General features: G+C 37.4%; 6 protein-coding genes and 2 pseudogenes across 12 annotated transcripts; 3 read left to right on the forward strand and 5 right to left on the reverse strand.

The window, feature by feature from the left end:
- Positions 1–14,740: 14,740 nt before the first annotated feature.
- RWDD1 (RWD domain containing 1) lies at positions 14,741–34,549 on the reverse strand. Of its 6 annotated transcripts, XM_012753239.2 has the most exons (10): positions 34,090–34,549; positions 32,763–32,890; positions 31,575–31,688; positions 30,790–30,842; positions 26,448–26,513; positions 21,662–21,792; positions 17,356–17,499; positions 16,526–16,658; positions 15,980–16,042; positions 14,741–15,036 (listed from the first exon to the last, which is right to left on the reverse strand). In XM_012753239.2, the coding sequence occupies exons 7-10, from the start codon at positions 17,479–17,481 to the stop codon at positions 14,915–14,917; spliced, it is 444 nt and encodes a 147-aa protein (XP_012608693.1). In that variant the 5' UTR covers positions 17,482–17,499; positions 21,662–21,792; positions 26,448–26,513; positions 30,790–30,842; positions 31,575–31,688; positions 32,763–32,890; positions 34,090–34,549; the 3' UTR covers positions 14,741–14,914. The 6 variants fall into 6 exon arrangements, with proteins under 6 accessions (XP_012608693.1, XP_075859155.1, XP_012608694.1 ...); XM_076003040.1 differs by lacking the exon at positions 32,763–32,890; XM_012753240.2 differs by lacking the exon at positions 30,790–30,842.
- Positions 34,550–47,514: 12,965 nt separating this feature from the next.
- CALHM4 (calcium homeostasis modulator family member 4) lies at positions 47,515–51,594 on the reverse strand. Its single transcript, XM_012753269.2, has 2 exons — positions 51,037–51,594; positions 47,515–47,901 (listed from the first exon to the last, which is right to left on the reverse strand). Exons 1-2 carry the CDS (start codon positions 51,592–51,594, stop codon positions 47,515–47,517), a joined length of 945 nt encoding a protein of 314 aa, XP_012608723.1.
- Positions 51,595–59,749: 8,155 nt separating this feature from the next.
- Positions 59,750–98,863, forward strand: TRAPPC3L (trafficking protein particle complex subunit 3L). The gene is made up of 5 exons (XM_012753271.2): positions 59,750–59,791; positions 62,770–62,867; positions 66,018–66,117; positions 94,798–94,983; positions 98,713–98,863. The coding sequence occupies exons 1-5, from the start codon at positions 59,750–59,752 to the stop codon at positions 98,830–98,832; spliced, it is 546 nt and encodes a 181-aa protein (XP_012608725.1). The 3' UTR covers positions 98,833–98,863.
- Positions 86,337–91,922, reverse strand: CALHM5 (calcium homeostasis modulator family member 5). The gene is made up of 2 exons (XM_012753270.3): positions 91,296–91,922; positions 86,337–87,488 (listed from the first exon to the last, which is right to left on the reverse strand). The coding sequence occupies exons 1-2, from the start codon at positions 91,827–91,829 to the stop codon at positions 87,099–87,101; spliced, it is 924 nt and encodes a 307-aa protein (XP_012608724.1). The 5' UTR covers positions 91,830–91,922; the 3' UTR covers positions 86,337–87,098.
- A 24,084-nt stretch (positions 98,864–122,947) lies between the features above and the next one.
- Positions 122,948–125,237, reverse strand: CALHM6 (calcium homeostasis modulator family member 6). Its single transcript, XM_012753275.2, has 2 exons — positions 124,241–125,237; positions 122,948–123,442 (listed from the first exon to the last, which is right to left on the reverse strand). The coding sequence occupies exons 1-2, from the start codon at positions 124,787–124,789 to the stop codon at positions 123,020–123,022; spliced, it is 972 nt and encodes a 323-aa protein (XP_012608729.2). The 5' UTR covers positions 124,790–125,237; the 3' UTR covers positions 122,948–123,019.
- A 20,531-nt stretch (positions 125,238–145,768) lies between these two features.
- Positions 145,769–238,756, reverse strand: DSE (dermatan sulfate epimerase). Of its 2 annotated transcripts, XM_012753223.3 has the most exons (7): positions 238,746–238,756; positions 210,527–210,713; positions 183,312–183,780; positions 156,651–156,904; positions 152,898–153,137; positions 150,528–150,735; positions 145,770–148,481 (listed from the first exon to the last, which is right to left on the reverse strand). In XM_012753223.3, the coding sequence occupies exons 3-7, from the start codon at positions 183,725–183,727 to the stop codon at positions 146,726–146,728; spliced, it is 2,874 nt and encodes a 957-aa protein (XP_012608677.1). In that variant the 5' UTR covers positions 183,728–183,780; positions 210,527–210,713; positions 238,746–238,756; the 3' UTR covers positions 145,770–146,725. The 2 variants fall into 2 exon arrangements, with proteins under 2 accessions (XP_012608678.1, XP_012608677.1); XM_012753224.3 differs by lacking the exons at positions 210,527–210,713; positions 238,746–238,756 and having other exon boundaries at positions 145,769–148,481; positions 183,316–183,424.
- LOC105864883 (uncharacterized) lies at positions 200,291–210,731 on the forward strand (annotated as a pseudogene).
- LOC109730848 (metallothionein-1-like) lies at positions 225,035–226,105 on the forward strand (annotated as a pseudogene).
- Positions 238,757–243,793: the final 5,037 nt, after the last annotated feature.

Below are 243,793 nucleotides of genomic sequence, written 5' to 3' on the forward strand. Positions count from 1 at the left end.
GAAAGATTAGGCATTTTCCCAATTTCCGCAATATGCTTGACACCAGTGTACTCATTTAATTACCAAATCACCATTTCTGTGCCATCACAGCCACTCAGTTGGGTAAATGTTGTTATATTCTTCATATCACTGTAGCACACAGGAAGAGAAGGATCCTAAAGTTGGTTCTTCAGGTATTGTTTTTTGGCATGTTTGTTATGGGTTCCACACTAACCAGTTTGCCTGACAATTGGAATGACCTCAAGAGGTAAATATTCTAGGTGCTACTCAAACTCTCTGTTTATTTACATTATTCACTTTAACTGCTATTTCTTGTCTATTGTTAATGTTTCTTGAATAACAAGTATTTATTGCCATCTACTAAGATAAATTATGACTATTTTGTACCTGTTGACTTTACACTGGGCACATTACGTGATTTGAGACATAACTTAGGCCCAGACTAACACTCCCCATCCTTCTCCTCTATTCTGCAACCATCAAATCAAGCAAAGCCAGCTTGTGTCTCTGAATGCAGTAGCTTTGGATTCTGTCGTTTGCATCTTTCCTGTTGTCACCATTCACTAAATAAAAATATTCTGTGAAGAAAGATTTCAATCCCTTTTACTGGAGAACTCTTTAATGCTAAGAAAATTGGGTTCTACTGTGACATGAATTTGCCCTTGTAACTATTCAGACTGCCTTTTTCTCACAGTGATTTCTAAATTTAAAAAATACTCATTTCATGAAGATGAAGTAAGATGATAATTAGAAAGGAATAATTGTCAGCCACTAACTAAAATAAATAACTCGAGGAAAGCAAACTAAAATTTATTGCTGTTAAACTTCTTAATATTTTGTCAATCTTATAGTGTGAAAGGGAGAAAATTTACCAGCTTATGGTTTTCAAGCACAACCTCTAACCAATTACTCACTGACCACTAAGTTGTGCTGGCCCAGACTTAGGCGGGTACAAATGTTTTTGGTTACATGAATTGCCTTTGTACTGCTCAAGTCAAGATTAAAAGAGTTTCTGTCACCCAGATAGTGTTCATTGTACCCCTTAAGTAGGTTTTCACCCATCCCCTCCTCCCCTCTCCCCTCTGCTTGATTTTCATTGAGATATACTTCCCTCTATGCACATGCTCATCAGTCAGTTCCAATTTAGTAATGAGTAGAAGTGATGTTTATTTTTCCACTCTTCAGATACTTCACTTAGGATAATGGTCTCCAATCCCATCCAAATTATTGCAAAAGACATTAAGTCATCCTTCTTCATGGCTGAGTAATATTCCATGGTATACACATATCACATTTGGTTAATCCATTCGTGCATTGAGGGGCATTTGGGTTGATTCCACATCTTTGCAATTGTGAATTGTGCTACAATAAATATTTGAGTACAAGTGTTTTTTTGATAAAATGACTTCTTTTCCCTTGGGTAAATAAATATCCAGTAGTAGGATTGCTGGACTAAATGGTAGGTCTACTTGTAGTTCTTTTTGAGAATCTCCATACTGTTTTCCATAGAGGTTTTACTAATTTGTAGTCCCACCAACAGGGTATAAGAGTTCCTCTCTCTCTGCATGTGCACCAGCATCCATTGTTTTTCGACTTTTTAATAAAAGCCACTATGATTGGGGTAAGGCAATATCTCATTATGGTTTTGATTTGCATTTCCCTGATGATTAGTGACCTTGCCCCTTTTTTCTGGCCATTAGTCTATCTTCTTTTGAAAAATCTTCTGTTCATGTCTTTTGCCCACTCTTTATGGTTTTTGGGTTTTTTTGTTGTTGTTTTTTGGTTTTTGGTTTTTTTTCGCTGATTTGCTTGATTTCTTTGTAGATTCTGATTATTATTCCTTTATAGGATATTTCTTTGATTATCACATGAAAAGCATAGACAGCAAAAACAAAAATAGATGAATGAATTGCATCACACTAACAAGCTTCCACCCAGCAAAGGAAACAATCGACAAAGTTAAAAGGCAACATGCAGAATGGGAGAAAATATTTGCTAGATATATATCTGATAACGGTTAATTTCCAAAAATACAAGGAACTCAAAAATCTGTATAGCAAAAACAAACAAACAAATAACAAATTTAAAAATGCACTAAGGACCTGAATAAACATATCTCAAAAGAAGACAAAAATGAAAAGATGCTCAACATGCTTATTCACTGGGAAAATGAAAATTAAAGCTGTATTGAGGTAATATCACACCCACTAGAAGGATAATCAAAAAGGCAGACAGTAACAAGTATTGTCCAGGAATCCTCATACATTGCTAATGGGAATGCAAAATACTGTAGCCACTTTTAAAAACAGTTTAGCAATAAAATGAACACATTATAGTATATGCATGCAATGTAAATAACCCAATGAAAATGAATATACTATTACATGCAACAACATGGATAAATCATAAGAATGTGTTATTGAGTAAAAGAGGACCACCACAAAAGAGTGCATTTTATATGTATATGAAGATCAAAAAGAGGTAAAATTAATCTGTGGTTTTAGAAGTCAGGACAATGGTTATCCTGGAGAAGGCTGTGACTGGTAGAGGGCACAAGAATGTGAATACAATATCCACTATAACCATTGTATATCCACATGTTTATAGTCATACATTAGCCCTGAATTCTTAGAACAAGTTACATCACCTTTTGTCCTTCAGTTTTCATATCTATAAATCAAGATAATGAGTGTCTACTTTGCATAGTTGTGGGGAGGATTACATAAGTTAACACATGCAAAAGACATAGGCTGGAGCTAAACAGTTAACAATTTCCCCAGTGCATGCTAGATGTCATTGGTGGTGGGGTGTGTGTGTGTGGGGGGGTGATTCAGTAATAATATTCAAAATATTTAGCATCTAGCATGGCATAGTCACTGGCGATTCAGAACAGACACTGCCTTGAAGCACTTGGACAACTGGGTCAATGTGAACTGGCAGACATCAGCCCTGTTTTTATTACCTTTCTACCAATATTTATGCAGAGGGTGATAGTGTTCATCAAGTATTAATGACAGTATTTCTTAGATGGGCATTTGAGCCCTTGTAAAAATTAATTGTACAATTATATCATTTAAAATGTCTTAAGTATGTATCATTTTTTATGAAAAATGTAAGGCCTTGTTAAAAGTCTTTGAAATTCTGGCCAGGCATTGTGGCTCATGGCTGTAATCCAGCACTTTGGCATGCTGAGGCAGGAGGATCACTTGAGGCCAGGAATTTGAGACTAGCCTGGGCAATATAGCAAGACTCTGTCTCTACAAAAAATAATTTATGTAGTAGAGCTGTGGTGCATACCTGCAGTCCCAGCTACTCAAGAGGCTGAGTCAGCAGGATCCCTTAAGCCCAGGAGTTCCAGGCTACACTGAGCTATGGTTATGCCACTGCGTTCCACCCTGGGTGAGAGAGCCAGACTCTGTTTCCAAAAAGGAAAAAAAAAAGTATTCAAAATTCTTAAGGCAACTACTAATAGAATGTAGGTCAATTCTAAATCTCTTCAGAAAATAATAAATGAAGAAATCAATTCAAAAAAATAAAATCTCACCTCCAAAATAGAAAGGAAACACACACACTCACACACTTATACACACACACAAAAGTCTAAACTTGCTGATACCATTAAGTCCTAACATGAAGTTAATACTGTGACTAAACATGGGCTGAATTTCCCCACTGCAAAAAAAATACAAACAAACAAAACAACTCACCTTTCAGAAAGTTTTAAAGCACAACATCAACTTTATTACAAATGACAACCTAAAAAATATATCATAAAGATATTCCAGATAAATCAAAAGAATGGATTCAAGTCATATAGCACAATCATGCATATTAGTCACTAGATTATATGTTAGTAACAGACACAAAATCTGGGAACATAACAAAAATTTCTGTCTTGCTCACACAATATGCTGTGGATCCAGGCAATTCTTCAGAGCAACTGTCCTCTATGTGCAGACTCTCACTTCCAGAATGTTTTGATCTTATGACATCTCCATAACAATACACACCCCATGGCAGGAGAAGGGCAGGCTCAAGAGTTAATCAATCAGGTATTGATGAACAGAGTAATATCTACCCAACAGGGTGCTCACTCTCTTCGCTTCTGGGATTCTGGCCAACTGAATATATGTACAAACTACTAAGCCAAATGAAGAAAAGCATTTTTTGTGTAGCCCAGAGAATGTGTTGAGATTTTGTACCTCCATCCCCAAACAATGCCTTAGTATTCATGAAGCGCTGCCTTACTCTGCAAGCGGTAAGTAGAGAAGCCAGAGCCCGGAGACCCAAGGCCCAGCACAGACATGTGGTGTGCTTGCTGCATGGGATGGGAGTCACAAAGCTAACCCAGTGTGTCCAGACACAAAAGTACGCAGAGAGAAGAGAGAAATAGGGCAAAGCCCTTTGGGTCTTTAGACACCTACTAATAACAGGGGTCAGCTGGATTATTTCCTGCAGGGGGACTCACTAAGGGTGAAAGATGGAAAGGGTCCTGAAATGCTTATTTCAATTGCTTCACCTTTGCAAAAGTGAGAAGTCTCCTATCCTAGAGAAGCTTATGAAGGAAAGAAATACGTATCTTGCCACAAACTGGATTTGGTGATTTAGGGGTTATGGATATCATACCAAGAATTAATGAATATCATCCCTATATGTGGTTTAGGAAATTGTGTGGATCATGCTACTTAAGTCAAAAATCTCTACAGATCCTGAAATACACAGAACTCTTAGGAAGGGCTATAAGAAGAACATAAACTTTCATTTATACTTACTTTTATTTTATTGAAAAAATGTGCAAATTGGTTTACATTAATCTGGAAAGACTCAAACTCTTAGATCATCATGTCCAGAGTCCATTTCTCCACTTTCCCTGATGGTGATTGAGAGATTATAAATAAAGAATCTCTTTATTGCCAACTTGTTAGGGTGATTTAAAAAAATAATAAAGAATCACTTTTCCTGGGAATTTGCCTACATGGGGACTGAGATGAGGTTAAAATGCAGTACAGTAATAACCTGGAAAAAGCAGATATTCAGAAAAAGTCAGGCAGGGAAACCAGGAAAGGACAAATTCCAAGGAAAAACTTCAGGTACCTGTTCTTCTGTATAAAACTATTACCTAGACTAGAAGAGAGACAGAAACCGACCTGGTGGTCAGGATTTTGCATAAAATCAACCCAGTCTAGAGGAGCTTAAAGCCTGGTGTGGTCACCCCAAACTCCATAAAAGCCTAGAATCTAAACTCTACCCCTCAAGTTCCAGTCCCAGGATAGCAGTGTAAGCTCCTTTGAGCCCATCCCCCAAATATGTGGAAACTCTGGACAAATACCAAAATATACAACTAGTTGAGGATACTGACATGTAAACAAAGGCAGAAAGATTGTGAAGGGGAGACAAACTGGAAAAAGTCGCCAGGATGGGGGTAAGTTTTCCCTTTATCTGTTTGTTTTTGTTTTTTGCCCCTTTGCCACCTGGAGCCAGCCACAGTTGAACAATAAAGGATGTCCCTAAAGTCATCATGCATAGGGAAAATGGGAAATTGTAGCTAAATGTACCTTATTTACAAAATATTCATTACAAAATTTTTTCTTTGTATAGAGACTTTTGGGACACCCTGTAGTACTGGCAGCTAGAACACGATAAATACTTTAACCACTAGGTGGCACTCATGAACACAGCACTTTGCAGACAATTTACTCAATTTTACTGATAGATGATGACTGTCCTTTGCATGATTAAACAGGTATTTAAATTTAACATTATTTACATATTCACAGTACACACATTATGAGGAATGTACCTTATGCTTAGCAAAAGGGATTCTATTATGAACAAAAAATTTTCTTAATGTTAATAATGTATTTTACCTAATTTAGAATAAAATGCACCTCATTCTCATTTCTATCATTCACAACCATGACACGTAAACTCAAGCATGTGCTTCTTTTTGCTTATTTTTTCATTATAAAAAAATATAGAACAATAAAAACTAGAGATACTCCTCACACTTGCTCCAACACAAGCACTGCTGTCACTTTGATATATACTTGACACTTAACATTCTTGAAGTATAACTGCAGGACCTTTATGATTTTGACCTCTATGCTTATTCATTGGCTATATGATTTGCTCCTGAGGAGATACTTCCTAGCAGTGATACAATTCACATCTAGGGCTTTAATTATTTTATCTCATTTAATTCTGCTACAACTTGGTAAAAGAGTTATGCTCTATTACTCAACAGTAGTGGTGGGAGGCATAATTTCCTATACTCAATATCATCTTATTCTCAAGTTTTCATTTTCACCATAAAAAAGTTAAGCCTATAGATTAAATGTCACTTATCTGCTCTAGTGTTAAACAGTGACTTCAAGTAAATACCAAGACAATTTAAACTCCCTGTTTGGGCTGCTGCTCCTCTCTCAATAAATCTTCCTTCCTATTCCTCCTTCCCCAAGTGGACAACAAAGAAGGAAGCTTAGTGTCCACATATCAATGGAGGGACGCTCTGCTAGCCTGTCCATGTTGGGTCTTCTTGATCTTTGCTGACCTTTCCTTAGAGGAGTCTCACTCCACCGGGGCATCCAGCACTGCTGTCTGTTACATGAAACCAGCAACTACTGATGGTGACCATGGACCTTGCCTCATCTAAAGTCTCAAGTTTCTCACACTCAGTAGCCTCATTATCCCTACCCCAGGTCTCTTGTAGTCAGTACATGCTCTTAGCCCTTCATCATTCTTTACAGGAGCTTGGTGGAACTTCATAGCCTAGAAAAGCAGTTTTAACACAATCATATCCCTCCTCTTTTGGTTTTCCTTTATCCTCACAATACTCTTTGTATTAATTGAGGTATAATTTATATACTATAATATTCATGAATGTTAAGCTTATAGTTGATGGATTTTGTAAAATATATACATTTCTATCAACCCAGAAGGTCCCCATGTACTCTTCTCCAGCCAATGTCCTATACCTCAGAGGCAACCATTGTTTTGATTTTCTTAATCAATATAGGTTAATTTTTACTATTCTAAAACTCCATATAAATGGCATCAATCATCTCTTACTAAACATAAAATGGCTGAGATGTGTCCATGTTCTAATGTATACCAGTAGTTCATTTTTTTGTACTGTTGAGTAGTATTCTATTGTATAAAAATAACACAATATGTTTATTTACTTTTTAAAAGACATTTAGGTTGTTTCCACTTTGGGACTATTATGAATAAAACTGTTATGAATAGTCTTAAACAAGATTTAATTTGTACATACATTTTTATATATCTTGTGTAAATAGCTAGGAATAAAATTATTGAGTAGAGGTATGGTTTACTTTACAGGAAAATTCTAGTTTTTCAAAGTGGTCATATCACTTTACATTTCCACCAGCAGGGAAAATTCCAGATGCTCCACATTCTCACCAACATTGCAATTGTCAGTTTTTTAAATTTTAGATATTCTAGTAAATGTGAAGTATTTTATTATGATTTCCTTTATATTTAAAAAAGTATAATACCTTTACTCTCTTGAAATAAAATCCACAGAGAACATGATCTAACTATATATGCAATTTGAAAAAATTCATGATAATCCCCTAACTGTAGAGGAGAAATAAAAAGAAAATAACAAAATAAAAAAATATGTATTTATATATGAAATATTCAAGTGTTACCACACTACAAGGCATAATAAAGTATCCAAATTATTGCATTTATAAGTAGAATCACTTTAAATTAAACAACTATGAATATATAAAATAGATACATTGTCTTGGCAGTTCATTTATAATATGAGGCATGTAATTGACATTATTTTTTCAAATGTTGAAAAGTTTTTGATAAATTCCTGGACACAATAGTGGTTACGAAAACTTTGCAAAACAAACTGCATTTTTATACCAAATGGAATTTGTTTCCACGCTCAGCTAAATATCGGTTTTGCACAGCTGTGAATGTACAGAGGATCATTTCAAATTTAGACAGCTTTCATTTTGTGGGACTTATACCAGAAAATGTCCAGTGTCCTGGCTCCCACCTGCCCTGCTATATTGTGAGAACCAGAAGTGCTCACCCACATTCCCAACACCCACACAGAACCACAGTCCTGGAATGATTGAGTGGCTGTGGGCACTAGCCAACGTACTACTAGCTGATGACCCGTCCTACCAAACTCTGCCATCAGCCAGTTCTGATCTATCATTGAGTCACCTTGGTGTTTCATTTTAGGTTATTTGATAAGACTCTTGAGGTTGGTTTCCCCCAGGAAACATACTCGGATTTGCATGAAGACTGGAAATGCTCTCAGGAACAATCTTTGCAAGGGAATGAAGGAAGTATGACTGGGCGGAGGGAGCAGTTGAACTGCAATGCACTTGCAACAGAGGCCACAGCTGACCAAAGAGGGAGCTAAGGAGCAGGGATGCTCTTCAGAGTTGTTCTAAATTGGGGCTGTTTTGCTGCTACAGATGTCAATGCAGGGCAACATTTATGCAACTGTAGCTAAAGAGGCACAGCCTGTGCAGCTAAGTAAACTTTTGTGGGTTTTTTTTTTCCTGGATTCTATTTTTTTAATGAAATAATGACCAAAAAAGAAGGAGTACACTTCTTCATAGTAATTTAATTGTGCAGGGCAGGTCAAATAAAGTGAAATGGGAAAGAGGAACAAGTTTTAAGCAAAGCCCTATGAAAAACTTCCCTGGTAACTAATTTCTAACAGGTTGATCATTTTTTTCTTTTTGATAAATAAGTTGTGCAAGATATGTAACCCTAATAATATTTTTACCCACAGAATATGAGATAATAAAAAAAAATTTTTTTTAAAAAGAAAAATAAGTTGTTCATGTTAAGGAAATATTGTTATTACCATCTTACAGATGAGAAAACTGAGGATGATAGGTTCAGTGATTTGTGTTCAGGCTCGCAATTACAGAAAATCCCAATTCTCAACCATATGTTCACCAGTTTGACCAACTAACTGTATCATATATTTTAATACTAAGCGATGTGTCAAAGTTGGTGGTGAACTAAAATATTAAATATTACATCTTCACTATCTTTTTTTCCCTTGTGCTCAAACTCCCTGGGACTGGCTCAATGCGTGCAGGTTCATTATCAATTGAGCATCAAAGTCATGGAGAGAAACCCCAACCTTCCTACATAAAATACATGTGCACAGAGACACTACCTGTCTCACATAGAATCCCATAATATTAGTTGATAATAGCCAAGAAAGGAGCAGAACATTCAATGTATACCCTTTGAGGATTTGCCTCTCTAATTTGATGTTATTTTCATAGGCTTTAGGATCAATAACTACCTTTTACCTTTTAAAAGGTCAATATTACCTTTTAAATACTTTAGAGATTAATCCATCTGACATTTTTAAAACAAAATTTAAATATCAGAAAATATATTCAAATTAATATCAAGAGTGATCAAGATTTTCAAAAAAAACTTTATCCCCAAATTACATGTGGAACATGTTTAAGATCTATAATTTGAAAACAGTCTGAATTCCACAAGAATCAAACTATTAACAATGTCATCATATATGGAGTATAATTCACTGTAACTTATGATTCTATCACATTTAGATATGTTTGGACTGAGTATGCTCAAAGTCAGTAACCTATTTATTAATGTCTTGGCCACGTATCACTAGTTTACCTTCTAGTAATTTCCAGATCCTTATATGCTTTAATTTAATTATCTGCTTGGGGCAAGCAATAATATAGCTTCATTTTGATGTCCATAGAGCAACTCCATTTTGAAAAGGAATCCTCCCTTACCCGAAAGCCCCACGTGGTTCCATCTCCAGGCCTTTCTACCTAATGATCTTGGGGATGGAGGCCAGGAACCCTGAAAGCCTTCTTGATCTGCCGAAGCCTAGGGTGACGCGAGTGAGGCACTAGTCTCAGGTGCAAACTTTAAGGAGACACCAAACTCAGTAATCAAGAGAAATAATATTTAAGGCAATCGTTTTTCAAATAAAAATTAATACAAAATCTCTGATGAAAACATCAACATTTTAAATAAATCTAATTTTCCTTTTGCCCCAGGGTTCAATATGGCTCTGCACTACCCTGTTATTTAAAGTTTTCTATTAATAGCCCATCCCCCCTGTACAGGGTTCTTGAACCTTCTCCAGCATTTTCCCATCTTTTACTACAAGAGGGGATTAGGTGCATTCCTAACCAGACACACACTCCCTTTCTTGCCCACTGCAGAAGCAGTGCCTTGAATTGCACGATCTGACCACACACACACACACACACACACACACACACACATTTTTACCAAGACTTACAACCTTGGAGAAGCCCTAGGACTACTGCCAGCCACTTCTTTGCTTCAGTATAGGAGATCATTTTCTCCTGAGGAAAATTGTGTCTTAAGTTAAAAAGCCAGTTCTTTTAATGTTTAGGTGAATTAACCCAGGATCACTTCAATCCAATATATTTAAGAAATCTAAAAATTTTTATTCGTAAGGGCACATTTAGCACAAATATTCATAATGAGCCCAGTACCCTGGCCAGACCACCTGCACACACCCTTCTTCTTTCCAACACAAGTGTAGGAAATAATTTGTTTTCCTTTTGTATAGTTTTAGCAGCAAGTCTTCAAAATCTAAGTGTTGTGGCTTTTTTCTTTTCTACTTTTTTTTTTTTTAATATGCCACTTAGGAGGCATGTAATCATAGTAAACCATTTCTGAGTCTTTGACTTCAGAATTCCATCTTTTAAATCTGGCACAAATCACAGGAATTTAACTGGGTGCACTGGCACATGCCTGTAGTCCTAACCACTCAGGAGGCTGAGGGGGCAATATCCCTTCAGCCCTGGAGGTCAAGTCCAGCCAGGGCAACATAGTGAGACCTGGCTCCAAAAAAATAAAATAAAACAGGAAATTAAGATTCTGGCTGTCTTTTTACTTTTTGACTTAGATCAACTAATATATCTAAGAGCTAACATATCTTTGGCAACTTCAGTATACCAAATATAACCCCATCCTCAACATTCTAATCTCATGATTTATTAATTTCATTAGTGCTATTATTTTTACCTCACTTCAGCCATATCCAAACTTAAAGAACACTCTGGAAGTTGTCATTATCTGAAAGAGCCTCTCAGAATTATTAAATTCCTTTATTCTTCTCTCCAATCTAAATCTCCCATGATTCCAATTTTCTCTCTTTCTCTTGCCATCTTTTGAGCTATGCTTTTCCAACAGTCTCTACACCTATCCTCCTCTCTCCCCCCACTTCTCCTACCTCTTTTCCCTCTTTTGCTATCTTTCTCCTCACTTGGTTCAGTATTCCTGGAATATTTAACTGCATCATGGGATGAAGATTAACAATCAAATGCTGGTTAACATTGATGGTTCAGGACCATGGACAGCAGCATTGGCATTGGGAGTAGGGCTCGCCTATATTGGGAAATGACTTTGAAAGTTTGATCTATTACATAACAAACTTGTTGGCATGACTACAAATGGATAAAACTCTGGTCAGAATATTAAAACTTGGGGCTAACTGTACTTCCTTTTCTTCCCTTCACAGTGGGAAGGGGGAAAAGACACTACCACAAAGAAAGACTGGCACATAGCACAATACATTAATTGAATAAATTGTTCACCTTAATGATAAAGAATGGCTCCATAGTTGTTTATTTAATAGATCTTTTCAAGTGATCATTCCCACCCAAAACTGCAAGCAAATTTGTGTATCTTTTTTTTAGAATGTAGTCCATGGTGTCAATAAAAATAAAGTTCTTAAAGGTTGGACCAAAAAATAAGAACTAAGTTGAGATGTGGTCACTAACATAGGGTAAAGCAAATTAGTTTTAGATGTAAAAATAAAAACATCATTGGCCATTTTTGTTTGAAGACAAAAATTTAGAAGTTCTTTGATGAGTTTGCCCAACAAATAAAATGGCTCCATCATCCATCCTCTGACACAGGTAACTTGACCAAATTCCATGAAACTTCACCAACAGAAGCCTGAATACTTCAATGATATACCTTTATAGCACCATTCTTTCCTCTGTTACCCTTACATAGTTCATAAAGCAGCAAACTACTGCCATGCACATTTATATATTTATATAAACTCACACTTCACATGTCATCTCTTCTGATTTTCCCTACCACTTAATGGCCTTTCTAAAATTAGTCCCTACAGTTCTTGAATCATGTGACTCGTTTTGACACATAATCATATAACGTCTCCTACTTTTCCTGCCTGACACATGTTCTCTGGAAGAAAACCACTGCAAGCTATTTTAGTTCACCTACTTTGTTTGCAATTCATAACACCTAAAAGGGCTAGCACACAAATATCAAAAACCCACAATCATCTTTTTTGGGGGAATCCAAGAATGTATGTCTTTGCTTCTTGGTACATACATCTCTGGAGTTTATGACAGTACAGTAAATGAACTCAATCCTTGTTGATACGATGTTATTGATCAGTCCTCTTGGTTTTACCTCAACTGGGAAATGTTCATTTAACCATTTAGATGTGTTGCTTTAGATCAGCATTTATCCCTAAGGCATCCCTACCGGCAAAAGAGCATAAAGTAGTGCAGAATCTAGGAGCATTCATCAAAGCTGTAGATAGCAAATAAAAAATTTCTTTTATCTGTCATGTTTTATCTTTAAAATACATTAAAATTTTACGTTCTAGTCCATAATTCATTCATTCAACAAACATTAGGTGCCTAATGTGTATCTGGCAATTATTACAGGGATATAGTAATAAATACACATATTTGTGTTTGTTTTCAGCCTAACAGCATTTTGATAAAATTTGGCATGAGTAGAAAAACAAAAATAAAATTTTTCCCAAATCCAAGAGCAAAACGAATAATCTAAGATGGGCCAATTATTGCTCCAAATACCCCTAGTCATGCTGTTGTACATCCTAAGAGCATGTGTTCTCCCATTTGAGAAGCATAGTCTTGGATTAATTGCCAGAATACAAAGCCAACAGTAAAGTTAATATTTAATCTAGGTAAAAATACTTGGGAGTGTCATTCGAACTAACAAGGCTGTCTTCATTTACCATTAGGTTCTGCCTTTAGGTTCTGAAATGGCAAAGGTGGAAATCCACTTCAACACCTAGAGAAAATGTATATAACTTGTCCTTAAAAATTAGGTGAGGGTAGAGAGGGTATCATTCTTGACACTTCAAAGGTAAATTTTCATTGACTTCAGCACCGCATTGCTCACCATTGCTTATTTTAACCTGAATTAAATGGCTTCTTCCAGATTCTCATGCATCTGCTGATCAGCTTCAAAAAGAACATCTCCTTAGGGAAAGAAATATTTCACATAACACAAGCTTTTGGATTTCTCTCTTCATAGAAATACCATTCTATTGGTATGACATCAAGGTTTCTGGGATCCTAAGATTTCTTGAAAACCATTAAGTCCCCTAATAATAGTTTTATGTTAAATAATTTGCTTTTAATTATGAGCTCTCCAAAAATAAATGTGGGATTAATATTGCTGTTTGTGAATATGTGGCATATGTATTTTTGATTGGAGGCAGTTATTTATAATAGCTTTATAAATTTATAATAACATAATTTATTTCCCATTGGGTTTAAGAGACAGTCCTCCAAAACTACAGTGACTAGATAACTTTACCTGAACCACCAAGTCAACCATCCCAAATTATTACCAAGGTCTCATACATAACCTTTGTATGTTCTCTTGTAGAAATGTACAACCCCAAGAATTCAGAGCCTTTAAGACTGGTTGATTAGAAAAGAGGCAGAGAAAATAAATACCAAAATATTTAGACTTCACAACTGCAGGACAGTGGTGCTTAAACAGGAGTGTGCATCAGAATCACCTGTAGAACTAATATGAGATGTTGCTGTTTTAAAAATCAAATTGGGGATCAGTGTTTATGAATCTAACCTGAGAAGGGCCTAGTTTTTAAAACACACACCTTTAAAAAAAATTCCACACATAATTCTCATTCAAATACTACTAAAATACTGCTATGATTTGCATATCTGTCCCCTCCAAATTCCATGTTGAAATTTAATCCCCAGTGTTGTGGTGTTTGGGTTATTAGAGTGGGTCCCTCATAAACAGATTAATGTCCTCCTCCCTGGAAGGTGAGTGAGTTCTCATTCTATTAGTTCCCACCAGAGATGGATTTGGAAAAAAAAAAAAAAGCCTGCTACCTCTCCCCTCTCTTCTTTTCTCACCATGGGATCTCTGCACATGCAGCTCCCCTTTGCCCTGTCACCGTGAGGCCCTTACCAGATCCAGATGCCCAATCCTGAACTTTCCATCCATCCAGAATAGTAAGCCAAATAAACCTTTTAACCTTTTTCTTTATAAATTACTAGCCTTAAGTATTCCTTTATAACAATATAAAATGGACTAAGACAAAGATTAAGTCCATTTTATTCCTGATCAAAATATGAGCTTCTGGTTTTGTCAAAAGTTAAATTTATTGTGCCTGGAGGTGAGAATCCACAAGCTTTAATGTTCTATTCACCTCAGTCTTTTCATACTTTATAAGAATAATAGCACTTGGAATCCAAAAGCAGCCACTGTCTCCAGCATAGAAATTCAAAGTCATTCCAATACCTCATGTATAAACTCAACATGTGCACAGTAGCAGCCTACCTTAAAGTCCTGGTGTTATAGGCAGGATCTCTCTCCAAAACTAAATGATTTTAAAATATGCAACCTTCTGTTCACCAATAAGAGGAATTGAACATTTTATATTTGAAATTTTAAGGTCAGTTTATTAAGTTCAATGATGAAAGCCATCAGAAGAATATTCTCCTGAAAATCATTTTTTCTTAGAAAAAAAGAAAGGAAAATCAAAACCCTCTGAGCATAGCCACAGATGCTGTGGCAATCAAGCCTCTCTGCAGATAGGGACAGTCCATTAGTCAGTTGAGTCACTCCCTGGGTCAGCAGGATTGTAGTCTGGATCATCCTCATCATCCTCCAGCTCCAAGTCATCCATTTCCTGGAACAAAGACTCATCTACTTCCACATTGTTTCCAGCTGCAAAAGGCAAACAAATTTCACCTTCAGTCTTATACTCAGGAATAAAAGATAAAACTCACTAGCAGTACCCAACAGACACTTCTAAATCTGCATGAGAGATATGAGTAATAAAATCCCAACTACTATGGCAAATGTTAATGATCTGTTTTAGTCAGTAGAGACTGACAACTTCTTGTTTTCAGTTGATAGTCTAAAAATCCAGTTATTAAAAAGAAATGCTTTACTAGAATTAATTACTTTTAATGTGGCATGTTGTAAGTTGAAAACAATGATGATATGTTGCCCTGGTTATACAACTGATTGTCACTGACCATGGGACCTGTACCAGGAGTTATCTCTTCCAATAGTGGCATATAAGCACATCATTAAAAGCTCAACTATACTTGCTATTTAATTGACAGATTTAACTTGATCTTCACTCTGATCCAGTTCTCCCTTTAAACAATGCTTTCCAACAAAAAGCAGACACAACAAAGTCATTAAAAGGTTAACTTTAAAATTAACAAATAGTTTTCACTTTTTGAAATTATTAAGTACATAGTAATTAGATTTTTACAAAATCTAACTACTATGTACATTTTTAAGTATAGCTATGAAGTTTCTTGCATGCAGCCTTATTTGATTACAGCTAAATTAATGTGGATTTCCAACATGAAAAGGTTCCCAGCCCCTGGGCTAGTGTGACCATCACTGTCTTATCTATTGCTATATTTGATACTGCTTAAGCTATTGTAAAATTTTAAAAATATGTTGCTATAGAATTGTAACATTCATTTCAAACATACAAATTAATCAACCATTGGAATTTATTCTTCAAAATGTATTTTTTTAACAGCCTTGGGAGAGAAAATTTACATTAAATAAAGTTATCACTCTGATTTCATGGTTTAAGATTAAAGTTGGCACGTTATATACATGTGAAATTTTAATATTATCTTACCATCCTCCAAGAACTGGATATCAGATGTGTCAAGATTATGATCTGTTTCAAATAACTGTTTCCCTAAAAAGAAATAAGTATGTTTAATTCAAATGGCATAATATCCTGCATCTTCCCTACAATTCTTCAAAAAAATGTAATAATCTAAGAAAACAAGTCTAAAAACCTATTTTTCTGTGAATTTCAATAAACTGATGAACCCATTCAGTAGCTAAGAGGCATATGAAATATATAATATGGAACAAATGAAGAAGACTGAGTCTGCCTTAGAATCTAGAAAAACAAATAGGTTTGACTCTGCCACTTGTAAGACTTGTGACCCTGAATGTTCCTATATCTGAGGGTCTATCGATTATAACATTTATATCAAAAATAAGTCATAAAAATAAATTATATGTGAAAAAAGATTATCATGTAGATATTTCTTCTCTTTTTGTCCTAGATGCCTAAGTATATTATTTTCATATAGGTATACATCCGAATGATATTCTTGCTATATAAAAAATGAGGGTGTCGGAGGAACTGGAATGGGGGTGGGAATCATACCACTTAATTTATTTTTTCCTGCTTGTTCTTCTTCTTTCATCCGTTTCTTTTTAATTTCCAAGAGTTCTGCATCAAACTTGGCCTTCCAATTTAAGAAATTCTCAATTGTAACAGGAGTGCCATGGAATAATTTCTTAGAAAATAAAAAAGACATAAGCCATTAGATAAATGAGACAGCAGTTTAAGAAGTGAAGACTAAGGATATCATCTAAACAAATACATACAACTCCTTGTAAAAATATATATATATAAAAAATTAATGTTTGAAATTTTGAAATATTAATATTTAATCTGATTTCTGCCTGCTCATTGGTTTTAGCAGTTTACTCTGGAAAAGCCTGTTTTTGATTATTATACAAAAAAAACAAAGATAATATGCAATATATTAATTGTATTCACTGTAGCTATTTATCGTTAAGAAGAAAGTTGCTCCTGTCAGTACTAATATGTTTTGAATACATATCAATTTGTAATACTAAATCATAGCTTTATTACATCATTTCAGAATTTGAGGGTTTCTTACATTTATAAATGACTGTAGTAGGGGCTTTATAATCCTAAAGTCTATCCCATAGGTGAAATCATTTATATTTTTTGGTCTTATTTGCATAAGGCTTACTAACCTTTACTGATTATCACTCACTACTCATGCTGTTCCACCAACCAAATGAGGGACTTGTAAAATTTTACTCTTAGTAAAACTTTACTAAAATTTATTTTTATTTACTTTTGCAATTTAAAAAAAATTTACTGAAATTGACAAAAATAAACCCAACCAATCAAAAACAGATTTAAAGAATAAGGAGCATGAACAAGGCTTTTAAATATACCTTTTCAGCTTCTTCTGCTTCTTTTTCTTTCTGTTTCTTTTCTTCTTCTCTTCTAGTTTTTATCTGATCTACTATTTCATTTAATTTTTCTTGCACAGCTGTCACTAGAGTAAAAATCATCACCATACCAAGATTTTCTTCAGCCTATGTAACAAAAAATGAAAGAAACATACTTCTCAGAAAAATAAAAATCCACACATTTACTTTTTTCTTTTTTGAGATACAGTCCTCACTCTGTTGCCTGGGATAGAGTGTGCCGTGGTGTCAGCATAGCTCACAGCAACCTCAAACTCCTGGGCTTAAGCAATCCTTCTTCCTCAATCTCCCAAGTAGCTGGGACTAGAGGCATGTGCCACCATGCCCTGCTCATTTTTTCTATATGTTTTTAGTCGGCCAATTAATTTCTTTCTATTTTTATTAGAGATGGGGTCTTGATCTTGCTCAGGCTGGTTTTGAATTCCTGACCTCGAGCGATCCTCCCGCCTCAGCCTTCCAGAGTGCTAGGATTACAGGTGTGAACCACCGTGCCCAGCCCAAAATCCACACATTTATAACATAATTACTAATTCAGTTATATATGTTCATATACTTCTATAAATGATCATTAAAATGAGCATATATATAAATCTTACTTTAAAAGTCATGTAGATTTGCCATATCCAACCTAAAACAGATATCGTATTTCAGAAAATTCTATTTAATTTTTTAATAATTATAAATATAAATAGAATTCAGAAAAACTTTTCCTATAGTAACTAGCACCATCATTTCTCCAGCATGTTTTCATTATTTTTGTTCTGAGTATCTTTTTTTAATCTCCACAGATATTGGTGAGTATTTTGAGTATTTTTAAGAGCTATGACAATGTATTGAATTTTGAGGCCAGAGTGATTTTCTATTATAATATAATAATACAAAAATGTAGTTACATTTCTAATTTATCTTTATCTACCTTTTTTTCTATAGATTTGAAATGGTTTAAAAACAAATGTAAAAGCATTGCCAACTCATGGAAGGGATAAAACTCAAAGACTATTAGAAAGTTTGTCATTTGAAGGCAGAATAAAATAAAACAAAGTACCTTGTTTCTCTGCAGAAACAAGACAGACTTTCAATGAAGTAGGCAAAAAAAAAATAATTGTAGAATATACTAACCAGTCCTAGCAGCAGAGATTACCAAGTATTTTTTTGACAGGGCTGGCCTCAGCAGCAGTTGAGTGAGTATTGCATGTCCTGGGCCCTCCATGAGTACTAGCCTGTAATCCAACTCAGTGGGGCTTCTCCGTAGTGTCTCTATGCTAACCATCCTAACTGTCTGACTAAACAAGCCTCTTCTGAGTACCAGACACATACTAAAACTGCCTACAGTGATTTGATATCCCACAGTCACCCCAACACTGAAACCATCATCTTCTCCACAAAACCTATTCCTAGATCCTCAACCTCCACAAATCACACCACCATCCAGCGAGTCTGAACACTCCATCTCATAAACTCCATCACTGCCTCTTATCTATTTGTAAATGTCTGTCCACTGTTCTCTGTCAACACTGTTTTTACCCTAGCCCAGGATACCATCATTTTCAGCTTGAATACTACAAGGAACTATCTTTTTAAAACCTATTATCTTGCCCCCACTAACATCAACCTCCCCTGACTACTCAATAAACACACCATGCAGGAAAAACTAATTTATAAGCTGAAGCACCATATAACTAATTTAGTCAGTCTCTTGCTTAAAATGCCTTAATAGTTTCCCAAACCAATCAGGACCAAGTCTATATTTTTAAAACAATTTAGAAGATCCTTCTAAAGAAGAAAGTAACCTCTTTAGTTCCACCACTTAACACCACCAACTTCAAATGCTAAGTTTAACTAATTTTTTATGACTGGAAGTTCCAGGAGAAATAATCTCTTTCTCTCCCCAACCCCCTTCCCCCACCTCAATGCTCTTTAATTTAACAAGCTTGTTCCTCCTCCCTGAAACTCTTCTACTCCCTTTATTTCCTGCCAAACTCTCCCTCCAGGTCTCAGATCCTCTTGGAAGTTTCTCCAGAACTACAAGTCTATGTAGACCCACAATCCTATACTTAACCTATCATAGCATTTTTCACATAAAATAATGATTTCTAGTTTGCTAGTCCACATTCCTCACCAAAGTATAAAATCTATGAGACCAGTGATGGTGTCTGTCTTGGTCACGTAACCTAATGCTCAACTGCTCAACACATTTCAATAACAAATCCCAGCAGCATATCTTTTATAAAAGTTAAAAATTCTCACAGAAAAGCAAAAAAATAATCATTCACATGGAAACTAGATAACTCAGAAGTCATACTAGTTCCATATCACTAGTATCTAAAGAAATGCAAAGGATAACTATATAAATTTGTCATCTTGTCATCATTTTATTTCTAAATGAAAATATCTAATGTTAGCAAATGTGGGAAAATAGACACTTCAATAGCTACAGTGAGATCATAAATTGGCTAAACCATTATGAAGGCCAATTTGGCAATATGTATAAAATTCCTAGGTATGCATACCCTTTAATTCAAGCAAACCTACTTTTAGAAAACATTGGACTAGTATACTCATCAGTGATTCATTCTTTTCATTTATTCAACAACTATGAGTGTCTAATGTGTCAGGCACTAAGGATACAATGGAGAACCTGCTCCTAAGACTTACAAAAAGAATTATACATTAAATCAGGCAAAAATGCAAGTTATTTTTAAAGATATGTAATCATAAAGATATGTAATTACATATGCAATGAAATTCTATGCAGTTGTCAAAAATAATGATTCATATATATACACTTAACTGAAATAGAAAGATGCCCACATATGTTGTTATGTGAAAAGAGGAAGTTATAAAACATAAAATGATCTAGCTTGGGGTGGGAGAAGGAGACTATGTATATACATGTAAGAAAACAAATCTGGCACTATATCACACCAAAATGTTAGTAGATAATTATACCTGGTTGGTGGGATAAAGAGTAATTTTTATTCTCTTCTTCATGATTTTTTGTATTTTCTGACTTTTTGTAGTATGAATTTATTATTTTGATACCTGAAAATGAATACAACTATTTTTGGAGAAAAAGCACAAATATTCTCTCAACAACTCTGATCTCAGGCAGGGGTCAAAGAAATCAAAAGTGCCTTTTTCACAGGAGAGAGAAGAAATTAATACTAACATGGAAAAATTCACTTAGATTGAATAATTAACACATTAATGTAAGACTGACTAAATATAGCATAATTATCCCAGGTTCTCCGCAAAGTTTGAAAAGGAAACATGTTAAGACAAATAATGTCAGAATTAGCATAATTTCATGCTGGGTAACAGATTGAACAGGCCCAGGATTAGGAAAAATTCCTGTCTGATATATTTTCTTTCACTCTTCATTCTCTAAAAGCTCCAGGTATTTTTATAACATCAGCACTCAGGGGACCATTGGTCCTTAGAATGTATAAGTCATATCTAAGGCAGAGATATGTTTTCTGTCAATTCTTTATTAAACAAACAAAGCTAGGACTTTGATTTTAAGATGGTGGAGTAAGACTTCTACTTGCTCTCCCTACTCTCTATTCTGAAGAACCCATGAACACTCTCTATCCAAGCATGAGTAAACTTTAAATACCTGCCAAGCCCAAATTGTGGGTAGCCCATCCCACAATAGAACTAGTCCAGTAAGAACTTTCCAAAATACATTTTTTTCTTCCACACAACCTTCCCCTCATATAGGGGTAGGTCATAAACCACTGTTATTTGTAAACTTAGGGAGGAGAAGAGATGGGGGGGAGGGGATCAGTCACTAGTCATCTTCTCAGACTTTAGGCAGCTAGCCTATAATGGGTCAGAAGGGGTAAGAGTTTTAATTTTTCTAAAAGTTGAAATTTTTGGCTACACATGGGACTAAGCATTCTAAGAACCAAATCAAAACTGTGTTTACAACTTAAAGTACTTATTGAACTTTTTATCACTTAAGAGTGAGTAGAAAAGTAATGGGGCTGACTGAGTTTCAAGTAGGAACACCGGGACAACTTCTATTAATATTACTCAAACTTCAATCAATATTAATATTACTGTAATAATATTATTACAGTAATAATATACTGTATTAATATTATAGTGGTAAATAAAAATAAAGATGATTTGTGATTATGTATCATGAATTATGCTTGTCAATGTGATGTTTACACATTTAACAGCATTTTATAACTCTTGAAATTAATGTATAAATATTTAAGACCAATAAATGCCACTACAAAACATAAAATTGTTATTGTCTTACCTGTAATGCTAATAATTTTAAAATGTCTGAGACATCATTATCTTCTAGATTTTCCTGGGAGAATATTTCATAAAGGGGAGCTTCATCTGGGTATTTTTCACTATATGTAAACTTGAGGGTAGTCTGGACAGCTGAAACACAAGGCAAGAGTTTGATGTGAATACCTTAGAAGTACAGAGGTAGGTATCTGTTGAATCAGTGAAAAGTAGCACAACAGATGTGCCTACAAAGAAAACTAAGGTTACTAAGAGACCAGATAGATAATCACTAACGTAAACAACACATACCACAAAGAGATAAGTGAAACAAATCACAGGAATGACAAAAATCACTTCTTACTCATGAAATACATTTACCATTATTGGTATTTTACTATACTGAATGTCTGCAAAAGAGGATAAATTAAAGTCACTCTTTTTAAAATCTTCCCTGAGACAAACAAAAGACACAGAATATAACACATAAAAAATTAGTAACGTAGGCTCGCTTTTTTAGCCTCCACCAGAGCAAGCTCCCACCTGCAGAAGATCTCTGGCTATAGCCCTGGAATCTGTGTTTGTATCTACACAGTGTCAGTAGGGTTAAGTGGTGGCTGGATGATGGTTTTGGCTTTACCTGGGAAACATTTAACCTAATTCATCTATACATTCTCACTCCTTCTCTTGGCCTGTGACAATTTATAGACCTGACACTTGTACAGGAGTGAAACTCTTATTGGCACATCAGGGCAAAGTGCCTCTCTGCAGCCTCGCCCAGTGAGTTCTCAACTCCACCAGGCACTTTGCAACTAAGCAGTAACGCTACACATTTTCTGTTCAAACTCTGTGTAACTCACAGTGATCCTATGCCTAAAGTTCATCTTTCTTGTAACTCACATTGTAATTATTAAAATCCACTGAGTTACTTTTAATAAAGTAACTCAAATCTAGATTGGTCTTCACAGGAAGGGGAAAAAAGTACTTAAAACTTTCAGGTTTGATATTTTAATTTCTGTGTTATGTCAACAAAGAATTTTGAGTCAATAAATGCAAAGGACTGAATAATAGAGATTAGTAAGAAATACAGTGTCTTCCGGTATTTTTCTTTCATCCTTTATTAGCACATTCTAATTTTACTGCTAGAACAAGAAGTTTTTTTATTTTTTATTTTTTTTCCAGCTCTCTTGAGGTATACTTGACAAATAAAAATTGTATATATTTAAGATGTACAATGTGATGTTTTGATATCCACATATTGTGAAATGATTACCACAATCAGGCTAATTAACATAATCATCACCTGACATAGTTACAGTATGTATGTGTGTGAGTGTGTGTGTGCGGTGAAAATGCTTACGACCATCTCTCTTAGCAAATTTCAAGTATACAATACAGTATGATTAACTGTAGCCACCAACAGATATCCAAACTTATTTGTATCACATAACTGAATCTTTGTACCGTTGGGCCAACATCCCATTTCCCCTACCTCCCAGGCCTTAAACAACCAATGAGTCAAAGATGAAATTAAACAGGAATTCAAAAAATATCTTGAGACAAATGAAAATAAAATCAGAACATCTCAAAACTTATGGGTTGTAGCAAAAGTAGTTCTAACAAGGAAGTTAATAGGAATAAATCAAAAAAGAAGAATGGTTTCAAACAATACAACATTATGCTCAAGAAACTAGAAAATCAAGAAACTAGGCAAGAAATCAACAGAAAGAAGGAAATAATAAAGATCAGAGCAGAAATAAATGAAATAGAGATTAGAAAAGCAATAGAAAATATCAACAAAACTTAGCTAGACTAAGAAAAAAGAGAGAAGACTAAAATAAATAAAATCTTAAATGGAAGAGGAGACTTTACAACTGATACCAGAGAGTAAAGATATTTGTTATAGGACACAAATTTTCAGACAGGATAAATTCTGGAGATCTATTATGCAGCATGGTGACTGTAGTTAATAATGTATACTTAAAAATTACACAGAAATACTAAATGTTCTCACCCCAAAGAAATTAAAAAGCAAATCAAAATAAATAAAATTCATCATATGGCATATTAGTTTTTTCTTCTTTTCTGTTAAGGGAGTTTTATAATTTGTTTCATATATATCATATTCTAAGAATATTCTTTAATTGAATTTCACCATACAGGTATATTAAAAAAATTTAGCTGTTTTAAAAAATGAGTTTTTAAAAAAAATAATATTTAATGATATTACTATAAGTACTAGATATTCATTAGAGAAAATTTAGGCATAAAACAAGGAAAAAATAAAATAACAAATAATCTCATCACCAGTAAGGTATCATTGTTTCCATTTTGGTATGTTTTAAATATCTTAAAAATATTTTTAAAGTACACATTATTTTTCTCTGCATATATTTACATTTTAAGTAAAATTCACCTATAGATAGATGGATAAAATTTTGCTTAAAATGCACAGTCACATATAAATATAAAATCTCAAAAAAAATATGAGTAAGGGCTGGGCCTGGTGGCTCACACCTGTAATCCTAGCACTCTGGCAGGCGGATCGCCCAAGGTCAGGAGTTCGAAACCAACCTGAGCAAGAGCAAGACCCCGTCTCTATTAAAAATAAAGAAATTAATTGGCCAATTAAAAAAATATATAGAAACAATTAGCTGGGCATGGTGGCGCATGTCTGTAGTCCCAGCTATTCTGGAGGCTGAGACAGAAGGAATGCTTGAGCCAAGGAATTTGAGGTTGCTGTGAGCTAGGCTGACACCACAGCACTCTAGCCTGGGCAACACAATGAGACTCTGTCTCAAAAAAAAAAAAAAAAAAAATATATATATATATATATATATACATATATATATATATATGTATATGAGTAAGTCCAAGTCCTTAAACATCCAATACAAGCATATTCCACTCTCTAAGCATAACACCATTTACTGGTTAAGATAGAAACAATATTATAAACACCCTTGTGTGTATTTTATTTGTATCATGATACTTTCTTCCGAATAAATACCCCATAAATAGACTAGTCATTAGATCAAAGGATATGTTCATTTTTAAGTTTCCTGCTTCATAATTCTAATAGCTTTCCTGAACACATGTATCAATTTACACTCAACAGAACAACACTATCTCCTAATACTAATATTTTGTTGGATATGAAATATTTTCATTTTAACTTGCATCTTTAATTACTAGTGGGACTTTTTTTTAATTTTTAGTGATTATTTATACTACTACCTTTAGAAATTGTATACCCATGCCCTTTGCATGCTTTTCTACTAATTGGTTCATTAAAATGGAGTTTTCAGAAAAAAAAAATGGTATGATCTAGGAATTTGTTTCAAAGAAATCACTCTGAGGGTACATTTCAAATGGGAGATGATGGGACTGTATTGAGTGTACACAGCTATTTTATAGAGCTATCATTAGCTTCCAATAAAGCTATTATTCTGAATATGAGAGCTTTCAGGAGAAATTTTTAAATTTTACTTTCATTCAGTGTAATCTTAAAAAAATTTATATTTTGGATTATTTATCAATGAGCACTGCCACACCATTTTGGAACCCATAATAATGTCATATGAAGCCCAAACTGGCTTCTTTACAAAGAAAAGTTTTAAATAGTTTGAAAGCAATCAGTACTTTAATGCATCACAGAAATATTTTTAGGTACCTATCTGCAAAAGTATATTGGTTATCAATTTAGTAGTAAATAATATTTTATCTATCTATCTCACTCTGTTGCCCAGTCTCATATCTATCTATCTATCTCCTCTGTTGCCCAGGCTAGAGTGCAGTGGGATCATCATAGCTCACTACATCCTCAAACTCCTGGGCTCAAGAGATCCTCCTGCTTCAGCCTCTTGAGTAGCCGAGACTATAGGTCTGTGCTTCCACACCCAGCTAATTTTTCTACTTTTTGTAGAGCCAGGGTCTCACTATATGGCTCAGGCTGGTCTCAAACTCCTAGCCTCAAGCAATCCTCCAGCAATGGCCTCTCAAACTGCTAGGATTACAGGTATGAGCCACCAAGCCTGGCAACATTCTTTTAACTCAGATTTTGGTAATTTCTGAATGCTAACCTCATTTTCAATTGCACAAGACTGATTTAGAGTTATCAGTGGATACTATTAGAATTAGTGATTAACGACTGTTCCTGCAGAATTCTGGTTCACTAGCCTTACAGGAAAAAAAAATTCATGGGGTTGTTAATGCCAATTTATATAACATTTCTGACAAGTTACCTCATTTACTGAAGTGGATTAAAGGCAGAAATAAACTTTAGATACCACTTACCCCAAACATCTGCCAAATTTAATTTATTTAATTTTAACGTATTGCTTTTACAGCTACTCTATTTCAAGAGAGAGAGAAAAACATGCAGACAGGTGTATAACCAGTCCCATTTGTAACAGCAAATGTCCAGTAAATGATCTAAACGTGCAAAGAGAAAAGAGCCATGGAAAAACAGCAATCAAAGAAATACCACACAGCCACTGAAATACATTTGCATGCAAAGTCTTGCTTGAATACAAATCTCCCACCTTTTCTCCATCTGTTATACTGTTAATGTTTCTGCCTCACTTTTAAAAGCTAATCTTATTGTGCCACACTATATTTCATTGATTTCCTCTCTTTTTCTCTAAGAATCATGTTTACACAGTAAATACTGATTAGAAACACACAACATTTGTTCTAGATTCATAACAGCACCTGAGCACCTCCACACTTGCCCAGCACAATGGCTGCAGACTGAGTGAAATTCCTGAGAGAAGCTTAGAAAAACTGCAAGCATTTTTTATTAGACTTACTTTCATCATTTTCTCCAGCTTCAGATGTCACAGTAATGGTGAAGCTGGGTGGATTTTCTGATAACACTGCAAGAAAATATACAGAGAAATTATTAACATGCTTCCTAAGGCAGACACTTTTTCTTATTAGCAAATTATCACTAACCAGTCCTGAAAATTGGTCCCTATCCTATATTTCCAATTCCACAAATACAGACTAAACAGAACATTGAAATGATAAAATGTCCATCAACTTTCTACTTAACTTGAGGGTTGTCTTTAATCTGGACAGAAATACTTATAATACATAACCCTCTTACTGTTTTACCAAAACAGTGAAATAAGTTTACCTTTTATTTCAAAGTCTCCACTACACATCAAAAATTTCATTCTTAAGAATCCCAAATGCAATGGCAAAAAGAAACTACTCATATGAATAATATTTGTCTCATTACTGATTTTCATACTTATATGTTCTGGGGTTTAACTCAGAATCTCCATGACAAACAAAGAGTAAATACTGTTTTCTTAGCTTGTGTCTTCTTGCTTTCTCTCTCTCCTACATCATCTCTGGAACCATTTTTATTCTTTCACAAATACTGAGTTTCTACCATCTTTCACAGAATTATAAAATGAATTAGCTATGAATCTAAACATACTGCCTGCAATTTATTAAGACATGTAAGTCGCGTATACATACATAAATAAGAAAGCTTTATATGCCACTTTACAGCCTAATGCCTATCTACTACTGTATTTCTGTTTATTATCTATTCTCCCACAAGAATATTATAACAACTTTATGAGAGCTCCTAGGTCAGTGCCTGGCAGTACATAGAAACTCAATACTGGCTCAATGAAAGAACTAAACTAATGGAATGAAAGGAGAAAAACAATAACAAAAAAATAAAACTTGTATTCAGAACAATCTGAATAGTAAACAAGGAAATTTCAAGCCACCAGGGATGGCTGCTAAGCCTAGGAGAAAAGCCTATGCCTCATCCCATGCCTGGGAAGCACTGGTACCTGTCAAGGTTAGCCACAGCTCCACAGACTTTTTCTGAAATGAAAGAGCAATGGATCACTGAAAAAGTAACCATGGAAACTATTCAGCTTTTACTATTTGGGAACTTTCTGAAGCTGCTATAAATATATATGATCAATAATACTTTCAATACAGTTGCCTTCATTTTAACTGAGTTTAAGGTACTTGGACCAATGATGAACACCTATAATTACTAAAATGTGTTTCAGGAAGACAGACTCACTGAACTCATATTTTAATAAGTCTCAGGCAGTCTAGCCCATGCTGAAAAAGCCACTGAAAGGTCATTAAAATAAAGCTTTCATAATATGATTGGCCTTGCCTATTATTTAATATGTATATGTAAAAATATAGCTGATGCGTTTCATTCTTATTTCCTTTCATGACAAACTTTAGCATTCATGTCATGAATATATGTTACATGCATTAAAGTCTGCAACTGTAGAAATAAGGGTTTAACCCAATGACATTCCAATTTGTTACCATTTTCTAGGATTCTATGAGGCTGTAGGTCAGGGGTAACCCATACCCAATAATAACAGCTAACATTTATTGAGCATCACTTTGTGCCTGTGCTATGCTATGTAGTTACATGAAAATCCTTTACTTCTGGCACTAAGACCATGACTTCATACTCTCACTATATTTCACTATATTAATGATACCATCAAGTATAATAGCACCTTACTTTATAAACCACTAAGAAAGAAAAATAAGGTGCCAATTAAACTATGACATGTAATCAATTGTAAGATAAGTTCATTAAAATGTAAAAAAATATATCTTAGAAATAATCAAATATAGTATCACCCCAATTTCATAGACTTAGAAACTGAGACACAGAGCTTTTAAATAATTTGTCTAAGGCAATACAGCCACTAACCAACCAAAATGAATAAACTGTATAGGGCTTCATTTAAAAAGAAAAACATATTTCCAGCTGAGAAATTCCAAGGAAGTCATTTGAGCTAGGCTGTAAATCATAGATGGCAAATTGGTCAGTAGAGATAGAGAAGAGGAATGTAGTTGAGGGTACCATGGAAGCAAGGGCACAATGGTGGGAAACCTAAAGGAATTAAAAAAAAAAAAAAATTACAAATTTTTCAGTTTGGACTTACATGTGGGTAAAGAAAACTAGTTGAAAATATAATGAAAATTTAATTATGGACAATAGTTTTTAACAATAATATGGTCAAAACTGCTTTCTAAACATAGGAAGACAAATCTAACAACAGTGCATAAAATGGAAAGAAGAAACAAGACTAGAAGTAGGATGAAACTAGGTAACTATTGCAATGACCCAGGCAAAGGTAATGAAGTTCTGAACTAGGTTGGCAGCAATGGGAATAACAGGAAATAGGAAGGAAGCTAAGATGGTAATGACACTTTGCAGGCTGAATGTTGTGGTACCACTAACACAAATGAAGAATACAAGAAAAATAAAATTCATACATGATATATTTTAAGGACACAGGTACTTTCAGTTGGAAGCAATCAAATATGCAAATAGCACTAACGAGAGTTGGGCTTTAATTCAATGTGGGGTCAACTACAGAAACGTCATATCTAAGACCTTTAGACTAAATGAGATCATCGCAAAAGTAACAAGAGAGAGATGAAAGTCAGCACCAACTCTGTAAGGAATTCTCAATTTGAAGAACAAAGTAGGAGGAAGTAAAACTGCCAGAGATTGAAAGAGGTAATAACAAATTCAATAGATAACAGTACTATGAAAAATCAAGGGAAAGGAGCATTTTAAGAAAAGGATGATTCTCCCCTTCCCATCCCATTCTGCCCACTGTCTCTCCTCTCATAGAGTTTCCCAGCAAGCAGATTTTATCACATCATTACCCACATACACCAGCAGTTCTCTTTGGGATCAGTGTGAGAAACAGGTGCAGTCACAGGCTACACACTAGAAAACATGCATAACCCGAAGCCTATTTTATTTGTGAAGCCACCCCCCCTATCAGGACCTGGGTCTGACATGGCAGTGTCTACAATGTGTACACTGTATGTTCTGCGTCGTTATGGAGGGATAAAATGGGCAATGATCATATCTAAATCTCTGACAAGGCCCTCTGTGATGTGGCCCCTGCTTACTTGTCAGGTCTCATTTTCCATGACTCTTACTTCTCAGTTCATGTTCCAACAATACCAAAACACTTGTCCTTTTGATACATTTTGATCTCTCAGAGTCCTGCTTCTGCATATGCTGTGCCCCATGCTGGAATACCCTTCCCCCAGTCCCATTCACTCCTCATCACCCCTCCATTCTCCAAAACAACTCAGGTTGTCCCCTCTCTCTAAATTTATCCAATGTCTCTTTTCTTAATAGACTGAGCTCCTAAAAGTGATTACAAGAAGTATTTAGTAAATTAGGAAACCAAAAGGACATAGGGATGTTAGCAAGAATACCACTCACTGAACTGCTTAACCTGGGGAGCCAGCCAGAATAGGGAGGCAAGATGGACCAGAAAGAAGTTGATGAACTATCAATCCATGAGAAATTATGAGAAGCATGTTCAATAAAAACACAGGAACAAAAAAATACAGGGCTACAAGGGTTATAGACAAAAGGAGGAATTTCAAAGGCCAAAATTTTAGAGATGGCATTTTCAAGGTGTGGTTATGCTCGTGTGCAACCAAACAAGTGGAAATCAAAATTGTTAGTTGATAAAGATAAGGAATTATGAAACTGTATTATTGCAATATCAACAACTAAGATGGTAAATTTCTAGTAAAGAGTTATGTCTGTTTAACAGTTATGAATTATTTACACTTAACATTTTTTCTCATTAAACAGGTATAGAAACTGCGGCTTGGAGAGGTAATACGATTTGTCTGAGGACACAACACCAAGCTGCTGTTATAGAAAAATATGTGAACAAAGTTCAACAAAGAAAAACAATATTGGGAAATACTGCTATTAATAATGGACCCCCAATATCCACTCTCCTGTTGTTCAAGTTATACAGTTTTTAAACTGACAACCCAGAATAAAGACTACATTTTCCAGTTTCACTTCCAGCTAGGCCTCACCAAATAACTTAAGTTCCAGCTAACAAGATGGAAGTAGATATGTCCTTTGACCATTTCTAGAAAATGTCCTTAAGAAACTGCTGTCTTTTACTTCTTTTTTTTCATTCCTTTATTTGCCCTACTGCCTGGAGAGGGAATGCTGCCACCTTGCCCATGAGAGTGAGACCACATCTTAGGAATGACAGAGAGCTAAGTTAGAAGATGGGTCCCTGAGGATTTCTGGGACTACAGCTGTCAAAATTCTTTTATGTGCGGAAGCAAAAATCATTTATTTACCTTTTTAAAAAACCAGCGCTATATGCGGTTCTCTGTCACAGCTGAACCTAATCCTAAAATAAAAATCAAAGAAAACAAGGAATATTTTAAAGTTTGGTAGCAACTAAAATAGGGATGGGAAAGTTACTTAATTGGATTTGCAAAAATGGATGATTCTCAAGTTCTGATGAAGGACTAATCCCATTCCAATGTATTACTGTGAGTTACAGTGAGCAGAGGAAAGATTAGCCTTCACTAAAGATGCCAGACTTCCACCACTATGAGTGGACCAAAATACTTTTGAGAAAATGAATGCTGTTGGGCATAGTGGAAGGAACTAATGGAAGGGCAGGAGAGGCGTTAGGTGATATGGGGGAAGATGATGGTGAAATGGACAAATTAAGTATTTTATCAAAAACAAAGATAATGAAGATTGTGGCTAAAAGGTACACTAAAGGAATACACAAATGAACTTAAGTTTTCACAAAAACCAGAGAGCACATATCAAAATCCCTTCGGTTGTTAGGGAGTGTCTGTCCTTTCAAAAAGCATGTTTTAGAAAAATTAATTTTACAAGATGACTCCTACCCTATCTCTAAGATACAACTATACCTGTTAAATGCTGATGGCTGCTACTTAGAGGTACTGACATAGCAAATACAGCATTATGTAGCCCTCTTTGTAAGGCAAACAGAATTATGGAAATTTGGCTTTTGGTTAACTTGATGCCAACAAATTTTGTTCCAACAAAACTTCCCACAGCCAGAGATTTTGATATAGAAATTGAAATAACCAAATTCTACTACCTTAGCAGGACCTTGTCAAGTGAAGCACTACTGAAGGAGAATGTGGTATCAGGAGAATCCATTTATATTTTGGAAGACTAGTTGTTAGGAGGGTTGGATCAATGTGCAATCAAGCTACAGAATAGGCAAAAAGAAGAAATTGTATTATGATTTGTTATAATTCACAACAAATGCAACAGTGGACCAAAAGTTCTTTGCAAATAGTCAAGCAATTAATTCTGAGGTTAGGCTAGGTCTCTGGGCTACACTGTGCCTCTTCAGCAGCCACATGATGTCTTGTGTACTTAACAAATGTTTCTTTGTCAAGCACTCAGTCATCCATTAAAAAAAAAAAGTATATCTACATCCTTTATTAATAGCATTGAGTATATACCAAATCCAATAATTAAATACAACTCAAAGTTAAATGTGATTCGAAAGTTAGAAAACTACCAATTAGTGTTCCTTGGTAAATTGACACAAGCAAGCTCTTTCTTAAAACTTGGCATGAGAATACAAAAGTTTGGAATCATACACACAAAAGAAGGCTATAAAGCAACAAATCTTGAAAATCCTCAAGATTTCAAAAGATCAAATATAGGAACATTTTATTTCAAAGTCCTCTGCCTTTCCCCTAAGAGGTTTCATAAAGAACATGATCAGTAGTAAGGCAAAGTTCCCTAGCTACTATAAATCAAGACATTTCATTTTAATTTATTTATTGCAAAGCTTATAGGAATGCTGATAGGAATTAGAGGCAGGTGGCTCGACTGATACTGCAGAATACTTGAATGCATCAACAGAGTCAAAAACTGTCTTTTATTACCCTGGCTCCGAATCCTTAAGCACTTGTGCATCTGACAAGAATTTCACATACTGAACTATACCAGAGCTGTCAGGACCTAGCACAATTTGAAATAAGTACAAGAAGTTTTAGGGTTAAAAATGTATCACTTTTATAAATGCTTATATGCACAGGATTTAATGATGGAGGATCCCTTATCTCCAAAGAAATGAAAAGAATAGCGCATCCTATGCTTTCTTGACTCAGCCTACACAGTGCTGATACCAATTCATTTCCAAAGCGCTGGAAATGACCAAACATCATAACTAAGAATATATCCAACAACTGACCCTATATTCTGTTTTACTTAGACATCAACATATAAGCAAGGATAGAGAAGGGAGCCAGACTCCATACACACTCACCCAGTTAATGACACTCTCAAACCCCTCTTCACTCATCCCCTTAACATCCTCACAGCATAGATGTACTGCTGGCGAGAGAGAACATGAACAGGACTGGAGCTATACTGGGGTAGCTGAGAGACATCTGCCTGTTGGCAAAGCAGAACAAAATTTGCTACCATTGCAAGCAGTGGTCAAAAGGTGGAGCCAAGAAAACTAAGCTACACAATGAAAGCGAGAAAGGGGTTGGAGTTTACCAATTAAAGTATAAATTTACACTATAAATTCTGGACCATCAATGATGGACAACACTCAAAGGAAAGGATAGGGAATATAATCCACAAACCTAGGATCTACTCACTTATACTGGCTTTATTTGACTGCTTCTCAGATCTAAAGAAAGTCACATTGATACAGTTATCTTGTAGCATTTTCAGAATCATTTGAAGCATGGCTTCATACAGAATTCTCTTCCTTTAAATTATGCCTAATGACCTTATCGTTATTTTAAATCTGTCCAACCTACCAAGTAATCTTCTGTTCCCCCTCGTCTCAGCTGGAGCTGGATCCCAGTCCCACATGTCTGGAGGGTGAAAGAACAGGAAAGAATTCCAGACCTAACTCTCAGTACCAGCCCTACCCCTAACTTGCTGGCGGACCCAGAGCAAGACACTTACCTTTCCTGAGCCTCCATTATTTTGCTTGTGGCAGGAGGAGTCCCAGGCTAGATGATGTCTAATATCCCTTCCACTCTAACAACCTATGAATCTACAGCGGAACAGAAATTTGGGCCACATCATTCAATAGGCATTCCGCAGAATGCCAGAATACCTTCTTAAAGAAGCCTGACAAACTTCTGGGATTACTCTACTCTCAAAACCGATTCTGCTTACTGAAAATAGCACTCTGAATCCCACAAAGTTTAAAACAGCATTATAGGAAAAACAGTTTCTACCTCAATAAAGGTGAAAATGTGAAAACCAACACCTTTGCGACTCTGGAAAAACTAATCTCACTTGGCGTACCTTCTCTTTCAGTATAGTTCACTAAATCTCGGGTTGCTATAGGCTACACAGAAACCCAAGTGCTCCCATCTCAATTCCAAGCCTGACACTCGCAGAGCAGCATCACCCTCACTTTGAGACTTCAGGAAACAAGCGGAGAAAGGGAAAAAGTCATTGAGTTACTGGTAAGTGACTGAAGAACTTGAGAGGACTGGCAGGCGAGGTGGCCGCGCGGCCTCGCTGTCCCCATCTCCTCCCCAGCCCAGGAGGCCGAGGGCTGCAGCGGCTCCTGCCCGACCCACTCCACCTGTGGGCGGCTGCGGGCTTGCGGCCGCGGAAGTCACCTGTGAAGGAGTCGGGGTAGATGGACTCCAGAGCCTCCAGCTCGTTGCGCTGCTCCTCGCCGTAATCTGTCATCGTGGCCCTTGCAGCTGCCCATGGATCGCCCAGACACCCAGGCGGCGCGCAGCAGCCGAGACCAGGGCCGCGCCGTGAGAGCTGGCGGCTGCAGGGCGGGCGCAGGCGCAGAGTCCCCGGCTAGAAGGCCCAGGGCCCAAAGTCAGGCCGGGCCTGCTGAGCAACAGCTCCGCGCCGGCTCCGCCTGCTCCCTAGTTCCGCGTTCGACTCGTTCGGCCTAGCCAGCGGGGCACTGATTTGCCGCCTGTCCCACGCCCGCTCAGGATTTGCTGGGATGGTGAAGGCGCCCGGTCTGGCATTCGCCAAGGACACCTAGCAGTGGCTCCGGGGCTTTGCAGGGCCTGAGCCTGAGAAGCCCCTCAGTGCGCCATCCTCGCTCGATGAGTCTGGGCTGAAGGTTGGCCTCCTAGGCGGGACCGTGTAGGTAGGGGCGAGGCGGGGAGGAGGTCCCGGAGCGACCCACGGTTTCCGGTTTGCGACCCTGTCTAGCTCGCGCTGCGGACGGTCGGCCTGGTGTTGAGTAGTGGTTGAGTTCATGTGATTTCTGCGCTTTTCGACCTGCAAATTGCATGACGGCCCACTGGAGTTGGGCGAGGAGCTGGGGTCAGTGTAGAGTCCCGTGAGCAGAGGAGCGAACGCTCTGCTACTGCGTCGAGCAGGTCCAGAGGTCGCCCAGCTGCTTATTAAGTCGGGGTGGACCCAGGGGAAAAATCGCCTGGGAGTCCGGAGATCTGGCTACTGGGTTCAGATCTTTGGGCTTCACTCTTGAATTTGTGAAATGAACGCAGCTGGACCAAAATCTAAAGATGTCTGAAGGTGCATTTCTGTTAATTGAAAAAGGGAACGTAGATTTCAGTAACAGTTCTGATACGCAGTGAAATAAGAATTGCAATACCCGAGAAGTGTTCAGAATCTTTGATTTGGTAATGCCACTTCTGAGAATAAACTTGGAAGACATAATATGTTAAATATGTGCGTCTGTCATCTTCAAGCTCATCGCAGCAATTACAGAGAACCATTTTTAAAAATCATGGCAATAGCTAAGAAAACGGCTAAATAAACGTACTTTTGTGAGAAGGATATTAAGCAACTTATTCTATTTTTGGTTACGAGAAATAAATGTGTATTGAATCAAAAATATATATAGTAAGTCAAAAAATCGGAAAAGTTTAAGAAAATGCTCAAACATTAAAAGATGTTTCTTGCTTTTCTGTGTTTTCCTTTGTCTTCTGTATTAAAGCTGGTTTCACTCGTATAGTGGGAGGAACACTTATTAAATAAGAAGCTTCCTAATGACAAAAGCTCTGAAGTTTTCTTTTGTGAAAATAATGATATCTCAGGAACCAGAAGGCATCTTGATTTCTTATTGGGAAGTATTGCTTATTTAGAGAAATACATTAAAACAAATATACTCAAGCTTACTTTGGTACTGATTGTGTTTTAAAGTATTAATGGATTTACAGCATTCTTTTAAACTTTGGAAGCTCTCCTGATTATAGTGAGAATCAAATAAAATATGAACTAACTTTGCAAATACGAGGTGCATGTTTTTCTGGATGTACTCAGTTCAGAAGAATTATAGTAATTTGTTTTTGGGCAGAGGAAGCAGGCTATATAAAGGTCCTAAGGTGGGAACCCATTGGAAGCTGGTGTGGTTAGAGTCCATTGAACTAGAGAGAGGAGGGAAGCTACTGCAATCATGTAGGATCATTGTAGTGTCTAAATGGGAGAGTGACAATCTGACTCTATACTTCAGAAATACCACTGCAGTTATGGTGGTGTAAATATACTAAAGGGGAACAGACTAAAAGTATGGAGGCCAATTAGGAAGCTGTGGCAATAATTTAAGCAAAAGACAATGGTGACTCACACCAGAGTGGCACTAATAGAAGTGGTAAAGTAGTGATCAGAGTCTTGATATATTTTGAAGATAGAGATGTCAAGATTTGGTATGAGTTGTAAGAAAGAGAGGAGCTGAGGATAATTTTTGGCTAGAACAACCAGAAAAATGAAGTTCTGTTGGCCAAAATGACAAGTGAGGAAGACAGAATGCATTTGGCAAGGAAGAAGATAACAACATGTCTTTAAATGACCCATGGATCAAATAAAAAAAATCAAAATTAAAAATTTTTCCTAGCTGAATGATACTAAAAACAACCTACCAAAAAGAGGTAAGATTGAGCAAAGCAACCAACATAAGGTTTATATTAGAAAAAGGTTACTATTGGTTGCAAATTCTAATCTAGTAAAGGAGTGCCCCTTTATTTACTATTTTATTAACAATTTTTGGTAAAGCATCCTTCACAAACCTGTTATATATCACTATAAATAAAGCCTATATGTTCAGAATGCTCAGGAGTGTTGTTTTTTATACTGGAGATAGCTCCCTAACAGACTTCCAGTGCTAATCAAGAAAACACATCCCCAAATCCTTTTGTCCCATCTGGCATCTTGTCAGACTGTAGTCCTGGTTCTTTGGCTCCTTGCTTGGAAGTATTACCAGCAGGCTGATGCAATGGAGTGATTGCAAACTGGAAGCAATTCCACACAAACAATGTTATTGCAAAAAAGAAGGAAGCTATTGGTGAAAAAAAGTTTCAGAGAGAGGAACAGGTCAGTCACCACGAATGGAGAAAGAGGTAAGTACTCCCAGGTGGTTTCCTTTTATTGGCCTGGTCAGGGAGGGCTTATGGGAGGTATAATATGTTATCAGATGATTGATACTCGTGATTTCAGGTGTTCTGCATTTTCCTGTGGTCCCTTCCCTGGTACCCCGCCCTTCTCTGCCCCTAGGAACTGCCCTCCTGGCCTGTATCTGCCACCTGCAGATTTGGTCCCTGCCTAACTCTTTGTCACCCCTACATGGGCATCATTAAGGGTTTTTTTAGTTATTTTCTAATTTCATTTTGACAATGATAGACTTCACAGAGTACAGTAAGGCCCTTAACTGAAAGTATGGAAAATTGTGTTTCATTTTTAATTTGTAATTAAAGATGTTATGGAACAAGTATATTTGAAGCTCTGCAGGTAGACAAAAGGCGTAGCAAGAATAACTATCACAGGATCTGGAGCCAGAAGTGAGAAGCCCTGCCTTAGCCGTTTATAAGGTACATAAACTTATAAAGCATTCAGATAATATGAAACAATGTGTATGAAAGCATGTTGTAAATTCTAAAATATAATGTTGATGCTACTTATTAGTAATTTTAAAAATGCATATAATATCCCCTAAAGTTGTGATCCCCAACCCCTAGACCATGGCCCGGTACTGGTCCATGGCCTGTTAGGAAACGCCATATGTCACCGCCTGAGCTCTACCCCACCACCATGACACCCCACCACCCACCCCCAGTCCGTGGAAAAACTGTCTTCCATGAAACTGGTCCCTGGTAGCAACAAGGTTGGGGACCACTGCCCTAAAGTATGGCTGTTCTGTTTTCATCTTTATTGCTAAAGAAATAAGTTCCTAAGAGAATCAGCTTTTTTTGCAGGTAATGCAAACTCATGTTTGCTATTTCCTAATATTATCAGTCTTTAAAAATTGGTGTTTATATTTACTTTTCTAGGTCTGGGAGTTTTCTTGGCAATTTCACACTACTCTCAGAAGCTCAGAATTGAGAATTCCTATTCAAAGATTAATTTTAATTCTCAACTAAACAATTCATGTGGCTAATGTTTCATTTACTCAGATGTCTCAAAGACTTGTCACCAGTCACAAGTATAAACAGCTATATAAAATTTTAATTGCATATTCTCTGAAGAGTTCCCTTGAATGATAGTAAATCTCAGTAATACCTTCTAGCCTAACTGACTCCCTACTTCTATCCTTATCCCTTCCAGTCTACTCTGACTCAACACAGAAGCCAGAGTGATTCTGCTACAATGTAAATCAGATCATGTTACTGCTTTACTTGTACTGCCCCCATCTCCATCTCAGATTAAATCTCCCTGTCTTTACAATATAGGCCATAGAGAGTCTAGACTCCTGGACCCTCACCTGCAGCACTTCTTCCCTCTCTCAGTTTGTTTTCTGCTGCATATAACAGAATTTCTAGAACTAGGTAATTTATAAGAAATGAAATTTATTTCTTACAGTTCTGGAGTCTGGGAAGTCCAAGGTTGAGGGGGCCCATGAGAGCTTTCTTGCCAATGGAGACTTTCTGCAGAGTCCCAAGGAAGCACAGGGCATTACATGGTAAGGGGGCTGACCACACTAACTCAGGTCTCTCTTCCTCTTCTATAACACCATTAATACCACTCCCATCACTCATTAACCCATTAACATCATTTCTTAAGGGCCCCACCTCCTAATACTGCCACATTTGAGTCAAATTTCAGCATGAGTTTTGGCAGAGACAAACATTCAAACTGTAGCACTGACCTTATCTCCTATTACTCCCCCACCTATTCTCTGCTCCAGCCACATTAGCCTCTTTGCTGTTCCTCAAACATACAAGGCAGGTCCTCTTCCTAAGATCTTTGCACTCACTGTTCCCTTTGCCTGGAATGCTGTTCCTCCTTAGCCATATGGCTCAATTCTTCACCTCCTTCAAATTCCCTCAAATGTCACTTTCTCAATGTGACTGCCCCAACCAGACCACCCTACATAAGATTACAAGCACTGTCTTCCAAAGTACTACCTATCGCCTTTACCCTATTTTATTTGTCCTGTTGTACTTTAAAATTACAATAGAATTATTTGACATGTTTATACTCTTTCTCCTAGTAGAATGTAAATTCCATGAGGGCAAGGATCTTTGTTTACTGTTGTATTTTAGTATATAAAACAGTACCTAAAACAGAGTAGGCACTCAGAAAAGATTCACTCTCTGAGTGAATGAGTGAACCCAAAGGAGTGGTAACATGGCATAGTTCTAAAAGCACTGGACTAGGGGTTATAGGTCTTTGTTACAATTAATTTGCCATATGAATTTAGGTAAGACACAATCTCTCTGAGTCTCAGCTTCTCCATCTATAAAATGATCTCTGAGATTCTTTCCAGATAAAAGAGCCTATGATTCCTCAAGATCAGATTTATATTAGGGCCAGTTGTATGTATCCAGACTTCAAAATTAGCAGTTAACCTCTCCAACCCAAGGTGTCATGGCCAAGAAAGAAGTAGTTATGGATGGAATTGTTATTTCCTAACAACCTTGATGCTAATGTTCTTGAGCCATATAACAGATGGGGGCCTCAATTTTGGGCAACAACAAAGCAGGAACAACACTAGTTTTAAGTGGGCTACACTTCCAGCATTACCTTGTATGTAAGAACAAAGTGTAAAGTAGGAAAAATAGAATTTGTATATGTTTCTTTTTCCCCACCCTAATAATGAGACCATTTTGATCATTTTGATATTCTCTTTGATTTTCCTCTTTCTCTTCCTCCTCCTCCCTTCTCCCCCCACCCCCAACACCCCTACCTTTGCTTTGGATTTGAAAGGGATTGGCATGGGAGGGGGGTTGGGGGCAGGGTGAGAAAATAGAGCAAAAGAGATATGGAAGAAGTTAGGGTTAGTGAATGCACTATAAATGACTTCAAATGTATAGAAGGAAAACAACTTGAGAATTAAATGAAAAATTTAAATTCTAAAATTAAGTTATCAATTCTCTGGCTTCCTTGGAGAAAATACAGTGAAGGGTTGAGTCAAGGTTGCCCCTAAGGTAGGCAGGCTCCTGGGAGCAAACATTTTTTATGCCATCCCTGTCTATATAAACTATATTACATTAAATATGTACTGTTAAAAATTCATGGGCTCATGTAAGGTGTAGTCAGTTATTGATGAAGATTTAGAATAAATAATAGGGACATATACATCTGTTTTTGTTTAATCAGTGTGCATGAAGATTCTCCACAGTGCCCATGCACTCTCTCTTCCTGTTCAGGTTGATGAACCATCTTTTCATGGATTTTTTATTGTCAAATGCACTGTTCCTGTCTAAGTTCATATCTCTCACCACGATTTGTTTTTTTAAATTAGCCGTGTTGTTATGATACAAAATGCCATGGCTCTTTGTCATTTCTATTAAAACTGTCTCTGCAGTATCATGACGATGCAGTATCATCATAATGATCAGCATTATGTAATGCTGATCACATCATTACTCATTAAGCTCCAGCATTCATCATGCTGCTACCGAATATGGGCTTCCAAAGAATTTCTCAAAGAATGGGCTTCCTTGGTATGATCACAAATGCAGTATTACCAAAGTATGCAGGAAAATGGGAATGATCGTTTGTTTTCCAGTCAGTTAAATTTACCACGCATCTTCCGACCTTGTCTTTTCTTGACTTCTTTAGGCGGTAATCACTCCATCCCTCCAACAGGATCTTTCAATGCGCCTTACACACCTGGCCACCAGGTGGGAGGCCAGGCGAGGTGCCTGGGGGCGGCGCCTATTCCGGTGCAAGCGCTGTCCTTGACCCACCCGAGAGAGCACGGCTTCACGGCCTTGGTCCGAGGCCAGGAAGCCTAGCGATCGGAAAGACGGGTTGAAAGCCCTCAGAGGACGTTTTGTAGACGCGCCGCCCCAGCTCGGGCCGCCCCGGTGCCCGAGGTGCGGAGCGCGGAGGGAAGGGCTTGCCGCCGCCGCCGGGCCGGCTCCCGGACTGCAGGCGACGCTTGGCAATCCTGGCCATGACACGCCGGCTCGCCACGCTGGGGGAAGAGGGTCGGAGAGGGCGGTTCTCGGGGAAGGGAGGAACCCGGACCTGCAGTCCCTTCCGGCTCTGGGCGCCCCATCTCGGGGAGTCCCAGAACATTTCCCCCTGGCGCCCTGATGGCGGGCAGTATTGAATTGCATGCTAAATTATTCTTCTATCTCTGCCAGCAATAACCTTGACACTTTTTGCTTTTGGCTTTATCTTCCCCACATAATATCAACCTTTTTCATAGGACCTCATAGGATGTATTATAATAAATCATCATTGGACTAAAGATGCTTATTTTGTAGCTAGCTTTCTCAAATTTAAGTTATCTCAACTTGAAAGAATGGTGGTAAGCGTATCAATAATAGGCCAACTACTCTCGATTTATAAAATGTATACAATCAATAAAGCACCACGTAGATCCAGATTCCTTGAGGGTTGTTTGTTTTGTTTTGCGTTGGCATTAGCTTTCCCACGTTTCTCACAAATGCCAAAATATGTCTACATTATGAAATAGTTTATAGTATATAGTTCTGTTCATGCCACTAACTGGCAACTACAGAAGAAAAATATATTTAAATGTGTTTTTATTTGTAGTTTAAGATGAAACATCTATAAATACATATTAAGTTTATATTTAGCTCAGCTCTTCTTTCTGCACTTTAGAACACCTTTAAGTATTAGAAGACATTGAGTTTTATTTATTTATAAAATATTATATTATATATATGTATTTATTTTCCAGGAGCAACAATTTTGTCTGTGGTAGAGCAGTAGCACACATAGAATCAGGATGCTTGTGCTAGAAATGACCTAGAGCTTGAGGCCAGGAGTTCAAGACCAGCTTGGGCAACATAATGAGACCATGTCTCTAAAAAGGTGGAAATTTTTAAAAAATTAGCCAGACATGGTGGTGCACACCTATAGTCCCAGGTACATAGGAGGCTGAAATGGGAGAATTGCTAGAGCCCAGGAGTTCAAGGCTGCAGTGAGCTATGATCTCACCACTGCATTCTAGCCTGGGCAACAGAGTGAGACCCCCCCCCTTTTTTTTAAAGATATGACCTTGAAGAGGTCTTAATCTGGGGGTTGTCATTCATCCATGGCTTGTGAGTTCATACGTTCCTTAAGTGTATTGGTTTGGATGTTGGTTTCCTATTGCCATCGTAACAAATTTGCACAATTTAGTGGTTTAAAACAATGGAAATTTATTATTTTACATTTCTATAATTATAAAAACAGTATATTATATAGTCTTACTATTCTGACACAGGTCTCAGTGGACTAAAAATCAAGGTGTCAGAGCTATGTTCCTTCTGGAGGCTCTTGAAGAAAGTTCATTTCCTTGCTTTTTCCAGTTTCTAGAGATTTCCCACATTCCTTAGCTCATGACTTCCTTATCTTCAAAGCCAGCAATGGCTGATCGAGTTTTTCTCAGACTACAACACTCTGATACTCTTTGATACTCCTCTTCTGTTGTCACTTTGCCTTCTCTCTGACTCTGATTCCTCCTGCAGCCCCATTAAGGACCCTGTGATTACACTAGGCCCACCACCTGGATAATCTAGGATACTCTCCAATATCTCAAGATCCTTAACTTGATCACATCTGCAAGGTCTCTTTTGCCATATAGAGTAACATCTACATATTCCAGGGATTAGGATGTGGACATCTTTGGGGAGCCATTATTTAGCCTACCACAATACTGTAAACTCTGAGGTATGTGCGCCTGGGTCCATGTGTATGCACTGGATATTTCCTTCAAAGAGCTTCCCCAGAATGGCTTTTCAAAGGGGTCTGTGATTCCAAACAAATTAATCACCCACTCCTGTAATTTAATTACCATCCCTTACCCTGTGTAAGGGAAAATTCAAGTCCCTGAGAAATTGGCTTGTATGAGACCACATGAATGATGGGAGATAGTGTTTTCTTAACCCCTGTTTTGACCCTTCATAACTATGGTCCACTGAAAATAAAATTGACAGATTATCATGGTGTCCTGCTCAAGCTCTGCAAAAGAAAGAGAACACTTGAGACTCTTAAAGCAGGCTTGCAATTAGTCTATAGCTAATAAAATCAGTGCCACTGGCTGTTGGGGTGATCAGGTCCAAAGTTAGACCCCAGTGAGAGTGGACAAGTCACTGCTAGAAACAAAGTACCGAGAAAGTGATCTCTGATGTATGCAGGTCCAGTTCTGGTAGAAAGAGAAGGACTCATGTAATATGGCACCTGATTGTTGGAACTCAGGATGTTTCCATTATCCACACATGGGAGTAAGCCCTGGAAAATTGATAAGCTCCCTCATTGCTGTATTCTAGTTCAGTGCTGTGGAGTGCAGAGTCAGAAGTTTGACTGCCAAGGCTGGATTCTGGCTTCATCATGTCTAGGTAGGAGACCTTTGGCACATTGCTTGATTTCTCTCTATCTCAATCATCTCATTAATAAAACGGGGGAACTTACTTTATTCGGGTCAAGTCAACCTGGATTCCAATGAGGACCCAAGATCTATCAGTTATCTAATAATTATGTAAACAGGAATGCATTTCATTTTTATAGGACTTTACACAATTCTTTCACATTTAATATGGAAGAATTAATGTTATTAATGAATTGATAAAGAATTAATGTTTTCCAATATCATTTAAGCAAATTGTTTTCTAATGTGTGACTCTATTTGCTACTTTGCTATAAGGGTTAAATAGGATAATTTAAAGTAGCTGGCATATAGTGAGGACTACATATTTTTACTACTACTGGTATCACCATCGCTATAGATAGGTGCAGATACCTGTTGGCCCCACTAGGTGGAAGCAGAGGAAACCATAAAATTCATTTTTTTTTTTCCTGAAGTTCAGTGTATGGAGATCAAAGAAACTTAATAGCACTTGGTGGTTAGTACAGAAAAACATTCAGGTCAGGAATAACACAGTCTGCCTCTTTGGAAATACAGTTCATTGCTCTTCCATCCAGGGTCACATTTATGGATTTGTGTCTCACAGCTTAAGGAGCCAGTTGTGTAGCTGTCATTCTCTCCTCAGCCTGCCAGTATCTGTTCTTTATTGGCCAGTGCTAAATTTCAGTAGACTCTATTTAGAAATTAAAGTTGTATCTCTACACCTTATATTTTTTGGATAGCAAATAGCTACCTAGTCTTGCATTCAGAAGGCCATCTGTTGGCCATGATACTTCAAAGTTTTAGAGTCCGTGTGATTTTTCTTTGTGCCAAAGACCAAATGCAAGAAAACACTTTGAAAATCACATTGTTGTTTCTTATTTCAATCATGCATTGGAATTTTTTTTTTACAAAAATGTAATTGAAGAATATGAATAGAAAAAAGAGACAAAGAGAATGACATAGTAGAAGTGTAGTTCTACAACTCAGCTTTGAAAAACATAAAGAAAGCTAAGTAAAACACATCTAAACATTGGGTTTGTATTAGTCTCCTGGGGAGATTGTGGTGGAGGAGTGAAGGAGCTAACAAAGTTGAATTTAAGGAAGGAGCAAATTTATAGTATATTAAATATATGTCAAGCCTCAGAATTTGATGTGGTAGCCAAAAGCATTTGGTAACAAAATATAAGGTAGTATTAGCACATAATTGCTTCTAATTATATGCTTTATAACTACATAGATCCATTAAGCATAAAGGGAAGGAAGTATCATGTTCTTAATGGAAAAGTTTTGTTGTCTGGCTGTGGAACAAAAGAATACTCTAGATAAAAAAAAATACTGGGAATTCAATTTATTTGATTTGAAATGGAAAATATAGTGTACAATGAAATCCCAGCGATGTGCACTACCCTTTATATATTCACATAGACACTGTAAAACACTTTAAAGCCATGTAGAAGAGCCAAAGAATACTTACAATCCTTTGCCAGAAAGCTCTAGTGGAAGATCATGATTAACTGGCTTAAAATATAAAATTTATAAATCATATTCTGAAACAGTTTGATGTAGAAAGGGCTTCCAAAGCTAGTGGAAATAAAGTTTCCTGGTGTTAAGGTACAAACAACTATTAATCTTCTTTCTGATGATGTAATGCTATAACTTCAAATATTATTTTATTTTGCTATTAACTGAAAATCTTCTTGAAGACTCTTACTGTAGTATAATTCCAGAAAACTAATAAACTAATTCTGAGCATGGTGTAAAGTGTTCGTTTAACTAGTATGTCCCAGTACAAAGGAATTTCAACATTCTCAGATAAATAGAGCCATAGAATTTTAGAGCTACAGGAGACCTTAGGGAGCAAAATGGATGTGACTTTCCATATTTACACAGCTCATGTATATGGGAGTGAAACTAGAACTCTAGTTGTCTTTCACAACATGCTTCTATTTTTGTTTTTTACATCCTTCTTATAATGTCATATCAGTACTGAGCATACAGTCAGTTGACAAACTAACTTTCCTTGGCCACTTGAATAAGATCAGTACATTACCATTCTTTTAAAAGTAGAAAGCCAGTAAAATCTTTAGAGAAAGCTCAGGTCCAAACTCAGTGATATTTTCCTTCCAAAAGAAGCAATCTGAGTCCACTACCATTTCAGAAGGTTGTATACATATTGACCTGTGTACATAGAAACATAAACATAAAAATCTTCCTAGATATAGAAGACACCTCAAGAATTCATTTAGTTCAGTTCTTTGCCTTCCAACAGGCAAGGTATCATTATTCAGATTTTATAGATGAAACAATCAGTGCCCAGAGAGAAGAACCGGCTTATCTAAGGATACACGACAAGTAATAGTGAGGGCAGGACAGGTCTCCTGTTCCAGCAAAGTACTACACTGTGCAGTCTTTTATTGAAAAATAAAACAAGCCAAAACAAAACCTGGAAACGTTTTATTTCCTTAAAAAATCATTTTCTGCTTGTTTCTATTAAGTTGTTGCTTCTGGCTTTATCTTGCTCACAAAATATAAATTTTTCTCATAGGATTTATTAAATCATCATTGAACTAAAGATGTTTATTTTGTAGGCAACTTTCTCAAATTCAAGTTATCTCAACTTGAAAGAATGGTGGCAAGCATAAGTTTATCTTCCATAATTGTGTAAAAGAAGCTTACACAAAATAAATAGGCTGGGCACAGCAGCTTACACCTATAATCCCAGAACTTTGGGAGGCTGAGGTGGGAGGATCCTTTGAGGCCAGGAGTTTGAGACCAACCTGGGCAACATTGCAAGACCCCCATCTCTAAAAAACATATTTTTAAAAAATGAACCAGGCATGATGACCCACGCCTGTAGTCCCAGGTACTCAGGAGGCTGAGGCAAGAGGATCACTTGAGCCCAGGAGTTCAAGGTTACAGTGAGCTATGATTACACTACTGAACTCTAGTCTGGGTAAAAGAGTGAGACCCAGACTATAAAAATATAAATAAATAAAAAAGACTCTTACACGAAATAGAATATTCCATAATTGTGTAAAAGTAGATTACCAAGTATTTGATGACATTTTAGAAAGTCAAGTTCCTTGGTCTCTGTGAAAGTGAACTTGAGAGTCAAGTTGACCATTGGCAGTTGTGTCATTGTCCAGTAAGCAATTATTATTTTGGCTAAATAAATAAATAAAATCCCTCAGATTGCTTATTTTGGCCAAAAAGCCAGTTTCTTAAGTGAACATGGCAAAAATCAGGCATGAGACATTACATATCAGAAATAATTAATATAAATTAGAAAACTGTCAAATGTTAGATGTTGCATTTAGTAAAGATAGGCAGAGAAAAGTCAGACAGATATTATCCCCTTTCAGAGTTGTAGATCATGGATGTACAAGTATAGGTTGCAGTCTTGGCTCCCCAAATAGATTTTAAGTGCAAAGGTGCAATTTGATAATGAAAAAGTACAGATGGTAGCTCTGTAGTGGAGCATGGAAGGGAAGCCTTCTAGAATAAACTTTATATGTAGTGGCTATAAAAATATTTTAGTATGGAGGTGCAACAAATAACATTTTTTATTCTAATGATAATACAATATTGCATCATCTTCCACCAGTTATGGAAGGGTGACTCAAGACTTTCCTGCATGATCTCCCTCACATGTTACCAGTTTAGAAAGGGCTTTTTGTCCTGTTTCCCAAAGGGTCAGATATTTAGATTTGAAGGAAGAGAAGGAGGCTGTGAAAAGTCCCTGGATAGTATATAAAGGCAGAAACAGAGAAGACCACATATTAGAGGGAAATAAAATAGTGATGGAAGACATGGAATGCAAAGAGAAAGGGAGAAAGTGACATTAATACTTATTTTATGAAAGTCAGGGTGCTGAGCACTTTGATTACATTATCACATTTAATCCTCACAACAGTTGTATGAGATAACCACCATGTACAGATGACAAAATGGCAGTCAGAAATATTAACTTTGACAAAATAGCACTCATAAATATTAAGTTTTACATAGCTATTAAGTAATAGAACTAAGATCAAATTTTGATATGACTTCAAATTCCATGTTGTTTTTAATTAGATCAGTATGACACTATAGGCATTACCAGACCATCCATGAAATTTCAAAAAGAGAGATAGGCACAATTATCAGATAACTTGATTTTGGAAATAACATGTTAGTTGGACTTATGTAAACAAATATCAGAAGATAGAGAAAAAGATGAAGAGCTTATGTTGAGCTCCATGATCATAAAAACCAAGTATCTTGTCAAGCAACCTGAATTGTGAAAGGTGCTGCAATTAAGGTGCTGCAATTAAGGTTTTAATTCAATACCTCTTGATTTGTCTTCCTCATTATCCTCATCCACCCTATCTCCAAGGAAGCTATAATGACCTTGCAAGTAATCACCCATGCATAGAAGACTAGGTGCTGAAATCTCTCTCCAGTCCTGACATGAAGGAATACGGATCTGTTTGACATCTTCACTCCCAGGAATGAAGCCAAATAGTTTCTTTATGCGCTGCATGATGAGGAGCCGGGAGTGCTGCTCTGCTGCTTCTTCAAAGAGCTTTCTCTCATTCTGGAGGTGGTTGTTCCAGTAGTAATCCTGCAGAGAGGTGAGGGGAGAGCAGCATCTCGCCAAAGAGTAGGAGACTAGGATAGCAATGGTTGCCAAGGTGATCAAAATCCAGCCCAGCATCTTCACGTCATTATTTTTTAAAAAAAGAGAAAGTATTAATACATCGAATTTTAAGAAACAGCCATGGGAAGAAGGATTCCTATAAAACTAAGAACTAAAATGTGGGTAAGAAATTTGCTTTTCCAGTCTTTAATATATTAACAAGGTATTGATCATTTGATGTGGAAATTGATCTGATGGAGAGGATAGGCCCAGCCATTTCAACTTGGTTTTCAGGCTACAAAGAAATTTGATCAGTTAACTCAGAATGGATTAAAAGTACTATCCTTGAAGAGACAGAAACTATAACCCACCAATTAATCTTACATAGGATACACAGCTTTCTTTGCTTCTAGCTCAACCTTACTTCTCAACCATCAGGTACAGGCCCTTGCATTATTTGGATGCTTAAGAAATATTTGATAATGATAGGGATGAAAATGATGGTATGATACATACCAATAGTGGGCTCCTAAGTGTCTTCAATGATCCAACACATGGTCATTGATATTTTTTCCTGAGTTGCTTTTTCCTCTTATCTTTTGCAGCCAAAGAAGAAAGTCAGTGAGCAAATTCATGTCTCTAAATGTATTATTGATAGTATAGTCACTGTGCCTACAGTACCTGATTGTTTTTCTTTTCATTTCCTTGTCCTCAAATAGTCATTTGCTGATCAGTTTTATTACGTGTCTTTAAAACATACCTTGAATGAGGAATAAACTAGTTTTTATTTAAAATTATTTAGTCTCAGCTTTTAAACACTGACGTACATGGCTGTTTTTTAATTTAGAATCCTTTTTCTTCTCTTTATTATTCTTTTTTCAATATTTCACAGTTATCATGTAAAGTGAGAGAGACAAGTTCCACACATTTAGGGAAGCCCACAGTATTCAGCCACAGTTTGGGCAGGGAAGGCCTCTTCTGCGTCTTGTGGGACTTACCAGTGTGTGCACAGTGGGACAGTTGCGCTCTCTGAAGGCTAAAACCTACAAAGTGACATTCATCACAATTTAACTTAAGACATGCCAACGTGGTAGAGGAAAAGCCATCCCAGATGCTCATTAATTTATCAACTATCATTGACTGAGATTCAGGTTGACCTCTCACCCTGGGCAGTACCTGGTGCTTAGTTAAGGGAACTCAGATGTGAATAATCTGAGATACATTCATTCTCTCTATGGTTTTTAAACCCAAAGAAGGAGACAAATGAGCAAGCCAAGAAATGTGGTATAAATTGATAGTTTTTGATATGAGTAAACAGAACACCTGAGGTAGCACAGTGGAAGAGAAATGAACTCATTTAAGGGAGAGGAGAATACTGCCCTTCTAATAAGGATGAAAACAAAAAAATAAGAGCATGAAGAGTTGGGGGAACCTAAAGAAATTTGGATTCACATAATTATAGAAGTTATGTGGAAAAGTGGTCAAGAGCCAGATATTAAAGGACTTTGTATGTCATGCCAAGGAATTTGTAACCGTTCTCAGGTTAGTATTAATAGAAAAGTATTGAAGGACTTTATATTGGAGGTGGGGTAATCTCATCATCCAATTTGCATTTATCAATATAAAGATATCTTTGACATATGTATAGAAGGTAGATTGAAATGGGGTGAAGCTAATGTCAGGAAGGTATTTTAAAATGGGGCCTGGGCAAAGAAAGGATTTGGACTTAATATGATCTTGTGGTCAACTCAGAAAAATCCAACTGAAAACCCATGTGTACTCCTCAAATGTAATTGCAGTTTGAGATAGCTGCAGAAAGTGGCCTGGTGAAATGACAACAGCATGATCTTGGGACATCTTGATCAGCTGTTGATTAGCTCTATGAATTACATGAGTTACATAAAATTTTTAAGCTTTGATTTGTCCATCTGTAAAATAAGGTTAATAATATCTGTCTCTCGACATCATGAGAATTAGAATTAAGCTGTGAAATATTTACACAGTATACAATAAGCATGTCAATAAATATAAGTTTTGTTGTCACAAAACCAAAAAATCCGCTGGTGATGGTACTCAGAACTGTCAAACTGTCTTTTCACAGAAGTCTGCATTTAGTAAGACATTTTATTTTGACATTAAGAAAATCTGGCTACTATGTGTTACATTTTAGTTTTTCATAAGTGAGAACATTTTTTAAAGTTATAGTTGTCCCATTGATTTTGTGAATTTTTGCTTATCTTCATGTAGCTTCTCTACCTGAGTTTAGAGCTGGGATAAAAAAATTGACACAAAGCGTATACTAATGGGATTTCTAACTTTTCATAAACTGGGCCATATTGCAACCCTTTGGTATTCTGTCTTGATAGTAGGGTTCCCCCAACCCCCGGCCTGCCAACTAAATAGCAATATCTTTTCTAAATTCTAATTCCTGAAAGGTTGCAGGTCAAAACACATGCATGCCTTTACAGTAAGTAGTTTAAAAAATAACATTTTTTTACTATATAACAGTGGTTTGAAAATATGTTTTTCCTCAAATCCCTTGGAGGAACTGATGAAAGCTAATGGCTCTCATTTTATGAAAACTAATATAACTGATGGCTCTTTCTCTACTGATGAAGTGCACAATTGCACTTTTAAAATTTAACCTATAAATGTAGTAGATTCCATCTCATCCCACCCTACCCTCTGGCACAAACCTATCCATAGATACTAAGTTTAGAATCGTAACTAGAGTTTTTATAATAATTAAGCTTCCTGTAATTCTAGATGACATTTTAATATATGAAAATATATCTTTAAGAATATATATATGCAGGAAGATAGGATTTAGTAATATAACAATAATATTCATAACAATATCTAAGATTCATTGTTCTTAATATGGATAGTAGGTACCTTATTGAATACTTTAGATGTATTAGCTCGTTTATTTCTCACAATAACCCCATGCGGTAGGTACTATTAATGTCCTCATTTTACTCAAGGTCTTGCAGGTTAATAAGTGGCAACACAAGACTCAAACCCAAGTCTACTAACTTCAAAGCCAACATCCCAACTATACTTATATAGCTGCTCAGAACTCACCTTTGATGAATGACATCTAGTTTGTGTTCCACAGACAATAGGAGAAGCCGTAGGAATGCGAAATCTTTCCAGTGACTATGGTTACTATGGGATAGCATAGTAGAGGGGAAAAAAAAATCAAAAACTTACTTGTGACTGGTATCTGTGCAGAAGAACTATTTCATCTCTCACTGGGATTAGGTCCGAAGGAGCTGATCTAAAGCATGGAAATTCAGCCAGGATCTCTTCTCGTTTGCTGGCACTGACATTATCAAACACTGGGTAATTGTCCACAGTTGCAAATTCACTTGCTGCACACTCATAGTAGGTGCCTGTCAGCAGGGTCGCTGCCAGCCACGTTAGTGGAGCAACAACTGCCCTGCCAGTGATGCTGAAGAACCTGAGGCAAGCCAGCTTGCGCTCCAGGGGGCTGATTCTCCGGTGTGGAGGGACACAGCTGCAGCAGTATTCACCGGTCATTGTCCACATTTGGCTTCTCAGAGCATAGCCAGCAATCAGAAGGATCAAGGCGGGAATGATAAGAAAAGCAGAACCATAATAAAAATTTTTCCCAACTTGACAGGGACATCTGAATGTGAAACAGGAGAACAGTTGTTGCCCACCAGCAGTCAACGCTGCAATTAAAGAATTGATCAATGTTCCGCTTCTCTGCAGTGAAGACATGATATTCTGGAGAGCTGGGCTCATCGTGGGAAGCTCTTACACAAATCAACTTGTGGCCCTTTCTGATCAGTGGACTCCACCAGCTATAACCATTTTATGGGATCTTACTGGTTTGACTGGTTGTGTCACATGACCCAGCATCCTTACTTGTTTAAAGGATTGGAGCATCTTTCCTTGTGTACTTTGTGATTCCTGAGCTAATAAATGCACTTCAGATTATATCTAGAAGAAATTGAGGGAGAGAATCATTTTGTATGGGTGAATGGGAGACCTTCCTCAGCATAGCTTTCCACTAAAAAGAAGATGGCTTGCTTGCAAAGCAAATTGCCTCCATCTTTCCTTGTGCGGCTTTGCACAACTCAAAATGCTGAGCACCAGGAAATAGAGCATTGGAAGCAAAACAGACATTCTTACTCTTGTACTAGACCAGGATTTTGTCACCATAAAATTAAAATATAGGGAATAATGAAAATTATCAAATGCTAGAGCAAGCCAAAATTTAGGGCTAGCTGGAATGTCCCTAACCTGAAGATAATGCCAGAAGATCCCAAAAGATTTCCCAAAGGAGAAGAATAAGCTTAGGTGGCCCTAAAGCCAAATCACAACCAAAACATTCTAACTTTGCATAAAAATTTAAAATCTATTTGTATTAATAGAATATTGCTATGTTTTACTTTAAAAATTAAGTTGCAAATTTGTTTATCATATGAAAATGTTATATTTGGTTTTAATAAAGTTATATATCTATAAGCAAGAAATGTAAGGTGTTTCCTATGTTTATTAATCAGCAAATATTAGTTTTATTAATATAATATCTGTATGAAGGGCACTGGACTAGGCTTGGCTTGGGCTTATAAATAAGTGACTATGATACAAGTTTTTCATCTCAAACTTTCAACTGGACATGGTTAAATATGTAATTAATGAATTGTAACATAGGACTGAGGAATTCATCCAAAATGCAATACAAAAAGACAAACAAAATATTTTTAAAAGCAGTTAAGAGAAACAAACAGAAGACAGATTAAGCAACTCCACCATCTAAGAGGACTTCCAGAAGATAAAAGTAAGGAATAGGCAGAAAGGCAATCTTTGAAGAAAAGTAACTGAGAACTTCACAGAATCAAAGAAAATTTCTCAGACCAGAAGAATGTTGTTTGTTTTGAGCAGTATAAATAAAGATAAATCCACTTCTAGACACAGAGTAAAACTGCAGAATGCTAAAAAGAAATTTTCTTAAAAGCTCCCAGAAAGAAAAGATAGATAACCTAAAAAAGAACAATAAACTGACAGCAGACTTCTCATCCATAGCAATAGAGAACAGAAGACAGTACCTGCAGAGTGCTTAGTGCCAGCTAAGAAAGAAAAATGAAGATGCATAAAGACTAAAGGAATTTACTAGCAACAGAACCTCATTAAGAGGATTGCAAAAAGATATATTTCTGCAAAAAGAAAAATGAGCCCTGAAGAAAGACATGGGAGCAAAAAATAATGATGACCACAAATATATTTTAAAATTTCCTTTATTTATTAACTGTATGAATAACTACTTTTTATTTCAAATGATACAACTAAGGTAATATATTCTTGTAAGATATCACTGCATCTCTACTAAAATGGTTAAAATTTAAAAAATTAACCATACCAAATGTTGGCAAGGATACAGAGCAACTGGAATTCTCATACACTGATGGTGGGAATGTGAAAAGGAACAACCACTTTGGAAAATGATTATTTTCTTTAAAAGTTAACTATATACCCCCTGTATAACACAGTCATTCATCTCCTAGTTGTTTACACAAGAGAAATGAAAGCATATGTCCACATGAAAATTGATACATGAATGTCCATAGCAACTCTATTTAGAATAGCCACAAACTGGAAACAACCCAAATGTCCACCAGCAGATGAATAAATCAACACAGTATTATAAATCCACATAAAGAAATGCTACTCAGCAAAATAAAAGCAATAAACTATTGATATATACAATAACATGAATGAACTAAAAATAATTATCTGGATGAAAGAATTCAAAAAAATGGCTATATAAAGTATGATTCTATTTATGTAAAACTCTAGGAAATATAAATTAATCTATACTGACAGATAACAGACCAGTGCTTGCCTAGGGAGTCTAAGAGAAGGAATAAGTAGAGAAGGATTACAAAAGGACATGAGAAAAGTTTTGGGGTTGTATCTACTTGGACCAGCCGGATTTCACTTTATGGAGGTGACAGTGATGACATAAAGAAGCCAACACCATTGAAAGAAGAATGTTTTATTAACATTTCCTGAGAGAGGGAGGCTTGCCATGCCACACCACGCGGAGTCATAGGAGAAAGCAACAGTTTTGATCAAGGGGCAGAAGGAGGTGGGGAAAGCCTAGTCCAGAGCTTTCATTGGGGTTTCTGTGGAAAAGGCAAGGTAAGCCAGGGAAAACGTTTAGGATTGGCTAGTTTAAATAATCCTGGCGGGCTTTGGGGCATAGAAGCTGTCCCTACTTGTCTGCAACATGGCCATGCTTGATTCAGTGCAGGGTGAATATTAGCTTGGTATGTGAGACCTACTTAAGGAAGTGGTTCAGAGTATGGGCTCTGGATCACAGGAGAAAAGTAAACAACTTGGCTATTATTTGGCCCTGTAATTAATAATGATAGGCAAATACAGAATCTGAAAAAAGACAGCTAGAACAGGGGTGATGGAAATGTTTATTATATTGATTGATTTGGTGGCTTCCATGGTATATACATATGTTAAAACTCATCAAACTGTGTATCAATTACATCTCAACAAAGCCATAAAAATTTTAAGAGTGATCACTAAAATAATAGAAATACAATGTATAGATCATTCAAAAAACAGAGGAAATAAAATGGGAATATTGACAGGAAAGGTAATAGTAAACTGAAGGAAAGAAGATGGTAAAGAGAAAACACAAAATAATGGTAGAAGTGAGACCAAATACATTAATAATCACAAAAAAATTTTTTAAACAGCTAATAATAACTGAGTGCTTACTACATGTGAGGCACTGTTGTAAGAACTTTGTCTTATTTAGTTCCTATTTAATTGTTATTTAATTCCTATTCCTTATTTAACCCTATGATGAGTACTTATGTTATCCTCAGTGGTTTTATAGATGAGAAGACTGAGGTGTGGAGAGATGAAGGAGATTACTCAGGATCACATACAGATTAGTGGAAATGCCAGCATTACCACCCAGGTGGTCAGACACATGTTTTTAACCACCACACCAGAGCTGGATTAAACTCACCTACAAAGTAATTAAAAAATAGACTCATGCTGGTTATAAGTGACACTCCCAAAACTATACCATATGCAAAGCTTGAAAAGAAAGGATTGAAATATATATCCCTGGGAATAATAATATTATAAATAATAGAAGGCAAAACTGAACAAAAGGCAAAGAGTGTCAAATGGGCTAATTTTAAACACTCCATTATAATAAAAACAACAATCGATTATGAAGATATGACAATTGCCAACTTGTATGCCTGTGACTACATAACTTTGAAATACACAAAGCAATAACTAATGAAGCTATGAGGAAAAGTTCTTATAATCATAATGAGAAAATTTTAATATATCTCTATCAGAAATAAATTGATCAAGTTAACATTAGAAAGGATATAAAAATATAAAGAATAAACTTAGAATTTTTTTGTTTGAGATGTGTGTATGTGTGTATAGTATTCTGTACCCTAAAAGTAGAAAATAAATATTTTTATAAGTTTCCCCAAAATCATTTACCAAAATGTGTTGATCATGTAGGCGATCATAAAAATCATTTCAGTATTTCAGCACTGATGTCCAATAACAAGGAATAGCTTAATAGATCACAATAATGCTATCAAGTAGAGGTCTGCTGGCCCACACTGCCTTGTGATCTCAGAATGGTTTTTACAGTTTTTTTTTTTTACGTTTTGTTTTTTTTTTTTATGAGACAGCGTCTCACTTTGTTGCCCAGGCTACAGTGAGTGCCGTGGTGTCAGCCTGGCTCACAGCAACCTCAAACTCCTGGGCTGAAGTGATCCTCCTGCCTCAGCCTCCCCAGTAGCTGGGACTACAGGCATGCATCGCCATGCCCGGCTAATTTTTTGTATATATATTTTTGGTTGGTCAATTAATTTCTTTCTATTTTTGGTAGAGACTGGGTCTCGCTCAGGCTGGTTTTGAACTCCTGACCTTGAACGATCTGCCCGCCTTGGCCTTCCAGAGTGCTAGGATTACAGGTGTGAGCCACCGCGCCCAGCCGGTTTTTACATTTTAAAATGGTTGAAATTTTTAAAAAAATATTTTGTGACATAAAACTTTCATGAAGTTCAAAGTTCAGTGTTTATAAATAAGGTTTTATTGAAACATAGCTCTGCCTGTTCCTTAAGTGTCTGTGGCTGCTCTTATACTATGACAGTGGGGTTGAGTTGTTACGAAAGACTGTGTAGCCACAAAGCCTAAAATATTTGCTCTCTGGCCCTTCACAGAAAAAGTTTGCTGACCCCTGCTGTAAATCTGTGGAAATAAATGATCTACAATGACAGGTATGGATATGGATAAATTTTAACAAATAACTTTGAGAGAAAAATGCAAGTTGCAGGATACATGCTGTATGACAAATACTATGTCAAGTTTTAAAACATACAACATAATATTACATATTCTTTGTGGATACCAATATGCATAGACTGTTACAACATGCATAGGAAGGATAAATATCAAGTTCTGGGTAAGTGTTGACCACTGAGGAGGAAAAAATAGGATTAAGAAGGGTATGAGAATTTCAACTGTGTCACTACTGCTTTATTGCTTACAACAAGCTTGAAGTGTATATAGCAATGTGCTCAGTAAAGCTTGGTAGTAAGTACTACCTCTTTCCTTATGTTTTTAAGTTCATATTTAAAAACCAATTTAATCCAAGTACAGGCAGTCCTCAGTGATGTTGCAAAAACTATACACATTTGGTAGAAACTGTACTTCAAGTACCCATACAACCATTCTGTTTTTCACTTTTAGTACAATATTCAATAGATTACACTAGATATTTAGCATTTTATTATAAAATAGGGTTTGTGTTAGATGATTTTGCCCAACTGTAGGCTAAAGTAAGTGTTCTGACCATGGTTAAGGTAAACTAGTCCAACCAATGATGTTTGTAGGTCAGATGTGTTAAATGCATTTTCACCTTACCATTGGTCTGTCAGCATATAACTCTATCACAAGTATATCATCTGTATATAGTAAGTGTGGAAGTGGGGAAGGAAATTAAAGACCATTTATTCAGGGAATTACATAGAAAAGGATGGAGCATTGATTGATTAGAAGTCACTACTGGAGTGTCAAATTCTTGCTATAAAGTAGTTTGCTGATGATAAATTCCTAAGTTTTTATTAATGTTTACTGTTGGAAAGAACTATTAATAATTGCTTCATTTGCAGTCCTAGTATGTAACTTGTCAATGAATGTGAATGATTACATCTATGAATAATCAATTTTATTTGGGGCTTTGTCTTGTTATTTCCATGCTGCTATAACAAAATACCTGAGACTGGGTAATATATTAAAAAACACAGAAATTTATTTCTTGTGGTTCTGGAGGCTGGGAAGTCCAAGAACAAAGTGCTAGCATTGGTGTCTGGTGAGGGCTGCTCTCTGTTTCCAAGATGGCACCTTGTTGATATGTCCTCACATGGCAGAAGGACAAGGGAGGATGAATGCTTTATCCTCACAAGGCAGAAGAGCAAAAAACAAGGTCGAAGCTAGTTTCCTTCATTCCTTTTATAAGGTACTAATCCATTCATGAGGGCAGAGACTTCCCAAAAGGCCGTACCTCATAGTACCACCACAATGGGGATTAAGTTTCAACACATGAATTTTGGGGGACATTTGGGCCATAATAGGCTTTATAGTCAAATGGTCTGCTTGTTAAAGATAGCTTGCTGTCACCTGTATATTCAACATACAGTTATCACATGTCTCCTCCTCAGCAGGGAACCACCAGCTTGTTCACTGAGCACATGCTGGCACATGGATAAGGCAAGTCAGATATGAGCACCAGAGCTATCCTTGAGCAGCATGGAGCGTGGGTTGCAGAGAAAATCATACACCAATTTTATGTAAACATAGGTTAAAATAAATACTGAGAGAAGCCTCAAATAGAAAAACAAGTTGCAAAAGATAACAGTTTCCTGGACCAGATACTATGGTAGCTGGAAGTAGATTTGCTTTCTCTGATTGTTTGTGGATGATCTCAGATGAAGACCATATAGCTGGCAGATCAGTGGATGTTGTCCTCTGTTGGCATCTTCCCAAGTCTTTATTCAGTTGCCCAAGTACTCCCAGCCATTCTAGTATCACCATCCCCTCCCACCGAGCACACAGGCCTTTTCAGTGATTTCTCAGAGAGCTCTTACCTGAAACCCAAAATTGTCCCCAAACCCAGCCTAACAACTTGCCATCACTGCCCCTTAGTAGCTTTTATGAGTCTACCTCTAACATATTTTGCTCTAACATAATTAGAATGTGTGCACTAGAAAAAAAATTTTGATTTGGAGTCAGCAAATTTAGCCCAAATCTCTCTTTGTTGCCCACTATCCAGATAACCTTGAACAAATTTCTTAACCTCTCTTCTTTTAGATTCCTATCACATAAAATGGCCATGATTAGAGTACTGACTACCTCACAGATTGTAGCTGAGTTAAAATGAGGTAAAGAGAATGAAAATCACGTTGTAAATTGTAAAGTTAATATAAATATAATTTGTTATTAATTGCTACTGAAAAGCCTCCACCTCCACCCCACACTCCAGCAAAACTGATTTTCCTAAGATCATCATGTCACAGAATGTAGGAACTAATGGAAATACTTTAAATATTGTAGAATTCCATTCAGTCTATTCAACTGCAAGAATAACCTCTAGTAATTACTTTTTATATAGTGCATCATAATGTGTTTCATAGCACTAATTATCTCTTTGATACTCACAATTATTCTATGAGGTGGGTAGTATTATTGTCAGATGTGGAAACTAAACCATGGAACAGTAAAATAGCTTGCCCAAAGTCACAGAACCAGTAAATGGTAGAACTTAGCCTGAGCCTCCCAAATCCTCCTGTGTTCTTTCAACTACACCACACTTTTCTTCAAAGTATGAACTAGTCTGTCACTTTATAGCAAGAATTTGCCAGAACAAATAGGACTAAATGACTCAAATTGTAAGAAGTAGGAAACTACTTTCCTCAATTGAGTTTTGTGCTGCTGTTTCTGCAAAGATTTTGATCTTCTGCATCTTACAGTTGTCAAGATGAAAGGATTTTTTTTGCTTGAACTTTAAATATCTATACTTCTATGTAAATGAAGAGAGTCTTCAATAGCTAACATCTTAGGAATAATCAAAAGAAAGCTAAGGGCTTGCTTTCTATGCCAGAATCATTATACATTATTAAACTGTAGAGCACCCATTTTGAGCAACAGTTTTGTAAGAAAATATCAACCACTTTATTGCTCCTTAAAATTGCTTGCTGATTGCTGCTAAGGAAAAGAAAGAAAAGACTACCAGACATATCTGAATATTAATCACACAGTATGGGGGTCTAGGTTTTGGGGGCAATGTGCTACCCATGGGTGGTGTTGATCAGATTTGAACTCAGGATTTAGTACCTATAGATTGCTGATCCTGTCTCTCTAATTCATACAACAATCAATACAAGACTAAATAATGCTAACATTTAGATCTATCCTGGATTGTGAAGGTTTCTGCTTGTGATTTTAAAACAATGCCTTGGCATCAGAACAAAACACCACTCTTGAACTCCCTGGGGTTAAAGAACTTTTAGTGTCTCAGTGCTTCTGGTCTGACTTCACACTATCAGCTTTTGTGCTTCTAGATTACAACTCATCCTCACAAATGAAACAGTTATTTGATCGGTGGCAAGTTCCTGGGCTATAAGACAATTGCGTTGTTGATGACTATTTTTCCCTCTTGAGTTCAGCAAAGAGCAAAAGCAGTAGAGTGCAGAAATAGCACTCCTGTCTCAAACCAAGGAAGAACGTGTAGAAACAAAAGGATAAAGAGTGATACACCTCTAAGGTATAAGCACAAGAAAAGAAATTGAAGATCATCACATTCTTCTTCTATCAAGTGTTTCATCTATCAAGCACTATGTCTCGCCCTGCACACAGAAGACCAGAATACCATAAAATAGTAAGATCTTTTTATAAAGAGACTTTTTCTACTTCATTAAAAATGCTTTCCTGAGTTATTTATGATTTATTTTGAAAGATTATGCTATAAGAATTTTTCACTAGAGCAAAGAGAATGTTTTGTGAAATGAATCATAAACGACACCTCTAGGAATTGTTATAATTCTCTCTTATATACTGTAACAGAATGATCTATTCTTTGTACAGATTTTAGGGTCTTCTTATATGACTAATTATATCCATGCAAGTGTCAAATTTTTCTTTTCCCTCTGACAAAAAAATATGAAAAGATTAAGCAATTCTTTGTATTTTATATTTCATGAAATAGAAAATGAAATGTATGAAATGTAAAATAGTTGATTATATGTAAAATTAAATAGAAATAGATCATCAAAAAACTAGATATTAAAAGGTTGCCTTCAAATCATATTCTCCAGTATTAAATTAAGTATTTATTATTGTAATTTGGTATGTGATATTATCCATCCTATGTATTCCAAGTGCAGAGTTATTTTTAAAACTTAGTTTTTTGCAGATTAGATTTGGATAAATATCCTTCTTTAGTCCTCTCTTATGGTTTTAGTCATTCAGAGCTTATACATGTGAAGAATTATTTAATATTAATAATTATTTCAGGAGACTGATGGGCATTTGCTATAATTAGTAATTTCAGCCCTTGGGTACTTAGAATTATAGCAACTAACTACCACCCCGTCCCCTAGTTTGAAATGCCCTATATGGCATTCTAGAAATTTGATTTATTTTCCCATGAGGCTCTCAAATGCTAAAAATTATTATACATAGTTCATATTCAGATTGTACCCAAATTACTTGATTTATCTAGCAGTGAAAACATATTTTTATCCTGATACATCTAAAACCTCCTGAAATAATAGTGTTCTATTTTTCACATATAAAATGATCTTCTTTATTGTTTTAAAAACCATGAAGATACATTTATGTTGACCTTTCCTGGGATCTATGGTATGGATTTGAGACTTGCTGAACATGTAGTTCAAGGCACCACCCTTGCCACGAAGCAGATTGGAAAAATTAAGCCCTTTATGGCTATTGAACTTGAAACTCAGCTGGAAGTAAAATATGTTGCAAAATATAACAGTACCCCCCACCTCTCAGAGAGAGAAGAGAAAAACAGAGAAAAACAGAGAGAGAGAAGAATATGCCATTATTCAATTTGGCCTTAATTATAAATAAGCACAATGCGGAGGCTATGGCATATAGGTAGGGTATAATTTTTTCTCCTTTTCTCCTTTTGCCTTTTTAAAATTCTTTTGTTTTACTGCTAGTGGCAACAAACACATTATCATTCTCTGTCTCTCTCTTTCTCCTTTACTTATTTTTATGCTGTAGCATTGGTAATAGCAGTACTTTGTCTTTTGCTATGACTTTTTATGTATTAGGCAGACATTTCATTTATAATTTACAGGCATTTCTTATAATTTATGATTAAGTTCTTGGAAGATTTAAATAAGAATGGAATTAAAATTGAATACATGGTGGCCCTTCAGTGTTTTAACAACATTGTTGTTTATATCACTTACCTTATAACCCCTGTTTCCTAGCAAAAACACTAAGGTACTCATTATTTTCCTAATGATCATACATCTAAATTGTATATATTAGTGTCCTTAACATATTAAGACACTTTGATTTATATTTTCCATATGAATTATGTTCATATATAGCATATAATATTTAGACTCTATCCACTTAAAATTTATTTTGTGATAATAAATATTTTACCTTAATGAAGAAAGATATTTGTCATGATATCAACCCATAAATAAGGAAGAGGACACTGGTGATGTTGGGACAACTTTGTAAGTATTTGAATCAAAATTATATAATATTTTATAGAAGCCACTTTGTTAAATATACCATTTTTATTGATTTTTAGAGCCATTTCTGCCCATGATTCAAACAAAGAATCCACATTTGACTTTTCATGAAAATACAGGACTATACGCAAAATAAGATTACATTCAATAGTGGTCCTCCCTGCTACTTTCCTCTCCCACCTGCCTTTACTCCAAATGGTGCCTTCCTTTGTACACCTTAGAAATAAATGCTGCCTCAGCATGGAGGCCTGGAGTCTGAGATGCCATTCTGAACAACTGCTGGCTAGTTAAGCAAGTCATTTAAGTCCCTCCAAGGCCTCATTCTCTCCTCTGTAAAAATAAGAGCATTGCAATAAATTATCTCTAAGACTTCCTTCCCTTGTTTAGATAGTATTCAATAGCAGAAGCAAAACTGAGAGACTTTGCAAAATGGATTGAGTTTTTTGTTTTGTTTCTCATGTATTCAACATACCTATGCTAAACAAGCCTAATTTGTCCTCAGTTTTAGTTTTCATTTATAATTCACCTAAAAATGAGGCATATTTTGGTGATCTAGAAGGAAAACTCACATTCTCCTTTTTTCTCTAAGAAAAAAGAAAAAAAAAACTCACAAATTTGTTGCTACGGTTGGGTTCATCCTAAAAGTTTTCTTGGCAGATCTGGGACCCATTAGGGATTGTGTCGTCTCGTGAGAAGTCTTACTCAGTTTTTCCTTCCAAAACTCTAAAACACATTTGGCAGATGTCAAAGGCTATCCTAGAAAAATATAAATTTATATTAGAAATTATAATTAATATTTTTGAAAACCTTCCTCCATGAAAATACATTCATTGCAAGTTATATAATATATGCAAATGCATAGAAAGATGTTCTCGTGTTAAGAAATTTATTTTATTTCATAGCTCTCCCCCGACACACACAATGTATCCAAATGTGAGTATAATATGTTCTCAAAAGTGTAAATTGTTATAATAATATTAATAGAAGGGTGTGAAAAATGAACAGGTGATCTCTAAGGCTGCTTCCAACCAGATTTTGTTAGAAAAACAGAAACAAAAAGAAGTACAGTCGTATGTTGTTATAAATTTTACTATAACAAAAACCATCCCTTTTTATCCAGAACAAAGATCTCTTCGTCCTCACCTATGGAGCTCTGGTTGCCCAACTGTGTAAAGATTATGAAAAAGATGAAGATGTGAACAAATATTTAGATAAAATGTAAGCAGAAGTCTTTCATTCTTGTGAAATATTTGTTGTTTCTTTCCATTGCTTGCATTTTTTTTCTACCTCCGATCACTTCTCTTGCTCCATTTTACGAGTTTTTCTTCTATCTCAGTGAATCACATCTGAAAGCTGAATGTAGTTTCTCCCAACTGCCATTTGGGTTCACAGCATAAAGTAATAGAAGGGAATGTTTTTTCCCCCATGAATATCAAGTGTGAAATGTTTCTTTTTAGTTAGAAATCATTTCTTCGCTAGTCACTTGTAAGCGAATGATGTGGCAAAACTGAAATTGTCCTCTTAACAATATGATAAAACATCAAATTTTATTTTTTCAGAAGTCTTTTGTTCCAACATAACTCATTCCAATATAACTATATGCCTATATAAGCATAGACTACCTATAGAACAATATGCAAAAATCTATTAATGGTAGGTAGTTGCCCAAGAGGAAGACTGAGAGGCTAGGGATGGTGGGTAGAAGGGATATTTTCTTTTTCCTATGTAGTGTTTTTATTGTTTGAATTTTTTACCATTGCTATACTTGAGTTAAAAACATATTAAATAGAAATACCCACTCTTTCCTTTTTAATAAAGCCCGTTCTCCTTGTTTTTATGAGGAGATTCTTCCTGCACAAATTCTACCTTTTAATTTTCTCAAAATAATTATATGATCATCAGATTATTACTAAACAATAAATTATGTCAACATTTTTGAACCTCTTAATTATGGAAGTTAAAAAGGACCCAAACAGAGCAATGACTGGAAAATGTGTATTGGTTAAAAGATTTATTTAGGCAGGTTGGAGGAGAAATCAGGCCTAGCATGTTAGAACTTTTAAAAAGGGTTCGTTGTATTCTCAGTTGAAATACAGAAAAAAGACAATATAAAGGAAAGCTTGAAAGATCTTTTTATAACCCTTATTTTCTTCCCTTTCTATATGGTTATTATTTTTATTTTTTTAATTCTTTTTTTATTTATTTAGGTATACATGCATTTTTTTTTTCTTTTCTTCTTAGGAGCATTCACAAAGAAGCGAATTGCCCAGCTGCCCGCCTGTGGCTTTTCCACTTACTTCATCTGAACTGTCTAGAATAGCAGGAGCTGCTGAAGCTCTTTTACACTTAGGTCTCATTTAAACATCTGACATACCATTTCCAGAATTAGTTCATTTTATTTGACATATGTTAGATTTGTATAGTTTTGTAGATAGCTGTAAAAAATAAAGAAGCTCATTTATTTGCCTTAAAAAAGGACCTTTGGTTAGCTAGTTGAGTACACATTTTAACAAGTATGAATGAAATATTAAAGAATAAATTTTGAGAGGCTACAGAGAAACCTTACCTTAAGAGAAACATTTCACATTTGGATTTCTTTACTAGCTTCTGCTGAGAGCCTCTTACATGTTTAATTTATAAAATATCTACTTTGAAGAAACATACCCTTTGACCAAAGCTATATATATATACAGCACTGATCATGACACTTGGGCTTCTTATCACTGTTCCCAGTTCCCAGTGGCTGCACCTGGGGATATTCATAATTATAATTAGAAAACACTAGAATCATTTTTAAATCCTGGCACAACTATTTCTGTAACGCAGACATTCTGTTTGTTAAAAATCTTTTCAGTGTCAGCTTCCTAGGAGAATTATAAACCATTTTTCTTCAAAGCCAAAGAAACTAACTTGAATATTTTTATCCACTCAGAAATACAAGCAGAATATCTCATAAGATTTAGTGAATTAATAAGCACTCTGACATCAAATCCATCTCTCCCACTGCCCAGTCACCACAAATTTCATTTTTTTTTTTAGATCCTCGGGAGCAATTATTGCCTCTAAAAACTGTGGTGTCTTATCTTGCTGGGTCTTTTTCAGCTCCATTGGAAATTGTTTCACTTATCTCTGTATATGTGCCTAGGAAATTAAAAGACCAATTTTGTGTCAGAGGTTTGACAAAAACAGTACTCCTTTTTATTTCCACCATTAAGGTCATATTTCTCCAACTAAATTGAAAGTTCTCATGAGACAGAGACTGGCATTTCTTTGTATCTCTTGGAAATTGTGCAATTTCTCAGTCTACTTGTTGAGGTGTGTGCTCAGCCATCTCAGCCCCACACTCAGTGGTAGTGTCATGGCTCAGTAAAAGGCTTTCAGAATCCTACTCCAGGAACTACTCGAGCTATTTGCTTGGTGTGGAGTTAACAAATAATACCAATACTCTAAGTTCCACAATTTGATACCCTGGAATGAAAAATGAATTTTCTGAACTTGGCTTTTTTTTTTTTTTTTGAAACCTTCACTGGCAACAAAAACTTTATTTTTCTGTTCCTTTTACCCCCTCTTTCTGGAGCTCATCCTGGAAATGCCTGTCTTTCTACCATGATAACTATGCTAAAAGAATAGAGAGCATCCAGGCATCACACCTATTGCAAACAAGTTAGCTACTCAGACTCTCAGTTCTGTTTCTGTCAATAGCTAAATGATGATAAAGTTAGTCACCAAAGAGAAGCATCAGGCTACAGATACCAACCTTTTTTAATTTCAATGTACACTGTCAAGCTTGGGCCAGTCTTGATTCTGGTCAGACACCCTTGCTTGCAGGAGACCAGTTAATATTTCTTGGGTGTGTTGCACTAGATTCTGTGGTCTATGGGACAAATGAGAAGCCCACTGCCAAAGCCATTTGACTTGTCATGTTTGGTTTAGTTTGTTATCCATTTGTGCAAGTGCTAACCATATAAATCCATTCTTTTTTTTTTTGTTGCCCAGGCTAGAGTGAGTGCCATGGCATCAGCCTAGCTCACAGCAACCACAAACTCCTGGGCTCAAGCAATCCTGCTGCCTCAGCCTCCCGAGTAGCTGGGACTACAGGCATGTGCCACCATACCCAGCTATTTTTTTCTATATATATTAGTTGTCCAATTAATTTCTTTCTATTTATAGTAGAGACGGGGTCTTGCTCTTGCTCAGGCTGGTTTCGAACTCCTGACCTTGAGCAATCCACCCTCCTTGGCCTCCCAGAGAGCTAGGATTACAAGCCGTGAGCCACCGAGCCCGGCTTGAATCCATTCTTAAACACTGATAGACTTTGCTGATTCCTTAGATATTATTTTCAGACCACACCCTTTCCTTTATCCACAGGGGTTATGGCATTGGAACGAGGCTTGTGGAAGACTTTTTGGCTCGGTCCTGCGTGGGAAGATGCCATAGTTATTCAGAAATTACAGACATAATTGCCCAGGTAAATGAATTTTAGCTCTGTCAATGCATTTCAAAAATCTCTGATGCTTTCTGAGCGTGGTGGTTTTCTGCTCTCATTGGAGAGATTCCATCCATATTGGTTGTTAGGGCATTCTGATTGAAAAGCATTTTATTTCAGCATAGAGATAAAGCTGTTGTGAACTGAAAGAGAAATGCTTCCAAACATTTAAGCATCTATAGATTTTCCTGACTACAGCAGTATGTGGTGTGTATATCTCACACTGAGAAAAGTGCTTTAACCACTTCAGTACGGCGCTCACCGGCCACGAAACCTTGCCCACAGCCGACACTCACAGTCCGCACGATAGCTTGTGCTGTGCATTGATGATGAATCCGTTTTGCTCTTGTGTGATGAGGATAGCTTTAAAGCACTGAAAGCTCGTTTCACTTTACAGGCAGCTTTACTTGTAAATCAGAACAGGTAACATATACATATATGTTTTCATTATGTTATTTTTAAATGTTCACAATTTTATTTTGATAAATGAAAAATCAGAAAAGTCGTATCACGGCTGTCGGCTAAAGTCGCTGTGCGCGTTCATCTGTGGCAATGGACTATAGTCAATGCTGGTACCGAAGTGGTTAAGAAAGTAACCAGAAGGGGAACATCATAGGGCAACCTTGTAACATTCACACCCCACACCAGTTTATGTAATGGTTTTCAGCACATGGAAGGAGAGCATCTTTGGCGGTATCTGAGAATAATTTTGTAGTCATTTCCAGAGCAATGTTTTCCCAAGAGAAAAATAGAGCTTCATGTAAATGTATGTGTTCTAAGAACTTTACCAGCCCTGATGTACAGGAGACAACTTGGAATCATCCAGGACTAACTCACATTTATTGGATATAAGATTGGGAAATGCATCTTTAGCCAGCATTCGTTTAAATGGCAGGCCTCTGATTATTAATTTAGAGTTGTTAATTTGTGGGAGACTCAGAAAGTATGCATGGATAGGTCCCGGTATGCTGCCTCCAAGTCCACACAGCTGACAAGTTAAGTCAGTCTAATTCTTTTCTCTCCTGATCCTTAATATTGTTAATACTTGACCAAACCGACTTTTCACGTGAATGTATATAACACTACTACACAGTGCTTTTTTGATTCTACATTCGGTTTTACATACTTTTGTCTTTCATCCTCACAGTAACCCTCTGAAGTAGACACAGTAGGAGTTACTATCCCTGTTTTCCAGATTAAAAAAACTCAATCTCAGAAAGAATGTGATGGAAATTGAATAATGGTATATGTGAAAAAAATTCTACATTAAAAAAACACAGTCGAAGGCCGGGCGCTGTGGCTCACGCCTGTAATCCTAGCTCTTGGGAGGCCGAGGCGGGCGGATTGCTCAAGGTCAGGAGTTCAAAACCAGCCTGAGCAAGAGCGAGACCCCGTCTCTACTATAAATAGAAAGAAATTAATTGGCCAACTGATATATATATAAAAAATTAGCCGGGCATGGTGGCACATGCCTGTAGTCCCAGCTACTCGGGAGGCTGAGGCAGAAGGATCACTCAAGCCCAGGAGTTTGAGGTTGCTGTGAGCTAGGCTGACGCCACGGCACTCACTCTAGCCTGGACAACAAAGTGAGACTCTGTCTCAAAAAAAAAAAAAAAAAGAAAAAAAAAAAAAACACACAGTCGAAATGAAAGATTTTTCCACTTGTTGGTATCATTTACTTTTATTATTTTCTGACTGGTGAATCGTGTGGTTGAAATTGTTATCCAAGTGTCTTCCCACCTTAGCACAGTGAGTTTACCATACCACCGAACAGGTTTTTTTAAAAAAATTCCCTTTCCATATTGGTAGAATATAGGTAAAATCCTGAAACAGTTGAAAAATAAAATATGTTTTTACTAGACCGATTCGATGGGCAATACTGCAAGAATATCAGCTGTTTTAATGGAAAGTAAATATTGAATTATGCAAATGTAGATGGTTGTGTTTTGTTACATTTCTAGTTGATTTCCTTCCAAGGCCTTCTGATTAGTAAAGCACAGTCTAGTAAAGCCTTCTGATTAGTAAAGCACAGACATCCTGTAAGAGGATGGTCAGATTGGTTTGAGATAACTCCCCCTTAATCTTTGCCCAAATCCATCCAATTGTCTTAGTGTGGGTACATAATATGAAATATAAAATATGTCTAGGGAAAGCTCAGCTCGCAAGTTCTCAAGGCAGTAGAACATTGACTGATAATTTGAAAAAGTATATAAGGTAGAAAATAAAACCCGACTCATACACTCAGGGTTGCTTGTTAGGGTTTGGGCATCTGAAGAAGAAACGATTTCAAAGGCTGATTGGAGATTCCATTCTAAAGATATATTTGCACAATCATTGAAAGTTTCAATTTATTCTTCTGGATATGTTTATATATGTATGGTACACACATTTTTCCATTGAATAATATAGTCACTAATGTTTAAAAGATGTGATTGACAGAACCAAAAAAAATCTGTTATAAAAAGTCAGTAACCAGCTGAAAGTGGAGGCATATACAACCTCATTGCTGAAAACCTGGAATTTTTTTCAGGCACACATTGGAAGATCAGAGCTCATCTGCAATGTGCTCAATACTTTAAATGCCTGGAGAATACTAGCTGTTTGTCTAACCGAGCTTCAGTTAGAGTGGTGCAATGACATGGGAGTATTCTCCAGCTCTTTCTTACTGTCCGTTCTTGGCTCTGAGGGCAGAGTCCAAGTCACTGAAAAGTTTCAGAAGGGAGTCGGAAGGCATAATTCCATGTATTCATTTTAATCAGAGAGACATAAGAGAACAAGGCTTCTGTGGTAGAAAATAAAAGCAATAACTTTTTTTTTTTACCAGTATGATTAACCTCAAAATAGCTGCTAACAAATATCACATAAATATCCTTCAAAGAGGTGGCTAAAACAACTGGAAGTCTCACATAAAACTTCATTACTTGTGGCCCTTACCCAGGATATCCCCAGTCCCTATTTTGTTTTTTGTTTTGTTTTGTTTTTATTTTTGTTTTTGTTTTTTTGAGACAGAGTCTCACTCTGTTGCCCGGGCTAGAATGCCGTGATGTCAACCTAGCTCACAGCAACCTCAAACTCCTGGGCTCAACCAGTCTTTCTGCCTCAGTCTCCCTAGTAGCTGGGACTACGAACATGCACCACCATGCCCAGCTAATTTTTTCTATATATTTTGAGTTGTCCAGCTAATTTCTTTCTATTTTTAGTAGAGATGGGGTCTTGCTCTTGCTCAGGCTGGTCTCAAACTCCTGACCACAAGTGATCCTCCCACCTTGGCCTCCCAGAGTGATAGGATTACAGGCGTGAGCCACTGCACCTGGCCACCAGTCCCTATTAATCACAGGAAAAGTACAAAGCTGAAAGCCTAATTACATATGCCAACATGAAGTTCATGTTGATGTGGGGCCTCACATTGGACTTATTACTTGATGGATACTCAATAAAAATTAGTTGAAAGAAAAAAAAAAGAGGAAGGGAAAGAGGAGAAGGAGGAAGAGGAATGAAAGCAATCTTTCATTCAGGCCCCTTGGGAAGAGAGCTTCTCTTAGACGGAGGTGGCCTGGGATTGTTGCTCATACTGCCCAACACAATTAAGGGCTCCTAGAGGAGCTACTACGCATTTTACCTGACAATGAAGGCTTCGATCCGTGGAAATAGAACAAGAGTTCCTTTTGTGAACTAGATTTTTTTTAAAAAGGCTGAAGAGGAACCTAGTGAGAAATGTTATTCAGAGTGTGTAAGAAAGAAAAAAAATGAGATTCACATCACAGCAGAAAGAGGGAAAAAAAAAAAACCCTCAGAATGTCCTCCACTTCCGAAAGCATATTTTACCTTTTTTAAAAGAGTTAAAACAGCTTCTAAAGACACTAGACCTCCTAACTGCACAATTTTCCCCAAGTTAGAAACAAATCTGTTTGATATAAAACTATTAACAAAAACATGTACAATATCTGTTTTCCAAATATCCCTTCTCTAAACTTCTCATTCTCTTGTCTTGTTGACCACTCTGATGAATTTATCTGCATCTTCTGTCCTCAATGAACTGCACATATATTCACTTCCACTTCTATGGAAGGTTCTTTCTTGTCAATGAAGAGAACATGACATCATCTTCACCCTTCCTACATGCAGAGCAGTTGTCTTCTTGTCTTTGCACCTTTCTTCAAAGGCCCAATTTCTTCCCTCTTAATCATTTCACTTCTCTAGCAAAATGTTCTTTTACATGTGCCAATGATGTAACCCATTTCAGGAGCATTTGACACAGATGAAGGATCAGACTTCAGTTACAGACTCACCCACTGATGCTTTGCCTATAATTAGCAGCTTTTTTTAAAAGGTCTGGTCTTTGGCAGCATGATATCATTAATTCTTGTCAGCTCTCCTCAGAGGAGGCAGGTGTCAAATGTTACAGGGTCAGTTTTATAGAGAACTATGTCAAGGTCACAGGAAGTTTACTGTAGTCACATGCTACCCCCAGAGCATAGCAGAGTCAGGAATAGACCCTAATGATTGTGGATTGTGTTTAGCTGCCCTCCCAAACTATTCATCTCTACACCACACTGTCATCATGCTTTCCAGTACTGAGCACCTATATACCATGCCCCCCACAGAACTCAGGATCTCTGTCCTGGTTCTAGAGAAGGAAAGAGAGAAACAGAATGCATTCGAAGAGAATGGATCAGATGAAGAAACCTATGCCAGACAGGTGCAGTGATTCCTCTCAGTTAGTAAAAAGACTTCACATAGGAACAGCTCTCCTGAACTTACACTCCAGTCTGCATTTTGAGAGAGAGGGACTGTGTTTGACTACAGATAAGAACAGTCTCCTCACTCTTGTTTTCCTCACTTGGTCTTTTCCGAAGGGAAGATCATTCTGTCACTAGGCCTCTGACAAATTCTTTTAACAGATAGTAGACTTCAGACTGCACAAAGCCTATGACAGAGGCTGAACCATTGATCAAAAAAATATTTCGTCTGACTTTCATTTCATATAAGAAAGAGATGACATGGTAATTCTAAAGTCAACTTCCCACAACCTTAAAATGTATCCATTTTTAAAATGTGACTTTATTACATACAAGTTAACTTTTGTGATGGTTGCCTCAAAGTAAAACTACAAATATTAAATAAGACATACTAATCAATAACAAAATATTATAAGCAGCAGTATTATATCATGACATTGAAAAACTTTAATAGTACAGAGATTTTCTTCATAAAAGTTCAAAGTAATTCCCACCTATTGTCTATGTTTCCTTATAAAAACCTTTTGATGTAAAAAATACATCAATCATTAGCCCCATTTTACTGATGCTATAATTAGTCTTATATGACATCATCACATATAGTAAGAAAAGCCAGGTTAAAATTTAATTCTTCAGACCTTATTCTAGTGCTTTTACCACGAATTGTTTCTTTAAAATATACCCTTGAAGATTTTTTCTAATATGATAATTATTCTGAGAAGAATTTTGTAGTTGTTCTAAATGAAGAAATGTAATTTGCAGTACAGTTGCATAGCTGATTTTAGTTGTAGTAATGAAATATTAGAGAATTTAGCTGTTATTTACATAACTATATATCTTTCAGTTTATTATAAGAGAAAGTAGAAAATACAATTGTACCTTTCTCTGGCCTAAGAAGTAAAATAACATCTCCTTATTTAAAAATATGCATTTCGGGGTTTCCAGCATATTTATGATAAAAACATTTTTACTATTAGGAGAAGCTAATTAGAAATAAACTTGATCACTTAAATCGAGATGATTAAATATTATAAAGGCTAGGCCTGACAAGAAATATTATAATTTTGCCTTTTAAAAGTAATATAAACACAAGGAGCTCTGATCCTCAGCAGTAGGTGAACGTTAGCTCAACCATGTCCAATGTAGTGATTAAAAGAGAAGACTCCATGTCCTGCTTGGCAACATTCTTACTCTATGATTCTGAGCAACTCCTTCAGCCTGTCTGAAACCCAGTTTCCATATTTGTCAAATGAGACCTCTTTCAGCTGTAGCTCCCCTGAATTTCAGGTATTGCTTTCCCCAGCTAAAATCTGGGCAGTGAATTATAATCATAAGTAGCTGAGTGCTGTAGCTTCCAAAGCCTCCCCAGAACATCCATACCTTCAAGTCACCGACAATATTTACAACTGCTTGCCCTTGCACAATTTCATTTGTCAAAGTTGGGAAAGCTCTTTGCCATCAGGTCAATGACAATATGTCAGTTGCTCTGAGGGGAATAGAGGGAATTTGTCATTTCCCAGTGGAAACATCGCATCAGTGGTATTGTCAGAGTAAGAATTGATTTTTAAATAGAGAAAATGTACAGTATAAAAAGACTTATAAAACTTGAAACTCTGATCTTTAGGTTAAAAAATTGGAATTTAACATACCGTACTTGTTGGAAATCAAAAATGAGATCTTTCCCTTTTATAGCATAAATTGAAATTTTTCCTTAATTAAATAATGTGACCAAGATTTTCTGGGGGGTGAGTGATACGAAATCAATGAATAATTGAAAGAAAATGTTCATAGGAGCCAATTTAAATGAGGCTGCCTAAAGCAGGGAAGAAAATTGAGGCAGTGAATGTTGTAAGCATAAATTCTAGGGCAAAAGATGTATGGGCATAATTCAGAAAGGGATCTAAATGCCAAAGGGAATTTTTTTTTATACTGGATGAATTATTTTTATTTCAATAAAGTGGTCCATTTAAGATTAGAGTTAAGTCTACACAGAAAGATTCCAGCAAATCATACTAGCCATATTTTTTATTCTGCTTTTGACCTCAATGTACAAGACTGCCATGGCTGAATATACATGGGGAATTCAAACATTTTGAAGCCAAAATTCCTGAGTCACTTTAGAATGTGGACAGCTCTACGGTCATATATTTCAACCTCCAATATAGCTTTGTATTCAGAAGCACTGATCTGACTCTTCAACAGAGACATCCAAATTTGACTTTACCAGACATTTTCAGAGGGGAGTCCCATGGCTTAGAAGGTAAACCAGGGAGGATCCAGTCAGGAGATAGAAACCACACAATCATTTCAACAAGGAAGGTTGAATACAAAAAATTATTAACTATTTGCAGGGGGTTCACTACTAAGAAAGAAAGAAAAAAAATACCATACACTAAAGAATCTAGGACTGAGAGAGTACCCAAAGGAGAAACACATTTTGAGGTGGATTCCTCTTCGCAAGCCTGGGTTCGAATCTCGTTGGAGAAGGTGTGATTGCAGATCATGGATGGTGGAGAAGGCCACTGTGTTGCCAGGCTGAGACTGGCAGGAAGGGGACAATCCGGAGCTGGCCAGCAGGAAACCCCTACCAGGGTATAAGTGGGCTGAGGGGGGCAGTGAGAGAACCAGTGGCCAGAAGTTGGGATCTTACACACTGCCGATCACACACACACACACACACACACACACAGAGCAAACATAAAAAGGAACACTAGAGCTAGAAGAGAAGCCCCTTCCTCCTACAGTGTGCCTGCAGCACCTTCTACTGGCAAAGGAGAAATGTTTGCATGATCTAGCTCTAGCATCACAAGCAGGGCAAGGAAGAGTGGATTTTGAGCCCAGAGGCAATAATTTGTGACAACCAGTGCAGAAGGCGAGAGGCATTCTGATTGTTACTTACCTATCTATGGCCATCTTTTCCTGTGGTGGCCTGGTATTTGACCCTATCTACCCCTGCTTGCCCACACTCGAATTATCCTGGCTTCTCAGCCCAACTCTAGGTGGCTGGTGGCAGGGAGATAGGGCAAGGGAAGCCACATTCTTTTCTTGCCACGGTGGTGGGTGGTGTCAAATTCCTGCAACTGAAGACACAAAAGAGACTGAAGAGCACAATGTTCAATGTGCAAACTTATCTTCTGAAATAAAGACTTTCTGTTAAATACTGTGAAATTTATTAAATACAGCCATTGCTTCTTTTTTCAACAAATTTCCTGCAACCAAATCTATGTTCTCTCTTTCTCAACCCCTCCTCTGATGATGAAATCTACTGTCTGATTTTTAGTACTCTTAGAAATGCTATTTATTAATAAGCATTTCTTCCTATGGCCAAGAACTCCAGAATATGTCTGGCCAATAACTTGTACTCTCTTCCCTGTAAGTCTAAGGAAGTGATACGCAAGGCACAACGGCAGAGTGGCATCAAAGCTATCAGACAGTAAAAGGTATGACCAGAGCTGGGGGCTTCGACTTAAAGTCCGTGCGAGAGTCTCATAGGCTTTAGATCAACCAGGTCCACTTTCTGAAATGTCCATAGGTCTTGCTGTGCCAAAGGGTGGGAGTGAGTTTGCACTGGGTGAGGCAGGAGATTCAGTCTGAGATAAGTAAGCAAAAATGGCAGACCAACCTTGAAAAGATAAGAAAACGCATGATTTACCTTACTTAAAACATCTTTATTATAAAAATAGAGCAACATAGGGCTGTATTTTGGTTTAATGTTTTATCAGTCTGTGAAATCTAGTTTTATTGTATTTTGTGCCTGTTGGTCTTCCAAGAATTGGCTGTTGACCAGCTTTTGTAATATATATTTCCATTGTCCATCTAATTAGAGCAAAAGTGTTTCACAAAGAATGGAAATAATACAGTTTTCCCCAAGTTATGGTAATGCACGTAAACTTCTTTTTCTTCTCTCTACCTCAGTGCTTCTGGTGCCACACAGTTTCTGCTGCCTCATGGCTTCTGTCTGCTCACTCCCTTTTCTCTTGTAAATTTGAGATTTTATTGTATGACCAGTAGTTATCTTTCATTTCTGAGCAATTTCATTTCCTGTCACATCTGTAAGCTTTTCAAAGGGAGGGATCATTTCCACCATTCTTAGGTTTGGCCTGCCATGCCATAGTCAACCCGCACATTGTAGACATTCATTAAATATTGTTGAAGTGAACATAGAAAACATTTGAAGAACTTCTCACATATCTACACACTGTTGCTCTTCCTATTCTGTCCAGAAGAGGGCAGTGATTCACATTTGTCTCTAAATTAAAGACTCCTACCTACCCCTTCTCTACCCTAACTGCCACCACATGTTGAAGAAGCTCAAATTTAAGCAATATTCCATACATTCCAAATCCAGCTCTAAAAGTGTCTGGTTGTTCACGGTAAAATCCAAATAGCAAATCCCAAATAACAAGATTTGAACCATCATAGGATCCTGAACAGGAAAATAGCTGATTCTTATTAAATAAATAGATGTCGACCCAAGTGAATGACTGAGGCAAAAATCTCAATCAGTGGAGGTTTACTAAGGCAAGATTCTGAGGAGGAGTCTGGGAAAAACATGAACGGCAGACAAGCTGTGGCTGTTTTTCTAAAGAGGAAGTTGGAACCTTCAACATCTATCTTAAAATCATACAAAGAGAAGGAGAGCAGGGAGGAGGGGGAGGGTGCTGATGAGACAGAGTGGTTACATTCTTGTGAGGCCCAAGAAATCTACTTTTTACATAAAATAAGGGAATGTTACAAGAGAAAAAGGGAGTGAAGGAAGCATCACTTATGTAGATGTCCTTGGGTAGGTGGAAGAATGTCTGATTCTGTCTTGTCTCCAGTTCTGTTACCTGTAAGATAAACTTATAATTCATTATTAGTGTGGAATTGGATAGGCTTTAACTTTAGGTACTAAACACAGGTATAATCTGCATGTCCCTGCTTATGGGAGGTTAGCAAGGAATTTCCTTCATGAATGATCTGTGGGGCCAGTTCTTCACAGGTACCTGAGGATTTTTACCTTCTCTTTTGAGTAAGGAGTTGGGTAGTGGCCTGAGATTTTGATTTTCTTTTTACATAGACAATGAAATCAACTTGGTAATTTTATTGAAATATTTGTTTTCTCCATTATCTTTTTATGAGTATAGAAGGTTTCAGAAGAGGGAGATTCATTCTGCTACTCTGAGGTCAATGTAATTCAAATGCAAACATTAAATAGGTAATCAAATCATTACACATTACATTGTATATTAGTATGAAAGATGTTTGAAATGTATCCTAAAATTCATCATAGAGTGAAATTGTGTTAGGAGGACTCATTTAGGTTGCTGGCATTTGGTTTATTCTAGGTCAGGGGGTTTATTGTAAGGATATTTTGGGACACGATAATCAGACCCCATGGAAGAACAAAAATTGGGAAATCCTTCCAATTTCAGTCTATCTTTTCATCTCAGCAGCAAGCCTCTGTGGTTCCCTACCTCAGACCCCTGCCATTTGGGTGACTCTACTTTTCCGTGATTATTTTGTCCTTGCATCTACCTACTGATATCTTTGCATTCTTTTTCTTTTCTCTACCTCATTGCTTCTGGTGCCTCACAGTTTCTGCTGCCTCATAACTTCTGCTTACTCTTTTTTCTCTGGGTATCTTTTGTTTTCTGCCCAAACTGTGACTTTGTCTTTGTCTCATATTCAAAGTCCCCAAAAGAGAGTGTCTAACCTGCCCAGTCAATCACTAGCCCTGTGTTGGGTAGAGTGTTCATGCTGAGTCACTTCCAGGGCCCTAGCCCAACTAAGGACTGACTGCCCAGGCTGTCGAAGGCCTGCCATAGTCCATGAACTGTGGCCAGAATGGCAGAGTAATGAGACACAGAGCACAGCAATCTCGGGACCCCTCAGGAAGGGGATCTGGGTATGAAAAACATTCTGAGATTTCCCCAAACTGGGCAAAGTAATTGGCAAACACTGTGTTCTTCTTTAACTTTAGGTACTAAACACAGCTATAATCTGCATGTCCCTGCTTATGTGAGGTTAGCAAGGAATCTCCTTCATGAATGATCTGCGGGGCCAGTTCTTCACAGGTGCCTAAGGATTTTTACCTTCTCTTTTGAGAAGAAAGTTAGTAACAGTCGTATGTAGGAAGGCAGTTAGTTTGTCTAGGAAGTTAGTAACAGTCATATGTATGTCTTACTTCACCTATGAACCTTCTGCTCCACTTTATCTCGCTGATGCTGGTGTTTGTCTTTGTTTGAGAGCTTCAGGAGAATAACAGTGTTTCAGGCTCCATTTAGTATACTAACTATAAAGTATTGAAATAGAAAAAACTCTCTTTGTTATGCATTTTGCAGAAAACAATCAAGTAAGCAAAACTTTGAAAAACAAAATGTTTCCCCACTTGGAAGCCATCCAAGTGAAACCACATTGTTAGTTCAGAGTAAGTACTTTAGACTCTTACTGTTCTGAGAAATGGGGCAGACATTTCTCAGAATAGTATTCTTAGAGAGATGCTTTGGTAGAAGGGAGATAACCACATTCTCCTGAGAGAAATGATGTTGTACTTCAATGGATAGTATTAGGTTTTCTTTTAAAATTCTTACAAAGGAACCAATACTAAAAGTTTGCTCTAGTCCTCTAATCCCATGGGTTTTTTTTTTCTTTTGTTACTCTTTTTTCTAAGTTTTTTTCAGTCTTTTCTCTTGACATTTTGTGGTTTTTCAAAGAGTGTTGCCAGAGATAACATGATTTTTAATGCAAATAGGAAAACTGCCCCAATGAAATGAACTAGAATCAGGCCATTCAAGTCAGACATCCGCATATCTTAGTTTTTTCCTTTCTCTAAAAAAAGTTCCTTATGCTTCTGTATTTTACTTACCCTTCTTTCTTTTTTTTATTTCTGCTTATATTTGGTTTCCTTTATTTTCTAAATAATATGCATTTTAAAACCAAATGCTTTCCATAAAAGTCACCATATTTTACTTGGGAGGCTAAGATGAAAGAATCACTTGAGCCCTAAAGTTGAGGCTACAGAGAGCTCTGATCCTACCACTGCACTCCAGCCTGGGTGACGTGACAGAGCAAGAACCTGTCTCTAAAGAAAGAAATCATTATATTTCACAATTCTGGGTACAAGCCTAAATGTAACAAACCCAATATGATGCACAATACTTGAATTATGTTGCCATGATAATGCCATGCAGAAAATGGGGGAGCTTTTTTTTCTGTTCTTTGAATGTTCTTTCATTTACCAGAATGAAAACTTAAATTTCAGTCTTAGAGTTGTTTTTCAATCCCCATACACACCCCCCGCGCACACACACACATGAATTCTCTTACACAAAGATAGGCTCAGAAATGCAGCCTGAAGGATACAAAACAGAAGACCTGAAACTTCCTTATTTCCATGCGATCTCTGGCCTTCACTTGGTTAAAATCTCTCACCGATGTGGAGCAGCAGTCCCCAACCTTTTTGGCACCAGGGACAGGTTTCATGGAAGATGATTTTTCCATGGCGGGGGAGGAAGGGTGCAGAGCTCAGGCAGCCCGGTCCCAACAAGCCATGGACCAGTACTGGTCTGCAGCCTGGGGGCTGGCAGACCGCAGCTGTGGAGGACTGGTTTTTGCTCGTGATCCTTTCAAAAGGTGACTCATTCATGCTGCTTTCACCTCATCGGGCTGGGGACTCCCCACGCAGGTACTGAAGGCAGATACAAATAAAGGTCAACTTTCACTCAGCTCTACTCCACTCCAGCGATTCAGTGCCTTAGCAACCCGCGCCAGGAAATCCCCAACGGTGCAGGGTGGGAACGGGGAGGGTGCAGGGTGGCTACGACTTATTTCACCTCCATCACTTGTGACTCTATTACTTACAAAGATCCTCCAAACCTAAAATATTTGGCTATCTCGCCACTGTCTTATCCTAGAATAATTTATAAACAGATATTTGAGAAGTTGTCCATTATTGTATGTGCCTCCCACTCCCAGCCAAGAGATTGAAGTATGAAACTGAGGTATTTGAATGGTTACAGAGTCCTCAGAGTTTGGGTGGGATTTGCAAGCCAGGCATTCCTTACCTGCATGGAGCTGAAGGGGTGGGGAGAAGCCAAGTGAGAGACCCGGTTATTAATCCGAAGAGTCCAGACATGAGGCAGATAAGAGTAGGGAACACACAAGTGGAGCAGAACAGTAGGATCAGAATTTGGGTTACAGATCTATGAAAACAAAAGCTGTAGTCAAGCTATGATCAGAGGGCAATGGTGTCCTCAGATAACTCTGACTTCATTATACCATAATTATCATAAATTATTACCTCCTGAATGGGCTTTGGAAGCCATGACACATCCGGGCCTGACCAAATAAAATAAAAATCTCCACCCTCCTACAGATGGGAGGGGATAACATTCTCATTGGTGTGGGGAAACAAAAAACGCAAGAAAGAGGAAAGAAAAAGGGAACCCCAAGAGGCTCCGAGGCCACTGTCTGCTTGGACGTGTGCCCACTCTGACCCCTTCAGCTGTACTAGGTCCTGCTTGCTTTGGGGAGTGGGTTCACTAAATAAAACTTTCTGCTTATGCTTTTCTGCTTTGGTTTCCATTCTTTTTACTGGACCCAAGGACTGAGAAAAATCACATGCCATTAGCAGACAGATGTGCAAAAAACAGGTTGCTCACAACAGTAGGATGGGTTGGAAACTGGAGACTGGGTCAGAGAGCATTTCTCAGCGCAGTGCAGACAGGGGAGGAACCAAGGGCGAAAGCACCGTGCATACGTCATTCTTAATTCTAGAATTAACTGCTTCCTTTAATTCTTCGACTGTAAAAAAGGAAGTAATCAGATTAAACCTAAATATAAAGTCTTTCTTTGTCGTTACTGTTTTTCAAAGGCTAATTCAAAACCTAGTAGTAGGATCCTATTGAATTATTTTCCCGTTCTCTACTTTTTCTAACATATGATATTAGAATAAGTGGGAGTCCTTGGTAAACAGGAATTGAATTCCATGGAAGTCACAGCCCAACACAACACAGCATTCCAGAGAAGGCTCACATCACAGTTAGCTGAATGTCAGGCCATTTTACTATTTAGGAGCATTTTTGAGAGAAGAAAGGAGTGGAAACAAATTCAAAGGAAAGAAAAATTATTTGGGGTCATAAAATTCTCAATATTTAAAAAATGATGAATATTAACAGCAAAGGTAACTCATAAATTATTTTGAGAATCCTTACCATTTGGACCAGAAGTACAGCAGATGGATTATTAACCACGTCAGGACCAGCGTCAACTGTAGTTGACAGCCACAGATGAACGCGCACTTCGACTTTAGCCGACAGCCGTGATATGACTTTTCTAATTTTTCATTTATCAAAATAAAATTGTGAAAATTTAAAAATAACATAATGAAAACATATATGTATATGTTACCTATTCCGATATTTACATTACAAGTAAAGTGCCTTTAAAGTGAAACAAGCTTTCAGTGCTTTACAGCTTTCTTCATCACACAATAGCAAAACGGATTCGTTGTCAATGCACAGCACAGACTATCGTGGGGACCGTGAGCTCCGGCCGTGGGCAAGGTTTCGTGGCTGGTGAGCACCGCACCAAAGTGGTTAAGAAACTTATTTAAACAAACACAATCATTTAGGCTTGTTTCTTCCCATTGAGTACTCAAGAACTGCTTTATGTAAAACACCCCCACACTTGATCTATTCTGGCTTGTACCTCTGGGAGGGGTGAAAGAGGAAAAATGTAGGAAATCTTTTGTGGAAAAGCCTGTGTGTGCAGCCAACAAGGTCTGTGGATTTTGAGACTGATAGGATCAAACCTGGAAGACTACATTAGCCGCTTACAGCAGCATTCCAATGCGAAGGCCAGGGGCCTGCGGGGCAATTACCCTTACACTTTTATTATGACTACATTTGCATAACATTATTTTTTCTTAGTCTCAGAGAAGAATCAATTAAAGCTCGATTCTTTGGAAATTCTGCGAGTCACTAAACTAAGCACTGCCTCTCACCTTACTTATGAATGTCTGTCTTCCACTTCTGTTTATGATCAGGACTTACAGGAAATCTAGCTTTATCTAGGCATCTTATCTCCTTAACACTATTAACAAAGATGCTCCAAAGGAGTTTTGAATCTTCCAGATATCCCAGCTCATAAATATCTAGGCTGCCCTGACTTAGCATTGGAGATTCTTGGATTTATTTCTATTGTCAACTTATTCAGATGAAACTCATGAGACACTGACTTAGGGAACCAAACAAAAGGCAAAACTTTACTTCTATCCTCTTAGAGTTTTGTTTGTTTGTTTTTTTTAAGCTGGGCCCAAGAAATAAATAGACATAAGACAGATCAACAGGAGAAAAGCATAAAAATTTACTTAATAGAAGTTTTACACTGCGTGGAAACCTTTATAAGGAAACAAAGCCCCCAAAGAGTTGAAAACATATATACTCGCAAAGAATAGTAAAATGTGAAAAAGCAACTAAATTATTTAGGGAAGCTATAAGATAAAAGTTATTTTAATAAATTCCACACAGAATTCTCTCAACCTCAACTGCCTGTCCTTGATGATAAGAATGTTGCTTTCCTTCCAGCATAGGAAAGATGTCTTTCACATGGGAATTTTATCTTCTGCTTTGAAGAAAGTGTGAAGGTTAGAGTGATATTCTTGCAACTGTTGTTTTTCAGTTGCCTTTAACTCAAAATTGTCAATATGCCAGAGTGGCATATCTGAGGGTGCCATATTCTTAATTCCTTCAAAATGAACCTAAGTGTGTGGATTGAAAATAGCAATAGCCTTGGGAACATTTCATTGATATGACTATTTACAAAGAAATTCCTTACCAGAAGATGAAAAATATGGGATTAAACACTTTGGGAAACAAAATCCTAAAGCAAGATCTATTTGATCCTAAGCATTCAGAGACACATCGCAAGGCCAACCGGATTCTGGGTCCCCCTGCTTGGTGTGATTGTTAGTAGTAGTTCATGTCATAAATAAGATTTGGTCCAGACTTACCCTGACCTCTCAGTGATAGGGCAATGGTCATCAATCCTGGCTGCTTGATTAAATCACCTGGAACCTTCAAAAAATTCCTGATGCTCAGGGCTTACTTTTGATCAATTAAATGATAGTCTCTGGGAATAAGATGCACGCATCAGAACTTTAAAAATTCTCCCTGTGTGATCCTAATGGGCACCCACTGTTTAAAGCAAGGGTTTTCAAACTGTGTTCTGTGGAGTTCTAGGGTGATAACTGTAGAAGTAAGGCTGCTACTCTTCCAGACTCTTCCTCCAGATTCTTCCAGAGTTACCTCTCATTTTATCTCTTCTAAGTTTTTCAAATAAAATAAAATGTCACTTGAAAAAAATGGGGGAAACACTAGAGAGATTTGATAAAGGTTGGACAGTTTTGATTAAAACAAAGCCTACCCACCAGTTAGTCAGGATGGCTAACTTGTTGGGATGCAAACTACCTTGGGATAAGTAGGAAGAGAAGCTGCATTTTTGAGGACTTTCACTCCAAAGAAGATGGAAATTGATCAAACACCAGTTTGTAATCCTATACTTCTTTACTTCAAGCATAGGGTCAGTGAAACCCACTCATAGTCAGCCAACTGTTTAAGGAAGCAAGACTTTTTAAAACACTGATTACAATCCCTGATGTTTCCTCCATGACACAAAACCCCTGGGAGAAATAATCTTGTTTTATTGAAACCATTAGCAATCATTCCTGCAGAAGTACATCCCTTTCTGTTAAAATCTAGGAATAGGATATTGTTACAATGCAACTAGTCACCATTTTATAGGTTATGTACTCTGCCAAAGGATGCATACGTTAATATTTTTGAGTTACTGTTCTTAAGAAAAATTACTCAATATCATGAGTTTTTACTTTGCTTACTTGAATGATCCAGTGAATGTAACTAGGTAAATTAATTCATTTTCCCTACTTTAATCTTAATCTTATTTTTCATTACAACTCAAAATTGGTAAAGATTTTTGTCTAGCACTGATGTGGCTGTAGGTTCAGAAAATTTGAAGTTGTAAAAATATAGCTAGTCAGACAGCTATGCCAACTCATATATTCCTAAATATCGCAAAGATATCTTGTGACAGCTGGTTGTTTGAAAAAGGATACAAATAAAGTCCACATGTCACATCTGGTTAATTGGTCTCATGTGTCTCTTTTAGTCTCTTTCTCTTATGCCATGGATCTATGAAAAAACTGAGTCACCTATAAAATAGAATCTCTTATTGTCCAGATTTATCTAGTTGCATTTTTATGGTGTTAACTGCCTTATTTTCTGTTGTTTCTATTTCCTATAGTTATATCTAAATACTTGATTAGGTTTAATTTTTTTTTAGGAGACAATATTTTACAGATGGTATTGTGTACTTACTATTGCCTTTCATCACAAGGCACATAATATCTGATTGCCATTTTTAGGGATTTTAGAGATGCCAATATAGATGAGTGGCTTCAAGTTGTACAAGGCTTGATCCTGTCTTGCTTCTACCTAATAGTTTAGAATTCATTATTTATTGTCTAGATCCATTATGTTATTAGGGATTGCAAAATGTTTATCTACTAATTCTGAAAAGCTCTCCAAACAATAAAATAATCAGTAGAGAGATAATAAAATTCATATGCATAAAATACTAGCTTTTCACATACTCAGATGACAATCACTTAGAAGATATAATAGGAAAAAGAAACCACTTGCAATAATAAGAAAGAATAATACCTATAAATATAGTTTACAAGAAACACTCAAAACTTAGGTAAACTTTAAAATATTTCTAAAAGACAAAAGGTATCCTTGAATAAATGGAAAGGCACCCCAAGTTCTTGAGCAGATTGATACAATGTAATGAAGATGTCTAATTCAGTAGATCTGGGGTGGAGTCCAAGATTCTGAATTTCTTCAAGTCTGACTTTCCCAGAATGGCCTGCTCTGTGCTTTAGACTTACCCTGTACGCTTTGAATTTAGACATGAGACTAGCAACAAAGAAGCAGTCAAGCGTGAATGGCAGCCAGGTGCACAAAGCTTCATCTGTATTTACAGCCACTCCCCATCACTCGCATCACTGCCTGAGCTCTGCCTCCTCCTCCTCCTCTTCTGTGGAAAAATTGTCTCCCATGAAACCTGTCCCTGGTGCCAAAAATGTTGGGGACCACTGCTTTAGAGCAATTATTCTCAAAATGAAGTCCCTAGACCAATCGCATCAGCATCACCTGAGGACTTGTTAGAAATGCAGATTCTCTCGCCTCTCCCAGACCTATGGAATCAGACACTGTGGAGGTGGGATTCAGCAATCTGTATCTTAATAAGCCCTCCAGGTGATTTTGGTATGTGCTAAAGTTTGCAAACCGCTGCTCTCAAATTTAAGTGCTTCTCAAATTTAAGTTGCACAGGAATCAGCTAAGATTATATTAAACTGCAGACTTGATTCAACAGGTTTAGGATGGGATCTTATTCTGCATTTCTATCTGACAAGCTCCATCATGATGCTGATGTTGGTGGTCTGAAGACAAGAGAAACAAAACTTATGGATCAATCTGTTTCCAACTTAGTCAAGACCAACCTATCCTGTAACCCCCACTCTTATATTTTCCTAGATATTAATGACAAATAATAGCTTAATGTGTCACTCTTCCCAGTAATATATTTACTTTAAACAGACTTTAACCCACAGTAGTGTGTTCCTTTACAACAAAATTTAACCAAAAATAATTAAAAGTAGATTCTTGGCTTTGGAGAGCTATTTTAGAGAGATATCTATTCGACATCTATCAAATCACGCCACAGATGACTTACTGGAACCTAAAGAAAAAGAAAACATTATTAATGAAAAGCCTATGCATAGGGAGACTCTTTGTATAAATGTTATGTATAAATATAATTTGCCTCTAATTTTTTCTTTTTATAAATTCTGAGTTTTGTGTGTTAGTGTTTATCTATTGCTTCATATTGCCCCCAAATTTAGTGGCTTAAAACAACATACATTTATTTAAGCTCATGATTTTCTTGGGTCAGGGCCTTGGACAGGACACAGTGGGAACTGCTCTACAAAGCCTGCAGCCTCAGGGCTCCCTGATTCTTCCACATGTCATGTGTACTGGGGCTGGAAGGTTTCAAGTGGCTTCTTCACTCACATGTCTGACACCTAAGCTAGAATGACTGTAATTGTTGCTGTTGGGGCCTCACTCTTTCTCTCCACTGGCTTAAGCTTAGGCTTCTTCAAGGCTTGGTGGTCTCTGGGTAATTGGACTTCTTACATTGTAGCTAGTTTTTACCAGATTGTTAAGCACTGCCAGAAACCAAGGCATAAGGTGCAACACTTGTTAGCAATTCAGCTTCACTTCTGCAATATTCTATTGGTTCTGTAATGTCAGATTCAAAGGGAGGAGAATAAGATTTTATCTCTCAGCTGGAGCCATTGAACCACATTTAATTTATCATATGTACTTATTAATTTGAGATGTTAACTTGACTGGATATAGGAATACCCAGACAGCTGGTAGAGCATTGTTCCTAGGTATGTCTGTGCCGGTGTTTCTGGATGAGATTGGCATTTGAATCAATAGGCTGAGTAAGGAAGATCTGCCCTCACCTAATGTGGGCGGTTACCATCCAACCCATTGAGGGTCTGGATAGAACAAAAAGGCAAAAGACAGGCAAATTTGCTTGTTCGCTCTCTTCTGGAGCTGGGACACCAATTTTCTCCTGCCCCTGGACTTGAGAAATCCAGGTTCTTCCACCTTCACCTCTAGGACTTGTGCCAGTGACACTACAGGTTCTCAGGCCTTCAGACTTGGACTGAGCCATTCCATCCACTTTTCTGGTTTTCTCACTTACAAATGGCATATTGTGGGTTTTCTCAGGCTCCATAATCAAGTCAGCCAATTCCCACGATAAATCCCCTCTTATAAATCTAAAACTGCAAAAACACTTTTATACCTGTACTACTTCAGAGAGTCCCCAGAACTTTAGTCAGGGCCAATTTACCCTACGATGGTCCGAATGTTTGTGCTCCCCCCCACCACAAAATTCATATGTTAAAATCCTCAAGATGATGGTATTAAGACGTGAGGTTTTTGAAAGGTAATTAGATCAGAAAGGTGGAACCTTCAGGAATGGAGTTAATGTCATTATAAAATATGCCTGAGGGAGCTTATTTGAACTTTCTACCTCATAAGGACACAGTGAGAAGTCAGCAGTCTGCAGCCTGGAGGACGGCTTTCACCAGAACCATGTTTGCACCCTGATCTTGACCTACCTAGCCCCCAGAACTGTGAGAAATAAATTTCTATTATTTATAAGCCCCCAAACTGTAACTTTTTCTTGTAGTAACCCAAACAGACTAAGGCATATCCACAGTGTAATATACACCACGCCTAGGGCCCACAATACTTGTAGGGCCCCACAGAAGTGTTTTTAACTTCTTTTAAAATCAGAAGGAAATAAATAAAGTTTTAGGTTTAAGAAAGTATTTTTGATATATAATATTAATATATTCATTTTTATATCAATGCAGTCATAAATATGTACATTTATATATATATTTATTTATTTATTATTACTATTTTGAATGTAGAAAGTGGTCCATGGAGACAAAAGTGCCCAGGGCCCACAAAAGTCATGACGTGGCCATGCCTCCAGAAACATGTTTTCAGTATACACTGAAAATGTGTGGAAAAACTGAGTTTTAGTCATCATATTCTTTCATTTTGAAAACTGAAGTCTTCCAATACCGAGGGAATGAATTTCAAAGTGAAGAATTTCATATATCCTTGAAAGGCAGTGGGATAGATTTACAGGACGAAGACTCCTGCTGACCACACAGCACATGTATCATGCAGGTTAATCTATGTTAAGAGTAACTTGCTTACACACAAGCCACTGCTTCTGCCCCCAGCTTCTGTGACCAATATTGACAGAGGCTGGCAGACCCGCTTTCATGAGTCTCTCTGTTGAGTGACAAAATCTCAGAACTTGGAGTGGCGTTTGAGCCTACCGAGCCCAACTCTCTGCCAATGCAAGAGCACCTTTGTCACCAGGCAGCTATCAATTTGAGCACATCCTGACATGCTGACCCTGCGCTTGAGAGCTTGAAAGCAGTTTCCTTTGTGTTACTGTCTTGTAAAAAAAAATGTAAGAAATACACAGGTTGCTGTTGATACGGTCAGAGGATCTCAGAGTGAGTGTACCACTCAACACCAGGAGTCAGTGATGGTGAATGAGCTACATATTGTGGGCAGAATCCACTAGGACCATTGACGTCTCATCCTCATCAGGGCTAAGTTCCAGACCCTTCTCCACCACCCTGTGGAGGGTGCTGTAGTGTTGCTGGCTCTGGTCGAAAGAATGCAGCTCTGAAGCAGCCTCCCAGGCGGCAAAAGTGGGCATGGGAATGACATCTGCCCTCTTGTTTTCAAAAAAGCATTTCAGGTTCCTCTCACTCAGCTTGTTGGCATATTCCAGAAATGTATTTTCCAATTGCTCCGTCTCCTTTTGTGCATATGTCTTCCAAAAACTCAGCTGAAGATAGCTAACTTTAGATCGGCAGCGAGCATAACAAATGGTGAGCAGGGAGAAGAAAGATGCTGAAACAATCAGGCACCATCCTAGAATCTTAGGAAAAAAGAAATATTGAGAACGTGTAAAAGCAAAGTGCCTTCTCAGGGAGCTGGGGTGGTATTATTGGGAAATGTATAGCTAAATTAATAACACAGTCATTGCCATACCTCATTTGAAATCATTCTTCTTAATTTTCAAGCATTTTCTTTAATAGCAAAAATGAAGATAAAGTTTACCTAATCTCTATTCTTTTACCTGACATTGCTGGTATGCAAAGAAATAACCAGAAGGCAGGCAACTGGAAAAGAACAAAAAGTATAGATTGTCCAAGAATTAGATACATCAAGCTCTCAAATAGTATTAACTGTTAAAAGGAAAGAACTCTGTGCATGAGAAAATGTGGTCATTTGAGCAAATGTCCAGTTCTTCAGTCAGGTGTTTTTAGGCATTGGTAAATGCAAATACATGGCCAGTAACCAATTTTTCTCATGTGATTTCGACTTTGTTTGCAGACAGCAGCAGACCCTCTCAAAAAGAAGTGTCATTACATACTGTCTATAGTAAAGGGAGACAGATATGGTACAGTAAGGAAGCTGAAGCTAGAAGAATTTAAAGCCTGAGAAAAGATTAGGGTCATTCATACTTTAAGAATTATTTGTTCTGAATTATTTGTTCAGAGAGGAGAAAAACTCCTCTCTGAATATGAATGGTTCAGCTATTTTTTTCTGAATTTTAACAGCAAAAGTTTAAATAGCTCAATTTATATTCTAATTTGTTTTGTTGTTCTGATTCTATTTTCATAATTAACTTTATGTTTGGACAACTAACAGATCTCTTTCAAAGTGTCTCTTGATATTTAGCTTAAATGTCCCTTAGTATTCCTTAGCAGATAGGCCCTATTTGGAAATAGAAACAATAATCTGCAAATGAACCCATTCAGACCATAACAAAACTGCAAATAAGCTTTAAATCACTGGTTCTCAACCTCTGGCTCAGACACAAAGTTATTATGAAGGGTTGCAGCCTCTGCAAAAATGCCAAGTCTGGATTGGCAGTACTTGGGTTTAAACTGCAACTTTTCCTTTACTATGGGTATCCTCTGGGCCTCAGTTTCTTTCTTTCTTTCTTTTTTTTTTTTTTTAGACAGAGTCTCACTTTGTTGCCCAGGTTAGAATGAGTGCCATGGCGTCAGCCTAGCTCACAGCAACCTCAAACTCCTGGGCTCAAGCAATCCTGCTGCCTCAGCCTCCCGAGTAGCTGGGACTACAGGCATGCGCCACCATGCCAGGCTAATTTTTTTCTATATTTATTAGTTGGCCAATTAATTTCTTTCTATTTATAGTAGAGACAGGGTCTCACTCTTGCTCAGGCTGGTTTCGAACTCCTGACCTCAAGCAGTCCGCCTGCCTCAGCCTCCCAGAGTGCTAGGATTACAAGGCGTGAGCCACCGCACCCGGACTCCTCAGTTTCTTCAGTTATAAAATGGGGTTTACACACCTAGGGAGGTAATTTTAGAGATATAATGAAATGATCCTGGACACACATATGCATGCAGTGAGTTTTAGCTATTATGGCAAGCTGCTATTTTTCAAGTATATACACAATATTTTATGTGAAAGCATTACTGAACTCATAATATCTTTCTGTACTTATTAATGAATGAGGCACAAATACCATCACGTGGAAACCCTCCTATTTCCCTGTAATCACTTGTGGTTGGCTACCCCAGATCTTCCTCTTTTCTTCATTGTTTACCTTCCTCCTTCCCCACACCTGGGCCTCCTGGAAATCATCTCCCCTCAGTACCTGAGCCAATTCCAGCTGAGTTATAAACTATTTGATCAGCTTCAGACCCCCTTTCTCGTTTCTCATGACCTTAGCATTCACTTGCCCTCACCTGAGAGCCGAGCAGCAAGTGCTCTTGTTCCCCCCACAAATTCGCAGCACACAGAGTTGAACTAGAACATGATGAGTATTCCTTCCCCAACCCTCAATTAATAGTGTCCTGTTTTGCATGAGTCTTCCCCCCAAATCCTGAAAGTTTTCCTCACCAACTTGAAACACCTACAATGTATCAGAAGCTTTATGCCCATTTATTTTTATTATCTCTGAACATTCCAACAACTCTCCAAGGTAGATGTTTTTACCCACAACTATGAGAAAACTGAACTCAGAGAGGTCAAACCACTATCTCTCAGTCACATGGCTGATGAGTCATCAGGATTCAAACCCATGGCCAGCCAATTCAAAGGCTGAGCTCTTTCCACTACTCCAATTACCTTTTTAAGAACGGAGAGTCATCCGGCTGGATTTCTTGTTTCCCTGCCCCACCTATGGATGAATGTACCTTTTCCACCCTCACCCACATGCCCAACTATTGGTCTGGACTATAGGTTGCCTCCTGCCTGCCTGAACCTCTGCGGTCAGCACCTGCTAGTGATGCAATGCCAGCTCCTCTTGTCCACATCCCTCATGCATCCTCCCATGGGAATCAGCCCCAGGTCCTTCTCATTCTGATGAGAAGTCAACAGGGCAGGATGCCCAGTCTAAGCTATGACAGGATGTGCATAATTTCCTTGTGCCTGTGTTTAGAGAAGCTTGCACAGTGATAAGTGTCTGGACCTGGCACTAACTGAATGGAACCTGGTGCCTTAGGACATAGACCATAAGTCATTCACTCTGCCATAACATTCGTAATTTATATCTTCCTTTAACAAAAGACGCAAGACATTTGGGAGCCTGTTATGTTTTATCTGAGATATGCTTTACATATCAAATGAAAGACTTTGTTTGGGGGCTTATCAGTTTATGAACAGTGTAACTTTACTGCTAACTAGCTTTGGGATGCATGATTTTAAAAACAGACTTTGCCTTGATGCACTGTTATAAATCCTTGTTGAAAAAAGTAAAATTATACTATTTCAGTGCATTTATTCTGAAACAAATAGCATTCCTGACAAACTGTGGATCTGTTTATTTACTCTTACTGCTTGTTTTGATTTTGGGAAGGCAATTCCTACTACTCATAAGCAGGAAGTCAGTCTTTCCCTAAGGCTGTGCATCTGGCTTTGTGTTCGTGTACCTGGAGAGATGACAAGCTACTTCCCTGCATCAATGAAGTAAAGCTATGATTTTCTTCTGTTAAATAAAACAAAGCCCCAAATCTTGAGCTTCTGAGGTAATGTAAGAACTTTCTTAGCTTCCCAGTACAAAGAGTATAAGACATAATCTCCCTAGAGAATACAGTCACTTTTCACTGAAGGCTATTTAAAGACTGCTGATTCCTACTTTATATGGGAAATTCTTCTCAGTCTTGACAGTAATTATACACAGAGATAGCAGTTGCCACAAATCATTCAAAGGAATCTCTACACTAATTACATTACATACAACTTTAAAAAGTATTAACTCATTTGGTTCAGCTATAATTTAATAGATGAACAACGTATGTTTATGTTTCTCTCAGAAACCAGTTTGAAAATAAATAATTGAGAGAAGGCAGTAATTTCTAATTACCGCTTTGCCATTAACACTCATTGTATGATTTAGTGTTATGCATTATTTATTTATAAAGTCAACCCAAAGAGATTGTTTTAAAGTACTTAAATATTTACATATGCATAATCCAGAGGATATGTTCTTTTTGGAAATGGAAAAGACATAAAGCAATCAGCAATTTTCTGAGCCATCCAGCCTCCAAAAAGCTTTTCCTCGGATAGTCGTAATGCTGCATCATGTTCCAATTTCCATTTAGTTTGCAAATATTCTGGCAGTACTCAGACTCAGCCCTGGCTGAGAGGAGGGCAAAGAGAATACTTCAGGCTCACACTGGGAGAAAAAGGTGAGTTTGTCCTTTCTTACCTGAGACTGTGCCTGAAGGGACAGTTTCAATTCTTCATTGTCCGTGGATAGCATTTTGCCACAAGGTACTTTGTGAAGCTCTTCCCAGCACACTTTAGGCTTGCCTTTACAAATCATTCCCAGGATTCTTGGACTTTTCGTCCCGCTCATGGCACATTCATAAAAAGTTCCATTGAGCAGAGCCACAGCCAGCCACATCACGGGAGCCACCAATGAGCTCAGAGTGATCTGACCAAGGACGTAGAAGAAGCGGCAGCAGTGGCCTCTGGGGAAGATTTTCCTGGGATTCACACAGCAGCCTGTGAAGAGTCTCCATGACTTGTTGCTCAGAAAGAATCCCAGGATTAGTAACACCCAGGCAGGAGCGAAGAGGAACACCATCCCATAGACCATATTCTCAGAGCTGCAGGGGCACTTAAAGGCTATGACTGAAAAGAGACGCTCACTTCCCACGGTCAGCAGAGCCATGAAACTGTAGCCAATAGCAGTTTTCTGGTTAAGGAAGAATTTTAAAATGCCCTGAAAAGCATCCATGTTGTAGATGCTCAAAGAGGGACACTGCTTTGTCCTTGTTTTCGATGGAGCAGCTGTGGCAGTGGCTGAGGGTGGAGCTCTTTATTAGAAACAGCAGTCCTCCTTCAGAGACTGAATTCAGCCAGATAAGGAAACAATGTCATTCCCTAGGAATGAATATTTCCCAACAGTGCACAGATAATGCCTCCTACTGGTGAATATTGGGCCACAATACTGCAGCCTAAATGCTGAGAATTGAGAAAATTCAAAGTGCGCAGACTTCATTTTTACATTCTTTCCATGTGGCTTGGATTGAAAATCAGAAAGAAATTCTCACCTGTACAAATAAGGGCTGAGGAATTTCCCAGCATGAGGAATCAGCATTAGCAGAAAGGGGTTTCAGAAAATTGATTGGGAGCCAAATCAAATCTCCAAACCTAGAATTTCATGATTTTTTCTCTCTTGCCATGTAACTTAAGATTCAGAAGGCAGGGATTCATTTTATATCTTCTAAAATTGGCTAGAGTCAGAGACTTGAACCAAATTTTAGGATTTGGGAAATCTGAATTTTATATGGAAAAGTTTAGGGAGGGTTTGTTTTGAAGGATTCTCTTCATTTCTTTCCTAGGCTATTATAGCAAACTTTTCATTAGTCTCTCCCATTTGACCTCATGCATTAGCCTGTTCATACCTTTGGGGCTCCCCACCGTACACAAGTTGTTAGATATAGACCTACCCTGAACCCAATCATTGTATTTCTTTTTTGTTTTTGTTGAGACAAAGTCTCACTCTTTTGCCTGGGCTAGAATGCTGTGGTGTCAGCCTAGCTCACAGCAACCTCAAACACCTGTGTTCAAGAGATCCTCCTGCCTCAGCCTCCTTGGTAGCAGGGACTACAGGCATGCACCACCATGGCCAGCTAATTTTTTCTATTTCTAGTTGTTTGGCTACTTTATGTCTATTTTTAGTAGAGACAAGGTCTTGCTCTTGCTCAGGCTGGTCTCGAACTCCTGAGCTCAAGCAATCCTCCTACCTCTGCTCCCAGAGTGCTAAGATTACAGGTGTGAGCCACCACGCCCAGCCTGGATCATTGTATTTCAAGTCTGTGACAGGTGCCCACTACATAGAATCTCTTTGCCCCACCTCCCCCTAGACCTTGTCCACCTGGCAAACACTCCCTCAATATTCATGCATTCTGAGTCTAAAAATGGTATAAAACACAGAATGGAGGCACACTCAATAATTTGTTTTGCAAATGACTATTGAGCTCCCAGTATGTGCCAGGCACTGCACTAGACAGGCAGTGCTCAGTAAGGACCAGTTAGTTGAATGAATGAATGAGGAACCTCTTAGACATTCTAATTCTAAATAATTTAAGAAAATTATTTTCATTTATCTACACCACCTACACTGCTCTTGATTTTAAAAATTAAATTAATTAAGGCATTTAAAAGCGACAAGGTATCAAACTGACAAATTTCATGAATAAACTTCAAGGTCCAGGCCTGTGTGTTTTATAAAAAGAAATTGCCCTGGACAGGAAGCCAAGGAACTAAGTTACAGAATGGCGTTATCATTTTACTTCTCTCAACATCAATTTACTCATTTGCAAAACTAGGTATTTAAAAGAAAGAGTGTCCAAGATTTCTTCCATTCCAACATTGTAAAATTCTTTAAAACAGTGGACAGTCCTTGTAAAACAGTGGACTTTTTTGAGAAGTTACTTTATTATTCTATTATTCACTACCCCTTGCTCCTTCTCAGAGACTTGTCATCTGTAGTAGAGTAGTCCCCAGTTATCCACAAGGTAAAATTGAAAACAAGACCCCCAGTGGATACGTGAAACCGCGGGTAGTACCAAACCCTATAAATAACCTGTGTTTTTTGATTAGGTAAAGGAGGAGCTACGAACTGACTCATGGGCAGGTAGCATGGATACAATGGACAAGGGGATGATTCATGTTCTGGGTAGGACAAAGCAGGACAGCGAGAGATTTCATCACAATATTCAGAAGCACAATTTAAAACTTATAAATTGTTAATTTATGCAATTTTCCACTTAATATTTTCAGACTGCAGGTATGTTTGACAATATGTTTGAGTGCAGGTAACTGAAACCTTGGATAAAGGGAGATTACTATAATGTGATTCCCTCAATTTCCCCAAACACACTCTTGGGTCTAATCTGTTCATCTGCTCTGACCATCACCTTATCATTGTGGCAAATGAGTCCTGATCCCTTCTAATTCAGGATTTAATCCTTTGCTAGGATCAGTGTGACAAATATCATACTGACATATTGATGGTTAATAACATTTTTTTTTTTTTTTTTTTTTGAGACAGAGTCTCGCTTTGTTGTCCAGGCTAGAGTGAGTGCCGTGGCGTCAGCCTAGCTCACAGCAACCTCAAACTCCTGGGCTTGAGTGATCCTTCTGCCTCAGCCTCCCGAGTAGCTGGGACTACAGGCATGCGCCACCATGCCCGGCTAATTTTTTCTATATATATCAGTTGGCCAATTAATTTCTTTCTATTTATAGTAGAGACGGGGTCTCGCTCTTGCTCAGGCTGGTTTTGAACTCCTGACCTTGAGCAATCCGCCCGCCTCGGCCTCCCAAGAGCTAGGATTACAGGCGTGAGCCACAGCGCCCGGCCGGTTAATAACATTTTAATGTCTTACCCTCCTGAAGAATATGTATCTTAAAAAATTTTTTTTGAAAATAGTGCCTTAATGCTGTTTTTTATAAACCATATTTTTCCCACAGAAAACTAGTTTCTTATGATGTTCCATAAAAATAAAAGGACTCAAGACTTTCACTTGTCATTGGGGTAATAAATTGCAAAGCTAAGTGTGAACCCAGGCTCCCTGACTACAGACTCTGTGTGCTTAACCACTGCATGCAATGCCTGTTAACAGGGTATTTGGTTTCTCTACTAATAGATATCTTTTCTAGTTCTAGTTCTATCAAATTTTGTTCTCCTTTTTTTCCAGGTTGCCTTCAAGATGTACTTGGGAATTACACCCAGTGTGATTTGTAATAATTCAAGCAGAAATGAATTTTCCCTAATTCTAGACAAGAATCCTCTGGTGGAGTTTGTGGAAGAGCTCCCTGCTGGGCGATCTTCTCTGTGCTACTGCAACTTGCTCTGTGGGATTATCAGAGGTGCCCTGGAAATGGTAACGTGCATCATTCATTTTGCTGAGTATATTAGTTATCTGGTGCTGTGTAACAAATTACCCCAAAATATAGTAGCTTCAAACAACAGACATGTATTATTTCACACATTTTCTGAGGACCAGAAATCTGTGAGCAGCTTAGCTGGGTGGTTGTGGCTCAGAGTCTTTCTTTACTTCAGAGCAGTCTTTGACTACTTAATATATGTGAAGTCACGCTCTTGGCCGGGGCTTAGCATCTGAGAACTTGACTGAGGCTTAAGAACCTACTTCCAAGCTCACTCACACAGCCTCAGTGCCTTGCTGGCAGTCGGCTAGAGGCTTCATGAAGGTCCTGGCCGCATAGACACCTTTGTAGCTGTAATCATGGCAAGGCAGCTTGTGCTGCTGACACTGGTACAATGTTCATGGGGACTGCCTGAGGGCATGAATAACAGGAGGTGGGGGTTGTTGCAGGCCATTTTGGAGGCTGGCTTCTACACCTGAATTATCCATTGGCTTAATTAAAACAATTATTAGGCCGGACGCGGTGGCTCACGCTTGTAATCCTAGCACTCTGGGAGGCCGAGGCGGGCGGATTGCTCAAGGTCAGGAGTTCAAAACCAGCCTGAGCGAGACCCCGTCTCTACTATAAAAAATAGAAAGAAATTAATTGGCCAACTAATATATATATATAAATTAGCCGGGCATGGTGGCTCGTGCCTGTAGTCCCAGCAACTCGGGAGGCTGAGGCAGTAGGATTGCTTAAGCCCAGGAGTTTGAGGTTGCTGTGAGCTAGGCTGACGCCATGGCACTCACTCTAACCTAGGCAAGAAAGCGAGACTCTGTCTCAAAAAAAAAAATAAAAAAAAAAAACAAACAAAAAAAACAATTATTAGTATCTGCTCAGTGTCAGGCACTGAGCATGCAAAGATGAACAAGACATAGTCGCTGCTCTTAAAGAATCTTATGTCAAATAGAAAAATAAGATATGTAAAGAAGTATAACTGAGGTGATATAACTGAGAAGTATAACTGAGAAGTATAAATGGGAGGACCTGAGGTAGGAAAGTCTTCCAAGAGAAACTCTGAACTGGCTGTCGAAGGAGAAATAAGAGGTAGGTAAAGGCCTTCAGTAAGGGGAGCAGGGGAAAATATTAATAATATTCCAGGTAGGAGGATCAGCATGTCCAAAGACACAAAAAGAATGTTTCATTCAAGGAACAAGGAACTTGAATTAGTTCAGTATGACTGATATGTACATTGTCACAAGAAAGGAGATTTAATAGTCTTTACAGAAGCCTGATGAAAGAAGGGATTCATATGACAAGCTTGGGAATTCAGATTTTATATTAAAGGCAACAGAAAGTCAATATAGGTTTATAAAGAGAGGAACAATATTTTGAAACTTGTGTTTTAGGAATTTCATTTCTCTATCAGCCAAGTGAAAGTATACAAGAGGGAACAGGAGTGAAGGAAGAGAGGAGAGCAGTCAGGAAGCTGACGGTGGTAACCTCACGTAAAACCAGGAGGGAACCGTGCTCCCTGACAGTCAGAGTGGAGAGGAGAAGACTGATTTGAACGACATACAGAAGGCAGAACAGATAAGACAAAGTTATGAATTGACTGCAAGGGACAAGATTGGGGAAAAGATTCAGACATGACTTTTAGGTTTCTGAGCACCTTGTAGTGATGGTTGTGCTATTAACCAAGACAGCAAAGCCAAGAAGAGTACATTTGGGCTTGGGAAAAACAAAATGAAGAGCTTGATGTTGAACCTGCTGGGGTTGAGCTGTCTAACACACACACAAGTGAGGATGTCCAGCAAGCAGTTGTTTGTACCTGTCTGGGGCTCACAGAGAGATGTAGAAGAAGAGGCATTGGCACTGGTGAAGAATGCTGAGGGACACTCCATAGAGCACGAAGAAAAGGGAGTCACCGATACAGCCCTAGGAAGCAACAAAATATAATGAGTAGTTAAACAGAGAACACAAAGGTTGCAAAAAATAATAAGAAGGAATAATCAGAGGTAGGAAAAATAACAGGAAAGGAGTCCTAGAAACAAAGGAGGAGAGTATTTCAAGAAGGAGTGATTAACAGTATCAAGTACAGCACAATCTAATTAAAACAAGACCTGGAAAATATTCAGAACATTTAAGGACCAAAAGATGAAGGAGGGCCGTGGTAAAAGCTGTTTCAAGAAAGTGGAGGGAGAAGACAACAATTTGTCATTTTAGGAAGAGGTAACAGTCAACAAAATCTCATTTTTACAGAAGCTTAGCTATTAAGAATGTTGGGACCAGATACTAACCAAGGTCTAGACAAGTATTGACCTACCCAGTAATAAAGCATGCATGTATTTTTTAATTATTTGTGATAACAAGGAGAAGGATAGAGTAACAGGTAATCCAAAAGTGTAAGACAATAATGTATTATCACACAGATCCTCTATGCTTCTATGTTAGCATATTTTTAGGCTTATCCTATGGTCAGTGGCCATAAGATCAAAAAAGGGGAAGGGAAGAGTTCTGGGAGTTCAGGGGCAAAGGGAGAAATCACAAAACTGAGTCAAAAATTGGGTAATGAACTCTCCAGCTTTCATGGATAACGGTTGATTATACATGCTGAATGACAGGTATCAGACCTCGTGTGGCCCCGGATATTCAAATAGCTTCAACACAGTCTCCTTGTTATTTTAATCAATTTTCTGTTAAATTTGAACAAAGATTTAAAAAAATCTTATGGAAAAAGAAGTTGAGAGTAAATTTAGCTTCCATATTTCAAAATGTAATTTGCATCCTCCTATTGGGTAATGGGCATCTCAAGCCATGGTTTTTGCACCCTGTGTGAGCCAGATAATTTGGCATACTAATGGTTTAACAAATCCAGGTTGGTTCACTAAGGAATTCTTGTTGAAAGATGGGATGAGTCAGATAAAAACCAATTAATCCATTTTGCCTGCTAGACACAGGCATTTTTCACATATTATTTGCTTTTATGAGGTACTTTAACTTTTGTCTTATTTACCTCAATGACTTAAAATAACTCTGAACGAATACTGTATCGAGGAGGAATCAGCAATACCATGCTGCTTATGTGAACACATTTTAATGAATAGAGAAGTAAGCCGTTAGTGTCTGGGAAATGGGGAATGCTTTACAGAGGAAAAGGAGGTCTGAGTATGAAATATTCATGTCTGTAATTTCAACCTTTAACTTTATATCTATAATTTATTTAGTCTATTTTTTTCTTTTCAAAGCTCTCAAAGCCATAAGTGACTGCTAAATGTTGTTAAAAGAAGTGATTATGTTATTTAGCTAATGAAAGAATGATTTATGGCATTGAGAGGAATCGTTACAGAATCCATTTATCCTTGGAAGTTCTGCTGGGCCAAGCACACTGGGTCAAGGCCATCTTTGAGTTGGGAATCTGTGCTCTTCTTGAGATGGATCCATCGTTCGTCCCTGCACTCTGAGCTAAACTTGGCACGGGCCTACGTGTCTGGGTGTCCCAGTCATCCTACTTGGGCCAGACCTCGCCTGCCCTTCTCTTTGCAGATTCACGCCACAGAGCTGACACACAGCCAGACCATCTCTGGAGGACACACAGCAAAGGGTCCTTTATCCACAGAACAAGCTCTTTTTTGTCATTTCATAAGGGAAGTAAAGAAAGCCAAAAAAAGATATTGAGAAAAATGTAGAGGTTTTTTTTTTTTTAATTGAATGACGCAGGCCTTTTTTTTTTTCTTTCCTAGGTTCATTTGGCTGCTGATGTTACATTCTTGCAAGACAGACTCAAAGGCGACAGTGTGACAGAAATAGGAATAACATTTCTAAAAAAGCTAGATGAGAAAAAATATAGACGGAAAAAATGAAGAACACCATGCAAAATGCCATGGGGTGGCAAGTTGAGGAGTTAGTATTAGTTAAACATGTATAGCCATAGAAATTTTGAATTGCTTAATAGCATGCGCTGTGAAAGGCTTATAAATCAGCCAGATATTTGAAATGCAGGGCATGAGGATTTAAAGATTTTTTTCTTTTGCTTATAAATCTCACATTTTCAATCTCGTATCCACAAGATTTCTTATACAAATAACTCCTTATAAGATAGCATGCATGAATTCCACACATTACAGAATCCATCCTCAGAGAGTCTATTCATTTCATTTACCTATGGTAATGAAGAAAAGGCACTACCAATAAAAACAGTTGATATATTTATCTCTTTTTAATGGCAAAATATCTGAAATAATCATAGCAGAGTTTACTGTATATAGACAATTTCTATATACTGTATATTGCATTCCTTATATTTGATAGAAACAGTTCCATTTGTAACACTTTTTCATATTTCTGAGAAATTATGTATGTGGTTTTTCTTATTTATTAGCTTGGATTATAGCTTTAGCCTGCTGAAGCTACTCTTGATTTTAATCACCAAGGCAAGCTATTTATTTGGTGCTAAGTCTAAAACATTAAACATTAGCATTTTAAAAATAGCAGTTAATTTTAATTCATTTTAATTTATTTAGTTTTTAGATGGCTGGTATTGACCAAATTCCTTTCTTTTCTCATGGGTGATAGGCCAGGAAACCTCTAAAATGAGAGGTAAATAATGATCTTTGAGAATACTTTGTTACCCCCAAGCTTATTCGCTTAGAATTTTTACTATCATTTTTACCCCCTAAAAATCTCCAAAGAATAGTTTATCTGTGACCAGAGCATATTTAAAATCCAAAAGGTACTGGATTAAATAAACACTAACCTTCACCAGATTATCATCACACAAGGGGAGCCTATAAGGAAGCCCAGAATCTACTGGGTTTTGCAAAGAACTCAATCTACAAGTAAAAGTTGCAATTATGACACCATCAGTGAAAACCAAAGGATGTGATATGGCAGTGATAGACATTAACCAGGATTTAGAAGCCTGAGGACCCAATCCCAGTTCTGTTCTGTTTCTGGTGGGTTTAGTTAATCTTGACTAGTGGCTAATCCGGGGAAAGCACATAATTTCTCTCTCTCTCCTTCCCCCCACATCTTTAAAATGTGGGGATTGGACATGAAGATATCTAACACTATATCAGTATGTTTAAATTATAGAAATTCCCACTGAAATTCTATATATTTTGGACTTTTCTAGACAACTATACGAAAATTGTTCCCCACACACCCAGCTCTCTCTGCAAAAGGACTTTGCGATAGGCATAAAGGACCATATAGGCCACTGGGGCAGCTACAGCATCAATGGAAGGACCTTCAAGCCTGTTCCACAGAAGTACAGGAGTAGCATCTGGAAGAAGAAAATATCTTGCATCAGAAGGGATATCATAATGTCACGTATATTAAACTGATGCCTCTAGAAGGATGCTTGCCTACAATCTGTCCCAAAGTTTCTTTTCAGGATTTTTCCATCTTATGCTCAGTTGCCTGTTTCTCCTTTATAGTACACTCACCCCTCTAGGAACCCAAGATGGTCAAGTCCAAGGGCCTTTTTCTTAAATCAGCCCCCAGCTAACTCTCTTGAAAATGTTCCATTACTCCTTGAAGTATTCTCTTATCTGTCTACACCTTCCTCTTCTTTCTCCTCTCCCAATCCAACCATCAAAACTCCCTTGGCCTTATATCTTCATTACCTACCAGCAAAGGCAGCTTAATCTGTTATTTTCAGTGATGCTGAGTGTCAGAACTGGTGATGGTTTCAGGATAAGATTTTTTTCCCCATCCCTTGTTTTTCTTACCCTGGAGGGAGGGGTCTCTTGGCATTGAATGTATACCATGAAAGGTGAACTATGACTAAGAGAATGGCTTGTTTATATTCAATAGGTGCTCCATCCTAAAGAATGTAAAGATCTATGAAATGCTGTTCATTAGAATTATGAGAGCTACCTACATAATTTAAAATTTTCTAGTAACCACATTAAATAAGTAAAAAGAAACAGGTAACATTAATTTTAATAATATATATAATTTATACTAGTTATCCAAAATATTATTCCAACATTTATCAATATAAAAATTATTAATGAGACATTTTACATTTTTTTTATACTAAGTCTTTGAACTCCTGTGTATTTGACACTTTTAGCCCCTCTCAATACAATAGAAAATTTTCAAAGGTCAAAGTGAAATGTAGTCCTACCAAAACAATAAAGTTGGGTTTAGTGGTATTTAACAGTTTTGGTTTCTAAATCTAAATTAATTAAAATTAAACTAAGTTTAAAATTCAGTCACTCTAGTCGCATTTTAAGTGTTCGATAGCTATGTGTGTCTAGTGGCTACTTAATGGACAGCACAGGTCTAGAATTCCCAGTCAAAGGTCCATTGAGTCTCCTTGACCTGTGGTATAAAGAATGAATGGAAAGGGTCCAGGATTTTGAAAATGGATAGAAGAGATGGGTAGAAAAGAAAAAGGTCAAGGAAAACCAAGGGGAAAAGACTGTCAGAGAACCTTGAAATGCTCTCTCCACGAACTGAGTGGTGGCTCCTAGAAGCAATAAAGAAGGATCACACGTCATCCCCTGGGCTCCAAGTGTGTTTTCACTGCCATTGTGTAAGGTTACATCTTTCTGATAAAGGACTTGAGGAAGTTGTCAGCATAAGTAGGGTTATATAATATTTTTATTTCACAAGAGCCTTTACTCTGAACTCCCAACCTTGATTGAAGCAGAGATTTTTATCATGTTAGCAAAGCCAAAGAGGAAGAAATGTTTGGGGCACAGAGAGAATTTGGTCTTATTTATATGACACTACCAGATGTTGTCCCAGCTGTTTATTGAGGAGGCCTGCTTTGGGTGCCTATTCACTATTTAAAGTTGCCAGGAATGAAAAATATTAATACCTCCTTCAGCATCCAGTACACTTACTTATTGTCTTCTCAAATCTTTCAGTTTCGTTCATTAACTATTAGTAGCCAGGATCTCTTTAGCAGTTGGAGTGAACTATTGTGAATAAATGGAAAGTTTCCTCTTTTGTCTTCTATTTTTCCTTCTAGCTAGCAGCTCTGTTGCCACTGTATACTCATCTCTTTTCTTCCAAGGAATCTTCCTGCAACTCCTTGCTTTCTTTTTTATACCCTCTTCCACTTTCTTTATTTTAATTACACTTCATGTAATGGGCATTTGTTGGATTCCTATATCTTTCCCCTCCTAATTAAATGATATTTTTCCATTTAGGTTCCTACCATTTAATTAAGCAACATATCTAATTCCGGGGAAGTCGGCTCTATTCTCAGCTCCATTGCTATCCCCTAAGTACAGTAGCTCATTCCCAGTTTAAAACCATTTCCTTGCCAGCCAGATCTAAGCAAATCCACACATAGTAGTCCCCAGACCACAATCATTGGTTCTGTCATGGTCCAGTCACTGTAATTTTTATTCTATAGTTATGGAAAAAGGGTCTCTCTCTCTCTCTTTCTCTCTCTCTCTTTCTCTTGTCTCCGTCCCCCTCCCCCATCCTCCACCCTAATATGTGCTTCTGGTTGCTGCTGACACATAGCACATAGTGAGGAGGACAAGAATGAACAAATTGAAGAGAATAAAAGCCCACCCTGCCTCTGGAATTTCAGTTTCATGAGCCATAAATTTACTGTATTCTTAAGAGGGTAGAGTTGGGTTTCTTCTACTTGCAATCAACAGGATCCAAAATAATGCATTTTCCAAATCGCTCATCTCTATTAATAGCAATGCAACAAAATTCAATGCATGATAAATACGTGATAGGTCAGATCATTTACAACATATTAGAGAATACCAAATAGAATAAACTGTTCATTATTGCATATTTCACATATTGAATGCTGGATGAAATGAAATTGGATTGGCTTGAGCTCCTCCTCACAGAAAGGAGGGAGAGAATAGAAACTTGCATTATAGTGTTCATCTACGCAGCACACAAGACCCAGAAAACGGGGGATTCCACAGGGAGGAGACATAGTTTTAAATCAGTGGTATCTCTTAAAACAAACCAAACCAAAACAAAAATTTACACATTTCAGGTCCCTACTTCAATTATTTCCATTGGAAACTTAAGAGATGTCAGGAGTCACTTGAGGAAGAGCAATCCTCTGATTTCAGGGCCTGCCCAATGGTGTAAATCTTTCAAGCCAGCAGACCGTATTTAGTGATTTGCTATTTCTATGTAGTGTATCAATCGCATTTTGATAACTTAGAAGAGGGAATACTAATTCCCAATGTATACCAAGCAATAGAAGCATCTAGAAATGTTGGTTTCTTGGATTTGAATTTAATTAACATTTTTATCAGATGCTAGGCGTATGTGATACATCGTTTAATTTTCACAACAATCTGTAAGGCATTAAGTTTGCAACAGAGAGAAGGAGTTGGCTATGAAATTACAAAGGAACTAAATTTGCCAGTGCTTTAAGCGCATTAGGATGTGGGGCTGGTGAGTGAAGGGAGTTGGTGATGGCTCCCAAGGCTTGCAGGACAGAGTGAGAGAATGAGGAAATAATTAGAAAAGAAGCCAATAAGCTTGGAATACTTTAAGTTTTAAGTGCTTTTGAAATATCCAAACAATACCAGGAGCTTGGAAGAGAGGTCTGAACTGAAGATGGATTTTGGAGTCATCAGCGTATGGATAATAGTAAGAGCAGTGGATGTGGATGGCAACAACCAGGGAGATGATGGACTTGGGAAAATATAAGGGGCAGGGATAGAGTCTTGAGAACTACCACTATGGAAGAGGCAGCAAGGAACAAAGAGGACAACTGAGGCCAAACTTCAGTCAGAGATGTAGATAGGAGAAATTGGTAGCACCGAAGCAGAGTTTCAAGAAGAAGGGAGTGGTCAGAGGTGTTAGAAGCCACAGAAAAGCCAAGAAACTTAGGGCAGGAAAGGGATATTGGAATTGGCAATGAGAAGGCCTTTGCCGTGAAGCAATTTCAGGGCCTTGGTGGAAGCAGAAGCCTTGTTGCAGTGGATTGAGGAGTCAATGGGAGGTGAGACACTGTGCATAGGTGATTCTTTTAAGGAGCTTGACTGTAAATGGAAAGAGACTTAAGATACTCAGTGAAAAGTAGAGCTGTTTGCTCTTTCATTTTTGTTGTTTTAAGAACACAGTCATTTGAAAATATAGGAGAGAGGGCATAAGTAATGCAGCAATGCTCTGAGGAGGTGGAGAAGGCAGTAGAAAGGTCACAGAAGAAAGGTTTGACTCTGAACTGCATAAAGACAAGTGACCCCTTCCCCTGAGAAAGGCATGATGAAGTCGAGAGTGGACAGAGAAGGGGGTGGGATTCGAGGGTTTAGAGAAAAACTTTGATCCAGCTCAAAGCTGTTGGCCTCAATATTCCCTGTGCAGTAAGATTCAAGATCTTTGTGTGCAAGATCCATCTTTGTGGAGATGGAGGTGGGCAGAAGTTGGATGAGGATGCTTTCCGCTGAAGAACATTGCCTGTGCTCTCAGCACTCTCATGCCAGAAGTAGAAAATAACCTAGCCTTCGGATGGAATGATAATGCACATGCCTGGGGGGTCAGCGGAGGAGAAATACACAGGACTTTCACTTCCCTGTGCCCTAATGATTGAATCTCCATGATGGCACCAACACAAGGGGAATGATATCCCAATGGGACATGCTTTCCTGAGATTCCACATGGGTCAGAAGCACAATTTCCCCTATCTTTGGAAGAGATAGGATGATTTGGTTCTGGGCTATCTTAGGGAGCTCTTCAAAGCAGTGAGAAGATGTGTAGCTACAAAATTTCCCGAGGTCCTCCTGCACTCTGAAAATGTTCACGATCCACACATAGAAATGACCACTGAGGAAAAACACAAAAAGCTACATACTGGGAGTAACTAACAAGACTTGCATGGTAATTGTCCCCCAAAGATGACAAAGAAATGTGAAAAGCTGAAAAATACCCCAGGAAAAACAGCACAAAAGCTGGAGCCAATAAGTAAAATAGCCCACAATTTTTAACTGCTGCAGATTCTTAAAGACTGACAAAAAGAAAAAAAATCTATGCTCCAACTGTTATTACTCCTTCCAGAATTTAACCTGTGACTGTCTTTTGGCTACCTAAGACATTCCAGACAGTCCAGAAGAACTCCAGATCAAAACAATGTACTTTTCAATGCCCTAAACAGATGAAAACTTGGCCTCTTAACGGTTTTCTGAACACCTGCTGGGTGGAGTCCCTCATGAGGTTGTTCAATCAAAATGAATGAATGTGAGAAAAGAAGTCCCAAAACAGGTTGCTCAAGTTTAGACAGCTCCAGGGGCAATTCTTTGCCAAAAATGCAAATTCTCCAGACCCAGCAGCTGATTACGGTGGTATTTCTATACATGGACTCAGTCACCTGTCTCTTGGCAAAAATTTGTTCTTTGTAGTATACATATTGTGTTCTACATAATCTACATAGTTGAATATGGTTAAACTAAGCGTTAATGATATTCCTGGTAGCTACCTTTTAGAGGAAGATCTCAGGAAAGAGCAAATTGAATAAATAATTACTAGTATCTGAAATACTTATTCTTAGCAAAACACAAGAGTGCTCTAGTTCCCCTCTACACTCTTAGGGACCTAACTTCCTCACTTAACCTTTCCTTTCACTGGCTCCTTCTCATAAGCTTAAAAGCATGCTCAAGTCTCTATCATCCTAGAAAGAACATTCCCTTGACACTTCTAACATCCCCTAACAAGCCACCAATATCTCCCTCATCCTTTCACTGACAAACTTCGAGAAAACAGGATGTGGCAGAATGAGTGCCAGCTTTGAAACCGGAGGACAATCCGCCTTAAAATGCATACCTTGCCACTGACTATCTGAGTGGCCTTAGGCAAGTCTCCTTCCCTCAAGTAAAATGGCACAATAATACCTTCTTTGAAAGATGAAGTATTTAATGAACGGTACCCATTGCTCTTATGCTTTTTTATTCACTCCTCAGTTCACTGCAATCTGGTTTCTGATCCCATATTCTGCTGAAATTTTATTGACTGTCACAAGTTACATCTTTGTTTGCCCAATAAAATCATCATTTTATTCCTGGTATGTCTTTATTTCTCTACAATGTCTGATACTTATGACCCCTCCCTCCTTGGTTCTTTCTCCTTGCTGGGCTTCAGAGAAATTTCTCTATCCTGACTCTTCTGTATTTCTGCTGGTTACTAATTCCAAGTCTCCTTTATTCGCCTGCAGTTCTGTTGGGAAACAGACTTAGAGACGTGAGAAGTTTCAGGGGTTTTGCAGGTCTTTGCCTTGAAGGAATCTGTGGACATGTTAGTTCACAAAATAGAAGCTGCTTCCAACAACCGGGGCATTGTCAGAGGACATTTGCGAAGCCACGGTACATTTCTTCTCTTGCTGCCTGCCGGTCATCGCCTTGAGCTTTTTTGCAAAGCAGAAGCTCGGTTTGGGCCGTTGGCAGAGAAATTGATTAAAATGCCTGCCCAGCAGATAATGTGTAGCTGGAACTATCCTAGACTTCAAGGCTATTCCTGCTTCACTCCTGACTACATGTCTCTGTGTTTAGAAGAAGTAGATTAGAGTAGTACACAGACTCAGTGTTCTCATTTTATACATTTTATCTTTAATTTGTATGCTCAGCTAAGTCTGTTTCTAACTTAGAGCTTAACATGCTTATCTTTGAAACACTGTGTAACTGTCTATTCTTGTAGACAGAATTAGGTAAGGTTCCCCTGGAAACCTCAAAAAATGAACTGAATATGTAATTCTCTAACAAAAGACAACTATTTGCTACACCAATAAATACTGATGTGGGCCTTCAATGGGGGGGGTCTCAATTGGCGGAAAGCGGAGAACCCCTGACTCCCCCATCTTTTGAACTGCTCTTCGTCTCCACCTCAATCATTTCTACATCTAGAATATATCATCTCTTTATTTCTTATTTTCTGGTATAACCAGATTCTTTGTGACAAATGGGGTACATGTTCTTTATTCTACCTGTCTTTTGGTTCCCTCAAAAATTCACTTTCCTGAAGGCATATGCTTTAAAATTAAAAGCCATGTGAATTATAATAGAATGGAAGTGGGTACATGATCAAAAGAGATTTTATTTACTCTTTTGGAAAATTGAAGGCATCTTAAAATAACCACAATAAAATTGCTCATTTTATCACCAAGTCTTGATGAATAACAACCCTCCCACAGCTATTCCTAAATAATCTTGAATAAATTTCCTTTTTTCCCTACACACTGCCATTGCCTTAGTTTTGGTTCTTATCATCACAGTAATGGCTTTACTTTCTTGCCATTCCTGAAAACCAACTCCCATTTGGTTAATTCTTTTATGTGTGATAATAATATTATGGTTATTTAACATATTATGTTTGTTTAGAGATATATTAAATAATTTTGGAAAAAACATATCTGTATTATTCTTTAATTTACAAAGAAGTTTAATCAAATATGACACAATATTAATGGTATATGCGTGCATAAAACTATTCATTTGTATTAACGAAAAAGTAAAAACTACCAAATGTCTATTCATAGAGGACTGATTAAATAAACTATAATATATCCACGGAATGGAGTGCTATACTGCTATTTAAAAAGTATTGAGTAATGTCTTATTTATTGTATAACATGATGACTGCTAGGATATATTATTAAGTAAAAAAAGGAAGATGGAGAAAAGTATACATAGTATACGAACATTATCTAAGACAGGGGGTTATAAAGAAATATGTATGTTTATATTTAAAATGGAAGCGTAAACCAAAAACATTTTTTAAAGGTTTACCTTTTGAGAGAGAGAACTGAGTGGAAGCAATAAAGATAAAAGTTAGACTTCTCAAAATACACCTTGCTAGGGCGATTTGATTTTTAACCATTTAATCGCTTTATACAATAATTAAAAATTTTAAATTAAAAGCAATCCCTACCATTGAAAGTAAAAAATAAACCTAACTGCATATTGAGTTAGTGGCATAATATAGAGAACTAATTCAAGTGATTTTAAACATAGTAATTGGATTGTACAACCTTAATGGGATATACCTGAAGTACAAAAAGCAACAGCAAAAAATAAAAAATACTAAAGAGCTCTCAGTAATAAAATTGCTTATGGCACTGTTGGTATCATTATTCTGATTATTTTGGGTGTACATTGTAGTATAAAGAAAAGTAGTAATTATGTGGGTGTTATTAGGATCTGAGATTTTTGGCATGAGAGAAAGGAGATACAAAAGGTAAGTTTGTAAAATCCTTTAAATGGCCTGTTAAAAAAAAAAAGAAAAGGTAAGTTTGTCCTATACACTGTAGGATGACTATAGTTAATAAAAATGTTGTTTAGGTTCAAATAACTACAAGAAAGATACTGAAAGTTCCCAACACAAAGAAAAGAAAGATGTTTGAGATGATGGATATGCTAATTACCCTGATCTGATTACTATAAATTAATACTACCGAAACATGACTATGTACACCATGAATACAGATAATTGTTATTTGTCAATTAAAAAATAAAATTGAAAAAGGTAAGTTTAATAAAGTTAAGTTAAAAAGAAAAATCTTGTAGTGCGGAATTTGAATTGGAAATTATCAGTATGAACTCTTGATATAGTTTTATCCTACAAAGATTCCACATGTAACACCGATTTTTAAAGATTTAATACTCTTGTAGATCAAAGGGCACAATAAAGAGAGTAAAAGGCAATCCACAGAATGGGAGAAAATATTTGTGAATCATATATCTGATAAAGGGTTAATATCCAAATTATCAAGAAATTGAAACAACTCAACATAAAAAGTAATGTGATTTAAAAAATGGGCAATGGACTTAATAGACATTTTTCCAAAGAAGATATATGAATGGCCTATAAGCACATGAAAAGAAGCTCAACATCACTATCATTAAGTGCAAATGAAGACCACAATGAGATAACACCTTGTACTATAAAAAAAAACAGAAAATAGCAAGTATTGATGAGGACATGGAGAAATTGAACTTTTGTGAATTGTTGGGAATGTAAAATGGTACAGCTATTAAGAAAAATACTGTGGTAGTTCCTCCAAATATTAAAAAGAACTACCAAATGATTCAACAATTTCACTTCTGGTTATATATCCCACAAAATTGAAAGCAGACTCTCAAAGAAATATTTGTGTACTCATGTTCATAACAGCGTTGTTGACAATAGCCAAAACATGGAAGCCACTCAAGTGTCCATCCATGGATGAATGTACAAACAAAATGAATAAATACATACAATGAATTATTATTCAGCCTTAAAAAGGAAGGAAACTCTGACACATGCTACAACATAGATGAATCTTGAGGATATCATGCTACATGAAATAAGGCAGTTACAAAAACACAAATAATATATGATTCCATTTATATGCAGCACCTAGATGTAGTCAAATCAGTAGAAACAGACAGTAGAATGGCAGTTCCCAGGGGGTGAGATGATTGGAAAATGGGGAACAATTGTTTGGGTGGGAAATGGGGAACTATTTTTTACTAAGTATAGAGTTTCAGTTTTACAAGATGCAGAGATGGATGTTAGTGATGGTTTCCCACCAATGTGAATATACTAAATACTACTGAAATGTACACTTAAAAATGGCCAGATGGTAAATTTCATGTTACATATATTTTTCCACAATTAAAATTTTTTTAAATAATGAATCTTATGTCTACAATAGAGGATTGATAAAAAAATAAAAATACATTTAAGGGACATTTCAATTTTGCAATATATGAGCTTTATCTGAATCCCAATTCAAACAGATAATACCTTTATGAGGGAAGCAGGAACTTAAATGCTGACAGGCTATTTGATGATGTTAAAGGATCCTTGTTATTTCTTAGATGTGATGATAGTATTGTGGTTTTTAATAAGTGTCCATACAGATGAAATGATATGTTATTTGGGATGTGTCTCCAAATAGTCTGATAATGGAGGGAGGTGTCGGAACATAGATAAGATTGGCAGTGAATTGGTAACTGTTGAAACTGATTTATGGGTACATAGGGCTTTATTATACCATTTTCTCACTTTTGTTTATTCTTGAAATGGTCCTTAATAAGCACTTTTTAAGAAATGTTAACAACTGTTAAATCTACATCTCTGGGTGGTGTATTATACAATTCGATTTTTCTCTGTTTATATGATAGTCATTACATAAAGTAAAACAAATCCTTCACCAGAATGATCCATCCATACCCAATTGCATCACCAATTTCTTTCTTCCCTCTCCATTGTCTACATCACATCGCTAAGTATAAGTCCCCTATGATGATGAACGAAGTCTTCTGTGACCTGCCTTTTGTCTTTCTCTCCAGCCCTTGTACCCGGTGCAGGGACAATGCTGAGCTAGTTTCCTTGCCGAATACACAATACATTGGAGCCTCTCTGCCTTTTCACATGCTGTTTCTTCTTCCTGTAATGCTCTTCCCCTTCTTTACATCTGATAAACAGTCTTCAAAAAGTCTCTTCAGCGTTCACGTTCTCTAAAACCTTCCCTTATCACCTTTTCCTACTCCTTAATTTTGTCACTTTGTATCTTGCCTTATTCTATACATAGCTGAGGCAGCTCCCAGGCAAATTGCCCCTCTACTATTTCTCTGACATGTACATTATATGAATCTCTGTACAAATCTCATTGCATTATAATTATTTGGTTACAGGTCTTCCCTGCTCCCACTAGACTATAATCCTGTAATAAACACTGGATAAATATTTATTAAATCAAATTGCTCCTGCTTTAAAATTTTTTTTGAGTGACATTGTAAATAGAGGCAAAGGCTAAAATGAAGGAAATCTACCCAAAAAACTAAAATTGTTTTTCATACTTTCAATTAATAGAGGAAAAAAAAATAGCCACCACAGCTAATTAAAGTGATAGCTAAAGATTTATTTCATCTCAGAACACTAAAAGATTCTTATCAAAGAGAATATCATTATGATTTTAGTCATAGACATATTTTGAATCAGTTCAGAAAACACCAGAAGATTTTAACCAGAGCTTAATGTCATGTAGATATTTCTTTCTGTGGATGTAATGACCATATTTGGGGGACTTCTTGAAGAGAATTAGGCATGCAAAAGGCATAAAGCATGATTAGCATCATTGGTAGCATTTACAGATTCCTTCCATACATTTTAGTGATTATTTTAGTAATTATCTTGCTTCTCCTTTCTTATTTAATTTACTTTTTAAAAATATATTCATGCAAACAGTTTTAAAGAGTCAGATAAGAGTGTAAATCATCTGCCTACTTCCCCTCCCCTCCACAACTGCTGCTACTTCCTCCTTTGCTACCATCTCCTGTGTCATATCAACATCTTCTCTCTACTCTTGTAACCAGTTCTTCTGGTATTTATTGCATTTCTGTACCTAACATGTTTTTTGACTTCTGCATAAGAAAGATGAGGCTTTCCACTCACAGTCTCCACCGCAACCACACACAGAGGCAAACTTCCTGATCTCACTTCTCTTACTACCGTAGGCTCTGAAGACCGAGCTCATCACTTTCACGTTTACTTTTCATTGTAAGTCACTCAGTCTAGCATACAAGTAGGGAGGAAATTAATTTCTGTGTCTTGAAGGAAAGAGTTTCAAAAGATTTGTGGACGTTTGAAAACCACCGCACACTGTTTGAAAGAAGTCTGAGTAATTTTCCAGTAAAACCTTAAGGACTCATATTATTTGTTAGCATTTTAACTTTCTTCCTCTCTAACACTTGAGATACAGGGCTAGTCATAGGATGGAGGGGCTGATTTTGCCATCATGTAGTGTGCTTTCCTTTCACCGTCACCTTAGGGATTTCTTTCTCCTCTGTCTTGCATGGGGTCCCTGGTTTCCTTGATCCCAATACTTTCCTTTTATGCTGTACTTCCTTTTCTGGAAGAGCGCATGCTCCAGTAGCTTCCCAGTAAGGATTGATTAGGGATAAACTTTGTAAAAATATCATCATCCAGCTTCCACTTGTTTTTCACAAGTTCAGTGCCATTTGATTCTTTATCCTTGGTGTGTTCCTTCTCTCTGGCAAACTTTAGGGTTTTCTCCATATCTTCAGTGTTCCAAAATTGCACCACGATGTATCTCAGTATGGGCCTGTATCTTTCCACTGTGCTGATTGCCTACCGGAACGCTTCGGTTTAGAAATCCATGCTCTTCCATTTGAGAAAACCTTATTGAGTTATTTGTTTGGTGATTTCTTATCCTATTCCATCCTAGTCTCTCTATTTTCCCTACTTTTTCCTACAATCTTGGTAGGATATTAGATCTCTTGGATGGTCCTCTAATTTTCCTTACTTTTTTTCTCTTCCAACTCTTTATCTTAATCCTTTACTTTCTGAGAGATTTCCCCAAGTTTATCTTCTAAACTTTCCATTGCATTTTTATTTTCTTCTATCATGTTAATTTCCAAGAATTTTTTTGTCTGCCAGTTGTGTTTAAATATTATTCTACTCTTCTTACATGTAATGTCTCCTCTTATATTGCCAAAGTCATAAAGGGTAGTTTGTTTTTTTAACACTTTTCTTAAAAGTGCATAGTTCCTTCCAAGTAATTTTTTTTTTTCTGTTTGCATTGGCCTCTGTCTTTCATACTTTTCTCAAATCTCTGGAGTTCCCATGGGCTATCTACTTATGTTGGATAAAATATGAACTTTGCTAGAGCTTGTTGATTATAGGCTTCAACATAGAATAAGTCAGGGAATTTAGATGTGACTCTCAAAATGTGTCATTTTATTGAAGTCGTTTCTTTAGGGTAGGCAGTCAGATTTGATAGAAATGGCTCTTCTGACCTACTACCTGGAGAATATAGACTTGACATCAGCATTCTGTAAGATAGGTTGGGGAAAAATGCTGAAGAAGTGAAATTTCAATATGTATATTTTAACTTAATTTCCATTTGTTCAATATAGTGTCCCTGCTTTCAACTATGCCTAATATCTCCCAGTTCAGTAGTTTTTGAAAAACAATATCTAGAAATTAAAACTCACATCTTCTGCTAGGGTAGGGAGAAGCAATTGCTTGGCTACATGGAATAATAATGGAAATCTGAGGAAGATTCTTCTTAAACAAGCTTTAACCAATTCTGTTTTTAACTCCACCTCTTGTCCCATTTACAGTGGTGACTGATGCTGCTAATTCCTGTGGTACAAATCATATTGCTTCTTATCTTTTTCTCCTGGCTTGGGTTTCAGATTTTTCAGGTCTGTTAGGTCAATTACCAGTTACCATCTGCTTTCTAGCTTTCATAAACTGTGTTGCTCCTTTCTTGTTCTCTGGTTGTGTTATGCCATAAAAAAGGTCCCTTTACTTTTACTGTACTGTGGTTGAATGTGTACTTTCAAACCAACAGTTTTAAACAAAAATACCTTTTTCAATTGTCTTTCATTGCCAATAATCATATTTACCAAGCATTATTTTTAATAACTATAAATTCTTGGATCTCAAATTGTAGTGGGAATCTCGAGGATCTGAGGGAAAAGGTGCAGATTTTAAGAAAATAAAATTACTAAAGAGTGAGATTTACTGTACATCTGCAGGGCGAGTTAAGCAGCTTCCAGCTGGGATAATCGTGCTTATGAGCCTGAAAAGATTGTGGAATTCTGTTGGTATGAACAGTGGCAAGCCGATTTAAAAGTTAAAGAATGTGGACTTGTTAAAGTTAGTCCTCTTAGATTGCATATGAATTGGATAGGAACAGTCTTCTAGTGAAGAAATCTTGAGCAGAGTTGGACAGAGAGAAAGGGGTTAGGATTGTTTTGAGATTTAAGAGGAAAAACATCTGTTTTAGATTTTATGTACTGCCCTCACTCCAAGGACTTTTAAGTGTCTTTAAAGACACCTAGACATATGATGATCTAGTCTCCATAAAATAAACTACAGCTAAATGAGTTCCCTATATATCCATCTACTTCCTTGGACATTGAAATAAATTGCCCCACAATTTGACCATGACTTGACCATGTCTCAGATTTGAGTTCATTTAAGTTAGTATTTTTGGACTGGACTATATGATATAAGATTATTGTGAAGTAAACCTAACAACAGTTGGCGGCCATCTGCCTCCGATTATCTTAGGAATGTGTTCTGGAGAATATCAGTAACCCCTAAATTGGCAGATGCTGCATTAAAAAAAATTGTCTTTTAAATTTCATTTCTTTACTATATGTAAAAAAGTATTAAATATATTTATATAATTTTTATGCTATAATCTGCCCTTAAGAAATGAATTGCCATACACAAAAGACCAACAAATAACATAAGAAATCACCTTCAAATGAACAGCTATAGAAGAGACGATTTTGCAAAGATTAAAAAGTCTTCAGAGTAGGAGTTTGATGTTAAATTGATTCAGATACATATAAGCAAAGTAAGAATTGTCTGTTTTGGGGGAAAGACACAGTATATCCCACTCTGTAGGAGTATTGCAAAGATTGAAATAGTGAAATGGATATAGGGCTGAGAAAGATGGACTAATTAGAAACCTGAAGCAATTGTCTCTCTGCACAAATGCCCAATTCAACAACTATCCACACAAGGAAGCACCTTCAAAAGAACCAAAAATCAGATGAGTGATCATAATACCTGGTTTTAACATTATATCAAAGAAAGAGGCACTGATGGGGCAGAAAAGTCATTGGAACCCAGGGTCTCTCTGTCACAGTGGAATACAGCACAGGTCAGAAATCTGCCAGCGCACACAGAGGGAGCATTCAGGCCAGCCCAGCCGGAAGGAAATCTTCCACCCAAAAACTCAAGTTCTGGCTAGCCCCATCACCAGCTGACAAAAAGCGGCCTTGGAGCTGGAATAAATTCACAAGGCAGTCAACCCACAAAGGCTGCAGTCCTTGGGGAATTCCTGTGGCTGTGCTGGCTCAGAGCCAGTGAACTTGGGGTGCATATGATCCAGTGAGACAGCAGCAGTAGTGGCTAAGCCAGTGCCTGTGTTACCCCTCCCCCAACTACAAGGCAGTGCAGCTCAGGGAGAGTCTTTTTCCACTTGGGGAAAGGAAAAGAAAAAGTTCAGAGGGCTTCGCTTTATAACTTGGGTACCAGCTCAGCCACAGTAAAATAAAGTACCAAGTGGGCTCCTCAAGCCCCTGATTCCAGACCTTAGTTCCTGGATGACATTTCTAAACCCACTTTGGGCCAGAAGTAAACATGTCTCCCTGAAAAGAAGGATCCAATTCTGGCAAGATTTACCACCTGTTGACTGAACTTTGAATAAACATCACAGGTAGCTATTGGGTTTGTTCTAGGTGGGAACCCAAAAAGTATGTATAGGACAGAATGTGGTTAATGTAAAACTGAGGCATGTAAAACAATAGCCGCAGGAGTTTCAAGGTCCCTGGACTTTGTAGATGTAGCAGATGGCTAGCGCCAGCATGCCTTCCCCTTCCCTCCCTGATAGAGAGAAAGTTTGTCTCTCCCTAGTAGATCTGACAGACATCTGCAGCCAGCATTCCTTCCTCCTCCCTCCATGATGGAGGCGAAAGCTATCCCTCCCTAGCTTTCCTGATAAGGACAATGCCAGAACAGAAGGATGGATGTGACTGGGGCAAAGGGGTAGTAGGAGTTGGTTGTTTGAAGAATTTACTACAAGCAGCTGTTCTGCCCACCGTCCTCTGCTGCACATAGCAGGAAGCAATTCTTCACCTTACAGTTTGGTCCGGAAACAAAGAACTGAACAGGGCAGGTGGGAGGGAGTCAGCTATCCCCATTTATAAAAGCCCTCACTAAACCCCCTTCTGTACTGACTCTCTTTTCGGACTCAGGCCACCTGCACCCAGGTGAATAAACCATTCCTGTTGCTCTCATGTAACCTGTGTGTGAAATGTATCCTTTGGGTCAGTCACTCATTCTTTCATTAACCAAGTAATAGTAACCACAGGCTTAGGGTGAGCCTAAGTTGGCTTCAGGTGGGACCTGGTGCAGTCCTAGCTGCAATGGCCACAAAGGAGTGCCCACATTACTCTTCCTCCAACTCTAGCAGCCCAGCAGAGAGTAAGGGAAGATAGTGATAGAATTTGCCTGGTAATCCAGGGAATTCTCCCTTATCTTACCCAAGTTTACTAAGGCAGTACCACCAGGAGTCTGCAAGAAGCATAGCATTACTGAGATTGGGGTATCCCCAGGGTTGATAATGCTGTAGTAACCAAAGACTTAGATCATAACACTCAATTCCTTTTAAATACCTGAAAACGCTTTTCATGAAGGAAGGGTTCAAAAAAGCTCAGACTACAAAGATTAAAATACATACAATATCTCACATATTAGTACTAACATTTAATGTAAATGCTCTTAATACTCCACTTAAATGATATAGATTGGCTGAATGCATTTTAAAAACCCAAACCCAAATATATGCTACGTCTAAGAAACCCATTTAGCTCACAAAGATTCTCATAGACTCAATGTAAAGGACTGGAAAAAAAATATTCCATGCAAATGGAAACCGAGAGCAAGCAGAAGTAGCTACTCTCATATAAGATAAAACATACTTTTTAAAAGATTGTCAGAATATTACAGAAGTACAAATGTTTTGGTTACACAAATTGCCTTTGCACCACGTGAGTCAGAGCTACAGGCATGCTCATCCCCCAGAGAGCATGTACTGTATCTGTTAGGTGACTTTACCCATCCACCTCCTTTCCCCTCCCACCTGCCCAACACCCAGTGAATGTTACTTCCACATGTGTGCATAAGTTTTCATCAGTTAATACCAATTTTATGGTGATTACATGTGGTGTTTGTTTTTCATTCTTGTGACATTTTGCTTAGAAGAATAGGCTCCAGCTCCATCTAGGATAATATAAGAAGTAGTTCACCATTTTTTTATGGCTGAGTGGTACTCCATAGTAGACATATACCACATTTTATTAATACACTGATGTATTGATGGGCACATAGGTTATTTCCATATCTTTGCAATTGTGAATTGTGCTGCTATAAACATTGTAGTGCAGATGTCTTTTTTTTTCCTTTGGGTAAAATCCCAGTAGTGGTATTGTTGGATGGAATGGATAGACTTTAATTCAAAAAGGTAAAAAAAATAAATAAAGACAAAAATGTCATTATATAATGATAAAGAGATCAATTCAACAAGAAGATATGACAATCTTAAATATCTATGCATCTAACACAGGAGCTCCCAGATTCATAAAACAAGTTCTACTACATCTAAGAAAAGAAAAAAACAGCAACATCATAATAGCCAGGGATGTCAACACTCTGCTAACAGAACTAGACAGATCATTGAGGCAGGAGATCAACAAAGAAAAGCTGGACTTAAACAGGAGTCTAGAACTAATGGATCTAACACATTTACAGAACATTCTACTGCAAAATATACATTCTTCTAATCAGCACATAGGACATTTTCCAAGATAAATCATATGTTAGGCCACAAAACAAGACTCAGTAAATTTTTAAAAATTGAAATCATACCATTTATCTTCTCAGACCACAGTAGAATAAAACCAGAAATCAATTCTAAGAGGAATTCTCAAAACTACACAAAAACAAGGAAATCAAACCACCTGCTGCTGAATGACCCTTGGATCGATTACAGAATCAATATGGAAATCGAAAGATTTTTCAAATTGAATAATAAAAATGACAAAAGCTTCCAAAATCTCTGGGACACTGCAAACACAGTGCTAAGAGGGAAGTTCATAGCACTACATGCCTATATAAAAAAGGCAGGAAGATCACAAATTTACAACCTAAATTCAGACCTCAAGGAACTGAAAAAGAAGAACAAACCAAACCCAAAGCTAGCAGAAGAAAAGAAACAACAAAGATCAGATGAGAACTAAACAAAATGTAAACCAAAAAACAACACAAAGGATCAGTTAAACAAAAAGTGGGTTATTTCAATAGATAAACAAGATCAATAGGCCACTAGCTAGATTAATCTGGAATAGAAGAGAAAGGATTAAAATAAGTTCAGTCAGAAAAGAAAACTGAGACATTACTACTGATACTACAGAAATACAAAATAGCATCCAAGATTACTATGAAAACCTCTATACACACAAATTAGAAGATACAGAGGAAGTGAATAAATTTTTGGAAGCAGACAATCTCTCAAGCTAGAATAAGGAAGAAATAGAAATCCTGAACACATGAGTAACGAGTAACAAGATTGAAACAGTAATAAAAAAAAAATCTCCCAACAACAGCAAAAAAGCTCAAATGGAGCTTTTTCCCTTTCCTCAAAAGGACCAAATGGATCCACAGCCAAAGTCTACCAAACCTAAAAAGAAGAGCTGGCACCTCGCCTAGTGAAACTATTCCATAACACTGAGAAGAAGGAAAATCTCCCTAACACATTTTATGAAGCCAGTATCACCCTAATATCAAAGCCAGGAAAGGACACAACACAAAAAGAAAACTATGGACCAATATCCTTCCTACACATAGATGCAAAAATCCTCAACAAAATATTAGCAAACTGAACCCAACAGCACATCAAAAAGATAAATCACCATGCTAAAGTGGGTTTCATCACAGGGATGGTTCCACATGAATGTGATTTACTACATAAACAGAATTAAAAATAAAAGCCATATGATCATCTCAATAGATGCAGAAAAAGTATTTGATAAAATCCAGCACCCCTTCAGGAAAAAATCCCTAACAAATTAGGCATAGAAGGAACATAACTTAAAATAATAAAATCCATATGCAACAAACAAACAGCCAAAATCACACTGAATTGGGAAAATTTGAAAACATTCCCCTAAGAACTGGAAAAAGACAAGGATGGCCATTGTCACCACTTCTATTAAACATAGTAATGGAAGTCCTAGGCAGAGCAATCTGGCAAGAGGAAGAAATAAAGGGCATTCAAATCAGGAAAGAGTATGTCAAACTGTCCCTGTTTGCTAACAATATGATCTTATATCTAGAAAACCCTAAAGAGTCCACCATAAGACTCCTAGAATTGATAAAAAAATTCAGGAAAGTCTCAGGTTACAAAATTCATGTACACAGATCAGTAGCGTTTCTATACACTAATAACAGTCAAGCTAAGAGTTAAGTCAAGAACTCAAGCATTTACAATGACAGAAAACAACATAAAATACCCAGGGATATACTTAACCAAGGAAGGGAGAGTTCTCTACAAGGAGAACTATGAAACACTGATGAAAGAAATCACAGATGACACAAAGGGAAAAGCATTCCATGCTCATGGATTGGAAGAATCAACATTGTTAAAATGTGCATACTGCCCAAAGTGATTTACAGATTCAATGCAATTCCCATCAAAATAACAATGTCACTTTTCATAGACCTAGAAAAAACAATCCTAAAATATATATGGACTCAAAAAAAGACCCTGAATATCCAAAGCAATCTTAAGCAAAAAGAACAAATCTGAAAGCATCACATTACCTGACTTGAAATTATACTACAAGGCTATAGTAACCAAAATAGCATGGTATTGATATAAAGGTAGACATATAGACCAAGGAACACAATAGAAAACCCAGAAATAAAGCTATTTAGCTACAAACAACTGATTTTCAACAAAGCACACACTGTAAAAAAGATTATTCAATAAATGGTGCTGGGCAAATTGGATAGCCATATGTAAAAGAATGAAACTGGATCCCTATCTCTCACTACATACAAAAATGTACTCAAGATGGAATAAAGATTTACATGTAAAACCTGAAAAATTCTAAAAGAAAACCTAGGGGTACTAGAAATGTACTATTTCTTCCCCTCTTCGGTGGTTACATAGATGTTTGCTTTGTAATTATTCTTTAAATTGTATGTAAATGTTTCATACACTGTTTTCTATGCTTAATATTTCACAATTTTTAAAATGATAATAAATTGCCTGATCTTGTAGGATTTGTCTTTCATTGGAAACTTTTTAATGTTCTGGTCCTTGTGGCAAAAGGTCTTGACAGAATATATCCCTTTTTTGATTCCGGTCTCTTTGACTGAATAAAGGATACGATACAATCAATTCCACAGCCCTTACATTGAAATTTCTAAGAAATATTTCACTGGTAGATAATGAATAGGAAGAGACAGAATGCAATCAACTAAAGGCTTAGGCTTGGGGGCAGGCTCAGTGTGTGACACATGGTAGACACTGAGAAGGAGTTTGCTACTGATGAAATAGGCTTTGGTTGCGCTGCTGCCAGGGCTGACTCACACTGGGAGCGTTTCTCCACCTTTTGTCTTAGGAAGAATTATTTATTATAGGCCACCTGGTAGATAAGACACAGGATGTTGTGAAACTTCGGGGTTCCAAGACACTTTTCAGTCAGAGCCATTTGAATATTTGATTAATTATATTTTTAAATTCTTCCCTCAGGGCTTGCTTCTTTAGTCAGTTCATAGAGCATTGATATTTCTGGCTATCGCTTTGCATGAAGTGAGGAGACCATGCTTAATCTTATGCCTTGTAAATTGCATCATCTTGCTAGTACTCAATACAGTGTAGAGTCATCTCTTATAACGATACAGTTATTTTTCAGCAAATGTTAATAGCAGGTGCTGTGTCTGAATCTCTTTTAAAGTTAAGCTTTCAGGACAGCATGAAGCTGAGGGTGATGATAAAGAATCATTTGGCAAATCAGCAAGAAAATACACATGAAGTGTAGAAATGCTTTTTGAGCCTGTAATGGGGCTTGTTTGGGGCCAGGCCCAGAGGAGTGGTGGGTCATGCCAAACAGCAGTGACCTTGTTCCATCATGAAATAACTCTACTATGTCTCAGTCTCACTGTGCTTATTCAAAGTGGTCTTAGCTACCAGCAATTGCCAAGTTTCAAGATGAAATGTAAAATATTAAGGGTCATTCGGGACATTTGTATCTCTTTTGCTCACAGAGGTACATGGGCTAAGAAGGGAAAAATTTGACCCAGTACTAAAAACTGCCAAGTGGCCCCGTCAAACCATATGACCTACAGAAGATCAGCACCCTAGCTTCAGTTTTGCCTTTATTGACTACATGACTTAGTAATGTAACCTCTCCAACTTTCAATTCCTCATTTGGAAATGTGAGTGATATGTTTCATGGGTATCCTGCAAACTTGTAAAAATGAAATGAGGTGAAAGATGCAAAATTGCTTGTTAACTATAAAGCCCTACATCAATGCAAGGACACTTTATAATCTTTTCTACGCACACAATTTTTATTATTCCTTACTCCAAAAAATCCAAAGATCAAAAGTGCATGAGGTTTAAAAAATACATCCTTCACCAATCTTAGTCTCCAGGAAGGACAATTATCTTTATACACTTGTGAATGTGTTTGTGTGTGTGTGTTTTAACAAAAAAGTGGGCATATCCTAATAACCAGAATACTATGCAGTAATTTATTTAGTAAGGTAAATTGTTATATACTGACATGAAACAATGATATTTTATGTGAAAAAGTTACAGAACAACATGTATATTATGATAATATTTGTGCAGACAGAGTACATGGCTACCTCTGGGGAAAAAATATTGCAAAGAAATGAGGTAATTGTACTTTTCACTTCACATTATTCTCTAATATTATATTTTGCACACATATTTTCACAATAATTATTAAAACTATGCTAGAAAAAGTTGAGCATAAATCAACAAAATGGAGAAAATATGATACTATTGAAGATGCAAGTATAAATAGTAGACCAAAAAAAAGTTTTGAAAGGGAAGAATATACAAAAAGAAACTGGAAATTGAAATAAAAGAAACAAAAATGGAAGTAGACACGTTATGATTTTCAATTTTAGAGAATGGAAAAAAACTGCTGCCAACTTTCTTGTTATGTTTGACTCCTAAAAACAGGATATTCAGCCCTGTTGACTAGCTCTTTATAACGGCCGTATGCCCCCCAAAACGCAAATAGAAGCTGGGCACAAGGGTTTGGCAAGAGAAGAAGAAGAGCTAAGTATGATCATTGCTCAATTGTTTTAAAGTTTTCACATCTCATTTTTTAAAATGCAGAAAACAGTCATAAATTTGGAGGCTGGGTAGGAATGGAAGCCAAGCATCCATGAAAAGTCCTGGCATTTTCAAGTAACAAAATTTTATCTGTAGATATGATTGCTGTCACTAAATCCTTGGCATCAATCTTCTTAAAATGCTCATAGGGTGAAAACCCAAATCCTTCCCATGGTTTCAAGGCACTGCATAATCTGTCCCTTGTTCATTCTTCCAGTCGCCTTTAAGGCTTCCAATCTTAAAATCTTTCTCACCTGTCTTTGCACAGACTACTTCTGCCTGAAGTGTGAAGCTCCTTATTCTATGTCTTTCACAGGCTTCCCCAAGCCCCTCGACTCCTAATCTAAATCAGGTCACAATTTACGTATGTATTTGTATGGTATGGGTTTTATCTGACTTTCTAGCTCTGTTTAATCTACATAATGACTACTTTGGGCAGGGGGATCATATTATCCTTTCTCCTTTTGTGTATATTTTAATTTACCATAACAAATAGCTTTAAAAGTTTTCCTCTGATACTACAAACTAAAAACAAGTTATTGCCTGCAATTCTCCTAAACTCTTGTTCAAATTTCATATTTAAGAACACTCACTTTCTTTTTCATGACTAATTTTTTATTGTAACCATATTAGAGCCATAAAATTCTCTAATTTTTGAATGACCACAACAGCCTGGGCTGGAAGTCCAATGAGCTACCTATCCATTGTACCATAGAGCCAGCTAGAATGCCATAATTTTTAACTTCCCAACAGGTGTTGGCAAGAAAGTGAAATTGAAATTAACATCAGATAACCTAATAGGAAGGTCTGAAGTTCAATTGCTTTTCACTGTTTTTGCTACTAAAATCTTTTATTTGAAAAAAGCATTATAAAAGACTAAAATCTTTTATTTGAAAAGGACCCTAGAAAATGAATATAAGACTTCTAATGTAGCTCCATTTTCTCACTTTGAGTGAATCACTTTCCCTTGTTTTTTTGTTTTGTTTGTTTTAAATAATTAATATAATAAAGAGGTTAAGCTCTATATTTTATTTTCAGATCGAAAAATCCACAATTTGGAAAAAAAGAAAGCAGTCATAACCATTACCAGTGTTTAATTTTTAAAATGAAGCAATAATTCAAAACAACTTTTTTTTCTATTCATCATGAGGTCATAACTGAAAAGTGTTAGTTATACCAGATGAATCTACAAATCCAAGAGCAGGAATCATTGCATCTCCTTCGGAAGATTTGATACTGTCACTGTCCTTTTTTCTGTTAACATATTTGTGCAACAAGCTGTAGTACTGGTCATTTGGGTTGAAAGTATATAGTGATGAAATTTGCTGCCACTCTTTAATGCTTGGGGTGTTCAATTGTCTTGGAGGCAAGCGCTCAAAGAAACATTTAACATTCTCTTTTGCCAATTCACTCGCATGCTCTGTGGCTTGGCCTTTAAGGATCTTCTGCTCCTCTTCCAAATAGATTTTCCAGAATTTCAACTGCAGAAAACTAACTGGAGATAGGCAGCGGGAGACACAGGTAAAAATCAGAAAGCAGATGATAACAGCTGCTATCAGGCACCAGCCCACCACCTTAAGAAAGCACAACAAAATAGTGATTTAGTCACTTTTTTATAAGACATTTAAAAATCCTCAGATAAAGTTTGAACTACTCACCAGTTATGATGATATGAAGAAACAACACTTTTAGGACTTAATCCCTTAAGAGTAAGGAGTGGCAGTCACCTCCCTAATCCCCCAGTACAGCTGCTTGCTTGGAAAGTCAATCATAGTCCAAGTCCTGTCAAGGGCTTAGGGAGGATCCCATTTGTCACTCTCTTAGAACCCAGAACGTGGGATTTCTGCAAATCCAGTGAAAGGAACGTTCATTTTAAAGAACCTCCTAGCTTTGCAAGCTCAGAAACAATGTGGGGTGGTGGCTTTAGAGCCAGGCAGATCCATTTTATTGTATATACCCATTTAGTGATAACAATTCTGCTTTCCCCTGGCTGGACAAAGAACTTTACCTAGACTTAACGTATTCCCTATATAGTGGAGATACGATACTAGTAACCCAACAGGGCTCTTGTCAGATGTGAGAGGTAAAGAGCCCAGCGCAGTATCTGGCGAAAAGTAGGTGTGCCCACTCTCACTCTCCACTTCACTTACAGGGCCATAAACTTACAGGAATGCTTTTTCGCTTTTTCATTCGTTTTACTGAAATATTCTCTCGTCGGCTCATTAGAAACAAGGAGCCATTCTAGATTTTCTTAGGGTGTCCTATGTCTGGAGAGAAGTCACTGATTTCTCCCTCACCCCAGCGGCCCCAGCCCGCAGAGACTCGCCCCCTCTGTCCCTCCCAACCACATCCGGCGCCCGCGCCTGCCCGACCTGTGACTGAGACTTGAGCTGCAGCAGGAGGTCCTGCACGCCGGCCGCCGTGGCCTTGCCGCAGGGCACCAGCGGCAGCTGGGCCGTGCAGTTTGGGTGCCGGTCCCGGCACAGGCTCCGCGCCAGGGCCGCGCTCCCGCTGGCCGCGCACTCGAAGAAGGAGCCCCCGAGCAGCGCCACGGCCACCCAGGTGAGGGGCGCGAGCGCGGCGGCCGCGGTCAGCTCCATGCACACCTGGACGCAGCGCAGCTGGCGGGAGCAGCACCTCGAGTGGGCGCTCCGCGCGCGCCTACAGCAGCCGGTCACCAGGCGCCACGTGCGCGTGCTCAGCGCGTAGCCCAGGAGGAAGAGCACGAGCGCCGGCACCAGCAGGAAGACCAGGCCGTAGGTCAGGTTCCAGGTGGCGGTGGTGCAGGGGCACTGGAACACGACGGCGGAGAAGATGCGCTCCCCGCCCGCCGTCAGCAGAGTCACCAGGCCGTAGCTCAGCGCGCGGTGGTGCTTGAGGTGCAAGTCCAGCACTGCCTGAAACTTCTCCATTGGCTTCATCCTCCAGGGGCCTTGCACAGGCCCAGGTGCTTCTGCGCCTTCGCCTGCCTGCTTGTCGATTGGTTGGGTGGCCTGAGGTCTGGGGCTTTACAAAGAAGCAGCTTTTTCAGGGGTTCCTGAAGTTTCACTTTTCATTTCAACCACATCAGTTCTGGTTGACAGAAAGACCCGGGCAAGCAAACGCTCCCAGTACGCCTGACTTCCCTGGTACCCACCCGGTTGCGAAGGGCAAAGGGTCCTCTCTCCCCCAGTTCGGGAACTCTGCCAGGAGATAGTCCCTGTGTAGTTACCACTGTTTCTTCCAATCTGACAAAGAACCAGAAGGCCTTCCTGACCCAATGCAGCCGCTTGGGCAAATTGGGAAAAACCATATTTTCCTCTATTGCAGCCACCCTAGTTGCTAAGCCAACAACCAGTAAGACCAAATAATTACCAAAAAAAAAACCAAAAAAAAACCTGATCACTTACAGTAAATATTATTCAAAGACAAATTTCTGGTTTCTCTTTCATAAGTTAAGTCACAGCAAAGCCCAGCTTAAGGTCTAGTGCTTCTGTGATGCCCTGTACCCTTCCTTCCCTGTCTCCCTCCTAGATGGAACCACCGGCCTAGTTTACATTGTCCTCTCCTCTGCCTGATCTCTCACAAGACATTAGACTAAATATATTATATTCATTTACTCATCAACACAATGCTTTTCTTCAGGAATGTTATAACTGTCAATACCTGGAGGAGTGTCAAATTCTTATTCTGTGACCACCAAGTTGATCAGCACAGAATATGAACCAAAAACTTCAGACTGCAGTTACATCTATCTCACATTGTTGCCTCTGCCTTCAGTTTTCTCCAGGATTGTTCTGACACAATCCTCAGAGGATTGTTCGAGCATTGTTCTGACACAAACTGTGACACTGAGCCTTACTCTGAGTGTCTCCAGAGTGAGGTGAGGTGTGCTTGAAAAAACCTGGACTTTGAAGCCAGGTACATTGTGTCTGTGTATCTGTATGTGGGTCTAACAAGTATGTCCCTCTATGATGCAGCATTCTCATTTGTAAAAGAAGGATACTAATGCCCACTTTTCGAGATTGTCATGATGAATAAATTGAGGAACATACGTAAAGTGCCTTTACATATAGGGTATGTCTATTAAATGAATGCTCAGTGTGAGGGTTTACCTCTTACATTGCAACCTTGGGAATAGACAACAAATAACTATGTTGTACATTTCTTAAGAATTCCAATGAATGCAAATTTTAGACCAATAATTGTATTCACTGACTCAGTAACTCTCTACTACCTTAAGAGAATTGGTGTTCCCCTCAGCTGTCTGCTTGCCACAAGGAGGGTTTCTGCATATGGAGTCTGAGTGGGCAGTTCACAGTGAACTGGTTGCTGTTGGTCCCCATCCGCTAGGCTCACCTGGTTTTATCTGGGAAAAATAAGTAGCCCATAGAAACAAGTGAATTGTTAGAGAAGGGGCAAGAAACATATTATTATTTTCTTAGTCTAACTTACCTTCTTACTACTCCACCACCATCCCTATCACCAGTGCCTAGCGTAGAGCCACAAAACCACCGTTCCACAGTGGTGTGATACATAGCTATTCTTTCAGTCTGTTTAGAGGCCAACCACAGATCAGGGTCCTCACTGTAGTGCAGGACAGTCAAGGCACTTTTCTCTGAGATTGGACTAGGTACCGCCAGGCTTCCTATGAACTTGCCGCAAAGTTGCTTGCTTGAGGAAAATCATTTCTGCTATGACTATTATCTCTGTAATCCTCCATCTCCAAAAAAAAAAACAAAAACAAAAAAACTCCCTTCCCTTTGCCTTGAGTAACTCTCCTCTTACTGCTAGACTCTTGGTTCACCCCCATCCCACTCCTCTAAAAGGTTGCTTACCTTCTCCACACTTTCCATACTCCATCATGGACAAACCTCAATATATCCACAACCTTTCTGCAGATGGCCTTATCTAAATATTCTTAGCTGAAACCTAACTAAAATGCATTCCGTCATACTCTTAAGTGAGGTTTATTTATTCTCCCCCTTTTCTCAAACCAAGAAGGAGGGCTGGCATTCTTCTGGTTATCCACTATGATGCCCAAACCAGGACTTTACCACCATCCTGTAATAGTTTATCCTCCACTGAGCCCCGAGCTATTAATATTTAGTACTACTTCCTCCTCCCCCTCACTCCTACCTCTGTTTTCTTTCCTTCATTTATTAAGACTCTAATAAATGCAACCACCTTCTTCTCTCCGTCTCCTATTATTTAGTGAAGGATTTGTTTCAAATATTTTTAGTTACAAAAACTTTCATCTGTCAGCTCCCTCCCCTGATTAGATTAATTCATTTGTTAACCAATTTATTAATTAGTTCATTTGCTCATTCAGTCATTCATTTAAATGTTTAATAAGCACCCAGAATGTGCCAGGTCCCCATAAAAAGTAGATATCGCTGGATACAAAAAGGAACAAGACCATCAGGTACCCTGCTCTCTTTGAGCTTATAGTGAGAGGACATAGAAAATGGGTGATGATGGGGGGTGGATTCTAAATATTATGCAGAGAATGCAAATGGTATAATAAGTGAGACAATGTCCTGAGAAACTCTCTGTTAGGTGATAACATTTAATATGACTGACAAGGAGTATGGGGTGCAAAGGAGCGTGGTCGGAAAGGCCAGAGTGATGGGAGCATTGAAGGAGAGAAGGAAGGTGGCACTCATGAGAACAAAGCTGCTTGTGTCTGGTCGGGTTTAGGTGCTTCATAGACTAGAATATGTAGTTTGCAATTCTCCCCCTGAGACTTACTACAGGCAGAGCTGCATCCTGATATATTGTCCTGTCAGCTTGTGTCTCCAGTCACTTTCTGGGTTTGCTATTTCTATGCTCTCTCAATCACAGATGTCCCAGATAGTGATGATCATTGTACGTAGTCCAGGTTTCTATGCTGTTCAGAGCCCAGGTTCTGCTGCCAGCCTGAATGTTCTCCAGCACTTGCCATTGAGTCTCATACCCTGGCATCCAGCCCCCTCCCCCTGCCCACCTCTGGATCCATCGGCAGTTCTAGTTCTGGGTCTATTGAAGATTGTCCAGCCCTCCACACCCAGCTCTGTTCTGAGATGACACTGCTCAGAAGTTCAGCCCTTCATTGAAATAGACTAACATGCTAATGGTGTGAAGAGGTTTCAGAAATTTTATCTGAGAGCAGGCTAAATAATATTTAAAATACCTTTACACATTTGAAAATCTGTGATTCTAATACCAATGTGCTTCAGCTGTTAAGAAATGAGTGGGAGGGTCTCATGTTAATCACTTTGGAAAGCCAACAGTTATGGATTTTGTTTGGTTTTTGTTAACTGCAGCACTTTGTTTCTCAGCACTGTTATTACCAGTGTCAAGAATGGGTTTAAGAAACCACAAAACATTTCTTGGAAAAGAAGACTCTTGAAAGGAAATGCACATTCATGCTGTGAATCTGAAAGTTCTTTGCAATTGTCTTCAAGTAAGCTAGTTCTCAAACACTATTCTCTGTAGCTCTCAAGAGAACACAGACCCTACTTGGAATATGACTGCTAGATTCTAACAAAGCATTAATCCTGGCCTCAAGACCCACCAAAAGAGTAAAAGCAAATTAAGATTAAAATATCTGAAGTATTTACCAGTGCAAGACACAATGTCAGATACCCAAAATAACAAGTTAATTTAGGAAGTCTGACACTGCCAATCTTAGACAGAATATCTTTCTGAATGTTAAAATTTATGGATATATTGTTCATGTTAGGTAATATATTTGAAAATCTGGAACATGCTATTATCTTAAGATTTTTTTGAGTGTTTATAAAAGTTCTTCCTATAGAATTATAAAGCAGAAGGAGCAAAAGATCAGACTCTTTCCTTGGCACACAAGTGTCATTTGTTAAATGGCATCCCCATGGCATTTCAAATAACCTTTTTATAGATATTTTTTCCCTTTCTTTGCATGAAATTCCTAAACCTATCACAAAAGTGTAAGTATTCACTGATTCACATGCTATATTTGCTTTTTCTGGCAGCAGATGATTATTTTAACTCAGAGAACCCAGATTTGTCTAGTCTGTTGTCATCATTGTTGTTACTGCCATCATCATACACATCATCTTCATACTCTAAGGCTATTAAAGTCCCTAGTTTTCCTTGTGAGGTTTTAAAAACCTTTTTCTATTAGAAATTTTGGTAAAAAAATAAATTTTCCATTGTCTTAGTCCATCCAGGCTGCTATAACAAAATACTTTAGACTAGGTAATTTATAGACAAAAATTTATTTCTCATAGTTGCAGAGGCTGGGAAGTCCAAGATCAAGACACTAGCAGATTTGGTGTCTGGGAAGGGCTTGATCCTCATAGATGGCACCTACTTTGTGTCCTTACATGGTGGAAGAGGCAAGGAAGCTCTCTTCAACCTCTTTTATAAGAGCATTAATCCCATCTATGACAGCACAGCCCTCATGAGTTAATCACTTCTCAAAAGGTCCCACCTCTTAATACTGCCACATTGGATGTTAGGTTCCAACATATGAATTTTGGGAGGACACCAACATTCAGACCATAACACACATCAAATCAAGTTGTTATTTCAAAGGTGATTTTAATATGTGCTCCAGCTTCATCATCAATGACCATCTATATTTTGTTTCATTACAAGCCTTGTTCTCCTGAACTCAAATTGCTTTACTAATGTATGATCTGTGATCAAAGTTTTGGATTTCTACAGAAAATAGTAATAAATAACAAGTAAAAATCAAAGAATAGAAATAAATAAAATAAAAATAACCTAATAGAATAAAATTGGGGGTTCTATAAATTATAGATAATACTATTATAAAATCTCAAAAAATTAAATTAGCTCACTGGAGAACATAAACTGTCATAGAAAATCTTCCCTGAAAGAATGCATCACTTGAAGTTTGCTGCATATTTCAGTTGTAGAGAAGTATTTAATAAATTATGGTATATCTATGCAATGGAATAAAAAGTAGATCCATACCATTGAGGTAGATCTGTATGTGCTGGTATCAATGAAAAGACACAGAAGAAATGTTAATTGAAAAAGGTAAGTAAAAAAATTTCATTTCATAAATCCATTTGTATACAAAGAAAATTTACTTTGCAAGAAGGCAAAAGAATAGAATCATGTCTTGAAAAGAACGGTGGATATTGGCAAATACAGTTTACTGGAATCAAAGAGATAAGAAGCTTATCTCTTTTGGGAGAAATTTAAAATCAAAGAAACCACAAGCCCAAGTGGACCTATGGTCTTCCAACATTATACAAGTTGGACATGAACTAAGAAAATTACTCAGTCCCCAATAAGGGCATATGCCCATAGTATATGGCATGGAAGTATATGGAAGATAACAGAAGAAGACCTTCCAGAGGGTGGAGTCCTGAGACTCAAGGAATATTTTTGCACCCTCAAGTTAGAGGGCTTTACAGCTTTTGTCCAGTGGTAATTTAGTAAGCTTCTTATCTCTTTGATTCCAGTAAACTATATTTGCCAAGACTCACAGTTCTTTCCAAGACATGGTTCTCAAACCTACTCTATTCTTTTTCCTTCTTACCCCATTCATATTCTCTCTCTCTTTCTATCTTTCTCTCTCTCCTCCCAACTTCCTTCCTCTCTCCCTCCCTCCCTTTCTCCATCTCCATTTCTGTCTTTCTCTAACCTTCACCGGTATCCTGAATCTACGTGAGTCTATGATTTTCTGTGGAAAACCACACCCTTAATTTTATCTTTTCTCTGAGCATTTATCCAATTGAATACCTTAATTTTATCTGCCCTGAAGTTCCTCCATATTGAGAGGCATTATGAATAGGTGTAGAGGCCATACTTTTACTTTGATCTTTCTACAGTTTTATTTTAATGGGTTTTGTCTTTCAGGGCTTTCTCAATTTCTGTCTTAGTGTTTAAAGTCTAAAGCTTGTTAGGATTTCCAATTTTGCAAGACCCCAATTTTCTGAAATATCTTTATTCTTTTTCACATTTGCTTGCAAACCAACCAATTCTCTTCTCAGCTTATAAATCCTTCCCAAAACATAGCAAGTAGCTGCCAACACACACTAGAAACATTGTTTTCCAATCTTTTTGCTTAAAGTCACATTTTCTTTCGCTACATAATCTTCCTTCCAAGTTAATACAGAAGTTGGTGTTACCAACCACAACATAACAAGAATTGTCATCTCTCTAGTCTCCATCATCAGTTTCTATGCTGTCCATCACTGCCAAGCACATGCCACATATTTTAGGGTTTTTATTATGGAAGCACACTGCTTCAGATATCAATATCTAGTCAGAACTAGTTACAAAGTTTCACCCATTGCAAGGGAGAGGAGAAGTATGGAAACATGCCTTAAAGGCTGATAACTGGGCATGAGTGAGCACAGGAAGTCTGCCACATCTTCCATGAACAATCTAAATTATTCCTCACCCACCCCTTCATGTTCTTTACCTGCATTTTCCCCTTATTACAGTGGCAGTTTTATCATCTTTTATTTGCTGTTTACCATTTCGTTGTTCATTTTCCCAACTAGATTATAAGTGCCTAGAGGGCAAGGACCAAGCATGACTTAATCCCCTTTTGGTTACACAGGTCTTGGCATAGTGCCTAGGACACTATAGGTGTCCAATATATATTTGTGGGAATAATGTGTAAATTGGTAAATGAAGGAATGAATGAATGAATGAGACTTAGATTTTCTCCTCTCTTACTGCACAACCAGCACCGTGCCTGTTGTATTCAGCTTGTTCTTCCCTTCCACAGAGGTCGTGCCTGTCTGACCAACACAGCTGCACAGCTCAGAATAACATGAGGCATCTGGAATTGCCAAACCAGTGACAAACAGTAGGTAGCCTATCCAGAGAGGAGGAAGACAGGGTCATGAGGCAGGTTCCAGGTGCAGCTGAAAGGCCACCTGGACACCTACTCTCCCACCCACTTTCGTCAGAGTCACCAAGCCACAGTGGGGGACGGACAGATGCAGGCCTGGGCAGAGCAGGGACTCTCCCGACTTCTTCCTGCTCTCCTCCCTGCTCAGCTCAGCTGCTTCTGTCTTGCTACTTCCCACAGTCTTTCCTGTTACTTCCCCCATTCGCCACCGTCTTTCCACAGCTATAACTGAACTACTTAAAGGAGGAACTGCTCTTTTTACTTTAGCTGACAAAGCAGCCAAAGGGCAATAACAATTTTTCTGTATTTTACTTTTAGATTCCTTAAAGAAGTTTCTCTTTCTTTCTTGGAAGCAATGAACCAATCCTGAATAGGTTTTGTTTACAGCTAGATTAAGAGTTTGGCTTTCTGTGACTCTACTTTGGCACTATACCTGACTTCCTCTGGTAGTGTCACACGCCTGCAGTACTTATCGTTCTTATTAAGCTAATTTAAGTTTGGCTATTAAGCTCTCTTCCTAACTCCATGACTATTCATCCAAGTCTCTTTCCCAAGCTCCCCCTTCTCTTCCAAAATATCCATATTGGTACTCACTATAGTTTAGTCCTTTCCATATATATTTTAACACCCTGAATAACCTCTTCTTGGCTCCACCACTGACATGTGACTTTGGGCAAGCTAATTAATCTCCACACTTCAGTTCTCTTGTCTGTAAATGGAAAATAACATTACCTGCTTCACTGGGTTGTTGTGAAGATTAAATGAGTAGATACATGTAACATTCTTATAATAGTGTCTGGCACATAGTAAATGCTCAAAAGTGTCAGCAATTTTCATTATTATCCTTTCCCATGGCTTGGACAACCAACTGTTTGTTGACATTTCCAAATTTTCATCTCTAGCCCCACCATTTCCTAAATTCTACATGGGCATTTCTAATTGCCTCGCAGACATCTATACTTGTATGTTCAGCAATCATCTCCAACCCCAAACAGAACTCATTTTATGTTAAAACTTATTCTTCCTCCAGAATTTTGGTGTCTTTCAAGCTAGAAAACTCAGGATCACTGGCAGGTGCCACTTCATTTCTTGTGCAGCTTGATTCTGCCTCAGGACGGCTCCTCAGTTTGGATCTCTCCTTCCCACCCTCACTGAATGTGGTCCAGGCCCTTATTATCTCATCCCTCTGCAGTTTATGCCACAACGAATGCATCATTCATTGCTGGCAGGAATGCAAAATTGTGCAGTCACTTTGGAAGGCAGTTTAGCAGTTCTTACAAAACAAAAATGCTCTTACCATATGTTCCAGCAATTGTGCTCTTTGATATTGTAGAAGTGAAGGGAAATTTGCCCTTTCCCCCAAAAGTTCGCTGAAAGATCAACTCACAAGGCAGATTAATAAGAGAAAAGTTTACTTACCATGCACATGGGGAGAATAACAGAATGATTACCCAATATCACAATGAAGTTAATATATTTTTATATATGCCTTTCAGAGGGGAGGGAGGAAAATGAGGAATATAGGTAATTTTGTTTAGGGGTGACAAACGGTTGCTAGGGAGAATGAATGGACAGGGGAAACAGATTGACTCGTAAATTAACCCAAGAGACAGATATTATGTTTTAAATAATTTGGACCAGGTCTGGTTGCATTCTGCAATGTATTGTGATAACAGGGAGAGGAAGGGAAGTCAATTGCCACCTTTGATTTTTTGATTGGTCAATCTGTTTATGCAGATGGAGGGAAAGACCCTTCCCATGCTTTGTTCATCTAGAAGGGCTTACAAGTCAAAATATTCTTTATACCAAGGAGTCATATTTTGGGGTGAAAGTTCCTGAGCTCCTTCAATATCTACCCAAAGGAAGCGAAAACTTATGTTCACAGAAAAATTTGCATATGGGTGTTTACAGCGGCTTTATTTGTAATTGCCAAAATTTGGAAGCAACCAAGATGTCCTTCAGTAAATCAGTGGATAAATGATAGATATGCTGTTACATCCCAACAATGGAATATTACTCAATATTAAAAAGAAATGAGCTATCAAGTCATGAAAAGACATGAAAGAAACTTAAATGCCTATTACCAAGTGAAAGAAGACAATCTGAAAAGGCTATGTACCATATAATTGCAACTGTACGACATCCTAGAAAAGGCAAAATTCTGGTGACAGCAAAATGATCAGTGGTTGCCAAAGTCATGGGTGGGGGAGGAATAAATAGGCAGAGCACAGAGGATGTTTAGGGCAGTGAAATAAATCTGGAGGATACTATAATGGTGGATACATGTTGTTGTATATTTGTCCAAATCTATAGAGTGTACACCAAGAGTGAACCCTAATGTAAACTGTGTATTTTGGGTGATTATGATCTATCAATATAGGTTCATCAATTGTAGTAAATGTAGCTCTCTGGTGGGGACTGTTGATAATGGGAGAGGCTGTGCATGAATCTGGGGAGGAGATAGATGAGAAATCTCTATGCCTTCCTCTGAATCTTGCTGTGAACCTAAAACTGCTCTTAAAAAGTCTTTTAAAAAATGAATTTGAGTATACTGTAGAGACTGTTATGCACATGTGAGCAGGATACAGAGTACAAAAGCTCATAGCAGTATTGTTCATAATTGCTGGTAAAAAAAAACTGGTTAAAAAAAGAACTGATAATAAACATAAAAACTAGTAAAAGAACTAGTAAAATAAGTATGAGAACTGGTAAAAAATCAAAGAACAAATATACAACAGCAGATAAGATAAACTGTGAAATAGTCAAACAAGAGAATACTATACAGCAATGTAAAATAAACATTGCTGCAGCAACCATCAACAAGGATGAATCTTTAAAATGTAATATTGAGCGATAAAAATCAAACACAAAGAATATCTTTAGTATGACTTCACTTATGAAAAGTTCAGAAATAGTCCAAATTAAACTCTATTTTCTGAGGATGTATATACATAAGTAAAACTAGAAAGAAAAATAAGGGATTAAGAATCAGGACAGGTTATCACCTTTGGGGCTTGAATGAGATTATGACTGGTGAGTAGGAAAGGGGTATTCGCAACATTGTATTTCTATACCAGAGTGAGGGTTACAGTAATGTTTGCTTTATAATTATGCTGTATACAGTATAACTGTTTTAGAATTTTTTTCTGACTATGGGTTATATTTCTCTATTAATAAGGCAGGAAAAAGAAAGCAATCCAACTACATTCTTTTCCAGTTGAAAAATCCCAAAGCTCCCAGTTGCCCAGAGGAAAAGTTCCACACTCCTACTTTGGCACAGAAGCTCTTCTGGGGCTCGCCCCATACATCTCTGCCCCTTTCCCATGCACCCTGGTTTCCAGCACCACTGCGAACACCATTACATTTCCTGTGCATGTATCTCATGGTCTTCCTCAATACCATGCCTTCTCACTTGCCTTTCTCGCTGCCTTGACTGGCATTTCTTTATTCTTCACTTGGCAAACTACTCTCCTCCTTTAATACTCAGTTCAATGTCACCTCTTCATTGAAGTCTTCTTCAAAACTCCCAATCAGAGTTAGCATTTCTGTTTCTTTGCTCTCATACCATTTAAAAATAAATAACAGTGCAATCGTTCTTAATGTGCCTATTTCAACATTCCTTTGCAGAGTTCTGTCTCTCCTACTATACCAGGAGCTCCCAGGCATCTGGGACCTCTTATTCATCATTGCCTCCCTCAGTGGAGTCAGTGGTTTTCTGCCCCCAACTCTTCTCACACACAAAGCTATTCCCATTACATTGCATATTAGCTTTATCTACGGACAGAGCTGGCTCAACTTATGTTAAACAATGTTTTTGATAATTAAAATGAGATAGTATAAAAAGCCCAGCATACTATTTAGAACATTGTATAATAATTTCACAGTTACATTTTATAAAAGGTTTTTTTAAAAAGTGGTGACTCAGAAATATACTAGAGGGCGCTAATTCACTGTTTTATAATAGGCTATTGTGCTTGGGGCATTAATATTTGACTTGTTCAGCTAACCAGGAACCAAAGAAAGAATCAGATGTTTAGTGAGCAAAACATCAGCTATATTTATTTAATGAAATAAGTTAATACAATTCAAGTGTTTAAATCCATAATTTATCTGAAATTATTTGGGGGAAGAACAATCCAACAGCCAGACTGATGACAGCTGATGGCATTATATCACTTGTTTTAGTTCCTGTTTGTCTACATTCCCCAACTTAGGGTTTGATTAACAAGCAGTGGAAAAATCAAAGCAGGCAATGTTGATTTTGGCGATTCCCTAACCTGCCTTCAAGTGAAAAGTGCCAAACAAGGTGTTTCCTCAGCTGTAAAATGGAAAGGTTAGACTGGATCGTCTTCAGGGTCCAATTCAAGTCTAGCATTCTATAATATATAACTCTAGCTCATTTAAGAAAAGAAACAAGCATGACCTCTATAAAACAAACACACAAACAAATAAAAAAAACACTTGACCAAAAAATGACAAAATTTGATCAAAAGTAAAAAAAAACAATAACAACAAAAATTTAAATCTGCCCAAACAGAATGAAACAAAACTACGATTCCCATTTTTTTCCTTCTGTGTTATGCTGGGTTTAATAAAGTAATATGAGTGACAAATGATTGGCTGTCATAAAGATGTATTGATTTTGAAATATTTTCTTACCTCTTCTATATCTCCACACCTTCTGTTAATAATTTTTCCAGCCAAACCTTGTGTTCTAAAGAATAAGATGAAAAGGCGTATTTTATATAAAGCATGATTGAAAGCATTGTAATTTTACAATGACTTCATGCACTTCAGCCACCTGAAAAACCACAAGCATTGATGACTAAAGACAAAATTCAGGGAACAATACAAAATTAATGGATGGAGATGAAAAGATTAGTAAATAATTTTTTATGTTTATGAAGTTCAATCAAAGTGACTCATAGTTTGGGTGCAAGATGAAACTAGAAGCAAAAAGCTGAAATCTGTTTCTGCAACTGATGGCATGTCTTATGTTCTCTGTAGGCCATGCTGCAAGATCCTGAACCATATATGACAAATAGTCGTGGTAACTTCTAAAATGTGAGGATGTTCTTTAGTTCTTTAATCTTCAGTTCTTCTATCTTTAATAATCTACATTGAAAACATTTTCTGCATGTTCTTTTAAGTTTCACAGAGTTAAAGGTAAAAAAATTGTGGTGAAACTTTAAGTTTTGATGTAACTACGCTTATGACTCAATTAATATCCTAAATGATTATAACGTGGCATTTTGAACACTCCAAAAGTAAAATTCAAGGAATAGAACATTGTTCTATCTTAAGCTTTATACCATAACCCATAAGAATTGCTGGCTGTGTGTCTCTGGTCACATTTCTTAACCTTTCTGAACCTATCTCCCTGATTTATAAGATGGAGCTGCAGCTATTATCTTCCTTACAGTGTGCACATGTGCATAAGGTTCTCTGAGCTCTGCTAGGCCTTGGTAAGGTGGCCACTATTTATCACTGCTATCTAGTATGCTTTCACACAACAATGGTGTAAACATGGCCCAGACAAATGTTTTCATGAATTTTAGCACATTTTATAAAATAAGGCTAGCATGTGGGCTTTTTATATACAATTTAAGAAACAAAACTTATTTTACAGAATTACCAAATATTCTTTCATTCCCTACTTCTTCCTCTGGCATCCAAGTTATTTTTTTTTTAATAAGAAACAACCTCTCCTCAGTAGTGAATTCACAAAGGTTCTCTCATCATCTATAAGGCTCTTAAAACACTCACTAGGCAACACAGAAACTCTATTTAGAAGTAGAGAAAGCATGCAGTAACTTATATGAGATACTTCCCTTGCCAGAGTCTTTTTTAGGAAATGTGGTGTACTCCAAGGTGCCCTGGTGTGACTCTCCACATGTGCAGGTGTGACTGGAAAGTCAGCTGAACAACCAGCCTTCCCAACCACACTGCCCGCCCACACTCCCCACACCCACACCACATTGTCCTGTGTTCTCTAGGAAGTCTGCTGTGCTGGCGTGGCCATGCTTTCTGGATTGTACAATGTCATGAACTCGAAAGGTATTCTCATGGGCAATTGCTAAAGCTTAGCAACAGTCTGTTGATTACTGGTGGTTTACAACATCCCACACAAATGGTGTGTTATTTTAAGTTGTGCTTTGGCACCTGGGCTCTCTATCCCATTTGGGACCACCCCAAGTATAGCAGCCATATAGCAACTGCTTATATACATTTTTAACATCTGTCTTTCACATGTAGCCTATCTGGCAGATTGAATTTTAGGGTCTCCACTTAGCTCAGAGGTGACAATGTTGAAACAGCTCCAGGATCTAGTTGGAGCATCTCTCAGGGCCCAGGTTCACAGCTACATGGGAGGTTAGTAATATTAGCTGATTATAAGAGATAGAGCTCATTATAAGAACAAAGTTCTGTCTTAGTTCTTTCAGACTGCTATAACAAAAATACCATAGACTAGCTGGCTTATAAACACCAGAAGTTTATTTCTCACAGTTCTGGAGACAGGGAAGTTCAAGATCAAAGTACTAGCAGATTTGGTGTCTAGTGAGGACCCACTTCCTGGTTCATAGGTGGCCATTTTTTCATGGGAATCTCACATATTGGAAGGGGCAAGGGGCCTCTCTGGGATCTCTTTCATAAGGGTACTAATCACATTCATGAGGGCTCCATCCTCATGATCTAATCACTTTCCAAAGGCCCCACCTCCTAATACCGTCACATTGAGAATTTGGTTTCAACATACAAATTTTGAGAGAACACAAAAGCATTCAGTCTATAGCAAGCTTAATGTTAAGGTCTTCTTATACTATAGTCTTCTGTATCCCACTCATTCATTCATTCATTTAGCCAACTCATCAAGCGTTGTTTGAATACCAAATATGTGCCAGGCACTGTGTTAAGAACCATGTGTATACAATGAACAAGAAACATAATCCCTGCCTTGAAGGAGTGTGGTCTAGTGAGGTAGATAGATGGAGTAACTATTTTTCTGATCTTTTTGTGTCTCCTAAGTGTGAGCCACCCAGGGACAGTATTCAGCAACAGCAATCAGTTTTAAATTGTTATTGCAGCTATTATTGCAACTATGATAAAAATTCTGTGAGTTAATCTTTCAAAATAATCACATTTTCCTTTCTTCAGTCCTTTTTTCAATAAAAAATACAGAGCTTTAAATATATACAGCATGCTAAGAATTCTCCTTAGAACTCTAATAAATGGCATTGATCCATTCTTTCATTAGTAAAATAAATTCCTTTGAGAATGGGGTGAAGGAGATTAGAAATCAAGATTATCTCTTCTATTGTATCCTGGACAAAAAGCGGTAAACAACAAAGACTGAAAAGTAAAGAGGAGGGAAAATGGGACAAGATGGTCCCTTCACACAAAAAGGTATTTCTAATATCCTATTATTAACATTTCTCTGGAAGAAAAAGAAAGTACCTAAACCATTAAAAAATTTTTTGTTCAGAAAATAATTCCTAAATAAATACTAAAAACACTTCTCATTGTTTAATTTGGAATGTGCTTGGCTGACTGGAATGTTTTTAGAAGCTCTTGCCTTAAGAAATTCTACCTTAAACCAAAGCCTCAAGGGCCCATTCTAAATCATTAGTGTTTCCACTGAGACTTACCACTGAAATCAGATGAGAATTCCATGACAAAGATTTCCCAATAATGAATTTCTAGAGATATGCAGAAAGAACAATTTCATTTTCCTGATTTAGAAAGTACTCCAACAGCCTGGGGTAACCAAAATGCTTATGCAGTTGGTGCTATTTCTTTTTTAAATTAAAGAGGGTGAACCCACACCCTCACCTGGGCCTGGTCTATCTTTTCAATCTCATTTTCCATCACCTTCTGTTACACACTCTACACTCCAGCCATTTCAATCTAGTGAAGCCTTTGAACAAGGCAAACTGAAAATAGAAAATGTAGGAAGATCTGGACAATTTCCTGAGTTTATTAAGGGACAGCTGGGGTGACTGGGGCAGAGCCATGGCAGGCAACCATGTTCTTCTTATAATGAAAGGACTCAGACACACATGCACCATCAGGGAACCTTGATTCATCATCTTCATGACCAACACTTCCACAAAATATAAATTCCTTTGGTTACATGTTTGCCTGTGAGCTGGGCCTTAAATATTCCCTCTCCAGACTTAATCAAGAAGCTAATTATCTCCTCCCTACACCATAGAAACAACCTTCTTCACTTCTTCCCCACTGAGTCTATCCTCTATATCGAAGTTAAAACGGTCTTTCTGAAATGCAAACCTGATTATTTAAAAAGAAAAATCCTTCGATGGCTCTCCATTGCTTGCAGTGATTTCCAATTACAGGGAAACTCTTCCACACAGTAAATGTATGGAATATGGGGGCATATCAGAACCACCTCAAGGATCTTTTAAAACCACACACACACACACACACACACACACGTGTCTATATGGCATCCTCCTCTCCCCTCACCCATGTTTCTTTTGCCCACCATACACATTTCCCACCCCATTAAAATCGCTGCCATGCTTGATGAGTGACAGGTGTGGTTGTATCCCTGTTATGCTAAGTCATAAAAAAGATTGAGCAGCCCTCACTGCAGAAAATAGTCCAGATTCCCTCACATGCTCTACAAAGTCAGTCCTTCACAACACTTTCCCTGCTTGCCTTTCCAATCTCATCTTCAACCACTCCCCATTATACTTCCAGGGGGCCAAGAATAGCTACCTGGGAGAATTCCTGAACCAGATTTGCTTTTTCATACTTCTTTATGAGATTCCATTTACCCAGAATGCATTTCTCCTCTGATACCACTAGAGAATGTACTTCAACCTTTAAGAAGGCATCAACAATTAAATCTCCTGCCCCTGGATTCAAGGCTTGTACATATCCACTTGGATATTTAGAAAGTATCTTAAATTCAGCATGGCTAAAACAAGCTCCTGGACCCTATCTGCCATTACTTGTTCCTCCTGAATCAGCCACATCTCAGTTCATTGCAACTCCATTCTTCCAGCTGACTTCCTATCTCATCATCTAAGTCTCTGCTGCAATCTGTGTATGAGCTGATCCTGTTCCCATCATTCTCCACTCACCTTTTCTGCTCTAGCCACATGGAACTCCCAGTCCTGAACCACACCAAACACATATTGAGCTTTGGGCCTTTGTAACTGCTGATCTGCCTGGAATGCTCTTCTCCTAGATGTCCCTGAAGCTCACACCCTCACTTCTTTCAAGTGTCTGCTCATATGTAATCCAATTTTCATAGAAAAGTACCAGCTCACCATAACTTTATATTGCCACCCCTTGCTTCACTCTCCATCGTACTTTTCACTAATTGACACCTTTTATTGTTGTTATTGTTTGCCACCAACCCACCCACACTAGAACATAAACTACCTGAGGGCCAGCATTTATTTTATTATTGCTGTTCTCTACAATATCTTCAGTTCCTAAAACTGTATTTGGCACATAGTAGGCATCCTGTAAACATGTCATCATCATTCTTGTGATTTGTCAACTCAACTGAAAAGTGATATGAGGCTTCTGTTTAAACACATTGGATTCAATATATAAATTCCTTTCTGTTCCTTCCTAAAATCCCACTAAATTGATAGTAAATTGATTTTTAAAATGACAAAGACAATGGAAGTGGAAGCAGCAATAAGACCCACCCTGATCACCTCATTTAAAATTACGGCCTCCCCTTCCCTGTCTTCTTGCCCTGCCTTTTTTCCCCATAGAACCTATTATCTTTAACACATATCATTTACTCATAAATTATGTTAATTTGTCATCCCTAAGATATCAAGAAGGCAGGAATCTTTATTTTATTCTCTGATGCAATATTTTAAGTGCTAGAATAGTGCCTAGCACTTAGTAGTGCTCAAAAAAATCTGTGGAATGAGTGAATGGAGATAACAACAAGACTCTGGAAGCTGACAGCAGATGGACTAGTGGGGGCTAAACAGGAGTCTGAAACACATGCTATCAGGAGAATGGAGTTGGAGTTGTTCACTCAGCAGAACTGCAAGGAGGCTCAGGAATGGGCAGCAGTTGTCTCTGACAGCGAGAATGCACGAGTGGAAAATGGAACCCCAGTGGGCAAACTACACAAGGCTTTGACTCCCTGAAGAGATGTAAAAAAGGGATTCTGGACTTAAAGACACAGCACAGCTGAGTATGAAAGGACTGTAGTTAATCCAGAAGATAAATGTCTACCTACTGAAGAGTGAGACCTCCAGTCCCCTTTCTCCACTCAACTTTGAGAACACAAACAGGCCCATTAAGCAACTCCCTCTCCCAGTTTGCTCCCACTGAACTAATCTCTAGTTAAATTGCTCTGTCCAAGAGAAAACTCAGTAACAGACTTCTCAACAGAAACACCAGAAACTAAAAAATTATGGCCTTCACGATTCTGAGGAAAAGTTATTTCCAGCCTAGAATTGTTGGCTAAGTAATCAATCAAGTAAAGGAGAAAATAAAGATTTTCTTCAGACATGGAAGGAGGCAGTCTCCCCATCCATCCTTTTTCAGGAATCTTGGTGGGGCATGCTCCATCAAAATGAGGTGCTAATGAAGAAAAAGGAAAGCATGGGTTTCTGGAAACAGAAGATTTACACAGAAAAGAGGCATAGAGCATCCTCAGAATGACACCAAAAGGAAATTTGAGGACAATCAACTTGCAGGAGTTCTGATTAGAGCAAGAAGAAAGACTGGACCCCAAACAAAAAGGACTGCCAGACTACCTGAGAGATGTGGTTGAATGTAGAATGAGGAAACTTATACTTCTGTTGTAAAGTTTGGGCATAAAATGAGATTGAGCAAGAACTAAGCAAATGAAACAAAGACATAATCATTAACTGTAGGGAAACCAAGGCTGAATGTGGCAGGAAGGAAGATAGCGCTCTATATGGCTAACCTACTAGTCATAGTCACAACACATAACTATGTAATATTGACCTAACCAGAAATCATGATAGCTCCGTTAGGTTAGGGTGGAATGCAACAAGTGTAAAGAAAGGGCAGCATGGATAAGAGAGCTACATCCTCTTCATTAGTAGACAGATTTAGAACTTATCATAAATAAATACATGATAGATGCAGTAACTAAAATAATTGAAAATTGGCTACTTTTGGGAAGCACAAATGAAGAGTGAGAAGGGAAGGGACGGGATTTTTTTTTTAAATATAAGCCTTCTAATATTTTACTTTTTAAATCATGTATATTTATAATTTATACAACATAAAAATTCAATTAAAAAACAACCAAAGCAAAAAGAGGGCAACTGTACACTCAAGAAAAAAAATGATAATGCAACTCTACTGATTTTTATTTTTAAAAAATGTGATTTTAATTCATGTGGTTTTTATTCTTCACATAGTAACTACATGTTTTGTTTAACACAGAGTTTGAAACTGTCTTTTAAAATAGATGACCAAAAACTAAATATTTATGGAACGTATGGTTTCTCTCAGTCATTTCTTGAATACTTGTCAGTACTTCATTGACATTTCCATAGCATAAAGCAGATATCTAGCTGAAACACTGCTGGAAAAAAATCATTTTGCCAGCAAATTAAATAAGCTATAGAAGCTAACCTCTTCTTAACATGAATCTAAAGAGAAGAGAAGAAAGCCAACGGGCTTTGCCAGCAGACAGGAAGGCAGTAGAGAAAGGATCTATCTAGTCTAGCCCTGTGCCTGAGCCTGACTTTCCCCATCTGATTTAGGGGGCTCAATCGGGTCATTCAATCTCCTTTGTTAGCACTAAACTTCCAGTTAGTCCTTCACACATCTCTCTAATTCCTTATTTCCTTAATTAATCTATAACAAAAATGACCATATGTCACAGTTTACTGAGTACAGTCCTGGTTTCTATCTTCTGTCCTGGAATAATGCCTAATTGCTCCTCCTTTAACTCTCACAACTGTCCCAGTTTGGAAGATAAATTCTACAGCCTTCCTATCCATGTAGTATTTCCTTAGAAATATAAAACATGATTAAAATAGATATAGATAAAATATATCTATTTAACATATAAATTCACTTTTAATCTTACAAATATGACCTCTTGTAGCTTGCTTTCTCTTAACATTTGGAGAAATTTCAGATTCCTTTGTGAGTGGTTTGCGAACTAACAAGAATTTTTTTAAAAACCAAGGAAGTCATAATGTACATTTTTCTTTTTGAAAATGTTATTCAGTATGCAAAATATTCTGTTAAAACATATTTTCTCATAACCTTGGGACATGAAGGACTTAAAAGCTATGACTAAAATATTTGTGGAAGAATTAATTCAATATTCTAGGTGAGACAATGAATTTTAATTGTTAAAACAGTCCCAGAACAAGGGCTTCCACCTGACTTTAGAATTAAAACCATGATCTTCAAAGAATGTTTTCTCAGATTCCAGGTCTCATCCACCATCATGGCTGTTTATGAGCTAATCAGTTACAAGGGAATGTGCCTCTTCACTTCACAGACAAGCTCTGTATGCTAATGATTCTCAAATTTTCTTTAAGTCTAGGACCAAAAGTTCTGCCAACACCCTGAACAGCAGCTCACATATTATCCAATGAACTTGAAACACTCCTTTCATACTGAGCAGCATTGAAACAGATTCCATAATTGATTACTCAGCTTCAAGGGAGATTTAACATTGCTTGGCTTTCTTGAAGTTACAAAGAGTTCCTTAGTTTTACTCAAATATGCACTATCCCTGATAGAAAACATGTCTCATTATGAAGAGCTGTGATTTGTTTCAGCATTTTTTTTTTCACTTAACCACTGAAGCACTGCCTGAAGAAATTTCTTTTTAAGTGAAATAAATACCAGGTCCACTAGAAGAAAAAGAAAAAGGAAAAAAAAAAAACAAAACAAAACACATGTGATTTTAATTCATTTTGTTTTAAAGATCCATGATTACCATATTTTAAAAAATTAGTTTAAAAATAAGCTAATGTTAGACTGGGTCATGCTATGGTGACTAATGTATTGTCTAGCCTTAATCTAATGAAAATAAAAGGAAAGCTGGATTTGGCACTCACTTGCATTTTTCATCTCTGTTAGAAAGTATGCCTGAGTTTTGGATCAGAGATCAGGTTTGCTTGGTAGCCTCAAAGAATAATTTTCCCTTTAAAAAAAATTTCCTTTTGATCATTTCAGACAATTCAGCCTTTTGAATGAGAAAGAGTAGAAGAGAGGAATGTTGAATGAGGTTAAGTAAACGGAGAATCTGTCACATAAAGCAAGTTTAAATCCCAGTAACAGCATCCATGCAGGACAAACGGAAGCATTATTCTTTTGAAAACATTATTCTTTTTAAACAGTGTGTAATGACATCCTCCCTAGAGACTTTCCATGAGAAAGGAAAAAAAATACTTCCTCGGAAGTCATTTTCTAGATTCCAAGTATAATAAGTGAAGCACAGTTAAAAATCAAATTTGTGTTTTCTTTATGTAAGAAGTTCAAAATTAGAACTGAAAAAAGGTGCTCATAAGTTTCTCTGATTCTTGTCTTTTGGTTACATACTGGTATTCCTATGAACCAAAAGGGCAAGTAAAAAGAAAGATTAAAATTATTACTTTAGACCTATAAATCAGTGAATATGTCCTTATTGTAAAATTTGAGATGAACATATTTCCTATTTTCAAAGAAGAAATATATGAATCAAATACGCTGAATGTATGGCAATTTATCCTTAAGTTCCTATTAAGAATATCATATTCTTATGCTCAAGTATAAACTGTGGATTATGTTTTTGATATTCTATGCTGCTGTTACCTCCTGAGGACTTGATTAAAAATAATGATACAAATTTTATGTTTTTAAAAGGTTGGTGTTACTTAAATATTAGAAATTGGCTATTGTTTTAAATGTTTGAAACATGTTCAAACAACAAAAATAAGCAGAGAAATTACTACTTTTGATTCAAAAACTAGTTTATATATTTAATGAATACATGTCCAAATAAAGATCTTTCTTCAAAGATTTTGGAAAATGTTAATACATTTTGAACATAGTGGAACAAAGAAGAAAGACACTAGAGAACAATCACAATTATAATCTGTTTATTTAGCAAAATAAACTTGAAGAAAGTTTTCTATTAAAAAACATAAAAATCATATTCAAATTTTAGATTCCCCATCTTCTTTGGTATTGAAATCAACATTCAGGATATAAAATATTTTATTTTGAAAAGTTTAGTCACTGGATCTACAACAGTTTTCCACATAAGGAAAATACAATATTACATTATCTATAATTGTCCTAATTATTGAACCAATGAATGTCCATAAGCAATATGTGTCCAGAACCAGCCTCATCAAGGAAATATTCATTAATAGATATAAGTTTTCTATTGGAAATATAGTTTAAGTTTTTAATGATCTTCTGCCATCACTTTTACTATGTTATCTGAATAGTCATCCAGATCCTATAGTAACAGATGCTGTTATGCACACAGCCTGAGAACTACTTCCCCAGGGAAGCTGACACCACCATACCAGGACTTAGCACAATTTATTTCTCAACAAGTCTATACTATTAAAAAATTTGTTTCTTTATTTCTCAAAATTGTGTTCTTTAGTCTTTTCCATACTATAGTATCTGGAAATAGGTAATTGCATTAAATTAATATTAATAAAATCCAATTCTACCTAAATTGTTTTGTTTCTAAGAAAAACTATTACTTAAACAAAACCAGACTTATTGTTTTTTCTAGGAGTAGTATTTTATGGATTGCTAAATTAGCAAAGCCAAACACTTCCAGAAACACCATGGGACAACCAAATTACTCTTATTCCTGTGATAAATTCTTTGCCCGCTCCAACTCTGATTTCTCCCATATCCCTGCTTTCTTGTGTGAATATACCTTCCCTTAATTTGTTAAAATGAATCTGAGTAACAAATCCAATTACTGGGGCATCGATTTTTTTTTTTTTTTTTTTGCATAGACTCTTGTGATCACAAAATGATCAAGCAATTTATAGCTTCAGTGCTAACACTGTGATTGGGAACAAGAAGAGTACAACCACAATAAAATACAGCTATCTATTAGGAGGACTGCATAAAGACATCTTTGGCCATGTAGGCTCTGGGCCCTCTGAAAATAAGTCAGCTGCATTGCCAACATGACAAAGAAAATAGCAATGTTCAGAATCAGGAACAGTCTGGTGTACGAAGCAGAGAGTGATGGGGCTCTGCTGTGAGTAGCTGTCACCACCCGTGCCTGTCCAAACCGGCCTTTCATTAATGCCCCGTTTTTATGCTTCTCATATGTTACATCTGCAAAATCTAAAAGGTCTTTCATTTCTTCATCTTCATCTATGGGTAGTTCTTTCTGTGCCAAAATCTGAGCTTTTTGTCGAATCTTTTTCTCATTGACCTCAATTTGTGCAAAAATATCAGGGACAGCATCCACAAATTTATAGCGTTTGCCTGCCCTTCGGTTTTTCTTTGACTTGCTTTGCTGCTGTTGCTGTGATATGGCAAAAATCCTGTCGATGGCCTCCTCAGTCTGTCTCTTATCGGAAAATCTCAGCAGGCGCTCAGCAGTCTTCCTAAAGCTAGCCGTGTTCCGGACTCGGGACAGTATCTGTTTCTCCAGCAGCTGGAACACTGGTTTAAAATGCTGCAGGTTCCGTTCCACAATAGCAGCGTAGTCCTTCACCTCAGGGACAATGGTGCTCTTGATGGCTGAATTCCGGTCAAACAGAATTTTCTGGCGATCTGCAATGACCTGTGCAAAGGCAGACTGTCCTGTGGCCTCCCCTGTCCACAGGTATGTTGCATAGGCATGTTCACTGGTGGCTACGAACACATCCAGTTGCTGGGAGTCTCCGTGGATGCTGAAGCTCTGCACATCAACGGATGGCCCTATGAAGAGGTAAGCTGCCCTGGTGATGGGACTTCGGAGGTGCATGGTGACATTCACATAGTTTGTCCCATTGTAGGGATAGCCCCGAGGGTATGTCACTGAGGCAAAGGTTGCTTTCTCGCTGTAGCCAGTATCATCCATCCAGTACATTTTGTAGAGCCCATCTCGCTGCCTGATGAAAGCCCCATGGACACCATCTACCACTGTCTCCTCAAAAGGAACATCCACGTTGTGGAAGAAGCTTGCTGCTGTTTCGAGGGTGCTCTTCTCTCCCAGATGTATTTGGTCCACAAGGAGAAGAAGCTGTGGATGTAGGAGAATCAGATTCCTCTGAACTTTCCTAAGATTCAGCTGGGGGTTATAAGCACCCACACCTTCTCCTCGGATGAAAACCACCCCATTTTTCTCCACTGCTGCAACCACTTTCCCCTGACAGCTGGCTGCCAGGTCATGCTTGTATTTAGACCATTTTGATGAGCAGTCTTCTGTGACCTGACCCTCCCAGGGAGAAAAGCAGCTCTTGGACACAGCTGGGGAAAACATCAAAACATTGTTGAAGAAAGTGTACTTGGGCCCATAGAGGGCCTCAGTAATAAAAGGCACACCATTGGGAGCAAAAGTAAATGAGTTTTGATCAGGATGTTCATGCCCTGCATTAAAATTTCTCCATCCTCTGATCCAATCTTTGTACTTGTTTCTGTGGACAATGTCATATATTGCACGTCCCCCAAGTTTTCCTGACTTGAAGGAAAGGAAAGATCTATTGATTTCTGCAGGCAGCGCACTTCCGTAAGTTACGACACCCCAGTCTTCAAAATAATGCAGTGTAGGGATGCCAAAATCTGGAGGAGGAACCGATTTCAAGCTGGCATCATACCTGAAATTAATTTTAAAAAATTAAACGGCTTTCTGATTGAAGTGAAAATAACACACAAGAACTGTGATGCCACATGGTAACATGTCTGGAAGAATCAACACACGCAAATGCTACTCAGAAAACTGGCAGTGTGGAGTGTATTAAGGACATTTCTGAAAACACCCATGGACAATCAGCATGCACAAGGGGAAACCACTGGTGATTGGGAGAGGAGCATTTCTTTGTAATTTGTGATCCTTGGACTTGGGCCTGAAATTTCTATTGCTAATCTCTACATGGACCTTCTTCACTTGAGGATTTCAGAGCGGCCACCCAAACTACTGGGGCTCATAGCATAGATCTAAGCACTTCAGCCCAATTTCTACTTCAGGGAGCTCCTCTTTTAGGAAACCCCATGTTAGGATCTGGACTCTAACAACCCTTGAGTTGTAATAAAGCACTGGTCTGCAGTAACTCATATTATTGAATGTTTGGCTTTGAAATCAGTTCTTCCTCCACATTTCTTTTCCTCTAGAAAATTACTTGAAATAGAGTAGAACTTCACATATTAGATAAAATTTATTGCCAATACTACATCTAAGAATATTAAGGATGAAATGAAATTCCAGGAAACTATATAATATTGGAAGTTTTATTATTATGGCTACCACTGCCTAATCGGATCCAAAGGTTTTATTTTGTTTTAATCTGAAGACACCACAAGTGGCCAGTTAGCTCAGTTGGTTAGAGCATGGCGCTAAAATAATCTGAAGATTATGCCATGCTTCTTGGATAATAAATAGCTTCTTATTTCTATTTATGATAAATGTTTATTATTAGCTCTTATATACTTTTCTCTAAAGTAAATAAATCACCTATGGTAGTGTTAATTTTATTGGGTTTTGATTTTGGCTGTTTCATCTGTTATTCTAGAGTCTCAGTTATAAAACATTAGAAATTATGTCTCTACTTAGGTCTAGTATAATGTTGCCTTAATGTGATTTAACAAATATAGATACAAGCTGAATTGGCTATCCTTCTCTCATTTTTTGGCCAATTTGCATATTCCTGTAAAGGCAGGTTTTTAACTAAGTTAGACTTAGCATTAATCTGACCTATATATTAATCTGACCTATTATATTAATCCTATAGTTAACTTTATAGAATTCTCTTGGTTGAATATTTATGGGTAACACTACTAAGTAATTACTTTATACTTAAAAGGACTCAGGAATGGTTACATATTAATATATCTAGTTTATCTGTGAAAATAGTTTTTAAAAATGTTAAACTATAATAGTTATCACTTTACTAATATTTTTCCTCCTTAATATTTAAATTTTTTAATAAAAGAAGAGAAGCAAATCATAAGAAAGTTTATTTTGGAGTTGAATGCAAATTTCAATAGCTTGAAAAGACATCAGGAATTAATGATTATCCAGTTCCCTGTAATTTTTATTTTAACTTATTGGATGCCAGCAATATATTTGGCAATACTTAAAAAAGGAGACTCAAGCTTCTCCTGAGCTTAAAAGATTAAGGCAAAAAAAATTACACGGTCCTTTTAGTATCAAAGTGAAGCTGTCAAATACTGTCAAACACTTTTAAAGACTTTCGAAAATTTAGTAACAGCTTTGCTCATAGAAGATTATAATGCTCCATTTACCAAAACAAAACAAAATATTTTGCCACTTTTTTTTTGGTGCGATTATCAGAATAACCCAGTCTAAATTTTGTGGTTTTCTCTTTACATGATTTAAAAAATGATGTAAAATCAAAACATATTTATCCATGAAACAGTGTAAGCCTAGGACATCTCTAATATAAGAGAATAAAAAAATCCAAATAGTAATTAGATTTTAAATTTGAAAAGAAATGTTTCTAACAGAGTTTCAAACACTGTGATATGGGTTGAATTGAAGTTGCATGTATTTAAGTGGCATGAAAAAAGGATTTTAAAAGTGTTTGATTAGTTTTTCTTTTCAAATGCAAAAATCTAGGGTACAGAATGAACAGTAAGTTCCCTTGGGTACCGTTTCTCTTTAAAGCCAGCCCAATGCATCATACCAGAGAAATTCCGTGTGCAGAGTGCACCAGCGCTGCCCTTTGGACGGTGTTCCTGGACCTTCCACCACACGGTTCCTTCTGATTTGGTCAGCCAGCCAGTTGCCACTGCCGTTACGCATGACAAATTTATCCAGGAACACTAATTGGCTTTCTGGACCATAAAACCAGTTGTAATTTGAGTCTGCAATAGCCACAGTCCTTTGAAACCCTAGGGAAAGAAGTTTGAAAGAATAAAGATAAGTTTAAAACTTCATACTCGTATCCAGATCTAAACAACGATTTCCAAACCTAGTTGCAAATGAGAATCAATGTGTAATTGATTGGATAAAAATCAACAAAACCACAATATCCACATTCTATCCCAAGCCAGTTAATCAGAGTCTCTCAAAAAGTCTTCCAAAAATCTTGTGTGTAAGTTTGTATTTGTTATGCGGCTACTTGTCATTGGTTACGGAAGTGCTACACCTATTCAAGTGTATGTATATTGCCCACCTTCCTCATTTTCCAATGTCCATCCCATGTTCAATTACATTTGCGTACATACTTGGGGTTCCTGTTGTGCACAAGGAGTTCCTGAACCTGGAATGAGCACTAGCTGTCCCACAACTCAATCAGCATTCTGGGCCAAGATAATAACATCAGGTGCTTCAATTTGGTTTCTAATGTAGTGGAAGTTATAGTCCATATATAGAGAGAGAGTTCAGGAGAGAGACTGAGTTTCTATAGGAAGAAGACTTAATTTCCAGGGAAGCTTCTACCAGTATGTACTGTGGGAAGTTAAAGAAGAGAAAATGCAAAGATCAGAAAGCCAGGTATCATTATTAGAATAGGGAAAAAAAATAATAGTAATGTTAAGACTAGATATGCTCCAGGTTTCTTGAAAAAAGAAGCAGTGTGGGAGAAAATTCTGAGCCAGACAGAGAAAATTGACACTAGAATATCAATTATAGAAATTTTGAAAAAAAATGTAGTTGAAAACAGATTAACTTAACACAGAATCTCTTCTAAAATGCTCCCATGACTGTATTTACACAATTTGTAGCTATTTTTTTTGTTCCTAACAGTTTAGTAAGTAATATTCTAAGTAAACTCTTTTATATAAAATACAGTTTTCTGAATCTTCTACTAGTTTGTGAGCAGAGGATGTGTTGTTTTATTCTTCTTTGAATCCCCTGCCCAGTACAGTGTCTGGCAAAATAGATGTTCAATAAAGTTTTGTTGCATTAACACAGACATATAAATGCTCCTCTTAGAGGTGTTCATGTTGTTTTTTCCAGCTTTGGAAGCAGCCACATACACTGCTCACAGCAGACACAAGGCTGTTAGATCTCAGCTCAAATTACAAAGCACTGAGACCTCTTAAAGGTCCTTTGCTTTAGATAGCCTTTATTTACTAAGATAAACTGCAAAACAGGCCTCTCCTGTATGTCTAAGAACAAGCAATAAAGCAATATGGTTCTCAATGTAAGTCTCAACTAAATCGTAAAATGGTTTTTGTGCTCTGCAATATTTTTTGGATAACTAATAACAATAATGAAGATTCTGTCTAATCCATATATATACTACTAGAGCAAAAAGATTTAAATACTGGATTCTTTGTTGTAGGGCTAGAACCACTATCTAAAAATTGCATTTCCTTGGCTGGGGGAGGGAGGTGGGAATCCATCCTCATCAAAATTTATCTCCTCAACTTTTTCTAACATCTTTTTCCTATTTTAGAAATAAAGTTACAAAACTCTCCTAGAAATGAATAAATTATTAAATCATATACATCTTTGGTTTAAAGGTAGTTTTCTTGGAAAGAAATTAGAAGTTTTATAGAAATTGGTTTTTTGTTTAATTTTCTATATTATATACTATTCATCTCAATAAAATATTTTTTAAAATATTAAAGCTCTAACTAAAACATGTAGGTGTAATTTTTTATTTTGAATCATATCTGTTCAGCCTGGAAGAAAAAATTAAAAACTAAAAACTAAAATATGAATCATTAAGGATCATACATAAAGGAAAACTGACATGTAGTCATAACTGTTTATATTTTGTTTAGATTCATAAAAATGAGTTTAAATATGCATTCAAGTTTGTATGTATACAAAAATAAAAGTACCATGGGGGCTAGAAATTACATTTGCTCCATTATGCTCCAAGCTTTATAGTACCTAAATTACAAATCTTCACATTAGCTCCCCAAATGTTCTGGCTATATATAACTCTTGAATTCAATTTTTCTTTGATTTTTGAAAAATCCCTTTAATTTCAATATGACAAACCCCACAGACCTCATTTACTTTCCTAATCTTGCTCATTTTCATAATCAGAAAAAATTATAATAGTTTAATGTTTTTCACTTCTGACTCCTCACTATACCTGGCAGGATGGTTCTGTACATAAATGCAAAGTGCTGTTTAAGCCACGGATGGCCAAAGTGGTTGATGTCAAAGTGCCTCTGCACGAGAAACATATACTGGAAGAGTGATCTAGTGGTGTAGCTGCCATATGCAACTCCTTCATACAGGGAGCCGTCCGTCACCTCTCGGAGCAAGACCAGAGATTTCTCCATGATGGTGAGAACTTGTTTGGTCCATAAGTAGGCTTCCTGAAGATACCCTGAAGGATGAAAACACATGGAAACAATGACTAAAAGCTGTAACAAAGCATAAACAAAAATATGGCAAAATAAAACCTTCTAAACTATCTGACCAGTTTATATTACAAATTACATTTTGTAAAACTCTCACTGGTCAACAATGTTATAAATAACATCCTGTTAATCCAGGTTTGTGATGGGTCTGTCATGCAAGTTAGGAAGTTCTCGAATACAGATCATGTACTAAGTGAAGATAAACACTTAAATGAGTATTGTTTTCCAATCTTTAATAAAGTGAAACTATATCATATATAAGATCACAAATGCATGTAACTTTATGTTTGCAAGAAAAAATTTGCACATTGAGACGTTTATTCAATTTTCCTAAAAAAAACTACTTGAAAATATTTTTTTGAAGTTTATCACTTTAAAAAACTTGTACCATTGTTTTATAGGATTTAATAATAGGCTACAAATACTGTAAATGCTAAATGAACAGTCTTCAGTTTGAACTGTCATTAGAAGAGAACCTCTCTCCTCCTTTATGTGCTTTAAACTTCACAGCATCTGAAAAGACAGCACAGCAGGGCTCAGAAACCACTGGGAAGGCAATCTAATGATGCAAAAATCAATTAGGAGTCCTGAGCCTGCCAAAATGAGCTACAAGATTTTGTCCAAGCACGTCTTTGACCTGTCACAGTTTTCAATCTCCCCACTGAAAATTAAAAGTCTAGAAAATTTTATAAATCCTTTTGACTCAGAAATGCTATCTTTCTAGAATGCTTACATTTAGGTAACAACTCCTCACATTTCTATAACACTTATAATTTACACAGCACTGGACAGAATCTTACTTATTCCTTTTAACAACCCAATTATGCATTATTACCCCCAAATTACAGAAAGGTTGACTTGTTTAAGACCTCTGGCACATGACTAAAAATGAACAGAATTTTGATACAAACCTAGGTCTTCAGATTTAAGGTTTAGCTTGTTTCGTTTGCTTGTTTTTAAAACACACAATCCCTGCAGATAAAATTAAGCTTACTGCTTCCTAGTGTGGCTAAAGTCATATTGCTTTATTCTCACAAACATGTGTGAATTATCATCACAGCTGACCCTCTACCATGGCCTACTAGGTGTGCCAGTGTGGGACTTCCAGAGGCCCAGGTCCCACCAGTTCTGAGTCTAAATTCAGGTCTCAGGCTATGACATGAGTCCCATGTCATGAGTCAGCATGGCTTTTTCAGGCTTGGCTATGCAGAGGTGACTGCTAATTGTACTCCAGCTCCTTCTGTCACCCAGCATCCCTGACATGCCATTCTTGTGGATTTCAATTTCCATTCTCTATCATTCGGGTTTAAAAATCCAATCACCTTCATCTCTTTTCTCTCTGTGTCCTCCAGCTCCAACCAGATACCAATGTGAGCAATGTCTAAAATCAGACCACTGTTTCCTGGATATCACCTTACCTGATTTTCTTTATTTGTTCCTTATAACAATCTCTTTAGGAGATATGTGGCAATGTCTACTAAAACACTTTGTAAACTGCAAACCTTTGTCAATGCTAGGTCTTGATATTGTAGTTAATTGAAGCAATGCCCTGTATTTTCCCAGCATTCGTATTCCTTGCCTGGAATGTTCTTTAGTATCCTCACTTATCTAAGTCCTACCCATGCTGCAAAGTTCCTTGAACCTTCCTAAATTCACAGAAAGAACACTGTTCTCTTTAATTCAAACTTAATACACTCATTTGATATTTAACCATAAGGCTCTTCATGACATTTTTCATTCCACTCTCCGGTATTATTATAACTATTGTGCAACCATTTAAACATTTCACACCTGTCTTCTTTCCAACCCCCTTGCATGCGGTCCTTGTAGTCCTGGTACGTCCAACCAGTTAGTAGAACAGAGGAAAAACCCTAATTCTCCCACTTTTGAAAATTTTCATGAGCCCAATAAGAGCTACATGTGGGCTCTAAGCTTCCTCAGTCAGTATGCACAGTGCTGGCCTAGAGGACGTGGGAGTATTCAAATTCAGGCCAAGTTCCTAAAAGTCAAAGAGTGTGCCAAGAAAACTGGAACTATTAGTCTGATTATTAACTGAGATCTGCAGGACCCGAGACTTCACCCCTCCTTCTGTCCAGTCTTCTCTTAAATGTGTGCACTGCTTATGTAGGAGCTCCAGAAGACTGTATATCAGAGCCACCATAACTTCACTTAGAAAATAAATGCACAGGAAAACTCCTGCCAGAGGAGTATAAGATATTTTGACCCAATTCAAACCAGTATGTCAGAGGTGTCTGTCTATTTGGAATGATGTTATCTATGATGAAGAATAAAAAACAAATTCTATTCCTGCTCTTAAAGAACTAAAAACTTATTTAAGGAAATACAACTATAATAGACTAAACTCCAAGATGCCAAGCTGAGATCTGGCTTACTCCAGGGTTCTTCTCACCGTTTCATGATGATGTCTTTTTATGGGCCTTGGGGTTCATAAATGGTTTGAAAGTGGGTTCTTATATTTTCACATTTTGATGCGAAAGAGCAGCGGGCAAGAGCAGCTAGGATGAAAATTTACTCTGCTAATTAAGCTTTCATTAAATTATTATAAATTGGATTGCTATTGTGAGAGAGGCAACAAAATAAAGTGGAAAGAGATTGAACTTTGAGTTTGGCCAGAACTGGGTCCAAATCCCAGCTACCTTACATGGTTGATGTGAGAATTAAATAAAATATGGAAAAGGACTAGCACATGTCATGTGTTCAATTAATGTTAAGTTTCTTTTCCTCTAAGACCTAACTAAAAGTTATGGTTGATGTGACCAGGGAAAAAGCTAGATTTGGGTAAAACCTGATGTTGGGTAATTGATGAAATGCTTATTAATTCTTATGGGAGATATAACCAAGAGTTAAATTTTGTTATATTTCCTAGCTCCAATTGTATATTTAATATATAGATTTCCATAGGAGTTGTAATCAAGTTAGAGTTACAAGAACAAAAAAAGTAATATTGGCAATTATGTAATACATTAAAGTAGCTATATAACCTATAAAAATGGCTTCCAATTTTGATGTAAATAATCTAGATTGTTTGTTCTAAATATTTATGGAAAAAAAGAATAGTGGTGCTATGATTCACACCCATGTGCTAGGAATATTCATTTCAAGTAACAAACCACCTGTTCAGCTTTTAAGAACTCCACTTATTCCAGGCTGGCTGTCTTCACTGTCAAAATTCTCTGGAAAACTCAATATTCATCACTGACCCTGTACTATGAGGATATGGCCTGGAACAATCTAAGCCATAATTAGATAACCTGCAGGCTAATATACTAGCAGAAATTAAGGAAGAGAGATCCCTCAATTAACTAAGAGATGCCATAGGTATTACTTCATCTCATGGCCTTAGTTAGGATCCAAGTATGAACATGTACCTAAGAACAGTTGCAGAAACACTTTGCTCAAAACAAGGCAGCTCTGACTGGCGTCAGCTCAGACGTCATCTTGGCTGTGCACACACTTACCTTGATTCATCAGCACGATGCTTCCCGTGAGCAAAGCCATGCAGTTGGTGGGCTGATGGTTGTGCAGGTATTGAAATCCCCATCCTCTCCTGTAGGACGTTTCATACATATACCCCGAGGCATTGGCAATCACTTCAAGAAACTTCTCCTGTTGTGTCTTGCTCAGGTAGTTGTACAAGAAGTCATAAGCAGTGGCAAAGCCAACCAGGGAGTGAGCCAGCGGGACTTCATCCCAAGGAGCATCTTTCACCAACCTGTAAAGGCGAACAAACCATGGAAATGAGTTCATCAAGGCTCACTGCCTTCATCGCACTTCTTAAATGTCTATTTCTCAGAACTAAAGGGAACTATTGAGGATATAATCTAAGAGGTATAATGACACCAAATCAACTTCCCTCTAAGCAAGACAAAAGCATAAAGTTTGTCTCATGCGAAAATTACAGAGTTGTTCTCTTCCCAAGCTTCTGGCAACATCGAGATTTTGAGAATTTTTATTTTTGATTTTTTATTCATGATGAAAGGGAGTCGAATATATTCAAAGAGATCTAAGGCACAGAACAAGCAGTGCAGGGTACAAAAAAACTCTCAAGTACCTATTCAACCAGGGCTCACCCTTTCCTTTTCACTTGCATACAAGGTTCTCAGGTCTACTCTTACGTTCGCCTTACTGAGACAGTTGAGCATGTATATTACATCTTATTTCCCATAGCTGGTCAATATGAAGGTATAGTGGTCTACAGTCCATGACCTCTCAAGCTGGACAGACCTACTTGGTCAACACCATGGTGAGAAGAGTGGCTGAAAGGCTGATGTGACTGGGAGCTGATTCTAACTCTGGATTTCTACATTTCGTCCTTTCCCCTAAAATGAACTGCACTGCCTTTAAGGTCCTTTGAATATCTTTCCGAGGAGTCCAAAAGTTGATCTTCTGTGACGTATCACATTGCCATTTTCTAGGAAGCCAAATTTCTGTTTGACATTATTCCGCAAATATTTTAATAGTATGTGGCCTGCATTAAACAGGAAGCAAAAAAGGATCTTTCAGGATCAGAACTCAACAGAATTATACAGAAAACCCTTCCCATTGTTCAGTATATATCTGAGTAATCTCTAAGAGACGGAAACAAATGAAGAGAGTGCTGTACCTGTGGGAGGTGGAAGAAAGCCCTCAATTAGAGATTAAGCTAAAGCCTAACGTTTCTATGCCATGAATCTCCTTTGGCAATCTAGTGAAGCCTTAGCTTGTTTTTGAAATGCTTTAAAATTCATAAGACATAATATGTAAGAATACAAGGAAATCCATTATTTTGAAATATAATTAATATATATTTTTTTATAAAATAAAATACAGGTGCTTCTTTATTAAGGCATTAAATACCAACATTTAACAGCAGGGATAGTAAACACCATAATTAATAAGTAGTGATAAGCATAAATTTTGAAATGTCTATAACTGTAATGTGATAGGAAAATATCTGTGATATTTATCTATAACCCAGGCACAGATTCTCCCAATGCTATGACAGTTGGTTATCTCTATTCGTAAGTGGAAGCAATGCGAGATTTCATTTAAAGTTGGTAAAAGTTAAGAAGCAGTGTTTCCTGCAAATAAACCCCACAGACCTCAGTTGAAAAATATTTAAAAAACGTCCTGAGAAACAGGACCCACACCTTCACCTCTCACAAAAATCAACTCGCGCTGGATAACAGACTTGAACATTAGGTGTGAAACTATTAGAATTCTAGAGGAAAACGTAGGAAATACTCTTCTAGACATTGACCTAGGCAAAGAATTTATGAAGAAGACCCCAAAGGCAATCACAGCAGCAACAAAAATAAATAAATGGGACCTGATCAAATTAAAAAGCTTCTGCACAGCCAAAGAAACTGTCAAGAGAGCAAACAGACAACCCACAGAATGGGAGAAAATTTTCGCAAGCTACACATCCGATAAAGGGCTGGTAACTAGAATCTATTTAGAACTCAGGAAAATCAGCAAGGAAAAATCAAACAACCCTATCAAAAAGTGGGCAAAGGACATGAACAGAAACTCCTCAAAAGAAGACAGAATAATGCCCAACAAACATATGAAAAAATGTTCAACATCTCTAATCATCTGGGAAATGCAAATTAAAACCACAATGAGATATCACTTAACTCCAGTGAGAATGGCCTTTATCAAAAAGTCCCCAAACAATAAATGTTGGTGTGGATGCAGAGAGATAGGAACACTCCCACATTGCTAGTGGGACTGCAAACTAGTTCAGCCTCTGTGGAAAGCAATATGGAGATACCTTAAAGCGATACAAGTAGATCTACCATTTGATCCAGCAATTCCACTACTGGGCATCTACCCAAAAGATCAAAAGTCACTTTATGAAAAAGACACCTGCACTTGAATGTTTATAGCAGCACAATTCACAATTGCAAAGATGTGGAAACAACCCAAGTGTCCATCAATTTATGAGTGGATTAATGAAATGTGGTATATGTATACCATGGAGTACTATTCAGCTTTAAGAAACAATGGTGATATAGCACCTCTTGTATTTTCCTGGATAGAGCTGGAACCCATTCTACTAAGTGAAGTATCTCAAGAATGCAAAAACAAGCACCACATGTACTCACCAGCAAATTGGTATTAATGGATCAACACCTAAGTGGACATATAGGAAAAACATTTATTGTTTTTCCCCAGCGGGTGGGAGGGGATGGGTATATACAAACATAATGAGTGAGATGTGCAGTGTTTGGGGGACGGTCACGCTTGAAGCTCTGACTCAAGGGGGGAGGGGTCATGGGCAATATATGTAGCCTTAACATTTGTACCTCCATAATATGTTGAAATAAAAAAATTAAAAAAATGTTCTGAGATACTACCTCTTTGAGAATATCTTCTTCCTTTAGAAGTTTATGCTAAAGAAGTGATTTTGGTGAGGTCTTCCCTGGTCACTTTGTCAGAATTTCATCATCCCCATCCCTAACTAACAATATTTGATTCCCCTTCCCTTTTTTTTTTTAGTCCCCCTAAGCAAGTGTGTGTGTGTGTGTGTGTGTGTGTGTGTGTGTGTGTGTGTGTGTATCCTCTACTAGAATTTAGGTTCTGCAAGGGTAGGCAAGGGTACGGTTTTTTTTTCTCTGTTGTATTCACAACTGGATCCTCAATCATAGAACAGTATGTGGCACATAGTACAATCTTAATATAGATTTTTGGAAAGAAAGAAAAAGTGAAGGAACAAACCTATAATTTATTGTCAGCCACACTGTTGACAATGATAGCGTGATCATTATGAAGACAGGAACTTGGAGGGATGGAGAGATCCCTTTGTATTTAGCAAAAATTTCAGTGATTGGTTAGCTGTACTTGTGATACAGCCTGGTGCTAAAAAGACTAACACTGATGAGTTTCTTTACCATTTGGTCACAGACAAAGCTGCCTTGCTCTAGCCAGTCAGCTTTCCAGTGTGTGCCCAGTGTCCGTCAAGACTATGAGAGTATGGATTAATTCCCTCCTTCTGGGAAAAAAACAACTGCTACTGCATGCTCACCGCCAGGGAGTTGAGAACACTCTCTTCACTGACTCCTGGTGATTGGTGAGCCAGGCAAAGAAGCCAAGCCATTTGTTTCTCAGCCCTGTATCATCGTACCATGTCATGATGCATCTATAAATGACAGCATGAATACCTAGCCATGATAAAGCTAGGTGTACCTGACATCAATGAACTGCTACCATCTACCAAACCCTCACAAGTATGATTAGCCAATGATCTTATTGTTAGAGATAATAAAACATTTTATATAATTATCACCCTTTGTGAAATCGTTATGCAAATTTCTGTGAAAATTTCCAAGCCCCAGCATATAATTTGCTCATTTCAAGTAGTTTCCAATTCAACAAAACACTAGCACATTAATTTAAAAAGTTTATGGTAGCTTCACATTCATCCCTATGTCATTATGAATAGCTGTAGTTCTAAAAGGTTATCGATGCTCTTTACCAATATAGTCTTACCCAGCCTCAGATGTAAAGTGCAATTATGAAAGAAGCTATATTTTACAGTCATAGAAACCAAAGGAAATTTGCTCCTAGCTCATGGATGACAGCTGAAAACTATCGTATTCAATGTGCTCCTAACCAATGGTTAATCAATTCACTGGAAAAGCTGGTTAAGTGAGAAATCATAAAAAAATATAGATATTAATTTATGAATTTTGTTTCAATTTAAAATATATCCACATGTATAAACAATCACCACTCTTTTGAAGGTGACTCAAAGCCTATTCTTTGAAATGGGTCTACAAATGGAGTTTCATGTTCTTTCCTGCAAAGAACACACATAACACATCATCATAATTTCCAGCTTTAGTTTCTTTGTAATACAGAAAGAAATTAAAGATACTTGAGAAAGGAACGCAGAATCCTTCCAAATTTTTATCAGTCTTTCACTAATCTTTTACAAATCTCATCTACACTAAATCACAAGTAATTTTTTTTACAGTAAGTAATTCCAAAGCATTTAAGTTGGTTTTTAGAAACATTAATCTTTTTTTTGAACTCACAGTTCATCTATTTACACAACATTATTAAAATTTTGTAATTATAGGTATTAGTGGAACTGGCATTAACTGATTTGAGAACAAATACAGCTCATACTTGCTAAGCACAGAATTCTACTGGTGAGTAGAACAGGATGGAAATGGATGGCCACAGAAGAGGGCAGCCTATCAGCCTTGAGATCCAGCATTCCATGCGAGTAGCCACCATGTTAAACAAAGAATGGAGGTTAATTACATTGGCAAGTATTAAGAGTAGGTTAGTTAAGAAAATTTGCACTATATTCCTCTTTTGTAAGTAAGCTATGCTTGCTCCCTTTAGAGCAACTGTTCTCAAAAGTAAGGTCCATGGGTCTCTGGCATTTCTGAGGCATGTTCAGGGAATCCACAAGTAAAAGTTATTTTCATCATAATATAAAGATGTTATATGTTAATATTTGCACTGATGGTACAAAAACAATAGTGGGTAAAAATGCTGGTGTCTTAGCAAGAATCCAAGCAGGGACACTAAACTGCCCCAGTAGTCCTCGCATGATTTTGTACTGCCATGCACTCACAATTTAAACAAAAAGCCAGCTTTACTTAAGAATGTCCTTGATAAAGTGGCAAGAATGAATAACATTTTAAAAATCTCAATCTTTTGAATATACGTCTTTTTAACATCCTGTGTGATGAAACGGGAAATACGTAAAAAGTAGAATGAGTACCAAAGTATGAGTGTCAGAAGGAAAAGAAATCATCCACTGAGTTGAGAGCTGAACTAGCTATTTTTGTTTGTTTGTTTGTTTTGTTTTCGTGAAACATCATTTTTAAATGACAGAATGGCTGACTGACAAATTACAGTTGTTTAGGTTTGGGTATTAAAGTAGGAGTTTTCTTGAAAATAAGTAAGGCTGTCCTGCCAGTCCAAGGAGAGCTGAAAGCCTCTGTTGCCAATGACAAACTTGGAACTTTTAAGCTGAAATAAAAATTTTGGAAAACTTGTATCCACTACTGAGAGCTTAAGAGTTTACAAATAATTAAAAACTTTTCTGATGAAATCAGTGAGAACATTAATGAATATGATTTCTTTTTATATTATGTAACTAAATGGGTCAACATTTGAGGACTGAAATAACTCAGTGAACAAAAACATTCAAAATAACAAAGGCATGATAAAAACCATGCATGAATAAAAGAGCCATTCTAAGTGCAAAATATACCAGTGGATTTTAAAGTAAAAAAGTGTGTAGAGTTCATTAGCATGGCTTCAGATTCCACACTGCAATTAATTTTTATGGAACCAGTATTTGTCAAGTTTTAGTATTATATCAAAGAATAATATCCATTCTTAACTGAAAAGATTATTATAATACTCCCTTTTCACTAACATATCTGTTTGAAGCTGGATTTTCTTCATATACTCCAACCAAAACAACACATCCCCACAAACTGAATACAGAAGCAGACACGCAAGATTTGCAAAAATGTAAAACAATGCCAAGTATTTTTTCCAAAAATAGTTATTTTTCCTAAAAGTGTTATTTATGTTAACATGAAATGAATTTATTATTTTTAAAATATTATAAACATGAATAAATGAATAAATGTTTTAAAATTCTCAGTGTTAATTTCTAATATGATAAATTTTGATAGGTATAGCCTAAATAAAAAAACTCTTTGATGTCCTCATTAATTTTTAAGCCCATAAAAGGGTCCTGAGTCCAAAAAGTTTGAAAACTGGTACCTAGAATATTTTCAAAGGTGAATTTATGTGAAATAAATATTTTTTAAAAAATGAGACAGGGTCTTATTCTGTCACCCAGGCTGAAGTGCAGTGGCACAATCATAGCTCACTACAGCCCTGAATTCCTGGGCTCAGGTGGTGACCCTCCTGCCTCAGCCTCCCAAGTAGTGGGGACTTCAAGAATGTGCCATCACATCCACCTAATTTTTTTGTTTGTTTGTTTGTTTTTGTAGAGATGCAATCTCTTTATGTTGCCAAGGCTGGTCTCAAACTCCTAGGCTCAAGTCATCCTTCTGCCTTGGCTTCTCAAAGTACTGGGGTTACAGGGGTGAGCCATTGTGCCTGGCCTGAAATAGAATAGTTTGAACACAAAAGAGCTATTGATTTCCTGGATTGAAACATTGGGTGTTAGTGGAGAAAGGCATAAAGTTTATCATGGTTGTGCTATTTCCATGAATTAAGCTGTGACTATAAAGGGAAGAAATCAGCATAAACATCTTTTCAAAATTTAGCGGCCTTGTTACTCATAATTTTTATAATAATTTTAAATGGACAGACTGCCTCTATTGTCATAAATGCTTTTTGAACTATCATACAGAGTACAACATTAGATAATCTAAGAAGTCTGGATTACTTAAAATTTGAAAGCTTGTTTGATTAAATAACCAATAAAATGAAGTCTAATAATGTCAGTATCAACTTTTATTGGTATAGATTTGAACTAAAAGTGATCAAATGATTCTATTTTTAAAATTCTCATATAGTTTAAACAGAGACAGTCTATAAAAAATAATTATCTGTGAAAATATTAGTATTTAGTATTACAGGGTTCTTAGAATATTGCTTAAATTTTTATACTGTTTCCTTTTTTTTTTTTTTTTCTGTGACAGAGTCTCACTCTGTTGCCCAGGCTAGAGTGCCGTGTGGCATCAGCCTAGCTCACAGCAACCTCAAACTCTTGAGCTCAAGCAATCCTTCTGCCTCAGCCTCCCAAGTAGCTGGGACTATAGGCATGCACCACCGTGCCCGGCTAATTTTTCTATATATTTTTAGTTGGTCAATTAATATCTTTCTATTTTTTTAGTAGAGAAAGGGTCTCACTCTTGCTCAGGCTAGTCTCGAACTCCTGACCTCTAGGGATCCTCCTGCCTCGGCCTCTCAGAGTACTAGGATTATAGGCGTGAGCCACTGCGCCAAGCCCAGTATACTGTTTTCTTACCTCAGGCTGCCATTACAAAATACCATAGAGTGGGTGGCTTAAATAACAGAAATTTATTTTTCTCAAAATTCTGGAAGCTGGAAGTCTGGGATCAGGGTGCCAGCATGGTCAGGTGCTAGTGAGAGCTCTCTTCCTGGCTTTTTAGAAGGCTGCCATCTCGCTGTGTGCTCACATGGCCTTTCCTAGGTGCATGCACATGGGGAAAGAGAGAGCTCTCTGGTGTCTCTTCTTATAAGGGCACTAATCCCATCATGAGGGTTCCAGCTTCATGACCTCATCTAAATCTAATTACCTCCTAAAGTCCTCATTCTCTAAATACCTCCACATTGGAGGTTAGGGTGTCAACATGTATTTTCTTAGGGGGACACCATTCAGTTCATAGCAACTATCTATTTCATTTACATAAATACTGTTAACATAAACACTTGGAATAAAAAGGTAGGAATTTAAAATCTAAGAGGTGCCAAGAGATCACTGATACTTATTTAAGTTAATTGACAATATATAAGAAATAAACACTAGAAAGAATGGGAAAACTCAAAAGTTTCTTTATTATGTTATCATGTTCTTAGTCCTATTTCCTACACTTTTCAGAGCCTAACGATTTTATACCAGGCTTTTCCATATGTAGCTATGCTCCAAAAGCCATCATATGATCCATGGTATAGGCAACTGTATGTATTTTTAAAAGTGTGTTTAAATGAGGCTCTACCACTTGTCATATCTTTCCGACAAAGCAGCAGAACTCGATTAAAATGATCCATCTTCTTTTTCTCATTTTCAGAATACCATATAGTTTAATAAACCTATAAAATGTGTACTTTAGTAAATTCATAAAGTAGAAGATTTATGTTTAAAATCTAATTTTAGATACTACATAGTTATGGGACTACAAATTTAATAGAAAATGAAACAAGCTTTAAAAAAATTATGAATTTAAATTCATAACACAACAGTGACCTCTAGAAATTCCAAACTATAGACTTAACAGGGTAGAGCTGCACCAGCGTCACACGGGCCAGCGTCACTGCAGCTGTGTCTACGGTATATACACCACACCTCTGCCTGCGGTGTGTATTTGGCCACACCACCATTGACCTTATGCCACAATAAGGTCAATTCTATTTTTAAAAGTAAATTAGTCTATTGGTCTATTCTAAAACTTTCCTGAAGACAGTCATTTGACAGAAAGTCATTCAACTTTCAGCCAAATGCCTTTGTACATTGGGAAACAACCTCCAGTAAGAGAGTCATGCAGTCCCACTCCTTTTAAAAACATGACGAGTGCAGTAGTGATTCATTTATTTTTCCTTTGTTTTAAATGTGAAAACTAACCATGAGTGTTAAATATCAGCAATATGTTAAATTTTGTAAGTAATTCCTATAAAATTTAGCCAAAACGAAGTGGATTTCTCACCTGTGTGGCCTCACCTGTGAAGCACACCAGGCCTTGGCAGCGATTTCCCAAGAGGAAAAGAGTAAGCCTGGAATATGGAGAGGCTTGATCTAGGGTGCTTTGAGTGGGTGGTCAGTAGTCCAAAGGGCATGCTGGCTAAACTCCGGCCTGGCTTAAGGTCCGTATTCAAAGTGTTTGATCAGGTAGCTAAAGGATGGCATTGGCACCATGAAGCAAATGCAGTATTTATTATTGGGAGGGAAGGGAGAAGCTGTGCTTCATATTAATGAACCACATAGTATATGCTAAGCTCTTTACATACATTAGGTCATTTCACCTTCATGATCCATATTAGGTATTACACCCACATTTTATAGATGGTGAAAACAGAATTTGGATAGGAAAGTGTTCAAGATTACATAGTTAAGTTAAATGGTGAAGACAAGAATGGAATACAGAAGTATCTGAATCTAGAATTGTTTTTGATTCTTCTTGGTGAAGGGAAGCACTGTGCTTTCAAAGTCACCAGCTGGCAAGAAGAACCTAGTCAGAGGAAAGTGCCAGAGTTAGTGGCCTTTCAAAGAGCTAGGCAGTAGGGCACTTAAATGCCCCAATACAACACAGGGTTCTAAGCCTTGCTATTTTCATGACACTAAGGCAGAAACAAGGCATGAGATCTGAGAAAAGGGGCAGATGTTGGAAGACGAGATACTACGACTCTGTGCTCAAATGGTTGCTCAGGGCCCACCCAAGGAACATGAGACACCAATCGTGTAGAATTCCTGAAACAAACATTCTTCCCTTCCCCGAAGACCTCTGATGAGCCTAGGGAACCTAATGCATTATTCTAAGTAGAGTGGCCCAGGGGATGGTGGGTCTGACTTGCATGTTCAGAACGCCGGCCCCTTAAGCTGGTAACAAAGACTCTCTCTTTGACCAGACTCCAGTCAGGCTCCTCTCCTCAACTAGGCCTCAACCTTGGTCTATGAAGACTTGAGCAAACACTAACATAGTTTCTAACAGCTCAAGGCCACATTCCTAAGATGACCGTATCTCCCCTGAAGTATCTGCTTGAGGAACTTCAGACTGCCAAAAAAATAGTACTGCTTGTTCCAGCCAACATTTGAGCATAGGGTCTCCGTCTTCCTTCCAGTCTATGTGGGAGAATAGAATCCTACCTTCCATAATGGCCAGCTAGCAGACACAGCTGGCCTAATCACATGCACACCACTGACCTTTGTAATTCCTTACTTCCCTGGCTCTACTAAGCCCCTGCTTACCCACCTCCATATGCCTTCATTCTCCCTGTAAAATACTCCGAACAATTCGAAGCTCAGATCAGTTTACACTGGACTCGAAATAGTTATTACTGCTTAAAATCTGTCCTTACTACTATAACTAGTGTCCAGGTTGGTTTATCTTTGACACTGACCACGGCTACAATACACAGAAATGGACAATGAGTTTTCCTTTTTCAACATCCTCTTTGGGAATAAAACTACTTTCCATATTTGAAAACAATTGCTAGAAGGATAAGAGCATGACAGATGGGAATTGATTGTATATTAAGACATCTCCAGGGAAAATAACTTATCAGTCCTGAAATGTAAAAGACCACTTCTTTTCACAATCTATCTTTCTATATTCATTAAATCACAGGATTTATATAGCAGAATACTACCACTTAATTTTATTTTAATGCTATGAATTCAATATTCCAAATATTAAATTTGAAAATATAAAATTTAAGTCAGCTTGCCCTGATTCAAGAAGAATATTGAGGAGTCAAATATGCAAAAGCAGAAACTAAAAGAAACTCTTTTTACTTAAAAGTATTCTAGATGATTTGTAGATAAAATGAATTAATCTGAGTGTCAAATATATCAAGTTAATGCAAATGAAATGTAGAGTAGTGTTGTTAAATGGGAAGAGGTATTACCAGGTCATTATTTCAATGTTTAACTCAATGACATGAAGTCTTATTATCCAAATATCTAAGTATACTACCCAAGAATAATCTATTTAAATGGAATCAAACAGCATTCATAATTATAATCCCTTTTAACTGACAACGTGTGGGTTGGGCTAGTATTCAGCCTAAAAATGTAAGAGGCAGAAACACGATAAGTAAAATTACTCAAATTTGGTAACAAGACCTCTGTTTTGGTGGGATGGCAGAGCTCAAAGGACTAGGGTTAAAATAGGTTTGCATATCAAATTCTAATGACAATCTTTGAAATAATCTGTTGTAATGAGAAATTCTGAGACCTGGATCAAATGGTATTTGCCCATTTAACACACTAACCGACATGTGAGTTGTATTTAACTCACGCTAGTTTTAAGCCTGGGGCCTCAAGAAGCATATGTAACTTACACATGTCTTTACCTTGAGCTGAGTGAACTATTTTTCAAGTTGCATATAACTCACACACAGAAAACAATAAAAAATGACAAAATTTTCATTAAATTAGAAAGGATCATTTTGTTTTCAAAGTTTTTATTCTATTTTCATAATAAAATATTGTGGCCCCAAGGAAAAATATTTTTTTCTAGTGTGGCAGTCAATGTGTTAAAAAGTCCCTTGGTATTTTAAATGTTTAACATGTTTTACATTTATATTGTAAAATGTAAAATATAAAATATGTTTCAAAAGTTCAGTTGGACAACTTATTGATGTCATCACTTTAGTCAATGACTATGCAAGCATCCGGTGATCAGGTGAGAAACCATACCTAGAAGCAGTAAATATGATTTTAAGAAAAAAATTAAAAATTCAAGACTAGCCAGGATGATAGAAGGTGGCTAGCCCTGCCAGACAAGAAAACACAATTGATAAATGTTGGCTCTGATAATTTATAACTGATCAATGATAATAATGGTGTGTACTTGATATATTTATTTATTAAACATAAAAATTCAATATAAATTTTATAACACATAACATCAAAAACATAGCAACTATTTTGAACATTACATGATTCAAGAAGGGTAAGGAGTCTATGATCAAGGATACAGATCTAAAGATTCTGACTCCAAGTGTTTCCTAAGGAAAAAGATTTAGCCAATTTGTTAGCAACGTTATACTGCAGTCAAAAAATCCCCCTCACAGTGACCAATCAGCTGTTTAGAACCTGTGATAGGCAAAATAATGGTCCCTGCAAAGATGTCCACAACCTAATCCCCAGAATCTATGCATACGGTGCCTTCCATAGCAAAATGGATTTTGCAGATGTGATTAAAACCCTGCAATAAGAGATTATCCTAGATTATCCAGGTAAACCCAATCTAATCACATGGGTCCTTAAAAGCAAAGAATCTTCCTTGGCTGTGGTCAGAGAAAGATGTGACCAGGGAGGACTAATGGGGAGTTGCAAGGTTGCTGGCTTTGAGGTGGAGGTAGGGAGCCAAAAGCAAAGGAATGTATGTGAACTCTAGAAGCTAGGAAAAGGAAGGAAGAGAATTCTACCCAAGATTCTTGCTTCTTAATGTTTTATCAAAGTTTTTCTTTTATATAATGATATGCTTTTTAAAGTTTTTGCTGAAGTTATATTCGAACTTCATAAAGCCAAGGCCTCTTTAAAACAGGAATGAACTGCGGCTGATTTTGTTCTGTGTGCCAATGGGAAATAAAGCGCTGCAAGAGTTTGTTCCACTCAGTTTTGGAAACCTAAAGTGTAATCATTAGTCACTGACTTGCACTGCTTCTTAATGAAATAAAGATGCTCCCCAATATATTTTGGGAACAAGCATTCTAAACACTAGAATTATAGAATAATAAGGCCACCTCAAAGAGTGGAGCAGTCCCCTCACTGGAGATGTTTAAGAAGGATATTAAGAAAAGATTCTCTGGAAAAGAATCATGTGTTTATCACTATGTTGGGCAGGGTTTTTAAACTATAAATAGATTGTGAAATGACTATAATGGGTTTGGCTAGTATATGTTTAATGGAATTTAATGGAATGGAATGGAATAGAAAATAGCAAAGTACAAAGCATAATTTAAATATGAGGGCTATTTCATGAAATTTTCACTTATATATTTATATACATAAAGTTAAAGGTATATGTACATTGGGCTGCGTTGTAAATTTTGTTTTTTACTGTGAGTCACAGTCAACAGAGGTTTGAATGCCACTGTCTTAGAGGGGAAGTGTGATCCAGAACAAGCCACCCACCACATGTATCCTGCCAGCAGAGAGGCCCCCGGCCCAGGGCTGCTTCAGTGGGAGGTGCTGGGTTGAAACACAGGCTACCCAGACACCTCCCTGCAGAGGGTCTGGAGCCAGCATGGAGGGAAAATCCCACTGTGAGAGCATCAGGAAGGAGCCCAGGAAACCAGAGAAGTTCTGAATGTTCAAAGTAGAGGACGGAAGGGGCTGTACAATGGAGGCAGATGGGAAGATACTATACGGGCTCTGGCAGTCAATTCAGGAAGGGAAAAATAATTTATCACTCTGTGTAAAAACAATAAGAAAAGCATCCCTCACCCTCCAAAACAATTTTGCTTGGCCTTGAAACCGTTTACATTCAAGAGAAGTAATGAATAATGCCTGTGACAGCACCCTGTACCAATAATATTTATTTTATGTCCCGGGGATGCAATTTCAAAAAGTACATCTTAAAAAGTAATTTGGCAGTAGAGTAGAAAAACGTCAGCTTAGAACTTTTCTTCGTGAATCATAAATGTTGTGGGATGTGTTACCTCATATGTTGCCACGAAAACAGAATTGATAAATAAACTAAATTTAAATTAAACGATGAGCCAAACTTGTGAGCTACCTTCAACATGCCCCAGGCATTAAACACTTTCCTAAGTTTTAGATCTAGAGTTATCTATCATAGTGAAAATAAAAGCTGACCCTAAATACAGAATGTAATCACATTCTGTCCATCTTCTCTGACCCAGTGACAGACCATAGTATAACAGAAAAGTAGAGAGCAAAAGATTCAAAGTGGATTCAGTAATACATTAAAATCTTTCTCAAGTCTACAGGCTCTTGAAAGAAGGTAAAATAGCCAATTTCATATTGCTTTTAAAAATTATGGCTAAGAGTTTTGGATGGGAAGATATTGAAGTTAATATAAAATTTTAGTAGTATGTGCATGTTCTATTTATTATCTTTCTTCCCCCAAGTTTTTGCTTATAATACTGAATTCACTATAAATGAATTTTCAGCTCACAGATATGAGCTGAAAAGTACTCAGTAAATTGTTACAAGCCCAAATGACTATACAGATTTCATCAAGAATCTTTTTTCTTTTTCCTTTTTAACTTCAGAAGAAGCAGCATGATTCCCTCAAGCTAATACTCTCCCCTCCCAGAGTACAGCCTGCATAATGTTTCATTTTGGCTTCAGCTTCAGAAAGTGATTTGAGGACACCCACGTGGCTGCAATGCTGTATTAGCACCTCGACTTTTCTTCTCATTCTTCCAGCTGTTATTCATTTATTCACTGTGGTAGGACTACTTTAATTAAATCTGACCTTCTTTGAACTTCCCTTCTATATTTTTCTATCATCAACACAAAACTATGTATATTGTACCTGAAAGTATATTTCATATTGGATCAAAATTTTTTCTGGTGACAATAAAATACATAAAAATACATATAGATGTGTGTCACAATATACCACTGGCAAATAGGAAGTAGCTAAAACTAAAGCTTGAGAGTTGTGAACGAAACATGTCCTCTTGTGTACATAGGCACTTCAAATCAGTATATCCAAAATCAAACCTTTATTGACATTCTCCAACAGCTCCAAGTGTTACAAGTTCACCACGAGGTCCCACCATCCCCATCCCCTAGGTATCCCATAAAGAAACTTCTTTGTCCCCTTTGGCCTTCCAATATAAGTGTCAAGTCTTTTAAGTTCTAATTCTTTATCACTGGAATCTATCACTCCTTTCCTATCACTCCTTTCTGGTTTCTTCACCTGGGTAAACACAAAAGGCCTACAGGTCTTCCTGGTTTGACCTCCACAATCTACTCCCTCAGGAGGTCAGAGATTCTTCCTAGAACAGAGTCTGCCACACAAGAAACCTCCTGATGAGTGAACGGCCACCACGTATGCTTGTGTCTGAGTGATCAAAACTGAGCAGATCAAGCCTCGGCATCCAGCTATCAATGTGCAGGAAAAACCAAGGACAAAGTTATTCACTGACCTGCACCTTGGATGCGCAATCAGTGACACCCAGACAACGGGAAGTGACAGAGGTCAGAGGACCCAGGTTCTTCCACAGATAAAGTGTGAGGAAAATCAAGGGATGCAAGGGAAACTGCAGATAAAAAAGCCTTCAAAACATTTAAAAACTGAGCAAGACTAAAGTGTAATGCCTAGGGATGCATACCTGGATGACCTATAAAGGATCACAAGGACATGGTGACTGTAGCAGTCATGGTGGTCTCCGTCAGGAGGGAGGTGTGACTGGGATGGGGCCTAGGAGGGGGGCACTAGGGGGTCAACGTTGCCAGTTGTGGTTACCAGGGTGTTTGCTTTAAAATACTTTATTAAGCTGCACATTTGCTCATATAATCTACTTTTATTTTACAATGAAACGGTTAACACACACACACACAAATCTGATCATGTCACTGCCTTATTAAACCCTTCAGTGGCCTCACAGTACCTGTAAGAAAAAGTCCAGGCTCCTTCACATGGTAGACAAGGCAGCAGCAGGTTCTCTGCTCAAAGCCTCAATGCTTGACAGTTCCTCCCTTATGTTAAAATTTTCAGTTCCTCAAAAGCGCTCTGCTTTTTCATGTCTCCAGGCCTTCGTGCATCAGTTACTTGTGCTTGGAGCATGAGTCAGACACGGCTCCTCTCTCCCTTCATTTGGCTGATCCCTGTGTGTCCTTCCGGCCCCAGCAGGAAAGCCTTCCCTGATGCTCCAATGCTGGAAAGCGCCCCAGGCCTTCCCAGTATACACTGTGCTTTCCCAGTCACAGCATTTACCCCCTGCATTGATGCCGTCTATTAGTTTATATCTTCCATAGACCAACAACTCTAGGCAAGACAGATGTATAACATGCCCTCAAATTTTTGTATCCTCAATACCTAGCAAAATGCCTAGAACACAATAAAATACAATAAACTTATATAAAGTGAGTATGTACATACATTTATTTTAAATGAAAATTGCTTTTGTTGGCATCAACTTATAAGAATACAAAATATAAGCAAAGCAATAATTAAAGACAATAACAGCTAACACATTATGCCATGTACTGTTTTGTTAACTAATGCTCTAAACATTATTTTATTTTATTTATCCCCAATTTACAGATGAGGAAACTGAGCCATAGTAACATGCTCAAGGTGACACAGCCAATAACTGAGTCTAGAATACAGGCAGTCTGGCTCTACAGTCCTTGCTCTTAATTCTAATAAAGGATCAACCCCCACTGCTTAACACCACTGCCATTCATTTCAGAGACTGAAGCAGGTGGCTTTAACTGAATAAAAACAAAACTCTGTTGTGGTTGCCTGATAAGGAGTACACATGGACATTACATACGTGAAGGCTGCCAAAATTCACAGGATCGGGAAGGAGAGAACACCAGGTGCGGCAGCACTTCAAAGAGCAGGTAATCCAAGATGCTCTGGCAAGCTACGCACCAAGACGTCAAATCCTGACATTCCTCCTACAGGACTCCAAGTGTGTCAAAAGCACAATGTCTCTGTGATTACAGGCTGACAGACAAAAGGCTGATGACAGGCAGGTGTTCAGAGTGAAAATGAGGCCAGATAAATAAGAGCAGCCACAGCACATACCAAGTCATATTCAAAGTTGCATACAAAGCCTGGATTTCTGTTCTTGGGAAACTTGGAATCTCAATCAAAATAAGATGATCTGTGAGCTGAGAGTGGTGGCTCATGCCTGCAATCCTAGCACTTTGGGAGGCTGAGGTGGGAGGATCGCTTGAGGCCAGGAGTTCAAGACCAGCCTGAGCAATATAGCGAGACTCCATCTCTACAAAAAAAATGTTTAATTAGCTGGATGTGGTTGTGTGCACCTATAATCCCAGCTGCTTGGGAGGCTGAGGCAGGAAGATCTCTTAAGATCTCTTAAGCTCAGGAGTTTGAAGTTGCAGTGAGCTATGGTGACACCACTGCACTCTAGCCCAGGCAATAGAGTGAAAGCCTATGTCAAAAAACATATATATACCATACTAGGCTCTCAGGATTCAAAGGTAAAAAATGCTGGGGCTACCCTCAATAAGCTTATGTGGCAGTGGGGAAGACAAACAAATACACCAAGAATTATAATAGAGGTGAAACATCCTATAAGATTTTCACATGAGTTCCTTGGAGCATGTGAATTACACTGCCAGGGTGGGTGTAGAAGATAGAGTCCAGGAGGTTTCTAGAAGGAAGTTTCTTCGGAGCTGCATCTAAAAGATGGACATTCCCGGTCAGACAACTAGGGAAGCAACCCAGTTTCTACTGCAAACCAATGAGTTAGATGAAAAATAACTATGGGAATTGAGAGGGATGAGGGGCTAGAGAAGATATACTGGAGGAAGATGCTGGATCATGAAGTTTGGAAGGAGGCATGTTTTATGGTGATGATAATAGGCTGATCTTTTTTACTTCTCAAAGATACTTTCTTGTGAAGAGCTCACCTACATCCATCAGTGACAGAATCACCAATAGCACAAAGCATTCATAACCTAGCAAGATAAGGGGAGGGAGGAGAAAAATGATGATGGGTTAGTAAAGACTGTAGTGGTAGCAGTGCAGAAGCCACAGAACAGATAAAAGTGGTAAACTCATAAGAATTAGCAGATATGGCCAGGAGATCCTAAAAATTATAATAATAATTATACACCAAGGTATCTTCCAAGGGTATCTATGAGCCCTCATAATAACAGAGGGCGTTGAGTCATCTGTCCACGCAGTTGGTGATATCAATAAAGAGATAAAGTAGACAGAAGAGACAATAACACAAAAAGACATGTGCAAAGTGAACTATCTTTTCTCTCCCATAAACCCACTCCCTTCTCCTATGTTCCCTATCTCATTTGGGTATCAGTATGCAACCTGTCATCCAGGTCCATCACTGACACCTCCCTCTTACAGTTTAAATTTTAGTGTGCCTCCAAATCGCATGGGGGACCTGTTACAAGTACATGTTCTTTGGCCTTTTCAAGAGGTTGTGATTTGGTGAGTCTGGGTGGGACCCAGGAATCTGTCTTTTTAACCACTTCGGTACGAGTGTTGACTATAGTCAACAGCCACAGATGAACGCGCACAGCGACTTTAGCCGACAGCTGTGGTATGACTTTTCTAATTTTTCATTTATCAAAATAAAATTGTGAATATTTAAAAATAATGTAATGAAAACATATATGTATATGTTACCTATTCTGATTTACATTACAAGTAAAGCTGCCTGTAAAGTAAAATAAGCTTTCAGTGCTTTAAAGCTTTCCTCATCACACAAGAGCAAAACGGATTCGTCATCAAATGCACAGCACAAACTATCGTGGGGACTATGAGTGCCAGCTGTGGGCAAGGTTTCGCGGTGGTGAGCTCTGTACCGAAGTGGTTGAGGATACCCCATATGCCAAAAAAAAATCACACATTGAGAAAATAGCACCCCATCTCCAATCAATCTCTGTGTAGATTTTGTGCCCTAAATAAATGTCTCTTAAATTCATTCCTTCTTCTCCCCACCCTCCCTGCCTTAATTGTGGTCTTCATTTCTCTCCTTGACTAATAGTATGGTCAAGCCATCCTACACACAAAGCTTTCTAAACCACAGGCTTGTATGGGATCAGCAATGGTCTGCCCCTGACTGTGTCTGCTCCTGCCCTCTGGAACCAGCATAACACTGCAAAGGAAAAGGAAAGATGGATGAGAGAGACTTTGTTAAGCATGGCTAAAACATGTTGCCTTAATAGACATAGCAGAAGTAGATGAAGAAGCAAAAGGCCATTCTGAAAGTACCTAAGATAAAATGAACTATCTGGCTTTATAAGAGACTCCATGAGCATACCCATACCATTATTACTCTCCAGTTGTTATAAATACCTATATACCAATAGCAAGAACTTAATGTCAGCAAAACCCTATATCTTAAGTGGCATTAGAAGTGAATACTTATTTTATCCAATAGATAAATCCAACTTAAAAAATGATTACGAAGCATCAATGAAACAGAATATAAACATAATATGTGCAGCATTTGCCAACTAACATTTTCCCTCAAGATAGAGGGCAAGGAATGCACAAAATTCAAACATCATGCTTGCCAAGTTTTTACATTAAAAACATTTAAGAGCCAGATTGTAAAGTCTGTGTGGAACTTAATACATTCATGTTGCCTCTGTTTGTTTATGTGGGGGGAGGGGCACTTAGAACCCAATTAAAGGAGGGATGGGGACTGCTTTGGGCTCTGACACACAGCTCCCTATGACAACTTTGAAAGCCCTTGTTGCATTTTAAAAGGCCACAAATGACACTGAAAGGGTAGGAGGTAGGAGGGAGTGAGTCACTCATTATGTAGACAAGTTGAGGGCCATACTGTATCTTGGAGTCAAACCAACAGACCCAACAAAGAAAATTAACTTTGGATTTCTTCTCAATTGTGTATGATTACAGCTGTCATAAGATATCTTATTGTTAGAAAGAAGCATGATTAGAACTACTTTTTCCTCACCTGCATTTGAAATAGATGGGGAAGAGCTCAGAGTTTAAGGTAGCTGAGCGATAAGAGTTTAGGTTAGCGAAGCATCCTATTTAGGGTGTGAGCGTGCAACACACAATTGTCCGATGGCGCTCTAACCAGCTTCCAGCCAACCTGCACGCCTGACTATGCCTCCCCCTCAGCTCTTCTTCACATGCTTCCTCTGCCAAAGGGCACATGACTTCAATTTTTGCCCAGTAATCCATTTGTAATGATGCTAGCAACAACCTGCTTATTAAATGACATTCAAAAAGGAAATTCCCAATGGCCATGTGTCTGTATAAATTTTAAAGAATCTGATCCCTCTAAAAAGCCTCCTACTCATCATCTCTCTTACCTTTCTATCTCTAAGGGTCTGCAGCAGGGTAAACACAGAATGAAAGGAACAGAGAAAAAGAGAGGCAGCAAGAATGAGGGGGAAGGGAAAGGGAAAGAAAAAATGTGAATGAGCAAAAGCCAGGGGAACTGGGGGCTGGGTTTTCTGACAGCCCAGCATTTGTTTCCACGAGTCTGCTTTAATGGACTCCAGGTGCATTCCAGGCTAAGCCTCCCCCAGCCTTCGTCACTGTAAGGTCATGAGAGGAAAACCTGATCTTTCTACTCACAGTGCTATGGCTCCATATGTTGGGGCCCAGCTACATCCTCCCCCCTTTGATTCTCAGCCTTAAATTGCAATTTTGAAAAGTAAAAAGCCTGAGAAACAGCTGTAGGGAATTGCGCTTGGAGCCCAGCAGGCAATGCTGGGAAGGGCGAGCACACTCTTCGTTTTCATGTGCACAGCAATGAAACTGGCTCATTTCAATATGCCAGAGGTTTTTCTTTTATTCTCTTTATTTTATTTTACTATTTTATTTTATTTTGCAAATACATCCTCAGATGTCACTATCCAGAAGTTTGCAATCCACAAGCGAGGATTTAATACTCAGTCTCTCAGTCTGTTGTGGAAAAAAAAATACAATTACTTCTCTGTCCAAAAGTTCAACTTTTTTTGTTTCCCTCACCAGTTCTCCTGATTTCCTGTAGCTAACTGGCTCCAAGGCAAGAGTGAAGTAATTTCTTTCCTCTATGATTTATTTTCTGTCTGACGATAAGTAAGCAAAAATATTATAAAGAAAGGGAGAAAAAGAATGATTCACAACAAATACTTCTCAAAGACACAACTCTAGATTGACAGAGTATGTAAAACAGTACTGTGTACCACGAAACTTAACAAGAATAAAGTTGCATATTCATACCTATCTCTGTGTAATAATAATAAACTTTCTAGTAAAACTATGTGCCAGGCACATAATGCTAAGAGCTTTATACACATTATCTCATTTAATCCTTGGAACAGCCATGCATGGGAGGAATAATCATTTTATAGGAGAAGAAACAGGTTTATGGAGGTTAAGGAACCTGCCAAAGGACGCATGGCTAATACAGCGGCAGAGCCAACATGAAAGCACAGATCTGCATCCAAAGAGCACTAGGCCAGGTCTATCCCCCGGGGGTTTACAATTTAAGATGAAAGCCCCAAAAAGCCTGCTGCTCAGAAATGCACAGTGGATAACTCTTATGCCATCAACTAGGGCTTGAACAACAAATCCTCTCTGTTACAACCCTATCTTAAATCTCTTTTAAATGCATTCATCTTCCCATATTATTACGTGAAGTATAGTAAACTTAACTGCAGCTTTCTAAAGGGATTCAGGATCTGTAATGTCTTCCAATAATTGAGTACATTTTGTTTGTGTTGTTGTCAGCTCTAGAAGATCACCGTAAGAATTTGCTGAGGAGAGTAATGTTTAGCGCACGACAACCCATCTACCAAGAGCTTGGCTGAGATACGTAATGTACATAGAGAGAGTGGCTGCCTGATGGATATGCAGTCATTTCATTTTTCTACACATGCAAAATTCTACTGAAGGATTAAACTAGACTAGAAAAAAAAAAGGTGGCCTGGACTAAGCCATATATCCATCCCCTTCACCCTCACTCCTTCTCCCATCCAAGGTTTAGTGAGGTTTGCTTCTGAGACCCTCCACTGAGGGATATAACATCCGAGCCAAACAGGCATGGCATTGCTCTCAGTCCAGTCTGGTGTAAAGAAAAACACCATGCAATTCGCCACACACACACTGTAAGGATGCTTATGAGAAAATTGTAAGGGTTCTTTATAAAAACCCCAGAAAAAATTTCCTTCTGACCCCTGGGCCAAGAGTAGTTCTACAGAGTAACTGATTTCATGGACATTCTAAACTTCAAAACTAAGCCTACTTTCTTTGCTGCTACGAGAAAAAAAAAAAAAAAAATCAGGGCCCACTTGTGGCCTGCTTATGGTGTGTTAGATGCATTTTAGCAATTGTCTCATTCCTTGTCCAGGTATCCCCAAACTATTCTTCCCCCTCTTATCTTTCTCAGCTACTTCTAACGTAAATCATGTATTTTATGTTTCCTTAATCTTCAGGGGTAAAGGTATAGTAGAAATAAGTACAAAAAAGTAAAATAAAAATACACAAGCATATTATGAAAATTTTAGGAAGTAGAATATCTGATCTAAAAACATACTAAAAATTGATTTTTTAAAAAAATTCCTTTTAAATCTCCACTGAGCACTGTGTTTATTATTTTCCCACCTTAAAGTTTAAGCTTTTGGGAGAAGAAAACTGATGGATAATTTTTACCTACTTGGAATCCAGCTGTTTTTGTTTTGTTTTGTTTTGTTTTTTTAAACTATGCAAGGATTGAATGCAGAAAGTTACCAATAACAAATGAGGATGGCTACATGGTACTAACTAGCATACTCAGAATTTGTACCCTCTGTGTCTTGGTGATTTATAAAAAAAAGTGAGTTGAATGTGATAAAATATATTTTCCATTATTACCAGCCCTACATTTATGATCTAAACTCATTAAGCTTTCTAAAAACGGTTGTATGTTAAGTTCTTATCAAGCTTTTATATGACACAGAGCCAGTTGTAACCCAAATCCTAACTTTCATTTGGAAGACAAGATCTATAGGGGAAAAAAGGCTTAATTAAAAGAGTGAAAACAAAGACATTATTGGTGATGTCTTTGCCATTATAGTTTTCAATTGATAATAATTTGCCACTATATATTAAGTTAAAATAATATTTTTTTAAATTTGATTTTTAGAATCAAGTTAAGCACAAGCTTAAATTACTCTGTAACTTTTGCTGTGATGAAGAATATGTGAGCTTCAACAGAAGGGAGAACAAAGGAGAGAGCTCCTACGAGAGGCTATGAGCACCCTGCAAAAGCAGATACAGCACATAGATAATTCTCAACTTCCTACGGTGCCCAGTCATCCACATACTCAGTGACACACACAACTATAATGCATGCTGTTGTTTTTTTTTTTCAATCACCACCACCATTATCAATCTATCAGATTTCCTTTCTACTTTGTACTACATTAGACGGACATAGTATAATCAAGTAATATTTTTCCTTTAACTTTTCTTTTACAATGGCCCAAGATTCTTAAGTGAATCTATAGATGTGAATTTCAATCTCTTTATTTACTAAATACTCAAATAAAATGAACCACATTGATAAACTTGTATGAATGTATATCTCACATGTACTTCTTTTTAACACCAAAGACAATCACTGTTACTTCCCCTCAAGCCTTCTTCACTGGTGTTACCACTGGATTCCTGTGTGCATAAAAAAAAGGGCCCAAGGGACCATCACTAAAAATTTTCATGGAACAAAGCCAAAAAGAAAGTTTTATGAGTTAAACAGATATTCCACTTTTGAGAGCAATTTGAACAAAAATGAGTAAAATCTTCAATCAAATACTATTTCCTTAGAACCTACATATACTAAATTACAAACCAAACAGGATCTAAATACTAGGTAAAATAGTGGTATCGATAATTATCATTATTGTCATTATTCTTATTTATTGAGGGGTCACTATGTGATAGGAACTATGCTAAATACTTTACATTGATTATCTCACTTAATCTTCCTAACAACCCTGGGACAGATATAGCTGTTACTGCCATATTACACATCAGGACACCAATGCTCACACAAATTAAGAAAATTAACGTGAAGTAACACAGTTGAAGAGCTGGGGAGCTGGGTCTCAAATGCAGGCAGTGTGACTCTAGAGCTTGTGCTTTCCCACCACACTAGAGTGCGGCGTGACACAAATATTTAAGTCAGTCATGAATGAAAACCAATGAAACCCCTTACAAAATGAGCCTTAACTCAATTCTGAACAGAGGAAATACTCCTAGCTTGGTTTTAAGTACCCAATGTTTACACCCCTTACCCTGGGTACAAAATTACTGGGCTGTATCTTCATCTTTGAATCTCCAACATCCAGTACAGTGCATGATACACAGTAGATATTCAATAAATGTCTGGTGATTAAATAAATAAGTGAATGAACACAGTTTCGTCATTGGTTTTCAAAAGAGTAGAAATGCTCTTCAAGGAAAATGGCATGTGCATTCAGTCTGATGAAGTCATTGTAGGAAGTATTTTTTAATTCTACAATATTAAGTACTGATCTCTTTTGTAAATAAGAGCTAGTCTTTTTATTTTTTTCTGAAATCAAATATAGGTCAACTATATCCTAAAACAATGACAACACTCACAATATTATTCTTTGTACATAGTGAGGACATATGATTTAATTGAGCAATTTAAAGAGAGGTAGTATAACTGTAAAAACATTTAACAGTGTTTTAAAATTTTTCAAAAAGTGATTATGCTCAACCACGAATCTAAACAAAAATTTAAGAGTCTAGCAGGCGTCCTCAAACTATGGCCACATGTGGGTGTTTTTGCCCATTTGTTTTTTTACTTCAAAATAAGATATGTGCGGTGTGCATAAGAATTTGTTCATAGTTTTCTTAAAACTATAGTCCAGCCCTCCAATAGTCTGAGGGACAGTGAACTGGCCCCCTATTTAAAAAGTTTGAGGACCCCTGGTCTAGGGGTTGGATGAGGTAGTTTCAAAAAAATTTCCATAAAATCATTAAAAAGTACAACCTAATAGTACCTGCCAAGACAAAATACTTAAGTAGCTCAAACTTTCTTTTCTTTTTCTTTTTTAGGCTAAAGAATTTGGGTTTTATTTAATCAGACAACAAATATTAATTTTTGTTTCCATTTTATTATTTTCTTGACACTTTTTGAAGAATTTTTCTCTTGGCTATACGTAAATAGCTCAACTTTTTATGCTACTTCTGGAACTAGAAACCAGATGTAGAGGTAAATTCTCAATTTCTAATCTTCAGCTTCTTAGAGGTCAAGAGAAGTCAACTGTCTACCTCTCTTATGTCAAAGATTGGCTTTTGGGCCACTGGCTAATGGCACAGAGTTATATTTTTATCAATACTGCCATGAATAAAGTACTAGTCCTCTAGTATATCTCCACATCTCCAATGATCAGTAAATCTGAACTTATAGAAACTATGTGAAAATCAAAATGTTTTTGAAATTACTTATTTCTCTTCTTTTATCATAGGAGTCTAATCCTCTTTAATGACAACATTCATTCAATGGTATCTATACACCTGAATGTTTTATATTATAATAAGAAAATTATACTAGTCTTGCACAATTCTCTTAATGTTATTGTATTTGTGTTAAAAAAAATCTCCACAAAAAAATGATATTTGAGTCAGTTACTCTCTTGTGAGATGAAATTGATGGGTTTTCATGGTAAGTATCGCTCTGGAACATTTACAGCAATATCTCAATCTGCCAAAATCCATTTGTCTATGTAAAACAAAAAGGACTTTAAAAGAGAAAGTAACTTTACAAACAACAAAGGTTTTTCCCTAAATAATGAAAATATGACTGCCATTATTAACTAATAGATTAAACATATCAATTAATGAGTTACTGTACCATTTAGTAATATAATCTTGCAGTTCAAATATCAGTAAGTTTTCATACATCTTTTATTTTCTTTCTTGGTGTCAGGAATAGAATAAGATCAGTTAATGTGAGTCAAAATTAGAACTATTTACATGACTGACCTTTGAAACAAATCAAATAAAAAAGTTTTTCCAATCAAAATATTGTCAGCTTTAAAATGACTATATATATACTTAACAATAAGTCTAAAAAATCAGCTCTGATATGGATTGAATGCTAGCTCTTTCATAATCTTTTTCATTACAAAATTCCAGAAATTTATCAGAAAGCTTGCAAACCACTATTCTTCACCTCTGATATATAAGATATAATTCATCACAGCATTAAGTGCATTCACTGATTTTTCTAAGCATTTAAAAATGAGCTCTCACCATCCCTATGACAAGTGGCAGTTTATGTAATTTTAAAAGAATATTTCATATAATTTGTAAATTTTTAGCACAATTGAACCAAAAATTTGTCTTAAAACACAGTTTAAGTAAATATGCTCATAGAATCCCTTGTTTAATCAATTCATCCCATATTTTTTGGAAGCAGATGGAAACATTAATTATAAACAAAATAAAGTTAAGCTAATCAAAAAGGGACAAAAAGTTGTTCTGAACTTCTGCAAGTAAATTATTATATAATTAGAATTCCTCACACAATTATACTACAACATTGGTTTTCCTACAGGTTTGTGTAATCTGGTTATTGGATTGGATCTTATTTATAAATTGCCAATCAATCCCATCACATTGACTTTTAGCCCCTTGTCAATCCAAATATGTCTTAATTAGCTGAAATTTCTTGCTGGCAAAAAGTCTTAACCACATGGAAATCTATCAAAACCTAACACCAGATGATGGTAATATATGTATGTTAAGCAAGGGGGAAAGAATTCTCAACAATCAGGATGATAACTGTTTACACAATTCGGCAAAATATTTTTTTCTTTAGTTAGGTTGCATCTAAATATTTTCCTTCTAACTTTAAACATGCAAGTTACCAGGTCTTTTGAAACTACAGGCCATTCATAAGCCACTGGCAACACAAGTAACAAGTAAAACCCCCTCACCGCACCCCCCACACAAAGAAGTATGTGAAAATGTGGCCTCTTGGATTTCATTTGGATTCATTTCTTTATATTGCAGAGTTAATACAGTAAGAAGAAAAAGACAAAAATCTACCAACTAGGCTGCGCTGCCATCCTCTCCATGTAGTCTTTGGCCATGTCTCGGGCTTCAATGTTCTCAGGATACAGTACACAGAACATTGCCAAGGCACCCAAGTTGTTTCCATAAATTTCATTCCAGCGGGCGCTGTAGTCCTTGGGATCCCAGGGAGGGAGGTACTCCAAGGGGCTGGACAGCATGGTGTGCACAGCCTCGGTGAGCCGGGCTGCAATGTGCTCGTGTGAGCTGGCAGCTCTGAGCTGAAGCTCTGCCACCTCTGTCTTGGAGAAGTATAGCATTGGGTGGCTGTCGTAGTTGGCATTGGTGAAGGGAATCATGACTTCTGGGTTCTTGTCGGAGATGTAGGCCGACACACAGCAAAGCAAATATATGAAAAACACACTGGGGGCCCCCCGTGTGTGAGTCCTCATCGTGGCATCAGATCTCCAAAACTCCAAGGCAGCCAAACCATCTTCGAAAGATCCTACAGGAGACAAAAATAAAGGCATCTGTCAGCCAAGGGAACAAGGCATTGGTGGAAACATGATAGGTAAGGGACCTCGCTTACTAGGAAAAAAAAACTAAATACAGCTTATTAATTTAGATTTTAAATACAATACTAATTTGAATTAGGAAGAAACTTGCTAAAACCATAAGTTCAGATTTTCAGAATTAACATGATACATTAGAACTGTAATCATTATGGAAAACAGAACTTTGGACTTAGGGAAAATGTATATTTGTTCAAGTAGGGAAGAAAACCTCTCCTTGGCATTCTTCTCTCATACTATCAGGAAAAAATGTTATTAGATTTTATGGGTTTTTTTAGACATTAATATATAAACCACAATAACCAAAGCTGGTAATGAGCAGTCATCTGTGAATTTGAGTAGACATTACAAAAAAATAGAAAATCCTGTATTTCTTAATATAGCCTCTTTCACTCTAACTTATCCCCTTCTCCTAAAATTTCTGAGCCACGGATTAGGATCAAGATACCTATAAGAATGTAAGCAGACAAAATATTATGAATAAAGCTAAATATCCTCTTTATGTGAGCAGAAGGTGGAGACAGAGCAAAGACAGAATAAACATCTCCTAAACCCTGGGTCCCCCAGGGCTGACATCAGCAAGCATGTAGTGAAGACCAGACACTGAGCTGCTGGGACTAGAAACTGACAAGCCTTCATCCGGAAAATAAAATCCCAGAATTAAAAGGCTGAAATAACACCAGCATTTTCACTTTATTTGAAACTACTATCTGCTTTTTCATTTTGCATATGGGATTTTGGTGTCATTCAGTAAGGCTGAAATTTAAACCAAGCTCACATATTCTCTTAACTACTTGACTTTCTTAAAAGCCTTTTTCTCAGTGGCAGATTTGCTTACTGATTAAAAGAACGTCTTTCAAATGTAGAAACACTTAAAAAAAAAGCCTCAGCCTAATAGTCTATGTCTCACATCTGGGATAAAGCAGGCATAAAATCCCCTAGAGGAAAGTCAGGGAATTCTTAAAATTCTTAAGAGGGGAAAGGTTATAGAAAGCAGACCAGAAAAAGACAGTTTTATGTAAATAATGAACAGTGGTTTTCAATTATTAAAGGGAAAAACTGATGGTGAAAAATCAACCTCCCAAGCTGAACACAAACTGTTTTTCCAAGGAAAAAAATGGCCTTGTCACATTCAAAAGAAAGAAAACTAAGAATTTAACAGACATTGAAGATCAATCCACATTCTCAACTTGCTGCATCTCCAAGAGAAAGGCAATCAGGCATCACTTGAGGATGACCCCTTATTCTGGAATTCTTTATATTTCCAAATGTGCTTTGACTACATCTATATGAAACTCAGTGGCAATGGTCTTGTGAAGTGTTTTACATTTGTTTCAAGAGCAGGACTTCTGATGAATAAAAAAATTTAATATAGCCATGCTAAATAAGACATATAAAATAGAAATAACTCTTGGACTCTGACCGTATTTTGTCTAGCACCCAAAGCTTCAAGGCGGCTGGCTGGCTGGATCCTTCAAGGTCAGAGACTTCAGCCAAAAGAAATAGTCTTCTGTGGTTACGCCAGAGGAGGGGTGTGGTCTCTGGCAACAGAGAGAAGTCCTTGGGTCTGAAGACATGCTCAGTCCCTCTAGGGGCTTATTTCTCCCTCCTTTCAGAGAACAATACTGCTAACCATTTTTTAAAAGGAAAAAAAGCCTATGTATATAAAAATCCCCAAAAGTCTAAGAATGGATGCTGTCATCAATGCAATTATCATTGTGGGGTAAAAACAGGTTGGTAGTTTCTCCTCTAATTGACCCTCACAAGCATGCAATGGAAGATCTCTTGTCTACTGGTTTTGGAATGTGTGGGAGAGCTCAAGGCATAGGTGGGTAGTGGGGGTGGCTCAGACTATGAGGGTATGCGTAAGAAGACACATGGAGATTAGAGTTTTTCTATTTCAGATTCTGCTGACACCCCCAGATTCTGATTCATCTTATTCTCCTTCTCCTCCCCTATAATACATACCACCCCCCTACCCAGCCACAGAGGCAGTGACTGACTGAAACAGTCAGGGCTGCCCCAGCCCATCTCACTGTGGTTATGTGCCTAACCTGACAAAACTCACACTATGACCCCAGCCACTTCTGCCACATTGCTTCCCATTACACAGGGCATGCCTGAGTATATTTAAACAAGAAAGAGTTGCTCCCGAAGCACAGAACCTCATTAAGATGTTGTTTTGGGAATGATGCCATGTCAATGTGCTGTTATTGAAGGTTCCCTAGTTATTGCTACAAATGCAGGTGAGGGTGTCAGAGCAGCAAGGCTGTGAGTTACCACACATTTGAAACATTAACTCCTTTCAGAATACCATGTGGGCCAATGCAGAACCCACAGAATTCTGCAGAACAATGCTCTACAAAGACTGCCTGAGGCCCCTGCCTGTGGCTTCTTCTGAGTGCCACAAACTATGCTACCGCCCTCATAGGGGGCTCAATGTGCCCAACCCCCACTGTTCTCCCAGCTGTTTAGGTCTTTGCTCATCTACCCAAAGAGCTAATTTCTCTGTGTCTGGCACATACCTGTATCACACTGGACTCTCTCAACTGTTTACATGCCATGCCTCACAGAAAACAGGAACCTTCTTCCTCTGCACCAGGGAGCTTAGCATTGAACCTGGCATATAAAAGGCAGGGTGCTGGCTACACTGAACTAAACCCTTGAGCTTAGGAAGCTGGTTGAGTAGATCTCATCACTAAAATGAGTGAGGAGAAATTTTGTTCCCCTTTATTTAAAGCAAAGGCAAGTTTGGAATTTTCCAGAAAAACATTTCTGCTAGGAAAGTAATGGGAGAAAACACTCATGAATCCTAGAAACTTATGTAGCCGAAAAACTACACAGTGGTTAAAAAAAGAAGAAATGAAAATTAACTAAAGTCTAACCCAAACTTGTTTTCAGCTGGTTAACCTAAAGGGAGACCTAATTCCCATCCATCATTTTAAATGTGTAGAAAATTTCACCAAAAAAAATCCCCATTTCCAGACTTTGGATTTCCCCTTTGACAGTCTACTCTAGGCACTCTACAAAGAGCGAAAATTAAATGAAAGGAGTGTTTCTCAAGATAATTTTAGATGGCCTCACAAATGGACAGGTTTTATGCTAGTTTTATAAACTTATTTCAATGTACATTAGAAAAACTACCACAACTAACCTGAGATTTCAACAAATATACAAAGTTCTTGCTTAAAATACATTTATGTTTAAAAGTAAAAAGAAAAAAAAAAAGAAAATGGATATGGCAAAAATTGTTGAAGGTAGTACCTGAATGACTATAGTTTGGGAGATGCTAAAAATGCTCAGTGAAACAACAGCCATTAGTGAGTTTGCCAGAATGGCCAACCCCAACACTCCCATGCCTCTTAACATGAAACAAACACGCACAAACGTACACATGCTATCCCTCATGCCTTGTGTCTTGGAGACATAAAATTGAACATAAATTTGACATAAATTTGAATTTGAACTTTTGACATGTCTGTGGATGATCTCTTAAGCTATTCACCCCTTAGTTCATTGTATTCCAGAAATAGCAGAGCACTGCCAACTTCTTTAAATTTCTTTAAGGTATACTTGACCCAGTTCAAGAGCATGACATTTTCAATATGGTAAAATCACACTCAACAGTTAGCTGACCCTACTAATACATAATTCAATTCTCAGGTTGTTTCTCAATGACCCTTTTGAGCCTCATTTCCCCTGAAATTCTCCTTTTCCTCTTCTCTTCCACTCTAGCACAGTAACTTTCATAATCCAGTTTTCCTTCCCAATCTTTTGTCTCACTTTATGCAACTTGGATAGTAAAAACACTCCTTAATTTTTACCTAATCAATAGATACAATAGAGTCACTTAAGAATCACTCAGTTACTACAAGATAATTCAGATAGCAATTTGATTATCTCTCTGCCTATATGCCCTACGTAAATCTGCAGCAGTCCAAGTTTGGCATTACGTTAAGGCCTAGCCAAATGAATTATAGTTATCTTAAACAAATCTTCTCAAAGCAACAATAAGCCCAAAATTATTTTGCTTAAAGTCTGGTTCCAATAATACACTACAGCTATTAAGATTCAGCAATCACACATAGAAACTCTGTTTCTATGATCTTAAATGCTTTTCTATATTTGATCTTTTACTTTATAATAACAATGTGGCAAAATAGTATTAATTGTTTTTTCCATAATGGAGTAAATTTCAGAGGCAGAACTAGAACTCAAATCTCCTAAATCCTAAACCAAGATTTTTTTCCTTTAACCAAACTAATTTATAAGAATGTTCGACAACATTAAAAGTTCCATTTTTGCCATCCTTACACAAAGAAAGCACAGAAAGAGTATGCTGAGAGGGGAGAAAACGAAACACTAAACTAGTACATTGAGTTTCAAAAGAAATATGGGTTTTCAAATGGTCTGGGACTGTTTATAGAATGAAACACATGATAGTGTTACAGTTCTTTCAATTCCTCCAGCTTTAGAAAATATAGAAAGGATAAGGAGGGAAGAGAGAAATCACTTTGAAAGTAAAACAAGTCCCAAATTAAGATGGATTAAAAACCCTCTTCTAATTTGTGTCAAAACTAAGGAACACAGCATAATGATTAGCGGTATTGGGTAGGGAATAGGGCAAACAAGTGTAAATCCCAGCTCAGTTGCCTCCTAGCTTTGGCCAACGACGTCTGCTCTCAAAACCTCCATTCTCTCATCCATAAAATGGAACCTACTTCATGGGGTGATGAAACGTGTATGATGAACTTAGCATAGAACCTGACATGAAGTAAAAGCTCAATAAATATTTATTTTTAATAAAACAGAAGAAATTTCAGACATGCAAGATTATATTAACCTATCCAGAAAATATTTTATTTGTAAGAAACTAAATCTTTATATGTTATAAGCAAAAAAAAAAAAAAAAAAAAAAAGAGAGAGAGAGAGATAAAGAGGGAGAACCAGAGATGTTAACTGACTAGGGCCAGGTAATGCCACTTGTCAGAGACTTAGCTGAAATTGGAACACAATGCTTCCGACTCTTCAATATATCATTCATAGCAAGCTCATAACTCACTGGAAAGTGAGTGACATTTGAGAGCATATGACATTTGACACTTTTCAAGTATTTGATGGTGGGTCTGCCCCAAAGAAACGAATAACAGATTAAATAAGCTATTCTCTGAGTTTGCTTCTCAAGACCAGTAATTCTTGGTGTGTAAAAAGTGGCTGCCTCCGTGTTCTTTCAAGAGAAAGGCTTGTGATAAAACTAAAAGAGTGGCTGTTAAATACAGTCTTTGTCTGAGAAGCTGTTTCCTAGTAACAGTACATATTTATTATGGAAGAAATATATGAATACTCAGGGGGACATCTGCTACCACTGCTAGTGGTGATAATTTAACCTCAGTCCAGGATCTGGTCTTGGCTCTGTCAGTGTATCTATCAGTATCTCAGCTGATCACCCTGGGATGAGAGGCTACCTAATGTTAACCAAACTCCTCCTGCCCCCATAGATATAAAAGCAGAATGTCAGCACATTCATTTACAATAAATATAACTGTCAGGCAGATTGGGAAATATTTTCTAAATTCATAGGAAATTGACACAGGAAGTGAATTACTAGACAATTGCCTGGTAAGCAAGGACTGAATCAGAACAAAGGCAATGGGAAGGGCCCTGGGCTTGGGGCACCTTGGCCAGTTAAGATCACTGTTCTAACTGGACTTGAGAGGAGGCTACAGCCAGCAGTTATCACAGATGTCCTTCAGGTATCATTAAACGCAAAATTTTAAAATTGAATTGTAGGGCAGTGGCTCACACCTGTAATCCTAGCAGTCTGGGAGGCCAAGGTAGGTGGATCGTTTGAGCTCAGGAGTTCAAGACCAGCCTGAGCAAGAGTGAGACCCTTTCTCTACTAAAAATAGAAAGAAATTACTCAGATAGCTAAAAATATATAGAAAAAATTAGCCGGGCATGGTAGTGCATGCCTGTAGTCCCAGCTACTCAGGAGGCTGAGGCAGAAGGACTGCTTGAGCCCAGGAGTTTGAGGTTGCTGTGAGCTAGGCTGACGCCATGGCACTCTAGCCCGGGCAACAGAGAATCTGTCTCAAAATAAATAAATAAATAAATAAATAAATAAATAAATAAATAAATAAATAAATAAAATAAAATAAAATTGAAGTGTAATGATATTTACAAACCAAAAGCAAAATGTACACCCCCTACGGTGCCTGCTACCATACCCATCAGACTCACCCCAAGAGCAGCTGCTCCAGTTTGCCCAAACCAATGGATGGGCCCACAGTTATCACTAATTAGAAGAGTTATTAATAAACATCTCCCACCCTAGCACTGATGTGCCCATATCCAAGAAAGGGCTAACACAGGCATACCTGACATTTGAATTTTCCTGACATTGTCCCCTCTCATGGAAGAATGTGCAGACGTTGCAGAAGTTAGCCACTATGACTCTTCCTTGTTCATGTTTCCATTTAATTCCAAGCTCCCCCTTCCTCTAGGCCTCTAATAAGATTGTGGGCAAACTCTGATGGCCCAAAAGCGTAGTATGTCATAGACAGAGCTGCACATTTCCTTCTCTGATTCATTTTAGGATTTAACTCTCTGAAAAACCTGCTTCCAAGTACTTAAGGAACATCTTGCCATGGTCTCACCTGCATGTACTACTTCACTGTTTCCACATATTTTAACTAATGGAATGTATTTATTTTTAAAGTTCTCTTTACTTTTATATTTCAGTTTGATTAAATGCATAAATAAAATGTTTTTTTTGAAGAAGAATTTTTCTTCAATATCCTATCAAAATTAAAGCTTACATGTCCTTGGTAAATTTTTATAGTGAAATAAATCTAACTTTATTCTTAACTACGTCAAATCCTAAGAAAACATACGATTTGGGTCTACACAATCATTCCCTAAAATTATGCTCCCTGATGTGTAAACCCTGTGGACCAATAAAGAAAATCTTAAAAACTGAGTGGTCTTAACCAAAATGAAATTCCTTTTTATCCCCAAAACATCATTTCCAAACAAAAATCCACAATATGAAATGATAGCATATGGAATCCCCAAGAATTTACACACATTGCTAAAGAAGTAATTAGAACCCTGAGCCCACACAGCAAAACCACAGCGTGTATAATTATGGTGTTCACCACCTTCACATGTAACATTAGAGAAACTTTAGGTCAGGTTTTAAGTTAAGTGCAGCACTGTGCCGTCAAAGAACATTTCTATCATCATCCCTTAGAAGGTTTTCGTGAAGATACTACATTTTCTCATGTTAAAATGTGAAGCCCACTTTCTTTCCAACATCAATGATAACTTTATATCTTTCTTATATGAAAAGAATAATTCATGTAAATTATGTTTAAAATGGCCACAAATATTTTCTGATGTCAACTCTAAAGGTTCCATGCCCCATTCACCAGAGATCACCTGAATGAGTAATTTAGTGGCCATCAAACTAAATGCATAGTTTAGTAGTAGAGGTTTGCCTGGTGCACATTACTACAAGGCTGAGAACCATTAAGATCCAGCTTTTGAGAGAGTGGTTGTCATTTAGAATGCAGAAATGAAGTAAAACCTGTATCATTTTTACAGAGACAGAGAAAACAGGGTAGAGGCAGAAGTATACAAACTCACTTATGAGACCATTGGGGTACTTAAATTTACAAAAAGACTAAAAGAGCAAATGAAATGGTTATACTTTCTAAGCTAAGCTCTAGATAAATTCTAGCTTATCTAGCAGTCTAACATTTGGACATCTTCTGACTGGTACTTTTTTTTTTGAGACAGGGTCTCACTCTATCTCTTGGGGCTAGAGTGCAGTGATGTCATCATAGCTCACTGCAACCCCAAATTCCTGGGCTCCAGTGATCCACGTGCCTCAGCCTCCAAGTACCTGAAACTACAGCCACGTACCACTATGCCCAATTAATTTTTCCATTTTTTGCAGAGTCTCCCTCTTACTCATGCTGGCCTCAAACTTCTGGCCTCAAGTTATCCTCCTGCCTCAGCCTTCCAAAGTGCCAGGATTATAGGCATGAGTCACCACACTTGGCCCTAATTGGCACTTTTTGATTAGAATTTAATTGATTTTCTTAATGATGGTCTCAGAATACAATAATCTGAACTATTTTGGGAATATTTTACTCTGGTATCATTTTCAGAATAATTTAATATTGAACATAATTAAGTGTATTTTTTTGTATATTGAATCTTTTAAAAAGTAGTAATTTATGCATGTTATGCATTACAATGCATTTTTATCCCCAATTGGAATATAAATGCCCTATCCACATTGGAGATAAGGATTTCTTGTAAATATCAATAAATTCTACCATATATTAAACAGCTATGAAATCCAGGAACTATGTTAAGCATTGAAGATACAAAGTGAAAAAGAAAAACTATACCTTTCCCTAAACAAATACAGGATAAAAAATCTAAGAAACTGGTGTTTCTGAGATTTTTTAAGAACTGCAGCACTATATTACTCTGCCTGGTAATAAGGATGATGAGGCATTCTCCCTTAGTCCAAAGCAATTTATTAAATCTATTGTACCTCGGCCCAAAAGAAAATCTGCAATCTCAGATTTTTTTCAGAGTTTTTTTTCAGAGTTTCTCTAAACAGAAAGTAACCAAAGATTTTCTGGGGTCTGAAGGACCAGTTACAGCTTTCTCAGCAATAGCTTTAACCACAAAAACAAACTTCTGTGGCATTACTGGCTAAAAAAGTTAAGCATAGGGGATGAATAAAGATAATGAAGCCAACAGCTAAATCCCAACCTTATTATTTCCAACAGGTTTCCAATAATGTTAAACTAAATCATGACATGCTCATGGAAACTAAAGTAAAAATTTCCTTCCTGCCATAGATTGATGAAGGCAGACCTTTGAGGCAGTTAAGAGGGCTGGCCTGGGGGTCAGAAGGCTTTGTTTGTTCATCGCTGTGTGTCTCTGAAGAAGCTAACCATCTAAATCAATTTCCTCACTTAATATGAAGATAAAATGCTGACTGTCTCACTGACTGGTTGGGAGAGTAAATGCGATAACACCTGTAAAGCACTTGCCACTTTATGGTAGGTGTTCAAAAACAAACCATAGTTATTATGCACCTCGGAACACAATTAGTGGAGCCAGACTCATGGGTCTGAATCCTAGCGCCATCACATCCTTAGCCATGTTCCTGTTTCTTCCTCTGTGAAATGGATAAAATAATAGTACCTTCTTCACAGGGTTTCCATGAAGCTTAAATTAGCTGATATACTTAAAACGTTAAAAAGATACCTAGAATTTAGAAAGTATTCCATAAACACTAGCAGCCACCAACATCTTCTCAATGAGAATGCCAAGGTCAGTCGAACTGAGAGGAAGTATGCCATGACTACAGGAGGAAATGCTCACAGACTATCACTCAGAAAATGCTATTTTTAAAATAGGTACAATGCATTGTTTATTCACAACCTTCCAGTCTCTTCAAGAGACTAAAAATATCAAATATTTTGACAAATAATTAAGTATTTGATGCTAAGAGGTTTCTCCTTCTTCCTGCTCAACTGCACATTTATAACTGTCAGACTACATATTCCAAGTAACTGAACACATCTGAGGAAAAAAGTCTTCAAATCTAACACTATTTCCTCCTCAAACTTCCTGTATATACATAAAACTTACTGATATACCATACTGATCTATATGTGCTTACACAGTTACAAAAACATCCTAAATGTAGAAACATCAGTCCTGATCAAAAAATTACTTATGAACATAAATATAATTGTTAACAACCTGATGTTTAATCAGGTAGAATGTAGAATACATTTTCTACTTCCCGCAAATGCCAATATGCATTACCTTTCAATTGGTAATGTTAACTCCTTGAATTTGTAGATAAAACTATCTTTAATTCTATATCACCAACTCCTAACTCTTCTCCCTTAATTTTTAGGTATGTGACTTCATTTCTTACCAGTTGTAATAGCTAATTGTATGTGTCAACTTGACTGAGTCATAGGGTTTGGGTCAAACTTTATTTCTGGATGTGTCTAGCAGATTTCTAGAAGATATTAGCATTTGAATCAGTAGACTGAGTAAAGCAGATTGCCCTCCCCAGTGTGGGTGGGCCCCATTCAATCTGTTGAGGACCCAAATAGAACAAAAAGGCAGAGAAAGAGAGAATTCTCTACTGCCAGATTGCTTGAGCAGGAGGAACATTAGTCTTCTCAGGTTCTTGGACTGGGACTGTCACTTTCAGCGTTCCTTTGTTCTCAGGCCTTCAGACTCAGGCTGGACCTACACCACCAGCTTTCTAGGGTCTCCGGCTTACAGATGGCAAATCGTGCAACCTCTCAGCATCCATAATTGCATGAGCCAATTCCCATAATACTCTTTCTAGATATATATAGATAGGTAGATAGATATAGATGTAGATCTAGATCTACTGGTTATGTTGCTCTGGATAACCCTGACTAGTACAATAATGAAAGCTGCTCAGGCTAAGGCCTCTTTCAAAATCCCCTTAGAGAGAAGCCCAGTAGTCTTTTCCTGGTGCTCACTCTCCAGAATCTCTCACCACACATGATATTTTTATAGCATTTTCCCTCTTCTCCGACATTTTCCGAAGTTAGTTTCTAGTATACCATATTCTCCTGCTTCTCCTAATACCTCTGTGGCAAATCCCTCCTATGCTTCCTTCCCAGACAACAGCTATCACTTGTCCTGTGTGTGCAAAGCATGCTCATTTCCCATCATATTTAATCCCAAAAATTATTTTATAGGGTGGCTTTGCTTAAAATAGATGAGGTGAGATTTGGAATGGTTAAACAATTTACTCAGCATTGCTCCATGAGTGCTTAGGTTTATTTCTGACCAGGTCTCTGAGTCTGAGTCAAGATTTTAACCATTACGCCTCACACCCCCTCTCCGTGACCGGCCTCCAGTGAGTGGCTCAAGCCTGGGACTTCTCACAAATACATGGCTGCGTGGCAGCACGTGAAGGGAGCCTGACTATGCACTGCTATGCTCACTTCCACCTCTTTCCTTCCTTAGAACTTGCTGCCCAAGGTGCTCGTCTTACAACTAACACTAAGTGATCTTCCATTAAAAACTTTCTTAAATTCTTCATCTTCTCAAACTGATTATTTCAAAATCATCTTCCATTCCTTCCTATCCTTTTTCTTCTATATCTAATTTTCTCAACAAAGACATGCTCCCCTCCCCCATGCCCTCAAAAGCAATATTTCATTACTCTGCATTTTTAAAATAGATTCCTGACTTTGTTCTAGGATTCAACATCAACGTCCAGGCTAACTTTCCTCCCTTTGACCTCTTTCTTGAATCCAATCAATATCACATATACTTGCAGGTCAGCTTCTCTGTTCTTCTAGCCCTTTATCTACAAACTTCTGTGGATTAGTCATGACATCAATTGTAGGTTTTCAGAGGAAGTACTACAAAACACGTCTAACCTCTTTTATGTCATCTACTCTGGTTCACTCCTTAAGGATTTAGTTAAACCCTTCTTGAAGCTACGTATATTTTGAGTATGTCCTTCTATCATCTCTACCAGGATCAAGTCCCATAAGCTTACCATCTAATAATAATGGCTTTAAAAAGCACCAATACAATGTTCAAGGATCTTCCATGCTATGTGGGAAAGGGTTAACTCAGCAGGCTCGATTTGCTCAAACCCTACACATTGCCAAGAGAACCCTGTTTTCAGGACTGCCCTTGACCAGCTCACGGGAGATGAGCTCTGAGCCCTTGGAATATTCTGCCTACAAAAAGTTTTTTATATGCATGAAGCCTTTGGTCACATAGTACCTATTTGATCAGACAGTTCAGTTAACAAAGTGACTTTTGATAAACTCCCGTCTTTGCTCTGGGGAGACTGAAGCCTGAGTAGCTAAGTCCGTCATACAGGTACTGTGTGCCTACATGACTGAACTCCAACAAAAATCTAGGACACCAAGGCTTAGGTGAGCTTCCCTGGCTAGTAAAACTTTGCACAAGTTGTTACACATTGTTGCTGGGAGTGTAACTCCACTAGAAGAGAAAACCTGGAAGCTTACTTGGTTTCTCCCCAACTTCACCCCATGTGCCTTTTCCCTTTGCTGATTTTAATCTGTACCCTTTGGCTATTTAAACCATAACCATGATGATAGTAAATGCTGTGACTCCTTCTGGTGAATCACCAAGGCTGATGGTGGTCTCAGGGACCCCCACCTACATACGTGCCCTTTCTCTTCTTTCTAGTTGAATCATCTACATTCCTGTGAGAATTATGAGAGTCTTACCATAATACTCTGTCCTATTAGAAAAGAAAAGAAAATATGATACTTTCACCAAATCTTTTTTTTACTCAACTTTTGCTTTTTTTCTCTTAAAGCCACAAAAATGACTCTGCCCAAGAATATTGCTGCTGAAGCAAAGGACACAGCAGAATACACGGGACTTAAACATTTTTTGAAAGTTTTAAAAATTATCCAAAAATGAAATATGTAGATGTTAACCAAAAGGCTTAAAAAATTTATGGGAAAGCAATTTATGGCATTAAACCTATAACTTTACTGGCACTAAACCTATATGAAAAGTGTATTTACTGGATGAGTATATATGTGGAGTGATGCGTTTATCACTATATGTGAAGCTCTTTTACATCCCTTACTTATAATAAAGCATTCTTCCCTTTCTTCAGTCTTCAAGTACCTACCCAGTGCTAAAATTTGTCTTTTTGCTGTCTTTCACATTTTCAAACATTTTTATACATACTTATTTTGATTCCCATTTTTGTCTCACAGATTAAAATCTGTGAATTCTTTGGCATCAAAATCTCTGAATACTTTCCAAATGTTCTATGAATCATAATGAAATTCAGAATACCACAGACTCGGTTTGTAAAACAATGATACACAGATGTAACCCCAAGACACAGGCACTGCCTTCTCAGACTTCCCCATCTCAGTTACCAGCAACCAACCCTGCCAGCAATTTAGGCACAAACTCCCCCTCATCTCCTCCCCTACCCACCTCTCTCTCCATATCCACACCATCAGCAAATTCTGTTGGCTCTAGCCCCAAATCCATGCAGAATCCAGCCACTTTCACCACCACCAGGCCCAAGCCACAAGTCTCGCCAGCAGCAGGCTCCAAATTAGTCTTCCTATCTTCACTCTTACCTCCCTAAGGGAATTCTTAACAAAAGAGCCAGAGTGATCCTGTTCAATGCAATTCAGATTATGTCACAGCTCTGCTTCAATGGCTTCCCATCTCAATCAGAGTAAGCACCAAAGTCCTGATAACCATTCTCAAGGCACTACATGGTCTGGCCACATTACCTCTCTGCCTTCATGTCTTACAACATGCCCTGTGCCTCTCTCCCTCTCTGCTCCAGCCATGCTGGCCTCCTTGGTATTCCTGTATGCAGAAGGTATACTCCCTCCTTAGTTCCTATACACTGGTTCTTCGGCCTTGAATGCCCTAGATATCCACAAGCCTTGCTCTCTCACCTCCTTTAAATATTTGCTCAAATGTCATTTTCTCAGTGAGGCCAGCAAAGGCCATCTTATTTAAATTCATCCTTACCACACCCAACCACCACCATTCCCTAACTCCCTTCTGGATTTTATTTTTCTTCATGGCACTTATGACCTTCTAATTTACTATATAATTTACTTATTTCTTATGTGTGCCTGGCTCCCGTGCTCTAGAATGTAAGCTCCAGGAGGGCACTTTGCTTTGTGCTATATCCCCAGCACCTAAAAGAAGGCCTAGCACTTGATAAACACTCAGAAAATTCATACTGAATGGATAAATTTAACTAATGTGTCCAGATGTAAACCCTTAAATACTCAGGGATAATTATACAACTACATAAATGTAATTACATAAAATGAAGCAATAAAAGCCTTTGTGTACCAAGACAAACCATTTGGAGGTAAAACATACTACACTGATTGAACCTTCAAGGTTACCCAGGGTGATTTTTATACAGTTGACAAGTGAGCTTCAGTCATACCCAGGCCCCTCCCAACCCTCCTGGAGGCACAAGGCTCTCACTAAGTCCAGCCCGGTCTGCTAGGAGGCTCACTTTATCCCCAGTCTCTCCATGCAGTTACGGTATTAATGTGCCTAGCACACCTCTGACCGCAGTCCACTCCCTGAATGTCCCTTGTTATTTCCTGACATTCCATGAATGGTTTTCATGAGTCTTCTCAGGGTCTTTTTCTAAATGCCACCTCAAAATATTTAGCACCTTGCATGGGACTAGACATCTCACCCATGCAAGGGTGCCTCACCTACCTGTGCCCAGACCAGCTGCTTTTCCCGTTCTGCTGGATGATTGTTCCTGTGCTAAGACTTTACCTTAGGTAAAGTTCTGTTTTGAAATTTAAAGTGATTCCCTTCATGTGCCCACTTCTATTCCCAAGGATTCCCAAGGATTATGATTATTTTTTAACAGTTTGATACCAGGGCTTTATTAGTGTTATTATTTGCAGTGTGAAAAAAATCTTTCTGTATTGCTAACTTTTCTTGTATCTAGAGAATCCAAAAGAATAAGAATATTCTCTAATTATTATTTCTTCTACACCACCATTCCTATTATTTTGTGGTAAAAAAAACTTCTTACAGTGAGTATTTAGCTCTGTCTATAAAGTGTTACTAGTCAGGAAACAATCATTTGAGGAAAAGCAACGCTTTACTAGACAGCTGGTTACACACACTACGTAGAACAAGAGAATAATCTCTGAATTGATGGCCATGGATCCACAGGATGAAAAACATGCTCCAGCTCAGTTCCATATTTGTAAAATGACGATAGAAATGCCCATGTACCAGGACTGTAGAAAAAGTTAATGATAATTTGAGCAATGTGCTCAGAGTCATGACTGGCATATAAAAGGTACTTAACAATTATAATTTTTTTAAAAAATACTCCAACTTAGACCCTGACACATGGCCAAATATTTAACATCTATGTCTGTATGCATGTACAAGGTCATGAAATTTTAGCTCAAAGTCACGTCTTGGAGAATCAACTGTGTATATTTTATTGCCTTTCACATCCTACTCTGGTAGTGTTAGCCCCATTCTTTGCATCTCCTAATCAAGGCCTATACCATTCCCTCCATATACTTCTCTACCCAAACTTTTATAAACATCTACCAATTTCACCCCATGTCCACTCACAGCCAGACTCTATCTAGCTGCTTCTTTTGGTCAAACATGATGGAATTCCTCTTTGTCGCTGGAGAAACTCCCTCTTGTACTAATCTTCTTTGTCAAAACTTTTTCTCATGTCTTGTCCTAAATGGATATGGAGACTAGATGACCACCTGTCAGGTGACTCTTGAGTGAAATGGAAAGTAGGGGAGGAACATGACTTAGGATCCCTCAAAATTCAGTATTTTATGAAGTAACTGACTCTTTCAATGACACCTTGTCCCTTGTTGTGCTCTCCCATGGAGGCCAAATCTCACATTCTCCCAGGCTACAACAAGCAAGGCAGAGCCAGCCTCTTCAATTCATGCAGACAACTTAGTTCTCTAAGTGACTCTCTAGGACTCTCCTGGCACTTTCTTCATTTGAAATCACCATTTGTCTACATATTCTCTATGAATACTTTGTAATCTTCACAGGTAAATTCTGTTGCTTTGGAGATATTTCTAACTTCCTCAGTGACTTAAGAAAGCTCAATCCTATTTATCCATTTACTTCAATCCCTACCATAAGTATCAACTTCTATCTTACTGCTCAGGTGCACACCTACCCACTTATTCATCTCCAATTGACTCCTTAGTAAAATCTTCACCACTGATACTTACTCAAGAGTTTTGCCTCTTTCAAAAAGCATTCAGTTTTTCCTTTATCACCTATACACTGGGACAGTGACATACCATCCAAATTTAGAAAGAATGAGAATATCCAGTGCCAAGTATATTGTCTCTAAATTTATCCTAATATCCACATCTTTAATCCCAAACAGAAAGAAGTCACAAAGAGTGCCATACTGAAAAACAGGAGGAAAAGCAAAAGATCTTTCAGGAGATGGGGAGCACACCCATGCCTCAAAGCCCTCTGTGGAAGGCCCATCACTGTGGCTATCTAGGGAATGGTGTAGGTTCAGGCCAACAGGAGACAGAAGAACCAATGAGAGCTCATTAGTCAATTAGCATAAAAACCTACAGATTCACCCTCTTTTCTACAATCCTTTCAGTACACCATGGCCATAGAGTAGTATTATAGATTCAAAAGATCTGATGTGGAGTCTATCAAGGGTTGAATTTTGACCCATAAAAATTCATATGCTGAAATCCTAACCCCCGATACCTCTGAATGTGACCTTATTTGGAAACAGGTCAAATTGGTTAAGTTGAAATCATAGTGGAGTAGGGCAGGCCACAATCACATATGACTACTGCCTTTTTAAAGGCGGAAATGTGGAGACAGACAGACAGAATGCCATGTGAAGAAGAAGACAGAGATCAGGGTGAAGTCTCTATAAGCCAAGGATGCCAAAGATTGCCAGAAAACCACCAGAAGCTTGGAGAAAGGCTTCATAACCTCAGAAGGAACCAACCTACCGACACCTGGATTCTGCACGTCTGGCCTCCAGCACTGTGAGACAATACATTTTTGTTACTTAAGCCACCCAGTTTGTGGTACTTTCTTACTGCAGTCCTAGCAAACTGATATAAAATTCTAAGCTCTACGATTTTCTCATTTCTAAAGTAGGCATTGTAATTGTTACTACATCTACACCAATAAACAACAAATACATAGTGCTTACTAAGTGCCATGAACTATGCTAAGTATTTAACATAGATTAACTCATTTAACCTTTAACATTTATTCCTCATCCCCTTTTCACAGCAGAGGAAAATGAGGCATAGACCAATTAAATAAATTACCCACAATCACATACAAAGTGACGGACCCAGGATACCAACCCCGGCAGTCTGACCAATACCACTCAGGAAATAACTATCTCACAAATCATAAAGTGCCTCACAAACCAAAGAAGTCACCAGCATCACATCATTTCCCTACTCAAGAGCTTCTATTTCCCTCAGCAAAATGAACTACTTCCTCGTCTAACAGTTCTCACAATCCAGCTCTGGCCCACCTTCTCAATCTCGTCACTCATTTCCTCTCTACATAAACTCTCCCTTCAGACTCATCTGCTCATCCTTGCTTGAGCACAACTCACATTTGTGTCCTTTATCCCCAATTTTACTCTCTTTCATGAGATTCCTTCTCTCCACCTGCTCTATACCCAACCTGGTACTTTTCTCACTCAAAGAACACAATGTTCTCTAATTAAGCCTTCCCTGGCAACTCCAAGAGATCTGCGCCTGAAAACATTCCTATGCATTGCTCAGTATTCTTTGAAAATTCACAGATAGTACCAGCCACAAAGGTACTTGTATCATCCTATGAGATGATGGAAGAAATAAAATATCTATTCAAATCATTAAAGAAAAATAAAGTAACTTTGCAGGAGAATGACAAAGTACTATTGAAATTTACAGAGGATAGTTAACACTTCTGGCTGGGGTGAAGAAGGAAGGATGCACTGAGGAGGTAGTATGTGAATGGGGTCTTAAAAGGGGATGAAGAAGAATATTTACAGCTTTAATTATCCCTACTGTACATTTAGTATTAATTATATGCATACCGAATTATTTGGATATAGTGTTATCTTCCTTTCTCACATTTATTGTTTCAGTCCTCTCTGGGTCCAAAAGGGATTTGAGGCAGATCTCACCTACTCATGTATAAGCTGCTGGGAAGCAAGACCTTAGTCAGCTTCGTGTTTCCTTTAGTGTAAAGCACCACTGAGTACATGCAATACAGGCCTTCAAAAAATAGGTGTGGAAAACAATAAGGGAATACGAGAAGGAAAGGAAAAAAAGAAAGAGAATGTCATAAAAGGAGATGAGTGAATTCCCATGCTTTTTCCAAGAAGTTTGCCTCATTCTGGCAGCCTCTCCATTTCTGCTTGCTCCTCTTCTGGTGCCTTTGCTCTGCTGGCTGACCTGCTAGCAATGCTTTCTCCCTTCCCCTTTTTGGCATAAAATCTGAGGCCCAATTCATTCTTCCCCCTCCTAGCTGAGTATTCTCTGCCCTTGAAACCCTCGATCTCCTCCTCCTTGCAATCCTACTGCATGCATTTATCTCCCTTCAGCATTTAACTGTTCTCATGAAGTTTCACACTCAGTTATCCTTCTCCAACCAGATTTTATATCTCCTCAAAGCTGGAAACCATGTCATAATTATTTTGCATGCCTCTCGCCTTCCCTCCACCCAGATATCCCCTCAAACACAGAAGTACCTGGCAAATACTTGCTGAATGACTAAATCCTTTCAGTATTTCTGCTGCTAAAGTACAATGTTCTTTCATCTGACTCTTCAAGTTCAAAAGTACACTGCAAAAAGTTATATATCAAAGCATTCATTCCCAAGTAACACAGATTTATCTTTTCTAAAATTTGCAATCACTCAACCAAATGTCAGTTACTTCACCAACAAGAAAAAAAAAAGGTGCAAGCACACAAAGAAGGATCTGTAAAATAACCACCCTAACACTGCTAGCTAAAATCAACTTCTTTAGGCACAGAGTTTATCATTTTGTGACAATTTGGTAATGTAACTATTGCCATACATACCTTCCCCAAGAAAGAGATACTGGAAATAGTCCAACAATCTAAAATTTGCAAGATGAACTTTAATAGACCAAGGTGAAATTGCACCTTTAAAGTTCCCATAGCAGATACCCAAATACCATTTGTTTATTTGAATTTTATACAGAATAATGCTATGTAAGTCACATTAAGTCTAAAAATTTTAATGGTAAAAATCTTAGGACTCTAACATAGCACATGGATAATAGGATAAATCCAACCTGAACAATACTGGTTTCTTTAGGAAAAAAAATAGATTTTAAAATTTCATACTATAGTTTAAGAAGGAATAAACTGAACTGTTACGTAAAAGCAATATATAGATTCCTATCTTCGTCCCTATTTCTCCTGGGTTCTCAGTAAACCAACAGGCTGTAACTTTTGAAGACTAAAGATTACAATAGAGGAGGAAGAGAAAAGAAATAACCTCAAAACTAAAGGGGCCAGCAAAAGACACTCCTACCTAAAATAATTTTGTTTTCAGGTTTTCAGTGTTTCCAAAAATTGGAGTTTCTTTTGAGAAATGTAATTGTGAAAAGCATTTCAAAATTGCTTTAAAACTACAGGCTATAAAACAAAGGTGAAACACTTAATTCTAAATGCCCATGACAGTGACTTTGCTGAGCTCCATTTCTTGGCACCCTCACACCCATTGACCCAGTGTCAGCTCACAGTGCATTTTCCAAACACCTTTTACTGCATCAAAATGAAACTGCTTTCAAGATACTTCCGCCTTAGTTTTAATATACCTGATTTTAATATTGAGAAAAAGCAGAACCATGGGTCTAAAACCACAAGATTAATTATCCTGGGGATTCTACCTTCCTAAACAAAATGAAACAAAGTTCATAGTCTATTTATAAAAATACTGTGATTGCTTTTAACCATAAACACTGCTGCAAGAAGCTTGGTATGAGAGAAGTTTCCAGATTCTCTCTGACATGGGCAACCTCCATATTTTGTCTACAAGGCAGATGAATGCCCTGTGCATTAATGTGACCACTGAGATCCCTTCCCTCCTGCTGCCAAATGGTTCTATCATAGAAAATGGGGTAGATAAAGGTAAAGATATGAATGACAGTCCAAATGGAACGCCATAGTTTGCTGCCAAGGCTGTTTTTTTCTTTTAAAGATCTTTGTCAATCAGGTATTTCTTAAAAATTTTTTAAATGATATAAAAAGGAATGTGAGAAAAATGACCGTTTGAGGACAAAACATATTAAGGTTTTCTAGAATAAAAAAAATGTAAATGACAATCTAAGGTACATTAAGGTGTTGATGGATATGTCAATTAAATGGATTGTGGCAATTATTGCACAATGTATATGTACATGAAATCATCAGGTTGTACACTATGAATATATATAATCTTTGTCAATCAGGTATTTCTTAAATTTTTTTTAAATGATAAAAAAAAGGAATGTGAGGAAAAATGATCTGTTTGGGGGACAAAACATATTAAGCATACAGTAGAGGAGTTTTGTAATGTTTACCTAAATGAAAGGTGGAAAGAATCTTACATATGATCAATATGTAATCAGTCAATAAATATTTTGTTCTAATAAAAATGCTAAGTAGAAAATGTAAAAATGTATATAAAATATCTTTATGTAAAACATTACAACTAACCATTTCTTCTACATTTATACAATTAAATAATTTGTAATTCTTTAGATTTTCAAATTCAGATGAGCAGAAGTCATAAATTAGAGCCCCAGAAGAAAAATTCTAACATCCCTTCAAGGCAAACTCACTTAAACCTTTCTAAACAGAGAAGGTCTCCTTCAGAAATCCATCCTCAAGGACAAAAACATTCAGAAAAACTTCCCTGTATTTAGCATAAATCCCTCTTGATTCTTGCTTTAAGTCAATTTCCCCTTCTTTTTCTTGAGGGAAGATGGAAAACAGCTGTTCAACATTCCCTTTCAGGTTACTTTTTTCCTTCCTGCCAGGACCCTTCCCCCCTTGGGAGAAATGTAAACACTGCAGGTGATTCCAAAATTATCCATGGAGTTGGCGAGCCTGTCCCATTCATACCTCCTGGAATGACATCAAACTGCAAAGGCCCCAAGAAAGTCTTTTTTTCCCCAGAATTTGTGGAATTCTAGAAATCCATCGCTTATAGTCTGTCCTTAGATATATTCAAACAACAAAAATAGCAGTGGCAGCAAGAAGAAAAGTTTACAGTCAGAACTGCCTGGAAGATAAACAGCACTGTCCTGCAGCCGGCTCGACTCTGTGGGTTGGGTGTTGAGTGCACCTTGGCATGAAATATTTTTAAACTATTTAGTGATTTTTATCACACAATTCTGGAGTTTCTTGTCACTGAGGCAATTTTCTTTATGTGAGTAACTTTAGAAATGCAATAACCCTTTCAATACTCCAATTTAAAGGTCTACTCTGTAAACAAAAGTAAGCATTTCCAGTCAGTTACTTCTCTAAATGAGTAATCTGTACCAGATTCACAACGTAATCTGCAGATTACTACATTTTACACCAAAATTTATACAACGAACACTAATGTTGCTACCTCCTACTTCAGGAATTCCTAACAAACATCCTCACGTTTCTTGCAGTAGCCATTTGACAGCAACAGTAAAGCTGATATATTGCCTGCGTACTTCATCAATAAAAACATCACAGCCCCACAAGCTTGGTGAGCCATTTCCTTTTAAGAGTTATGAAATGATGATTCAACTTTTTGTGGTGTAACCAGCATGCATTAAATGCCTATTGCTTAGCATCTAAGTTCTTTACACATGAGAAAAATTCAAAAGCCCTGATTTAATTAAGAAACAGCTTCACAACTTTATGGCATTTATGTATACAATGAATATTTCAAATGGAAAGATGTAAATGACAGCATTTTAAACTGACTGTGGATCTATTCAATTTCTACTAAAAGAGCACAAATATTAATTTAAACCCTTAGTATGATTATCCCATCTTTCACACTAACTGGAGAGAAGACAGGCACTATTAAGTCTATAAATCATACCAATAAAAAAGTTTTGTTTGGCATGCAGACACATACATTCAATTGCAAACTCCTTATGATCCCAAGACAAAGCAGATGGATACAACCCACAATGGACATGTCACATATGCATAATTGATAGCTAACTTCATATATGTCTTCTGTTATATTTTTTATAACAGGACTATATTTATGTAATGGTTATAATTATTCCCAAATATAAAATGTCAAAGCAAATTGTGCTTATTAACAGTATTGTTTATAACTTCTACATATTACCAAAGAAGCAAATTCTGTTCTTTTAGCAATTGTTTACTACCATTTGAGGACAACACTCACCAAGATCATGTTAACAGAATACTCCAAGGGAGTTGAAACAAATAGAAGGAAATCCAGTGATAATAAATACACATTAAAATTCATAGTGTCACTCTAAATTAAAAACTGAACAAACTACTCCATTCAAGAAATAAACAGATGGCCTAGACAATCTTTTCTTCTCTTTCCAAATTAAAACCATTCCCTTTCCCATCTGAAAGAGGATCTGGAATCCACACCTTCAACAGGCTGGAGCTTGTCTACAAATGGCAGAAGTTAGCAATACAGTCAGTAAAGGGAAAAGACATGAAGCCGAGAACTGAACAACCAGCCTAGGGCTCTGCAGGAATTAGAAGAGGCCCCACAACAGAGTCCTTACAAGGCAGGACAGAGATAGAGAGGAGTGGAAGAGGAGGGGGCTGCAGAAAGGGGATCTGTAAATAGCCAGTTACAGAACCCTGCAAAGCACAGAAGCATTCTAGGGAGCTGACAGTTCATGGGCAGTACTGAGTAATAATAGAGATAATAATCTAAGAAAAATGAGATTTAGGAGTCCTTGATAATATGAATTTGGAGTTACAAAGAGAAAAGTAGAATTAAATGTGCAATTTAGGTTAATTTCATATTTAAATTATGCTACTAATTGCTTGTCAAATGAAAGACAAGTCTCTTACCTTCAGAATTTCCATTTCCATATCCCTAAAATGAGGTAAGACACCTGCTCTACATTGCTCTGCCTTTCCACTAAGCTAAAATATGAAAACATTATGATTCTTTGGGGAAAAGTTAAAAGTATTAGTCAATTTTAAAATGCAAGTATTCGTATGGCTGTATGGTCAGTGGCTTTTCCTTTCCTTCAGTTGTCTAAATGCAAATGCATTTATAAGCAGGAGTTTATTAATTCTAAGGGTCCCTCATTATTCCATCTGCAATACTTTCTACTTCTCTTTCTAGTTTGATTCTTTTATGCAACATTTCACCATTAGCTAACCAAACCACTCTTCTATACATAACTAGAAGTTGTGAAACACTAAAGTTAGATGATCAGAATTTGAGATTACATTTATTTACTATACACATAGAAAGATTTTCTTTAAAGAATAATTATTTCAATTTAAAAAATCCACTTATGAAAATTTTAATTTTTGAAAGTGAATATTAGAAAAGGGCATTAGAGTTGAGAAGACTTTTGAAATATCCATTTCTAATTATTGCTATCACCAAATGGAAGCATGAATGAGTCTGGGATTTTAGTTTCTGCTTCTAATTCACCATATGAATATCATAGGAAAATAATTTTCCTTTTTGGTACTATGGACTTATACACTTGCCTCACTCCCATGTTGAACACCATCTTGAGGTCTAAAGAATTTTTTTGTGTCACTCAAACATCTGCTGGTAATTTGGTGACCCCCCCAATTGCCCCGAGTTTTATTCTACAAATCACTATAGAGGAAAATAACATTATTCCAAGATAAGAAAACCTAAAGGCATTTGCTATGGTTTGAATGTTTGTCCCATCCAAAACTTATTTTGAAACTTACTCCTCAGTATGTCAGTATTGAGAGATAGGGCCTTTAAGAGGTGATTAGCTCATGAGGGCTCTGCTCTCATGAATGGATTAATGTATTCATGGATCAGTGAGTTAATCAATTAATGGGTTATCATGGGAATGGGACTGGTAGTAACTATAGGAATAGGAAGAGAGACCTGAGCTAGCATGAACAGACCCCTTGCCAGGTGATGCCCCGTGCCACTTCAGGACTTTGCAGAGAGTCCCCACAAGCAAAAAGTCTCTCACCAGATGCAGCCTCTTGACCTTGGACTTCTCAGCCTCCATAATTGTAAGAAATAAATTCCTTCTCTGTATAAATTACCCAGTTTCAGGTATTCTGTTATAACCAACAAAAAATGGGCTATGATAGCATTTAATATAGTAATAAGAACTGTCCTACCCTTCGCTCAGACACATTCTTTCAGGAAAGTTACTGGTTGTAGAATCTCCTCAGGTGCTTTAGCCACTCCTTCAAAATGGCAAAGATCCAGCCCTCCCTCAGGTAATGGAATAATGGTATCCACTATGATGAAGTTCCCTCTACCACAGGTTCTAGTTCTCCTCAAAGGCCTGCCACAAACACATCCCAGGACAATAACAGTATTTCTCTTTTTTATTTTGGGGGGGGTACAGTGGGAATAGTAAAAAGGGTTAAGAATATTTACTATACTTAGGATTCAAACATGTTTAGTATTTAATATATACTGCAACTACAAAATGGTAATCTTGCTAGTTTCTTCACCCCTTTTGAAAATAACGATTACCTATATATTAAAACCCAAATTTAAATTTCATATCTTCTTTTTTCTTCTCTAATTATTCATTGAGACCATAACATTGAGTGAGACTCATGTAATTTCTTTCATGTAAAACAAACAGTGTGAGCCAATGCAAGTGGTAATAAATACCAAAATATTCTATAACAAATAACATTAAGAAAGGTATAAAATAATTTACTGTTTAATTACAGAATGCATTTTCATCTACAATTTCAAAACACTTTCAGATATTAAAAAAGATTTTTATAGCAGGGCACTAGCAAACATCAGTGAAGTTAAGAACTTTACCTCGTGAATAGCTACCAGGTTCTCTCAGGGCAGCACTGCTAAATATTGGACTGAACAGCTCACAAATCTCATTGAAATGAACTGTATTAGCTTATTTGTGAACTAATTTGATAAATACTAAAGTAGATGCACATACAAACATTAGTCACTAAGATGCTTGTGACCTCACCAGCAAACCTAGCTCATTTTTTACCCAGTGTTTTCCAGGTCCCCAACCTCAAAGGGAGGAACTTTAAACAGCCTCTACTCTAATTTGATAAATACTAAAGTAGATGCACATACAAACATTAGTCACTAAGATGCTTGTGACCTCACCAGCAAACCTAGCTCATTTTTTACCCAGTGTTTTCCAGGTCCCCAACCTCAAAGGGAGGAACTTTAAACAGCCTCTACTCATCAGGACCAGGAATGGGACCTAATAACCCCAACATGGCAAAGGCCTGTCCTGTATTCCCTTATAACGTTTTCTCTTTGTCAAGTTCTTTTTTTCAAGAAGTCTCTTTTATTTGATGACCACACTATTAATATTTTTCTTCCACAAATGTCATCTTAGAATATCAATATTTTTGAACTTCAATGTCAAAATGTACTCTATAGGCCACTGTGTTTATTTAACTAAAAGTTGATGAAACTGATACTAACATCATATATCAGTCAATGAAAAATAACTCTTCCCAAGCTCCAACTCTCAAGTTCTACATTAGCAGCTCTAAGAGAACTAAGGCTGTGTCTTATATACTACTGTATGTCTCCTAAGCAGCCAGCACTGTCTTGCACTTTATGCTGAACGCACACAGAGGGGTCACTAGGTGATGGAGCTAGGTGATGGAGGCATCAAAGTCAATCTTTTCTCTTCTCCATTTTTACTAGAATAGACCTTACCTACACATTCCAAAAAAGGACTTATATATGAAAAAATACTCAAATATATAGTCCTATATTTTATTTCTTCTATGTACATTACATTTTTGTGAGCCCATTTAGTCTGAATACTCTATAAAATATTGCACATCAATATTCTGCATAGATTCTCATGTGCTGAGAAAACAAAAAAATTAAAGGGATTGTTGAAAAGTTAAATTCTACAATGTGAAAAATATTGAAAAATATTTCTAAGTGAGAAAGTCCATTCTCAAATTTAATGTACTATTAACTACACTATGACGCATGAAAAAATTTTTTAAAAAGAACTTTATAACACCAAGATCCCCAGAAACTAAACGTGTCATCATCTCCTGACCTAAAGAATTCCAGGTAAAAGAGGTTCACTTCATTTTTTTTAACCAATGGATTCGGTTTCAATCTTAATGCCAGCCAGCCTGAGTGGAGGCTGCTGCCTTCAATGAGGGTGGCAAACGAAAAAGTTCTCAGGTCACCAACGTAGCTCAGATTCCAGCCGCGACAGCCTTGAGTCGATGTGGCATCGCTTAGGGAGCTCCCTGGCCTGAGTCAAGGCCCCCTCCCGTCCCGCCCGGGGCTGCCTGACCCGGGATGAGGTTTACTAACAACTTCTCCGGGTGCCGGCGGAGCGAGGGGCGCGGAAGCCAGCGCCTGGGGAGGCTCGGGCGCGCTTCCTCGCCGCAGAGGCGCGCCGCCTGCCCCAGGATCGGCACTCGCGGCCACCCGACCCCCGACGGGCTGGGGTACGTAGGGAAAGGAGGGCGCGAGGCTGCGCCGCCCAACCGGGCAGAGGGAAGCTGGAGCCCCGTGGGCCGTCAGGGAAATCGCGGCCGGGCAGGCCAGACCCGGCGCACCAAAAGCGCTCTCCGGCTCTCCTCCGTGCTCCTGGCTCGGCGCTGGGCGTTCAAGGGGAGGGAAGGGACTCGAAGCTGCTCTGCCGCCCGGAAAGCCCACGCACGGCTTGGGCTTCACGCCTCGGGCGCCCTCCCTGACCGAGCCCGGGCGCGCAGCCCGCGGCGCTCAGCGCCCAGCGCCCGGCGTGGGACGTGGCCAGCCTCCCGCCGGCGCCCGGCCAGCCCCGCAGGCGACCCGCCCGAGACTCCGGAAGAAAGTTGCGCCACGCGGGGCCCAGAACGGCGGCCGCCGCGCGCCCCTGCCCGCCCCTCAGCTTACAGCTCCTGGCCGCGGCTCGTCCTCTCCGGTGTCGCCTCCCCAGCCTCGGCCCAGGCTCCAGAGCCCCTTCCCGGCCCCTCTCACTCCAGGGTGCCCGGGCCCCCGGCCCCCTCGGAGCCGAGCCCTCAGCGCGCCCGCCGCGCCATGGGTGCCGATGGGCGCCGCGCCCCGGGATGCGCCGCTGAGCCTGGGGCGGCGCTACTGAGAGCCCACTGGCGCGGCCGGGTGGGGTGTGGACGAAAGGGGCGGAGGGCTGGACGCGCCGGGCGCTGAGGCTCCGCTCGAGGGAGGAGAAACCGCAACGTCACCAGAGCCCCAGGAGCGAGGATGGGGAGGGGGAAACGGGGACCCCCTCCCCCGGCCGCACCCGAGCTCAGGCCCGCCCGGCTTTCTCCTCCCCCTCCTCCTCTCCCGGGACTCGCCCCTGCGCTCGGCCTTCACCATTTGCCACCCTGCCCGCCAGGCCTCTTTGGCTCTAATTTGCTCTAGTTTTTTACAACCCATACCCTTTGGGTTTGACTCTGAAATCGCACCCAACGGAAAGATAACTTTTGGAGGCCCAGGGGGAGGAGCTGCTGCTTCCGTGCAGCCCTGAGACAGGAAAGTGAAAAGGACATTGAGAAGCTTTACTACCAGATCTGGTGCCCACTCCCCTCCACCTTCTCCAAAATAGTTTACTGCCCCTTTTCTCCCAATTCGCTTTTACTCTCTTCTCAAAGAGAAGGGGGGCGGGGAATCACCTATGCAGAAGCAGTTCTTGCCTTGACTGTAGTAACAAAAGACACGAAATCCAAAAGCACTGAGCCCTGCAGACTGACAGATTTCAATCATGAAAGATCGGTAAGCAGAGCATCTGATGTATCCAGCTCACAAGAAGGAATGATCTCACAAGGATAAGAGAGAGACAGAACTCATCCATTGGAGTTCTTCCGGAGGAGCATTTACAATCTTGGTAGTCATAGTCTCTTGGTGAAATTTCCTCTGTTCTCTTAAAACCAGCCACTGCATACAAACACTCTCAGCTCAGGGAGCTGTCAGCTATAACCAGGGCCATCACCTTAGGGCTAGTTTCCCCTCCCTCGGTGTTTGCATGTAATTAACCTAGCAGAGCTAAAAGTGATAGATGTGTAGGTTACTAACCCTTTCATTAGAATAGAAAATGTTTTACTGGGAGCAGTGCTTTTCTCCGTGTTTGTTTCCAGGTGCTTTGTTTGAATTCTGAAAGGCCAACTCCATCTCAGAGGTTCTCAAGACCTACAGACTAAAGTGCTTCCATCTGACCATCTTAGGAAAAACTGTGGATGTCTACTTTTACACTTCTCTTTTTTACAAATTGCATTTAAGAGAGATTCTTTACAAACAGGTCAGAGGAAGTGATACTGTTACGTTTTGTAAATGTGGCTGGGTGTGGTGGCTCACACCTATAATCACAGCACTTTTGGAGGCCAAAGCAGGAGGATCACTTGAGGCCAGGAGCAGTAGACCAGCCTGAGCAACATACTGAGACCCCAATCTCTACCAAAAATAGAAAGCCTGACCTGGTAGCACATACCTGTAGTCCCAGCTACTCTTAGGCTGAAACAAGAGGATCGCTTGAGCCCAGGAGTATGAGGTTGCAATGAGCTATGATGACGCCACTGCACTATAGCTTAGGCTACACAGAGAGACCCTGTCTTTAAAAAAAAAAAAAATGTTAAATGTTCACTCAGGTAAACAACTGATTTGCATAAACTTCCTGATGTCTTAGAGGAAGCCTAAAAGGGAGAGAAGGGGCTGTGGAAATTAAAACGAGCTTTAATCTGCTTTAAGTCTTTACTCTGCAATTAATTTACTACTGTGGGCCTTGGAAAATAGCTCAACTTTAGATCCTCACTTTCCTTATCTGTAGTGTGTTGATAAGATACTTCCATTGAACAGTTATAGAGAAGATACAATAGAAACAGCTAATGTTTTTCGAGATTTTACTACACCATGCCAGGCACTGTGTGAAGAGAGTTATATGTGTTAATTCACTTATTATGGTTCGCCTCAGTGGTTTATGCCTGTAGTTCCAGCACTTTGGGAGGCCAAGGCAAGAGGATGGCTTGAGCCCAGGAGTTGGAGGCTACAGTGAGCTATGATTATGCTACTGTTCTCCAGCCTGTGCAATAGACAGAGACCCTGTCTCAAAAAACAAAAGAAAAGAAAAGGAAAAAGAAAAAAAAAACCCACAAGTGTTAGAGAGGATAAATTGTGAAAGTGCCTAGCTGTAGTATGTTATCCGTAAGTATTAAATTCTCTTTATCTTCTCAAATCTGGTTTAATTTATTTAACCTCCCAGCAAGTAGTCTTCTTGTTCAGTGAGTGATTCTCCAACCTAGAACCTTAGAATCATCAGGGAGCTTTAATAAATTCTTTCTAATGGGGGCCCCACACCAGACCAGAATCTCTAAGGTTAGGGTCTAAGCATCAGCATCAACATTTTAAAGTCTCTTCCCAGGTGATCATATGTCAACCAGGATTGAGAACTCCTCAAAAGAGGCAGTGTCCATGGTCATTAGCTCCCCTGGCACCAAATTGACCTTTGATTGACCTGTGAATCTACCTCTGGATGACGTCCACCTCTTATAAAGGGCCCCCATTACAGTACATCTCAAAAGATCTGCAGTTCTGCACTCTGGAGTCTACAGGATGAAGTTAGACTTGATTCCACAGGAGAATGCTTCCATTTGCCTAGGTACATACTAATTCCATCAGCTTTTCCTCATCCATTCTCAAGGCTCTCAGTTGTTAATTTGCTTTGCCAATGGCCCTCTCAAAACCTGATCACAAGAATAGAATTCAAGGTTTCATCCAAATAACAGAATTGGTTTCATGGTTTCATCCAAATAACAGAATATAAAGATATTTCCTGGCTTTGTTTTAATTACTGTATTACCCTAAGTATATACTTGGAACTTTAATGGCAGCAATATTATCCTATTGACTCCTATATTACAATCTACTAAAATCCTAAAATGTGAAAGTTTTTTTTCACAACTGCTGCTATGACACACCTTCCCAGCCTACACTCATTGCAATTTGTGTTCAGCACTTAACATGTGATGCTATTGAATTTTATTGTGTTAAATTGGGACTCTTCTTTTCGCTTCTTGACATGTTGGGTGCCAATTAACGTAATTGAGTAATTCTACGTCTATTTTTGTATCCTCTGTAAATCTGGTCTATATGCAAGGTCATCATTTTAGTTCTCATTCTGAAGCACTTTCCACTGCCAACTGACACTTAATTTGAATGCTATTAATGAATATTCTCATCAGTTGAGAACCCACCTGTTACCTAGCCATATTTTCTTCCGTTGTCCCAGGACAGCAGCTAATGTGCATGGGTGCATGGCACCTTTGCAGAAAACAGAAAAAGGCACCCCCATCCTCATTCCAGCTGAAGGATTAGGAAAAAGCAACTCCTTCCTCCCAGATGCTGCTCCAAACAGACAGCAGCTGTGCTTTGTCTATTAGATGTCTTTGCTCTACTGGTATAGCAACATTGTCAAAAAAGGGAAATGACTACATACTGAATTCTTGTTAATGTCTACTAAATTGTGTCTTCCTTTTTTAAGTGCCCAGATGTTACTCTAAGAATAGGTTTATTAATTTTGCTCAATATCTATGAAAACTCCCTTGTCTTGATTTCAGAAATGTCTTTTTTTGAAAACAGAAATTCCATTTGTCTACCTCCAGTTTCTTAGTATCCTTCTGTGCTGATTCCAGCTGAGACTGACTCCTCATTGCTAAACTCTCCTTGCTGAGATGTAAATTTTCTAGGCAAAAGAAGTTAAGCTAAGTTATATTTTCGTAACAAGTTTCTTTACCAATCTTAGTTTTCAATTAACTTTTGAATAAATGTTTATTTTGTCCCTAGCTTTAAGAATTTATTTTTTTCATAATAGAGAAAACAGAAAAAAAAGGAATTAGTTCTGTTGTATCATCCATTTATCTCAAGCAGAGGCATCCCTTTCATGTTCTTCTTATCTGAACAAAACAAAACAAAAAGATGTATTTTTTGTTGTCTGTAGTTTATTCTTGGCTCCAGCCTAACAGACCCCAATATTACAGGGCTGTTATGGTTATGTTTTTCATCTTCTTGTTGAGTTTAATTCGTTAAATTAAACTCAAATCTGCCCTTTAACTTTTACCAATCAGCCAGCTGGTCTGTGACTGCACAACTGCCTCAATCGTTGAAATGCTTTTTTTTCTATTTCTTCCTCAGGCCAAAGTTACTCTATTTGTAAAACTGCCTTGCCTTACCCTACACCTATAGATTCTCTCATCCTCAGGTCTGAAGAGGTGATGGCATTACACCCATTGTACTGATGAGGAAACAGAGGCTCAGAAAGTTGAAGTGAGTTTCCCAGGACATAAATGGCTCAGACCATATATGATTAAGCTTTCTGACATTATTTAATAAATCTAGGCTATTTCCATTAAACCACTTGGCCTATACTCTCTTTTCATACCTAAAGCCCCACTTCCAGTTTGAGTGTCTTGGCCTCAGCTGAAAGCTATTCTCCTTTCATTCACAATTGACTTTTGAAATGGATGATTTTATATCACCCTCTGATTTATTATAAACTACCTAAGGTGTCCGAGACACCCTCAAAATTATAGTACTGTTCTCTGAAATTAAACAATTATTATTGATATTTGCTACATGAATGAATGAAATTAGATATTTGTCCTTTTCCTCAAGTTATTGAATGGACCTAAAGGATTGAATATTTAATTCTGTTTTTTGGGTTTTTTTCCTAAATGTGGCTGCTGGGAACTGTAAAGAACTTTGGCCATCACTAAGCTATCTAGAAAATAAATATTTATTAGGTCTTGGTTTAATTTAGTGATTCCTTATAACAGGCACTTGGATAGTATTTAATCTTCTTTTTACCGAACTCTGACCTCTTCCAGAAAAGTGCAATTAAGGACGAGCTGTGTTCACAAGGTTCTGAGGACAGTTTCAAGGCCCAGAAATCTGACTGCCCAATGTCCATGTGGTATTATAGTCTGTTATCCCAAGAAATAGCCCAATTTCTGTCTTTGTGACCTGACTCTCCTATCACCCACTGAGTTTATTCTTGGGATAATTATGATTATGCTCCTGTTTTTGTTAAATCAGCAGTGAGTAGAATTTACTAAGTATTTTTTTTTTGGTAAACATTAGAATACTGAATTCATGAAGCAAGCTTAGACTTGTTTATTAGTAACTTTAGCACATGTAGCTCAAAGAGAAGCACAAGTTGCAAAGGAGACTAAACCTGACTTTCAGGATGCTAGTCTACTTTTTATTGTCCCAGGAAAGTTTTACTTTTTATAGTTTTGTTTGTTTGGTTCTTGCTTTTATCTTCTTTACTAAATTATAAGCTCCTTCATGGTAGAGACTGTCTTCTCCATTTCTATGTCCATTCCTCATATTTACTAGCATGCTGAATGTTTGTTAAATTAGATGCAGTTTTCAGATTGTGGCTGTGTCCCAGTCTAGATACAATGATGGAGAATTTAATGTGTCCATTAAATAAGAGCAAGGACTTTGAGGTTAAACAAAATTGGGCTCAAGCCCAGACTCTGTCAGTAACTGTGTGACTTTGGGCAGACAAGTCATTTAACATCTTTGAGTTCTACTTCCTCATCAGTAGAATTCTGATATGTGTACTTATCTGAATAGTTTCTGGAAGGAGCAAAAAAAGTGTTGTATACAAAGTGCCTGGCAAAGAATGAGAACCAAATAAATAGTTGTTTATCATAACTTAGGATGGTTCTAAGGGCTGTCAACAAGAGACACCATTTGGAATCAATCTTACGTGGATTGGAACATGCCTGGGTTTTGTTTTTTCTTTTTTTTTTTTGGAGGGGGGGCAACATCTGAACCAATTAAGGTGAGTTATACCCTGCCTCTCACAACCCTACTAAAATAGAAACCACACCAGTTTTGCACCACTTTAGAAGTGTGAGCCTCATGGGATTTTTGTGCTCAAGGATTCAGGAGGAGGTAAGGAGTTGCCCTAGCAATATTCTATAATAGTAATTCTAACCCTGACTATATATTAGCATCACCTGGTAGTACCAAAAACACACCAATGCACAGTCTTATGACAGAAGTTCTGATTTAATTTCTTCTAGGATGAAGCCCAGGCAAATGGAGAGCTTTTAAAACTTCTAATGCCCAGGTTGTAGTCTATACAAATCAAATCATAATGTCTGAGGTATTTAAAGTCCTATGATTCCATTGTACCAAAAATTTGGGAATCACTATTCTATAAGAGTTTTACTAAACAGAGATTGAACCAAAAGAAGAAGTAATAAGATTTAGAGAATATGTTTATTTGCTGTATTTGTTCTGGTTTAATAGAAATATCATGAAGATTGGTTTTCATTTACTCAAGTTTACTAAAACATTTGTTCCTAAATACTTTTGTAGGATGCGCAATTTTGGGAAAATAATATTTGAAGTCAGTTGGCTGAACTAGTGAAGTTGATTTCATATTGCAGTTTATGTTTCACTTCACATTTCTGCTGCCTTATTATTATTATTATAATGAATTCCGATCAAACATTAAACAGCCAGGCCATTCAGACTTTTTCTGCTGATGAGATTAACTGTGTCAAGCAAAGAAAATCTTGGAATTTTGCATTTATTGCATCTTTTAAATGAGAAATAGTTGACAGCTTGCTAATGTTAAACTTACCTATGTAGTCCAATGACATGTTTCTATATCCTTTTCTCACCCAATTCCAAAGAATACACACTGGTTCTTCTGCATTTTCTTTCATTTTTATGATGTTTTAATAGTGCCATTTTGAGTTGGCCATTTTTACTCATCTTGGCCAAATGGAAAACACTGACATTTTTTTAAAATGCTAAAATAACAAAATTTAAAAGCTCAACTACAGTTTAACAGAAAGACAGCATTCCTTAGAAGCACTTATCATCTAAGTGAGAAAGGTAAAAGGAAACTTGGAATAATTATATTCCGACTCTTTCATTTTACAGGGAAACTGAAGCAGTTCCTGTTGATGATTACTGGTAGAAGTAGAAAGAGAAGTCAAACATCCTGATTCCTGACATCAAGCCAAATTTTCTTTTTCTCACTTCTCCATGCTTCATGATTGGCCAAAAAGAACAACTGACTTCTCTTTTTGAGGTCCTCATATTTCGTATTAACTCTGGCAGTTTATTAAAAATGCAAAGATGCATTTCTTCCAGTAACAAAATGTCAACACATTCGGAGAAATAAAGTTTATTTTGGGAGGAAATCAGATGCCTACTCAAATGTGCATGGGATGGAACCTTTCATTTAGCAGTGTTAAACTTAATTCGTATGGTACTTATGATATAATTTTCCCCTTGAGATATGGGCAACGTAAGCTCACATCACTACATACTTAATATCACTACTGAACTAAGTGCCTGCCCTTGAAGTATTAATAAAGTCTTTGATAAATTTTCACCCATCTTGAGTTATTTATCAGCTCATTATACCTGGAATTTAAGGCATTTAAAAATTCTAACAAATTTCCATCTTTTTGTTACATGAATCAATTTTCTAAATTTCCTGATATTATACAAGAAGGCTAGATGGCAGTGATTCTGTTCAGGGTGGGCAGATTAATATTATGATGTGAAGATCAACTGGGTATCAATCATATATATATATGGTATATGTACATAGTATAATAGGTATAATCTATATTTTGAAATCTCACTTTCCAATCTGTAATTAAATATATTGCAACAAAAAGCAACTGTTATGAAGTATAAATAGGACATTGGATACTAACAATCTTGGATTGTAATATAATGAAAAAGTCACTTCAAGGAAATCTTCCTGAATTAGACAATGCTAATGTTGTTTGGGGGGAAATTAATGGGTTAATTCTGGAAATTGAGAGTGCTTGATTCTAGGACTAAATCTGTCACAAACTAGCATTATGAACCCAAAAGAAATTGTTCCTCTTTTATTCCCCTATAAATCTGGAAAATTCAGTAATAGCATAAACCATGGTAACTTGAGAAAAATCACTTAAACTCTTTGAGTCCCAGTGTCCTTAGCTATAAATGGAAGAAACTAGCCTATTTCCACTGTTCTCAAGTCTGATTATGCTTTAGAATCACCCAGGAATCTTTGGGAAAAATGATACCTTGCAGTACCCCGAGACAAATTAAAACAGAATTTCTGGAGGAGGTGGCCTAGGCTAGTGGTACTTGAAAGCATGGTCCATGGACTGCTGATATTAAGATCACTGGTGTATTAGTTAGCTAGGGCTGCCATAACAAAATACCATTGACAGGGGTGGCTTAAATAACAGAAATTTATTTCTCACAGTTCTAGAGGCTTAGCAGTCCGAGATGAAGGTGCTAGCCAATTCTGTTTCTGCTGAGTGTTCTCTTCCTAGCTTGCAGATGGTAGCCTTCCAGCTGTGTTCTCACATGGCATGCACATGGAGGGAGAATGCTTTCTCTCTTTCTCCTTCTTATAAGGCACTGCCCTTATGTCCTAATGTAACCTCTAATTACCTCTTTAAAGCCCTGTCTCCAAATAGAGCCACATTGGGGGTTAGAGCTTATATACGAATTTTGGGGAACCCAATGCAGTCCTTAGTACTTGGGATCTTGAAAATTTTCAGACCCAAGCTCAGATCTACTGAATGAGTTTCTCTAGGGGTGAGGGCCAGGAATCTATGTTTTGACAAACTCTGCAGGTGATTCTTATGTATAGCGGAGTTCAAGGACCACTGGTCTAGGCCAGTGGTTTTTACACTAGACTACACACTTGAAACACCTAGGGAATTTGTAAACCTTTGATGCCTGTGACCCTATCCCAGAGATTCTGATTTACTTGTTGCAGGATGCACAAGTAAACTGTAAACAAATTTTAAAGCACTGAAAGTGAATTTAATCTGAGAATCACTGTTGTAGATCTCTAAGAGTCTTTGTAGTCTAAAATGATACGGATTTTAATATAATAACATATATAAAAATATGTAATATAATACAATGTATAATTACAATAATATATATCAATAGGAGGATGATAGGCTAGCTCTATTTTGTGACTTCAGATAACTCACATTTGTTTGTAGTCCTGTTTCTTTTAATCACTTGATGATGTAATGCATTAAACAGGAATATTTTGAGAATTACTATTTTGATAGTACATTTGCTAGATATGTGCTCCTTTATTCCTCAGTAAAAATCAAAGGTTTATTTGATGGTCAATGTCTGTTTTTAAAATTTCAGATATTGTAGGGGTACAAATGCTTTGTTTACATAAATTGCCTTTGTACCACCCAAGTCAGAACTATAAGCATGCCCATTCCCCAGACAGTGCTCATCACACCCATTAGGTGTAAATTTATCTATCCCCTCCAACCCTCTCCCACAGATGCTTATTTTAAAAGAATCTTAACAAATTTAGAGTCCAGGAGTAATTCTAAAAAACAAATATAAAGTCATTATTTTGTAAATCTCAGAAAAGTTTATTTAATCATGTAAACAAAGAAATTATAGGGATTTCTTAATATTAAAACTTATATTGAGCATTGTATAATTTTTAAATCTCTTTTGATGCCAGAATATAAATGACTCTATGATAAAATTGTACACATCATTTCTCCAAAATTTTATAATAATATTAATAGTTGCATTCAATAACATTTTAAAATACATATCTCAAATCACCACAGCTCTCACCAGTGAATTTAACTAATACTGTCAGCACAAATATTAGCACATAAAAGTGGAAAACTCAACTCCTGATATTTTTTTTTCCTCCAAAGCACATGAGCCATTTAAAAACTACATTTAAAAACTTCAAATTCATCACAAAGGAATAAGTAACTAATGAATCAAGACTAGCTATCATCTTTAAAGTGCTGGAGTATTGCTAAGAATGGTACTTGAGCACTTGGCTTAATTAGAATTCTGTTATAATGTGGACAAGGTGGCAATCTTTTCCAAACACATGTAGATATTAAGTATCCATACTGATGGTCACAAAGGGACTGGGAGAGTTAACACCAAATTGATACATCTACTCAAAAGTGCATGCTCTGTTGAAAGGATAACGGTGTCCTCTTTGTTTATAAGTCCATCACAAGCCAGTTTTCAAATATATTATTTTCCCCATGTTTTAATAAGTAAACATTACCAGGGCAATTACAAATGAAATATTAAATTACATGTCAAGATGTGATTTTCTTTCCATATGCAGATGTAGGGCAATATTCCTTCTCTTTAAGCAAGTTTTTAAGTAAAACATAATTTGAGGAAGTGGGATCATTTGAAAACAATGTTGCCATATGAGTTGTGCTCTCAGTGGATATTACTGAGAGTGACTATGGCCTACCTAAAAGATCTTGGCTCAAAAGTCAACAGATAACATTTTATGAGCTACATCAACACTTAGAACCATAGGTGAACTGTGATTAGCACATGGCTGAAAAGAAAAGGCAGTATTATAGAATCCCAATTTGTAATAATATTGCAATACTCCTATCTGTTTCCACCTAGCCACATCACCTGTCCTGTATACTGTAGTGAAATATCTCTATTACAGTTTCTATTCTGAATGTGAAAGAACAGTACTAACTCTTGTTTGTCCTTGACTGCCAGCTGTTGTTCTCTGAAATTTAAACCTAGACAGAAGCTTCTAAACTTTACTAATATTAAAACAGTATTTGTTATTAATATATACAGTAAATACAAGACATATAACTATAGTAGCTGAGCTAAAATTATAAATAGGAAGAAGCATATGTTTAAATTTGATCATAATAGTTGACAAAAAGGTTTACTGAAATCCTTAAGACTTAGTATAATATTACCCCCTTCCTAAATTTTAACTTGAAAAAGTTAAATTGCCTTCAATAACTGAAAGTACTCTATGCTGTCATAGCATTAGTGTTGAAATCTGCTAGCTTACAGTGGACAGAATATCATTCTGGTAATATTATTGCATTCATGTATACACATTTATATATACACATATACATATATACAGACACACACACACATATATATATATATATATACAAACCATAATTTATTTAACAATTTTTTATTATTGGACATTTCAGTTGTTTCCAATATTTTGCTAATTTAAGCAACACCATGTTGAATATCCCTGCATACACATAGTTTCCCACACATGTGCATACATTCCAAGGAGTCGAATGGCTGGATGATAATTTACATACCTTTTAAAGATTTGTTACATATTTGTCCTCTAAATGCTCTCTCAAAGGATTTTCTTTCAAATCAAAAGTGTTTATTATCACTCAGATATTTCACATTAGAAGAGATGTGACAAATGGGTCAAGGGGTGTATCAAAAAATAATTGAGGTTTGTACAGGTTGCTCCATTTATATCTGGGAGCAGGGCTCTCCTGACAGCAGGTGCAGCAAATTCTAATATCTCTAGAATACGGGTTATTTTTTTTAAGAAAAAGACAATATCTGAGTTGTTGGAGAAAGAACTTGTGAAGAAAGATATCATATATGCAAACCTGCAAATGTTTTTAGGTTTTCTATTTAGTCTACAAATGTGTTTTCTATTTAGTCTACCATGAAATCATAAGAATGGTTACATGGTCTAATAATCTATTTGACAGGTCCTGTCAAACAGATTTTCTTCAAAGCTTTTGTTAAACTAAAACTTAATATGGATAGGTAGATGCTAGGTGATAACAGGAAGATAGATGATAAAGATATAGTAATATATATATTACATATATATATAACATAGAAATATATATATATAACAAAGCTTTAAAAACCAATGTTTATACTTTCTATTTTAGTCTATTTTATTGTATTAAATAAGAAAGATTTGGGTCAACTAAATAGATTTCAAGACACACTAATATTTTGCAACTCGAAGCTTAAACACATCACACTGGGGTTATTGCATGTGTGTAGAGAGATATGTTCATGTTTACCTTCAAAGTTTAAGGACATAAACTTATAAGAAATATGAAACTGAAATAGTGGCTTCTAAACTCTTTCTAATCTACATAAATCTGACTGATAAATACATCAAGAAGATGCCTAATGCTATAGCTAAACAAGAGACAAAAGTACAGACAACTTTGATTAAAATCAAACATCTTGTGTCATTTAAAGGCATATTCACACTGGCAGGAGAAGGACACAGCAAATAGTAAAGTTTAAAGCAATACACCACCTTTAGGATTTTTCAAAGAGCCACATAAATCTTCTAAAAGGAAGATCACGTGTGTAGGAGGCATGCCAGGCACATGGAGAAAGTCTGTAATTGTTGGAGTTGTAAGCTACCAGCGGTTCCCCACAGCCTAGAAGCCATCAGCCCATCAATGAGAAGGTCCAGCAAGAGTCATTAGTTCCTGTCACTGGGAAGAATACTTCCAAGAACTGCACCTTCCAGCACACATCTGCCATATTCCATCACTATTTCATCTCAGATTTTTGATAATGAAAGAGTAGCTCTCCTCCTAGACAAAGCTCCATTTATAAATAAATGGTAATGTTCATGCCAGCATAGGCTACAGTCTGCTGCTACAGATGGTGTTGACACTGTGATCTCCAAACCTGTCATTTTTATTTATTACTTATCACAGACTGATTATCATTGCCCCAGCTCTTTATGATCAGAAACAATCAGCAGCAGCAAAAGAAACCTACCAGTGATGTGAGAAAGAGAGCCATGATCAGAGAGTTTTGCTGCATTGGATACAGGGCTTTGAAGCCAGGCAAAGAGGACTTGCCTGCCTTCTGCCAGCAGTGAGGATCCAACTAGACAGTAAAGGACTGAAGTTGGAAAGTATTTTTGTGGCCTGTGGTAAGAAATCCTAAAACCAGATTTATTTGCATCTTCTTATTTTATCAGTGACTTGGGGGTTAATTACTGTCTATAAATCCTACACTTGACAGCTCAGTTTAAACCTGAGGAATCTAGAAGAAAATACATCAAAATGCAACAAAGACATCAGCCAGGCATTTCCTTGCATCTTCACTGACTTTGACACATACACACACACACACACTAGATTTTAATACTTTTAGGGACATGTACGCGGAATCATCAGGAGAAAGTAGGTCTCTGGAATGCACCATTCAGAGCAGCAAATATTTCTGGAGGGGGCAGGCAGGGAGTATTCTCTAAACATTTTGGACACTACCAATAACAATATTTTCTTAAAATTCTTAAATATTTTATTAAAAGATGAGAAAGAAAGAAAACTAAATTTTTGGATTTAGAAAAAAAGAGTGTTATATAAGCAAGTCTCTGTTGATGCCATGTAAAAAATAACTTGTTTTTATGGGTAAAGGTCAGGAGCCAGGGAGTGGCTCACCACCCATTAGCACTTGATCCTTCTGAAGAGTGACCTAGTAAAAGGGAGAGGGAATAGTGTTCCCTGGATGCCAGAGAAAACCAGAATGTTAGTAAACATAGGGATGGGAGAAACGTTATTAGTGAATTTCATAGGTTTACATGCTCAAATAGAATCTATATTTTGAGCTATGTATTGGAAAGATACCAAGGCCTCACTAAAATCACAGCTCTGTGTGGAGTCCAAACTAGTAATTAATGTGAGATGCTGACCAGCATGGGGACATTTGCTTAAGATCCTGACTATGGCTCTTTAGTAATGACTTTGGAAGCACTAGTTATGCAGACATAATCTGGTGGTGGTGCGCCGTTCTGTGCCCCAGAATTATAGGAACCCTAAAACACTCACTGTGGTTACTTGCATCCAAACACAGGCAGCATGGGAGGGAGAGGCTAGCACCAAATGGGAGTCCACAGCTGCAGGATTCAGAGATATCCTGGCTCTACTGCCAACTCAGATGACCTGAATAAGTCACTTTACTCGCTGGGGTGTGTTTTTCCTCATTTATGAAATGAAAGCATTGTATCACCTACAAGATTCTTTTAACTTTAGAATTTTATGATTCAAAGTTCCCGTGCTAGGATTGACCAATAGAAATATATTACAAGCCACATATGTAATTTTAAATGTTTCACTGCCACATTAAAACATGTAAAAAGAAACAGGTGAAATTAGGTTTTATTATACTTAACCCAATTCATCCAAAATATTATCATTTCAATGTGTCTTTGAAATCTTGACTAGCTACACATACTTTAAGTGTTCAACAGCCGTGTATGACTGGTGGCACCTTTTTACCGCATTGGATAGCATGGCTCTAGGCAATTGGTCACAGGATGGGAGCAGTAGCTACCTTTCTCTTTCATGCCCTGAGCCATGGTTCTAAAACCTGATCATTTACCAAAATTACTGGAGGAACTTCAAAAAGTATTTCTAAGCCCACCTCATTGCTTGCCCATGGGTCATGTCTTAGAGAATCTCCCTAACTAAATCTGATGTGCAGCCTGTCCATAACAGCCTGCAGGGGCAGTGTTTGAAAACCTCGTCAGTGAGCTAATGGAGCCTTCTTTCATGCCTTTTAGAGGTGGGTAGAATAAGGGAAGCAGTCGTCATGTGGGTAACATCCTCTCCAGGGATTTTCCAGGTACTTATCAGAACAATCTTCTTTCTACTATGTGAAAGATATATAGAAGATTTCAACACTAATGCTATGACAACATAGAGTACTTTGAGTTATGGAAGGCAACTAAACTTTTTCAAGTTAAAATTTATTAAAGAACAATGATCCAATGTTGTAAAACAAAGGAGATCAAATTCAACTTTGCCAGGATGTATCCACCTGGTGACTCAATGGAATTGCAGCTGTAGGTACAGATGTTTAACGTTTGCGTGTAGACTGGCTGCCCTCAGTCTTCCTAGGACTGATTGTCACTTTTGGGTGTCTTCAACTGAGTGTTAACAGAGTAGTTGAGAGAATTTATGAGAATAAGGAGTACTATAATTCTTTTATTTTACTGATATGAAATAAATGAATATATATATATATATATATATATATATATATATATATATATATATTAGAAGTCTCCTTTTAGACTTCCAAAATCATGTAAGCAGGACAAAGGAGGCTACACTACTAGGGAATTTTCAGAAAACAGATAAATCAAAATTAGGCTGAATGAGTGCTAGTCAATATTATCCTACAGGGAAGAAAATGGGTTTCAAATGTAGATGAGGGGGCCTGTGGCCTAGCTGGAGCAGAAGGTTTAAAGATCAGCTGAAGAACAATAGAAGAATAAATAGTAACCTGAGGTTCTACACATTAGTCGTACCTGAAGTGCTCAAATTAGAAAAGTCTGAATATTTGACAAGGGTTCAGGGAAATAGTCATTTTCATACAATGCTGGTACAATCCTTTGAGAGAGACCATGCGTCCTCAAAGTCCTAGCAACTGTGTCCAGACTCTAGCCATCTCTTGAAATCACCGTGGCTCCCAACTGTTCCTGTGCCACTGGTGGCTTCTGCAGCTGCACCAGCTCCTGCAAATGCAGAGTGCAAACGCACCTCCCGCAAGAAGAGCTGCTGCTCCTGCTGCCCCATGGGCTATGCCATATGTGCCCAGGGCTGCATCTGCAAAGGGGCATCAGACAAGTGCAGCTGTAGCTGCTGTGCCTACTGTTGAGAGAGCCCTGCTCCCAGATGTAAATAGAGTGACATGTACAAACCTGAATTATTTTCTCATACACCCCTTGACCCATTTGCCACATTCCTTCTTCTATGAAATATATGAGTCATAATAAAACACTTTTGACTTGAAAGAAAATTCTTTGAGAGAGCATTTGGAGGACAAATATGTAACAAATCTTTAAAAGGTATGTAAATTTGCATCCAGCCATTTCACTCTTTGGAATATAAGCACATATGCGTGAAACTATGTGTACACAGAGATATTCAACATGGTGTTTAAATTAGCAAAATACTGGAAACAACTGAAATGTCCAATAATAAAAAATGTTAAATAAATTATGGCTTATATATGTATCAATATATGTGTCTGTAGTATATGTGTATTTATATATATATAAATGTGATAAATTGACATTAATGATATCAAATTTTGATTAATTCCATGGAAAGTATGTTACATTAAAAAGCCAATTATAAAATGTTATATAAAACCTGTCACTATTTTATTATAAATACTAATAATATTAAAATATTAATAAATTTATTAAAATTTTATAAAACATTAAGTTTATAAAATATTAATAAATTTATTAAAATATTAATAAAAATTAATATAGCTGCACAAAGAATGTAGCTACACCAAAAATTGTGGGAAAATAAACAGAAAACTATAATTTTATATAGATGTTGTATATATACAACTTGAGAATACAAGTAATTTTCATTTCATTTATATAATTATGAACTATGGATTTCAGACCAAAAGGGGTCTGTTTTCTAATTAGACCCATTCTGAAACTAACTCCTCTCACCAAAAGCCAGAAAATGCCATCCTTCCCTGAGATAGAAAGAGGTTTCTTGTGCTTTTTCCCATTCTGGCAGAGTTTTAACTGAAGTTTTTGTAAGGACATACTGTATGACAATTCCATGAATTTCCTGGTTCCCTTGCTGAATAAACCACCCACTTTCCCTTAAAATAACTCACACCTAGGAATATATTTAACTAAGGAGGTAAAAGACCTCTACAGGGAGAACTATGAAACACTGAAGAAGGAAATAGCAGAGGATGTAAACCGGTAGAAGACCATACCATGCTCATGGGTCGGCAGAATCAACATTGTTAAAATGTATGTATTACCCAAAGTGATCTACAGAGTCAATGCAATCCCTATTAAAATATCATCATCATTTTTCACAGATATAGAAAAAATAATTTTACACTTCGTATAGAACCAGAGAAGACCCCATATAGCAAAAGCAATCCTAGGCAATAAAAACAAAATGGGAGGTATCAATTTACCAGACTTCAAACTATACTACAAGGCCATAGTAACTAAAACAGCTTAGCATTGGCACAAGAACAGGGACATTGACTAGTGGAACAGAACAGACTACCCAGATATAAAATCATCCTCAAATAGCCATCTAATCTTTGACAAAGCAGACAAAAACATACACTGGGGAAAAGAATCCTTATTCAATAAATGGTGCTGGGAAAACTGGATAGCCACATGTAGAAGACTGAAACAGGATCCACACCTTTCACTTCTCACAAAAATCAACTCATCTTGGGTAACAAACTCGAAGCTTAGATGTGAAACTATTAGAATTCTAGAGGAAAACATTGGAAATATTCTTCTAGAAATTGGCCTAGGCAAAGAATTTATGAAGAAGACCCCAAAGGCAATCAAAGCATCAACAAAAATAAATAAATGGGACCTGATCAAATTAAAAAGCTTCTGCACAGCCAAAGAAACTGTCAAGAGAGCAAAAAGACAACCCACAGAATGGGAGAAAATTTTCGCAAGCTACACATCCGATAAAGGGCTGGTAACTAGAATCTATTTAGAACTCAGGAAAATCAGCAACGAAAAATCAAACAACCCCATCAAAAAGTGGGCAAAGGACATGAACAGAAACTTCTCAAAAGAAGACAGAATAATGGCCAACAAACATATGAAAAAATGCTCAACATCTCTAATCATCAGGGAAATGCAAATAAAAACCACAATGAGATATCACTTATCTCCAGTGAGAATGGCCCTTATTAACAAGGCCCAAAACAATAAATGTTGGCGTGGATGCGGAGAGATAGGAAGACTCCCACATTGCTGGTGGGATTGCAAACTAGTTCAGCCTCTGTGGAAAGCAATATGGAGATACCTTAAAGCAATACAAGTTGATCTACCATTTGACCCAGCAATCTCATTACTGGGCATCTACCTAAAAGAACAAAAGTCACTCTATGAAAAAGACACCTGCACTCAAATGTTTATAGCAGCACAATTCACAATTGCAAAGCTGTGGAAGCAACCCAAGTGCCCATCCATACATGAGTGGATTAATAAAATGTGGAATATGTATACCACGGAGTACTATTTAGCTATAAGAAACAACGGTGATTTAGCACCTCTTGTATTTTCCTGGATAGAGCTGGAACCCATTCTATTAAGTGAAGTATCCCAAGAATGGAAAAACAAGCACCACATATACTCACCAGCAAATTTGTATTAACTGATCAACACCTAAGTGGACATATAGGAATAACATTTATCGGGTTTCGGGCAGGTGTGGGGGAGGGGATAGGTATATACATGTGTAATGAATGCGATGCGCACCAACTGGGCGATACACACGCTTGAAGCTCTGACTCCAGGGGGGAAGGGGAGCAAGGGCAATATATGTAACCTTAACATTTGTACCCCCACAATATGCTGGAAAAAATGAAAATAAAAAAAATAACTCACACCGTTTGAGATAGCATGAGGGGGCGACTCTGTTCTTTGGCATCAGAAGAGCCTGATGGGAACAATGCTGATCTTCATGAGGTTATGCTGTCTTAGCTTCCAGCAGCAAATAGCACACAAGAGTTTTTCAATAAATATTACTTAGTGTTCTCCAACCTCCTTAAAAAAATATTTTAAAGGGATTTTGATCATTAAATATATGTAATCTGGGTCAATATTTTCTTAATGAATCCTTAATCTTTGCTTCATATCTGAAGGACAAATATGAGGAAGGACACGGCTCCTGTGTAGCCTGCATTACATATGATTTTTTTTTTCTCTAAGAGGAAAGAATATATTTCAGGAAATATATCCAAATATTGCTACTGTTATAGGTGTATATTTGGAAGCTATCTGAAGTCTAGATTCTTGAAAGTGATGTCATATGCCTCTTTAAAAGTAGACAGCCGCTGTAATTCAGGATGTGAAGCTGGCTTACGTCTACTCTAAACCCTCTTCTAAGAAGCTCGTACATGACATATGAGTATGTTTAGATTGATAATAAGATTTTTTTAAACTTTAAAATAGTTATAGGCCAGGCGAGGTGGCTCTCGCCTGTAATCCTAGCACTCTGGGAGGCCGAGGTGGGCAGATCACTCAAGGTCAAGAGTTCAAAAGCAGCCTGAGCAAGAGCAAGATCCCCGTCTCTACTAAAATAGAAATAAATTAATTGGCCTACTAAAAATATATAGAAAAAATTAGCCGGGCATGGTGGCGCATGCCTGTAGTCCCAGCTACTCAAGAGGCTGAAGCAGAAGGATCACTTGGGCCCAGGAGTTTGAGGTTGCTATGAGCTAGGCTAACGCCATGGCACTCACTCTAGCCTGAGCAACAAAGTGAGACTGTCTCAAAAAATAATAATAATTATAAAATTATTTTACATCAGCCATGAAAGCTGACAAAGAGAAAATATCTTTATAGAAAGCTCCCATCAAAGCATAATGACTATACAATAAGCCACCTATCTATCTAAATGCCTTCATGTCACAAGGGCAACTGTCCGGTGGGTGGAGTCAGTCAGATACATGTTCAATTAACACCTGTACAATTTATTTGCTCCAAAACCTCAGGCAAATTATTTAGCCTCCCCAAATCTCAGTTTTCTGAGAATGTCAACGCCCATCTTTTGAGACTATAAGGATGAGAGATAATGATTGCAAAGAGTAGGACACAGTGCCAGGAAGAGTAAATGCTCAGTGGAAGCTATTATGATTATTGAAATAAAGTTTATTTTAAAATCTTACTAAAAAACATTTATAAAATTTTCTAAAAATAAGTAGACCATGAAGAAAGGTATTTATTCCAAGTAACTATCCATAACATAAACAGATTTATTTGGAATACTACGAAGGAAAATATCCCTAAAATTTCCACCCAATATTACCTAACTCACACATGCACTATTCCATCACCACCACCACCCTCAGCAGTCTTTTCATTTTTCCAGAGAAAAAGTAGAACATCAAGTTCCTTTTCTTGAACCACAAGTTAGAGATCATCATCAGTTCATTTGGAAAGATATCCATCAGTGTTTACACACACGCCCACACACATGTACACTTCCATGTGCGCACATACACAGATGCACATTTACTCATACATATATATGTATATATATATTTATATTATATATATATTTATTTGAACTATATATATATATTTGAACTATAAAGTAGTAAAGACTTAGATTTTAGTACTTAGTTAACATAAATGAATAAGGTAGTGGTGAAGCCAAGCCACTTAGGATGACCACAAAACTCGTGCCTTTCTCTTACCCTGTTAAGGGACTGTTAAGTCTCTGATGGACTTCTCTGACAAACACATTCCATACTCACACAAATCACTCTGGCGTAGGGAGAAAGAGGGAGAGATTGAGAAAAGGAGGGAAGAAGGGAGGGGAAAAGAAAGGAGGAAAGAAAGGAAGATTCCACGTGTGGGGCATGTGTGTGGGTGGGGCTGGCAAGCTGGGTCAGTTTGGGGAAGACAATTTTTTGCCCACCCAGAGCCTGCCCAGACTTGCCCTAAGGCTGTGTTGCAAAATGGCTCATGATTTCTCTGCCAGACATATTTTGAAATGAGTGAAGTCCCAGACCTTTCTTTTTTTTTTCTTGGCCCTCTTACTTCTTTAGCACAAATATCTGAGGTTGTGTTGGTTTTAAGTGTGCTCCTCAAAGCATCCCAAATTTCCTGCTTTTTATTTCTCAATTCCTTAGTGTTTACAACTCAGTTCAAGAGCTACTGACCTCTGCCCTACCCAGCACAAACCCTGCGGATTTTAAGTCCTTATGCCATTCAGAACCACCATTCCAAGTACAGCCACCTCTATTCAGAGTTTAGAAATTAGGATCAATAACCCATGCAGATTCAGTACCATATTGAGAGATTCTTCTGGAGCAGGTATTTCATCATTTGAAGAAAACTTGGATTTTGAGAACCCTTGTGATCAAGAGAAGAAATGGTTCTGACCAGCCATTTCAGTTGAACTGATGAACTGATGCATAGACACAGGAATAGGATAAGTTAAGGTCTGAAAGGATTGGTCACGCCAAGAAGGCTATGTGTAGGTTGATAATGTTCATTAGATTGAAGAAACATATGGTAAGGCACCACTTTGTATTGATACTGATTCTAAGACTATATAAACACCTAAAATCAAGAAACATTATAGCCAGACATCTAGTTTGACCCTTTCATTTTATATATTTACAGACAGAATTGAGATCCAGAGTTTTTAACTAACTTTTCCAAGGTAATGGGCAGATACTAACATGAGCTTTGTTTGTAAGACAGGGGAAATCCACTGTAAACAAGGAGGTTACACAAATTAATGATGATTTGATGGGACTTAAATTTCCCATGAACTAAAGAGTACCACTATGGGATAAGAGAACTGCAGTTACTAGAAAGCTTTATAATAAAAATGTAAGAGACAACTGTCCAGGTTCTACCAAAGTTGGGATGAAGGTTCTTTAAGATCTTTGTCATCATTCTTAGCTCACCAGGGAGCTTTCTGATGACAAACTCAGATTCCTAAATTTCCTGAGATTAGAATTAGAATACTCTGATGACAGAGAAAAGACTATTTTAATCAGCAAAGCCTGATCGTTTGAATTAAACTGATAAAATTGAGTTTCTAAAATTATATACTTGAGGACTGTGGATTCATGAAAAACAATCCAAGATGATTGATATCCTTTATTCTTTTTTTTTCTTTACAGAACATTATTAAAAATTTCAGCATGTATATAGCTATTTTATAATGAAGTAAAATTATGAAGTTATTAATAAACAAATACCATTATTATATAATATAATAGAATGTAGTTGATAATTTAGCTAATAAAAATACAACATTATAATCAGCAATAAAAATGGTTCCTAAGAATTTAAATGTTGATAAGATTACCATTTTACCAACTTATTAATTTCTTTCTTTCTTCTTTTTTCTTTCTTTCTTTTTTCTTCTTTCGTCTTGTCTTGTCTTGTCTTGTCTTGTCTTGTCTTGTCTTGTCTTGTCTTTTCTTTCCTTCACAAAGTCTTGCTTTGTTGCTTGGGCTAGAGTGCTTGAGCTAGTGCCATCAGCCTAGCTCACAGCAACCTCAAACTCCTGGGCTCAAGCTATCATCCTGCCTCAGCCTCCCAAGTAGCTAGGACTACAGGCATACACCATCACACCCAGCTATTTTTTTCTGATTTTAGTTGTCTGGCTAATTTCTTTCTATTTTTAGTAGAGTCGTGTTCTTGCTCTTGCTGAGGCTGGTCTTAAACTCCTGACCTCAAGCAATCCTCCCACCTTGGTCTCCCAGAGAGCTAGGATTACAGGCATGAGCCACCATGCCTAGCTATTAGCACATTTCTTAAATAAAAAATAAAGTTTGAAGATGTGAAGATGAAGTATCAGGTTCATTTTTAAATCTTCTACCATACTCAAAACAGATCCTTTGTTTCCTTTCACAGGTGCCAACAACGGTTACTGTTGCTGCCAAGAGTTCTGGGTATAGGATAGCCAAACTAAGTCAGATGACTATTCTGTTAAAACAAGGGTTTCAAGACTGTGAACTCATGAGACTGGGGATTCAGCAGGAAAAACATTCACATCTCTCTTATAGGGAAGTTTTTTTTTTTGAGACAGAGTCTCGCTTTGTTTCCCAGGCTAGAGTGAGTGCCATGGCGTCAGCCTAGCTCACAGCAACCTCAAACTCCTGGGCTCAAGCAATCCTCCTGCCTCAGCCTCCCAAGTAGCTGGGACTACAGGCATGTGCCACCATACCCGGCTAAGTTTTTCTATATATATTAGTTGGCCAATTAATTTCTTTCTGTTTATAGTAGAGACGGGGTCTCACTCTTGCTCAGGCTTGTTTCAAACTCCTGACCTCGAGCAATCCTCCGGCCTCAGCCTCCCAGAGTGCTAGGATTACAGGCGTGAACCACTGCATCCGGCTTCTTATAGGGAAGTTATTAATGGTTGACTATTTGGAAGAAAAGAGAAAAGGAGACAGATAAACCAAATTCTTGCTTAATTACAACAAATGTTCTGATAAACACTATGTAAAAACAAACTATAATATTAATAATATAGCTTTTAGCAAAATGAATTAACATTCTTTACTAAAACTATGTAAGTTCTATGTAAAATAATACAATTCAGAACAGAGACTGGAATGTTTCATGAAACAGACGGACTTTCGGGACTTTTTTTTGTCCCAAAAAGAAGATATGCCAGGAAAATCTTAGTACAATTAAATAGTCTAAGTTCGTCATGTCTAAAGTCATGAAAAACACCCAAAAGCTTTTTTTCTTACTTGGAGTCAGCTTATACAGTAGTGTACAAGTTTAATGAAATTATGTGTGGAACATAACTCATCTTTGAGAATATTATAGCAATGAGGACTTGTCTGACCTGAAGAGAGACATATACTTCGCTGTTTAGGGAATAGGCTTGAATATCATGATTACCAATGGAATACAAACAGCATCTGACTGATGGGGTTTTTTGCTTCCTCAAAGAATAGACAATTGTGTTGGTAGGTCTTTATATGAATAATGGGTGAATCATGGTCCTGTTTAATAGTTTTTCCTGAGAGAATTTGGGCTGAAGTTTATGATCCTGCAAATTCTAAATTTGATTTTCAGATTGGTTTACCCACAGCTCATTGGACTAAGTTTTTGTGACACGAAAAGGAGTTCTTTTCTCTGAAGAGTGAGTTCTGACATAATCATGCCTGTTTAAAAGGAGTTTATTGCTACAGAAGTTAGAGAGTAGAAGCCTTCCACTCTGTGGGGAAATAAGTAGGTCGTAGAATTACATAGATTCATACTATTTTGATCTTCATACCATTCCTCAAACATATCCTCTTGAGCAGTTTTAATTAAAGTATATGGAATGGCCTGATCACTTTTCACTTTTATTACTATTTCATTCTCTTATGACACGAATCACTTCGAAATAGAGAAAAAAGAAAGTATACCATTTGAAAATAAAACTTAGAGTTGAGCTAATTAGTCTCAAAGTTACCAGGTCAGATTCCTTTCTGACAAATCCTCTCTCTAAAAAGCAGCTACAAACCTAAATAAAATTGACAAAAAGAATCATTTCGCCACTCTGAAAATCAACCCAAGGCATACAACAGTCTGAGAAGTATGCAGGCTTGAAAAACTATTGAACTTTCTGTAAGAATAATGAGAATCTGTGGCATTCCAACCTGAAGCTACTCACATATGCACGTACCCTCTCTCCTCACCTCACTGAGGGCAGAGGTTTTTGCAGAGGCAGGACACGAGGACTAGAGCGTCTCTGCATGGTCAGCAGGAGCTCACTCAATCTGGAGTGGTAAGAGACAACCATTTCCAGCAATGTTGATCCCTGGGGTATGTCAGCAGGAAAAGCCAACAGCTCTACCAGTCTGAGGTTGTTGTCCTGGTTGGGGTAGACGTGTATATGTGGAAACTGGAGAAGGCCAAATCACTCCTAACTAACCTTTGAGCAGTGTGCATTCACAGAGAAGATAAGAAAAAAGCCCGGTGGGAAGTAAAAGCTGGAGGTGGAACAGAACTTAAAAGTAGCCTGAACTTTGAGTGAGCTCCCTACTCACACAAAGATCCATCGGCATAGGACAGAAGCTTTACTGGCTCAGGGTGTTTGAGCATAACCTTTGTCCAATCACCAAGCCATGCAGAGAGACATGAGGGAACTCTTGGGAATCCAAGCTTAGAAATTTGTGTGTGTGTCTGTGTGTGTGTGTATAAATACATAATTGATATACATATATATGTAGGTATATAGACATTATATATTAGTATATACATTATATAGTGTATATATTTTAGTATATATCTCTATACATATGTGTGGGGTATGTAGATCAATACTACATTGATATTTGTACCATTGTTTTTAACTGAGCAGAAACATCAGCATGTGGAAATGGCATGAGAAAAAAATTCACAAATTTTGCCCACGTAAGTTACTAAACAAACAGAAGCAGCAACAATAACCTTCAGAAAGTTTTACAAAATTAGAATCTAGACTTACTATAAAATATTATACAATATGTCCAGTTTTCAACAAAATAATTGTAAGATATGCAAAAAAACAAGAATGTGTGACCCTTATTCGGGAAGAAGATTATGCAACAGAAACAATCTCTGGTTGTCCTCAAGGTTGGATTTTGCAGACAAAAAATACAAAACAGCTATTTTTAAAAGCAGCCATTTAGTTCAAGGAACTAAATTAGAACATGTTTAAAGAATTAAAGGAAAGCATGATAGCAATGAACCAACAAATAGAAATTCTCAGGTGATAGAAATTAGAAAAAAGAACCAAATGCATAGTCTGGATTTGAAAACTGAAATTAAAAATTCACTAGAAGGTCTCAAGAGTAGATTCAAATAGCAGAAGAAATAGTCAATGAACTTGAAGACAGATCAGTGGAAATTATCCAAGCTGAAAAACAGAGAGACCTGTGGGACATCAAGTGTACTAATATATATATAGAATGGGAGTTCCAGAAGGAGACAAGAAAGGGTGACAGAAAAATTTTTGAGAAAATGACTGAAAACTTACCAAATTTAATTAAAAATATTAATCTGCAGATCAAAGAAGTTCAATGTACCATAAGTAGATAAACCTTCTGCCTGAAACTCTTCTCCTTGGCTTTCTGTGATTGCGTACTCTCATGGGTCCCCTCATACTTCATGACTGTTCCTCCCTTGTGTACTTTTCTTCCTCAATCCTTTTTATCTCAGTGAGTGACTCCATACTTTCACATAGAAATTCCATCCATGTTCATACACCATTAGTAAAGAGTCTTTGAAAACATATAACATGGCTACTGTATTTCCATTATCTGGTTAAATACCTTCTTTGTGGATATCTTGCTTGTATTCTAAGTGCAGAATGGAGGTTCTTCTTCTGTTGTTTTATATTTATATAATAGTGTCAGCACAAGGAATAGGCAACAGGTATCTCAAAACCTCTGTTACCTTTAACATTTCCTTCTTTCTAACTCTGCTAAGTTGCCAAGTCATACGAATTCTATTGACAATCGTCTCCTTCCTATTCTTTCTCACCACGACTTCCCCAGTTCAGGATTTCTTTACTTGCTCACTCAGATCGATCCTACAGCAGTAATTGGTTTTCATGACCTGTTCTCTTCTCTCTTTAATCCATCCAAAACATAGTAGTCATATTAATATTCCTAAGGCATAGCTGTGAAAACAACAACAAAAGATTCACTGGTTTCCCATGGCTCACAAAACAAAATCTGAATTCCTTAGTAGAACATTCCTTTCCAAACTGTATTTACCACTTCCTTTCACTAACCCAAAATTCCAGTTATGGGAAAAAAAATATGGAGACTTTTTTCAACTCAACTCAAATAAACCAAAAAAAAAAAAAAAAAAGAAAGAATAAATTGGGGGGAAAGGTTATTATTTTTGGGTGGGTGAATGTTCCCTGACAACTTTTAAATGTTCTAATATTTAACATTATGTAAGGTTTTGGAAGAGTAGAGTGGCCACATCAGCTGTGGGAGATGAAAAGTTCAGGATACATGGCCATGGAATATGGTGAACAGATGGATTGGATTGGGGTGGAGGAGATCCCACCCTGGACTTTTTCAGCCAGTTACAGACAAGAAGACAAATTGATTTATCTACTGAACAGGAGCATATTACTAATAAATGGATACAGATGAAAAGACATTCTATTACAGGGTACATGAGACAAATAAAACAAAGATGAGAGTGAACATTTCTGGAATATTCAGTTTTGCTCTTTGGGACCCTAAAGGAACTTGTAGTTCCAGATGGACCTGGGCAAGCCCTCAGAGGTCCAGAGACCTTGACAACAGGAAGCTGGAGAATCTTGATGAACTGACATGAAGCTGCTTTGTTTTTATAAGCATGCTGCTGCCTGTACAACACTTTGCTGGAAAATGAAAAAAGCTTTCTATCACTGTACTGCTTTGTGAATTGAATAAACTATGTGGAGTTTGCAAATTAGGTAACAAAAACTCTGCAGATGCTGCTTGGGTGTGGGTCAAATTGTCTAGCTAAGCCTGCCACTCTCTCTGTACTTAAGCCAGAGGTTCGGTCTATGAATTATAATGAATTCTAAATTCATAAAATAAAAATTTAAAACATTTCGCTATGAAAGGATGCATAATAATTAAAGATAAATAGAGCCCCAAAGGAAGGTTAATCAGAACACCAAACAGAGATGGGAAAAATAGCAAAGCTCCTGGTAACAGCAAAGAACGGATAAAGTTTATTCTCTGTGGTGGTTGTCCTTTCTCATAGAATTAAGGTAACTGCAAATTTCTGCTACAGTTGCTGAAGGCATAACCTTCATAATCATACCAAATTTCATAACATCCTCCAAAACTGCCAAGGAGGATGGCAATAACAGTTCAAAACTGTTATTGAATGCAGAAAAGTAAAAAAGTCTAAATAAATCAAAACAGACTGAATTTATATTCCAAGTCTTCAGTGCCATTTTTAAAAAAACAAAGCACATATTTTTGCTTACTAATAGGCATAAGAAGCATGCAAAACCATTTTACTGTAATGTATCTGAATTTTCAGCCTTCATCAAAACATAATTTTTCTAAATATTCAGATTTTATTTGACCTCAAGACTCTCTGTAATCATTAATAATACCAATGCTTTGCCATTTATCTGGATTAATTCTGCACATAGAACACTTCTAATTTTAAATAATGAATACTGATACTATGGTAAGATTTAGCTAATGAAAATCCTATATGAAGCAACTTTTCTTATATATGTTGTCCTCATATATATGAGGTACTACAGCACAGTGGTGAGGAGCCAGGGCTCTGGAGCCAGATTATTTAGATTTATGCACCAGCCCTACACTTATCAGCTATGTGGAATTTTTTTTTAGCTTTGTGATATTGAGCAAATATTTATTACTGCCTATGCTGCAGTTTCCTTAGGTGTATAATAGGGGGAATGATAGTACACTATACTTACAGTTCATAGGGATATTGCATTAAAAAAATAACACATATTAGTTCATTTTTTATGGCTGATTAGTACTCCATGGTATACATATACCATGTTTTATTAATCCACTCATGTATTGATGGACACTTGGGTTATTTCCACATCTTTGCAATTGTGAATTGTGCTGCTATGAACATATGAGTGTAGATTTCTTTTTTATAGAATATCTTTTCTTCCTCTGAGTAAATACCCAGTAATGGAATTGCTAGATCAAATGGTAGTTTTACTTTGAGTTCTTTGAGGTACCCTTTGTACTATCCCGGATGGAGCTGGAGCCCATTCTTCTAAGTGAAGTATCACAAGAATGGAAAAACAAGCACCCCATGTACTCACTATTAAATTGTTACTAATTAATCAACACTTATGTGCACATATGGAAGTAACATTCATAGGGCGTTGGGCAGGTGGGAGGGGGGAGGACGGGATAGGTATATGCACACCTAATGGGTATGAGATGTACCATCTGGGGGATGGACATGCTTGAAGCTCTGGCTCGGGTAGGGCAAAGGCAATATATGTAACCTAAACATTTGTACCCCTGTAATATGTGGAGGAAAAAAAACAACAACTGTAGGCCGGGCACAGTGGCTCACGCCTGTAATCCTATCACTCTGGGAGGCCAAGGTGGGAGGATCACTTGTGGTCAGGAGTTTGAGACCAGCCTGAGCAAGAGCAAGACCCCATCTCTACTAAAAATAGAAAGAAATTAGCCAGATAACCAAAAATATATAGAAAAATTTAGCCAGGCATGGTGGCGCATGCCTGTAGTCCCAGGTACTCGGGAGGCTGAGGCAGAAGAATTGCTTGAGCCCAGGAGTTTAAGGTTGCTGTGAGCTAGGCTGATGCCACAACACTGGAGCATGGGCAACCAGTGAGACTCTGTCTGTAAAAAAAAAAAAAAAAACTAGGGGCTGGGCGTGGTGGCTCACGCCTGGAATCCTAGCACTCTGGGAGGCCAAGGCAGGAGGATAGCTTGAGCTCAGGAGTTCAAGACCAGCCCTAGCAAGAGCGAGACCCCGTTTCTCTAAAATAGAAAATATTAGTGGGACATGGTGGTGCACTACTTGGGAGGCTGAGGCAGGAGGAATGCTTGAACCCAGGAGTTTGAGGTTTCTGTGAGCTAGGCCAACACAATAGCACTATAGCCCAAGCAACACAGTAAGACTCTGTCTCAAAACAAAAAACAAAAAAAACCCTGTAAATGGGAGTGAAGGATCTTATCAGAGTAATAAAAATGTTCTAAAACAGAAAAAAAAAATTGGTTTCGGAAAAATTAACATTTTAAAAATGCTGAGTCGTCCAATATATGTATGTGATATATAGGAATTCATTAATTTGTGTTTTTTAATGACTCTCAGAAATGTTCTATTTTTTTTCACAACTCCTAAAATATTTATTCCTGGATTTTAAATATTTTTTGATCCAATTGTAAATTTTTTCCAGTTTTATTGAAAAATTATTTATTCAGTTTTTTTCAGTCTATTATTAATCAATATAGAAATGCAATTTTAAAAATCTACAGATATTAAACTCACTTAATTTTAATATCTATCTGTAGAATTCTTGGGTTTTCATATATATATAGTCATATTAAATAATAGAAGCTTTATTTGTTCTTTTTAATTCTTTTTCTTTTCTTTCTAACGAGGACATCCAGTACAAGGTTGCCTGGAAGTGATGATAATCATCATACTTGTCTTATACTTGATCTCAGAAAGAAAGCTTTTAATATTTCTATGGTGTCTGCTATCAATGTTTTATAGATATCCTCTATTAGATTAAAGAAATTCTCTTCTATTCTTAGTTTGCCCAAAGCCATATTTTAATTATAAACATATGCTGACTTTAATCAACTGCTTTTCTGCATCTAGCACAATGATCATATCATTATTTTCCTTTATTCTGTTAATGTGGTAAATTATATTGATCAGTTTTCTAATGTTAAACTAACATGGCATAATTACAATGAACTCATCTTACTTGTGACATATCATTATTTATTCATGTTGTTTGGTTATCTATTATTAAGAATTTTGTCATATGTGTTCATGACTGAGATTGCCCTGTAATTTTTTCCTTATAATTTCCTGTTCATGTTTTGATGTAAAAGTTATGCTGACTTCATAAATGAAGTTGGGGGATATTCCTTGTTCTTCTGTTTTCTGAAAAGCATAAGATTATTTTCTAGAGTAGAAGCTTTTAAATTAGAGATTCAAATTTTTTAGTCATTATGAGATATTCATAATTTCTATTTCATCATGTTGAAATTTCAGCAGGTTGTATTTTTTGTATTTTTCTCATCCTACTGAGCTTATGATAAAATAATTAAGACATAAAACACACATTTATTAAAAATATAGTTATTACAAAAATCCGTGGTGGATGAGAGTTGTATTAAAGGATAGCTCTATTTCTTGGTTGTTAAGAGTTTGCCTTATTAAAATGAATTTATTTTTGCCATAGATTTCTAAAACAGATGTGGTACTAAAAAGATTGAGAATATATCTTCTCTGTTTCGAGTTCAAATGAATTGATGGATGCAGTGGCATACCTAGTGTACTTGACACCTGAAAGGGATCATTTTTCATACCTCTTCCTTTATATGACAAAACTATTTTCAGTATAATTTTGAAATGAAACAAGTAATTATTATCATGTTCAGAAAAGAAATCCAGACAATGAAAGTTTTCATTTATTCAGTTTTGCATATGTAATTGTTCTAGTAGAAATTAACAAAATACATATTTTATTTGAAATGCAAAAAAGTTAAGATTTAATACTTATCAAGTACATGTATGTGTTTTTTTGAAGAGAGGAAAAAAAATACTTATTCCTATATTTTGGTTTGCCACAGTGATGAACAATCACATTATAGTTCCGGGCCTTGAGCACTAACTTCTGCAAATTTGTCAATGGTTTTGTCAAATTGATATTTATATATTCATGGTCAACAGACTCAGTACAGCCAGATTTTCAACCTATGTTCACTCATAGTTGATTGAAGAACACTTTTTATTCATTTTAGCTTCAGAAATTTCTCTCAGATGAAGTAACAAATATACAAATTGTGAGGAAATCTTTAAGAATAAGTTTAGCAGAGATTCATAAAAATCCCATTTCACAACAATTTCCAGAAATTACAACACTGCCCATGTCTTTGTTTCTTTGGGATCGGTTCTAGCAGCTTTCAAATATTTCTATAGTTGAAAAATTTCCACTAAAATAACTTCACCAGATGATTCATCATAAATTTCTATTATATTTGGTAAAATTCTCCAAAGCTTGTAATGATTGTGAATTATTTGCATTCTCCTCAGGCTCAGTTCATATACCCAACCCCTGTGGTACTATGTAAGCCTGTGTTTAAACACAGACTCAAAATAAACAATTATAGTACTGTGACTATAAAAATGAAACAGAACTTGACTGCTTATTCTTGAAATAAACAAGTGCCTGCTGAATACACAGGGAATCTGGGAGTTAGAATTATTTCCATGTAGAATACAATGTTTATTAAAAAAATAAGTAATAATAAAAACATGGTAATAGCTTTCATCCATATTGTTGAATTTCAGTAACTGTGATAGTCATTTAGAACTCAATAAGAGTGTTGTTTTTTTTTTTTTTTAAAGAGTAGCAGTATCATTGATGTTGCTTGGAATTGTCAGCGCATAGCGATAATAAAAAGCAGACTGGCTTTTATTATTATTGTATTTTATTGCTTTCCCATTTTCCACACACAAAGCATCCTCTTCTTACTGCCTGTACGAGGGGTAGACTCATCCCACTATCCCATCCTTGCTACACCCCTGGCTGGATGAGAAAAATAATGAAGCAAGTTGAAAAGGAACACTCACTTCCTTTCAACCAGCAAACCAAATAGTCTTCTGGAATTAAGAAATTCCAAGTAATTATAAGAATAATGAAGTGTTCTATTGATTTATTTCTGGAAATATTCACAAAAAATATAAGTTACATTTCATTTTACTCCTTCACTAGTCTTGCTTGAATCATTACAATGTGCGTCATTTTTTGTTATCTGCCGACATTGGCGGTGGAGTACTAGATGGAATTTACTCTGATGTAGTGGAATTGATGTATCAAGATTTAAAATTTTGATTAGGCTTACAAACCTCAGTAGTGCCATTTGAGGTATTTCCTGGCTTTGTCTGAAATTTTAAGCACCCTGGAGGGAGGTGAAAGTGTTTTGCTCAATATATACACATCCTCCTTGGTCTAGAAAGGAAATAGCTAAGAAATTTAATTAAAGTTTAAGTGATTCATAATATAAATCTCAGAAGACTGCAGCAAATATTAATTATTTTAAAATTCTAAATCTTTAGTGTGCAAACTGTAATAAGTAAAATAAATGGAAAAACAGCATTAAATCTTTTGCAATTAGACTTTGCACTAAAATGACTGCACCATGTATGTTTCCTATGCTTCATTGACAAATTTGGTTGAAGCAACTAAAAACTATGTCTTTCTTAATAATCACAAAATAAATAGAAGAAATGCCCATTTGGTGCTTCCTGTTTAGTTCTGTTGATGCACTAATGTTCCCTCCTGCTGGAGCAATTGAGGATGTTTGTATTCTTGACCCCTCTGCAGGGAAGCAGGAAAGAATATGAACTCTGATGACTTGCTGTGTTTTTGGCTTTGATGTGCTTGTCTGGCCTTTGTGTTGGAAGCTCCATGTGCAGAGGAACCAACCTAAACCTACACTAAAAGCAATGAAAATGCTGATTGAGAGACTGACACTTAGCAATTGTAAAATTTACTTGTACTCTAAATTTACTTTGTAAGCATATAATTTCTCTAGTAACACACATAATGGTTTCAACTGCCCTCAAAATTAGGCAGGTAAAATATATAACAAGGCATTTTCAAAAAATGATGTAGAATGGCCAATAAGGTAGGAAGTGTACACCAATAATGGGCCCATACACAACAGATAGAAAGATTTACCAGGAGCATTTTGGAGTTAAGTATAACTGAGAATGCTTTAAAGTTTTGATCTCCACATACCCTGTCATTCCAGTGATTTCTATCCCCTGGCCCCTAGCTATGGTTCTTTCAGCATATCATTTGTCCAAGATCCTGACTGGAAAATCCATCCTCTTACACGTCTACCTTTTCTGGAATCCCAACCTCACAGGACAGGAAAAGACACATTCAGGAGATCAGAAGTTTATTCTAACTCTCTCCCTTAACTCTTCTCTCTTCCTCCCTTACTTGTTTACCTTGTGATGGGAGAGAGGGAAACATTATTTACTTTAATTTTCTGCTAGGAAATAAAGTTTTACAAAGTCTTTGGCTCACTTCTTGTTATACCGCAAGCATCAATAGCTTACTCTTTGTGATGTGC

Source organism: Microcebus murinus, chromosome 5 (assembly GCF_040939455.1).
Source record: "Microcebus murinus isolate Inina chromosome 5, M.murinus_Inina_mat1.0, whole genome shotgun sequence".
Classification (NCBI taxonomy): domain Eukaryota; kingdom Metazoa; phylum Chordata; class Mammalia; order Primates; family Cheirogaleidae; genus Microcebus; species Microcebus murinus.

What these genes read in the sequence shown, in the direction of transcription:
- RWDD1 (XM_012753237.2), bottom strand. Translation starts at nt 34,162, where the DNA reads ATGACAGATTACGGCGAGGAGCAGCGCAACGAGCTGGAGGCTCTGGAG. An exon ending in AAGCAGAAGAAGCTGAAAAG is followed by an intron (nt 16,659 to 17,355) that starts GTATATTTAAAA and finishes TTATTTTCTAAG; the next exon opens with AAATTATTCCATGGCACTCC. An exon ending in TATCCAGTTCTTGGAGGATG is followed by an intron (nt 15,037 to 15,979) that starts GTAAGATAATAT and finishes TGCCTTTTGCAG; the next exon opens with CTGGAAACAATGTGGAAGTA.
- CALHM4 (XM_012753269.2), bottom strand. Translation starts at nt 51,594, where the DNA reads ATGAGCCCAGCTCTCCAGAATATCATGTCTTCACTGCAGAGAAGCGGA. An exon ending in TGCACAGATACCAGTCACAA is followed by an intron (nt 47,902 to 51,036) that starts GTAAGTTTTTGA and finishes AATGACGTGAAG; the next exon opens with ATGCTGGGCTGGATTTTGAT.
- TRAPPC3L (XM_012753271.2), top strand. Translation starts at nt 59,750, where the DNA reads ATGTCTCGCCCTGCACACAGAAGACCAGAATACCATAAAATA. An exon ending in AACAAATATTTAGATAAAAT is followed by an intron (nt 62,868 to 66,017) that starts GTAAGCAGAAGT and finishes CTTTATCCACAG; the next exon opens with GGGTTATGGCATTGGAACGA. An exon ending in TTACAGACATAATTGCCCAG is followed by an intron (nt 66,118 to 94,797) that starts GTAAATGAATTT and finishes CTTTTTTTCCAG; the next exon opens with GTTGCCTTCAAGATGTACTT.
- CALHM5 (XM_012753270.3), bottom strand. Translation starts at nt 91,829, where the DNA reads ATGGATGCTTTTCAGGGCATTTTAAAATTCTTCCTTAACCAGAAAACT. An exon ending in CCCTTCAGGCACAGTCTCAG is followed by an intron (nt 87,489 to 91,295) that starts GTAAGAAAGGAC and finishes TTTTTTCCTAAG; the next exon opens with ATTCTAGGATGGTGCCTGAT.
- CALHM6 (XM_012753275.2), bottom strand. Translation starts at nt 124,789, where the DNA reads ATGAAGCCAATGGAGAAGTTTCAGGCAGTGCTGGACTTGCACCTCAAG. An exon ending in AGCTCAAGTCTCAGTCACAG is followed by an intron (nt 123,443 to 124,240) that starts GTCGGGCAGGCG and finishes TGCTTTCTTAAG; the next exon opens with GTGGTGGGCTGGTGCCTGAT.
- DSE (XM_012753223.3), bottom strand. Translation starts at nt 183,727, where the DNA reads ATGAGGACTCACACACGGGGGGCCCCCAGTGTGTTTTTCATATATTTG. An exon ending in GTACAGAACCATCCTGCCAG is followed by an intron (nt 150,736 to 152,897) that starts GTATAGTGAGGA and finishes TTCTTTCCCTAG; the next exon opens with GGTTTCAAAGGACTGTGGCT. An exon ending in CTGCACACGGAATTTCTCTG is followed by an intron (nt 148,482 to 150,527) that starts GTATGATGCATT and finishes AATTAATTTCAG; the next exon opens with GTATGATGCCAGCTTGAAAT.